Consider the following 288,358-nt stretch of genomic DNA (forward strand, 5'->3'; position numbering starts at 1 on the left):
GATCAATAGCATAGGGTATTAGAAGACCTATTCATTCCTAGACTGGTAGAGATTTCTAAACTGCCCGTTGCTTCATATCTTTTGTTTCTTGAGTTGTTCTTCAGTGCCTCCATCTTTTGGTGGAGAGAGACCAGGAGAAATATCTCATTAATTATACAAGAATTTCATAATCTTACTGTATTTGCCTCAGAGTCTGGATGCCAGAATTGTTCATGTGGGAAGTAAAACTTTTATTGGCCTTTTTCCCAGAGTATGCCATTTAATGCTTAGTTACAATGCATGGGAATTTTTGAAGCGAATGCCTATACTTCAGTTAGGACTGTAGGCAGTAGGTGAAGCAAATCTTTAAAATTTATTCTAGTCTGCAAATATTGATCTGACTAAAAGACACTTTCTTTAATAGTAGAGACTTGCACATTTTTTCCTTCCTTCAATATAACGTTCAAAAATCTTTTCCACTAGCATGACGTTATTTTTTCACTGTTCTTAACTGTGCAAATTTAGCATTGTTTTGTATCCGGATGCTCTAACCTGCCAAAGTAATGGACAGCTCAATCAATTAAAGTCAAGTTCTATCTTTTCTTCAATTTCCTTGTATCCTTGTATTACATGCTTCAGTATTCTTACACAGAATTCTTATACTTCTACAGTTACATAGAACATATATTAGCCTAAATGTTACTAGTAGGTTTGCAAACTCTGATCTACAGGAATTTATAATTAAAAAGATTTTTGTATCTTAGCATAGGGTTTTATATAAAATCAGTCAGACATACTGACAAGTGCAGGCTCTCCTCTTTGATTCAAATGTAATTGCCCTAAATTCTTCTGCAAGGATGTTTTTATCTTGCAAGAATCTCAGCAAGTTACCACAGCTCTTTCTTGGTTTTTATATTACCAACTAGTTGCAATTTCAGAATACTCTTGAAGCATAACGATCGTTATTTATACTAGAATGTTGCATGAAAACTTAATTTCGGACCAAGTCTTACTGCTAAATACTATATCAAAATATGCGAGGTTGTTCTTCCTTTGAAAGGTTGGGCAAAACCAAAAAAGATGCAGCACAGAATAACAAGAATTTGGTTTGCAGAAGATACTCATCATGGTCTTTTGCTTGTTTTATTTATTGGAATGTTTTAGTTCTTTTTTTCATTTCAAAGAAAATGAGAATAATTTACTTGTAAGACTGCAATACTGCACCACAGCTGTGTGTTTATATTTTTGGGATGACTAGAACAGAATACAACCAGTGCATTCCTTTTAATTTTCTAACAACCTGTGGTCCGGCACTATAACGTGCACTTTGGACTCTTGTGTCCTCAGAGTACATTATATAAAGGCCAGTAATCATTGTCAGGAGCTAAATATTTATAAACAGCATAAAGCTTTTTGCAATCCCAACAAATCTAGAATAAATTTCCTATAATGCAAAAGTGCTCCCTCCAGATGCTTTCAGATTACAATAAACAAAATGCATTAGCTGAAAAAAAATACAGGCTTCGTTTCGTCTCTTGCTTTTGTAAATAATTGGGTTGTTCATATAAAGCTTGTAGAATGTTATGTTATATAACATAAAAAAAAAATTATTTTTTTTTAATGAACTTAGATCAGTTATGACCTAGATGTAAAAATATCTTTCGAAAGCTTTTTGTTTTGTTTTATTTTCCTTTATAAATAATACTGGGGTCTTTGAAAGAAATCAGGGTATTTGTTTTTTAAAGTTTCCTTTACTTGTACTACTTGCAGAGATCATAATCAAGACAAGATAATCCTCCATTTGGCATCCTAATCGTTTCCATTATAACTGACTGACAGAGCTTTACGGTGCTATGAAATACCACTAAAATCAGGATCAAATTGTTTTCTCATTCTGAAAAAAAAGTGCAAAAGAGGAGCACTGAAAAGTTTCATGGTACTGTGCGTTTGAGAAGGATAAGCTTCTAATATTTTCTCTAAGGAGAAGATTGTAAAAAAATAAATCAGCATGTAACCATTGGAAATGTTATCAGTATAAGCAGAGATTTGTTTTTCCCTTCCTGTCACAAATGGCTTTAGATTACACCCATAAAGACAATGAAAAGAAAGTAATGAAAAGACTGTTTTCATTTTGGATCTTCAGGTGCCCATTTGCTACATGAAGAGTTCATGCTATTATCCCATACTGAATTAAGCACACAAGTCAGAATGGAAATGGAAACACGAGTCCATGAATAATTTTTGGACACAGTTCATTTAATGATCCTCTTCATGGTGCAGTGCAAAGTCTTTTGCCAGTGTTTGTCTCTGTTGCTTAAACTCTGACCTTGTTGAGCTAGGAAGTAACACTCGTTTGGAGTTGCGAAGGTTTCCCTCTTCAAGTGGAGGAATGTGCTTTTTCTCTCTCTCGATAGATTCTGAGTAATTTAGGCATCGCCAGTTGAGCAGTTTTCCTGCCTGCCGTTCAGCAGGACTTTCAGCCTGAGTTCATAAGGAGTTATGTTTCAAATATTATAGTTTTGGTTAATTTCAGTCCTAGATTCATCCAGATCCAGTTTTGAACTGCAAGATAATTTCAGAGTTAAGGTGAGGTATTTCTGTGACAACAATTTTTATTACCATAATTTTCATTTTTATTCTTTTTGTTCCGTTAATATTTCCTTCCTAGGTATGGGCCTTGAAGCCAATGCTGCAAGAGGAAACAGTAGTGTAAGAAAATGCTTAAAGAAAACTTCGGCTGAAAATTAAATATGACTTCATGCATTAGGATTTTATATAAACAACAGATCACTTTTTTTTCCTACATATTAATGAGTAAATTAATTGTGGAGTGCAATTCTGTTGACTGTAAGATGGTTGTAATCATTAGGCAGCTTGAATGAGTTGAACATGTAAGGGTTCAAACTCAGAAAAAATTCCTTTTAACTTTACTGCATTTCCTTCAACAAATTGCAGTAACTCATTTGCTTTGAACATGACTGTACTTCCAACATGGTTAACAGTAAAAGATCCTGATCCATCCTGAAGAAAGAACCCTACAAACCATGATGTGAGAAGGGGCAAAATGTCCTGCCCAACCTTGGCTAGAAGGAGTCAGATTAATGAACTGTTGCTTTCCTGGAAACTACAGGGCTGTACGAGAAGCCTGGCTAAGCATGTGCTTAACAAAGAGTGTGAACAGAAATAGGTGGTCTATCAACATATCGGAAATGAGTTAGTAAAAATGAAATGCAGTGAAGCCTGACCAGTTCAGAGAGGTGCCATAAAAGCAAGTTTTCCTCATCTAACCAAAGAAAGCATTGTTGGTGTTTTAGCACAACCTGCTTCTTTTAAAAATCAGTAAGACTAATGGATTAAATAGTCCTTCTTTTTGCCAGTGACAGAAGTTTATAAATCCTCCATTCCTCCCCTCCTGCCCATTAGAACATCCTGGATTGTATTGTTTTGGGGCCTATTACTGTCCATTATTGTTGACCATGTTGCTTAAATATGCATAGCCACAGATTTATTGATCTTGTATTTGAGGCTTGAAATAACCCCATTTTGCTCTGTAATATATGCACTTTCACTTATTGTGTTATTAATAGAAAAGAAAAGCATGCCAGAACTTTGAGAGTGCTTGAAGTAAAGTGAAGACAAACTCATGCCAAAAATATGTTAGCCCCAAAGTATGTTGACATGAATGTTTGTAGGTAAAAAAAGATGTGGCAAAAACTAGTCCTTTGCCAGTGTGAATACAAGCAGTTATTTTCCACTGCAAGTTGAATGTGCCGTGCAAGGCTGTCATTGTCTGTCACATCACTTCTATCAGTGCTACATCAAGAACAGACAATGAGTCTCCTTACAAAGTTTTCTGAATGCAGTCGCCTGTCTTCTATGCTTTTGTTGTAGAGGTCAGAAAAGGTCATATACCTCTCCCTCCTTTGCTACTATTCCTTCCCAGAGAGTCATATTGGAGCAGACATTCCTGAGCACTCCTTTTAATTTCATACTAGCACATGACATATATATATGTCACTGGAAAGATAAGCAATCTTATTTCTGATATTTTTTGAAAATGCATAATAAATAATTTTGCATTAAAAATTCTCAATAGTTTATGCCAAAGGCCTGTGTTGGAGAACCAATTTTGTGAAAAATCTCCCAAATGGAGTGGTGGACAGGGAATACTGGCTTTAAAGTATGACCTGTTAATCTGGTCTTACTATTTCCCAAGAAAAATGAATCAGAAAGTTAACTTAGACAAGAGTTACTACCCTCCAGTAAAACCTTCCTGTTGGCAGCTACCGTAGAGGTAGAGGCTGTAACACTACAGTAGAATCATTTTTGAAGTTACGCAGATGTGTTTCAAATTGAATGCTATTTAACCACTTACTGTATTGCAAATGAATTTTTACTTCATACAAACAAACAAGATGATTGAGAATTTTTACCCGATGTGATAAATTTTGAACTACTATCGACTGACATGTTCCAGTTTAGCATGACATGCACACCTTAACATGACCTTTAGTATACAGTTACAGATTAATGTATCTGATAGTGAAAATGTTTTACAAAACCGTGTATGTAATAGTAGAATACATCAGCTATTATTTCTGTGGCCCTTGAGTTTATCAAACAAATAAGTTCATGCACAACGCTATGACTTATTTAACTGCAGGTGCCTCTATGTCAAAGCACATGCAAGAGCTCTTTACATACACAAGTTGGCCTTGAAAACTGAAGCTAATATACACAAGAGTCATTAACCTGTGCTTATCATGGATTTTTATGTGTATAGTCACATGACGGCAGTTAGTAGCGAATGTAGGCAAAACCTACTTGGAATGTGAGAAGGACTGACTTTATATCATATTTTTTTTTTGCAGAAGTATGCACATTTTTCTTATTTTCTGCATGGTTACTGCAAGAATTTTCAGTTAATGCTCTGGAAATATGGCCTGGTTTGAGGTATATAAAGGAACACAGTAAATGTAAAGCAAATCCAGAGTTTGGTGGAACAATGTTTGACAAATTCTGTTCTCATTGTAGATACTGTTGTTTTAACAGGATTGGTAACTTAAACCTCACCTGTTCATGTTCTCTGCCTTTTCTCTTGGTAGTGCACTTAAGTACAGGAGAATATTGCTGTATATACTTGTTGCATCTCAAACTGTTCATTGGAACAGAAGGGGATTTAAATTCTAAATCACCTCTATTTGTATAGTATTTCCACATTGTAATGAGTACACTACATCAAACGGTTAAGATGATAGCTGCCATTCAGGATCAGTTATAACTGCTTCTTAAAAGAAAATTAAAATTAAATGTTAAAACATAAATGAAATATTAAAATGGAAAGTCGGAGATTTAAAAACAAAATAAAAAAGTCTAATGAAGAAAAGAAAACACCTGAAGAAGGTAAAACTGAAACATAGTGTCCAGTGGGCCAAAGCCTTTACACTTACTCCTAGGGAATAAAGTCTATATTTATATTTATATTTTATATATATATATATTTAATGAAAGACTGTAGTAGAAAGAAACTAGTAAAACCAAAAGAATCCTAAAAGACTGTATTTAGGTTGTGGATTTCACCTTATGGAACTAAGTAGCTTCCTTTATATCAATGCTGTATTTATGGTATGAGCATATTCTGGTATTCAAGATGATATTAATCACAGTAAGTATGGGTCTAGTGAGTAAGTGAAAAGGAGATGGAACTGCTGTGAGGCATCCTGTCCAGAACCCTATTAGTCACTTATGAAGATATATGTATTTGCATATATTTTGAGCGCCTGCAATGATCGATGGGATAAGCTGATGAATATCATTGCAATGAATATCACTGAAGTTAGCAAGTATTTGTATTATTTGTCTTGAAATCCTGATTGATAGAATGTTATTGGTAGTATTTCATATAAAAAGTGACTTGCAGACAAAACTTAGAGGCAGGAAACTGAAGGACGTAGAAAAGAGTATATAGTAATTTATTGCTTAGATTGTTGCATTTGTATAGTTAAAATTTCACCATATGGTTCTGCAAAGGCCTGTTTTAATTCACATGACTTATTTAAAAGTTTAAGCTAAAAATTAGCATGTAGCTCAAAAGGATAATAAGAATATATGTTTTTCCAAATTTCCAGAAACAAACATTTTAAGAAAATTGAAAGCAAAGTCATTATAATTTTAAACTCTGACTGTATTTATCTGATTTGCCCTTGGGTTTTCTGTAGATGATAAGTTAGTTTGGAAAAACATAATGTTTTGCAGTTAAGCAAATGTTAGCAGTTTTTATTGAGGATTCATCCTGATGAATCTTATTACTATTGGAATAAGAAACATTATCTTCATTATCAGAATAAATATTTTTAAACTGCATAGAACATAAGTGTCTAAGTGTTACTCCATTTGGTAAGTAAAAGTGAAGTAATAAAATCACCACAAGGAAATTAAGGATGACAATGACAGTATTGTTTAATTCACATACTTATTTATAAGCTGATAAGCTGATTATGGATTTTGTGCAGCTAATTGTAAGTAAGAGTTTAAGTTTATCCATACTGTGTTGCTTGACAGCTCCAGCACTGTTCCATACGAGCAGAAATGCTTGTACAGGCAAATAAGTGAGGCTCGGGAAATTAGACATGGCTATAGAAAAAGGTTTTACTGAACTTTTGAAATTTATGGGTAAGATACACACGTTTAGTAAAATGTATGGCTGTTCTGATTTTAAACTCCAGTATGTTTTCTGCATTAGGATCTGTCATTGTCTGGGTTTTTTTAAAGTATAAAAGCTAAGAAATCTCTACACACACTTTAAAATGCATTAGCAATCAAAATTTAACTCTTCAGTGTTGGAAAATACAAAACCCAAGCTGCCTTGCAGGAATGTGCTGGCATCAAAGATACAGTTTTGATACAGTACATCTGATGCTGGGAGAAGCAGCTATCTCGTTATACGAAGGAGGCTAGAAAAACCCTTGTCATTCAGTTACTTCAAATGTTTTAATCAGCTCTGATTTCTCTTGCCTTGCTCTTCTGTGGGTCAGATCAAATATATTACACAACCTTCCATATGAATGGTATTTGATTTTTACAGCATGTTTTGATCACTTCAATTCTGCCATTAAATTCTGTATGTTAATAAATTGGGGAAAAGCAATATGCCAGAGAACAGATCTTGGTGTTCTCTTTTGCTGAAGGCTATCTGAGGCATTGACAACCATTCTCTCTTTAGCTAAATTTTGCCGTTACTTGGCATTCTCTGAGGTGACACACTCATTCAAATTATACTGACAGTGAAGGAGGTATTAAACTGTCTGTATTACAGGAGATACATATTTAAGAGAATATGATAACAAAAAAACAATACAGTTGCTTCATAAGATATCCAAAATGGACTCGTTCTCCATCATTGCTTTATGAACTTTTCACTCAGAATTATTCCTGTTTATAGGCTAAGCAATTTTGACATTTGACCAGAACTTCCAAAACTTTTTAGTGAGACATGGTGTTTATCTTAGATATGACAGTGTGCCAACCGAGGCATGGTGTCAGCAATTCCAATACATTCAATGCAAATATGGTGCTTTCTTTATACTGTAGAGGACAAACAGTAAATCACTTTTTGTTCTACGCCAGTTCACTCCTTTTAGTGAAGTACCTTTAAAAAGGAGGTGAGATGCTTTTCACTTTCCTAACAGAAATAATAGATTTCTGCTGACTCCAAAATAAGACATTAAATTCTTTTCATATGACTGTCAGATATTAAAAAAAGATATTTTACAGAGAGAAGTTGGTAAATGGATGCATTTCCTTGGGGAAATCTCAAGCTATTAATGTATTTTGGGAAAATATTCTATAACCTTTATATTGTCTGCCAAGTGAAGCTCATCTTTTGATTATTTCCCAAATATTTTGCCTTCTTTTATAATGACCTCTTGTACATCAGGACAAATTATTGTCCTGGGGGTGGGAGGGTGGGAGGATGATAGTTGTGTCCTGTCACTAGAGCCCAAGGTGATGTCTTGTAGCAATGCCTTCTGAGCATGCTGAAGGACTCTTGAAGGAGGCAGTTGTGCAATGCCATTTTTTTTCCTCCTTTTTGGTATTTTTGTGGTTTCTCATCCATCAGCCATTAAAGAGAAAAAAAAAAAACAACAAAACAATAAATATCATATAACCCATAGGATTATGGAAGTTAAAAGTGTGCTCCTAAGTGTGAGGTAGATTTTTGCTTTCTGAGCCAAGTGTGGAGCTTTGGCAGGATTCAGATATTTAAGCTATCTGGAAAAAATGGTTTTGCTTTTAGCCTTGAATTCACCTTGTTCTCCTCACCACTGGCTTCCTGAAGTATTTTGGTGACAATATGAAGAATTTTATGTCAGACTTAGAAATAAATTAACAAGATGAAAAGAGGAAGATGTGTTGAAAATCCAATGTCTCATCCATTTGTTTTAACAAAACTTGTGGAAACTTAATTTTGGATTTCCTTAAAGTTGTTTCTGAAAATCAAGCTAAACAATTATGACACTGAGGTTTTAGTAGTTTTTATCAACACACAGAATTTCGTAGGGGTCAGGGTGTTCAAAGTAGGCCCTTTTAAGTTTGTGATTCCTTATGAGGAGGAAACATTTTGCCCGCTTCAAACCTTCCATTTTCTATCAGTATTCCTGTCACTGTATCCTGTTACTATTTTTCCCTCAAAATTGTTGATGTTACATTTTCATCATAAAGTTCCTTACTCTCCGTCTTTCATGGAATTAAATCTCTGGATGTGCTGTGGAGGAAATGGTCTTTGGTTTAGGAAGCTAAGTTATTTATGGTTCAAGACTTTTGGGTTGTATAGAGTTGAAGTAATAATTTTGTGTTTTTCACAGTCCCTTTTTTTTAATAGGATAAAAACCATGAGCAAATACAGAAAGGTGAAATGAAAACACATATCAGATATCAAAGTGTAAACCATTAATATAACAATAGATAGAGGTCAACTGATTTATATAATCTCTCAGCTAATGACAGGACATGGTTTATATTCCTAAATTTCATATCTATGGCTTGTAGCTTTTCTGTGTTGTAAACTCCCTTTCAGTTTCAGATCTTACTGTAGTTCAGTTCTTCTGTTGCTGTATACCTGAAACTTGAAAAACAGCCTCTGTGCATTATTTTTCTTATTTTCTGGTATGTATGTTGGTAAATTTTTCTTTGTATGTGCTTTTTGTGATATACTAACATTATTACTTCGTTTCAAAAGCTTTAAAAAAAGCAATAGGACAAAAATCATAAATACAGTCTCCCAGTGTTAGCTTTAGGCAATAGTAAAAATATAAATGGATACGTATGCTCTTGTGAGTGAGCCACACATAATACAATATTATACTACTACTATCCTTCCCATGAGTGTAAGTTAGGATGAGCAAAGACAGGATGATTCAGCTTGAGGGTGATAGTGTGATGAAGCCACATGTAGTGAAAATACAAATCAAACGGTCAGTTCCTAATGCAATTAACTTTACCTTCTAGATGGGCATTAGAGCAGGATTGGACATAACAGAAGTCTGTTTCAGAATACAGGATGCTATTACTTTTTCCAATCTCTGTCCTTGGTGCAAGGAAAATTTCTCTTCCTGACAAATTCATATCTTTTTGCTGTCTAGCTTCATTACTTATAGACGGTATTTCTCTCTTTTGCTGCAGTTCACTAAGTACCCAAGACCTTATGCCTGTAATTGACTGGCAACCTTAGTTTTTCTTTGTTAAATTCATACAAAAGTCTTACAAAGAATAAAATCAGTCCTACTAAGTTTTCTCTAATAATTTAAATAAGTATTTTCTGTATAATACTTAAGTGCTTTAATAAGGGGGCATGTAACTCTTATGGACAGGCTGTTGTAGGACACTCACATCCTCTTGGACTCTGAAAAAAATAATATGTTTTATTCCTTTCAGATATGGTATCATATAGACCAGTTACATGGTATATGTGGAATATTAGTAAATACGTGATTTGTGTGTGTGTGTCTAAAAAAAATGTAGCCATCAGGCATCATATATTATTTCTGTTTACTCTGAGATGTAATTTGCACACTAATGATATTTTCAGCATGAAGATGGCTGACTTTGAGAGTGATGAAAACTTTCAAGGTGTTTTCATCTTTTGCACCAAATAAAGTGCCTGTAAACAGATGATTTATGACTTGTTATGTGACCTGTCTCACTAATAATGAAATATTCAAATGCCATAACCTTTCCCATCTGTTCAGTGAACAGCTGTGACTTAGTGTTTGGCATCTGATCTTTGCAACAATTAAACTCACTCTTTACATAAGTAGCACAGGTGATGATGTGTTAAAGGCCAGTAAGATTTTCAAGTGGGTCAGTTAAACTTATGTACACAGATGCACTCGAAGCCTGTTCCCAGCACAGGGTAAAGATCACAATCCTTTCTGATGTTGAAGAGCTTCTAAGAAAGGAGGAGCAGCTGGTGTCTGGGTTTCCAAAGATTCAAATCCATGATGAAAATCTCCTCATACAACACTTAACAATATTGTTTGCCTTTCAAAAATGTCTATAACAAGATTAGAAATATACCTTTGCAAATTTATAAATCTTTGGTTAGAATCTGTGAAATTACAGTGTCTACTGTCTGTTAGGGGTCTATTCTGATAATTATATAAATTTTCTTCATTTTTCATAGATGCATATTGCATATTAATTCTTGAAAATTTTCAAAGTGAAATGAAGTAGAGCTTGCTGGTAGTAGTGTGGATCATAGAAAGTTAAGTATTGTAAGTGCTGTTGAAACTCTCAGTGACTCGCAAGTACTCTGCAATCTCAAGTATTTCAAATGTTTGCTTTCTGCAATCTGAGTTTTCTGGGTAAGCTTGGTACACTGTGCATAACTTCATTTGTGTACTAATCTCAGGCTATGGAGTGTCTCAATAAAAAAAGCAAACTTTGTTATCACCATTCCTTCAAAATATATACTACAGTATAAAATATATAGTGGAATAACAATTTTATATTTTAACTGGTAATCCTTTCTAGTTTAGGAGATGTTGATTACAGATAGGCTTGTTATAGCCTTGTTACTATTGTCTATTTATGAGGTCAAGGACAAGAACTGCAACTTGTTTTTGTTGAGGGAGAAGGGCAAAGAGGATACCTTGTTAGTGGCACTTGACGGAACCTTCAATACTCAGTCTTTTGTTCCTCTGTTTCTGCAGTGGCTTTTCTCTTGCAGCAGAACTCTCTCTGGGGTCCTAACCTCACTGCTGGCACCTTTGACACATTGAGTCCTCCTTTTCTGCATATCTTTGAGGAAGGAAACTTGATTTCTTCCATGAACTCTAGTAATGAACACTTAACACTAAATGTGCTTATGGTATTTTCCTTCATAAAGGTGCTGAGATTTGTCTGGAGCTTTTTGATTTTTCAGCTCCTTCATACCCATATCATCATGGAAATAAATTTCGACTTGAAGATATGTATTATGGATGGTTCTGAGTTGAGGTAGAGGTTGAGCAATGTTGTATTAAAAGACATGTTTATTATAAGTAATTTTTGCTCCTATCTACTTGTAACTGCACTTTCCTACCTACTTTTCTTGTAATACCTGCTTAATATATGATCATTTGAGTCCTAATGATAGACTGCCGTAAGATTCTAACAATTTCTTAGTTCTATCCAAAATGGTGCTCAAAACACTTTATCTCTAGGGAAGTATATCTCATGCTGTCCTGCAATTGCATACAATTCCATTACTTTAACACTGAAAATATGTTACTTCGTCATTGTTTTGGAGACTTTTCTGATTCAAAACTTTGAGTTCAGTAACTTAAAGTATTGCCAATTTTTAGCGTATTTCTATTAACTTGTTTCCTGTAGCTTTCAAAAATGGATGATTTAACTGCATCTTTCGTACCTTTGGTTGTGCTTTAATATATTACGGGGCTTAATTCTGAGAGACAGATTTGTCAGAGACAATTTATTTTTCCGATATGTATCTAGTTATCTGGTCTTGAAAGTATTCTCTGAATTGGCATGTTTTCTCTTCTACTAGCTTCTCAACCTGTTTCTCTTGGTCAGACTGCCTGGGTGGGTGGAAACAACAGCTTACTTGGAAGTTACTGAACCCACAAAAGCTTTTATCACCATGCCTTTAACAGCTGCTTCATCTGTTAAATGTTATGATATTATTCACAACAATTTTTTAAGCTACTTTCTGTTTCATTACAGTTTTGGTGTTTTTTTTGTTTGTTTGGTTTGGTTTGGGTTGGGTTTTTTGTGGGTTTTTTTCCCACATTTTTGCAGAGCTAATTTTGGTTCTGTTTTATCTGCTTCCTTTCTCTTAGCTCTGTGTGTCCTCCTTTGTCTAAACGTTTGGCTCCATTCAAGGGAAAACAGTCATAGTCATGATATTTGACACTGTCATACAACAAAAAAGTGAATATCGATTAGTTGATTTTCTGTGGATTGAGAATGCTGCTGAAATGTCCTTGCTGTTCTCTTTTGTCATCAACTTTCTTGATAGTTTTTGAACTGTTATTTTTACTGATTTGTTCTTGATGCACTTTGACCATGTCTGTGTTTGGTTCCGTTTATACTCTGATATCCTAAAGAGCTGATCTAAATATCTCTTTCAGTACTTAGAAGCTCCGATGCCTTTATGTGGGGAATTTCAAGTTAATTTAGGAATCTTTCCCTGCGAGCAGTGTATAAAGATTTTGTACTGTTTTGACTGTGGGAACTACATCACGTTGACCATTACTTTGTCTAACCTGATACTGACAGCTCCAGCCTTGTAACTTACATCGTCTATACAGATAATACTGGGAAACATTTTCAACTGAATCAAAGGTTGGAATTATAATATTTTATTTATTTGATATGAATTTATTTATAGGCATTGCTGTGGAAGCGATACTTGTCAGTTGCCTCCCAGTTTTGTATTAGCTTTCTGTTGTACAGGTTTTAATTTCCTATGAATCATAGCTATGATGAGAAAGTTTGGAGTTTTCCCTTTCATTTTGACTCTTTTGTAAAATTATTTATCATTCATTTTGACTAATTCTAGAGACTTTAAGATAATCTCAATTTCAGATATCAAAGCAAGTTTTTGTGTACTTACAAAATGCTCTTTTTTTTTTCTACAGAAATTTCATAATTCTGAATCCTCTATCTCTTGTGAGGTAAAGAGATGTCAACAGATCAAACCTCTGATAGAAACATAGCATGTGCTTTGGCTTTTTTGCAGCTTTCTGAAATGTGTAACTGATATTGAACTTAAAAAAATAATGTTTTGATCCTGCAGTTAAGGATCAAAAGAGGAAGAATAACTTGAGATACTGGAAAAAATACAACTGTAGACAGATGGAGTGCAAGAAAACTATTTAATTGGTTTGGCACCTAAAAACATGCTTTCTAATAAAATTTATTGGTATAAATTATTTAAATCATTATAGAAACTGGGTGAATAAGTGACAGTACAATCATGAACAGTGAAATAACAGTTCTGACTGCATAATAAATTTATCTAAAGATATGCTGATGCATCTGTTGTGTTGTACATCAATTTTTGGAGGCTTTGAGAGGTATTTGCAGATGAAATGCTAGCAGTGGGTATCAAACATAACAAAAAATAACTAAGATCTACGTATGGTGTCTGATAAGACCTGAAATCTAGTTCTCTGGGCAACTGCTTTATAAATTATACTTACAGATATTTAAATGACTTCATACATCTCTTGCCAGGGTAGTCATAAGTCACTCGGAGTGTCAAAATTCTGCATTGAAATGTTTGCAGAAATAAGATCATAGAATCATAGAATATTTTGTGTTGGAAGAGACCTTTAAAGGTCATTTAGTCCAACCCCGCTGCAATGAGCAGGGCCATCTTCAACTAGATCAGGTTGCTCAGATATTCCTTCAGAGGAAGATTTCAGACATACAGTTCATACTGTCTTTGATACAAACATTTTTATCTCCAAACAGAGTTCATTTTTAAAACTTATTCTTGACTTTTTCCCCCTGAAGTTACAAAAATACTTTTATTTCTACTTCTTTTTTCTTTCCAAAACATTTTTACAGTGTTCAGATATGAATAAAGCCACAGTGCAGCTAACTATGAACTGTGAAGTGTACTTAACCTGCAACTCTGTACTGTAATATTTTGATCCCTGCTGAGGGCAAGATATTTTGGGTTCTGTCATTGTATGTATATACATTATGAAGAACTGCTAGCATGAGGACAATAGAGAGAATTTGAAACCCATTTTTAAAACAGATTCTTAGAAAGCAGTAAAACAAAGCTAGAAACATAAAGCATGTCCCTGTATTATAATATTCAAACTAACAACTGTAATAAACCAAAACCAATAGTCTTTTTAATACTGTATGGGGAACTAATACCTTTGATTCTTATGCAAATATCTGATTCTCATATAAATATCCATAATCTTAGAAAGACATAGCAAATAAAAAATACCCAAGGGTATGTATCTAAAGCTTTTTAAGACTCTGTATATGCTAACTGAATGCTTTTGCAGTTCTATTCAGCAAAAAAATTCTGTGTTAATTACACATGTAGACTAAATTTTTACGTTAAATAAAATTAACTTGTTTACATTAACATAGAAACTTTCTATGCTGTAGCTAGCATTCCAGAATTGTGTTATGAGATATGTAAGTACAAGCAATTATATATATTTACAATAAGCCTATTAAAAAAGCTCCAAATAAAAAGAAGTCTACTGTTGACATTGGTGGAAGGAACATAGGGCCTAAGACGAGTGATCAGTTATGACAGACTGGCAGGTGGTAAAATCATTGCTTTTTACTAAATTAATCAAGTTCATACCTTGAATTTTTAGACACTTCTTAACCAGATAGGAAATGTTGCTATTCCAAAGCAGATAGTTGTCTATTGAAATAAGCTGTGTACATGCACTTGATTCTTATGCAATCCTTATTTCTATCTCCAACCTCTGTTAATTCTTCTTTCCTAAGATAATTTCTCCAATAGTTTTAACCACACATCAGCATTCATTCAAGTATAAATTTTGATTTTGAACTTCTGAATTTTTTCACCAGTGTGCTTTTCATTATATGTGTGGGGAAGTGTTCAAAATAACTAGTGTCATAACTGGATGAAGGCAGGTGGATTTTTGGGTGGGAAAAAAAAGAAAAAGGAAAAAAAAAAGTCTTACATCAAGGAATTTCCAACTAGCTACGAAAATTGTCCAACAAGGTAGTTTATGTAGAATATTGACTGTATTACTTCTTGCTGGGTTGGATGGGGAAAATGTAAATCTCAAGTGGGTTTAGTTTCATTGGCCAGGGGTTTTGCCTTAGACAGAACCATTTCTTATTCTCTTTTGGAGCTGATGGTGATTACAGCCTTTCATCTCCATCTTTTCACACCTCTGATTATTAGGACTTACTCAACGACTTCTGTTTTCTTATCTATATGTCTCAGGGTACCAAACCTGTGTTCTCTATCTTTTTGCATCATTTCTTCATACCTTAAGTCTTTGGCTTAGTGTGGCTGTAGGCCATCCTCTCGATTTCCTTAATCTAGGTGTTCTGAGAAGATCAATGGAGATGTGCTTTGACCCTGATGACACGTTGCTCTCATTACCATTCTTCTCATTTCTCCAGGGTTTCCATACCTGGACATTCTTCTTCATTCTCTCTTCATACCAGTTTTACTATTTCTGTTATGCTTTTACACATATGTAATGAATTTGTTACCATTATGCAGCAGAGATGATGTAGCCCCAGTGTTTCATTCTGGAGACACTCAATGATGGTTTACTTTAAATGTAGATTTGTCTTTCACCTTAGGTTGTCTTATGACCCAGTTTAATGCATGATAGCTCTCAAGCAAAAGCTTATTTTTTTAAGTTTTGAGGAAGTTAACTTCTATCAAGACAATTTTTTTTTTCAAAGCATCTCCTTTGGGAATTTGGTTGTAACATATCTTCTCTGTGTTCTCTCAGTTTGAAAGAAGTATTTTACCATGAATGCAAAATGTAAATCTATTGCGAAAATTAGTATATACTACAAAGAGTTTAAGGCTAAGAGGTTTATTTAAAGCCCACAAAACATGTGCTCCCTTTCCTAATCGTAACTGGTACCTCTTGCCCAAATACTGCCAATAGCCTGCTTTGATCCATTACATATTTCCTGGTTGATACTGCCCCATCAGTTTTTTTCTGCTGTGTCTCAGTAGTTCCTGACTGAAATCTGGGCCTAAGCAATTTTATTTTTTTTTGTGACAATCTACTCACTTAACAGTACAGATATAAGAGTGGCTTTTTTGAATGTACTTTAGCTTCAGCAGCTGAGTTATCTGAATGATCTTTGCAGATCTGCTACAGTCCCAACCTCACTTCAGCAATGCATTAGCTAAGCCACATGAAGTCTGTTTACTTTTTTTTTTCAAAAGTTGTTAGAAACTTCAAGATTACAATTTTGCAATTTTCTTTTAAGAGTTCCTTTCAACTTAGGTAAAATAGTACTGGAACAGGCACTGGAACAGGCACACACTTAGCACTGGAACAGGCTGCCCAGTGAGGTTGTGGAGTCCCCTTCTCTGGAGATTTTCAAGACCCGCCTGGATGCAGCCCTGAGGGATGTGCTTTAGGCAATCCTGCCCTAGCAGGGGAGTTGGACTAGATGATCTCTAGAGGTTCCTTCCAACTCTGAAGATTCCGTGATTCCGTGAAAATTCCCAGCTTGTTGTTATTGTCTTGTGTATGCAATGTGAGGTAGCAGATATCTGCAAGGGTACAAAACCACACTAATCTGTTAATGCGAGAAAAGATAGAATGATAAAGTGTTTATGTATACAAATTCAGCATGCTGCTATCTAATTCTGTAAAACTTAACTTCAACCAAAATAGATCTGGAACATCATATCCGCTGCAAAATTGCTTTTGCTTAAAATACTCAATTGGACAGTTACTTAATTGTAATGGAAACTGAGCATGCAGCAGACTTTACAATAATTTGAGTTTTAATAAAATGAAAGAAATTGTGGACGTAGTGTAAAGAAGCTTTTGGAAAATATTATGCTTATTCCAAAATTAAAACATGTAAGAGTTTGAATGGGAGCTATTGAAAACAAATTTATTTAGGAAAATGCTTTGGGTTATATGTAGGTTTTAACAGGGATTAGTGAGTACCTACAGCCTTATTATTGTAAATGGTGTGTAGATATCTGATGTTTAAAGGAAATAGTGCTGATATGTTGTCAAAATTTTAAGAACCATTCAACGAAGCTGCAGAAGTAGTAGTACATGACTATCCATCTCATGAGTATTATCTGAAGTTAATGAATCTATATAAAATGTGTGTCACTTTCTGTAAAGATGGATGGATCTGATCTTTCCACTGTCACCCACTATAATTTGAGTATTATTTTTCAATTTACATTTTCTGAGAGTTGTAAGGGAGACAAAGTAATAGATAATTCATGAGACAAAAAAGCAATTGGTGATGAGTTCCTGGTTTGGTATAAAGCTTGGGCACATTGATCTACTTGATGCCTTAGTTCCCGACCTCCACAAGCAAAATCATTAAGTTGAGCCCCCCAAATAATACAGTGATGAGCTGCAGGGCTATGCAGATATATTCCTAATAACTTTTTTTTTTTAAACTCCTTTACTTTACACCTCCGTAAAAGAATAAATGCCTTTTTAAAATTCCCACTCTTGGAAAACGCTTCAGTTCCATTTTGCTCTTATTTAGTTAGCTCATACTCTGTTACAACAATTCTTGACCAGAGCAATTGTGAGAAAGTTAACTGTTTATTGCATGTTTCTCTGGCTAGATTATTTTTGTGTTAAAGAGAAAGAGATTACTTTTACAGAAGCTCAGATTTAATCAAAGAGCGTTAAAAGAAATCATCATCCTAGTCAGAATTTGCAAAGTCCAAGAGGGAAGTAGAGACGCACTGATGCCAAGCTAGACAAAAATGTGTTAGTATTTATAATGTATTCTCATTAAATCAGGAGGCATCAGGGTTTAATAGACTTGGAGTGCAATTGAGTCCCACCAGCTGTCTGGAAAACCTTTGTGTTGTGCACCTGTTCAAATATGATTATTATGCCTTTTTACCCCATCGATGATTTTCTTTATTTCTATGTCCCCACTTGCAAATATCTGAAAACATTTTATTTGACAAATTAAACTCAGAAAAATGTATAGAAACTATGCAAAGAGAGAAAGAAAAGGGGTAATCCGCTCCATCAAAGTGGTAGAACTTCGAATCATGTAAACTGGAATGGGCAAACTACCAAGGAGCGTGTTGTGGCAAACATGTACAGATGTAGGAAAGGCCTGTGTGAGTGCCTTATGTTTTCTTTATCATTAATTACTATGAATTCACTCGCTACATTTGTTATTACTTTGTCTCAATGAAATAGGTCAAAATGTGAGGAAAACTGCATCTTAGCATGAGAAAATAATACGTGTTTTTAAACTACTTGCATTCTTTTTATGCATTCCTTACCAAAAGAGATATATGAATGAGATGTTTAAATAACATTTCAGAAAGGTTTACTTTTACATTTGGCTCAGCTAATGTGTCATATTTCTTGTATTATTTCTCAGTTGCAATGATTATGTTATAGTTGATATATCTGCTATGTTGAACAACCATTTCAGAAATTCATTTACCTACTATTTGCCATTTGTCTTTTAATGGTTTATTTGTTGCTTCTCATTCTGACTATAGCTGCTAAAAGATTCTCACATCATATTTCAAACCAAGGAACCTGTGAACCTGAGAATTATATTTTTTCTGAAGTGTATACAGTCAAAATAATTAAAAGTGTTTACCCCGATTTGGTTTTGTGCAATTGCAATTTTTTCTCTTTACTATACATTTTTCCTAGTTTTATTTTTTCTACCCTGTTGTTCAAAACAAGAAGGCCTTCCAAAACACAAAATCCCACACCCTCCTGCTGCACCCCAAACCCCACTTGTTTTTAATTGCAAAAGGACAGTGACAGTATGATGCCAAGTTCTGGTCTTTTCTGAGAAATAATATTTACTTTTTTAAAACATTTTTATTCTCTGAGCAGTTTAGAATATTTCCATCTAAAATCCTTCTAGGTAAATTCTTTAACTAGGTTCTAAATCCTGCTTTCTTTGTCCATTTAAAAACAAACACATAATGTCAATAGGACTGAAAAAACAATTTCCAGACTGCAGAACCCTGGAAAAAAATCAAGGCATTGCAGCAGGCAAGAAGGGAGAAGATGCCTAAAAGTACTCAAAAATTCTAGTGAAACCGATGGGATCCTGATGATCCGTAATGTATTAAAGCCATTTTGCGCAGGTGCCTGATTCCAGGGGCTGGAATACTGTGCTGCTGGAGTCCTGGATACATGAAAAATACAGGATCAGGCCACAAGGTTTGAAGCTGGTAGATATGCATAATGCCTATCATCAGGAGTTTGGAAGCCTATCAGAACACCTGAAAGCCTATAAAAGCCCACTTCCAGGGTATCTTGCCAACAGATCTACAAGTATCACTTAGCAGTAGCAGAAGCACCGAATAATTTAGAATAATCAATCCTAGTCTGCCTGTTTGACTGGAGGAGCAGAATCTTTAAGCAAAGATTACCTGACACAGCTGGGAAGTGCCAAGAAAGCCCACTTGAGACAGTTTAATGGAAAAATAAACAGGGAAGAAAAGTCATTGTGCAGTACAGAGCTTGTATTTAAAATATAATCAAAGTCCTATAAAATGCTGTTTAATCAGACATGAAAAGAGAATTATGGGAGTCCTGAGTTCTCAGAAAGGCTATGTGTGAAAACTCATGTACATTTCAGAACATAGTACATTTAAAACCTTGTATCTTCTTTTCTTTTTTCTTTTTTTTTTTTTTTTTATTTTTTCATTGGAGTCCTAAACAGGACCTTATGCTCTCAAATCATACAGGAAACATACCTATAATAACTGATTTTCTGTACACCGCCCATTTTTTCCTCCTGGATATATACGTATATTTAGGAAACTTTTCATAACTCTATAAACACAGGCTTAAAATAAGAACTCCTTTAAAATGCAGTAAGAACTAGAGACTAAGGATTGAAGTCTCTGTTAGTTACCTCACCTGCTGTGACACTGAGAACTCTTTATTCTGTAATACCGCTCAAACTGGCGGGGGAGTTACTGCTCGAAAGGACTTCACACAGCAAGAGGCACATTGAGGTTGGTGGCAAAATACCCAGGTGTGATGTGCAGCAATACTAGTTCAGTCAGTGAGTTCATCTGTGACACTGCTATTGTTCCTGAAAAATAGTAGAGAAGGTACTTCATGAAATAATGTCCAACAATAATAGTGGTGACTTGAGTAGGGTTTGTCTCTTCAAAATTTAAATTTTTATAACTCAAGTATCAGAACTAGTTTCTCAGACACAGTCAATGGAAATAAGTGACACTTTCAGGAAAAAAAAAATAGTAATGCTCCTTTCTAAAATACATCAAATGAAATGTATAGTAGGTTCTTATTGTTAAGAATGATTCTTTCCTCTCCTAATGCTTAAATGCAAATTATTTTATGACAAAGAATAATTCTGTATTTGTAGTCCACTGGGAAGTAAAATGGTACAATCCTTAGCAGGAGGTCTTTGTTTTAACACACAGTATAGCTGGAAATCGTATTTAAAAGCCCAGATATATATATATTTTTCATTTAAAAAGCATTACTCTATCAAATTTTAACTTTCTATGGTAATTCCCCTAATCTAGATATTTTATTTTTAAAAACAAGTCCAAATATTTTAAGATTTCTTAAGACTAAACATTTATTTCCTTCTTCCAAATCATATATATTGTTCAATGTGGAAATGCATATTATGTTATTATCAAAACAATAAATATTGGAATATATTGTTCAAAGACATTGTAGTGTCCTGCTAATGGAGTTTTTTAAGAACAGATAAAACACATATGCCAGAAATTATGTTTATATGACTGATGTTTGTTTACTGGCACGGTGGTAGAACAATCTCTTGATGCCTCTTTCTGCCTCATTTTGTAAGGTTGTGGTTTATCTAAACTATAAAAAAATATCAGCCACGTGTGATATTTCATTTTGATTCATAACAAAACAAAGGTTTAAATCATGGAACTCCTTATGGACTTGAAATTCTGTTGCCAACACACTGTTGTGTTGACCAGAAGTAATGGAGATGTTAGTCTCAGTAATTTCTTCAGACTTCTGGAACCTCCTGGCTGACAGCTTCAGCACAGTAGGTGACTTCTCCAATTCTGCTCTTCTTTAAAGCCAGATTAAGGATCACAGGATCCTGGGACCCTAGTAGGTTCAGGGGCAGGATTTTGGCATCTATTTTGCCCTCATTATTAAGTCTAATTGCTGCTGGGAATACTTTGCCTATAGGAAAGAAAAAAAAAAAAAGGTGCTTCTTTAAGGGAACACCAGGAATGGATACAGCTACGGAGGGGTACATTGGTAGCGTAATATCTTTGTGGGTAAACTATATATATATATATATTTATATTTTTATATATGTGTGTGTGTACATATATATATATATATACACATTGTGATTTTGATAACACACTTCGAGGAGAATTCAACCATACTCCTACATTGTGTTCATTTCACATTTTTATTTCTTTGGGTTTTTTGTTGCATAGTTTTTCTGCAGCTCTCTGTATGCCATACAACAGCAAGACATAGAATTTAGACTTTTTTGTGTGCATATTTATAATGAAGTGAAAGTTTACAAGGAAGTTCTACCTCCTGAATAGATATTTCGTCAGGGTTTTTTTAACAGGTCTCTGGAATCAAATATTAATGGTATAATGGTAAATTAGGATCTCAAAATCCTAAACCAGTTAGCATTGATGACAATCTAGATAATTTTACATACCATGTCTTCACCACAAAATAGAAAATATACCTGGAGCACACATAGAAATTACCACCCTTGTGCTTGCAACATGAGCTTCACACCAAGGAGAGTTAATAGCATATTTCAACACGATTCCCACAGCCATCAGAGCTGTGTGAATCATTAATTCATGCTTTATGTACTGCTATATCAAATACCACTAAGTGAAAAATTGTGTCAGAACACGTGAGATTCAAAATATGTTGTCCTTGCCAAAGAGGACAAAGTAGGCATGGTAATACAGAGATTCTCTTAAAAGTGATTGATTCATCTCTGTATGGAAATGTAGTTTGCTCCCAATGCATAGGTATTAGGAGGCATCCTTTCACTGCTGCACAGGAATTGCTATGATTTTTTACACTGGAGCAAGACAGAAAATTCAGTAGCAAGTGGAGCATTACTTCAAACAACATGAGCTACAATACAAAACAGGTAGAAAATACTCTCTGGCTCAACTTGTCATCTGTATGTTCCCTCTTGCCCAGTTTTGCTGCTTTGTGTCTAGCTCTGCCTTTTCTTTGTTGCAGAATTTGGTTTGGGTTTTTTTTTGTTTTGTTTTCTGTTTTTTTTTGTTATAAATGATGTGTGTTTTTATAGCTACAGGTTAACTAAAACAATCTTTAAAAAATATAAAATTGATGGTGGAAAAGTATTTAACAGCTGTTAGAATACCTTACTAGCTAATAACTCTGAGATAGATATGACTTTGCAAAATTCAGACTACTTTTAAGCTGTTGTAATTATTTAGCAAGCAAAATACAAGGGGTGGATGGAGTTGAGTGCTGATGCTTTCAGCTCTACTGATATTCCTTAGAATGACTTTATATGTGCCAGGTCCAACCCCCCCAATATCTTTGTAACTCACTCAGATGGCTAGTATTTAATCCCTTTAGAACAAACATAACCTGTGACATGTGGTATACAGGAATAAACAAGATGCTTGGCAAATGCATAAAATCCTTTTATCCTTCATTGACTGTTGTGCTTTGAGGGACTTACTTATGTAGGCTTAATTTATGTTGGGCTTACTTATATGCTGATCAATTTGTAATGGCCCCTGGTATCTGGATACCTGAAAAGGATTATTAGCATGTCATAAATAATCTGATTCTACTAAAAAAGCTGCCATAATACATGTCTGCAAGACAACTGAGATACAGACCCAATGATAATATCATAACCAAAAAGGTAATCCTAAGAAAGAAGTATGAAGTGATTACTATGCATTTATCTCAAGAAAACTGATCAACAAAAATCCTATTAAAGAACCATCTCTACTACTACCTAAAATTTTTTTATAGACCCTAATGAAGACATTCTGGTTTTGTGAGTGATGCAAATTATGTTTGTTAGAAGTTTGTTTGGTTGTTTTTTTTTAAATCCAGTCCTTCCACAAAGTGTAGCTCTGCTTGTGGGAAAATTCCTTTTGACTGGCTGTGTGTGTCACTTCTCCACCTTTTGTGTTGGATCAGTCAGGGACCTGGCAATAAGCAGGCAGAGGTCTATTCTTTCATCAGTCTGACCCTGGGGAGAAAGGAGGGAAAGATAAAAAGGACCAAGTGCTTCTCTGCTCCTTGTACAAAGACTCTGTTTCTTCCTCAGAAAAGGTTTTTCTCTGCTTACCCACTGCACCATATCCATTTTATCTTGTAGAGATGTTTAGTTAAGTCTGAACTGTCATCACGGAAGAGCTGTATGTACACATCTGCCAGTAGTAAAATGTAGTTTGAAATTCAGTTTCATTGAAATTGCAGTGTCAGTACTGGGGTGAGTTTGGATCGTAAGCTTGATTTTTTTAGTTGTAAAATTAAACATCAGAAATGAATCCAAGTTTTACATATTTGGCTTGTTTATATATGTTAAAAATAGTTTAAACTCATTTATGAGCTTTCGCTTTCCTGAGGTTGTAGGTTTTAGTCATTATAACTTGTCATTGCCACTTATTCACTGCAGTTAAAAAATACACATGTAGAAGGGCAGATTCTTTAAGCAGAGGAGTTATGCCATTCTGCCTCTGTTTTATAGCAAGCAGTTTTGTATCACATCATGTGTCCAAGTAAACCAAGCCATGGAGAATTTATTTTAGGTATATGACTGAATTGTGAACATCATATAAAGTTAACAATATTAGTCATTTATGGAGATACTTGCTGCAGTGCAGGGCACCTTGCTCCATGACTCTTGTAGAAGCTCAACAAAAACCAGGGCTCCATGCCCTCATATGGAAGGGAGAGTTAAACTCGTTGCTTAAGAGCTATTATTCCCATCTCCCCTACTTACAGAAATGCCCCAATTCTGAAGACCTTCTTACCTTCTCCCCATACCTTTTGAATGCTGATGAATTCTTTTGCAGCTCTCTTTGGTGGCAGTTGTTGAGTAAGGGAAGAGCTGTAATTAACTCTTCAGTTGAGACCACAAAACATAGCCACAGTGGCATAAAATAGAAAATTAAAATGCATACAGCATATGTGCTTTTGTACTGTTTTATTTTTGAAGTTCTAATTGTATGCTGCCAAGTCATAGACATCTTTACAACATGTCTAAGCTCAATATGTCATTAGATTCTATTCCTTTCCATAATTTAGGTTCTTGGTCATAAAACTGAAAATAAAAGAGTTGAGTAAGAAGTTGCACACAGGGATTTCAAAATATGGTAACCTGCCTTTTCAGACTTTCAGTGAAATATTGAATTAAATAATAATTTCCATTTGCATATATTCAGGCTGAAGTATTTCTCATGTTTCTTATGGGTGAAGCTCCCTACTGTTCATATTATCTATGCAAGAACTTTGCATGCTAGTTACCAGTTAATAGAGAAATTATGTAAGTGGATCATAAGCATTTTGGAAATCCACAGGCTTTCTGTTGCTGGACTGCATTCTGTGATGTCTTCTTGTCTATAGTTCTAGCTATCTTGCTGGAAGCCAGAGAATTCAACTCCACAGTTGCTTCACACGACAAAGACTCACCTTGAAAGACTTTTTCTCTCTGGCAGATAAAACTGAATTTGGAAACAATTCACTGTAATCTTACAAACAAACCTTTACTCTCATTTTTCTTCAGTGTTAGTAGCCGGTGAAAGTTGTGGATCTTTACTTCTATGCAGTAATTTCTTTTATTGGTTGTTTTTATTGGCTAGTTTTTGTACTACATTTTGTAAGACTTGCATTGAGTAAGAAGAAAGTGAGCTACTATGTTCTGTCAGGTTACCATTGTGTAGTGTTGAGTGAAAAAAAATGTGGAATATAATGCATGTGTTGATAACTAAATAAAGACTTTGACACTTGGAAATTGTTTGTCACAGTGGTTCTGTTTAAAAATAAAGATATTGCATAATATAGCTTTACATATAAATGTGTCTTAGAAGTCTGACTCAGAGTGAAGTCATTTTAACAAAAATGCTTTTAATAAGGTTACTGGATTCCATAATTATTTTCCTGTAGTGACTTTCAGTGTTAAAGTGAAAATATGTTTTTTATTCTTCTCCTCCTCCTCGTCTTCCTCCCCCATCCTCCAACTGCTAGCTTTTCAAATTCAGCCTACTGTCTAAACGCTAAGGCACATTCATTTTGTTCATTACATCTCAACCTGTTGGAAGGACGAATTTGATCAGAAGTTAGTGAGCAATCTTTCCAGTGGTGAAACAACATCTTGCTCCCTCTTTTTTAGTTCTTTGGACTGGTGGTCATAGGCATAAACTCGCAGAATGTGGGTTGGTTGTTTTTCTTTCTGTAAACTAAGCAGCTGCAACAGTCTCAGCTTCATCCTGTTTCAGCTGAACTCCAGCTGCCTTCTGTACAAACCAGATGGGTAATGTAGATACACACACCCGGATTGCATCTATGAGCAACTTCAGGGTGGGGGAGTATAATATGAAATGTGGCAATAGTGGCGGGAGGTGTTATGCACACTGGATGAGGGAAGGACACAGTGGAACTTCCTTTCTGCAGTCTGTTTTCAGACATGTGCTTTTCCCAAGAAATCGCGTTGCCTGCCCTGTAATATCCTCTGGATATGCCCCTTTGTGCTGCCAGAATGCTTCAGACCCCAGTCCATGCAAGCTAGTGTCAGCTGTGTTTTCAGAGCTCTTGGGTGTTTTTGAGATATACGAAGGGTTCCTTCAACCCTCAAGCACACCTGCTAGCTCTGACTGTAATTGAGATGGAAACTGCCACATTTAGAATTTCTTTCTACATCACAGCCTAAGGAGTTATTTTTGTACCTCAAAAAAATATGTATCAAGTAACTTTTTCCCCAATAAAAGCTGTGTAATGTCAGTTAAAATGGTGTTTTGTTTGAAAATACGGAAATATATTGATATATTGAAATTGATCATTGCTTTTAGCACATAAAATAAATTTTGCTTATATATTGCAAATATGTCCTATCAACTTGTGATCCACACTCTAGGGGAGAGAATTTGCGCAGTGCTCTATAAACTGACAGATTAGGTTGTGTATAAATGGTTCATAGACCTCCTGTACTGAGGCAGGGATGTGTCTCCTAAACCACTAAGCCTGTTTCGATCCTTCTGATGTTTACTGTATTCTTACTTTTTTAAGAGTGGGTCTAAACTGTGAGAGGTGCTGGGCTATATTTATTTATCCCGCTATATCATCAGAGCATCCCCATCAAAGTAATAATTTTTTTTCTTCAGCAGTTTCTCAGCAATTTTGAGAGATTGTTTTTATTTTTGAGAGTTTGTAAGATTAATTTTATTGGTAGAAAACCTGGCAAACATAATGGTTTCAAGATTTCAGTGAGCTTATTGCTAAGATTGCTGACATTCTCAGTACATAAAACTTGGATGTTACATCAAAATAAAAATAATTTCCATTAGTCTGAGGATATATTGCTGACATTAAAATTGAGGGACCCAGTTCTGCCCAAAGCCATGGCCTCTCTTTATCGGCTTGCTATGGTAGTGATGAGCTATGTGGGAAGAGGTGCTTTCAAAGAGGATGCTCATAGCTTGTCACTCTTATTTTGGCCTTATTCAGAACCTTAATTTATATTTTTTTTCTATTTTAATCTGGAAAAGTAATTGTGCCTCATCAATTTCAGTCAAGTTTCAGTGTGTAATTTTCATTGTGTTTAGTGTTGACCTTACTTTTTAAAAAAAAAAAAAAAAATCACTCTGGGCAGTTCTAAGGGAATAAAACTGTGCTCAATTTCCTGTTAATAGTTTATCACATAGCCTGCTGCTGCTTTTTATTCTATTTTTTTTTTAAGTGAAATATATGATTGTAATACAGTATCAGAATGAAACCCTTAAGAAAAGATCTGATTAGAGCTTCCTTTCTGTGAAAGACTAAATGCGTACTCTGTATTGATTCTGGTTCAGAATAGCTGTAGAAATGCACAGATAAGAGTCCCCACTTAAGTTTATCGAACAGGAAATAATTTTACAGTAAAATTTCTAAAGAAAGAAAACCCAGGGAACTTAAGTCATTTAAGCCTTGATGCATCTGTATTCCCCTATTGCATAATAGGAGGGGGTTACTGGCTTACCACAGCTGCATCTTTTCTTACCGACACGTTGCACAGGATGATAACAAGCCAGACTATTTTTATCTTGGTATGGATTTCTAGCCTTATTGGAGTGTGAATATTATGCTCACAAGGACTAAGATAATTTATTTGCTCACATAAGAGATCATATGTGCAGCGGACTGTAGGGTTTTTGGAACGTAAATGGGCTTCATTGTTGGTCTGCAGGACTTCTGGCAACTAGGGTCACCACATTAAGAATTACTAAATAAAGACAGTCACCATTGTCAAATTATTATTCTACATGCAGAGATAAAATCACAAGCATTTCTATAACTTAGATGGTAAATGGCAGGTCCACAGTAAAATGAAGCTAAGCTGTGGAAACCAGTATTGATCTTCAGTCACTAAGTATACTTAGACTTTTATTGTCTGCTGAGATTGAGGCTATAGACAGATCTTAATGTCTTCCAATTTCTATCTGCAGTTGCTCATTGCTTCTCATAAGCTGAAGATTACTGTTTCGACGTCTTTTTCGGGGTAAGTTGCATGAATTCTCCCTACTCTGTTCCAGACAAAATCAACCAAATTGACTCAAGCCACCTGCATAAACTAAAACTTTGCTATTTTGGGGTTTAGTTTCTCAGTATACTTGCATTACCTGTCTTAAATGAACAACTGAGGATGGGTAGGAGACTGAGGACTTCCGACGGAGGGGTGGTAACAGACAGGTGATGAGGGGGAAGGCAAAACTAGTTAATCTAAAAAGCTGTTTTGCAAGTAGAATGTGGATCCAGGGCTTGAGTATAGGTGTGCTCTTATGGTATCCCTATATATGTGTGGTGTATTTGTGTTAAAGAAGAAATAATTGTTGGAAAATAGACTAGAATCACGAAGCTCACTTAACCTACTGCTCATTAATAAGAATGTCTTATTTTTGCACATTAAAAAGTAAAGCAGTTTTAACTGACAAATTAACTGTTGGAAAATTGGGTTATAGAATCAGGGGTTTTGTATGTGTTTAAAAAAACAGCTCTGTTTTCATACCAGTAAATGCACAATATAAAACAAATACATAAAACAGATACGTACCAAGTATGTATTAAACTATATGACTTTTGTCTGCTTCTGGACAATCCGTTGCTCAGATTTCCTGATTTTGGTTGTAATGGAAATAACAGAAATGCTATTCTGTAATGTGTGCTTAAGCAGGTTTACCTACCTAGGTTTTTATTTAAAAAAAAAAATATTTCTTTCTTTACTACTTTGTCAGAACCTTAATTTCGGTTTGTCTTTTCTTTGTTTTATTATGTATTATAATTTATTATTGAACTAAAGGAACTCTAGAGTCAGGAAACCAAGATACTAAAGGTTTAAAAAGCACAAGCACATGAAGAGAACACAACAGAAATGACTTTGCAGAGTATAGAGAATAATACCTTCTCTAAGCTGAAAGCTGATTTTTTTTTTTTTTGATCAGTCTGGGATTATTTATTTTTTTTTGGCTATTGGCTGACCTCTTCAGTCTGATATTTCAACACAAGTTGACTACAGGGATTTTCTTACTGTTAGCTCACGAAAACCTTTCTGTTCCCTAACGATATATGATATGTCTTCTTATTGGGCTGTTCCAGTTTTACTGATGCTGTCACCCTGTATGGCTTGTAGTCTACAGCGGATTGATTGTATGATCCTCTTACACGCCTTAACAGGCATTATCTTCAAAAATGCTTATTGCTGACATGTTGCCACACCCTCTGAATAAGAGGGGTTTTTAAAAGCTCGCTCTAAAAAATTTTGTAGTGCTAATGAAACTTTATAGCTGTAGCTGGCACTTAAATGAACGGTAAGAAGATTCCACATTAAACAGCAGTCTGAGCTACACAAAACTGTGACTAGTTTCAGATATGACAGTGTTATTCCCTTTTTGGCATCAATAGTTATGAAAGTACAATTACGGTTACTGTTGATACACCTGAGCATCTAAAAAACACTGCTAAAGATGGAGATATGAACTTTTTTTACGAAAACAATGCAGTCACTGCAGTGGAATACGTGTGTACGTGTATACATGAATAAAGTTACTTACCTGGGGGAGGAAGACATAGTTACAGTGGTCTTCAACCTCACTACAATCAGTATGTATTTTTATTAAAAAAATATATTTGTGTGCCCATCTCATATTGGGACATGTGGTTTTCAATAGCTTTAATTATAACACATGGTAATAATACTTGCCCTTAAGTTTGACCTGAGACCAAAACCAAAGAGACTTCTCCCTTCTCATTTGGGGAAAGAATGGACTTAAATAATGTCTTGGTACTGTGAAACCAGACAGACCGAATGATCTAAAGAGTTCTACAACACAATATTAACTGGAATAACCAGGGTACTTATTACCTTTCTTCAGTGATATTCTGTTGGAGTAAAACACAATTTTTCTAAAAATATTGAGCAAAAAATTATTTTGTGTAAATGGTTCTTGCCATTTAGAATCCTTCGTTGGGCTTTTTTGTTCTGTGTGGTCTTCAAAAGAAACAGTGCCACTAACATTTAGCAGTGTGAAGTTGATTGCATGTACCTCAGGGGAATCATGTCCTAATTTAATAGGACAACATGGTATAAATTATAGGTTGTTTATCAGGGTGAAATGAAACTGTAAGGAGAGGATGCTCTGTTCCAAACCTTTTGCCTTCTGTGAAATTGTAGTATTACATCTTCAAATGAGAAACAGAACAAAATAACTTCCTACAGCTTTTGTGTGCTGTTACACATTCAGAGAAATTTCTCATTTGAATGTCCTTATCCTGTGTCGTTCAGTACAAAATAAGAAATATCAGTGAGAATGCAAGGGAAAAGTAATATCAGACCAAAAGTCTCAGCCTTTGAAAATTTTAAAGTATTTTGTTGTTCAAATGATGTTTGTCTCTTCTGCCATGTCAGTGTGAAACAAATTTCTAAAGCATTACCAAACCTGTTTTAAGTTTAAAGGTTAACTGAATTTTGAAATGTAATTCTGTAAAATAGCTTGAGCCGTAAGTAGCTCAGATCAAGCTGTTCATTATAAATATGTCTATAATTTATAACCACTTGATTCACTGGTTTTCAGTATAAACCTGTCCAAGAACAGTTTAAGATATTCTTATTTTTAGTTTTGTTAAGAAACAATTCTATTATAGTTTAACAAACTTGGCTAAAAAAAAAATATATAAAAATCTTCTCTTTGTGCTATTTGTGGAATGATCACAGAAGTATTTCTTCCATGGCACTTTTATTGTTCCTAGACTGAGTACTTAAAATTTTAAAATACAGATTGCCTAAAGAAATTGTTAAATCCATAAAGGACATTGCACAAGGGCCCTGACATCTTCATCCTGAAGTCAAGGAAATATCACTATTTCACTTCAGCAGAGCAGCATGCTTAAAATTCTGTCATGAGTAAGATTATCATCTTTGGTTGGAATAAACCGGTAATTCCAGTATTCCATAGTTGATTTGAAGGAGAGAATGAGATAAGTATGGACATTGTCTTGTGCATGCGTAAGTTTTTCCTAGCCAGGAGGAGCATTGTTTCTTACTTGATGTTTAAAAAACCTGTGGACTTCTGGATGAACAAAGGGGAGAGGAATATAACCCATTTTTAGCAGCTGCCTAGCTTAGCATGATATCCAGTTTTCTCCAATTGCTTTCATACTGAGTAATTAAACATACATTAGTATGCAGGTTGTCTGATCTGTAAAGATTGGCACTGGGTTGCCTTATCTTCTTTATGCATGAGAACTGGGTTGTGTACTTCTCTCTTCCATAAACCACTGGATTGATACCACAACTCTGCTGACTCACAAAGCCATATTACATGCCAACACGTGCTTTGGGAAGTGATCAAAAAACTCCAAGAAATTTCAAGAAAGTGAATTTTTAACTTTGACTATTAAAGAGCAAGATCAAGATAGATGGAAAAGAAGATGTGAATAACAGTGAAAAGTGAATGTTAGCTTGAGAAATAATTTTGATCCAACTTTTGACAGTGTTTGGAAGTTTGTGAGTTCCCCTGCCTCTCTCGCTCTGCCCCCTCCAATTTGACACTTGCCCGCTCTTAATTCTAATAGTTTCCCATTTGGAGCTGGTAAAAGAAAATAGGCATGCTCTAAATTTGCAGCTAAATAAAGCACACAGTGTCACAGTTTCTGTTCAGCTCACTGCATTTGGCAAATAGGCTTGGGGAGACTGACTGTACCTGTTGCGTTGCCCTGGGGACATGGGTATTGAGAGCACTGAGCAGGAGAATGGGATGGTGGTTCAAGTAAAACTTTTCTCTGCCTTACGGCAACACCTGCACCCTAGTAATTCTGTCTGGCATAATGACAGACTAACAAGGCTAGTGAAAGCGATAGTTGCACACTGTCCCTGACCTGAAGTACCCCTTTGGCAAAGTTGTGAGAGAACTGGTTTGACCCAGTGACTGCAGTGGCAGTCATTAGCTGTTCACAGTTGTTTACGAGAAGTGAGAAAAGGAAATTTCCATAATGTTGCGGCTGTAAAGGGCTAGTTTTGAATTTTATCTATTATGTGAAGGAAAATTCCTCTATATCAGGTTAATTGAGACTTCATTAATGGCTTCTTAGAAAGAATAATAGGCTCTTCACTGACTGTTAGTGGAGTCTAACTCATATTTGCAGTTCAGCAAAGTCAAACTTTGCTGCAGCAGGAAGTAGATATAGTTTTATTTGAGAGCCCCCAGTACTGACGTGCCATTTGCTTTCTGTTCCCTTTGTGTCAAAAGCTTCTAAATCCTCCCATGACAAAGTTTTGCCTTTAGAATGTCTGCATATTTTGGGCACAGGTGGTGCAAACAGTTTTATACATCAGTATCGTATTGCATTTGTTACCTCTTGATGTCAGCATAGCTGATAAGCATACCACAGAATTCTGAAGCATGTTTTAGGGCATTTACACTAATAACAGATAGGCAGCTCCTGGTCTGTAAATTTCCTGAAAGATCCTTATCAATTCTGTGACATGCTTGGGTATGCATTTTCCTTATCCTTATATAAGTAGAGATTTGAAGGAGAAAGGTGTAGAAATCAATTTAAAAAAAAATAAAAAATCATGAAAAGTACTTGTTCCTAAACCACCGCTCACAGAACGAAGCCTTATGCAGTCCATTCATAAAATTGCCTTCTCTTTTATATGCATACATAGGCAATTGAACAGCTCAAACTTTCTCCTTTTTTTGGAAGTAAGAATAAATCTCGCCGAGGAGACCAGCTCCAGTGCAGGTTAAGTCCACACTGGGGAAGGGAATCGCGGCAAAAGTTTTCGAGGCTTTTCAAAGCCAGGAAAAGCGGCCAGCCCGGGCCGGTACCCAGCACCTCCGGGGGGCGGAGGCAGCTGAGGAACTGAGGGCGGAGCCACCACCCCCGGCGGCAGCTGTGAATGAGCACGGGGTGGGACCACTCTCCCCCATCATAAAAGAAGCCCTTCGGGAGCACAGCGACCTGGTCGCTGGGCACTGAGCAAACAAGCGGTGAGTGGGTGTTGCCTGGGCATCACCCGCGGAACCACCCAGGAGCAGCAGGACAAGGGTGTACTTCCTGGGCTGGAGAAGAGGGCGGCCAAACTGCGTGTGACACACCGGTCCAGTCACAGCAGTTCGCGCGGGAGAGTGCTGAAAGACCTCCAACCCGGCCGGGTAGCGATGGTAACTACTCGCAGGAAGACCATGGCTTCCATGAGCTCCACAACCACCAGGTCTGATGCAGCCTCTCAGACGGACCTCCCGTGGGAACATGCTGCCACACAGACATCAGGCTGCAGGGTGTGCCCGGCTCTCACGCCGGTGTCGGATGGCAGTGATGGGCACACCTGTGGGAGATGTGCCCATGTAGAGGAGCTCCTCCGATTAGTGGCGGAGCTCAGGGAGGAGGAGCATCAGGGAATGCAAGAGAGATACTTGGAGTAGAATCCCGCATCCCACGACAGAAGGCCAGCAGGCAGACAGAACCCCTGCAACAGAGAACTCCCTATCCTCTCACCTCAGCTGAAGGTGGTGACCTGGAGGACAGGGGGCAATGGCAGAAAGTTCCTGCCTGGCACAACAGGCGCCGCACTTGGGACTGCCCGGCGACTACCCCATCTTCCCGGGTGCCATTGTGTAACAGGCACCATGCTCTGCAGAGGAACCTGAATGATGACGAGCATGACAGTTCTCCTACCTTGGAGGTGTCAGCGAGGTCTAGTCAGACCTCCTCCTGTATCAAAACCTCTGCGGTAGAGAAGAAAAGGCGGGTCCTTGTCATAGGTGACCCCCTACTGAAGGGAGCATAAGGCCCAATGTGCAGGCTGGACCCAGTACATAGGGAGGTCTGCTGCCTCCCTGGGGCCCGGGTCAAGGACGTGAAGAGGATGTTTCCTTCCCTGGTACGGCCCTCAGGCTGTTACCCGCTTTTGATCTTTCAGGTAGGCAGCGACAAGGTAGCAAAAAGAAGTCCAAGGGCAATGAAGAAAGATTTCAAGATCCTGGGTCAAGGGGTCGGGAGCGCAAGTTGTGTTCTCGTCTATCCCCCCAGTTGCGGGGAATGATGAGGGGGTAAATAGGAGGAGCCAGCAGATCCATGCCTGGCTTCGAGCCTGGTGCTGCTGGCAGGACTTTAGGTTCTTTGACCATGGCTTGATCTACAGAACGCCTGGCCTGCTGGTAACAGGCGGGAATACCTTGTCTTGCAGGGGGAAAAGGGTTCTAGGACAAGAGTTATCAGGGCTCGTTGACAGGGCTTTAAACTAGACTTGAAGGGGGGTGGGGATGGTACTGGGCTTGCTGGTGAGGTGCCAGGGCGTAGTTGCTCAGTGCTCATGGGCCAGTGTGCCAGTATTTCTGAGAGCCAGAAGGCCTACCACGTCTCAAGGGTCAAAACTACACACACGACTCCCTCTCTGAAATGCTTATACACCAATGCACGCAGCATGGGGAATAAGCAGGAAGAGCTGGAGATCTGTGTGCGGTCACAGGGCCACGATCTCATCGCAGTTACTGAGACGTGGTGGGACAGCTCACGTGACTGGAATGCTGTCACGGATGGCTGTGTCCTTTTCAGGAAAGACAGACCAGCGAGGCATGGTGGTGGAGGTGCACTCTATGTGAGAGAGCAACTGGAATGCATCAAGCTCCCACTTGGGGTGGATGAAGAGAGGATTGAGAGCTTATGGGTAAGGATTAAAGGGCAGGTAAATATGAGGGACACTGTTGTGGGTGTTTATTACAGGCCACCTGATCAGGATGGGGAAGCTGATGAGGCTTTCCACAGACAGCTGAAGGTAGCCTCACAATTGCAGGCCTTGGTTCTCATGGGGGACTTCAATCACCCTGGTATCTGCTGGGAAGACCACACAGCCAGGCATGCACAGTCCAGGAGGCTCCTCCAGTGCGCTGATGATAACTTTTTGACACAGGTGGTGCAGAAGCCAACAAGGAGAGGAGCACTCCTGGACCTGGTACTGACAAACACAAAGGGACTAGTGGACATTAAGGTAGGGGGCTGTGGAATAAATACTAAATTGGCTAAAAATACAAAGTAAAGCATTGTTCACACATTAAGGAAAAGTATAAAATGAAGAGGCTTCTGAGGTAAAAGATAGACGCAGCTGGCATGAAGAATACATCTGTGGTTCCCTGATAAGCTACATGAGGTACGGGACAGGATGCAATTATTCCGCGGCTTTACCTTATGATGTATAGCGGATATGGGAATGGGATGATACCATGAAACAGATAAGCTGCCAATTAGCTGCCCACTTGATACTCGAAGCCAACATTTTGTCAAATTTTGATGAAATGCTGTCCTTTGTGTGAACTTTTCTCATTATAATGTCATTATAATACCAAAACACACCTCCATCCCGAAGGCTACCCGCCTCCAAGGTGCGACCACTCCTCCTTGAGTCTGCGCCCTGAATTTTTTGTAATCTATACCTTTAATTGTGAAGCGAGAAAAATTAACACCAATCATGATAAAAGTACGTATGACTAAAGTCACTCAAACTCCACCTTGAAGATAACAAATAGTATAAAAATAGCCCGAGAGAGGGGGGGATACCCAGGGAAAACACCATCGCAAAGAATTACATCACTGACTTCTGGGATCAGTCGACGGGCTGAGCTTTTCTTCCCCCCCATAGGGACGCCTTTGGGTAAGACTTCGATTATACCGAATGCTTTCTTGGGAAACTTAGAAATTTCTCTGGAGACTCTCTTTTCTACATTTATGGCCAGGCTGTATCTTTATAACTTTGTCACGCGTTTTGTATATGTAACAATACTTTCATTTGCACGTGCTTTGCAGGCAGTGTATTTATCACTGGCAATCCTAAGAACCTATATATCTGTTGTTTAAATAAACTGCACTTTTTTAAGTAGCTAGTCGTTTTGGTTTCTCACTGAACACGACCAAAGACTCGAGAGTGGCCGTGCTAGTTCATGAGCACGACTAGACTGAAGGTGCAGTCCACTATTAGTGTACGCAAATCGTAATAGTTCAATACATATTAAACGCGATTGGACTGATAGTGCTGAATTGGGCATCACTCAGAATTTAAACCAAGCTGCACCCAGCCTCCCACCTCGGTGAGGAGTGTTAGAACGCAAGGGGGTTTATTTTCTGCCAAACGCCCCTTTTCATGCAACAGGGGCACCCTAGGTTGTAGTGATCATGAAATGATAAGAGTTCAGGATCATGGGTACTACGCACAAAACAACAAGTAAAATTACAACCTTGGATTTCAGGAGGACTAACTTTGACCTCTTCAAGGAACTGCTTGGAGGGATCCCGTGTGCTAGGGCTCTGGAAGGCAAAGGGGCTCAAGAGAGCTGGTTGGTATTCAAAGACCACTTCCTCCAAGCCCAGGATCGGTGCATCCCTAAGAGCAAGAAATCGGCCAAGGGGCCCAGGAGACCTGCATGGTTGAGCAGGGAGCTTCTGAAAAAGCTCAAGTGGAAGAAGGAAGTTTACAGTAAGTGGAAGAATGGACTGACCCCTTGGGAGGATTACAAGAATGCTGCCAGAGCGTGCAGGGATGAAACGAGGAAAGACAAGGCAACCTTGGAATTAAACCTGGCAAGGGATGTCAAGCGCAACAGGAAGGGCTTCTACAAGTATATTGGAAGCAAAAGGAAGACCAGAGAAGTTGTGGGCCCATTGTTGAATGAGACAGGAGCCATGGTGATGGAGGATGCGGAGAAGGCGGAGTTACTGAATGCCTTCTTTGCTTCGGTCTTTACTGCTCAGCCCAGCCCTCAGGAGTCCCAGGCTTCGGAGAAAGTAACAGGGAAAGAGGAGGACTTCCCCTGGGTTGAGGAAGACTGAGTGAGGGATCAGTTAGGTCAATTAGATATTCATAAGTCCATGGGCCCCAGTGGGATGCACCCAAGAGTGCTGAGGGAGCTGGCGGAAGTCATTGCTGGGCCACTCTCCGTCATCTTCGAAAGGTCCTGGAGAACATGCGGGGTGCCTGAGGACTGGAGGAAAGCCGATGTCACTCCAGTCTTCAAAAAAAGTCAAGAAGGAGGAGCCGGGGAACTACAGGCCAGTCAGCCTCACCTCCATCCCTGGAAAGACGATGGAACAGCTCGTTGTGGGCGTCATCTCAAGGCATGTGGAGGAAAAGAAAGCTATCAGAAGAACTCAACATGGATTCACCAAGGGGAAATCTGATAGCCTTCTATGATGGCATGACTGGATGGATAGATGAGGGGAGGGTGGTAGGTGTGGTCTACCTTGACTTAAGCAAGGCATTCAACACGGTCTCCCACAGCATCCTCATAGGGAAGCTTAGGAAGAGTGGGTTAGATGAATGGACGGTAAGGTGGATAGATAACTGGTTGAAATTCAGAGGCAGAATTCAGAGGGTAGTGATTAGGGGCACAGAGTCTAGTTGGAGGTCAGTGACGAGTGGTGTTCCCCAGGGGTCAGTACTGGGTCCAGTCCTCTTCAATATATTCATCAGTGACCTGGATGAGGGGATAGAGTGCACCCTCAGCAAGTTTGCTGATGACACAAAGCTGGGAGGGGGTGGCTGACACACTGCAAGACTGTACCGCCGTACAGAGAGACCTGGACAGGCTGGAGACTAGGGCAAAGAGGAACCTTATGAAATTTAACAAGGGCAAGTGTAGGGTGCTGCACCTTGGGAGGAATAACCCCATGCACCAGTACAGGTTGGGGGCTGACCGGCTGGAGAGCAGCTCGGTGGAAAGAGACCTGGGAGTCCTGGTGGACAATAGGATGACCATGAGGCATCAATGTGCCCTCGTGGCCAAGAAGGCCAACGGCATTCTGGGGTGCATCAAGAAGAGTGTGGCCGGCAGGTCGAGGGAGGTCATCCTCCCCCTCTACTCTGCCTTGGTGAGGCCGCACCTGGAGTACTGTGTCCAGTTCTGGGCTCCCCGGTTCGAGAAGGACAGGGAACTGCTGGAGAGGGTGCAGCAAAGGGCTACCAAGATGATTAGGGGACTGGCACACCTCTCATGAAGAAAGGCTGAGGGATTTGGGTCTCTTCAGTCTGGAAAAAAGACGGCTGAGGGGGGACCTTATCAACACTTATAAATACTTAAAGGGTGGGTGTCAGGAGGATGGGGCCAGGCTCTTTGCAGTGGTGCCTGGCAACAGGACAAGAGGTAACGGACACAAACTTGAGCATAGGAAGTTCCACCTAAACATGAGGAGGAACTTCTTTACCCTGAGGGTGGCAGAGCACTGGAACAGGCTGCCCAGAGAGGTGGTGGAGTCTCCAGCTCTGGAGACATTCAAAACCCGCCTGGACGCGTTCCTGTGCAGCCTGCTCTAGGTGACCCTGCTCTGGCAGGGGGGTTGGACTAGATGATCTCCAGAGGTCCCTTCCAACCCTATGATTCTATGATTCTATAAATTGGTTTTCCATAACAGCATCCAGATTAGAAAAATGGCAACTGAAGTTACTGACAGCAAGGTTGGTCTTGATTGTAATCATATCAATCACACAGTTGAACAGGAACACAAAAGATAACACCTTACATGCCCGGTGTGGGTAAAAAGGAAAAATAGAAAAACATCTGTGACATAAAATAGAAAAGAAATATAAAGGTATCAATTACAGGCTTAGATGTCAGGTTTCAAAAACACTTGAATCCATTTTCAATACACTCATTTTTGAGAAAGAAAAATCATCACTGCTTTCTACAGCTAAGCTGTAGGTATTGGAGTGTCAAAATGACTTACATTAATTTTAAATTGTGTTTAATTCATGGTGACTAATTAGCTGCTTCTTGACAGCGTATTAAGAAACCTGAATCCTCTTTCAAATACCTTCCCGTGGCAAGTATCTACCCATGTATTGTGCATGCAATAGACACTGGTCCCAAGGGGAGACACAGTCTCTGATCACAGGATAAAATAAGATTGTACATTTGCAGTCATAGCCGTAGTCTGACAGTGTGTGGCTTGTTACAGCTTTGTTCATTTTATGTTGCTTACAAAACAGCTTCTTTGTTGTCAGGACTGGTTTGTCCTGTTCACAGATGTATGCATTCCTTGTGTTATGAGCCGTTGTTTTATATTTTCTTATTCTTTTTCCATAATCAAAAAATAAGTCCCACAAACAAAATTACATTTTGCTGCTCTGTATTAAAAAGATAGCAAAATTATAAAGTTCAGGTGGAATGGTTTCTTCAGTCACGGCAGTCCTTTAAAGCAGATGTGTGATCTAAGGACTGAGTAACTATCCAGAATGTTTAAGTCACTTGATTTTGTACATACAATTAATGCTACAGAGACATAAAATAAGCCACCTATTGAGTTGTCTTACTGCCATTTGTTAGTATTTTTAGCATTAATAGGTTCAACATAATGCTTCAGTATGTTTCCTGGGGAGGGGGAGGAGGGAGGTTGGATGTCAGCACATGCTTCAAAGCCTACATTATAGAATAGGTCCTAATTAGTTCTTTGATACAAGCTCAAATGTTATTTTTGAAGTGGTTACCAGAACTCGTTAAGCCCAATTAAAGTAAGAATAGTCTGTCACATAATGTTAAGGTTAAAATAGAATGTGTTTGTAAGCAAATGGCTTTTTTTTCCAAGAAGTTATTTGTATTTGTTAGCTTTTTGTTTTTTTTTTCCTAAATATTTAGTCTCCGTATCAGTTCATTATATGTTGAAAGGAGAGGTTGCATTTTGATGTGCATTCTTCACATTGAATGTTGCAGTCTTTCCTTCAGAAGAAAGCTGATTAAAATTCATTCATTACAGTGGCTGCAACAGAAATTTCTGTTCTGGCTAAAGGGTGAATATTTTGTCTGCTTACTTCAAATGACTTCATAGAAAACATAAGTTTAACCTATTTGGTTAGTTATAACTTCTTTTTTTTCTGGCAGTTAATTCAGCAGTGGAGTAACAAATGAAATCTTAGTTGGCTGTGTACAATACCTGCAAAGCAAGCGCTATATATTTTTACTGTCAGAGGACAAAAATGCTGTGGGTTCCTTTTACACTGAAACATTTTTCTTATTTTAGAATAAGAACCCAATTTTACTTAATTTGTTAATCTTCTTCTAAAGTAACTATTATTGAGTAATGTGCTTCCCCACATCCAATGTTTTTTTTAGTTCTCTGCTTAAAGCAGTTAATGGTTGACAATGACAGACCTAATTATTGTTTTTAGAAGTACCTTGGCAATAAATAAGGTAAAAATAACAATACGTAGAAGTCTGAAGTTTAAAAACAATGATAAATAAGTTCAGCTTCTTTGTTGCTTTAGAAGGCTTGCTATTTTAGATTTCAGCCGTTTTGGAAAGACGGAGCAGAAAGGAGGGAAAAACTGAAGAATGCCAAGCACCACTGCCTACATTGAAAGGTTTAAGAATGGAAAACGGCAAGTGACAGCTATTGAGCTATACTCATCTGGTAAGCCAGGTTCTGTGTCAAGTTGCACATTATTGTAATTGAAAATTGAAATAAACAAATTCTGCACTGATCTTTAGAAAGTCAACAACTGCTGTAACAATATGGAATGTTTCCTGAGCTGTGGGATTGAATTTGGTATGACTTGTCACTAGGCTGCAACTCTATCAGCTGATTCTGGAGAGAACTTTTCTTGGAATTGCGAATAGGGGTCTTGTTTCCAGCTAGGATGTAATGCACTGACAGGAAGCAACACAGCTCTGGGTGCTTCAGCTCCCTGTCTGCTGGGAATGAAGGGGGAAAAACACAAAAGCACACAGTACACTTTTTTGTCTGATGACAAAAGACAAAGGCAGAAGACAAAAACTGTAGTGGCAGCATTAACTATTGCCTTCATTTGTATATTATGGCTTTCCTTAATGAGTTTTTGAAAGTGCAAGCTCGAAAGTGGCAAACACGTGACACCTAAGAAACGGCAGGAAGTCTGGCATATTTTTCATCAAAACTCGCTGCTATGGAAGCTGAAGAAAAACTGTACTTTTTAAAGTCAGACATAATTTCTATGGTGTATGTTGTCCTACATTCTTTTTGTGTGTCTGAAAGCTCTTTGCTACTTTAGTCTGTCTGTCACTAAAAATGTTGTTTGTATCCTTCCACCTAAAGAATTCATCACAGAATGAAAGGCTCTCCACAGCATAATGAACTGATAAGAAAATTAAATAGAAAACACTCTGTAACTGACATTCTAGTAAATTTTGACTTGATATTTTAAAGTAGAAGTTTCTTCAATAAATTGAAGGTGACAGAGAAGATGCAATAATATCTTCTGATTGCAGTTATCCCAGATTACATCATTGATTTCTATGTCAGAATGTGCAGAGAGAGGGGAAAGCGAGCATTCAGAAAACCCAGAAATTCAATCAAGGTTTTTTCCTAGTTGTGAAGCATCTGTATGTCCTGGTTCTGGTGGGGATAGTGTTTATCCTCCCCAGGCTCTGGCAGGGACACAGGTATTCCATCCCATGTCCTCCCCAGGCTCCGGCAGGGACACAGGTATTCCATCCCATGTGAGCCATGCCCAGGCTGTAGCTGGGAGCTGCAGGGGAAGGGGGCAGGAAGGCATCACTGGGGAGTGGGCTGGGGCATCTGGGGTCCGGTGGGTGCACGGTAGTTCTGTAATCATATTTGTACATTCCTCTATCCGTGATATTGTTGTTGTTTTTCTTGTTGCCTTTGCTGTTCTGTTAAACTGCCTTTGTCTCAACCCATGAGTTTTGCCTTTTTCTTCAGATTCTCCCCATGGCTGGGGGGGGTGGGTGGGTTGAGAGAGTGGCTGCGTGGTTCTTTGATGCCGTTTGAGGCTAAACCACAATACTATGTATGTGTTGCAGGTAAGGGGTTTCCTGGAGGAAGAAATTCTTTGCTCCTCTCTGTATTCATTTTTTTTATTAAGAAAATCAAGAGAAATCAGAGAATCAAGTTTTGATAGGTTAAAGAATGGCTACAGATATAATTAAGAAACATGTATGGGTGCAAAGAAAGACTCTCACATTATTTTAGCAAAATCTGTCAGGAGGGAGATAGCTACTTGTGCAAAAGGAGACTCTTCTGAGTGTGACACTCAAATATTCTAGTAATTTACAGAATTGTTAATTGAGTGAGTTTAGTATATAATTCCATTTTATAGGAATTTTGTTGGATGCTCAAGATAGGGGAGAAAATAAATATTTTTCACTGGTTTTGATGCTGTTAGGAAACAATTGTCAGATGTTCTGACAGCACAGCACAAACACAGTATCAAGGTAGCAATTTTTACTTACATGCATGCACTACATAACTACATATACCTGTATAAAAAAAACACATGAGCTATTGCTAGCTTTCACTAACCCACCTTGAAAAAGAAGGCATCTTATTGATACTTTCATTATATCTTACCTTAACCTTTATATGCCATTAGTTTATAAAAGGTGGGCCATTTGTTGCATGAAAATGGAAATTATGATAGCACAGTATAAATTTGTATGAAAAAAGGCAATTAAGGTTCCCTGCTCAGAACCTTTCTTATCTGTGGATAAGAAAGGTCACTTGCTTATTGCAGCACCAAATTTACTCAAGACTAAAAACAGAAAAGTGGGATAATTAACAGCTGTCAAAATGTAGAGAGTATACCCAGCCCAAGACAGGGTCTGCCCACGTTATGCAATCCGGGGAAACCAAACCTTGCCCCTTATCTGTTCGATCATTCGATCATTGTCCTAGGTATTTTCTTGATCAAGTGTTTGCAGGATTTTTCCAACATAGTGATGTCCTGGATTCTTTAATGCAGTTGAACTCACCAAATAAGTACTTTTAAGAAATGGGGAAAAAAGGCGTTTTTAGGAAATTAAATACCTGAATTATTTCAACCTACAATCAGAGACTAAATGAATTGTGCCCTACGCTCCACTGACTATTAAAAAAAAATATTTTAACAAAGGCCTGTGATGACTGGCTCAGATGTGGAGATTTATTATCTACAAGCTTATAATTTCTGCTAGTTTTTCTACTCCCATGTATAGAAATAGTTTATGGCTTCACTGTTTCTCCTTATGGAATCAGCTCAGTAGTTAGGCACTATGTGCTATCTCTTAAAACGCAACTTTGTCATCAGCTTTTATATACGTAAAGAGATGTATGTGCTTATATTTATATGTCCAAAGGAAAAGAATTGTGGTAAAACCAAGAAATGTGTGTGTATGGTGTGAGAATGTAAAGTCGGTGATAGTGGGTCAGAAAAAATTCATTTAGCTTTAGATCTTCATTTAGATTTTTCTCTCCTCCCCTGATTTATTTCTAAAGTTTTATTCCTTTAAACTGAAAGTAGCTATGGAGCTTTCGGGTGGCTAGTCAACACATTTAATGTGCTAATTTCTTCTGACAGTGTCAGAAGGAGACAACACTAATATAATAGTGTTTATACGTGTCCTTTAATGCCATCTGAAGTCAAAATGTAAAATTGAAGTCAAAGGGATTGTGGTTTAATATAACTTTGAAATAGATTAATTGATTTTAGCTCTCCTGAAACGACTTAGTATGTAATTCTCTTATTTTATTAATTTTTTTAATTCTTTTAAATTTTATCACATTAAATTGAGTTCTCTTAGCTTGATAATTGTAGGTTAAAAGTATTAGATTCTGTCCCTTGGAAAAAATCTTTTTTCTAGTTATTTTGTGACCTATGTCATGAATATAAGAATTTATACAAAACACACTTTTAGTGAAAGATCATTTGTGTTTCAAAAATTCAGGCAATAAAACCATAACCAAAGAAAATGGGTATTGATGTCCTTAAATAAGGGGATGATAGTTTAAGTAATATCTTCAACCTGTGAAATGAAGGATTAGATGAATTAATAAATTTGGAGTGTTGATATGAACTGTGAGCAAAAGGCATAAGTTCCTACTTCAGTTAATAATTTGAAGTGCAACGTTTTCTAGGGAAAACATTAGAAGAGACACATTTCTAGGTAGACAAATGATCCAGTGATTTGTGTATGTTCCTTTTAGTAGGATGCCTAGGCTATTTTCTCCTTCACACTTTCCTTAATCACTGTGTATGAAGTGCAGACAGAAGAAAGAGGGAGAAGCTTCTTATTTTCTCCCACTTACAACTCTGAAGTCCTGTTTTTTATTCTTATATGGAGCAGGAAAATACTTTAAAACATCTGTCACGTAGAGAAAGTTAAAAACAAACAAACAAGAAAACCTACAGAATTTTTTTCTTTCAGAACTTTTACCAAGTGGAAAGAAGACACCTCCAGGAGTGTTCACTAATTTCTACGTTTGCTTAGAAACAAACACAAGCTTAAAAAAAGAACATAACATGACATTCGTGGTGCTTTACAAGAAATAACACTTCAAATTTACTGCTGACCATCACGGAATCACGGAATCTTCAGAGTTGGAAGGGACCTCTAGAGATCATCTAGTCCAACTCCCCTGACAAAGCAGGATTGCCTAGAGCACATCACTCAGGACTGCATCCAGGCGGGTCTTGAAAATCTCCAGAGAAGGGGACTCCACAACCTCCCTGGGCAGTCTGTTCCAGTGCTCTGTCACCCTCACTGTAAAGAAGTTTTTCCGTGTATTTGAACGGAACTTCCTATGTTCTAGCTTGTGCCCGTTGCCCCTTGTCCTGTCGCTGGGAACCATTGAAAAGAGCCTGGCTCCGTCCTCCTTAAACCCACCCTTTAGATACTTGTAAACATTAATCAGGTCCCCCCTCAACCTTCTCTTCTCCAGGCTAAAGAGTCCCAGCTCTTTCAGCCTTTCCTCATAAGGGAGGTGCTCCAGTCCCATAATCATCTTGGTTGCCCTACACTGGACTCTCTCCAGTAGTTCCCTGTCCCTCTTGAACTGGGGAGCCCAAAACTGGACACAGTACTCCAGTTGTGGCCTCACCAGTGCAGAGTAGAGGGGGAGAATGACCTCCCTCGACCTACTGGCCACACTCTTCCCTATGCAGCCCAGGATGCCATTGGCCTTCTTGGCGACAAGGGCACACTGCTGGCTCATGGATAATTTGCTGTCTACCAGGACCCCCAGGTCCTTCTCCTCAGAGCTGCTTCCCAGCATGTCTGCCCCTAACATATACTGGTGTTTGGCATTCTTCCTTCCCAGGTGCAGGACCCTACACTTGCTTTTGTTGAACCTCATTAGGTTCTTCTCTGCCCAGCTCTCCAGCCTGTCCAGGTCACGCTGGATGGCAGCACGGCCCTCTGGAGTGTCGGCCACCCCTCCCAGCTTGGTATCATCAGCAAACTTGCTGAGGATACACTCTGTCGCCTCATCTAGGTCATTAATGAATATATTGAACAAAATTGGTCCAAGTATTGACCCCTGAGGGACACCACTCGTTACAGGCCTCCAACTGGACTCTGTGCCGCTGATCACAACCCTCTGAGTTCTGTCACTCAGCCAGCTCTCGATCCACCTCACTGTCACCTCATCTAGCCCATACTTCCTCAGTTTTCTAAAGAGGATGTTATGGGAGACAGTGTCAAAAGCCTTGCTAAGGTCAAGGTAGATGACATCTATCACTTATTTGAAATTTTTCATAAAGTCTGTGAAAAGGTAAAACACTCATTTCGACAAAGCAGAAAATGTTATTGGCTGATATAATTGAGAGAGGCAGGAAAGATGTAATGACCAAAGGGTAAAGAACGCATTACTAGTTGTTCCCCCTCGTCCCAGGTAAGCAATAATCTACTTCGGTAAAAGTATATAGGAATGGGTTTTTTTTTCTATTTCTGCTTACATGGTTGAAAACATGACATAAACGTGGAAACACTTTTAATCTTAACAGCGTTTGACTTATCAGCTCAAGCACCAGAATTCAGATGCATTAATTCAGATTACTAATTCTGTTTGTCACAAGATTAGTTTTCCACACTTACTTTAACTAAAGCATTTCATATTTAACTCATCTTTCCATAAATTGTCTGCTTAGGAGCAGAGTCGTAGAAAAGTCAGCAGAATTTTTTAACACTTGAAAATCTCATCCAACCATGAAATCAAAGACCGGACTGTATCTTATGTGCTTTCAATATTTAACTTCTTTTAACATTCCTCACTGTTGTTCTATAGTTACCCTTTGGTATCTTTCCATTTTCAAAAGAACTCTAAATTCTATTTTCATTAAAAATATTATTTTCTTCACATTTTCATCTTAATGAATATGCATAAATTTGTACATGCTCATATATTCGTAGCTGTATCAGATTTTAAATATTAATTTCATTTTTATGATCTATTTTTGTATGCCAAGATAGTTTGCTGTTGTTTTCCACTATGTTTGTACTTCTTTGCCAATGGATTATACATTTATATCATTCTTATTTCAGCAGGAGGATTCTTCCATATTTTTTTTAAAAGTCTTGCAATGGCATAGAGCCAATAGAATATCTTGTATGACACATCTCAAGTCTGTAATTGATACAGAGAACTTCATAGTTCAGTTTATAAATACACCAAACATCACAACAGTCCCAGCATTTTGTAAACAACCTCCAGATTGAAATATATCTCCCTATAGTAATTATGGAATAATGTGAAATGACAAATCTTTTGAGACTGTGGGAATTTCAGAGGACAGAAACATAGAGATGAATTTGCAGGTATTGTAAAATACATAGGTGGCTTCACTATATTAGAGTCATAGAATCATAGAATATCTCAAGTTGGAAGGGACCCGTAAGGATCATCGAGTCCAACTCCCTGCTTCTCGCAGGACTACCTAAAACTGAACCATGTGACTAAGAGCGTTGTCTTAGACAGCACTCCTTGAACTCTGACAGGCTTGGTGCCATGACGACTTTCTTGGGGAGTCTGTTGCAGTGACCAACCACTCTCTTAGTGAAGAACCTTTTCCTAATGTCCAATCTGAACATCCCCTGATGCAGCTCTGTTCCATTTCCTTGTGTCCGATCGCTGGTCACCAGAGAGAGGAGATAAGCATTTCCCCCTCCGCTGCCCTCCTTAAGAAAATTGTAGACTGTGATGAGGTCACCCATCATTCTTCTCTTCTCCAGGCTGAACAAATCAAGTGACCTGACTGCTTCTCATAAGTCTTGCCCTCAAGACCTTTCACTATCTTTGTCGCCCTTCTCTGGATACTCTCATAGTTTGATGTCCTTATATTGAGGTGCCTAAAACTGCTCATAGTACTCAAGGTGGGGCCACACCAGTGCAGTGGTGACTGGGACAATCACTGCCCTTGACCGGCTAGCTGTGCTGTGCTTGATGCACCCCATGCTGGCCCATTTGGCTGTCAGAGCACACTGCTGACTCATAGACAACTTGCCATCAACCCAAAACCCCAGATCTCTTTCTGTCAGGCTGTTCTGCAGCCACACCAGGTGGGGAATCTGGCACTTAATCATGTTAAATTTCATATGGCTCGCAGTTGTCCAGCTCTCAAGTCTACCCAGATCTCCCTGTAAAGCCTCTTTACCCTGAGCTCCTCCTAATTTAGTATCATCAGCAAACTTACTTAACGTACAGTTGATTCCTGCATCCAGATCATTTATAAAAACATAAAAGAGCACTGGCCCTTAAATTGAGCTCTGGGGAACCCCACTGGTGACTGGCTGCCAGCCTGATGTAACCCCATTTACTATAACACTGTCAGCCAATTGTTCACCCAACATATTATGGACTTGCCTAGCTGTATGTTGTTGCTAGTCATTTATTTATTGGAGTTCGTATGACAGCAGAAAGGGATAATGTTTTTCAGTGTAAATATTTACATTAGTTTAAGAGTACTCACTACACAATGGCTTCTGAGTTTCAAAAGGAATGTAGTGGGGTTTGGAAAGAAAGACTCCTGTGTTTTATCAGAAAAATTGTCATTTTTACTCTTTTTAGAACCTCTAAATTTTGTATGCAAATTCCCAAATTAGCTGCTTTGGTTAATTTTCAGAACTGCTGCTTTTTAAATATTCTTGGATTTTTTTTTAGATTTTAGAAGCTGCACACGGTTCTAAAGAAAACCTTGTTTTGCACACTTAATTTTTGATAAACAATCACCTTATGGCTACAAAATAGATCACTTAAAATTTAACTTTTATAGGACAGCACTTTTAAACAGAAATACCCCTGAAGTTTTTAGGGTATGTTTGGTTTTTTTGTTTTGTTTCAGTTGAGTCTCCACCATAAAATGAGGAACACATTAGTATCTTCTCATTCAGGTTGCTTCCTTCAAGCAAGAAAAATTTGAAGGAAAAAATTTCACATTTTGAAGGAAAAATTTTTCCCTTTACTATTACTCTTCCTGTGAATAAGCAGAAGACTTGTATTTCCTGAAATGTCCAGCATGTTTCCTGAAGGTTTTACTAAGAAAAGGATCAGAAAAAATTACTTTCACAAATGATTTGCTTGTATCATTGTAGACATAATTGCTAACCCATAATAAAGTACAAAGCATTAAAATGACAATGGTTATTTGACAAACATTATCACAGATATCAGTGATCCACTGTAACTAAAACTCTGGATGTTTTACATACTGCTGTGTGCAAATGGTTGGCAAATGTCCTTTTAATGGCAACCCACTGTATTTTGTTATTAGTATTTCTCCTTTTCTGACCATTTTGTCTGCTCTTCTCTCCTGTTTTATTTTGCTGATGATATAGAGGAAAAGAGAATTAAAATTATTTGTTCCCATCCTTATGTGGATATCGTCTGTGAAAAGAAGCCCTTCTCATAATAATATAATGACTACTGTAGTGACTAGAGGAATAAAACATAACACTGTTTCAACATTGTTATCATCTCTAAGTTAACTTAAGTTGATGAGTTCCTGACAGATCTGCTGACTTTTCTCAATGCCATTTACAAGGATGATTCAATTACATCTATTGTGTGTTTCCTCCAAAGGGAGTATAAAAGAGATAAAAATAGCCTTCCAGGTTTCTGACCAGATCATTCTAAAAGAAGATTGTTCATCCTAGCATACAATCCAACAACTGTTTGCGAAGATTTTCCTGGCCTAGATGATGATTTTTTTTCTTTCAAACTTTTATTCACTAATTAATTTTGGAATTAAATCAATCAGTGTTCAATGTAAGATGCACCTTAAAGGCTCTTGTTGGTGGTCAGCTTTTTTTTTTTAAAAGAGCTACAGATAATGTCAATTTGTTGTTAGGTTGATTGCTTGTTTCCAAAAATATGTAAGAAGCTATTCAAGATATAATTAAATTCATTTCAATATTGGAGAACGTAGTCCACTTTTTAGACTCAATGACATTCAGAGGGATCTCAACACACTGGAGAAATGGACTAACAGGAGTCTTACGAAGTTCAATGAAGGGAAATGCCAAGTCCTGCACTAGGGACAAATAACCCTAGATGCCAATACACATTGGAATCTGAATGACTGGAAAGTTGCTCAAAAGCAGCTTTGTCAAGAAGGACCTTAGGGTACTGGTAGACAACAATCTGACCATGAGTGAGTGATGTGCCCCTGTGGCAAAGAAGGCTAACAGCATCCTGGACTGTGTTAGAAAGACAGTCATGAGTAGATCAAAGGCGGCGATCCTGCCCCTCTATTCAGCACCGGTGAAGCCACATCTAGACTGCTTTGTCCATCTTTGGCGTCTTCGGTACAAGAGAGACATAGAGCTACTGGAGCAAGACCAGTACAAGGTCACAAAGTGAGTGAGTATGAGAGACCTAGAATCATTTAGTCTGGAGAAGAAAAGGCTCAGGTGGATCTTGTCAGAGTGTATAAATATCTGTTGGGATTGAACAAAGAAGATGAAGCCAGGTTCTTCTGGTGTTATCCAGTGCAGTACAGTAGGCAATGGGCACAAAATGAAAGACAGGACATTCTATTTAAACATAAGAAAAAGCATTTTACTTTCAGAATGGCCAGACACTCAAACAGATTGCATAGGGGGGTGATGGAATCTCCATCCTTGAAGATATTCAGAACCCATCTGGACAGAGCCCTGAACATGCTGCCCTAGCTGGCCATCCTTTGAACTGGGGTAGGAGGGGCAAAACTAGACAATCTCCAGAGGTGCTTTCCCACCTCAACTGTTCTGTGATTGTGTAATTGAATTACGTCAAGAAGGAGCTCTACCTTTAGATAGGTGCTTTTGCTCTAAGGACAGAGTATATGAAAGGTAAACTGGAACCACAGAGGTACATTAATGTAACTCAGCTCAGTTCATCACCTGTTATAGCCAGAGAGAAGCAGAGAAACATCAGTGTGGATGGGAATTTGCAAGATTAGCAAGTCTGAACTATGAACAAAAACTTCATATGGAACGTACAGATTGTGAGCATCTGGCAAATTTATCAGTGGGGAGCTATCAGTCCTCATTAAGGGATGAAAAAGGATACCTGTCAATGAAATATTCCACAGGGAAAAAAACTAGACAAGGAAAACAGTATCATATTGAAAAGACAAGGTAAAGAAAAGTCAAATCCAAAAAGAACCATCAAGGGAGTGGCATCATCAAACTAATGGACCAGAAAGATGACTACAGTAGCTATATGTATCTGTATGAAAGCCCAAATCACTTCTAATAACCTTTTAAATCTTTCTCAGCAAACCTCATTACCTATAATTCTACCTTTCTCCTTCCGTCTCTTTTGCATTTTTTTCTTCCGTTTTTCTATTTATTCCTTTTTTCTAACTAGGACTAATTACACTATTGAATTCCTGCCTACACAGATGTTACTTCTCTTTCTAATTTTCTCTTGCAAAATTCTAGCATAAATAGGAAAACTTGTCTGAATGATTTCTGAGGTCTGCAGTTTTACTGAATTTTAACCTCCTTTAGTTTTGATATTCACTATTTTTATTTTTTTATTTATATTCTAGCTGTTCTTTTAGTTATTTTTAGATGCAACACAAATGTGTTTCCATATTCACAGCTTCACTTGAACGTAAATCACTGGAAGTGTTTAAAAGCGCCTCCTCCCTGAATAAATAGGGAATTATTAACAAATGTTTTAGGAAGTCAAACAGTGATTATTCCCATAAAAGGGAAACAAGTTTTGGAGCAGATTTTTAAAAATGCATTCTGTTTAGAGCTATAAATGACCATGAGTAGAAGAATCTGGATATACCTCTGTAGAGCTTCCTTATTTTTCAGCTGTGCATTTAATTTGAAATTATTATGAAAAACAAGTTAACGCCTATGTACTGTATGTATTTATAGACTGTAAGTGAATGACCACTCAATGCTAAATTTAGTCTTACTAAGCCATGCTTCTGGATGATAGAACAGTATTTTGAACTTTTCTGAAATCTTTTTAATTTTTTCAACATAATTTTTGAAATCACAGAGGCAGAACAGGGTATGGTGGTCCAGTATTGGTCTTGCAGAATACTAATTGAAGAGAGATTATTTCTCTTCCTGATTTTTAAGCAATATTCCCTTGATGGTCTTTAGTTAGAGAATTATTGTGAAAGCTCTTGTAGAACAGATGATTATGACTTCTCTGTGTCAGTGTTGCAAAATATGATCTTTAAGTTTGCGAGGTTAAATTTTGAACACAAGCTATGCAAATTCTTCTAATGCTTATAACCCTGTATTTGTCATTATTAAAATGTATTAAAATGTTCATTCAAAAAAGCCCACATTACTGAGCATACAAGATTTCTCTCTGAGTAGTTCCTATGACAGTTCACTCATCTTTCATTCTTTTCACAAATTTTGCCAACATACTTATTCCTGATGGATATGGAATTGCCTGCATTAAGTCCCTGAGAGATCAAAGTCTCTTATAAAGGTTCAGTTAACAATTTAGTTAGTAATATAAAAAAACTCAGTGTGATATATGTAATATTGATTCATTTTCGATCATATGCAGAAATGTGTTTATGTGCAATGCCTTATTAGAAATCTGTTATTCCAACATATTTTATATCAACCAATTTTTTTTTTTTTAAATAAAACACAGAAAGCTATTCTTATGGCCTATTTTTAAATGCATTATTTAATTTTTGATTAATTTCCTTGCCATTGTTTACTCTTTCCTGATTTTGCCCCATATCAGATGTTTTTATGGATAGCACTGGTATGAAAGGAACTGGTCCATCCATATCTGAATCCGCCTGTCTATCCTTTCTATTACTTTTAGTTTTCCGCATTATTCAAGTTACCTGTTCTTAGTACCACACATCATCTTATTTGCTGATAAAAATTTCTTGAAAATAAAGACTGTTACGAGATAAGGTCTATTTTTTCATATGTTTCCAAGATGAAAGCAGGAATGCTTATAATCAGACCACTGCACTTTTAACACTTTGATCAGATGACCTGAAAAGCAGTGCCTGTATTGTTACATTTTTTGATATAGAAAAGCTGTCATCGGAAAAGGTTGTGAAATTTATCAATGATCTTCTGTCTTTGATCTTCCCATCTCTTCTGGATAGGGAAGCATAAACATTATCCCATTGTCTCCTACATGTCATGAAAATTACCTCTCATTGTGTTTTCTTTCTCGAGAAAATGAACGGACAGAACTGCTAATGTACTCTGTACATTTGGTCACACACTTCAACCTTTTGCCTTCTCTTAATTTTGGTCACATCATGATTTTTTTGTCTCCTTTGCACTTCCCATCATTAGTTTTGGTGTAAAATAGGAATTGGATGCCCACTCAGTGTCCTAGTTTGAGGTAAAACAGAACTAACTTTCTGTTCAGTAATTTTATTTCTTAGCTAGGCCGGTTCTCTCTCTCTGGAATTAACAGCATGTTGTGTCTAAAGCGGTTCGTTCAGAGTGATAAGACAGTTTGTGCCAAGGAATGGTATGCAGAGAGGCTCTTGCTTATACGTCTTGCTGTAACAACCAAGGTCAGCTAATTTTGTTATTTGCCCCGTTAGAGGGTGGGAAGCGGAGAAGCATAGAGGGGTCCCATCTGCAGGGAGGAGCAGACAGGACAGGTGACCCAAAATTGACCAACAGGGGTATTCCACCCCACCTGCCCCATGCTCAGTATAGAAGCTGAGGGATCAAAGGATCAATCTCTTCCTTCAATGGCTGACGTCCGAGGAGGACCCTGTCTGTTCATCTGCCTTTGATCCTGATCGGTGTGTTCCTGACTCCAGCTCTGGAACCTGGTTCCCACCTGTCGCTGAGTCCAGCCTGGGACTTCCCCAGTACCTGCCAGTGACATCATCCTGGGAGCTTAATACGGTTTTGTATATACTGTATCTATTTCATTATTTTCCTTTTTATTTTTTTATTAATATTTCATTAAAGTAGTTTAGTTTCTTCTAAACTTGTAAATCCCTCTTTATCTCTCCTGCTCCTCTCCGTGCACGAGAGGCTGGGGGGGGAGCATCTGTCACTGGCCATTGGCCGATTTGGCCAAAACCACAACATTCAGTCAAAACAGAAAGCACTAGATCTTAATACATTATAGTGCATCTAGGACTTTAACTATATATCTATGCTTTAACTAACATCATCCTCATCCTGAAATGTGTTATGAACTAAAATTTTCATACCTCATTCATTTGACAGAGATGACGATGACATATGACAAGATTATATTTTAATATGAATAGGTAATTTAATAAATTAGGTGGTTTGTCCTTGTATGTACTTTACATTTTCACACTAAACTGGCAATTCCACTAAAACCAGCTGGAATTCCTTGGAAGAAAAGTAACATTACAGGTACATGTCCTTGCCTATTTGTTTGGAATAAAGGATGATTGCCTTGTTCTATTGCTGTTACAAAACCTATATTAGGTACAACATTAGGTACAACATCCCTTGAAGTGTGCAGTTTGAAATATTCTCGATATCTGAACTTTCACTGCTCAGTTAAAATAGAGGATATGCATTAGGAAAATGTTTTATCAAATTGTTTCCATCGGATTGTTTAGAGAGAAACAAGAGTTGATGGTATTCAGCCTGGAGAAGAGAAAGCTCTGGGGAGACTTTATAGCAGCCTTCCAGTACTTAAAGGGGGCCTACAAGAAAGCTGGAGAGGAACTTTTTACAAGGGCATGTAGTAACAGGACAAGGGGTAATGGCTTCAAACAGAAAGAGGGTAGATTTAGATTAGATATTAGGAAGAAATTTTTCACTCTCAGGGTGGTGAGGGACTGGAACAGGTTCCCCGGGGAATTTGTGGATGCCCCATCCCTGGAAGCGTTCAAGGCTAGGTTGGATGGGGCTTTGAGCAACCTGGTCTAGTGGGAGGTGTCTCTGCCCATGGCATGGGGGTTGGAACTACATGACCTCTAAGGTCCCTTCCACCTCTAACCATTCTACAACTCTATGATAAGATCTGATAGTTGGCTATTGACTATATTTGTCCATGGCACTATAGCATATTCTATAAATGTAGAGCTCCTTTATTAGACGTTGCTTTGCCAGTCTTTTTTTTTTTAGGGTTTCATCATACATCCAAAATTATTTTTATTAGTACTGATAAGAAATTTTACTACTGTCCAATAATATACATTTTCGTACTTTGAGGAACATACATTGTGGTGTTATTATAGTATAAGGTAATTTATCAAATGTTAATTACCATTTTCTAAAAAACATTAAACCCAAACCTTTGTCTTATCAGAATAAATATTTGTGTCTTAAGACACTGAAGTGCAAACCCCACACTTTTTCAGTAAGACTACAGCTGAGTAAAATGTAAAAGCAGTATACATATTGCTTTTGTCTATTAAAATGTGAAATAAGGAGTGAAATAGCAAGCTCTTCTCTTTGGTGTTGCATAAGTCTATTACTGAAATGCATCAGTTCATGCTTAATCATATAGCTAGCAAAATTATCAAACAGTATCAGCCATTGGATAGTTAAAGAAGACATGCTTGTGTCTGCCACGAAGGAAGAGTAATAATAAAGGAACACAAGTAACTCTGGATTTAGCTGAGCTATATTCAGAAGTTACTGTAAAAAGAAAAAATAATAAAACAATCAAAAAACCCCAAAAAACCTGTCCCCTTGTTTAGCCAGGTATGGATAAACATATGATTGAAAGAAATAGTAAGTTTCAGGTTGTTGGGTTAAGTATGATAAGTGTTGCCAGATGTCACGTTTGTGTTACTAAACAAAATTCTACTTTGGCACATGGATTGTAGTCTGTTCTCTCTTGAACTTTAGTGGTCATTTCAGAATTCTTATTTTTCGGTAACAGAACCCTCCTTAGACAAATATGGGTACGCAAATATGAGTACTGTCATGTTTACTCAGGGCCTGAGCTTGCACTGAAGACTGGACTCCCAGGCCATCCATACTATCCATGTTAGCTCAGATGTGTAGTAGGCTCAGACTAGTCTGAGCTCCAGTTATCTCTTATGGTCTTGTTCCTTATTCATAGTAAGGATGAGGAAAAATTAACTTAGACATAGCTAGCAAAACCAGTGTAGAAATAGGTAATGCGTTATCTTGAATTGTACTTGCATCTCTTCAGTCTTGTCCTAATTCTAACCCCTCACTTCCTAGATATCATCATATTTTTAAACTTTTTTCCTCCTGATGCTGAAAGTCATTTCACTTCCCCAGTATAGTAACGGAAAAGATCGACAATATCTATTCAGTGTGAAATGTTCTGTAAAATGTGTTTCAAATTAACACACTATTTCATCTCTCTAGTCAACTGAGAGTACCAGATTTTTGGAGAAGGATGACTTACTGGTAGTACAGCTGTGTCTAAGGAATTTTTTGTTTAGGTTAGAGATTTTGTTTAGGTTTTTAATTCCAGTGAAGCTATTCTCTACAATTTTATCCAATTTCTTTCTTCATTTCATTTTTATTACGTACCATCTTCTACTTTCATCATTGCTAGTTTGTTTTCTTCAAACCGGTGACTTTTTTTAATTTGTTCTCCTATGTTGAAATCGCTTTGAAACGTTATGACTTTAAGTTTTTTCTTGCAATCTCATTTTTATTTGGCTTGATTTCTCTGTATGCCTCAAAGCTCCATATTTGTCTTGTTTATTTCAGATAAACTCTTTTAACAGTTGCTCTCACACCTGGACAAGATTTTTGATAATAGATGGTAGATATTGAACTATAACACATTTACTATTAAACTATAACACGTTTGCTTTTAAATTAAAAGTTGCCTAGCTGCACGCCTGTTTGCCAAGCTTTGATTTTGATGAACAATTTGAGTGAAGGTTCTGTTGCTGAAGACTGATGCAAACAGTACAAATTAGTTTGTTACTCCAACTGTAATAATTGCCATTTATTTTCTGTGTTGGAAGGATGGGTTAGGTCCAAGGTATAAATAGTTGCTAATTTGAATTTTATACGATTGCATTTTGACTAGCATGAATTGAACCAAGTAATCTGTTGCTTGTAATGTGGGTTTTTTTGGTGTAAAATAATGGTTTCTATAAAAATATATTATTTTTTACAGAATATGTCAATCATTTATTTAATTTAATAGCAAAATGAATTTAAACCACCACTTGGAGTAAGGGAAGAGAAGGAAGTACTCACAGAAAAATTGAGTATCTTTAACAAGTTTCTTATTTAATCCTTCTTTTGTAATTTTTGTCATCTCTTTTGTTTCTATCCTGTAGGCAAGACCTAAGAAAAAGGGGATGGGAAAACATTTCCCACTATAAGTTACAAGTTTCTTTCTTGAATTAATGAAAAAACTGTTAAAACCCATAATTAACAGGCAAACACTCAGCAGCATTATATTTTAGTGCTTTGTTCTAAAGTGCTGAGGCATTGCTGACCAGATTGGCTTGGGTTGTAGCTAAGACTTGCATGGATCAAGTGGAAATTTTAGTTTTAGTTCATCTGTTGTTGGTATTCACTTCTTGCTTCCCATCATGATAATGCTGGTCTCCAGGGGGAACTTGCGAAGGTGATGTTAAGTTCACAGAGAGGGTTGTCAAGATGCATAGTGAAGAAATGTCAGTGAGGCTTAAGTAGTAAATTAATCGTTTAATCCAACAGCTCCTGTGCTCATTAGAGAGAAAACTAGCTTTGCTTTTTACATCTTGAGGTTAAAAAGAGAAATTGTTCCATGGTTGCTGAAACTTTCTGAAGGAGACTTGCTAATAAGTTTGGGGTTTTTCGATCAAGCTTATGTGTTGTGCATATCAAATGGAAAAGCTGAGTTCTGTGCTGAAATTTTTGTGCACGAAAAGCCACTAAATCTCATACTCTCTTTTTATCATTCACCTTTAGCCTTTGAAACACTGTGTTTCACCTCAGGCAATCTATCTCACCTCTTTACTGGAAAACCACACCTAGTGAAAGATGTGGTGCAAAAGGGAACGTAGAGCACAGGCATCCACAAAAACTGATGAAGCTCAACAGAAATACAGGGAGAAAAGGGGAGATGAAAAGCAAATGAATCATACAGCAATTAAATAATGAGGAAAAGAAGTGAGTGAGAGAGAGAGGAGTGACTGAAGTTAATGAGAAATGAAGGAATATTTGGAAAGGGAAGGAAGTGAAGGAGCCTCCCTATTGAGGAAGTAACAAAGAAATAACCAAGCAGCATATTCTGTATTCCTTAAATTTCATGCCAAATATAAATGTAATGCTATCTGTAATGTTGTATTAGAGATAAATAATAAAAAAAAAGTAAAACCAATGATATACTTGTAAGTTTTGCTTTAAATCAAATGGATTAAGAATACTGAGTAAGAGATAAATGCACAGCAAGATTTATTGCATTGTACAGAATAATGACTAGCTTGTTTCTAACATATTGCATTGTAAATTCGTACCCTGCTCAAAACCTTCACATCTAAATTGTGTCTTTTATTTTTTAATTCAAATCTGATTCTTAACTCTTTATTTCCATAAGTGTTTTGGTTACAGCCAGTTGTAGATAGGGCCAATGTGATTAAAAGCTAGATATGTACCTCAGTCCAGCTTTGGATCTCATTACAGGCTATAAGAGCACAGGACCAGTCTGACTATAGTTTGCTGTATAAATTTTCATTTACTATGCCATTCTAATTTCCACTTTATGATTGTCAGGGTTTTTTTTCAGCACAAGCAAAGTTGGAGTGGTTTTGTTTGTTTTTACAGTAATCTTCATGTACTATTTTTATAGGACAGTTTATTTCAGAATTATTTACAGTAAATGTCCTTAGGAATAGGACATTTTTATATAAAATATATATAATATATGTATAAAAAAATATACTTTTTTGTGGTCTTATGAGATCTAAGTTTTAGATCTCAATTCTAAACCTAAATTCCATTACATTTTAGGTCTCGGCTCCATTGCCTTCAGTTGTATCTGAAATAATTTGCAATCCCTTCCTTTACAGTACACAGTGAAAAAGTCACTATGGAAAGTTTGGTTTAAGTGACTGTTATGGTGTGATGAACCCACAACAAGTTATTGTCATTTAGACAATCATTCTGTCACCTGATGACCCCTCCCCACCTTGGAAGGGGAATTGGGAAAAAACAAGGAAACCCGAGGGTTGAAATATAAAGAGATTTAATAGACTAAAACTAAATAATTGACATTAATAATACCAAAGAACCAGTATTGATCCTGATACCAATATAAATATACAAGGGTTATACTCAGCCAATTCTGTCAGCAGGAAGCTGTGCACTCCCAGCAGTGGACAGCAAGTGTCAGACACTGCGAGCGCTGAGGCTTCAGAAGGAAGGGAAGGGCTCAGGGATCTAGCATTGGGACAAGAAGTTCTCAGGATCGTAGCCACGATAGAAGAGAGAGAACTCCTCAGCAAACTTTCCAATTTATACTGAATGTGACTTTCATGGTGTGAAATAATCCTGTTGGCCAGCTTGGGTCAAGTGCCTGGGTCTCACTCCTCCTCATCCCTGCACCTGGTGAGCTTGAAAACACTGAGACCTTGAAATCCGCATATCATAGCTGGCTATAAAGTAAATATTTTCACAAATTCAGACACCAGAGTCTTCTAAAAATGCACTTTTCTCTCACATTAGAAGAAACCTTACTGAAAAGCAAAATCATTGAACGGGAAATTAATCCTGTGTCGCTCAAATCAGGACAGTGACTGGCCCTGTTTTTCATAAAAATTACCTTGAGAGGAACAGACGACTTTCAAATCTTATGCATGTTAACAAGGACGCCAACCTTTCCCTTCCTGCTGCCCCCACAATGGGATGTGACTGTTTGCCTGGACACAGTGAAGAACATCACTGAGCATTGTCCTGAACTCCACCCACCTAGATTATCAAATATACCAAGCTGTGCTTTTCAGAGAAATACTGACAGAGGTAAATGTAATCTTAGCATCTTTTTTTTTATTAAGTCCCAGGCATTAATTTAGAGACTTCCATGATTATTTTTCTTTTACTATGTAAGACACTATAGCACTGGTTTGAAAATAGGAAAGTTTTCTTTTTTTTAAAATAAATCCTTTAGTCAAATCTTGTAGCTATTTTTTTTGGACATTAGCCTTTGGTTCTTGTTTCCCATGCTGGTTATTTTTGTTTTGTTGTTGCTGGTTGGGATTTTTTTTTCCTTTTAGAGAGCAAAGATTTTACCAGCAATTAAATGCAAACTCAAAATTAACTTTTCAATAAAAATATTAACTTTTAGTTAAACCGGTTGATTTTTTTTTTCCTTCTTGTTCTATTTTGACCCGTGAAATTAACTTATGACACCTCAGTTTTCTGTTAACTATACTAATCATTTATTGCAGTGGGGAAATCTCTTCTACACCAAAAAAAAATAGTATTGCATTTTTATTGATATGCAGTGTTGCATGCTTGATGGAGGAAATAAAGAAAATCAGGTTGTTGTTTTGTTTTTTGTTTTTTTTTTTTCCTTTTAGTGTTCTCCCCTTACCAATATTTAAGACCTAATAAGACAATCAGGACATTAGATAACAAGTTAACTAATATGAACGAGGACTGATGTCAGTTAGTGCAGCATGATAATGTCTGGCATATTCAGAAGTTCCTTCAGAGTACATGAGGGAAAATTATATGGAAAAACTGTTCATTTTATTTTCTCAGCATCTGAGAGCAGTTCAGCCCAGTGAACTGCTAAAATAATAATAATTATTATTATTTCTTCTGGGTTTCGGACTACACTATTACAAAAACGTATCTAGAAAAATATGCAATTGTGGGTATGACTTCCATTAAGACATCACCAACAGTGGGATAAAAAAAGAGAAGGATATAAATACAGAAGAGATTAATGCATAATTATCAAAATAATTTCTTTTAAAAGAAAGATGAATCAAAGAAAATTCTTGAGCTTGAGCTGCAATAGCAGAGGGACAATAATTGCTTGACTTCTACAGATTAATTTTTTGTATATCTAATAAAAATATTTAATAAGCTTTGCTACTGGTAATATTTATATATTATAGACTGGTGTCTGTGTGTGGAGATTTGGAGAACTGATTTCTTTTCCAAGACTTTTAGTATAATTTTTCTGTCCTAGAAATTTCTCACTATCTATTCTTAAAATATTTAATATATGATTTCAGATATGAATTTACTTAAAATGTTGATGATAAAGAACAAAAAAGGCAGCTTATATAAAAAAAGATCTGAGATAAAAATCTTCCTCATATAAAGTTTTACTCATGAGAGGTTAGTTAGAATCATACTTATGGTGAATAGAATTGGAACAATTTCATGAGGTTTTTTTGGAAGCTCATTAAAATGTACTTTTTTATTTGTTTTAACAGATAGTATGCATCGTCAATACTTTGCACCAAGGTAAGGGAAAGCTAATACATACTTAATATTTTAGATACATACTAACTTACAAAACTATGTTCCAATATCTTTTTAGTTTTCATCATGCAATCAGATGCTTAGCTGCATCTTCACATTTTTAAAGTAAAATAAATGCTGCACTATATTTTTATTTCTATATTATCTTTTTTTTTACCAAAAAGAGGTAGTAAATTAGTCATTGGCAATATAAAATTAACAAAGAAACTTTTATAATTAATCTATGAGTCATCAGAAATAGGATCGTATCTGTTAAAGTCAGAATTTTTTCTTTTATTTTTTAAAGTTTCATGAAAAACCTTTAAAGTTAAGTACATTCAGCTGTTTGAAGGTTTCCAAGTAAATTGGGACTAGTCTTTTGCCCTGAGCTTTCCAGAATAAATTGAATGGTTGTTCAATATTCACTGATGTTACAGGGACAAATAGTGAACATAACCGAGGCCACAGATTTTGGTAAAAGACGGCTCTTTTTTTCCCCAGTAATAAAGTACATTCATCAGTATTATATTTTGAAAGAGTGATTTTTAATTACCTCAGTCCTTTCAACCAAAAGATGTTGTTTGTAGGGTTCTTTTTTCTTTTTAGTTAATGTTCCTATATAGAGTTCAAAATTTGCAGTTGTGTAACAACAATTGATTCCTTAAAAAAAAAAAAAAGCCTGTAGAAATGCTTCTGTTATTTTTGCTTTGCTGTATATTTCAAGTGTATGTGGGGAATTCACTTGCATTTTCTTTATATATGCATGATCCTAACTATTCAATGCTAAATCAATGACTATGTGAATAAGAGAAAAACTATGCTGAATGTATGACAAAAGAGGTTGTGTTTCTAATGCTTGCTAAAGGTGAAGTATAAACCTGAAAAAAAAAAAATTGTTGATTGATCAACACTTTTACATGGGAAACACATCTCTATTACAAATCTTGTCTAGAGAAGACCCTGAACTAAAGTTATTTTAATGCATCAAAAACTCTGATTTTAAGAACAGTGGTCTGCATTTGTTAATCAAAGCAAAAAAATCAAGTATACTAGCTGCTGACAGTCCTTTCAATTCCTGACTTTCACAGAAAATAAGAATAGATTTATTTTTTTCTATATATTCAAACTCAGATTATTGTTTAAAAGTTAAACAGATTTTAAACTCTTGTCTCTTTAGAGAAGTGTACAGCTGAGGTACACATTTCCTTGGGAAAAGAAAGAAATCCTTTAATCTGCAGATAAATTAAATGAATCGTGTTCTAACGCTAGTCATCAAGTGGTCTTGCAGGAATTCCGCTGTGAGACTGGATTTTCTATTCATGTGTTCTAAACATTGTTCTAACTCTGTGTGTTTATTTGCCCTAGCATTTAAGCTGATGTACATTTTTAGGAATTCTGAATGATTTATTTTATCAGTCCCTTAAATATTACAATATTTGCACCCTCACATTTTAAAACTTTGCCACTTTTCCTTTGCTTGGACCACTGTGGAGCTTCCTTTCTTTATTTCTTTATGCTCTTTCATAAATTTTTTTATGCTCTTTCATGCTTTTATTTTGATTTATTTTGGCTATCCATCTTCACAAATTATCATCACACTTTAGTATCCTTCAGTGATATTCTAGCCATAGTTTACATTACATTTGTCTTTGCTGCTTTATAGAGGCATTAATAGACATTTTAGAGAATTGTATCTAACGACACACAATAATGAGAACTTTCTTTGAAAGAAAAGGAGATACTTTTTCATGAAGATGTTCTGTTGATGTTTTGAAAGGAAAAATAAATGAAGATCCTAGAAGTTAAGACACAGAAAGTGAAAATAATTAGATTAAGTTCCTTTATGGACAATAAACATCTCTCAGAGTAATCCTTGTTTCCATTTTGTAACTGTAACTGAGTCATTTTAAGGTTCTTTTCTGAGTTTCTAGAAACTAGAAATTTTGTATGGGAAGCAAAGTTAAAGGAAATTACTGATATACTCAGAAAAATGCAGGAATGGACTGGGTATTATGTACTAGATGATTCCAAACCAAAAATATGTTCTTGTCCTGAGGCTTTTGTTTTTCTGCCTTTCATTCTTTCTCATCTCTCTTCTTTTCCTGCATTTCTAGTGTCTAGTTGCACCCTATTTGTTCTTGTTTTCCACTTCTATCTGTCTCTACCTCATTCCTGTTATATGCATTTTTTTACCTCTTCATGTCCCCAGCTCTCCTGCTCTGTCTTTTGTCTTCGGAAGTATTGGCAACCTCATTAATTGTACTGATTTGGAAATGTACAGAGCCTGTGTCTTGGGGAAGAGGAAAGCAAAAAAAAAACCCTCAGATATATGCCTCTTACTATTTAAAAATAATTTTTTATATGTTTACGTGTAATGAGACTGCAGTCAATAAGTTCTGTTTTCTTAGTTCCTTAATGATTTAAATCTATTCAAGTATTATTTAGATATCTTCTCTATCTGGAGAAAAACACCTGAGTTTTCTTCCTGAAAAGGTAGGTGTGTGCTTTTCTCTTGAGAAAGTGACACAAATATGGATTACAAAAATGCTAATTACTTCAGTATAATTGGAACTACTGATTGTAACTAGGCATTTTCAAAGGCCTTGTTTCCTCAGAAGAAAATAAAAGAACATTCTGACAGTGATTGTTTTAAAATGATACAGGCTGCTTGTGAGTGTGACTGATATGCCTTTAGTATTGAAATTCGCTCAGATTATGCTGTATCTCATAACATTTTCATACCAAATGCAGACTTTCATAACTGATGATAAGTAATCTAAAATTATTCAACTACTTTAAAAATACATTTAAAAATGTTTTAAAATTAAAAAAAAAATAACATAACACAGGAACATGTATTTAAGAGCTGTTCATTCATACAGAACAATATTTATGGAGGCTGATCTTATTCTTTTTGAAAGTTGTTGATATAATTTACTTTTCCATTGTTTTAATAAAAGTAGATAGAGAGATGCTATGGATACAAATGGACAAGCATGTAGAATAGCCGGGGAACTGGAATAGTAATTGATACACATTACTGCTAAAATACGAAATATTGTACAGAACATACATAAGCCCACATAATACATAGCTCCTTCTCCAAGATCCAATACAGAGGCTCCAAGCCGAACATAAGCTTTGTACCAAGGGGAATGAGTTTCTTTTCTGGCATTCTGTGGTGGGCTGGCCTTGGCCAGCTGCCAGACCCTACCCAGTCACTCTCTCACTCTCCTCCTGCCCCCAACAGGACAGGGGAACAAAATAAGATGGAAAAGTTTGCGGGCCAGTTATGATCATGGGCAAAACAGACTCGACTAGGGGAAGATTAATTTATTGCTGATTAAAAATAGATTTGGATGGTGAGAAACAAAGACAAAAACTAAAACACCTTCACACACATACATACATACACGGTCCTTCTTCCTAGGCTCAGCTTCACTCATTCGTTCCTGATCCTCTACCTCCTCCCTCCAGGTGGTACAGGGGATGAGGAATGGGGGGGCTGTCATCAGTCCATAACAGCTCCTCTCTGCTGCTCCTTCGTCCACACACTTTCCCTGCTCCAGTGTTAGTCCCTCTCACTGATTGCAGTCCTTCATGAACTGCTCCAACATGCATCCTTTCCTGCAGGGACCATCTATGTGTTTCACTGTGGTCCTCTCCATGGGCTGCAGGGGGACAACCTGCTTCATTGTGGTCTTCTCCACAGGCTGCAGGGGAATCTCTGCTCCTTCCCCTCCTTCTTCACTAACTTTGGTGTGTGCAAAGTTGTTTCTCATGCCTTTTTTTTTTTTTTCCCCATTCCTCTCAACTGCTGCACAGTGTCTTTTACCCTTTCCCAGACGCACCCTACCCATGGCTGAGAGGTTCAGATGTGTCTGCTGTGGGACCTTTTGTGTAACTGGCTGTGTCTGACATGAGCATAGCCCCTGGTCTCTTCTCACAGAAGCCACCACTACAGACACCTGCATTACCAAAACCTTGCTACATAAACCCAATGCACATTGATTATACATGGTATTATCTATTTTTGAGGTCATCGCCTGTAGAATATTCCAGCAACTGGGCTCATGAGTCATTGAGTTTTTAATTGTATTGGAGTTTAAGAACTCAGTGTCTTACTCAACCAAATCCTGACTTGTGGTCAACAGCTTTCAAAAGAGGCCTTCCTGGTTTTCCTTCCTTTAAAGGAAACCATCCTACTGGAGCAGGACACTGGTGTGTTCCAGAAGCCCCCATTGTGTGAGCAATCTAAAGCAAAGGGGATTTATTAGTGAGTTCATCTGTTCTGTGATTTCAGACAGTCATGAAAATCAATTAAACACCATAATACTGAGAAACAAGTTGAAGTACTTATCAAAGTGTTCTGTTGCCACAATAAAGCCTAAGTGCTCTAATTGCTCTAAAGAATATGGGTCCATACAAGTTGGAGGGCAAAATTCAAATATCATTTTTTGTTGCATTTTGGATGAACAAATGAAAATATACATTAAAAGACCATGAAAACCACTCATTTGAGATACTGAAAATTACAAATGAATTTTCCTTAGTAGATTTAGTACTGAACATAGGACTATTTCTAAGATGTTTTAAAATTATTTATAATGAATTGAAAGTTTCCACTGGTTTATACTATTGTTCAGGGAAGTTAAGAAAATAATTTTCTTGTTTATCTGACTTCTAACCATGCCGTCTATGGAGTGGTATAGGTATTTTATTATGCTTATAAATTCAGTAAGGAAATATATATGCAGACTGATACACATTCAGATATACTCATATGTAAATCAGTTAGAAAACACAATTGATCTAGAACAAAACTGTATCACCAGTGAGCAAACATAAACTCAATTTGCATGCCACTTTCTCCACTATGGATATTAAAGAAAAGAATAAAAATTAAAATAATAAAGAAAAAAAAATCCCTTTTACTTTATCAAAAGTGCTCAGAACACTTCTGTTCAGTCTTGCCCTCCCCACCCTCTTTGAGTGAGAACTAGATCTCAGTTCTACTCTGTATATAGCAATACTATTGCAAATCTTTAATTGTGTTCCGTGCTGCAAAAGCATAAAGTATTCTTAAAGGATAATAATGAAAAAGGAATGAAGATGGTAGGTATTAACACTTGCAATTATGAATAAATAGAATATTTCTTTCCAGTGTTGTTTCAAGAGACTTTCTTTTACGATGTAAGATGATGTCCATTTAGCCCAACTATACCATTAAGAAACTTTTTCAGCAAAGAATAACATCATTAGGAGTAGCTAAACTTGTTTTATCACTAATTATTTTTATATTATCTGTGAAAATGGCAGTTGTTTCATGTCACTGTTGTACAGAAGGGGGAGGGGAAGAAGAAGCATTTTCATTCCCAATTTGAGTGAGCGAGGTTCTCTTCAGCATATAAATAGAGGAATCAATTACCTCAGAATCTATACGAAGATAATTTTGTCTTTGTAGATAATGAACTGGTTTTAGTGATGAAACTAAAAATGAATCCATTACTAATAATGAGGCTGAGAATGCAATAGAATTATACACCACCTCTTCTGGCAAAGATGCTACATAAATCATAGGGTAAAAAATAAACAGAGAAAGTCAAGGACATTAAACCAACAGAAAATATACCCTTGTATAATGTAAATGCACAATGGATGGTGCTTTAAAGTTTAAGTTCATATTACTAGCTTCTATTTTTGCAAAGAAAATAAATGTTCTGGGCTGTAGGATTTAATCTATATTGCAAATTACAGTTACTGAATTTAATATCTTAATAATCAATTCTATAAATTAGTAGTCCATATTCATGGCCAGCTGTTATTAAAATTTCAGCATGGCATATGCTCTATGGCAAAAAATTATTTGTTCAAAAGTGGATGCTTAGCATTTTTAATAAAATAAGTTGGTAGTGCACATTGATATTTTCCTCTCTATCTGTGGCCCTACGCTGCTTGCTTAAGATCCAAAAAGAATTTGTTTCCTGGGCTTTACGATTTTCTGTCATACACCTTAGGGGCAGTCATATGATACAAAGGTGACCGAAAGGATGACAGCTAAGACTTACAGACCCATCTATCATAAGACCAGAGGCACCAGTTAAATTATTTGTCTGCCTAAGTAGTTAACACTGCCTGTAATATTAAAGGCCACTGGCTTGCAGGGAACGTAATGAGTCCTTTTTAAAAAGTATTCATTGTTTATTTCAAAACTTCAAGAAATGTGCCAGTCTTCATTTCCCTTGATATTTTGGTTGCTTGGCCGCATAAATGAAAAATTTGCCTTTTATCAAATTTTTGCACTTGTTTGCCTTTTCTCAGCCCTTAGCTAAGTCTATTAACTTTTCAGTCAGTATTTTCTCCTGTGATCATGCTAGTATACTCTAGTTAGATGTTGGTTTAATTTTCCCACAGATACTGCTCATCTTATCTCACTGGCATTTTCATAATTTCTGAAGTAATTTTAAAACCTTTTTTCTGTACACTCTCAGACTTCCAGCAACTTCATGAAGTGTCACTCTGAATTCATTCCTCCCATTTTCTGTGGTTTTAGTTTTTTAGACAGCCATCTTAACTGCTTGCCTCTGAAAAACTTTCTGATGTACTAAGAAACAGAGGTAGCGTTTTTTATCAGTTGTGCTGTTCATTGTTTCTTCCTCCACGAGGGAGACATAAACTAGGTGAGATTTAAAATCTTATGTGCTCTACCATAGACTTTCCCTACAGAGCAAAGGAGTGAACAACGGAGGCTGAGTATTAGATTTTTGAGGTGGTTTTACTACAGCTACAAATCTTCTACTTTAGAGGAGATGAGAAATTACAGATGTACAAGTGTTTTTAACCCCCTATGGTTTAGATCACATTGTAAGGAACTTAGTCCTCTAAGTGCTTTGAAGACATTAACCTTAACATTTGATTTGGTGCTTCACTGAGCTTGGTGTAATGAGTATAGTAAGACATCTATTGTACCTTCATGATTTTTTCAATGGAGCATTCCATTACTTAGCAATTTATTAAAAATAAATCCGTCACTGTCACTGTCACTAAAACAATGAGCTACACATTTCCATATTGGAAATATAAATAACAAAACAGAGACAAATTATAAAGTTTGCAGCAACTTCTTCGGGGGTGGGGTGGGGGAATGGGGGGAGGTGGAAGAAAGATTATATTTCTATTTAAAAGATTGCTTAAAAAAAAGGATGAAAAATATATCCATTAGATCGATGTACTTAAATCTTCTGAAGTTTTCTGAAAAAAATGGCCAATCTATAGCTTTTTCATTTGAAAAAGCTCACTCTGATTTGAAATAAGATGCTGGCTATATTCAAGGCTATTGAGTATTCAAATACAATATAATTGAAGTAGTTTTGTGCACAAAATCATTTGCTTGCATGTTTACTAGTTCAGTTTCTCAGACATTACCTAATGGAATAGAATGGACTTTCTTAAGGAAATAAGGATAAAATGTCATTATTCTTGCTGTTTCTAAATGTTTATCTCTTCTAGAAAGTGTTTGTTGCTAGCTAGAATTGAAAGACGAAAGTAGCTTCAGTTCTATGATTTACAGTGGAGACTGGCAGTTCAAAGAAAGAACAAAATACTCAATTCTCTGATTACAATGCAAAGGACTAGGGAAAAAATAAAATAAGTTCCCAGTGGTTATCATGTTATTGTGTTTGTGTTACCTAAATCCTAAAAAAGAAATAAACAAAACCCTCCAAACCTCAACTGAAATACCATTGAACACTGGGGGCTATTGCTAATTACTTTATTTTTCTCATATATCTCCTATTAAATCAGTTTTTAAGCTTTCTCTAGGTTCATGAATCTCAAGTATTTCAATAGGAATTGTGTTTTTAAATAATTCTTTAACTTTGAAAAATACTGTAATAATGTTCAAAAAGGAACTTTTTGAGCAGTTGAGGGTCTGTACACATGCATACACACACATTATCATACACACAGAGGCAGTAATCTTTCAGCAGAAGACATATTTAAAGCAGATAACAAATATGACTTCATAGTAAAATGATTTTTCTAAGGCACAGATAGTTGACAGGCAGAAGGTAATTGACCATGTTGCAGATAATCAAGAGGTATAAAAAGTTGTTATCTCATCAGGATATCTGACGAAATCTATGAGTAATAGTTGCAAGGAAACTTTCTTGTATCAATATTTGTGTCACTGTAATTTATTCTAGCTATGGTCAGTTGTCCCTTCCTCTTTATATGTTTGATATTACATGTACGTAATCTTCCTTTTTTTTTTTTTTACAGGGGAGTGGGGACGGGACATTGGCTGTTTTTTATTTGTTTTACTGATTTATTTATTTCATTCTTTTGTCTTCAGAAGAGTTAAATATTTACTAACTCAAGATGTGATAATCAGTGCACTGTGGTGAGAGCTGACTGGAATTGAGAAATCTCTCCAGTGTTTGGTGGGAATGTACTGTTGAAGTGCACAGCGCAATTCATTCTGCTGCTTCGTCCTTCCTCAAATGTTGCTAGTAGGTGGGGTTTTTTTGTTCTTTTCCTAGGGCACTGGCAAGGGCCTGGACTGTTCCTTCTTTCTCCCTGTGGCACGCTGATGCTTTGGTCTTTCAGCTGGTTTTGGTTTATTTTATTAAGTCTTGGTGAGTGGGAGGTATTTTCTGACTTGCAGGGTGTGTGATATTATGCCTTGAATTTATTAATATCTAAAGTAGGAATATAACTTCTACAGTAGATTATACGAAAAAGATGGACCTGATCTTTTGGATGGGCTTTTCTGTTACATACTTTAATCAGGATCAGTGAGGTTACTCCAAAGCTAGGCAAAGTTGTAAGGATTAAGATTCTTTTTTTTTTCAGATAACAGAAAAATAAAAAAACCACTCTAAATGATGTCAAAGATTTTTTCCTCCCTCTGTTAACTGGCGTCATTTAATAAAGCTTGAACCATCTGTCTTGTGGAGAAATGTGCGTCTTTTTACAGTAGCCAAACGACTTAATATATTAGGAGCATAATTCTATTAAAATTTTGTCCGAGTTTTGCTCATAGGCCTTCTATTCTCTTTGTTGTATTCTAGTATTTCAGCAGCTTTTTAAAACTGATGGATTTACAGCTTACTTTAATCTCCCTAACTGGACTACCTATACTATTTCCAAATTAAGACATCTCACCTCAGTATATGGTATCTGAATTGTTTTAAACTTTTAAAAAAGGGGGTTGATTTTTGTTTGTTGATGTTTAGGTTCTGAAAAGATGTGTGGGTTTTTTTCTAGAAAGGATATAAATTGATGGGAATAAATTGATTTATTGCATTTCATCTGTATTCCTTTGTCTCCCCTCCCTTTTTAATTTCACAACTTTGTCATTAGATCAGATCTAAGAGTTTCACTTCCATTCCGTACCAAATTAATGACTACTTAATCACCTGTCCCAGGGCAAGTGCACTTCTCATAAGCAACATTTATGTTCATTTTGTCCTAGATAAAAATTTGCTGCCATTCACTACCACGTGGTTCAGTTGGTTCTCTTGGAGACATCCCAATTAAGTGGATTTTCCAAACATATATCTGTTATGTGAAATGTATCATACATAAAAAATAGAAGGCAAAGTACATAAAATTCAGAGCATTTTTTTCTCAAACGTGCATTTGTCTGAACCCTACCATTGCTTTGGACTCTGCATGTGCCATGTCATTCCTTGTACTACTTTTAGAAGGCATAAAATGGAAAGTGTTTTTCCTTCCTTGCAACCAGTTTGGCAGAATGCTTCCAACAAGTGTCCAACATAAGTGTCTCCCTGGACAGGATAAATGTATTCATTTTTAACCTACATAGGATTGAATCAAACAACTTTCAAGAAAAATATGTTTTAAGAAATCATTGAGCGCTTTCTTAGCTGTGGAGTAGAAACAGTTCCAGCACACCAAACACTTCATAGGGAAGTCTAAAACTTTGTGTGTTGATCCCCCTTTTTTGGAATGTGTTGATTCCTTTTAATGAGGAATGTATGGTGCTTTTGTTTGTTTCGTCACTGCTATGCATGCAATTTCTTATCTGCCGGAAACGACAAGACTAAAGATAGTTGGCATATACGCTTAAAAAGTACTATGGTTAGAGGAAGAATACATAAAACAGCATCTGTGCTTGCTCTTTCATATGCTTTTCTCTCTGTTGAATTATTAATTCCAAAAGTGGAGAAAACAATACTAGAATCAGTGGTGGAGACAGAAAAGCTAACCCTTTCAAAAAGGCTGCAGTTCTTACTAACATGCATTGACCTACAATTGCTTATTATGTTGTGAAGACTACCATATGGCATAGTTGGCTTAGCAGAGACAACTTGGAAATGAGTGACTACCCACTTCATTCAGTCCATGTGTCAAATCTGAGAGCCCACAAACAAATAAGATTTCATCCCAAGAGCAAGCCTCAAATCACCATGTTGGATTTCTGATATATTGGAAATACTTACTTGTACTTTGAAAGAATGCAATACAAATTGTGATGTATGGATCTTCAGTGCATTAGGCAAGGAAGTTAGGAACGGAATCCTCCTCTTAGCAGTCAATAAATTCTAAAATGCAGTACATCAGCCTCTTCGGTACTAGCAGTAAATGGGCAGACAGTCTGCAGACAATTAGTTGCCAGTTCTAAGTGATAACTGAAGTTCTTCCACAGAGTTATTTCTCTGCTAAAGCCATGCTGATTTGTTCGTACAAGATTTATTGTTAGCTTCTGCCTCTTACTTGATGTTGTTCCAGGATCCATAGTCGACATCCAAGGTACACCCGCTGATGAAGTCTCAGGCATATTTTTGATGGACTTCTGTAAACTCCGAATGAGATCTCATATTTTAACTTCAGCTAAATGCCACAGAATTACTGCCTTTTTTATGATATCTATTAAGAGTTGAAATTTTCTGTAACATAATTTCATATGATTTTATGTTTGAGGAAGAAATTGGTTTGGGGAGAAACTTCAGAACAAAAAGAGTGGAATAAAGAACTGTGACAGATGATTATGGCAGCTGAAAATTTGTATTAATACTAAGTTCTTTATTTTTGTTTTTTTTCTATTATATTTTAAGAGTAGAATGTTATGCGAGTACAGCATACCTACCATATTTTGAATAAATCTCCTCTGTAGATTCTGTATAGTGCATTCCAAATAATGAGCAAAATCATATGATTTACATTTGTATTATTTTGCTATTCTGTTAATCAGAAGCTAAAAAATGTTTTTCTAATTAAACCCTGAATTGTGATCTTACTTAACTGGACAGAGTAAAATGGCAAATTCAGCCTTAATTTCCCAGACAACGAAGGGCTCAAACACAGGACAATGTAACCAGAAAGTCACTGGTTACCATGAATCAACTGATCCACAGTAATTTTGCTTGCCTCCTTTTCCTGATGACAACTGCGAAGTGACAGGATATAGAAGATGCATCTGCCCTTGCAGCAGAGGGGGTTTATGTGTTCCTGTGGATCCTCTGACATACTACAGCATGACACTTCACCGTAGTTTGTTATTACACTTGAGCACTTCAGAGTTAGATTGTATATCTACAGGAAAGGACTTATTTTGGAACTTAATTTGTAAATCTCTGATCACTTTCTTATCTTTGACGTATTTTTGCTATTGTATATTTGCTGGTTTAGTAAACATATTATAATGCTGCGAGATATTTTTATTGTACATTATTATTTGCAGGGCAGCATATGTTCAATTTATTAGTTCCTGTTCCCTGAGTTTATAAAGTCATATTCAACCTAATCATTTTTAACCTTTTCTGCTTCCTGTTTAGTTGTGCAAACACATATTTGATAACAGTCAACACTTCCAACCATTTATGGAGAAAGCTTACTTTAACTTCAGTTTAATCTTTTATCTGGATATTAGATTCAGGTGTGGAAATTTATTAGAACTCTACTGTAATATGATTATTATCACAACAGGTGATGGAACATCACCAGTTGTTGTCCTATAAGCTCTCATAGGGAAAAGTCGCTGTGAAAGCATTCAGATCTTGATGGCATCTGCCCAGCTCTAACAGACTAGTTTAACCTATTCTGGGCTGGAAGTGCAAGGAAGCAACAGACGAATCTTGCCACATAACTGCTGCTAATTTCACACCCTCATAACAGACTTGGGGTGGGAAACCAGAGGGTGATAGAAACACCATGTGAAAAGCCCTAATTTGCTATAGGTATGGAGGGAATCAAGGAGGCTGGGCTGGGGCTATGTGATTACCAAGGCCATTGGTGCCTTATGCCAGTGGGACTGGGAGGTGTGCAGGTGTCGTCACAGATGAGACATGGCTCTCCACCGCTCCAGACAGCCTTGTTAGTAATAAAAAAAAAAAAAAAAGAAAAAGCTATCATATATCACTAAGTGATGTCATTCTCTTTTTGTGCCCAGCTGACCCCAATTCCCCCATTACAGAAACATATGGGTAAAGTGAAAGAAAGCCTAATTGGCGTTTCCTGGATCAGGAGTGTCAATGTTATTAACATAGGGAAGTCCAATTTAACTTCTTATTCTAGATGAAGAACAAATGCTTAATTTTTTGCTGGACCCTGGAATTTCCAGAAATTCTGAATTTAATAGAGAAAGATTATTACAGGGGTGAAAAGTGGAAAAATATGGTGTTTTATAACCCTTTCAAGTTGTAATTTTTTGTATTTTTCTGTTTTCATGTTATTCTTACACCACCATAGCATACAAACACCTAACAATCAATGACAAGGGAATTTTTCCTAAATTAAATCATACACATTAGATTATTTTAAAGCAGTTATTTTGCTGCAATTCATTTTTATGGGGTTTATGACTTCGTACAATGCTCTAGTGTTTCAACTCAGATGACAGATGTTTTCCGCAATGGATATTTTATTTTGAGGAAATGTATTTTTCAGAAAGTTTTCTGAGACTGTGGTGCAAATAAAATGTTTGTATCGTTATCCGTGACCTTGGGAGCTGGGCTCTATGACTCAGGTTATCCTGCCTATACTGTGGAGCTGTAATACTTACATTTAAAATTTGCGTATTGCTGTGGTCCTCACTTCAGTGATGATTTAGTTGGTCTTCTAGTGCGGATTCCTGCATTGCACAAAGTACCTGGAAAAATGGGTGTCTAGGACCCCAGACCCCTGCAGTGCCCGCTGCCTCACTGAAGGAGCCGGGAGGGACTGAACATAATGCATGGCAAAAGTGAAGGGATGCTGAGACTCAGAAGCGGGGAGAGGTGCTCGCCTGAAGTCGAAGCTGGGTGTGGGGTGGGGAAGGTGTTTCCCAAAGTGCTCATTTAACTGTTTGATTTCTTTCTCTTAATATCTGAATGGATTATCAAAAATTTTCTGTTAATTGGCAGCAGCGAAACAAAGTAAAATTCCCCAAGTTAAGACTCTTTTGCCTGCAACAGTCTGTACATCTAATGTCTCTGGGTTTTTAGGATGCCTGCTCTTGAATGCCATTCAGTAAAATGGGGAAAATATCACCACCCTTTTCTTCAGAGAACCTCAAAGTAAATTCATGAATGTTTTGCAAGACACATATGTTGTGGGCTAAGCACTGCCAAAACTTGCTGAAAAAATGAGTAATTCCATTGTGCTACTTAAAGCAGAAAGGGGCCAATAACAGGTAGTACACAAAGCTCAGGAAGATAAAGTCATTCCTGATAATTCTTTTGTGATAAAAATGGATGGACATGCTGTTAAAAGAGGCCCGATGACAGCTGAAATTTTAAACATATGTACGTTGGACTACCTTCTCTGATGAAAGAAAGAAAAAAAATGTATCTTTTTCTTCATAGATTCCAGGGAATTGCTATACAAGTTGATAGTATGTGTGGCTTTTCTCCCACGAAAGCAAGCACTGACCTCTTTCCTGCAGACTGTATTTCCATTATTAATGCTTGTGTTTATATTGTTCATAATCCTGACACATTTTTGAATATGCACGTGTACCCTGGTGCTTTCCAAGTGGAGCTCTCAGCTAGCCCTCCAGCTACTCAAAATGGCTCTTACGTTTTAGTTGGTGGAGAGAGTGAGTTAAACATGATAATTTCACTTCAGAACTGAGCCTGTAGGAATATATTCAATTCACAGACCGCACACAATCATTTTCTTGCTGATGTTCTGCTCTGTTAAGGGGCCTGCAGCAATGTAAAATTTGATAGTGTTCCACTCTCCAAAGCATGGCCAGAGTGACTGGGATAAGAAGAGACAAGGCAGCGCTCTGAAGAGAGGGAGGAGCAGAAGTAGCTTTGTTTCAGTACAGCCAGGGTGCCTCCTTCTGTGGTTCTGACACAGACTGTGACTCAAAAGTGGAAGGCAGTGGCACTGTGTCAGGGATTATTTTGTTTTGCTGTTGTAAGGCCATTAACTCTAAAGTGAAGCTAATGGCATATCTATTTTTTTTTATTTTTAACCTCTAATGAAAAAGCATTTTTCATTTAATGAATAGATGTTTAGCAATACTTATCAAATTTGTACATCATTAGAAAGTAGACCGTTATGTAACTGAAAGTATAATTCAACATTTGCGACATGCCAATTTTCTGAGCGCACAGAAAATTGGTGCCATTTTGCTAGAAATAGAAAAAATTGGTAATTATCATTAGGGCCTTTTACTACAATTCAAGCAGAGCTATACAGGAAATGTTTGCTGTTTGCTGCCGTATGAAAATGCAGTGACCGCAACTATCTTTTTGCTGAATCTTGCATATTATTTCTTCATTGTGTACTACTTACACGATGTGTACGTGCATGCATGTGCAATCTTGAAAAAACTACATCCTTTTTCTATTTTTCTTGGTCTAATAACACGAGGATTTAATAAATTATGTTTCTTTCAGATATTTAAACTATTTCCTGATAATGTTCATGTCATTGATTATTCACTTATATGTCAATGAGTTTGAGTGCCACTGTTGATATGAATGAATAGATATACGTGGTGGGTTTTTTTTTCCTTTTTTCCACAAGTCTTGGCTAAGTATAAAGATCCCTTTAACAAATGTAAGGGTAAGTTTAGGAGGGACTGATTCTCTGTGCAGGTTCTGGACTGACAATGTACAGGGGTAAGAGTCTTGTGGTACTCTGTCTTTGGTTTGAGAAACATCATAGGAGTTAACTGGTTACAGAGAACCTAAAAAGTAAATTTTCTGTGGAGAAGAGAACAGAAATGAGAAGGAGTCCCTTGACATTTAGAAAAAAAAGATAAATAAAATAAAATAATAAAAAGGTGGAGGAATTGCCCTCACATAATCTCAGAACATAACCAAAGGATGAATGTGTTTGCTTTTAGCAATCTGAGTACTAAAATGTATTCCTAAATATATACTGACTTTATGAAATCAAAATGTGAAAGTTTACAATTGGGCTGTGTTTTGGGACATGCTCTACAGCCTTGAGCTTGCTTTACACCTTCACACGTGTTAAATTTGCACTTTCATCATGTTGTTTATTATGTCCTGAGCCTGTTTACATGGCAGGTCATTTTTCTAGCCCTAACAACTTCTCAAATAGTGAACATGCACAGTTTTATACATATGTATATCATACAGAGCCCAGCTACTAAGTGTAATTTTGGCTAAGTAAGGAAAGGATCTCCTCTGACAGCAAAGGTTCTTTTCTGTCATTTCAAGGAATTAGTTCTGTGAGGTTTTTTTACTCAATTATTTTTTCATACTACATAGTTATAAGTCCTCAACTATTCGCGCGTATTGGAGAGTGTGCTAATATCCAGCAGACACTCTGTAAAGCTTGTGGGCAGCAACTTCTCACTTTCCAGTCACTCTGTGGATGTACATGCCAGGGTAATGAGATCAAATAATGAGCTATTCATCATCAGAGACCTTTGGGTCTGTACATATAATGAAGGTTTTCGAAGTGGGTAACCTTTTCATTTTTCACTTCATGGAGTTTTTCCCCTAAGTAAGGAGGAAAAAAAAATCTTGCTTTTCTTGTTTTACATCTATTGGCACCCTGTAAAAGAAATTTCTGGAAGCAGTGTTGACAGGTAGGTTATTGATAAGGTTGCACTAGTAGTTTGGTAGCATTGATAGACTTGTTTGCTTACATATGTTTAGCCTCTGGATTGATTTTCCCATGAATCACATAACTGTTTTTCAGGTCTGGATACTGGCATATAGCCTACAACAGAGGTTGCCTTTGTAATGGTGAAATATTCTGAGCTCAGTCTCCTGGATTCAAAATTGATGCAAGTTACAGATTTTACATATGAATGGAAGGCATAGTGAGGTATTTAGGAAGTTCAGGAGTGTACTAATCTAGCTGCATATCCATAGAAATACAAAACTAAATGTGATAAATTCAATTTAAGCAGTGTTCTTTGATTCCATGGAAAATTTGTCGAAAATATATTTATATTGAGTAAAAATCTTTACTAAATGATAATTATACCTACTTTTGTAGGTTTATGGTGCACAGCAAGGTTTTGGTAGCGGGGGGCTAAAGGGGTGGCTTCTGTGAGAAGCTGCTAGAAGCTTCCCTCATGTCCAACAAAGCCAATGCCAGCTGGCTCCAAGATGGACCCGCTGCTGACCAAAGCTGAGCCAATCAGTGACAGTGGTAGTGCCTCTGTGAGAACATATTTAAGAAGGGAAAAAAAACCCCAACAACCTGCTGCAGAACAGTAGCTGGAGGAGAGGAGTGAGAATATGTGAGAGAAACAACTCTGCAGACACCAAGGTCAGTGAAGAAGGAGAGGGAGGAGGCGCTCTAGGGGCTGGAGCAGAGATTTACCTACAGCCCATGGTGAAGACCATGGTGAGGCAGACTGTCCCCCTGCAGCCCAAGAAGGTTAACGGTGGAGCAAATATCCACCTGCAGCCCATGGAGGAACCCCCATCGTAGTAGGTGGATGCACCCAAAGAAGGCTGTGACACTGTGGGAAGCTCATGCCAGAGCAGGGTCACAGCAGGACCTGTGGAGCCATGGAGAGATGAGCCCACGCCAGAGCAGGTCTGCTGGCAGGACTTGTGATCTCATGGGGGACCTGTGCCGGAGCAGTCTGTTCCTGAAGGACTGCATGCCATGGAAAGGACCCATGTTGGAGGAGTTTGTGAAGAACTGCAGCCCGTGGGAAGGACTCATGTTGGAAAAGTTCATGGAGGACTGTCTCCCATGGGAGGGACCCCATGCTGAAGCAGGAGCAGTGTAAGAGGAGTGGTCCCTCTGAGGAGGGAGGAGCAATGTGTGATGAACTGACCGCAACCCCCATTCCCCTGTGTTGCTGGCGGGGAAGGAGGTAGAGAAAATCCTAAGTTGAGCATGGGAAGAAGGGAGGGGTGGGGGGAAGGTGTTTAAGATTTATTTTTTATTTCTCATTAACCTATTCTGATTTGATTGGTAATAAATTAAAATATTTTTTCCCAAGTCGAGTCTGTTTTGCCAATAATGGTAATTGCTGAGTGATCTCCCTTTCTCAACCCATGAGCCTTTCATTATATTTTCTCTTCCTTGTCTACCTAAGGGGGAGAAATGATAGAGTGGCTTTGCTGGGCACCTGGCATTCAGCCAGGGTCAACCCACCACGAGTATATATTAAAGGAATGTCTCACCTAGAACTTGACTTTCTAGTCTTCCAAGAATGAGGGTTATCAAACAAAACCCCACAATAAGAGAAAGAGATAATAGATAAAAGTGTGGGACTGAATACTGTGCCTTCTTCTGTGCCAGTTGTGTACAAATTACTTATGATTAGACTGACAAGGACTCGGTAATTCGGAAGTGGAATAAGAAGTCCTGTGCACTTAGCGGGGACTAGAAATTGACTGCCTTGCTATAAATGTTTGAAAGGAGCATGTTTGAAAGGGATACTTTCTCTGAGGTGGTCAGGAAACATCTGCACATATTTACTAGTTAAAAATCTCTACTGTTTGGGTATTGATTTGGATCCTGCAACCTTTCAAGGAAGGAGAAGTGTAACTTTGTTCCTTTAAAAAACAGGATTTAAGGCAATTCTGATGTCTTCTTAGTCTGGTAGGTCAGTGGTTAGGTTTTGCCGGTAAGTGTAAGGTCTGGGTTAAATACTTTACACTGGAGTTTTTCAGCCTGCATGTCTAACCGCACAAGATGTTGTCTTACTCAGGCTCATCAGATGTCCGGTTCCTCTTCTTGCAACTGGGTTATTGTGGAAAAGAAAGATCACCGAGTCAGAGTGGAAGATGCCTGTATGCAGTGATCAGGATACGTTAGGGGGTTCTGAGAGTTCCTTCAGGGACCAATTGTTATTTTGAAGTTAAGCAGTCATCAGAAAAAAAATGCAAAGCCAGTCCTTAGACATTTACACATCCATTTCCACTGCCTGCCTATTTAATTGCAAGGGTCTGTGAACCCTTTTATTGAGACTGTCAGGTGCTTGTAAGCAAAGAGAGGACTTTATATGCAACAAAGATGGATTAAACTTAAACAATGAAATCTTTTTAAAGACACAAGGCTAAAAGTCAGAGATAAAATAGTTTGTACTATGTATATGTTACATGAAGGTCGCAGTAAGCCAGTCTCTATATGAGAGAGTATATTTTTCAGGGCAAATCTCAACAGAGATTAGGATTCCATGGAATTGAAAGGGAAGTTCTTCTTCAGAAGAAATTTTTCTTGGTAGGTCCACTTTGGCAGTTTTATCACATTGTTGTCTCATCTAAAAGTTCATGATGCTTTCTCATCTGCAAAACTAAATGATTTGTTGTGTGGTCCAAAGCTTTATTTTATTTCCTCCAGTAGTATCAAATACAGTGCATTTTTTGCAGTTTTAAGGAAAATACCTTCTTTATTGTTATGTTTTGCTTTGTTTTTTTCTTTAGGGTGATTTCAGGGTGAAAAGGCAACTCTGAGGTTTGCAGTTTAAATCTCAAGAGTCACAGATTAATCAGTACTGGCTACATGCACATATTGCAAGCACAGATGTCCACGTGCTAAATAACAGTGACTGAAATACAAAGACATGAAACCTCATTATTGACCGACTGAAAATCTCTTTCCCTAACTTTTCCCCAGATACCAGTGAAGTGTCATAATGTTGTGAGTGAAGCCACCTGCATCTAAGCCCTACCCACAGTAAGGCACAGGCTAACAGTGCTCTTCATATGCTACTGAAATTACTTATTCTGAACTCACTGATAATCGCTTCAATACCTATCATAAATTAATCAGTCATGATGTCTTGGATTTGAAATTTTCATGATGTTTTCTGTGCTTTGACTCTTATTCCAGAGACTGAAGAGAATTTAGATTTCATACAGTGGTGACCTTTTCCTTAATTATAGACGCTTCACTACTTCCTATTGCACATTAAGTATTCATACATCTTGGGTAGATGAGATGACTTCCATATCCTCAGAAGTGATTATTACAGATTAATTTATATTGATAAAAATATTGATTTTAAAGACTAACAACCCGATTCTTCACAGCCCAGTACCTTTATAATTGCTGAAACACGTACACAGTGAGTGCAAAGGAGGTGGAAAACGCTCCTACTATCATTTGCTAGACTGTTTTATTAATTTCACAAAGGTTTTTATGGCTACGTAGCATTGAAGATAAAATCAACCAAGTCCTCTATTTAGCTATTATTGGAAACTTCAATATTCTCTGAAATACAATTTGAGTGTCTCCATTGGCTAAACAAAGGACTGAAAAGACTGAAAAGGAAAGACTGAAATTCACAGATGTGATATATAGATTTTATTTTTTAATAAGATGCTTACAGGAACATGCAATGTACTTACTAAGGGACTGTGCATGTAGTGTTTTGAAAGGCTTTCATTCATATTTTCCTTTATGCAAATTCAGTTTATTTGATATAAATTAATATTAGCCTCTGGAGATGTACTACATACATTCACAGTATTAATATTCTAACTCCTAAACTTAGAGGAATAAAATATGGTAAAAGATAAGTCAATCTTAAATACATTTTTCATTATATACCACATGGATTTTTGAGAGTATGGATTTTTTACAATAAAGGTTAAAGTTATACCGTGATACTAAAAGTGTCTGATGTTATGTATTTGACAATTCAGTGGAAAGTTATACTACATTTCTGATCAATATGAAACTGAGACTTCGTTATTTGTTTTACATAAGTTATAATACTTTAATTCAGGAAACAGTTTGAGAGCAAAATTTTCAAAATGTGTGCATCATACCCATTGAGGAACAACATTTGTGCATGTATATCAAGACACAAACTAGGTCTTACACGTGAAAATTATCTGACTCTCTGATTTCCTGAACAAGTCATGAGCCTGATCTTCATTAGATCAGTATCTTACACAAAATGCGCCAGTGAGGATGGAATTTTTTCCCACCAGTTTTGTCTTTCTGATGGACACCACTCTAAGAAAACTTGTTGGAGATTAGAAAAGTAATTTACCAAATTATGAAAGTAACAGCTCCTCCTTCATTCTTGTAAAAGGTCATGCTTAAAAATGATTGACTTTCTGTTAATTTTTTTGAGGGATCATTATTTGGAAATGCCAATTTTCAAAGATATTTTCCAGGTTATTCTCAAAACAGCTAAGGTTTCAAAGCCAAACTTTCTTCTAATTTTCCATACTCCAATAAAAGATGTCTATATCCTGAAACAGTTTAGATTTTGGTTTAGGAGACCCTTAAAAATATCAACAATATTTCAGTGTAAACAAATGCTTCACTTTCTTTTTATTGTTTATATGGCTGGATGACAGGGAGGTTGACAACGGAACAGAAGAGATTCATTTTCTGTCTTTTTGTCGTCTCTGTCTTGGATCCTTGACCTATGAGCAATGTAGAGAAAGTCATCCCAATTTAAGTGGGTACCTACTCCTAAGAAGTACAAAGCATACACCAAGAAAAAGAACCTTTGGTCCTTACAAGTAGTGGTTTTTGTAAGTGTGGGGTTTTTTCTATTTCTTTAGTCTTTTCTTCATTGTCTCACTGACAAAATACTGCACAGAAAATATTTTTGTTAATAAAAATGATTTGAGATTAGAGGTAATGTTTCCGGAAGAGCTGTAGAATTAGTGGTATATTTAACTAAAACAATATCAATATAACTAAAAATATTAATATAACCATATTGACTTGCTGGGAATGAAGACATACATAAGGATATTCATAGAATATTAGAAACTTGGTTCCTATATGGACACCCATTAAAAAAGAAACATTAAAAAATAAATGTAAAAAAGACACTTTAACCACAAACTATCAGTAAGCTTTAAATAAGCCTCTTTTCTGTTTACAATAGAAGATGATAATTTTTGTTTAATAACAGTAAGGACACTGTTGTAGATGAAAGAAGAAAAAGGCTAAACAGAAAAAATTACTTGAATTTTACATTTCTCTAATGAGTACCTATTGACTCTTATTAGAAAAGTTTTATTAGTAATGATGCTTGTCAAAATGTTGCCAGAATGCCTTATGGCAAAAATTAGCTTTAAGCTTCTGTAGTAGAGAAATTTTTACAGAATTGTATTTGTTTATTTCCTGCCTATCGACCTCTACACAATTGGCCAAAATAATTTGAAATGGCTGATTTTTGTAACATCGTTTAAGCAATTAGTTTATTTGGAGTTTGATGGCTTGCTTAAAAACATTGTCCAAGATATTTCAAATTTATTTTTGATTACTTTCAATATAAAGTTGTACTGCGAGGGTCTTCATTTTGATGGTCTGTGTGAGATATTTAGTAAAAATTAAATGGAGTTTCAGTATATTATGCCAAAATAACCCACAATGATACAAAAGAAATAAAAACACCTTATAAAAAGCTATAATGAAAGAAGAACTCAAATAATACTATTCAGAATTGAGACTGTTTAAGTGTATCAGTGTTTAAATGTGAGTGTGCCATACAATTCATTGAACAGAGGAAGAGCCCTGAGGTTGTACGGCTCTGAGTCTCACAGATTAACTCAACAATCTCAACTTCTCAACCTTTCCCTTAGTAACTATTATTCCTCACGATGTCCCTACCTAACAGCGTATTCTGGTCTTAAGACACTGAAACACAGCATCAAAGAAGACAAGTTTAGAAATGGCATGACAATTAAACTAAATCCCCAATATGATCACCACTGAGGAGTATTTTTCATTGTCTTAATAGTTCAGAAGTGGAAAGTATTATTTGAGAAATAGAACTGCATTTCTGAATTCATGAGTAGTTTCAGATGTTTTCATAGACTAACCTGAGATACTCATATGATATTACGTTTGTTTTAAGTGAGCACAGCAGATCATCCAGGCTGAGGTGGATATGAAACTGTCTTGGTACAGTCAGCTCAAAGAAAGGGTCATAATACTGTATTTATCATCTGTCCTTCCTTTAGAGGCTGGATACAGGTTTTTGCCGGTTCTTTCTTTCAGGATAATCCAAAAGATAACCAAGATGATTGAAAACAGTCAGCCAGCTTCCTAACACAGACCAACTTCAGGTAATCTAAACTATAACCTTAAAGAATAAAGGTTTTGAAATCACAACTGTTCTGCATACGAGTCTCAATTACCTATAGGCACTTTGTTCCCACGTGGTTGTATGGACAGAATTAACTTGCTTAGACATCAAATTCAGTTAATCTAATTCCTTGTAACAAATTCTTCAAATTATCCAAAAACATTGCCTCTGTTTTTTCAGCTGTGTTCTCTCTGTAGTGAGCTTTTCCCACATTGACTTTTTCAAACAGGTCAGCTACTTCATATTTTTCCTATGAAACTTTATTTAGGGAAATGCCCATTGCAATAAACAGCTACTGAATTTCCATCTGATGGGTAGATGAGGAGCTTTGGCTTGGCAGACAAGCTCTGGGGCAGACCCATTTTGTGATTTTTCCACAGAACAAAAAATGAAGAACTTGCAGGATCAGTGAAACCTGGTTAACTGTCCTTGCGAGAATTCCATTATCCTGACTGTGGCTGTAATCATTAGACCTGTGAGTGCTTACGGGAAGCTGTAATTCAACAGGAGGAATCTGGTGGGGAAGAAGGGAGATGTTTTGCCGTGGTGGGGTGCCCCTTGATATTCTTCCCCAAGACCTGAGGTTATATTACTATTGGTTTGTTTCATTTTGAGGGTGTAAGAGGATGGAATGTGTGTGGGGTGGGGAAACTTCAAATACGTAACGGGAATTCTCTTAGAATTTAGAAACTGACTGTAGAATTCTGAACTTCTGCTAGTTCTTCTTATCAATCAGGGTCTCAGCAGTGTATCCAAACATGTTTTTCCTTTTTAATTGGTTTTATTTATATTCACTTACTAAATTAAAGCAAAACAATCTTAATTGCACCACGATCACCTGCTCAGCATAGTGCTAATAGGTTATAGAGCAGAAACGCCATCTCCAGTTATGGTACAATGATTACTTTTTGTAGCTGGTAAATAACAGAGATCTTAATTTTGGATCAGTTTCTTTTTTTTTAAGGTGGAATTTAGAGAATGTAGAAGTGTCTTGGAGGAATTTTGGAGCCTTCATCTGAAAACATCAATAGAAGAAGATCAAGAAAAAAGACTATAAAGGAGAAAATTGTGAGAGGAGTTTCGGTTGAAAATTAATTTGAAGTTATCCTGGATGAATTGTCATGGGGAAGAAAAGCAGAAATCATAGAAAAGATGAGCAGAAGAAGCATCCTAATAGAACTTTCTGTTTTCTCACATATTATTGGTCTTTCCTCGCTTGTTAGGAAATACTGACCACAAAACTCACTATATGGAACAGTTTATTTTTTCTTCCACGCCATTAGATATAGTAAACTCTAGTCTTCCCTTCTGATTAATTTCTGACATCCTAATGGGAAAGCAGAACATACTGTATAACATCAAAAATCTGTAAATTCATCATACCACATCTGATTGTGGTATTTATTCCAGGAGACACACAGAGAAACAGAAATGTAGCTTTTTAATAGATTATTATTAAGAAAATAGTACAGTAGTCACTTTTCAATCTTCAAAGAGTTCTGTCTGATCAAGGATATTGTGAATTGGCTGATTTGTTTACCTGGTTCAGTTTCTTTGCTTAGCATGAATACAAAGCTGCTTTGAGTGTTTTGAAAAACACTTCAGCATAATTACTATGCACACCATTGATCTGCTAGCCTCCTGGAGTTTCTAGTATTTCACTGGCTTTCCTGTAATTAATACTTCAATGACAGACACAAATGTCAAAAACAGACACTGAAATTTTAGGTTTTATCCTTAAATACATTATTAAAAAAAATGAATCAAATTATTCATATTTCCCTATAGCTGTCTGTATAGTTAGGTTTTTTTAACAACTAGAAGCTTCCTGTGACATATGGGAAAAAAATCTTAAAATTTATCTATATTATGATAAATTTTCCTTTTTGTCTGCACCCAGAGATGTTTACCCCCTTGTTAGTTGTACCTCCTTCTGGTAGTTTTGCAAGTTTACTTCTCATATCTGTGGAGAAACCAGAAATAAGTTCAAATTAGTTACTTTCTGTTGGAATTGCTTAAGCCATTGTTTGACCTACAGCTGTGCTCTAAGGAGGGATACGAGTTCATCAAGGCTGAATTTCTGAAAAGGAAGAGAGCAAATTGATGGATACAGAACAGGAACGAGTAAGCTCAGCGTCATGTGGGCCATGCCTCCTGTCAGAAATTCCTGAGAGTTCAGCTGTTTCAGACATCCACAATTAATTATCCTGGCTATGGATAACAGTCCAGGGTCTGACGTGGGTTTGTGAAGGCTGTAGTCCACATTTACCTGTCTTCCCCTTTAATTTGGTGAGCGCATGAAACTTCTAAAGAAGACTGTAGAGAGAGGCAGAAGTGTTCTTTCATATGTATTAAGAGGCGATTTCTAAGAATGAGCATCAATAACAGAAGAACCGTCCACCCCAAAAGGATGAAGCTGTTTTCTTTGGAGTTAGGTTTACTCCTACAATATCCCTTTCAGTAGTTATTTTTGAGTCTGAGAGCAGATTTCCTTTTTCAACAGTAAGATACATTCAGATTCTGCTGGTGGAAGAGGAAGAGGCACATTTTTACTCATTTTTAGCAACCTTCAGCAAATTTGAGATTCATATCTTTATCATCTAAGATGAAAAAAACAGTTCAGTCAGGTAATTCCTCTTGAAGATGATAATGAGTTATTATCCAACAAAACCCAATATCACAGTGAAAACGCTGTTTCCAAAAAAAGGTTGATTCCAAGATGTTATTGAAATATTCCAAAAAGCTAATCTTCCCAACAAACAATTCTGTCAGCTTTTTATCTATTAGAATATTAACGATGCTGTCAGGCCTACAGGTTATTCATAACATGGAAGAATGAAGGCAGAAAATAGTGGATGAATCCATAAAGGTGTGTTGATGTAAGTAGATGGAGAGAAAATTGGTACAATAATTCAGGTGACTGTAGTGTTAGTTAAAATTATATAAGTAGGACTGGCACAGGAAAGGAGAGGTGCTGTTTTCTTGTAGACTTAAGGTACCCATAGCAGAAACGGACCCAAAAAATTGAGCAGTCCTTATCTTTAGGATCCTTTATATATTTCAAATTTTGAATGTAAAATTACTTTATATAGATGTGGACCTCTTCCCCTGGTATTGAGACAGCACAAAAATATAACATAGACTACTTTCTTAAAGGTATTTGCACTGGATGCAAACTTAATATTTTTCCTCAAATGGATTTCCTTTAACCTTCTTTTATGATGTTGTACAAAAGGTATTAATAATTTAGAAAATGTACAATAATCGAGACAAAGAAGGTATATAAACAACTTGGCATCAATGCTAGTGACTGAAGAAAAGTGCAAGAACAATAGCCCATGTATCCTCTAAACTGTGCTTTATATTAAAGCATTGCATGGAATTTTACTTTTTTTCTCAAAGATCTGCAGTTTCTCTATGTCATTTTTACTTCCACAACAACTATGGCATTTCCTGAAGATTTCTCACGTTCCACAATAAAAATGAAGAGGAAATCCCAGATAATATTGAATGGTAACATTTGGTCAATGATATACCAGTTATTTCTTTTTTTAAATCGGACATGAATACAGTGGATAAGGAACTGACTAGATGGCCACACTCAAAGGGTTGCAGTCAACAGTTCAATATCCAAGTAGAAACCAGTGAAGAGTGGCGTTCCTGAGGGGTCAGTACTGGGACCTGTGCAGTTTAACATCTTTGTCAGAAACACGGACAGTGGCATTGAGTGCACCTTCATCAATTTTGATGGTGACACCAAGCTGTGTGGTGCGGTCAACACTCAGGCGGGAAGAGATACCATCCAGAGGGACCTGGACAGGCTGGAGAGGTGGGCATGTGCAAACCTCATGAAATTCAACCAGGCCAAGTGCAAGGTCCTGCACCTGGGTCATGGCAATCCCAAGCACAAATACAGGCTGGGTGGAGAATGGATTGAAAGCAGCCCTGAGGAGAAGGACTTGGGGGTATTGGTAGATGAGTTCAACATAAGCCGTCAACATGCACTTGCAGCCCAGAAAGCCTACAGCGTCCTGGGCTGAATCAAAAGAAGTGTAGCCAGTAGGTCAAGGGAGGTGATTCTACTCCTCTATTATGGTCTTGTGAGACCCCACCTGGAGTACTGTGTCCAGCTCTGGAGACCTCAACACAGGAAGGACATGGACCTGTTGGAACGGGTCCAGAGGAGGGCCACGAAGATGATAAGAGGGCTAGAGCACCTCTCCTATGAAGGCAGGCTGAGAAAGTTGGGGCTGTTCAGCCTGAGAGGACAAGGTTCTGGGGAGACCTTATAGCAGCCTTCCAGTACCTAAAGGGGGCCTACAGGAGAGATGGGGAGGTACTCTTTATCAGGGAGCGTAGCATTAGTTCTTTTGTTTCAGAACTTGTAAAGTCCTACATGCAGTAACCTCACCCTTAATATACACAAGCTGGAGCAAAGCACAGTGGTGCCTTAAAATATCAATGTCATTAAGCTGCTAATTAAACATGTTAATAAACTACTGCTAATCCTAACAGTGTTTCTGTACAGATCCCAGGAAAATTCAGGTTGGAAGGGACCTCTTGCTCAAGGCTGGGTCATCTGTGAGGTCAAACATGGTTATTCAGGTCTTTTACCAGTCTGGACACGGCTCTGGAAAGTACTCTCCTGACCAACTCCACTTACAAGGCTTTGGTTCACATTGTGTATCAGTCTTAGACTTCATAATCTAGATTTCTTTCAAATTACATTAAACCCAAATCTATGTTTTGTAACGATGTGCTCCTTCTTTAGGTCTATCTGCTCAAGGACTTCATCAGTGAAAAAAAAAAAAAGGATAACAAGAGAAGGAGGAAGCCACAAACAAGAACATACAGGACACAAATCCAACCAACAAATGATAAAAGACACAGTGAGGAGACCCAAACCCTATCAGTCACATAAATTGGTCAGGATATGTGGGAGAGTGAGAACATTTATTCTAGTAAGTTTATCTGATCAAGGACCTTGCAAATAGCCACAATAAGAAAGGGAGAAGACAAAAACAAACAAACAAAAAACGAACAAACAAAAACAAACCAAAACAACCCAAACAAACAAAAGCCTCCATGTAGGGACAGTGACAAAACAACCATGGAAACAATAATAAGAAACAGACCTCACCACTGCCACTAATTGATGGGCTATCAAGAAACCACAGCTGTCACTTCCAGTGACTGCAACTAGTAAGACTGTAAACCAGAGATGATCCCAGACCCATGGGCGATGTGCAGTGGTAGGGGGAGCAGGGAGGAACAAAGGGTGGTAGACAGTAACAGGTATAAAAGGGGCTGGTTGCAAGTAAAACATTCTTCTGGCTGAGACCTGAACTCCTACCGTCTAATAATTTTTTTTCCTCAGCTCTCTCTCTGCATAATCTCAGTCTCTGTCTGGTGTGTATGAGTGCTGCAAGGACCACATGTCAGCTACTGGTGGGATCTGTGTGAGTAGATTGGGTACCAGCTACTGGAGACAGACTGGGGGTTCAGGTGTCCCTGGCCTGTGGTGTCAGCTAGTCCAGCAAGCAGGGGTCCTTGCCTCTTAGCCACTGGGGCGGGAGTGGTGTATGTCCTGAAAACCAGCTACTGGGGGGGACCAGGGTGAGTCAGGCAAGTGAGGGGCCCTGCATCGGTGGCTGGGGGAAGACCGTGGGTCACAGCTGGCTGCTGTGATTTGATTCAGTGTGGTTGAATCTAGCATCTAAACTTTAATGGTTATCAAAATAACCATTTCCCACACTGGTCTGAATTGTATAAAAATTAGATTCTTATTAGGAGATTTTCCTGTGCAGAAACTTTGCTAAATAATTCTATTATGTGTGACAAGTAGTATGCAGAACAAGTTGTACTTTTTCTTCTTTCTTTACAGAAGAAAACATACATGACAATAGCACAATTTGCACTAGTCTGGAGATACGCCTGCAGCAATAGGTCAAGTAGTAAGAAATAAAGATGCCTGTACTTACTGACAAGTATTTAAACTTGTCAAGAATAATAAAAATAAATATTCCAGCACACGGAGAAAAAAGGCCTTTGATAAGAGAAGAAGAACTAGTAGAGGAGCATGAGAAAAAAATCTACGTGAAAGGAGAGCAAGAATAAAAGAAAACTGTATAGAAAAAAAGGGAGGATTTAAAGCAAGAGAAGAATAATGGTGAAATAAATTGAAGAAACTATTGAATTCTAGAAAATCATAACTAAGGAATGGAAGGCAGGGACTAATGGATAAGATACACAAGTATTACTCTATCTTGTAGAAAGAAACGAAAAATGGTATGATGAACAAAGAGGAATAAAAAGCAGATGTTTGTTATGCTTCTATTAGATGCTGCAGGGGTCCAGTGTTCCACTGCTCTGCAATGAAAGAATGTTAGTACTATTTAAAAGGTCATTTACACCTATATAAAGACGCAAGGAAATGATGAATCAAGACATGTGAATAGATTATCCGAGCAGTGAATTACAATTAGATATATATTAAAATGGTTTATACATGTTCTCGTTTGTGGTATTATGCAGGTGAATTTACTCCTCTTTGTATGTTACTTATCTAGCATGTTTAGAAGACCTGAGATTCTCCTTAATTTTTCTTTTTTCTTGAAATCTTAATTATAGCAGGTTTATGGGAGTCTCTTGTGGAAACGTTCTGAACATCTTGTTAACTGAGTGCTTTCAGAAATGTAGGTAGCCTGGAAGCTAGCAGGTTTTGTTTTTATTTGTACAGTTTGTTTTCATGATGTTTGGCAACAAATATTTTTTATGCTGCCAAACTTTGTAGGGAAACAACACTTTGCTTCTTCACTTGCTATTTCAGTGAAAACTATTCTGCCTGTTTATATAGGAAGATCCTGTGAACAATTATAGGATTTGAGGCTTAGTATAGCCTCTTCTGTAAAAGTTAAAACTTTGATAGCAGCCAGATTCTCTGGAAAAGCAAGTAATGATTAGGACAGAGAGGGAGAGACCCCAAGAAAATGTATTACAAGTTTGGCCTCTATTTATTGCTAAAAATGCTGACAATTTCTTCAGGGAATTATAACACCCTAGAAAGACTGGATTTGGCTGGGAGGGCAAAGTGTTTTAGAGAGCTTTTTACCAACTTGAATAGCAGGATTGAGGAAGTTCTAAACAAAAAAGTTAAATCTTTTATAAATAGCATGAAGAACAAAGTAAAGAAAAGGAAAGGGGGAAACGTTTAGTAAAAAAATGTAATTAAAAGTAAGTGGGGAAACACTGCGAAACTAAAAAAGGAAAGCAAGGAATTATTATATTGGAAAGTAAGCATATATTTCAAAGATTAAGACATTACTGGTCTATTGTGGGGGGTTTTGTTTGGTTTTTTTTTGGGGGGGTGGCTTTTTTTTTTTATTTGTCCTACATCTAGTAATTTCTTCATTGATAAAATGATTTATTGATTCCTATCTTGCTCATTAAACATCTTAATTTTCGACTTCACTATCCTGCAGATGTCTTGCTGAGATATTCTCATCATTATTTCCCCTCCCATTTAAAATTCACAGTTTTTTTTCAGGATACACTTTTTCATTACTCTCAGTGATTTGTCTGGTGGTACACCATTGCTGATTCATGCAGGAAGTCTACAATTATCCAGATATCATCTCATTTAATATTTAACTGTCACTTAGAGATCTAGAGCACTGTAATGCAATTGAGTAGGAATAATATCCTCCACTTAAGAGAATCTGGGATAAAGAACATAAATACATTGTTGATATTTACATATGTAGATACATCCATAAATTTTTACACACATCTACAGAACTAAAGCCAATCTGTTCAAATTAATTAATATTGAAAATAATTCAAATATCTGGGGTTTTTTTCCACTTATTTGGTGAATTTTCCATGATGTTAATAATTGTATTTACAGTGTCCATTTATTTTCTACTTTCAACTAGGATTAGTGTTGTAATACCTTTAACAGAAAGGATCTTCAGGTTTTCAACAACAACAACAACAGAAAAGTGAAAAAGAGGAAGAAAGAAGACCAGTTTGCCACCTGCATGGTTGGCTTTAGATCTCAAAAAGTCTATTTTTGGCATTTCCCTTCTTTACTTTTAAAATCAGTCTAATTCTCAGGAATTATCTAAATTGGATTTTATTTACTAAACCTTCGAATACAACAAGAAAAAAGCCCCCCTAAGAAAATGTGAGTCTCAGTATTCAAGTTTCCCAATCTCCTACTGTAAATGGGTTAACTCTAGATGATTAACTCTAATTTTGCATATTTTTTTTCCTATGGTCTATATATAACATCTGTCACTGTACTTTTGTCACATGGGGAGCATACTAGAGAAGAATATCTTATAGACTTGTAGCCTATTTTGTATGTCCGTACTTATCTCTGTAAAAGTGCATATGCTTTTATAATGCATGTTTTATATTTGTAGGGTTTTTTTCACATTTTCTTTATCTATCTCAGAGCTAGAATAACACATCTAAATTAGTTTAATTCACCAATAGAAGTGCTTTATTCTCCGAGATGTAACATTTCACAGGACTACAGAATAGTTGGGGTCAGAAGGGACCTCTGAAGGTCATTTAGTCCAGGCCCTCTGCTCACGTAGGACCACTGAGAGCCCAGGGCAATGTCCAGACAGCTTTTGAGTGTCTCCAAGGATGGAGACTCCACAACCTCTGTGGACAACCTGTGCCAACACTCAAGTCACCCTCACAGCAAAAAAGTTTTCCTGATGTTCAGATGAAGTGTCATAAGTTTCCATTTGTGCCCACTGCCTCTTGTCCTGTCATTGGCATGAAGTTTTTCATCCTAAGGGTATTTTTCTTCAATTAAAAGAGAAAGATGCTCCTTTCTTCTGCCTCTAACATCAATAATCAGAATAGCGAATTCCTGGAAATTAAAGGTATCAATTTAGGAAATCATTCCCTTTCAGAAAAGCAGTGAAACATAGATTATGTCTCATTGATATAAATGAGGGTTATGTGCACATCTAAACTTAAACAAAAATCTAAGAGCTTTCCTGAAAAGAACAGGAATATAAACCTATGCTAATGTTTTCTTTAACTGTAGGAATAAGTAGAGCCATTATAACTATTAAATCAGTGCTTAAGAATTTACATATAACTTTCAGAGTCAACAGAGTCCTTTTAGAAAGAAATCAAAAATAGCTATTGTATATACAGCATAAAAGTAACTTACATGAATGCTACCATTAAATACGTAAATTAACGAGAAAAATATTAGCACTTTCTGTGGCACACCAATTAACAGCAGTTTCTGCTGCTTCAGATCTGTGTTCAGCCTTAGCTCATATATTCTACTACCTGTACTGATTCATTACTAAGATTGAATAATAGGGCTATTGCAATAAAAATGCAATATAAAAAAAAACAAATCACACTTACATAACTGCCTACATACAAGTATCCCACAGTGCAGCACAATACTCATCAAATTAAATTCCATTTAATTAAAAGCTCAATCAAACAGATCAGTATTAAGTTCAGTCAAAAATGGCTATTTTGTGTCAATGCATTTGATATTAGGATATCATGAAGATGAGGTGAGTAACTGCTAAATGGCTTAGCACTTTATGAACTCAGTAAGAACTTTTGTATTACTAAAAACTGTTCTCTGGTCTACAAAACTCAAGAACACCACATTACTCAGATAAGAAAAGCTGAACTGGAAGCAGTGTAGGATTTGCAGATTCAAAGCACCACTTATAGTAACTTTTAAAACTGTTATTGACAATTTATTTAAACATTTTTGCAAGAATTCATGTTCACATGGTATTAAATGTAATCAAAGTTTTAGTATAAGTATTTCTGCTGAAAAATCCGTTTTTATGCAGCCTTTTTCTGTATGAAGTTACTTGATCTGAGGTTAAATAACTTCATTTTCTATTATTGAACTGTTTCACTAACTGTGTTTTGTACTGACAAATACGTACAGATAATGCGGTCCTGTAATTCTAACTCTATAAAGCTGAAAGAAATGGACTTGATGCTACTTTCCCGGACAGCTCTAGAGCTAGGATCTCTGATCAAAAACATTCTCAGGTATGTAGCCTGAGATTACTCTTCATTGATAACTGTATTTTAATGCAAAGTTATGTTATGTCCTGCTAGCTTTAAGGCTGGTAGCCTAATTATTTTTTTCTGCAAAAATTATTTTTTGCCTGGTACAAATTTAACACGCTTGCAAACTCTTTCAAATTATAGTCTTTCTAATTGCTCTTTTCTCCAGATACTTGACTGTAGCTCAGCTCATGATGGTTGACCCAGCATTAACAGCTCTGTATGCTGCCCATAGATTTGAATTTTGAGCTCTGCTTCTTCTCTAACATATGCTGCTGCTTCTCTATCTAACATATGTTTCCCACTTTCTCTCTCCTGTGTTCCTTGTATTATTTTGGATTTATTATCAAAACATCTGTCCAGTATCTGCTTCCCTTATCTTCAGTTTGGACTAGACAGCATCCTTTACTTATCTAATTCTAATTGCTTTGACAAGAATTAATTATAGAATTGTTTGCTTTTCATTATTTTAAGTGTCAAGATGCCATCCAGAAGGTTAGCTCTTGTTAGTAAGCTGTTATCTCCATTGATTCCAGACTGTTAAGACTGGAATTTCAGCTTCACATCATATCTAAATAGATCGGTAAACTTCCTTTTTATACATAATTAACAGTATTTGTATGGTTCTTTGTACAAGAATTGCTATTCTCATTGCTATAATACCTTCCAGGAGTACTCCTTGGCATGAGACAAAGGAGATTTCTTTTGACAGCAATATTTTTAGCTTGCAGATACATACTATAGTGCTACTTAAGTTTCCCTCCCTTGTCCTCCACTTCAGTTCTGGTTCATTGTTAGTCTACCAGTCAGGATATTTTTTATTGGCTTTTTTTCTTTGTTTTTCTTTAAGTATGTCAGATTACATGGCTTTGTGTGACTGACTGAAGCACAACACCTCTAGTCAGAGAAATATAAGTTTAAAAACCAAAATTGCAATAGGTATTTTTAAAGCAACACTTAAAAAGCAACATTTTAAAATTTAAGAGTAAATTATTTCATCTGTAAAAGCCACATGTATTGATATTTCTCAGTGTCATTGTGTTCTCTTTTCCAAACTACTCACAAACTAATGTAATGGCAGATAACATTACAATTAAGCTGCTAATACAATATCTGTCAAGTTATGTTCCAGGAATCATCTTAAAGCTCTAAATATAGATAGGTCAAAATTGCCATATCAAAACTTAATACAGGGTAGAAATCTTGTCTGTGATAACAACAGAGGTTATGCAAAGTCGTATAGAAAAAGTATTTTACTCAAACTATTGAAATGATCAAAAATTAATTGCTCAGTTGTTGGTTCAATAGACACCATTACACTTGATTTAAAAGGGACATTACATCAGCATTGCTTACAAATTTGCATCGATTTATGAACTTACATATTACATGCTTGGACTTCTCCCAGAAGTCACAATGTAAAACAGAAAACCAAAATACTTTATTTGACCAGCAGTTAGATGGCTAACAATTGGCAACAATTTAGATTGAGAATAGCTGGGGGACCATAAAAAAAAAACAAACAACAAACAACAAACAAGTAAACCCTCATCCTTTTTGGGAGATGAGCCTACTTTATCTATCTATGCCTTTTCAGAGCATGCAGTGTTTTTTATGTGAAATTGCAAACACTTAAGCAATGATGGCAAATGAGACACCTGCTTTTCTGCACTTCTGAGACAAAAAGAAGTTCAAGATAATTAAAAAGGCTCAAATATTAAACTGACAGAAAATATACTTGCCCACATAATTGTGCAATTAAAGTGTAGAACTCATATCTACAAGAAGTTATTGAAATAGAAGACACGGGCAAATCTTAATTTTTTGCTAGTTGGCTATTCATGATAATTAATTGCATTTTTGGAAGAGATATTAACTATCCTTTAAGACACCAAATAGTTTTTTTTTGTTTTTCTTTTTACTATTAAAAGAAATGTGTGTCAGAGTCAGGTTATCAACAGCATTCAATGCTTTGTGGCCAAACCATGGCAGTCATAAACAAAGCATTGAATTAGATGAGCACAGAATTTTATCTAAAAAGGCAATATCTTTGTTCCTGTTGTTTGTCCATGGTGCTTAAATTTAAGACATGCTAAGAATGTTCATAAGGCACAAAAGATAAAATATGCAGAAATTAATCTATTCCTATTTTGGCCTTCTCACAATGTTGGTTTTCTCCATGTTTATAGAGAAAAACTCAAGGTTATCTCTATTCTCTTTAACACATTTCAGTAAAAGCAGCTTCTGTTAACTGCTGCGTGTTCATAATGATTGTAAAATCCTTAATGATAATCAGGTGACTTTATAACTTCCTAAACAACAGAAATAGGTTTTCTTGATCATTAGGATGTAGGTATCACAGCAGATTCTTGCATATATACTTTTTAATATATATATACACACATGCACATAAGTACACATATACATAAAATACATAGGAATAGATATATAGATGTATATGTATACGTAGAGGCAGAGGGACTGAATGTGAGAATATTTGAGCTAGGAGCCCTACTGCAGAGCCTCAAAAGCTGTTTCCTACCTAACCATTTCATAGACATTTTGCAGTCTTGGCATCCAGAAAAATAATGTTTGGGGAGGGAGTGCTTGATTAGCACCGGTCTCTCAAGTTATGTTAAAAAGCAGGGGGAAGATACAGGTAGGAGATACAACTGGATAAACTTATCCTGATGAGTGTTTCTTCTATAAAAAGAAAACTTTTATTAGGAACTGAGAATATCAAAGGACAATTCTCATACCAAAACAATTTGAAATACTTCATCTTTTTAAATGTCAGGACCATGATTATAAAGTTCAAAACTGTACAAGAAAGAGTTGTAGCTAAAACCCAAGGGACATTCTGTGGATATTTCCTCTTCTGATTAGAGTCTTTTTCCAATTTGAATTGTTCTCTGCAGATGGCCTGCTCTGTACCATGGTTCTTAGAAACGTCAGCTTCTAAACACCAGGTCATAACTTCTTAACAGGACCACTTCATTTACCATCTTCCTGCTTTAGCGTTAGAAAACAATGTCTCTTCCTAGAAGGCTCCGAAGTTATGTGCCATACACAGTAAAAGGACACACAGTATTCAGGGGAGGGTTGTTGGTCAATTTTTAGAAAGCCTGTCATGCTGGTCTGATTTTTATTGTGTGGGGTTTAATTTCTCATCAGAGTTCTGTGGAACTGCTGTGGTTGTCATATCAATGACAGCAGTATGAAGCAACATTACTCTGTATATTGGCTATATGCAGCAGCAACGATTACAGATCTGCTTTAGAAAGGAAAAGAAAAAGGCAAAAAATGTGTATAATCAAACAATCAGTTTAAAACCTGCTATCATTCAGACAAGATGCCTGGTATTTGATGCTAAATTAATTTAAATCAAAGCTCTTCCAGAGTCAGTAGTTGTCAGATCCTCAGCTTGACATGATCTGTTTTTAGCATGACAACACCAAAGGCCAGTGATTAAGGGATTAAAGTAGGAATTAATTTATGAACAGCTGAAAACGAAGACAAAAAGGATGAAATGGTTTCTTAGTAGTTCTGCTTAAAAATCATATGAGACTATAAACTGTTACCTGCTTTCCTAGGTAGGAATGTGATGGTAGAAGTTAATTTTCTGTTCCCATCTCAACAGTTTTATAGTTTTGTCTGCATATTGTATTAGACCAACATATAGACAGTGATTTTGGCAGCTCTATTAAATCGATTTTTTAAATTCTACTTGATGAATAATGCACATTTCTAGAAGAGTCAATAGCAGAAGCTCTAAATAGTTTTAACTGCATATAATATAGTGCTTTAATTCCCAATATGCTTAGCAACTTATGGGTTTCAGTTTGCATACAATTGTTACAAAGAACTGAATCATTCATATTAAAACAGATGGGTGAATTTTATCTGCAATGTATAATCGAGTTTAGAGCATAAGATGAAAATGAATAAACAGATGTGAGTGAAATCTGCATGCTACATATTTAATCTTTTTTTTTAAAATTCCATTTTGAAAGTTTGTTGGTTAGGGGTTTTTTTCAGTGATTAAATAAAGCCAGGCTCTGTCCTTAATTACAACTCTTAAACTCTGTAGGAAACAATTTTTAACTTATTTTTTATTACTGATTAACTTACTAGTAAAAAAAAAATATTCTCACTTTACTCATGTATTTTTTACTTTTTTCCAGAAAATGTTTCTATCCTCAAACCAGCCTTTGTCCAGTTTGGTGTACATTTATGGGAAAAGGTTTTTTCATCACCTAGAAAGTGCCGCTGCATTTTATTTCTATATGTTCACTTTTGATAGATGTATGTTTACATACAGCAAAGGCCTCTATACTACATTGTCACCGTAAAGACTTGATTTTAAAAAGGAATCAGCCTCAATTCTTTCCAGTTTCAAGATGTGAAATAAAGCTTATTTTGATGTCTATGTGCAATAGAAAACTGTAGAAATTAAGATTTAAAGAAATGTTATGCTTTATTCTCTCTAGTTCAGCATGATTGATCCAACCTCTTTTCAGCTGGGCACCAAGAGAAATGTCCTTTCCAGTTTTGAGAGACAGTTATCTTTACTAATATGATGAAGAGAAAAGGTTATTATGCTTTATGTATAGTATCATCCCACCCAGTAGATCATATTCTAGATAGAATGTATTTCTGTGATCAATTATTTGCTGGTCAGTTACATATTATGCATTAATTACAGAAACATCATACATATGAGATTGTAGCATTTCCATATAAGATGTTATAGAGGGAAAAAAGGTATGTTTTCTACATTTTGTGACATAGACCAGCTTCTTACCCCCAGTAAATCTATCCACAGATATACAAGAAAAATCTTTTACGTTAGACTTTTCCTAGCCTTGTTTTGCTGCAGCTTAAACATTCTGACAGTGAGTAAAGCTGTAGCTTTTCTTCTAAAATGGTTATGCTGAAATTTCAGTTAAAAAGAACCCTGCAACCTAAGTATGCATGAACAGTTTTTCCTGATACAGATCTTAATGACAGGCCTCCAGACTGCTGTACACCATTAGTGGAAGTACCCTTTTCCTCCAGATAGAGCTGACACAGAGTCAAGTGACAAACTTGCCCAGACAAGCTAGCTGAGCAAGTCCAATAAGTCTGTCTTCAAAATCTGTACTAAGAGCTGAGTGGTTTTGATTAAGAGTTAAAAAGGTTTAAATGGCTTTACTCATCTCTGTCTAGTCAGCAGGTGTATTTCTGGTCCATCACCATGGCATTTGAAATCAGGTAGATCACTGTTGCTAAGAGCCCTGCTTTGAACACTGAGTGACCAAACCTGTGCATCCTGTTGCTGGAAACTCACTGCAGGGTACTCCCATGATAGACAGGAATGCGTCTGGTCTTTTTCAGGGATTGGTTTTCACTAATCCGTCGCTTCTTACAAGTCCTGAAAATAGATCTGAGGTATGTATTTGATCAAAACATTCTTTCTTTCACTGAGAGAAATTACTAATCCTATCCCAAGGTGGCAGTTGTGGCACTGTTGCATTCACAAAAGGAAAAGGGAAATGCGTGTTACCCTCTAGTGGGTTTAGTTGTGTCTTCTCTCAAATCAGTAAAGCAGGACTGAGAAATCACTCAGCAGATGAAGGTGATTTTTTCCCATTCTCCCTACCTCTCTGCCCAAAGGTACGCCAAGAAATGTAAGGAGCTGTTCCACATTGTTTGCATGCAGAGCCTCTCCAATGAAGGTTTCTCCAGTTCAAAAGATGTATTCTCATGCTCTCAGAGCTGCATTTCAGCTAATTATCTATTTTATAGAATTGAAGCAATAGCTTCAGTGTTAAGGTTTCACATATAGTGATGTAATTTACAGGCACCTAACTTGGCAGCTGTCCAGAGGCTCCTGAGAGGAAGATCTTCTTAGTTTGTGATTGTGCTGGTGCACCTTTTGCTTTTCCTGTATAAAGGCTAAGCCAAGCTTGTGTTTGCCCTGAATACACAAACTTGATGTTTAGATTTGTTTTTAACTCCTACTACAGTTGTAAAATTTTAATACTATCATTCTCCATGATGCTTACCTTGTTACCTGCTTATTTTGACGATTCTGTTGTTTGCTCTTTAAAATGCCCACCAAGCTACCTATTTTATGACAGTACCATTTTTCACCTTGGTGGCTTTATATGAAATAACGGATAAAAAAAATTGTGAGAGAAACTTGGATACAAATTAGAGAGGAATGGCTCTGGCAGTGAGGTTGATTCTATCCCTTATATTGATGTTATGAATTTTATTCCTGTTTGCCATTCTCTTAGAATAAACCTGGTCTAGTGGGAGGTGTCCCTGCCCATGGCATGGGGATTGGAACTAGATGATCTTTAAGGTCCCTTCTAACCCAAACCATTCTATGATTCTAAGGTTCTATGAAACCTCTGTTAAGGTTTATATATAAATAAAACCTCAATAAGTCATCTATATCATTCTGCATACCTCAAAGAAAGATGAATTATACTTAAACAGTTTTAACAGATATACTCTCGCAAGATCTCAAAGTATGATGACTCCCAACTTATTCCAGTGTTTACTATTGTTATGACTAGAAAGCTACTCCTAATATCTAGCTTAAGTCCTTCTTTTTGTAACTCAAAACCATTATATTTTTACTTATCCACATTCACTGTGGATTATTCCCTTTGAGGCCTTTTATGCATCTGAGAACAGCTATTGTACTCCTAACATGTATCTTCTCCATTTTAAACTAAGCACTGAAATATTTTTCAGTTCTTCCTAGTAGACCATTATTTCTAGATCTCTGCCTATCTTTTTCTCTGCAGTCATTAGATTGCTAATTTCTTGACCTGCAGTGTACAAAATGATAACAGTATTTCAACCAAAGCTATTGACTAATTATTTTCTGTATTTCCTATTTATGCATTCATATATATGTACACATATATATGTATACACACACATATATTTAATAACAGAATGACATTGTTGACTCATGTCCATCTAGTGATCTGTTATAACCACAGATCTTTTTCTGAAGAACTTCTCCCTACTTCTGTCCCTATACAAGTATACATGTCTACTCACAATGTCTGGCTTGGCAAATTCAAATCTAGCCTTGGAATACCACTGAATTCAGTTTTAACTTCCTAATTATAGTTACTATTTGTTTTCAATTGGGTAATTTTTAGGAGCATTACTGATAGATCCAGATCAGATGCCAGTGAAACCCTGTTCTGCATCTCTTTTTCTTTGGACAGTGAAAAACAGGTAATTTCCCTTTATTCACCACTGTGGCCACTTCCTAGTGAATTAATCTAGAGATTGCTTTCCTAGCTTGCTTAGGAAAATAGAATGCAGAGAAATGTAAAAGTTTTATTACATCCCAGATATTTTAGCTTTTGTTTCTGTTCTGTTCGCAATGCATGTTATCACATTACAGAGAAAGAAAAAAAAATGTATGCAACTTGCTCTTTTCAGTTCATGGTGATTGTTGTTTTCTTATAGATACATGCAAATTAATTTGCTTCAGTATTTGTCTGAGAGCTGAAGGTAATTTGACTGACTTACAATTCTCCCCCTTTTTCTCCATGAAGACCCCAGTATTTCTTTGTCCCATCTTTCAATACAATGCACTATTGAAGGTAACTGTTAGCAAATCTAACATTGCTACAGCCAGATCTGCATGTATCTAGAAAAGAATTTGTCAGATCCATCAGGTAACTTTGATGTTTTTATATTGATTACTTTCACAAAGTATTCAGATGGCAATCACAATAAATGCAACTACAATGGAGTAAGATAAACCTTGAATAAAGAAAGAGCAAGTTAGAGACTACTTGGCTAAATGGAAGGCTTTCATAAATAATCTCTGACCTTTCTTTTCTATCAAAGTTGAAATCTTATCCTTTAATATTGTGTTAATGCCCTTTTTCTCTGATATTAATTGCAGTAACTGTCTGATTTAAATTGACCTTTTTATTTGAGACTGTTGAAGACTTGTAAAGAAGCATGCAACACAGCCCCTTCTCAGACTCATTTTTGCTGGATTTACTAATCCACCAAATAAAGTACCATTACTAAGCTTAGTCACTGTCCTATTGCTAATATAAAACATTGATTTGTTAACCTTGATGCCTCTTTCTGTTTGTGCCTTGGATTTTTTTTTTTGGTGTTTGGCCTTACAAGCTGTAAAATATGTGGTTTTGTGTTCAGCACCTGTTGGCAGATCCCATTCCACACTGAATGAAGCCTCTGTTTATTCAAATCTAACACAACACATATTCTTTACACTATCACCCTACATTGTTGCATGCATGTGACAAACAGGTAAATCTAGACTATCAAGAGTTATGCTAATGCAAAATATAAAATAACGAACTGGTATTAGCAGAAACTTGGCACATGATCGCAGGGTAAATTCTTTGATGATAATTAATTTGTTATTTTCTAATGAACTACTTTGAGATTTTAATTATAAATTTAATGTCTCTTTATAGAAGTGTAAAACAATAAAGACTATAGTACCATAATTTGGTTTACTATACAGCCTGTTTATTTATACTGCATATCAATTAATATAGCTATGTTTGTACCATGCACCAAGCATTGATGATATGCATCTTTGCTCAAGAAATTACACCCTTCTTAGAAGTGAACTTATATTCTTATATTCAGGTTAAGCTTATGAGTTATTTTGAGTGTTATGAGCTTATGAGTATTTTTCCTGAAAGTGTGAAAAAGGTTATCTCAGTGGTCTAGTGTATAGTTATGAATTCCAATTGACTGAACTCCAAGATACTTAAACAAAATCAAAAAGGAAAAGAACAACAGATTGTTGTAACAATATACTATTGGACCAGTTTTTGGAAAAGAAAAAAGGTCTTAAAAATGTTCCACTTTGCTCAAACTTTTTTTGGGGAAAGTTTTGGCTTGGGTTTTGTTTAGGATTTTTTTTTTCTCTATGCAAAAACATTTACAAATGAAACACACCTTTCTTTTCTGTTTCTCTTTTAATTCCACACCTTCTGCTGTTTGCTTCTTGCAATTTAAAAATGTGACAGGAAAAGTAGGAAATATGTGATACTGAATTCTGCTTGAAAAGTAATAGTGAGTTTTTAAATTTTAGGATTTTTTCACTCATAGAATCATATCCATATTTTCCATCCATTAACTAATTTATCAAGGAAGTTTTGGCTTCTCCATTGCTCTATAACTTTACTTATAGGTTCTTTTTTTTAAAATTGATGTGAAGTTTTACATTCTGTACTGTGTTAGGAACTACATCCTTTTTATTATCAAGTTTAATTCTGAAATCTTGAATAAAATCTGTGGGTACTGTGTCAGATTTTTTTTTAATGGGGCCAATTTTTTATGAAATCTCTGAAATTTCTATAGGATGCTGTATATGAGCATAGATATAGCTGTTATAATTTTATAATCTATATATTTTTATGTTTTACTCGTGTTTTACATGTATAGATACAACTTAAAACTGTACAACACTGTTCATAGTTTGCTTGATAGACAAGATCAAGATTGGATTAATTGGATATTCTATGACTCTATGATATGGATTAATGCATTTGTTTTCCAGTAGTGCCAAAGAGCACTGAGCATTAAAACTACTTTCTGCCAGTCATGCTAGAAGCATTTGTCCCACTTGTCCTTTTTTCCAGTGGTGACACTTTGCTCTGACAAAGATGGAACAGTGAATCAAGAAGCCAACACAGGACAGTAAATTTACAAGAAGGAAAGAGAAATCAGTCTTTCTATGGATGGCATTCCTCACAGACAGAATAAAGAAAATTATAAATATCTACTGGAAAATAGAGTTTTGGGATATGATGCTTCTTATTAGAAGGCTTCCTATTGCATGTTGCAGTTACAGATTATCTGGATAAATTCTGATTAAACAGAAGAGAATTTGTTCCTTTCACACACGTGGGAGAATGTGCAAATAATTCTTCTTTACATAATGAAAAAACTGCAAATGAGAAATATATTATTATAAATTATCTCTTTTGTCACCCATTAGGTGGGAAAGACATTACTTTAATATCTTTCAAACTGAGAAGCATAATTATTTGATGAGACCAATCTCCATTACTTATCTCATCCTCTAATTATAATGTATTAGTTTTACAAGTGATTATGGAGAAGTTGGTTAATCTAAGCAAGAGATCAATAATTCAAACCGATAGTTGAATTTTATGACCTGGTTCTCTATTGATGTGGACACACAGTGACTGGTTTACTTTATTTGATATCTTGTCTGACACATAGTGCATTCTCCTAACGTATATATATCACCTAAAAAAACATTAGTGCACATAAACAATTGTATGAGTAGAAGACTGGATGAATATGGAAGGAAATGGATTAATTAAAAAAGCATAACATAGCATTTGTTAAAAGACCTAGAGCAAAGTCCTTTCCCTGCTAGTTTAGAAGCACCAAGTGTTTTGGCTTAAAGCTTACCAGCAGTTTTCTTTCCTCCCAACAGGCTTGCTCTTCACAGTGAGTCTGTTCATTAGAATCACTTTGAAGAGTGAATCTATAGAAAAAATGAAATTTGAACCTCAAGGCTAGCAGGAAATATTTGCAAATGCAAGATCCCACAATCAGCTCAAAAAAAAAAAGCTGAGTTGCTGAGTTGTTGTCTTTTTTCCTAGTCTTATTTGAAATGTACTTATTTTAAAGGAGGAGAGACAATAGCAATGTTATATAGATTAAGAAAAGTTGGAGATTTTGCTTCTGTTTCTGCAAAAGCCTACTGTTACACAATCTGATCTTCTGTAACTGAGCCAGGATGCGTATACTTTGCAGTTTCACCTGTGTGGTTTAAGTATTTTCTGAGTTCTGTCTTTCATTCAAAGCAATACGAGTTGGATTCTGACTCTTGCTGATTACCTACAAAATACACCCAGCCTTTCTGATGCAACCTTTTCACAAGCGATTATGAAAGACTTTAACAAAATCCAGAAATAAAATAAACTTTGAAAAATTTGCTTTCTATTGATAATCAACAGCTGACTCTATACTATTCACAGGGACAGAGCATACTATCCACTGTAACCTTTTTTCATGACTTTCAGTGGACAACCAAGTAGTACTAACATGTGGCAATGTTATAGATTTTCTTCAGTATTTGTATATCCGTTATCTTTTCAGGTATAAATTGGATTACATGTAAGGGTATGCGGTAAATGAGTGATGGCCCATTTAATCTCTTTTTGAGGCCTCTCACCGTCTGTAGAATCGAATGCTGCGCTAATGCAAATAGGCAACAGTTCAGTGCTTTCCAAAGTGTGACAAAGGATATTGATATTGGTGACAGACATTAATTACATGGTATTCTATACTAAATACATATTTTTCTTGGGGGAATCTACTGGTAGAAAGAAGGTCATATGTTCAAACAGCACATGACATTTCTAAATAATTCATTTTAATTGTCTTATAAGGTAAATTGCAGGTGATCTGACATTACGTGATGACATGATTTAAGAGAAAGCACAGTATTTCCAAATGGATACACATTTTTTTTTTACCGTAATGAAGCTGTTTTGAATGTACAAATGCATTTCAGCATTCTTTTAAAGTGTTGTCACAGAATGATCTCTAAAGAATCCTGTATTCCAACTCAGAGTCATTCTTCCATAATTGCTGTGAGCCAGTGTTAGAGCAAAGATTTGAATTCCAGGGAATGCAGGACTTTAGGGGGAGGACTAACCCCTACCTGTGTTAGGTAGCACAAAACCCTTTGCTTAATCTAAGGTACCATGCCATTACTTTAGAATGTTCTCTTCTGTAGAAAACCGATACAGTGATATTTGCCTAATGGAAAAGAATGAGTTTTGCAAGAGTTTTTTTGAACATAAATTTAAAACTGAATCACTCATTGAAGATTTACAATATGAATTGTGTTTTTTGTATACAGTTCCATTTTTACCATTAAAAGGTTTGGTTCAAGTGAAATGTACGACATGACTCTTTTCTTTCTTTTTAAAAGTTTAAGTTGTGCATGTATTATGCATATTGATGTTTGTCCATAATTGTTCTTTCCACACAGTCACTTTGAGAACTGAGACATAAGGGGACCTCTCCAAAGCCCACTGAGGTTTATGGTACCTCTAATACTGATTTATTTGAAATCTGGTTTAGAATTGAATAAACAAATGATTAAGAAAATGTTGGAAAATCAGTTATGAATAACAGTATTGCAATAATCACTCAAAAGAAAAGGGTTAGAAAAGCACAAAAACTAAACTATACCAAAAAGATATTGTGGGTTGTTTTTCTTCCTTCTGTTGAATCAGGTTTAGGTTGGAAAGCAAATCGCATCCAGAAGAATACTGGCCATTGGGTTATGTTTTTCACTGCAGATCTCTTTGTGCTAAACTAAGCCAATTTTTTTTTCTCTACATTTCATTTATGGCAAATAGAGGCATGCCAATTTGGTGGGACAATGAGGACTAGAACTTGAGTCTCTTTCAATTCAATGGGGAAAAGAAAGTACTGAAAGTGGAAGCATTTTATTTTCATGTTCTGCTCAACATATTATTTAGTCCATGAGTTTATTACTTTACAAAAACCTTCTCTTTGTCCTTGCTATCTGCAAATGTCTAAAATAGATGTTGTCATCTGAAAATTTACACCTCAGTGCATTCTCAGTGTAATTCAATATTTACCATAATATGCCAGTCTTCTTGTATGTATCTATGGAAACCATCTACAATTATAATATCAGAATCCTTTAGCATAATGTGTTGATATAGAGACTAAGTCTTATATATAAAATGAATCTGCAGTGCTCTTGACATAAGCAAGGAAGTGATTTTAGATTTGGATAAAATTTGGCATTTGCTTGTTAAAGGACAATTTCCATCTCTAAAACTTGGGGGGGAAAAATTGTATCCTGATCCTGGTTTTGATCAAATAATAAGGCCCCTTAGTAACTTGCAGTACACCTCCTGTGCTGCTCTTCTGTCATATACTGCATACTACTTTGTGTCATTCCTAGTTAAAATTCGCAAAACAATTAGAATAATGAAAATATATTTGCAAGCCCTTTTACTCACCTTTTATAAAGATAAACTCTCCAGAATCTTCATCATCTTATAATTGTGGCACACAGTATCAATTTTTTTGCTTGCTCTAAGTTTGTGTTATGTTCCCTTCAGAAGAAGTCACACCGACATCATGGAAGTTGGGGAAAAAAACAGACTGTTCCTTGTTTGGAGAGATACTGATCACGGACAAAATATTCCAGAGAAGTTGGAGCTGGGAGAATCTGAAGATTAGGTTTATTTCAAGATTAAAACATCTAAAATTTTGGTGTCTACATAAGTGTCCACAAATTAACATATACCTAAGCTCCCTTTGTAGTCAATGGAGAGGTAATCAATACAATCAGTGGAACCTAGATATCTATAAAGTTGGCCTACTGGTCAGCTGGTCAGACCTATTGATCAGACATGGAGTCTATTTCAGTGTGAGTTATCACTCTTTAAGCCCCCTAAACTTTAATACCACTATTATCCAAAATGACCCAACAGTTCCTAACAGGACTGAAAAGGAAAACAGAGGGAAGGTTTTAATGCTTGGCAGAAAGGTAGTATAAAGAGGAAGGTGTCAGCTTCATCAGAAGCCGCAGAATTCCCAACAAAGAAAAAGCCCATTTAAGCAATTGTTAGTAAAGTTCTACATGGAGGATTGCACAGTGAGAAAGCACGCAGCTGAGGAGGAAGTCCCAAAGGGGAAGTCATGATAATTCCGTATCTTCAGGTGAAAGGTAGGTCAGAGGATAGAAATAATCAAATAGACAAGTGGAAAATAAGTACCATTTAAAAATATTTTTGAGACAGGTAGTGTGGCACAACCGCTTTTTATATAAATGTTAGAAGCTTAAGAACTAAGTTTAGAAAACTGGTATGTTATGCCTTAAATGAAGGCAATGCTGAAATCAGAAACTTGATGGAAGGAAAATTATAATAACACAACAGTATAAAACCAGGCTACAAAACGCATAAGAATTCTACCATAAAACATACTGGTGGTGATGTAGAATTATACATTTAAGTTTTCTTAGAATTAAGCCAAATTAATAAACTTACCACTTCAACTACCAGAATATTCATAAATTGAAATCCCAGGCCTAAACAGGAAGAGTATAGTAGTCTGTCCATATTGCCACCCAGACAACTACAGAGGTGACACTGACTGCTACATCCTGAGAGGTCAGAGAGAGTTAGAAATAAATAGGTGACCTCAATTACCCTATGGACAAAGGTCAAATCATAACATAAACCATAGATTATATTTTTAGGTGATATCAGTAACTGTTTAACAGAATAGCTGGCCTGCGAGCCCACAGGAAGAAAACCAACCCTTTATTTGGCTCAGTAAAGTGCAGGATCTGTTTCAAAATCTCACTGTGGAAGCACGACCTGTAAGAGCAACCATAAAGTACTTACATGCAGCAGCCCCACAGAAGTATCAATGGCCAAAGAATTCAGTGGTAGATTTTAAGAAGGAGAACTAGGTGAAAATGAAAACTCTTGTTAAAAGGAAACTAAAGAGGACAGCTTGCAGGCAGTGTAGAAACTGTTAAAGACGACCATACTGGTAACACAGTGCCAGTTCACACCACCTATTATGAAATGCTTGAGAAAGTGTAAAAGGAGGTCAGCATGACTAAACACCAAAGGGAAAGGTTAGCAGTACGAAGCATCTGAACAAAGAAAAGGATTGTGAAATTTGATAGATAAAAATGTACACATAGTCAGGCCAAAAAAAGAATTTGATGAAAAGATAAATTCGGGGATCAAAACTTGCACTAACTTCCTGAGACATGAGGACAAAGAAGCCCCCTCCCCCCAGAATGTGTAAGGTCTTGGAAAGGATGATGACACTGCAGAAAAGACAATTTAGTTCTTTACAGGAGTATTCACCATTAAAAAGATGGGGAGACTGTCCTACCAGAACCTTTTAATTAAGGGCACTCACCAGAGGATCTGAAACTGAAGTAAGAGACTTAGAAGAGTTACAAGTAGAATTACCACTACCCAGCCACTAAGACTGGGTGGCATTCACCAGGACAACACAACAGACTCTCTAGGAATTCTAGGAAAAAAACAGGTGAATTTCTAACAGTAATATATAATCTTGTATTATAATGTTGGCAATTGTCCTTGCGTTCTTCATATTTGGTGGGGGGCATACAGGTGGGGGTATAGATGACACCAAACTTTAGAAAAAGGTTCCAGGGACTCTGTATGCCTTGTATCTTCCATGTATTTGTGCAATCCCCCCCAGAACCAGTATAAATTTCTTCCATCCACCACCTTCTCTTAGCAAGGGGTTCCACAGATCTGCTGTTTGTTGTATGGGGAAAAAAACAAAACAAAACAAAACAAAAAATCCAAACAAAACAAAATCCCACTTATTTTGCTTGTTTTAAACCTCAGTGAAGCATTTGTCCCACCACTACAAAATATTTCCAACTATAGATGTAAACTCTGTCCTTTTGAAATTTCAATGAAGCTACCTCCTCATCACATTTTTTTTTTTTTTTAGAATTTATTTGTTTTGATTATTACTTTGATAAAAATACTCAGCAATGTACTGGTTGTGAAGCCCACTTTCATTAAAATAGATTCTGATTCTGATTTATATGTTTAATAAAAGTAGGAAAGATAGACCTGCAGGAAAAAAGTTTAGGAGAAGTATGTTCTCTTTTCAAAGGATGATAAAGACTTTGATGTACAAATAATGTAGCACTTTCATCTTTTTCCTTTTTATTTTTTTTAATTAGACACTCACTTTTTTGAGATTTATATATTGCTGCATGCCAATCTTTTAAAGAATCTAGCCTGATTAAGGGCAACATGTTAAGTCCTACTTGTAAGTGGCATTAATGAGATTGCTTTCCTTTAAGTGTAGTCTTTGTGTTCAGTGAGATGTACGAAACAAGAAAAAATGTCACATAACTAGAATTTATAATTTGTTTGCTTTGACATTCACTTTCATGCGTGTTACAGAACTACAGTAATAATCTAATTTTAATGTCAATTTTGGAAACAGTAACTGGGTACATGTATAGTCTGTGTGTGGTTATATACCACAGAAAGTGTACGGCGTGAATACCTGGGCACAGAGCATATCATTGGTTGGAAGAGGTCGGTACGCAGAGCTGTACTATACCAATAGTTCTTGGAATACCGGACCAACATTAGTTCTTAGGACACGCCTGCAGAGCAAGTGTGTTTGATATTGTCTTTCCATTTCAAATGGTGGTGTGTATGTGTATAAAAGTATATAAACATACATGTTTTGCAGGAGCTCTTTGTTTAGTTATAGCTAAAGGCTGCAGGAGTTCTGTATTCATATTATGCAATAAAAAGTCTATTTGCTCAAAGGCTTGCAATGCTGTGGTAAATGGCAAATAATAGCACCATCTGAAGGTGCTTTTAAATTATGTATAGATATTGACACTATATGATCTAGACTCGACCTTCATATATGAATCCCACCAGTAAAGAAACCCAAACTCTTATAGAAATACTTTTTCATTTCCCCTACTTCCAATATCATCTTTGTATAATTTATTTTGATGGTATCTGTTTCCTCCACATCCAAAATCTTTATTTCCCATGAAGGAAGTTACCTGAAAGTAATTTAACGGTACTGACTCATGGTCTTTGATCTGTTGTATCAAGACCTCAGCTAAACTGAGTTTTTGAATCTGATATTTTGTCTTGCCTGGATTTACTACATTTTTGGCCTTAAAAGTCACTAAACATGACAGCATCAAGTTCTTGTCTTACTTTATTTTCTGATGGGAGGGGGAGATATGGTTCATAAGGTGTCTTCTGCAGACCTACAGGGAATAACTAGTAAAGATATGCAGTAAAAAGGAAGTATGACGGTAAATGCTTTGTTAATCTGCACCCAAAAATTACATATTCTGAAAATGTACTTATGGAACTGATTCTTATCAATATTTTTGTTTCAGTTTCTTCAGAAATATTAGCTCAAATAATTACCCCTGCCATATTTTCTGACACTGAAACTGCTATGTATTTCTGGAGTTTAGTGTTGTTTCAACTTGATCAAATCCCTTTTTACTTTAGAGGTTGGATTTTAGCTATCCTCAAACTTTTAAAGTGATGGTCAGGAAAGTAATTTTCAGAACACTTTATCTTTTTGTAATGTAGTATGTGCTCACTCTTCATAGTTCTCTGTGTGCAGAATGATTAATAAAAAATGATAAAATTTCAGCCGTGCTTGAAACAGTAAGTGGGTTGCACAGTTTGTGAGCTATAGAGGTTTGATTCAGCAATAATTTTTAGGGCAACAATTTTTTACTTGTGCTTTTTGAAGAAAGAAAATATGGAAGTTGTGATGATTAAAATATATTCTTTCTTTTGAAAATCATCAAAGAAATGTTACATATGCATCTTTTAAGTTATATTCTAATATTAGTAAATACTGAATTTTTCATATTTTCATTCAATTTATTTCTGAGACAACATTCATCATCGATCCTAGTCTCCTATGTTAACTTGTCCCTGTTCAAAAGGATGTTTTTTCCACCACAGATTATATTGGCACCTTCATATTTACAATCAGCTTAGATATCATCTTTAATATCATCAATTCATTTTCAAATGACCATCTATTTGACGATCACACCTCATCAGCTCTGAAATACAGGTGATAAAGAGAATTATTTTGCTTTGCAGTAAAAGTAAAAAGTAGATATGCTTATTAAAAGTACAATATTTAGCCTCTATTTCAGGTGGAGTTTTTAAGATGTAAAAATATTATTATCTGAAAAATATCTGGCTATGATTTTCCCTCAAAAGAAACTCAAGAGGATCTGAATCTGTTCTGAAGGAATAACTAAAATTCAGATTACAATCTTGATGTACTCTATCCACCACTGTACATATTGAACAAGCTGAGACACTGCAAATTGTACTATGTATTTCACTGTCATTTTTCCCTAGAACTTTGTGGCATATGACACATTTTGAAGCTTTCTGTTATTCTCTGAAATAGCAGTCAGCAACAGTATTCTTATCGTGTTCACAGGTTTTAGTACTTCAGTTCATCTGTTTACTTTCTATCTCCAGATCAGCCCTTTGACAGATGCCACAATCTACCAGTTCTATCTATGTCAGTTCAGAAACAAGAAAGGGAATCACTAAGGGGCTTATTTCCAGCTTTGAAAGACAAATCTGTTGAGGTTAAGAACCAGACTCTGATTGGTTAAGTGAGAGTAGTCCAGCAGTCCCATTCTTCTTTTTCTTTTTCTTTTTCTTTTTTTTTTTTTTTTAATGAAAAAGGTACTGATGGATGTTAAGTGAAACACAAAGGTTGCTTCGGATAACTGTAACCCTTACAGTACAGTAAAATCAACCAGACAGTATCTTGTCATGCTTTATTTTGCTCTCACCTACATTTGAAGACCAGAAAGAACAGGAAAAGTGAACAAATGATCTTTTACAGAACTTAAAAATTAATTCAGGGTGTATGTTTGGTTTTTCGTGCATAAAGTCTCCTGATGAAGAAACATCCATTCACATTTTTATTTTACAGTGAGTCTACAGTTTCACAGAGGAAAAGAGAGTTTTCCAGGCAGAGTGTCGGCTGATTAATTGGTGTCAACCAGGCTTACATCAACGCCTGGAGTTGATGATCTTAAAGGTCTCTTCCAAACAAAACGATTCTATGATTCTAAATATGTACTATGGGATTTATTTTTGTGAATCTATCCCTGTTCACAGAAAGCTTTAGTATCCTGCAAGGATTTCTCTTGTAATTAGTGTTCATATATCTAATCCAAAAAGATCTGGCATACAGGGAGAGTTGTCACTCAGCTATGTATGACACTTTGGAAGTGTCATAGATACATTATTAGAATTGATGAGGGAAGGGGATACCAACAGGATTACAGCAGGTAAGGCAAAGGTTGGCATGGCATCTCCTGAGGGTGGCAATCCTAGTGGGAACATTTACACTGCTCCTCGGAGCACCGAGGGCTCAAGGGCGTATCTGAAATGCTTGTACACAAATACATGCACTATAAGAAACAAACAGGATGAAGTGGAATTGTTGGTCAGCTCCCAGAGCTATGATATCATCGGGATTAACGACACTTGGTGGGATGACTGGAGTGCTGGGATGGAGGACTAGAGGCTGTTCAGGAGGAATAGGCTGGGCAGGAGAAGAGGAGGTGTCGTACTATACACAAATGAGAGGTTTGATTGCACAGCCCTGATGGAGAGCAGCCCTGCAGAAAGGGATCTGTGAATGCTGGTCAACAACAAGCTCAATATGAGTCTGCAGTATGGCCTGGCAGCCAAGAAGGCAAACTGCATCCTGGGGTCTATTAAATACAGTATAACCAGCCAGTCAAAAGAGGCAATTATCCCACTGTATTTAGCGTCACCTTGAGTACTGTGTGCAGTTCTGGGCCCCATAAGTTGAGAAGGATGTGAAGGTCTTTGAATGTGTCCAGAGGAGGGGAACAAAGCTGGTGAGAGGGCTGGAAGGAATGTCCTATGAGGAGGGCTAAGGACTTCAGGTTTGGAGAAAAGGAGGCTGAGGGGCAACCTCATTGCTCTCTACAGCTTCCTGAGGAGGGGAAGTGGAGAGGGAGGTCCTGATCTCCCTGGTGACAGAACACATGGGAATGGTCCAAAGCTGTGCCAGGGGAGGTTTAGACTGGACATTAGGAAGCATTTCTTTACCGAGAGGGTGGTCAAACACTGGAACAGGCTTCCTAGAGAGGTGGTTGATGCCTCAAGCCTGTCAGTGTTTAAGAGGCATTTGGACAATGCCCTTAACAGCATGCTTTAACTTTTGGTCATCCTTGAAGTGATCAGGCAGTTGGACTAAATGATCATTGCAGGTCCCTTCCAATTGAAATAGTCTATTCTAGTCTATTTTATTCTATTATGTAAAAACCTTATTTTTCTCAGTGTTTATTTGACTTTTAATAGAAGTTATATGTAAACGCAAAATGGTATTGGCCCACATTTGCCCCCTTCTGATACTTTACAAACGGTCCTTGTTATTTCATAAATTCTTTCTTTGGTATTGCTATACAATAAATTATTTTCTTTATATTTTCCCTTCATCTCAGGGGATGGAAAGGATCTTGTATAGGTAAATCAACATAGAGTATATACTGATAATAAAAACTGCAAAAAGAAATAATGACTCACCATTAAGGTGCATAGAAAATGAATTCTAAGCAGTACAAATTCAGATACCACATTCGTTTATATTTAGTAAATTGCTTTCCCAGCATAATCTAAAGCATTCCTTTAAGCAATAATGACCTGAGGAAGAAGAGCTGAACAGATGTCAGTGCTTGAGGTCATAGCTTGAGGTAGTGCCATCAAATATTTTCACTCCTTCAGTACACCATTCAGAAACACCTGTTGTTATAATTGTTTTTGTTCTCATTAAACGTGCATTAATAAAAATGTGTGTTTTGGGAGAGTGTTGCAAGGAGTGATACGATCCTTTTATCTAAGACGAGACCTTGAGAATTAGGAATTTCTTCTGAAGGAAATTTCCAAAGATCTTTTGGAATTTGTTTTGCTTTGTCATCTCTAAAGAAACTAAAAACCCTAACAATTTTTTTCATTTCTTTCTATTTTGCAGACCACGCATTATTAGATATTTATAACAACCAAGTATTTTTTATTACTCAGTGTATCCTGATAAAACAAGCATGGACAACCTCAAGAAGAATATACAAAGCAATAAAAACTTAAATTTGAATGAAAACTACCTTCCTTTAACTTTTCGTAGGCTCCCGTGCTTTAACATACAGAAACTTCACCTTTGCCTCTGAATGTAATAAGGGCTGAGTTCTGAATCAATGCCTGAATCAAAAACCCGAGTGAAACAAAACTTCTTCTACCTCCTTCTTACTTGATAACTAATACCTCTTTCTTCACTGTACTGTGTAGAAGCTTCTGCCTAACATTTAAAGGGTTTGGCAGACACGTGCAGATAACACTCTGGCATTCATTGTATCGTGGAGTCTGCACTCTCCAAACTCAAACATAGAATCGTAGAATCATAGAATGGTTTGTGTTGGAAAGGGACCTTAAAGATTGCCTAGTTCCAACCCCTTGCCATGGGCACGGACACCTCCTCTAGTTCCAACCCACCTGCCATGACCAGGCTGCTCAAAGCCTCATCCAGCCTGGCCTTGAACACTTCCAGGGATGGGGCATCCACAGCTTCCCTGGGCAACCTGTTCCAGCGTCTCACCACCCTCACTGTGAAAAATTTCTTCCTGCATCAAAATCCGTCACCTTTCAGTTTCCAATGTGTTTTGCACATTCTGTCTGTGTGCTGTATCAGTATTAGTAAAACTTACTTCAAAGATAACACCTTCTCAATTTGAGGGTAATTTCTTTTAGGCTCTTTAACACTCTCAAGTCTTTTTTCCTTTCTCTTGTCCTGTGTGAATCTGCAGCCACAAACTGTACGGAGGAAAGCTGATTTGTTTATAAGAAGGAATATTTAGTTTTTGAAGGTATCAGTGATTAGAAACATACATTTTTCCCGTTACAAGACTTTTCAATCCAAAGTTACGTTGTGCTGGCTGCAGGTGTTGTCCATGGGGTGCTGCCGGGCGGCCCCTGTGTTGCCGGGCCGGGGCTGCCCCGTGCCGGACACAGCCGGTTCCAGCCGGCTCCAACGGCCCCAGCGCAGGGCACAGCTGAGCCCCTCAGCCACGGGCGGGCGCCGCGGGGAAAGCCTGGCTCAGAAAGGGCAAAACGCTGCCCGGCAGCCAGGGCTGAGGGAAACCGGGTGAGAAACAGCCCTGCGAGCCCCGAGGGGAGAGCGGGAGGAGGGGAGGAGGGGCTCCGGGCGCCCCCGCGGAGATGCCCCCGCGGCCCCGGCAGAGACCCCGCTGGGGCGGGGGTTTCCCTGCAGCCCCTGGGAAGGGCCCGGCCTGGAGCAGGGAAACGTGTGAGGAGGCAGGAGCGGCAGAGAGGAGCTGCCGTGGATCGACGGCAGACCCACATTCCCCATCCCCCTGCAGCACTTGGGCAGGAGGAGGTCGAGGAGTCCGGAATGGAAGAGTGAAGTTGAGTCTGGGAAGAAGCAGGGATGGATGACGGAGGGTGTTTTAAGGTTTTTTGTCTTTGTTCCTCAGCATCCAGTCTATTTTGTTTAATTATTTGAATAAAAAGTATTTAATTAAAAATATTTAATAAATTAATTTTCCTAGTTAAGTCTGTTTTGCCCATCACTGTAGCTGGCCAGTGATCTCCCTGTCTTTATGTCTACCCATGAGCTTTTCCATCATATTTTCTCCCCCGTGTCCTGTTAGTGAGGGGGAGTGAAAGAGTGGCTGGGTGTGGGTCTGGCGGCTGGCCTGAGTCAACTCACCGCATATGTTACTTTACTCTGGAACACTGAAATCACAAGGCTTCTTTCTGTAGATGTATTTGAATTGCATATTCTTTGTCTCTTCAACATAGTAGAGGATAGTCATTTTCATACCAGTACTAGTTTGCTTGGAGAAGGACATCTCTCTGCTGCTCTAGCTTGAGAGAGATTAAAACTAGTTTATCTGTTAGTTACACTGCAAGCTTTCCATCTTTTCCCAGACATTATCTTTCTCTGCATTGAGACTGTTCCTGTTTCTGAGCCCCTGGAGAGAGAGGAAGAAACAATCTCTTTTGACTCAGTGTGTGGTTGGGATTCCTCCATACCACACAGAGGATATCCCCATCAGGAAACTGCTGGCAGGATGTGCTGCCTTCATGCCAACTCAAATTAATTGTATAGCTCAGAAGCAGCTATAAAACATACCAGGAAGAACAACTTAATGTTATAGTAAAAAGTGTCAGATGGAAAATTCAGCCCCTTTGAAAACAAAAGCTGACTAATTATTACAATGCTCAGTGATACGAATGGTTTCTGTGGTATAGAGTACTTGGCTGCTGGTTTAATATAAATATTGCAACTACTCTCTAAAAATTAAAATTATCATAGATGGTTTTAAAAACACTTTTCAGATAATTTCTGCTGTCAGCTAATTCCCTGAACACACTATTTTGGCACAAAGATTATTATCTGTAAAAGGGAAAAAATAAGATTGATGGGATTAAACGAGGCAGTTAGTATGCTCCTATCTAAACATTTGTATAGAATGATCGTCATTGGCACTGCCATTATGCAAAGTATTAAAGCTCTTACCTTACTATTTAACCTAAGGAAGTGTTGAATAATTCTACAGTATATGAATGGAAAAGATACAAGTGTTTCCTAGTTTATTAATGTTGCTTTCAAAAATTATGTAGACCACTGAGTTCTCATCTATAGTGACTTTGCTCCTCCCCTAAAATAATTCAAGAAACTGTACATATTTTAGTATATGTGAGAGCTTTAGGGAGGAGACTATAGATTTTTTAAATCACAGATCTTTACTATGACAGCGATCTACTAATGGATACTATATCCTTTATGAAAATCTAAAAATAAATATCACATATTCTAGGCTTCCGTTTGACAAAAGCTTGTTGGACAACAGCAACCACGGTTAATGTCAACTGTATTTTTTTATAAATAAATAATGCTTTGTTTTGTTTCAATGTAAAACATCTGCTACATTTATTTCCATCATAGGTAAAATATTCAGAGACAAAATCTGTCCACATTTGCATCCAGATAATTTCTAACAAAAGTTTTTCAGTTTATTTTATTTAACTGGAAAAGAAGTAAAAGTTTTGAGGTTTTTGGTGGATTCAATACTGTGAGTGGAACTAAAGGAGAATAGTCTAATCGTGGAAAGCAGTCAGAATCAAGGCCTGTTACAACTAAATTAACAATTTAAGGTATTCTGTTTATAGCTTTTGCTACCGGATTTAGAGGAGTACTATTGATGCATGAAGTGGGAGATAAAGATAAATAAAGCAGCAGTCTAGAAGGAAAAGAGAGCTCCACCTGTGGAGCACAAAGCTGCTGTAGTCAGAATCATATTGAATCTTTCTGTGCAAGTTTCCTCGGGCAATGGTGAGAGGTTTAGCTCCTGTCTTCCTGCATAGAACATAACACTGTCCTGCTGATTAGCTGAGAGATCCACCTGTTGCAAGTAATGACAGACATATGTAGAAGAAACATAAGACAAGAGGAATTTATAGTAGAGTTTAAATGCACTGCTTGCTAAGCTATTTGAAAGACCTGCTGCAGTCTGGCTTTTATTTTAAAAATGAAAATGTTTGTTTTCGTGGGCCCTAAAATAGAATAAATCAGCGTATCAAAGAGAAGGAAGCATATGAATGTCAGTAATGAAAATTAAATGCCTGTGTAATTTTCAGTACTTATCAGGCTATGAATATATTCAGTTAGTTTATGGATTTATCTGTTCATGTCCATTGTCATCTATTCTATGTACGGAAAATTCATGCCAAAGAAACATTTTTCTTTTATTATCATATAAAACAAAATGAGGACATGACATGAAGATTATTAAAAAAAGCTCTAGGAAGTAAAAGACATAAATATGGGGATTCAGTGTTCCAGGACACTATGACATCAAAGTTCCTCTCGCTGCCTCCCCACAACAAGATTTAAAGATTTTGAACTCAGAAAAGCAAGAGAGAACATGGGTCTATGACAGACCATTTATCCACAGTGACTGAGTGAACCCTAAGGTAAAAGGAGATTGTTATATCTTACTGTAGCACTAACAAATGGTAAAAGTGAAATGACATACTCCTTGTCTATTCATGGTATTCACTGACGTAATGATGTGTTCTGAAAGTTGCAAATGAAGTTGGATCAAACCTTTAAAGACTGCCAGCTAAGCCATAAACCATGATTGCAATTCAGTGGTTAGGAACCAATTAAGTGTATTGCACTTGAGGCAAAGAGTGAAAAGAATAAGTTACTATCAAATTTCAATGCATAAAACAACCTCACAGTTCAGCCCATTTGCTTTCCAATCTTAAAGTAAAACATACCAAAGACAATTAAAAACATTCTGAATGCAACCAGGTGTAAATACACTTGAATGCAATTACCAAAGGAAATTATTGTATGTCAGCAAAAGTATGAACAGTCACTTAATCTGAGCCATGCAATCAACCTCTAGGGCTGCTTAATGCTAATAGAGTTTGTAGTCAAGTGCCTTTCTCAAAGTAAAAACTTCAGTGCTCAAGGTCTGATCCTGATATACTCCAAGCACGTGAACATTTGGGGACTAATTTAAATTATAAACAAACTTGTCTCTTTGATCTTTATGAGTCACTGTTAGAACTACCTAGTAAAGTACTGGATGTACAGACCCTGGCTGCCAGACCCTGCCCTGATACTCCTGGCCCCAGGGAGCAGCCAGTCCCCGTAGCATCCTCGTAATTAGGGTGTTTGTGGACGCATGGAGGCAGACAACTTCAGATCTCCTGTGGACTCATGCTCTGAGTTAACAGTTCTTAGCATTAAAGTTCTGCTAAGGTGATTTCTTGGTTTTTGTAGTTTGACTTTTGTCCTTTCTTTAGTCAATGTTCACTAATTAACAATATGCATTCATTTTATAACATTATTGTTTTGATTATCTTTTTGGCTTTCTTGTCTTCCTTTCTGATACATAAATTCAGTTTGAATAAGAACCATAGCTAACAATTTAGTTAATTGGGATTCTTCTTCCTCTGTCTTCTCATTTCCCTCATTGTCCACTTTAAACTCTGCAGTCCCACTTTTTACTGCTGCCTCCAATCTAACTTAGTATCTTCTGGCTGAAATAAATGAAATTAGAATCAAACTCAGGGTTATCAATTGTTGTAATATGGAAACTTCTCTTTAAAAGCCACAAAAGTGATCATTGGCAGCAAATATTTCCACGTAGAGAGGAACACTTCTAATTAGAGAAACAGGTTTCTGTTTGAAGACTTTCCAAGATACCTCTGTAATAAAGTAGAATTTGTTTGGAGTTTTTTGATTTTTTTTTTTTTGAGGGGGGGGAACTAAGAGATGCAGAATTTAAGAAAAATGCTGTCTTGTTTCTCATTTTCCACTTTAGCAGTGGGCTCAAATGGCAACATTCAGATCTTGAATGTCAGTTACAGACAAAGGTTTCTAATGCTCTTTTGGGCTTCAGGTTGCAGGTCATAGTTCTACACATCATAAAATTAACTTTATTGGCAAAATCCAGAAGTAAACCTAGTTCAGTCTTGCTGTTCCAAAATACCAGGATGTATGGTTAGTGCTCATCATTAAAACCAATTTTTTCTTTAGTCTGATATTGCACAAATAGCATGTCTTCAAAAACTGTAGCCTTAAAAATCATCTCCACAATGTTTTTTGAGATCACGTGCAATTATATCTCTGCATAAGGTTTCCCTAGTGTGGACTCACTAGGCTGTGATATTGGTTCAAACCCTTATCTAAAACTTTTGCATGTTATACTGGAGTTTGTCTAATATATATTCACAATACTATACAACTATCTTAAATCCCTAGATAAGTCAGTAGACTTCCCTTTTTCTCTTCATTAGTACTACTTCAGGATGATTTCCTCTTATTTACAGCATAAGAATGAAGGTCCTAGTAGAGAGACAGGTCTGAAATGCAACACATGTCTGGAATTATTCTGTTTTGGTTTTCCCTTTCTCTGGCCTACATTGAACAAAATACCTATTTAACACTTTTTAAACAGCTACCAATTTTGTCTTGTCTTTTGAATTTTTTAGAGTTGTGACACTTCACAGATAGAAGCTAAAATCATAACGTAAGACTTGAAAATTAGGTCGCACTATTAATCCCAAGCATTCAAATATAGAGATTTTTGAGTATTTGATTCTCAAATTTCAAGTTTCCCTTCATATCAATAGGAAGTGAAAATACATTTTTCTACTCCATCACTAAGAAAAAATCATTATTTTTATGTAACAACGTGACTCCAGGATTTATGGTTTTGGTAAACCAGGAAAAAGAAAAAACATTAACTATTGTGAGGATAAAATCAAGAGAGCAGGAAATTTTCAAATGTTATAGGAGATATGTTGTGAACATGTAATTTAGACCTAAGTAGGTATTAAACATCTGCTAATGACTTTTCAGAGTTGAGGCATGCTGGAGGTATTTCAAAGAATATTCAAGCACAGCTTGAGAGAACAGACAGTACAAAGGGAAGGCTGCACATAGATCTGATTCTCTGATTTGTTTTGTATAAAGCAGCAATAAAAGCTTTAACATTCCTCTGCAGAAAATTTCTGATGTATAAGAGAGAATGAGCTAGTGTGGGGTGGTGTTTCTTGCGTAAAGTATCACTAAGTGATTGTGGAAATTTAGCATTTAAAGCAGCCCATTTCTTCACACAGGAATATGGGATTATCTTCTGTAACAGGAATTGCGGATTGTGTTTATTGTGCCTGTATAATGAATGGAAAAAAAGTAAGATGTGTAAGACTTTGTCCATTCCCTTCCCATATGCAGGAATGCTTCTACTCTATGCTCTCCGCTGTTACATTGATTTATGTTTAGACATCTTGTGTCATGTCATTTGAGCCAATTTCTTTTTTCCCCTAAATCTCGAAGTTTTTTCATACTTTCAAGCAGTTACATTTTTCATCTGTCATAGCAAATCAAATAACAAATAGTCATTCTTGTGTATCGAGAATTGACTGACAATTTGAAACATTTTATAATTTTTAACAGTTTATGACAATACAATCTAGATTTGAGTCTATATCATTGTCTCACTTTACTATGTTATGATTGTACCTGGGAGGTAAGTAGAAGTTCTGCGCACTGCTTCTTGATGACTGAAAATGGAAGGTGTGGAACTGAAATGCAATCAGGCAGGAAAGATTAATTACAAAAACTTGCTCACTCAAATAGTTCTCAAAAATTGTGAGAATTTATTGCTTCCATGATATGAATACTAAGTAACAGTGTCTGCAGCATTGCAATTTTATATCATTACATTTTGTGAAGAAGCACCAAATAGGAGAGCTCTGTTCAGCAACCTGATTTCTGTGAACTTGAGCTGAATACTTTTGCAGTCCTTTTTCTTTTTTTCTTTTTTTGATACAACAAGACAAAATACTCAGGAAGCATATCCTATATGAACATATATATACACAGACACATGCTTACACACTTATAAATTTTATATATGTGCTTATTATTGTAATATATGTATTTATTAAAATAGTAGTAATGTCTTATACTTCTGCACTCTTTGTTAAAGGAATTATTGTGTGTTATCTACCAAGCAACCTACATGATTCTTGAACAAAAACATGGCTTTAAGATTTGTTACAGAAATGTCAGTATTCGTTTACCAGTTTACCAGGACATAAAACAATATGGATGCTAGCTGGCTATGTGAAGCCACAGGAAGATTGTGAGGTCCCTGGAAAACTGGATGCTCGACATAAATGTCTTATAAACCTCTTAAAAGGACCTGCCACAACTCCACGGTGGTGAAGTCTACATATTGCATACCAGCAACATCTCTAGAACAGCCCAGATTCTCCGTAGTGATGGAGCAGGTTGCACTTCACTCCAGTGTATGGCTGCTAAATCAATGCTAGGTGTACAAGGGTTTTTGGAGAAAATTGTACCCTATGGAGAAAAGACCTTTCACCTTCAAGTTTACGTCTTTCTGTAACACTCAATGGTGCTTCTGTTTTATTGTGAACTACCCCAGCTTTTTCATAGTTCTGTAAACTTTTTATTAGACAGCAGTGATCATTGTGTCTTCCTACTGTGTCCATCACAAAATATGAGCAAGGCTGGCACGCTTAACAGGGAAGTATGAAAACCCTGTCTCCTGTAGTATGGAGTATTGCATGATGCATTTCATCAACATCAGTAATTTTTTTGTCTCTTTTCATATACAGATTGATACACTCATTAGTCATGATCATTAAATCATTCAACTGTTTCAGTTTTTATACAGAAGATCGCCTCTATCTTACGTTTCTTCTGTTCTTACTGAGTATCTTCTGTTGACTGCATATAAATAAACATCATGCTAGGTCAGTTTTGACCCTTGGAGTTGCAATATATAAATGTTTTCCACTAATATGCCATTTAGTAATTAAAAAAAGCGAAGCAAGGATCTATTAGTTTAATATCAAAGAATGTAAATTTCTTGATGACATATATGACAGAAATGAATCTTAAGTTTTCTGTTTTATCTGTATATACCACGGAGATTCATGCAGCTCTTTATCACTCCTTATCTCCCTAAAGTATGTTTATCCTTGTGAATGTATTTTTGTGTGTGTGTAGTTAATCCACTGCTTTATGTTTCTAGGCTGGGTGAAAGAAATGTGCTTTCCTAGCTTCTATCTATCACATAAACTAACACCCAGTATAATTTTCCATTGTGAGAAAAGTCATGTAGAATTAATTGAATCATGGAAGCAGAGTGCACATCAGCTGCAGAAAAGTTTATTGCTGGCCCTTCAATGCAATGTTTTGATTGTTTGCTGCTTTCTACTACAGAAAATTATGATAGACATCCAAACTTATATTCATCCAAGAATCTTTTCAAATTTATAATGATACAGAAACACTTAGTGATGTAAACAAAGGTTGAGTATAAACTGAGTGATGACAAGTCTAAGAATAAAGTAACAGATTATTGTTGTAACTGAGCACTGTGTGCTCTAGTGGAGCATACATAAATTAATTCATTGGCAGCAGTGGATGTCAGCTTTATTAACACACTCCCCCCCCCCAACTCATCTACCGTACTGACACAGGAGATAAGTTCAGGAGGAAATAGTAAAGGTGTTGCTTTGTAAGTAAAAAAAGAAACACAGTGGAGGAGACATTAAGAAATCTTTCCTGAACTATAAAAAGTGGAATTATATTGGGAATATCTGAAGATTTTTGCCCATCATGCAAAACAATGCAAAGTAAGTGTGTGGTAATAATAAATTCCTTGAATTTGGATTCTAAAAGAATTCTAACAGAAAAATGCTACAAAAGATATGCAGCTGTAGTAGCTGATATACATTTAAAATTCACAGCTTTTATATTCTGTATGTATGTACAGGGAAGAAATAAATGGGTAATGCCAATAAAAACAGAATAAAATGCTAAAAAGCACAAGTAAATGCTTATGTAAGCACAGTGTTATAGGAAGGATTCAGATACAAAATAGTAAATATATATGTAGAGAGAAAGAGGGAGAAATCTTCTTCCTCTTTGTCTCTCAAAGATTTAATACCTTTTTTTTTTTTTTTCTCCCAGAGTTCTCAAATATGATTTTGACAAGCTTTTCCTACTATAGCTACTTTGGAATAATGTACACATTTGGGTTGACTATATGCATAAGGGTGCAAATATTTTTACAAGGAAAAAAGGCTGATAAAGTAGAGAGCTTAAATTGATTTGAGAATATATGGAAAGACTAATAAGGAAGAAAAAAAGAAACTATTAACGTCAAGTAAGATAGCTGCCCAGAAGGAAGTCCATCCAATCTATTATGTGTTTCAAGAGTACATAAAACTTCATGGGTGAATTTTGACTTCATTGGTCAAAAGATAATTTCTTTTTGATTTCCATGATATTGTATCCTACAACATTTTCATTACTCCTCCCTCCTCTCTACTTTCCTCTGTCTCAAATGTTATGCAAAATCTATGTGTTACATATAGAAAGATTTAAAACCATTTTATCTCTTAGTTATCAAAAGTCAAGTTAAATAGGGAATTGTCAGCCAGAGGAAATTTGTTTGTAGCCCAGTATGGTTTAATACCTTTATAAGTAGCTGGGCAGGGAATGGAAAATCATTGCTAATAAAATTTTCATATGACTTACAATTGTTCCAATGGCATAAAGCAACAGAAATTCAGGAAAAATCAAAGGCTTGGTATATGAAAAATTAGTTTGTAATAATTATGTTGTGAGAAGCTGTATAGGGGGAAGTAATGATGCTGAAATTAATAATGATGAATAGCCACTTGAACTTAATCTTCCAGTGATGTGTTGTTTCCGAGATAAGTCTGTCTTAGCTATCTAAGAAAGGGAACAGTTCCTTCATATACTGGTAAGATAGGTTGATTTCTTACACAAGCACTGTATTAAGTTTTAAAGGCCGTATTTCAAATTTAGTAAGCTGAAAATAGCAAAGAAGGTGTAAAATTGATGAAATTAAATTAATATCTCAATAAAAGAATGTATCTCAATCAAATTTATTAAAGCGAAAGTTTAGTAGATTTTATCATGGTTTACAAGCATATAAATGTGCAGGTGATTTCAGATGATAGGGACCTGTTTAATCTGGTAGACAAGTGCAATTACAGGATGAAGCTGTTCAAGCTTTGAAAGAAAGTATGTGTCTAACTGCAAGGGCAATTAAGCTTTGAAATGGCTTATCAGAAGAAAGGACTGACAATTATCTGGAAATATTTTGACCAGCAGTAGGTCTTTTTTTGAAGGGGAAATTCCATCCCCACAAAAATGTATGGAATCCTCATGGAGAAATTCTATGTCCTGTGAAAGGAAGAACTCAGTCTTGTGAACCTAACACAGCCTCATGGGTCTATCATCTAAATAAATGGCTTTAATTTGGCCACTACATCTATCTTTAAGTAGCTAGGTTTTCAAGTCCAATGTGTTTAGTTTATAGACCTAACATTCCCACTGTTTTCTCTGGGAAGTTTCTGTGATTGTGCTACTTTTATTTCCCTTTAGTAGAGCTCTGCAAAACCAGCTGTAAATCGAGTTAGGCTGATTCTGTAGCAGGACCACATATGCATAAACAGAGATGTCTGTGAGTTCATCTAAAAGGTCTAAATGGCTTCTCCTCCTAATGCCCTCTCTGTCTGTAACAGACTGTGTCTGTTTTACTTGCTTCAGTATATTTTGATATGTCAAAAGATTGTGACTTGACAGCAGGGAGAAATTTGCTTGTTTTTACTTTTCCTGTCTCTTGAAATCTGGGTTCAGTGGAAGCCTTTGCATGGAGAAGAGATGGTTTCCTCTCTGGTAGCAACTGAGCATGCCATTTGGGGTGGCAGAGAAGGACTGACGTGGCAAATGTGGGAGCTTGCAGTTCAGAAAGCCTGAAAATCCTCAAAGCGGAGTGGGAAGAGAAGAATCAGAGCTTTACAAAATGCCATTTCTTAGAAGGGGCTGTGAAGGTTTTCTTGATGCTGAGGAAGAGGCTGAATGTCAGTGTACTAAGACTAAGACTGAAGGAAATGGCCCACATTGCAGTGATAAAGTGATAGAAAATGTGAAAGAAGATTTGTGTTAATCTGTTTAGTTTTGTCTGCTACAGGTGAATTTTTCCCTTTTTAAAAACATTCTTGCCCTAATTTTTTTATTCATGTTCTGCACTTTTTTTTGTTACCCTTGCTTAAGAAAAAGATTGCAGATCTATCTCAAAGATCAGGTTGATGTGTGATCCTGGAATTGCTGGGTGTTACTGCAACGAGCACAACAATGGCTGGTTGATCTATCTATTTTCCTGTTATTCAGGAAATAGCATATCTTTTCTGAGGGGCAAAGCCAATCAATAAGTATTTAGAGGACCAAAAGTAGCATGTTTTATGGCTACAACTAGGGAAGTAATTTCTTGAGCTTTTGCTGCTGGCGGCAAGCTTGGAACTGAAAATAAGAATTTGCCTTGATAGATGTCAATATGGAGGAGAAGCCATCACGATCTCCATAAGTCTTACAAAGCAGTGGGGCTCAGTTCTGTTTTTATCTGTCTTTGATACAGGAATAGTTAGAAAGAAAAGGACTTGCCTTTTTGTCAGTCAATATTTTTTTTCCAGTTATACTTTGCGTGATGTTTAATTCAGGGATAATGACATAACTAAATTATTTTTAATGGCTGAATACAGGAAAGGCCTGGAAAGAATCACAAACATAACTCAGAAGATTATGTTATGCTCAGAATAAGGGATGGATCTTCTTTTACACCGAGAAATGGAAAAATCAACATAGAGATGAAGGATTGGCAAGTAACCGTATAGACAATCATGTTATTCCCCCTTCCTGGGATATACATGACACTCACTTTTCCCATTTGGAATACTGATATGTACAGCATGAAAATGTATCATTTACTCAACTATCCACTTAAAAACTAAACAGCTTGGCAATGTTTGACATGGATAACGTAACATAAAGGGTATAGCTGTAAGTGCAAAGCCCCGCTGCAGCTTATTAGCAGAGCTGCATCCTTCGTAGGCTTGCAAGGATTTGGAGAGAATGATTACCGGCAAGTGAAGCCTTATTGTTGAATGAGCAGACACTCTAATGAATCCAGAAAGGCTATGTGTAGCACAGCCTCTGGTGTGGCTCACATTGATTGAATTGTAAATTGAGCTGGTGTAAATGCATACATGCATACATGCAATGGTGTATTATGTAAGGTTTTTTAATGTGACCTGAAAATAACAAGAGAAAAAAACACCCAATACATTTTTCATTATCAATCACAGTGAATTTATTAACACAAAACAGAATATCTTGTTGGAGATATAACTTGCTGTAGTTTCTTTTTAAAGATCATCTAAAAATTTTAAAAAATCAAATTCGAGTAATATGTATTGAGACGGTTTATAGATATTTGAACTACAGCAGTTTTGAAAAACACAAGGTGATTTATAAAAGGTCTCCAATGAGTCAGTTGAATAAATAAATTTTGGATTTGATCCCAGATATCCAAATGTATGTAGGTTTCTAACTGTCACCAATTTTAAAATAGGGATCTAAAACTGGAAGAAGATGGGTCTGCTCGTTATTTCGCACAGGTGAATTTGTCTGATTAATTCTTCATGTACTATGAAAGTGAAGGAGTCTTTCCCTCAGGCTGTGGAATAATAGCAGAACAAGGTCTGATCTTACAGTAGTCACTGTAGTAGCTCTACATCCTCTTCCTCTCCTTCCAGTTGTGGGCAGCAACACGGAGGAAACAGACACATCCAGTCCCTTAATACATGGCTCTGTGGCTGGTGTCACCAACACAATTTTGAGTTTTTCAATAATGTGATGGTCTACATGGCACCAGGCTTGCCGGTATTGGATGGGATTCACCTTTCTTAAACGGGGAAGAGGGTCTTCGCTCGCAAGCTGGTGGGGCTCAGTGACAGAGCTTTAAACTAGGCTTGAAGAGGGAGGGTGATAATATCAGACTTGCCTGTGACAAACTGTGGGATGACATGCCAAGGTTAGAGGGACAGGGTGCTAGCGAGGGCTCTCAGCCTGTTGCTCTGAGATGTGTTGGGTACATTGCAGCATACTTGAAGTCTTATGGAAATGAGCCAGGGTATCCTGGTGTATTAGGAGCCAGCAGGGAAACACTGGTGAAATACCTCAAAGGAATAAAGGTGTGCTCCTCTATGAAGGTGACATGGCTACAGGCTCTTCAGAAGGAACAGGAGAGGAAGGAGGGGAAGAAGCATGGCCCTCTACATCGAGAAATGGATAGACGGTAAAGAGCTGTCTCTGCAGAACAACCACTATCTGGTTGAAAGCTTACGGGTAAGAATTAGAGACCGAGGCAACGAAGGGAACTTTCTGGTTGGTGTCTACGACAGGCTGCCTCATCAAGGGGAGCCTATTGACGAAGCCTTCTTACTCCAGCTACAGAAGGCAATCACGCTCGCAGGCTCTTGTCCTGCTGGGGGACTTCAACCACCCCAACATCTGCTGGAAAAGTAGCACGGTGAGCTGTAGGCAATCCAGGAGACTTTTGTAGGGTATTGAGGATAACTTCTTAAGTCAGGTTACAGACAGCCTTACCAGAGGGGATGCGATACTGGACTGGATGGTCACCAACACAAGTGAGCTCATTGGTGACATCAAGATTGGAGGCAGCCTGGGCTGCAGTGATCATGCACTGGTGGAGTTCACAGTCCTGAGGGATATGGGTCAGGTGAAGAATAAAGTCAGGATCCTGAATTTTAGGAAAGCACACTTGAAGCTCTTCAAGAAGTTAGTCAATGTGACCCCCTGGGAAACTGACCTCAGGTACAAGGGAGCAGAACAGAGCTGGCAGATCTTTAAGGATGCTTTCCATAGAGCGCAAGAGCTCTCCATCCCCATGTATAAGAAATCAGGAAAGGAAGGCAAGAGATGGGCATGGCTGAGTTGAGACCTGCTCGTAAAACTAAAGTGCAAGAAGGAAATGCACAGGCAGTTCAAGCAGTAATCAGGTATCCTGTGAAGAGTATAGGGACACTTCCCAATTATGTGGGGATGGGGTCAGGAAGGCCAAGGTGTGGCTGGAGCTGAACTTGGCAAGTGACGCAGAGAATAATAAGGACTTCTACAGGTATGTCAGCCAGAAAAGTCAAAGGAAGCGTCCCATCTCTGATGAGCAAGACTGGCAAACTGGTAACAATGGATGAGGAGAAGGCTGAGGTACTCGACAACATTTTTGCCTCAGTATTCACTGGCAACCTCTCTTCCCACACCTCTAGGTTGGGGAGGGTCTGGGGGAGGAAAGTCCTTCCCACTGGATGAAAAGATCAGGTTCGTGACCACCTGAGGAATCTGAAAATACAAAAATTTATGGGACCTGATGAGATGCATCCCAGAGTCCCAAGGGAGTTGGCTGATGTAGTTGCCAAGCCACTTTCCATGATATTTGAAAAGTCATGGTAGTCATGTGAAGTCCCAGTGATTGAAAAAAGGGAAATATTGCACCCATTTTTAAAAAGGACAGAAAGGAGGACCCCGGGAACTACCTACCTGTGAGCCTCACCACTGTCCCTGGGAAAATCATTCTAGAAGCTATACTAAGGCACATGGAGGACAGGGACATGATACAAGACAGCCAGCATGGCTTCACCAAAGGCAGGTCCTGCCTGACCCACCTAGTGTCCTTCTATGGTGGAGCGGCTACATCAGCAGACAAGGGAAGAGCTATGGGTGTCGCCTATCTGGACTTCTGTAAGGCCTTTGACATGGTCCCCCACAACATCCTTCTCTCTACATTGGAGAGATATGGATTTGATGGGTGGACTGTTCAGTGGATGAGGAATTTGTTGGATGGTTGCATCCAGAGGGTGGTGGTCAATGATTCAATGTCCAGATGGAGATCGGTGACAAGTGGTGTCCCTCAGGGGTCCGTACTGGGACCAGTTGTGTTTAATATCTTCATCAATGACAAAGACAGGGGGATCAAGTGTACGCTCAGTGAATTTACAGACAACACCAAGCTGAATGGTGTGGTTCACACACCTGAGGAATGGGATGCTGCCCAGAGGGACCTGGACAAGCTCAAGAAGTGGGTCCATGTGAACGTCATGAGGTTCAAGAAGGCCAAGAGCAAGGTGCTGCACCTGGGTCAGGGCAACCCCTGGTATCAATACAGGATGAAGGATGAAGGGATTGAGAGCAGCCCTTCTGAGAAAGACTTGGGGGTATTGGTGGATGAAAAGCTGGACATGAACCCGCAATGTGCTCTCACAGCCCAGAATGCCAGCCGTATCTTGTGCTGCATCAGAAGAAGCGTGGCCAGCAGGTCAAGGGAGGTGATTCTGCCCATCTACTCTGCTCTGGTGAGACCCCACCTGGAGTACTGCATCCACCTCTGGAGTCCTCAGCACAGGAAAGACATGGACCTGTTGGAGCTGGTCCAGAGGAGGACCACGAAGATGATGAGAGGGCTGGAGCACCTCTCCTATGAAGACAGGCTGAGAGAGTTGGGGTTGTTCAGCCTGGAGAAGAGGTGTCTCTGGGGAGACCTTATAGTCGCCTTTCAGTACTTAAAGGGGGCTTATAAGAAAGATGGGGACAAGCTTTTTAGCAGGGCTTGTTGTGACAGAACAAAGGGTAATCGTTTTAAACTAAAAGAGGGGCATGTACCAGAGGCATCACCCAGAGAAGTGGCAGATGCCTCATCCCTAGAAACATTCAATACTTTGACTAGATGACCTTTAAGGGTCCCTTCCAACCCAAACTATTCTGATTCCATGATTCTGTGGTTCTATTCTAAAAGCTTCCTTATTTGAAGAGATGCTTGTGGAGTAACAATCTGTACACTGATCCTCACTTACTATTGTCTTACCATATCTTGCAATGATGTTAGTCCTGGAGATACTCTTTTTTTACTATTTATGAATGTTTCCTCAACATTATAAAAGAAAATATTATGCTAAAGAGAATAAGAAAATTTGATCATGCGTATCCTTTCTATGCTGGTCACCATAAAATGCTATTGTGTCAAATTACAATTAACAACAAATAAAGGAGAATATGAAAGAGACAAGTGCAAAGTGAATATGCTTTAGATGTATCTGCATAATACGTTTTTCTTGGAAATTCAACTGAAGTAAAAAATACTTTTAAAAAAAGTCAAATCAGGGCTTGCATTCACTAACTGATATCCTGAGTTAACATACAACCGCATAGTTTGCCTGATATAGGAATACATAAAATTATACCAAACTGAGATATGCCCAGTTCTTTTGGTGTTTATATTCAAAGCCATCTGTCAGCTAACTATTACTGCTACTGGGAAACTGGAAGGATCACTCTAGTAAGCATACAACAGGTAACAGTGGGTTTTATATGGTCAGCCTACATTTCAATGTTACTATCTTTTGGTCCGAAGTCTCAACTCTGACACAACATTCATATTTCAACAGATGCCACAAGAATCATGTTTCATACCTGCAGTGTGCTAGGACGTAACGCAAATCAACATTAGCTGTCTTAATGAAATGGATCTTTAGAAAGAAAGTTTGCATCTCTTGTTTTCTGATAGATCAATGCAGATGACTAAATGAACTACTCCAGTTTCACCTCTGTGACACACCCCCACACACACCAGTTCCTATACTGGAACTCATTTTTCTGCCCTCTCATCACTCTCCTATCTGTCTTTCCAACGTCCATGAATGCCCTTCCGTCCTTTTGCAATGTCTTATGAGTCAGGAATCCAGGAGACAACCACAAAACTCTTGTATCTTTTAACTAGACAAAAAGGGTCACCACAGTGCTTGCAGGAACTGCAAGTCACGCCCCATCCTCTGAGATAGGTATGTTTTGTTTTTATCGTTCCTTCTAAGTTACTGCTGTTATCCAATTTCATACACATAGCTGTCAGATTATCTATCAGATATCATTTTAAAACTTCATGGAGACATCTCTGAGCTTGCAATGATTTTTGACAAGTGTGTAAACCCTGTGAGTTGCTGTAAGGAGAATTGTACTAAGCAACCTCTTTTCCAGGGAGTTATGTTTCAAAACACTTCCCTGAGGAAATACTTTATACATGGTCTGGGTGTCCTGGAATAGCTTGTCTAAAGCACTTGATTTGATGTCGATGGCACTTTTATGATGATGGTCAGCAATATGTAACAAGAAACTTTAGAACTGTAGAATTTGTACCACTCTAGACTAAGAAAAGCATTTGCTGCATTGAACCAAAAAAGCACAACAGCGTCTTTTAATTAACTAATCATATTAGAATTGTGATAGCTGAAGGAAGACACCTTTTAAAACACTTCTGACTTAACATTTAAAAAAAAAATGTCGATTTGTGAGTGGTAGCAGATGGACTTTGACGATACTTATCCTATACATTTTAAATTTTTTTCTCAAATATGTAAATTCAAACTTGCTTTTCTTTGAAAGCAGAGTCACACCTTTCATTTAAATTACAAATGTATATATCTTTTAATCTGTTTTATAACTACAATTGCTCCCTCGTAACTAATGGTTCCTAAATAGCAGTTTTGTTAGACATAAGTGGAGGGAACTCTTGTACTAGAACACAAGCAGTAGTAGGAGAAAGAGGCAAACTCCAATGTGCAGAGAAGGAGCCACCACTGTAAGGATGCAGAACTATTTCAAATTGTCAATTGGGCAATAATTTTACTCTGACTGGGTTATCTCAAATGACTCACTGTCTAAATTATATTTAGTTATTTTAATAGAATATAATTTGCAGAGCTTTTGCTTGGGTCTTTTGTGTCTGAGGTGCAATTTCACCGTCAGCTCTTGCCTATCAGAAGTTGTGCTACCTTAGAGACCAGTGGTCCCACTCCGTTCTTGGCCACATTCCTAGTGATTCATTTGAGTCTGTTCTAGCAATTGTGTGGTCACTGGCTGAAGAACATTCTGTCATCGATCTGACTGAGAATTATGCAGAATAAATTATTAGAACTCAGTCTGATCAGGAAACTGATTTAACTGCCACGTGGGCACATACTTCCTAGATCTGAGACAGGGGGGAGAAGGGAGAAAGGGAGAAGGAGAGTGGAGGAAATCCATCCTTGTTTGGTACAGGTACAATTTCAAATCAACCTCCACTGACTGTTAACTCTACCTGCAGTCCCTCCGTTCACTTAGATGTAGCCTTTTAATATGTGTATCTGTGTGTATATATATGTGTATAATGTAAATATCTGTGTATATATGTATATATACATATATATGTATGTATATGTATATGTATAATATTGTAGCCTTATGACACAATATTTTTGGATTACAAACCAAATTTTCCAAAAATTTATAATGAACTATAGTAGGTGGATTCAGCGGCTTTTTTCTTTGGAAAACTAAAATGAGTTCTTATGCCTGTCATTAGATTATTCTGAATCTAAATTCTGAATTTTTATCAGAAATTAAATATTACAGAACTCCTGAATCAAAGTATTTTCCTGAAAGATGAGCTCACTGTTAGAATTCATAGAAGGTAAATAATTAGGGAATTGTAATCCAAAACCCTAAGGATTCTTTTCCGAAGGAACTCCTCTAGTGGAGCTCTTCCAAGGGTGAAATAAACCTTGTAAAGCATTGAATGATTTTTCACTGGCAGGTAAAGATTATTGTGTATCATAGAACACACATTTTTGGGTCGGAAAATCAAAATAACGACTTTAAGTTCAAGAATGGTGAAAAAAAGTTTGTTTGTAAAAAAGGCTGATACAAAAATCTCTTGCATTTATCTGTAACAGTTAAATCTATCTAGAGCTTTTAATTTCATAAATGTTGATATTTTCTTTTTTCTCCAGATTTATGATAAAAACAAGTACGAAATATTGTAATAGATTGTGAGATGGAAGATTTAGATTCATCTTTCAGCTAGCACTACTCTTAATATTCTGAATTGCTTTCCTACATCTTTTAATCTGAGTTGAAAGCTTTGTCAACACCACTTTATCTTTCTTGCAGTTTCATCATTTTGAAACTCTGCTTCTTTATTTAGTCTTTTCATTTTTATTTCCACAACTGAGTTCTACTAAATTTTTTCCCTTCAGTGAAGGTCACTTCTTCAACTAATGTAAATTGGCTTTGGTCCACTGGTACACGACCTTAGGAGCTGCCCCAAATAGCTAGAAAATAAATACTGTGTTTGTACAGAACTACAGGAACAACTGAGCAAAGGCATGCAATTTCCCCCCCAAAATTACAGCAATGTTTAAACTGTGGTCTTTCAATATTGTTTAATTCTGTAAAAGATCTTGAATATACAATTCTCGGAAATAGGCTGTCCTAGCTAAGATACAGATTACAGTATTTTCACTGAAAATACTATAAATCAAACAGAAATAGAATTGAAAAATAGCTCTTCTTCTTATCACCTTATGTCCAATGGGACATTTCCAAGTGGAATACTAACAGCGAAAAGTGAAGAGATGACTTTGACTTTTAAGCTATGTACTGCCGTCTAAGATTCCACTTTTTTGGCTATTAAAAAGCTGTCAATGTTATTTCTATTACTTTCCTAGAAAAAAGAAGGATGCTCAGTTTATTTCATGTAGAAACCACACTGTATTAGCTATTGTAAAAGTGAGGTAGGCAAATCAAGAATAGCCACAGGTTTGCAGTAAAGCAAAATACAATAATGTGTCTTATTTCATTTTCTTGTTTCTTTTTTTTTTCTTCCTTGCCTTTTACTGCTCTTTTTATTATTTATTACAATTTATTAAATTGTATGGTATTACTCATACAATTTTTGTCTCCAGAGCAGTTAGCTTACCTGAATTTGACCCATAAAGGAGAAGATGACAGATATTTTCTTTGTTGGAAAAAAACCCCAAACTTTACAAATGCTAGTAAAGCAGCATTTTATTCTGGTATTCTAATACATACAGAAGAAGATATTTTAGACTAAGTAACTTTTCTGACACTGCTGTGTAAAAAAACCCAGAAATTTACTTATTGGGTGACTTTGTAGTGAATTAGGTAATGGGCTTTTAGATATTCAGTTTATAAGAAGCCTTGGCCAGATGGTTAAAACCATAGCATTTGTTTTTCAAGTGCTTCAGTTCAATTATAGCTTGATGTTGTGTAATACGGCAGGTAAGGGAAAAGGACTTTTTCATTGCTGTCTGTGTATTCCTTGTAGCAAAGATGACTGACTGCATGTACTAACAGGGGAAAGGTATCTATCGTGTTACCCCTCTAGGCTGTGCTACTGTTTCATGTAGCAAGAGTTTCCATCTTCTCTTTCGTAAGAACCAACTCAGTCTGTGTTTTGTTTGTTGAGTTTTTTTTGTCTTCATGGAGGAAAATGGTGCTACCACTTTGAATGGCAAAGAATGGCACTGTAGGCTGGACACGCTTCTTGGGGAATTGACTCTAGTAACATCATAACCATCCTTTGATGTGGTATGTAGACTGTGGTGGATTTCTTTCTCAGCCTTACAAAAATCACTCTTTTTTAAATATAAATATATTTTAATGCTTTTGTGTTCCCCTCAGGCTGTGCAACGCACTTGAAATTTATTGCAAAAAACTGCACTGCTCAGCATTTCAACCTCTACCTCTAGCTTTATTCTACATATACAAAAGTAAAAGAAAACAACAGAAAAATCTGGCATTACATTTTGGTTCATTTTTCTTATTTAGTTTCAGCAACATTTTGTAGTATGTAAGACGTGGTTTGCGCAGCAAAAATAGATGCAGAAAAATAGGTTCAATATCATTTGTTACAAACTTTTCCACTTTCCTGACAGAAATTGTTTCCATCAATACTTTAATTATAATTTTAATTATAAATAAAAATAATTAATTTATTTACTAAAATACTGTAATTAGGCTGGATAAGAAAAAAAAAATGATGGGTTTTGGCAACATGGTAACTACATCTGGGATTTGGTCTATGAATGTTATGCTCTATAGTTTCTTTCACATGAAGTTCTTGGATCATGATAAAAACCCTGATTCTTTTCAGGTTTTGTGTTTCCCCTGACTTCCTCTCTGATTGGGCCATTCCTGACAAACCCTTCCCTCCCCACACCAAATTTTGACACCTGAGGTCACTTGCATTTTTATGCAGCAAGTTTTGTCAAGGGTACCTGTCTTCTTTGAGGAGTGAACTTTGAGGACTATTTGAAGCTTTCTTTTTTCTCGTTTTTAAAGTGTGGTAGGTTGATTCTGTTCCCTCCCTGCCCTCAAGAGTTCAAAACAACTTTGATTACTAATTGACATTCTACTACTGTTCTTGAGATATGATCTTTGTTGTACATCATCTATAATTAAATCAGCTAATACAGTAGGTGCAGGTATCTATCTTTCATTAAAGAGAGTTATCTTTCAAGTATTCCTTTATCAGTTGTACATTTGTTCTGAAATAAGTCACAGGCATTTAAGCATTGAGTTACATGACCAGAGAGGTTGGAAATCTTCAGAGACCCTTAATAGAGAAATTATTTTCTTTTTTTTTTAAACTTGGCGAGAGGCTTGACTTGATTAAAGTTTCTCAATATCCTCCAGAGAGCGTAATCAAACGATATCTGTCCCTGTCCAAGCAGATGACTTCAGTGATCTATCTTACTATTAATTTTTTCACTGTTTGGTGGCACTGCTAGAGGTGAAAAGAACAGTACTCATCATGGAAATAACATGTTTGTTGTTCTGTAGTAACTTATGCTTCCCATACAGCTTGAGAGATGAGAACAACGTAAGATCACAAAATTAGAGAAAATTAGTGATATTTACCTTTTGATCACGTGACGTGGAAGAGTTAATCTGCAATAGATTCACTGCCTGGAAGAAACCTAGGCCACAATTAAAATTCTGCATCTCTACTGTTTGTGCGGTTAGCGTAATTGACAGAATGTACATGCAGTGCCACTGAACCAAAATGAAGGTGTGTTGAATTCATTGTAGTGTAATTGTTTACTTGAGGCAGAATTTCATGGTGGTAAAAGATTCAAGTTCTTTCTACTTTATTTTACTATATATGACAATACATTATGTTTTAGATGCAATTATGTAGAAAAATTCACTCTTCTGATGGAAAAAAGGCTTCATATTATGTTTAAGGGGAGGTGTAGATACATGCTTAGTACCAGTAACTCAAATAAAAATGGATTTAGAAGTGCACGCACATATCACTTAATTTATGTTTTGTCTTAATGGAGCATGTTTGCTCTATACTTAGAGTTTGAACTTGACTTGTTCAAGTTCTCTGGCAACGCAGTTTCTCACACAGGGTGGTAGGATCAGAATCTGAACAGCATGTTCCAGGAGCTCTGTTGAGTATTTTTTCAGAATTAATTTGCTCATGGGAGTTATAAACTGCATCCAGCACCCTATGACTAAAATAAAGAGCAAACTTAAAATGTTAAATTTGAAATAGGTTGTTGTGGATTTTTTCATGTGCATCTGCGTAACTTCCAGAATCTTTTTCACAACTCTGAGGTGAAGTTCCTCTACTTTCACTTTTGGCAATAATGTATACCTATATCTTACCTTTAACCCAGACTACCCATTTGTGTTCTGAACTACAACAATATTGTACTCATCCTGTTCCTTATTATTGCCGTGGTCTTACAGCATGCATTTCTGAACCTATATAGCTTTACAAATGAGATCTTTCTTTTATCTCATCCACATCCACATCCAGAACAATGCTTTAAAAATAAATAAATATATAAGATCCCTTCGTTTATTCATCAGGTCAGGGATTAAGCAAAAGCTACTACTTTTACATTTAGAAGGTCAAGGAGAACATAAAAATATATTCTGTTTTCTCCCACTCCACTGAAGTATGTTATAGACACAACAGAAATACAAAAATAAAAATAAGTACATTAATTAATAAAGAAATCTAAAAGCCCTACCAAAAAAAAAAGAGCTAGCAATTGCAGCATTACCAATGAAAAATCAAATTATAAAATAACTCACATGACATTATTTTCAGAAAGAATGTAATCCCTTACAATATATAGTCATGAAACAGAATTTGCCAGATACAACAGTGAAACAGAAATTGTCCCCATCAGAGAGGTCATAACAGGTCCTGAAATGTGCATCCTTCTTTTTTATGAGATTATGAAAATGCTATGCAAACTTCATTCATCATCTGAGTGTTATATTTGAATTATTGACATGACATTCCAGGTCAAGGAAAATTCTGCATTTGGATAGATAACAGCAACAGAGCTTTTTAAACAGATGAAGCCTGTTACTAGCCTTGGATATATTAATGCAATTTGATTCTGATTTTCCAATACAATTAGTGTATGATGCATTCTCCCTATGGGGTGAGAGCAGACGTATCCCACATTATGCTCACAGGAGAGTAAAAAACAATTACCTTTGCTTCAAGGACACTAAGCAAAGCAGAAAGCCACTATGCACAATTGAATGGGAGCATAACCATTATCTTCAGAGTGTGCAAGTTTCATCAGTACTTGTATGGATGAAATTTCACATTTCTTACAGATCTTCTTCCTCTCATATCATATCTTTGCACCACACTTGGTTTTCCATTTCTAGCTATCAAGCAAATGCAGAGGTGGGCTCTTCTGTTATCTGCCCACACTTGTTATAAAGCACAGAAATTCTTCATTAGATGATTATTCAGACGGCTTGTCACGATTAGGTTTCTCGTTCAAACACCAAAAAACCTTCCCATTTTGGAGAATTAGAACACATGCAAAAGGTTTACCAGGAATGAAAATGCACAGGTGGGCTCAAAAATATCCTAAATTCTTGTCGCAGTGTTGTTAGAGAAAAGCCTGAAAAGAGAGTTCACATGACTAAAACTTACAAATTAATACAACTGGACAGTCACTAAGAAATATTTTTCATCTATATTCAGGCTAATAGTCATTGAATCAAGTTGCCCATAAAGGCACTGTTCTGTTCTTCGTAATGCTGTCTCTACAGCTGCATGATTAACTTTTGCCCAGATTTGAGGCAGTGCTCAGGTATTTTTGGCTGGTCTAATCTATTGTGAGGTGTACAGTAAGTCAACAGAAGAGGTAGCATTTTGTAGCCTCTGGGACAATGATATGTAAAAGTAATGCTGCAAGCTGTCAGCATCACACACTTCTTATCAAGAAAAGTTTATTCCAGTAATGAAATGATTTAAAAGATCATTTTTCATTCTAATAACTGATTTCTTATATAAGTCTGATGTTTCAAAGATTTCTGTGAGAGCTGAACAACAGCTGTATAACTGCATGTTTTGTACGTAGTATATCAATGAGAGTTATAGTTGAAAGCAATTTTAAAGTATCCCCCCCATACCCAAAAGCATTTTTTCAACTTGAATATGTTGGGAAATAAAAGGCAGGGTAAATTGTTTCATGCTGTATAAATATCTCCAAGGCAAAACCAGCATATTACGCAGTAGGTAAATAATGCAGTAGCAGGTGGAAGTGGCATCTTGACCCATTGTACCATGAAGCCTGCAGAATAAAATGGTAGGATACAGGCCTACTGTCTTTTATTTCAGAGCAATCTCCTCCACTGTTGATGACAAGCATCTGTACACTTTCCTCATTCTCTATCACTAGAAATAGTATGGTTTATAGAAAAGTCTTATTCACCCAGCTAGTAGTTCAATGCACAATATTCTGAAACCTCACATTAGCAACAAGTTGGAATGTGTCTTTTTTTTTTTTTTTTTTTAATTTTGTGATCTCTTTGTTACACATAAAATAGTTTTGTGGAGGAGAAGGTGATTCTGGAGACAAGGATATAGTGTAGACACCTCAAGTAAGAATTTCAAGCTTGTTACTATTCTGTAGCCCTTCTCTCATTGCTAGCTACTAACAATATTTCACCTTGCTTCCTTTAGATGGTACGCAGAAAAATGGTACCTGTGTTTCCTCTGGAATATCAAGTTGCCTCCTCTTGTCTGTTAATAAAAACTGTCCTCTGACTTCACCTTCTTGAAGACAGATGTAGTCATTCCTTCTACACATTGGAGACAGAGAAACTACCCAGCAGGACTGGCGAGGTATTCTCTCAGAAATTTGCATACTTGAAAGAAACCAATTTTAATCTTTAGCTTTGTAACTGCATTTTTAAATGTCTTTCATACTTTTATTATGATGACTTGATATAGAATATTGTTGTTAGTATGCAATATAGCATGCATTTTGATTACTGCTAATACTTTTATGGAAACATGACTTGAAAATATACTTGCAATGTTTGTTTATGCAGTTCTGTAGCATGACAGTGTGAATTTAGCATAAATTATGTGTTGCATTTTATATACAATAACATTGCTTGTTTGAATACAATTAAAAAGTGTTTCAATGATAAACCCAGTGAGAAACTTAGATATCTTTTTAAAGAACTTTTTCTGTAAATTCTTTTCTCTTGACATTTCTGAATATAATAAATATTCTTAATGGTACTTTATAATTCAGTCAACAAACAAAATATATTTTTTAGCTGCTTTTGTGCATAAAGAGAGATTTGCAGAATGCTGAAAATCAGGATAGCAATTATATTGACTCCCTGCAGTCATGCCAGTTTCAGTCAGGTTAGCATTGGCTTAGAAGGGGTTTTAAGTTTGTAAAATTTCAAGTTCTAAACAGTTTTAACATGAACTTAAACACTGCAAAGAGTACACAGAGAAATTCGTGATTATTGTGAGTATATGTAGTTTAAAATTAAATTGCCCAAACCATGGAAAGTTTTATGTTGTTTCTGCAAGTATTCATTTTAAATATAGATTTCCAATAGCTTCTGGTTATCAGAACATATGCTGCTACTTAAAGCAAGCACAGTTTATAGATAGTACAGAACACCAGCAGCTTGCTAAAGCAAATTTTTTGGAGCCAGACTTGCTCTTTGTTAGTTCCCGAGGATAGTGTTGAAGTGTGAAAACTAATACTTTTGCATTGCTGAAGGAGTTGTGCTTTCACATCCTTACAAATTGCAATAATCTGGAGAAGGAAGAGATATTTCCTACTTTGGTGACCTTTAAATTTTCTCATGCATTGACAGTGCTATTTTTTATTGTTTTACTTGGTGCTCTCTGGTTTACTGTGTGCATTTTATGTCTGAACTTTATTTTCCAGGCTCTTGATATGTATGTAATGTCAAAGTAGTTATAGCATAACAGGATGTTTCCAGAAGAATGTGTTAAATTTCTGCCTTGGGGATCTTATAACAGACTGCTGCAAGTTAACCCTGATGTAAACAAGTATGTGGTTGGTGGAGCTAGGGAGCTGAAGTTGTATCATGGTAGCTGGAAATCTCTTTTTTTGTGGTCAGTCAGTTGAAGAAATTGCATTGTCGCAGTGGTTGCAGGTGGTTCCTGACAGTTTTAATTTTGTTTTGATTATCTTTGTTAATGGACCTGTTACAGATTTTTCCAGTTATATTTACCATGGTTTTGAGGGGCTAAAACTTCTCTTATTTTGGATAAGCTGTTTTATAGATATGTTAATTTAAATACTTAGTGTAATGTATCTTATAACATGGCTAGCTTCACTGTGACATTTTCGCCTTAACTGAGAGGCTTTCCCCTGCTCTTTAGTATGTCTGATCAAGTGTTGAAAATAAGCATAAGCATAGTGATAAAAAAATACAAATAGAATATTTTATTAAGGGTAAGTCCCTAGATTATAGAAGTATTGTAAGCTTTTCTGAGCCTCTATGTCCTCGCTATAAAGATGGACAGAGGATATGAAGGGAGGGGGAAGAATTCTCACTCCTGTTGCTCAAGCTGCAAATGAACTGACTCGTTAGTTTAGAAATATCTAAAGACCTTCCACGTGAGTTGAGACCACTGTTAGGTTCTATTTGCTTTATTGCAACATATACATTTACTTACAGTACATGCATTAACATTCCCAAGGATTTCTAGTCTGTTAAATGCTGCTTGTAAATCTGATCTTCAAAGGGTTGCCTGCTTTCATTATACCAAAAACTTCATATTAGGCTTCTGAGAGTCCACTTATAGTAAACATAGAGATGTTCTGAGCAGGATGGGGGCAAGGGTCATCTACCTTAGCATTTCACAGGATAAACAGGAAACCAATGGAGGACTAGCAAGTGCCATTTCACACATTTTTCCACTGATCGCTAATTAAATAATTTAAACATTTTTCCATACATGTCAGTTTTAAAACATCAAATTCAGATATAAGGATATGACCATTGGGTTATTCATTATAGATTTCATTTGATTCCTTTGGGTAAATAAAGTCTAAATATTTATTGTGTGTTTTTTAGTTGCAACTGTTGTTATTGAGATCACTAACAATGAAAAAACCCTCATAATACTTAAATGTTGTAAGAGAATTATGTACTTCACTGGTCACAGCCAATGTGGCCAACCAGTACTGCCAATGGTATGCCTGAGACTCTTTCAACTGGGACAACTAAGTCAATGCAAACTTGTAATACAAGTTTGTATACAAGTAATGCAATACAAACTTGGTCCAGGGTCTGAGGATCTCTGGACCAAAAAAAAGTTTATATTTACACTGTACTGTAGGATTGATCTGGTATGTAGGAACCTTACATGTTTTTTGGTGTATGTAGGGGAATACTTCAACCATACCTGAAGATATTTAACATTAGGCTTTGAGTTCATATCTATCCATTCTGAATGGAACTGGACCTCTTGGCACAAGGGACATTAAGATTCTACAACTTGAAGAGATAATTTTTTCATTTTTCATAAGAAACAATTGGGGAAAGATCCCAAGGACTTCCCAAGCGTTTCAGGCTGCAGCCATAACGAAAAGTTTTGTGATAAGCAAGTTAGCAAGCTTTCATGGTAAATCTAGAGCTAAGGGTCACAATGATCCAGAGATAAGTGTCTCTGTGAAGAATCTGTGGAATTTACTGCCAGCAGTTGAAACAAAGGGCCACTGCTAGTCCACCTTATCAACATAAATTATTGGAATATTGACATTTCCAAATGTGAGAGAACCTGTAGTGACTTGAGGAGGAGAAAGCAGTCATTCCCCTGGCTCTTGAGAAGAGGTGACACTGGCTCTCAGACAGCACCAGGCACCCTATCAGGTGCTACTTGCTTCAAGTCTCTATAGGTTATCGATGTCAGACAGATACAGATCAGTCAGGAAGCCCACATCTCAAATGTCCTCCTTTGGTATTTACACATTCTCAGAGTCAAACTTGTGCAGAAAGAAAAATCTTATCGAGACAGCTCATACAACAGATCCTCTAACACTGCTGGTGTTTTAGGAATGATCCATCCTGGCACTTTTGGATCAACTGTGTGATCCCATGGGCTTACTGCTCTATGACTTCTGGTAAGCACTTACTGCCTTTGGTCAAAAAGAACCTAATAGGGAACTGACTGAAACAGAGCTTCAGTTGACCTCTGTTGGTGGTGCCTTCCTGGTGCTTCAGGGGTTTAATCTTGCAGCTGGGAGATGATAGGAATAGGGTGATGGGAGCACCTGCCATCCAAGATGTACCTGCAGAAGAGGTATATCAGCTATAAGCAGGCTAAGCTGTTACGTTTCTGGTTGGCACTAAACAGTAGCTCACAAAATGGTTAGGGTTGGAAAGGACCTTAAAGATCACCTAGTTCCAACCCGCCTGCCATGGGCACGGACATCATCCACTGGACTAGGTTACTCAAGGCCCCCCCCAACTTGGCCTGGAACACTTCCAGGGAAGGGGCATCCACGACTTCCCTGGGCAACGTGTTCCAGTACCTCACCACCCTCAGAGTAAAGAATTTATTTCTAATATCTAATCTAAATCTCTTTCAGTATGAAACCATTACCCCTGTACTATCGCTACACTCCCTGATAAAGAGTCCCTCCCCATCTTTCCTGTAGTCCCCCTTTAGATACTGAAAGGCCACAATAAGGTCTCCCCGGAGCCTCCTCTTCTCCAGGCTGAGCAACCCCAACTCTCTCAGCCTGTCTTCATAGGAGAGGTGCTGCAGCCCTCTCATCATCTTCGTGGCCCTCCTCTGGACTCACTCCAACAGGTCCATATCCTTCTTATGTTGGGGTCCCCCAGAGGTGGATGCAGTACTCCAGGTGGGATCTCATGAGAGCAGAGTAGAGGGGTAGAATCACCTCCCTCGACCTACTGGCCACGCTTCTTTTGATGCATCCCAAAATATGTCTGGCTTTCTGGGCTGCAAGCGTGCATTGCTGGCTCATGTTGAGCTTCTCATTAACTAACACATCCATGTCCTTCTCCTCAGGGCTGCTCTCAATCCATTCTCCACCCAGCCAGTATTTGTGCTTGGGATTGCCGTGACCGAGGTGCAGGACCTTGCACTTGGCCTGGTTGAATTTCATGAGGTTTGCGCAGCCCCACCTCTCCAGCCTGTCCAGGTCCCTCTGGATGGCATCTCTTCCCTCCAGCATGCTGACCACACCACTCAGCTTGGTGTCATCGGCAAACTTGCTGAGGGTGCACTGAATCCCAACATCCATGTTGCTGAAAAAGGTCCCTGTCTTGTATTTATGATTAATTCGTGCTGTCACTGTGAAGGACCAGAAAGTGTATGAACTGATTCATTGCATAGACAGCAACCAGCATCTGCTCACTATATGTACCAGGGGAAAAGAGTGGGAGAGATGGTGTTTAATTTTCTGCACAGGGAAGAGTAAATATATAAAAGAATCTGTTTTGCCAGGCACGCTGAATACTGTTTACTGCCTGTATTATTCATACTGATCACCAGCAGGTCAACAGATGATGGTAACTGTTGTGGGAAGGAGGAAGTGGCCAGGCAGAATAAGTATTGGAATAACTATTCCTCTTACTGCTGGCAGTGACAGACAAACAGCACGTGTCAGGTAGGATGAGAGAGAGAGGAAATAGAATTGATTACCTGAGTGTCAAAACAGCCCCTCATGAAGACGGCAGTAATGCAGAATTTCTTATTGAAATGCATTATTTTCCAGGTGCTACACATGCTGGGCACACCTACCTGGGATGAATCCTGCTTTTTTTCCTGGGGAGTGTTGCAAGGAGTCTGCACGGAGTATGATGGGCTACTCTACCTGTCTGCATTTGTTTAAGCAAAAAATCCAAACCAAACAAAAAAAAAATATGGTACTTCCTGTTTAGCTATTGCATCCCATGCAGAATAGGAAATAACACTCGTTTACACACTGGGGCTTGTCCTCCACGTCCTTTGGCTAGAAGTCTTTCTCTAGGACATGCTGTGAACAATGCCTTGGGAACTACCTCAATTTCATTAGCTGCATCTGAGTAAATGGATGGTCTGGACTTACTTTTTACTCTTTCTCTGAGGAAACACTTTATCATGAATGTCCTCATCTCTAATGAAACCTGACCCTCTGTGAGATGAGGTCATGGTCTAACCAAACACCTCCTCAAACTTCTGTTATTGAGGTGTATTACAAGTATTCCACTTCAACAAGGAATGCTAAACCAAGGCTAGTGATGGATGCTGCAACTGCAAGTGATGGATGATGCAGGTTTCCCGCTTGTAGAAATATTGTATGTTGTACACTCTTGTTGAAAAGGGTATGGTGGATTAAAGAGAAGGGAAGTTTTCTGCCATGTTGCTGACCTTTGGTACTTGGGGTTGGGCACCGTCTCCTGGTGGGTGGGGAGATTGGGTGTTCCCAGAGAGTAGTTAGCTACATTCAGTCCGCAGACCTTCAGAGAGGAGTTTTTGTAAGGAGCAAGCAGCTTCTTTCTGTTATGAAGTCTCAAAGGTGCTGGATAGGAGGATGCTTTTCATCAGCATCCAGGGGAGATTGCAGAGAGTCTGATTTAAGAGACTCCTGAAGAAGTTTCCCCACTATGAAAGAGTACTAGTGGATAGGACCTATTCTGCCAGAATACAGTGCACAGGTAGAATATTGTTTTTTAACTTTATTTTTTTTAGCTCCTCACAAATAAAATCTGAATTTCTGTAAATAGAGACTTATAATTTGCTAGCTATTTAATTCTATGTTTTCATAAAACTTTATTTTAAGGACTGGAAGCATTTTGCATCTTTAGTGTGCTCATGCAGAAGAGGTGGGGAACTGCTACCTCCACAGTCAGGCTTCAAGTAAAACTCGTACTTCATGAGATCTGTGTACTTCTGACTCAGACACTTGCCAATTTAGTCAGCTTCCCCTTGTGGAGACCAGTGAACTCCATGCATGAACATGATTTCACATTCAGTATCACCAAATGACTAACCTTCCTGAGTACTCTTTGGAGCAAATGTTGGTCAGTGACAACCAGTTTTGAAGCCTACTTACAGGGACCTACAAGAAGGTGAAGACCAGTGCAGCCTGTATCAGAGGGCTAAACATAGATATTTTTCTGCATCTTGAAATCAACATATAACCATCTCAACAGACTCACAAAGCATTTAGACGCTTACAAACCTCAAAAATATTGGTTCTTTATATACAGTCCTAAAGGTCATAGTTTTCTTCTAATCTGTTCTCTGTAAAAGTCAACCCTGAATATAGGAAAAAATGAGTGAATGAGACTCTTTTCAAAGTTTATCTTAATAAATTGAGAGTTACCTGAATTTTTCTGCACTATAAATTTTGGGAGATCTTCAAGGTAAAGTTGTGAATAAGTGCATTATTCACATGCATTTGATTTGTGGTTTTTTTGGTTGTTGGTTTTTTTTTTTTTCCTTTATTTCTTTGCTTTACTTATTCTTTTAAGTGCTAGCTTGGATCATTATTTCCTGCACTGTTTATAATCCCTTTTTATGGGATATCTGACCTTTACAGATTTTAAACGTGGACAGAATACCAATGTATAATTAGATTATTTTTTTCTGCTGGTTTGAGGCGAGGAGGAATGTAAGCAGATTTAAAATGAAGCCTCAGGAAAAGCACACAAGTTATACAGTTAGTATACATCATGCTGACCAGTAGTATTTATGGAAATAGATTATTATATTACTGTGGATTTTTTAATATTTATTATCGAAGGAGGAGAGAGGAAAAATGTTACCCCAAATGCAGGAGCAGCCTTTGAAATTACAATTTCTTGTGCAGAAGACTTGTGTAAAAGACTAGTAGAAGACTACTGTCCTCTTTCACAAATGAAATATGAAAACCTTTTAAGATTACAAATGTGAATTTATAATGTCAGAAAGTCTCATTTCCTCCAATTGGCCAGCACAATATTTAACATCATATTACCTTTCCGTACCAGAAAAGACATTCCGTATAAACTTTTACAGAATGCACATTGGTATGTTGAAAAGAATCAGGTTTCACACTGCAATCAATCTGCCTTGTGAAAGCCTGTGGTAGCCTTTCCAAGACTGAAACTTGCTTTCAGTTTTTAGGACAGTGAAATTGGAAGGTAAAAATGTCTCATAAAAACTCGTGGTTTTGTTTTCTTGCTTGTTTTCTTGGGTAATGACAAGATTTTTGTGAGTAGTAAAAGAGAAAATATTAATTACCTTGAAAAGGAAATGCCTCATAGTTTGGGATATTATTATAAGAAGTATTATTTTAAGAAGTATTATTTTTATTCTGCTTGACACTTCAAAGGATACAGGTTTTTTAGGACAGAAACATCTAAATAACAGACAGAATATGTTACTGTCTTTATATATATATCATTAAGCATACATTATTTTGTCAATCATGTGCCTGCTCTACTCCAGACACAGACAGGTTCCCCCATAATTTGTTTACAGTCACAAACCTGTTTCTTGAAACCCTTAGGTGAGTACTTGATCACGTGTATAGGAATAATTTACATTGATAATACTACCTATTAACTATTACATTTTTTTTGGCAATATTGCCTAACTTGTAAGTGGAACACAAGTAAGAAACAGTAAAGAAGAAATTTAATGTAGATACACATACCTTTCCTGCAATGACCAAAATGGTCAGGATGGTAACATTGCTGACACTAACCGACAGGGGAAAAAGAGAGAAGGTGGCAGATAAGGATTAATTATTTTTTTTTTAAATTTTGACATAGTTGAGGAAGAAGGTGAATTTAATGACAGAAGTGTTAGAAGATCACCTGCAAATACATTCCATTTCCTTTGGTTCATAAGCCCAGTTGTTAACTGAGAGGAATTAAACTTACACACTGGAAGACAAGTGAGTACAATTCCACTTAACTAAGATTTCTTTTGAGCTTTGCTTTCTACTTGGATTTTTGTCACCAGGCAGCACGGACTTCTAAAGAATAGAATAAGGCAATCCATCCAGTGATGACACTACCCTTTCTTACTTCAGGGTGGATTTAGTTGCTGTTTTTGAAGTTGCATATGTTGGAACTCCAAAGAGAAGTTCTTTATTTGGTAAATGCTTTAAAATTACATTTTTCTTCATGTGGGAGAATTCACAAGTTTGCATGTATCTCCTCCAATTTTCTTTCCAAAATAATTGTGCTGTACACCAGCTCTTTGCAGAGTACTCGTGTGCTTTGCCTGTAGTTGTAGTTTAGTGCTGGTATTTTGAATTTATTCAACAGGTGTCTCCTTTTCTCTTCCTCTCTTTTCCCTTCCCCTCCTATTCCTCTCTGCGATGAAAAGTTTGATAACAAATGAGAAACTATGGTATTGATTGCCTATGACAATGAAGCCTGTTTATATTATTCATCTTTTCCTGTCCTCTAGAGAAGGTTACACAATAAACAGAAATATAATCTGCAAGTAAGTGCTCTTGTTCTTAGCCAAGGCAGAAGGCATGGTTATAGTTTTTTTAAGTGTGCTGTATACCTTAATTCCTATAAGGCTTTTTATATCACAAATAGTTTTGTTGGTTTAATGGATATAAGTAACAGTAGTCCGGCTATACTGAGGATGGAAAAAATTAATACCATCAAGTAGTGAAATGAGGATTCCCTAATAGGCCCATGGCAAATTTAAGGATAAATTCTAGTTTTCTTCTATCGTAATCTAAGTGCATTATTCACTTGCCTGCTGCATTCAGTTTAGTTGAACCAAATGATAATACTTCATTGTCAAATGCAATTTTTAATAATCAGATAGGTTTGATTTGAGCCTGATAACCAGCTTGTTGTCTTTAACGTAAATCATTGTCTCTGAGACAAATGCTGATTCAAATAGAATTTAATAAACATTTTCCTATCCAGAATTTATTATTTTTTTTAGACAGTGCGCCTAGGAAAATGCTGTATAAGCATAACGTCTTGATAAGAAGTCAATGTTTAAAACAATGGCTTTCAAATCTGAAGGAGTTCAGTTACACTTTGGCCCTTTCCCCATTTGAAGTTAGTAGAGAAATTCCCAGCCATTTACTTTGAGTGCTACAGGATCCTTAATAGTTTGCTTCATTTCTTTCTTTTCTTAAATCTACAATAGTGCAGTTTCGTAACTGACAAGTTCAGCTGATGAGCCTGTCGTGAGGAAGCTCTTTTAATTCAGTTATGTTTAAAATGTTCCAACTCCAGAAGTTCTTTGAAACTCTAAAAATATATGTCATTTACATAGCATACTGCATATTCAAAGCACTGTGTAGGCATCACGACATAAGCATTCTCTGTCCCAGAAACAGTAATGGGGAAATGTTATGCATATTTTACAGCAGCAAAAACTTGAGGCAGAAGGGTGAAAAAAGCTCAGCCAAGACCATGAGATGAGTAACTGGTGGATGCAATTAGGAACTAGGCACAGCTAATTTTGCTTCCTAATTCACTTCTCCAAATTATGCTGCTTCTCAAGGATGCAGCTCCTTGACTAGGATCCTAGATAACTTTGTGATTGTTCTTTTCACCATGTTGAAAGAAAAACAAAACAGAAGGGGGGAAAACACAACTGCAATTAGCTGGAAAAAACAGCCAATTGGGCTTTGTAAATCCCTTGAAGCCTCTGATAATTAAGGGATTGTTAACACTGATTCTTTACTGTCTGAAAGAGGCGTCTATTATTCGGAAAAAGAAAAGTAACTTGCTGCATTGTCCTTAGATGTAGCTAGTTTTAAAGAAAGCTTAAGAAAATATTAAACTGGTAAAGCTTTGAAGAACTTAGTCTAATTACAATTCATTAGTTTGCTGTTGAGAGGGGGATGATTTTAAAATGCAGTTCTATGTGCATTATTTCTTACAAAACATGGAAAGACGCTAGTTCATTTTCCATGTTGGCATGCATATTATCAGAGGAAAACAGTTCTTTCAAATGTTCTATAAAACTGGCTACTTTTTGAATACTGATGCTTTAGCAGTTTGACTGGAGAGTGAAGGAAACAAGTTTCTTAGCATGAAAGTATTTGATAATAGTTGTAGAATAGTCTTTGCATAAACTATTGTGGAAGAATAGATTGTTACCTGTTTGATTCTTAAAATATGGCAAATTAATGGAAGTTTCTAAATACTTTTTATTTAAGTCCATTCTGTAATTTTGATTTAAAAAAAAAAAAAAGTGAAAGACCAAGTATAGTTTGTTACTGGTTTTCTTTCATTTTGTTCCAAATGGCAGCTAAATATATCTATGGTCACAGCTTAAAACTGTGTTCCATAACACTGGTCCATCCATGAACAATCCTTTCCAAGTAAATAGATGAAACATATTGTTACTCTTTCACTCCAAGAAGATACTCTCCAGTGTGTTTTTCTCTGTGCTGTCAGACCTGGATGAAATAGTTGGGACTCTTAACACCTGTTAAGAGTCTTAACACCCAACTACAGCTGTTCTAGTAGACTGTGTTTTCACACTTTATATGGTCCTGCACAACCTGCTCTAGGTGGCCCAGTTGAACTGGGGAATTGGACAGGATGTCCTTCAGAGGTCCTTTCCAACCTCAATCACTCTCTGATTATTTTCCTAGTGTCTGGAAAGACACGATCTGGAACTACCAAGAGTCAAGCTAATGCTTTTAAGAGATTGTGAGTTGAAACAATCCCTTTCTTACTCATGACCTAATTGCCATCAACAGTAAGTAGTTCTTCCCATACAATGATAAATTTTCTCTAAGTATTTTTATAATCATAACTCTGGGAAGTGCAAATCTCGTAGTTTCCCTTTCATGATCTTTAACTTACTGTTAAATTTAAATTCACTTGAGTTATTGTGAGGTATAATAATTCAATTAATGTAGTGTCTGTAATAAGCACAGAGAGGCCCTGATAATGATACATTGACCTGGAGTCACAAAGACCTTTAAGAGCTTTATCTTGATTTGAGGAAGAGTAGAACCTTCAAGGTCTTTGTCACTCCAGGTCAGATTTTGGGGGAGGAGGTAGAGTACATTCTTCACTAGTGCATACTTCTCAGCTAAATAAACAAAATATTTTTTTTACTGTCTTATATGTTATTTTTAATTGAACCAGGAATAGACTTTGAAGTTGGAGATGGTAACTGTGAGCCAAATACTGCTTCAGTTATCCTGGGCTTTCCCTGAAGTGATTAAAATGAATTAAGTGAATTAAGTTAGAACTGGTTTACCATTTTCTTACTAAAGGAAGAATCAGGTTCATTATTTTATAAAAGGTCCATTCGATGTACAGAATTCGGTAAACCTAGATGTGCATAATAAAATTTCCATTTTCTTGCTTGCTTTGTTATGAAATGCATCAACATCCTTCTCAGACTTACAGATGTTTTTTTGGTAAAGTGTTTTCACTAGGTCCTAGAACTGTGAAACAAAATTCAACAGTGTTTTCTTCCTGCTTGCTAGCAAACAGACTTTCATTACTCTGTTATACTGTCAAATGCCTCCTGTTCATGAAACAAGCAGGTAAGGGAAACAGAATGAACAGTGTCTGAAAACACTTTTCAGTGTTACCTCATTTCGGGTGTCTTCCAAAGATTTTAACACTTATGTTGTTTTAGAATTTTTTCTAATACAAAGGAAAGAGGACTTTGCCTAAAGATATATTCATTTTTTAAGAGAAGAAAGTGATATTATATATTGCATAAGTTTTGACAACAGGAAATATAATGATTAATGTCTATTTAGTTGTTACCCCATCTGTTTCCACTGGCAACTTTTAGGAAAAATGTACACACTATCTTTCTGTATATTGTCAGTCTGAGGCTATGCAGCCATTTTTGTACAGTTGAAGGAAAATTTCCGTAGTTGATTTTTTAAAATTGTTTTATTTTCTTCTTAACAAAGCAGTTCATCACTATGTATAGTTTCTCTAAAGATTTAAAATCTTGAGTCTAATTTTTCTAACCTGTTCATTTCAAACAAATGAATTTTGAGTGAAACAGCTGGGGCCGAGTAATGCAAAATACTTGAGGCTAGTGGCCTTTGCTCAGTAGTAACAATTCAGAAATTGCAACCCAAGTTCCTAACTTTGCATTTTACCTGTGCCCCTGTGCAAATTAATTGGGGGGGAGATTTGAAACCGCAGTGTAGTGTGTCATGAGAAAGTGAAAACTCAGGAATGCAGTTTTGAAATGTGTGGAAAGAAGGAGCAAGTCATGAATTAAATATTTCTGTAGCAAATTATTAAGTAATTACATGGAATGAAGAAGGAGAAGAATGATAGGAAATGTAATGAATGTGGAAGGAAAAAAAATGTAAAAAGGTATAAAATCTAGCCTTATTTCCCAAATGTTTATACTTTAAAGTTTTACTAGACTACTCAAGAAGCAGAGGGCTCAAAAAAGACACAGAAATAACCACCTGTGATATAAAGTCCACTGTTCTTTTTCTGTAGAAATACATTTTTTTATTCTTTTTTTTAGCAGGACATGTACAGTCTTCTTTCAATTAGGAAAGCACCAAAATGTTCAAGAAACTCTTTTAATATTACATAACGATGGATAACAGTATTGGAATTTTTATGCGTCTCTGTATCATTCAGTTATGTGGTGGATAACTTTAAAAAAAAAGTAATTGACAGTGATTACATAATTATTTAGAGACACGTACTGAAAAATCTGGTAGGATATTGAGAATAAAAGGATCAAAAGGTAAAGCTGTGAAAACTTGTACAGAACAATGAACTCAGTGGGATTTGTTGCTTGTGATAAACTTAATGCTTGGGCGATATTCATGTAGTTTATTCCCACAGTGGTAGGGTTCCTTTTACAGACTGCATCTAGTTGTTTGCCATTGGTGTCTTTGCTAGCAATTATCACCCATTTAGATCTCCCTTTCTGCTGCTTTTATAACTGACTGCCCCCCGCACCCTCATTTTGATGAAAATATTCAGGTCACCAATGATGTACATTTTAAAACTTTAACTATTTAACATAACCTGGTATATTTTGGCTTGAATGGGTTAGGAATCATTCAGATAAGCTGCTGCAGGTGCTGGAGGACAAGTGAACAAGACTTTTGATTTGATTGCTATGAGACTTCAACTGTTTAGAAACAAAGACAATGAGAAAACAGCTTACATCAATTCCTTTAAGGGATGCACACATAGATGCGAGTGCCTGATATCTTGCCTAGTATGCTACATCCAGAAGAACTTCCCTAGCTTGCCTTCAAACCATGCTACCTTCTAAACCTCTTGAACCTTAATTGTATTATCTTCTTTCCTCAGTCTTCATCATATTTCAACCCTTCTGTTTAAACACAGACATTTCAGGTTTTTCCCACCCAGTAGCATTGGCAGCAATGCTAAGTTAGTTGGTCATGGCAAATTTCTCTGTGTAGCACCTGAGATAACTGGTTACCTCTGCAACAGAATTAGCAAATTATAATCATGTTTGCTTCATCATTGTTACAACTCTACCTGATTTCTTCACACTCCCCTCCCTTTTTTAAAATCCTGAATATAATTTGCACAATTAGTATGATATCATTCTGTAGGGTCATGTAAGAAACTTACAAGGAAAAGATAAAATACAGCCATCTCTGGAAGGATAAAAATTGCAAATAACTTGTATAAAAATACTCGGAAAAAAAATTAAACAGAAACAAACAAACAAAAAAAAATTCTCTATTTGCTAATTCTCTGGGCCCTGATCTTTAGCTGTTTTCTCAGTATAGCACAGCCAGGCTGATGGCTCTCCAGATCAACAAAGCTTGTGTAATTTTTTTTATACATAGAGGATTTGAAGGACTTTTTCCTTAAGTGCAGATAAAATAGTCAGGACTTAATTATTTAATTCCTTCTTAGACAGAGCTGGGTGATTTGTTGCATTGATATCTTTTGCTATCAGAACATAATTGCATGCAGTATTTGGGGCAGGGAGTTGCAGGGAAGAGGACGTTGATCTGAAACGAAACAGTTTCTGGATTGCTGCGTATTATAAGACCAGTTGACATATCTGTAAGAAAATCTGAAAGCCAATACCTCAGATGTATTGGTTTGAAAAAAAATAGTACAAGTTACATAATCTACAAACGTATTTGGTTTTAAGCAATATGTTTTTTGAATACAACTTAAAATTAGAGATGTCGAGTACATCACCATTATGATTTACTTACTATGTAGTTGTTACACAGATAGTTATGGTAAGAAAGCATGCACTTACGAAATCTTCAGAAAGATCTCAGGCCCTAAGAGTCACAGATGTATTGACAAGCTTCAGTAAAATGTGTACAAGGATATTCAATTCCCCAGTCACTCGCTGACATGATATTATCTGAATATTCTCAAGTAGCACTTAGGATTATATATACTTTGTATATATATTTTACTCTGAGTGGATAGAAAATGGAGAAGTCTCCTCTGAAATATCATTTATCATAGTACAAATAAGATTTATAAAAGCTACCAGATTTCAGGATTAAAAAGCAAAGCAAGCCTTAAAATCTGTTGATGTTGCCCACCATTTTTCTTCATAATAACAAGAAAATCTAAAATACTAATTTGCTTTTAAGTCTCCTAAAAGAAGTATATTAATATGTTTTTCAAGAGTTTATTTTTTAAAGTAAAATGAGGATTTGTGCATTGATTACTAATATCAATAAAATAGTCTGGTTAAAAACAAAACAAAAAAAAAAGAAAAGAAAAAGCCCAGAATAAAAACTTCTGGGGAAAAAAAAGGCAAAACGACAACAACAAAAACTATGTGCTTGAATTTGCTGTCTTTATTTTCATTAAAAATGTACAAAATTAAAGTTACTTAGGTACATCTTAGCTCACTTTCATTGCATTGTAATGTTTATGAATAGTCTTTAATTAAGTCTTCGCATGCAATTTCATTCACATATGTAACTCTCCACCAGTCTTCTTATGGACAGGGCTCTCTCAGACCATCCTGTCCCCACCCTGTTGATTAAGCAGATTAAGCAGATATCTAGAGTGCTGTGAAAATCATCTGTGCCCTGGGAGTCCTACTAATGAATCATGTTCTCTCCTGTGTATTATTTCCCTGAATACAGAAAGCTTTACTTCTCTGTAGGCTTTTTAATATTTCTAAATAGAATGTTCACAGTACTCTGCATTACAAGAGGGAGTTGAGGTACGATGGTTTAAATTCCTAACTATCCTTGTATTTTGGGAGATAGATACTTGAATTCCTTAGGCATTCCCGACATTTTTGTAATATTTTGTGTGTCAAAAATGTAGGTCCCATTTCGACCACTCTTGCAAATTCTATGTGCATAGGCCGAATGCCTTCAGCCACTCATTCAGCTGCAGATACTAACTGCTTCCCAAGTCCTTTAGAAAGCTGTAGCTAGAGTTGTGATAGAGTGACTTTATTTTGCCCTTTCCCCTTCCAGCTACATCTTCTCTTCTCACAAAAAGATCCTGCTTTGCAGACATATTTTCCCTTGCTCATTTTCATTAAACTTTCACTTTTCTTTCCAAAATCTGAGTTTAATAAAACCTCCCTCATATTGTATTATGTCTCTTCTCTACAGTGTTTCTCACTACCTCATTTTCCCTCCCTTATAAATCTCTTTTCAGCATAAAAAAAATACAACATAACACTTACCTGTGATAAAATGCTTAAATCACACTGTAGCATGGTTTGATTTGTTTGGGTTTTTTTCTTAAAAAAAACACCCAAGACTCAGAGCAGTAACTTGGGGATGCAAATTCCTGTCATAACATCATATGATACTGTGCAATGTAGCTGTTCCAGTAAATAGTCACTCCTCAATATCCAGCTACTTAAACTATTAAATCAATTCTTAACTTCCCTACCTTACCTTAGTGCTGGCTTGATTGTTATGAAGCTTAATACTTGAAACATTTTCATTCCTGAATATGAAGTGTTCTGAAAACGGAATTAGTGATATCTTCTTGTCCATTATAAAGGGATTACTCACATGAGATATGCCTCTATTTGAGGATGGCAATGCTAAACTTAGCCTTTGACCTTAGATATTGAACTGTACTGTCTGAAGTTGTGTTGCTATTGAAGACAGCTATACTGGTATATTTCTTATCCTTCTTATTCCATAGTCCACTGTGATATGATTTAAGACCGTTTTTCTGGTTTTCTTTCTCTTTCTAAATTACTTGCATAATAGGTGCTGGAGCATTTCACATAGCAGTAAACATTACCTTGTGCAGCTTCTGCAGTTATGAGACCAGGTGACATTATTGCCTCTCACATGTTCCGTGAATCGGGAGGTTATCATTTAATTAACCCTGATAATGTCAAAAGGAAATGCATAAATGTCAAGCTATTTCCAACAATTTTTTTACGGGTGAGCCTAGAAGAACTGGTAATAGCTCATATAAATGTGGTACATGCTCATAAAAAAGTAAAAATAAAAGTAAAAAAAAGACAGTAACAAACATCAAACCTCTTTTCGTATGGGGTTTTACTGTTATCTTTTTTTTAGCATAACCAGTCACAAAAAGATACATTTTATTTAGCAACACAATGGTTGAAGACTTGACAAGTGTGAATGCTAACAAAGGAAAGAAGCCATAAAAATGTATGCTTAGTGTTTAGTTTTGTAGGTATCAATTAAATTTGGATGTGCCTATTTCAATTTACAGAGTCAGTCTTGCAATTTTTTTGGGGTGTTGAACAGCTCCAATAGGTCATTTGCAGAATATGTTAGAATGCACTATTTGAATGTAGATGGTGTGATCTAAATCCATGATGGGTGTCAGAAAAAATCATTTGTATTAAAAATGTTTGAAAACAGGACATTCTTAGTATATACATGAATATATACAACTCTCTTCATATGGGCATAACACACTGGTTTCTGAACAAGGTCATTATACCTGTATATTAAATTCCATAGCACTCACCACAGCCACTATTCAGCACAAAGAAGTGTTTTACCATCTAGTCATTAATGAGGGTGATAAGAGTTCATATTAACACCTAAAAAAGGAACTAACACCCACTACCTCTTCAATGTTTCTTGAAAGCCCCTACTTTTTGTTTGATGGGCTGACAACTCATACAGTGACAGGTTATAAACATGAGAATTTATTATGTCCATCGTTTCCTAGAATGACACATGTTGTGACATAAGAAGCTATTTTAGCTTCAGAGACTTACCATATTAATGACTTTTTGTGCATTTCATTTCAATAATAAATTTATTAAAATTTTATCTGAAATATTCTAAATTATCTTTTTATGAGATAAAATAATAATATATATGCAGGTATGCCTTATTCTCTGCAGGAATAGATTTTTTAAAATATTCCTATAAAGAGGACTTAGGTGCATAGTAGGATTTTTAATATTCTCAAAGAGTTTGTTAGAACAGTTATCAAAATTAAATAGCCACCTCTGCACTAGGGAAAGTAAATATAAATGCAGTGGAAAGCTGTTTTTTCTCCACTAAGACAGAATTTAAAAAATTCTGTTATGGAGTAGCTTTTCCCTGCCTGAGGCAAGCTGAAAAATCTCGATGCCCTACAAAATTAACATTGTCTGGACATTTTTTATTCCCTTAGTATTGAGCAGATCTAAGTGACACAATGTCCATTGTGGGGTAGAGAAGGTAGCCCTGCTTTTCCTACAGACATTGGTTTATTCTGAACTGACTTTGATAGAAGATGTTTTTATTCCCTATGTAAAGATAAACAGTACAAGTAGCTTCAACATAAGGGTTCTTAATAGCCAAGAGCTCTCACTGATTTCATCCAGTTTTGATTTGATAAAGACTTTTGAAAAGAGGCCAGTGTGAACTCAAGTGAATACAAACTTTTTATTATTTTGGTAAGTGGTCTCTGTGTGATGGTAGCTCTTTTGAAATACTCTTTTGGCATAAAAAGCCATGTTAAAATGTCTATAAATCATTACCAGTTAATTAGGAAAGCTAAAAATAACCAGCAGGATATTTGATCATTCCACGTTTCATTTTCTATGTGAGCATGTTAGCAAATCTGATTAAAAAATTTCCACTGCTGTATTTCTGCATAACATTTTCCACATTTATTCTTGTGAAGATTAGTTTAATGAATACTATACGTAAAACTCACAGTATAATGAGTAAAATTAATACTGCACTTGTAATTGTAAACATCACGGTCCAGAAATTGCATGATGAGTATGATTCTAATCTACCTGGGGCACAGAAATGTATCACGTGTAATAAATGACTGATCAAAACAGATTATCGTCAACATATTCTGTAAGAGGTACCAGTCAACAAATTACAAAGAAATTAAAAAAAAAATAATTGAAGACCAAAATATTGAGAAGGATGATGTAATATAGTCTTTGAGTAAGAAAAGGTGGAAAACGAGAAAATAAAACCAAAAATTACTCTCTTCCCAATTATATTCAACACATTTACGTACAAGCCTCTAATATGGTGTTAATGAGAAGTGATTTTTGAGTGGTATCCTGAGAAGCCTTTTGGAGTACCTTGTGCTAAATTAAGTATCTTTTATTTAAACCACAAAAGTTAAACCTAGGGTTCCTTATGAGTTTTAAAACCTTAGTTTAGAGTATGACTGTCTCCTCCTGACATCAAAATATTATGGGGAAGCTCTTAACTTGTACACTTTTTTTTTCTTCACAGTAATAATAATTCTTTATTGTGATATTATTCCTAAAAAGCCTTGCTTTTCTGAAAGTATCAATTTTTATCTTACTGCTTAAAAATATCCCAAATAAATCTAAAGAAGTGGAAAATTTTACTGTTCTTGTCTGCTCTCACAGTCCTCTGTTTGAAGAACACACACTGTATTCCTGAATATATTTCAGGCCTTTGTCCTGCTTTTGCAATATTGCTCTGCGATAAAAGAGGAATAAATATCAACTTTAAACTTGAGCACTAGACCAATACATAATTCCATTTTGACTTTCTTTGTCTTGGATCCTAACTCTAACAAATAAACCCGATGTTCAGAGACAATGCTGTGTGTCTGTGCTGAAGTATCATACAGTGTCATTTGTATGCTCATTGTAGCTGCCAGAGCAAAATAGGAGGTTAGAAGTTCAGCCTGCATTCTGTTACTTGAAAAATGTGAAAGCCAATGTTCTCACATATGTGCCTAAAATTAGGCACCAACAAGTATGGCTTCTGTAAATGTTGGCACCGGCTCCTTTCAGAGGAAGAAGCAAATGCTTAGGACCTGTAAAAATGAGGCCACTGTGTTTACATCTGGCCTAGATGGTGGGGTTTTGTTTGTTTGCTTTTATGAGGCCCTGCCTTTTAACCGCAAATGATCTTGCATATGTGGACCTGTAGATACTTCCATTATGTGATTAAAGAAAAATATTAATCCATGGTAAAGCAGTTCTCAAGAGATTGTCTCTGTGCTTGTAAGGTTGTCATTCTTCCTTGCTGCATTTATTGTCAGGAGATCAAAGTATATCAGACAATATCTATGTCTATAAAATATATATTTGAAAACAAGTCTTTATTTTATTTCCAAATGATTGACTATTTTTTTTTTAAAAAACAACCATTATGATATTTATTGTTACATGTGGAATTATTTTACACTTTTGGGTTTTTTTGTGTGAAAATACAGCACATCCTATACTTATCTGTAGTTTTTCATAACAAATCAGCAAACAGAAAGCTAAGACTTTGAGCTGGAGGCCTAGAAGTTACAGTAATCTTTAGTAATTCCTCATAAGTGTCATAAGACAAAGGTCCTTTCACATTATAATGTAAACTTAGCTGTCTTACTCTGCAAAGGGTCCACTGGTTTTTATATACTATGACCATTTTATTTTAGTCTTTATTTGCACTGGGGGAAATATTAGCCATCTTTTGTAAGACTGATATATATAAAAATGAAGTGCTGTGTTTTCCAGTTCAAGAGACTTAAGAATACAATTGAGATAGATGCACACACGAAATGTTCTACATCTTTAAAATGCTTCTTCATATTTATGACTGTAATCTCTTTATGAAGTAAAGAGTAAAAAGCATATCTTAAGAAATGTGATAAAAATTTTCACTTGCAAGATGTATAGGACATTGTGAAAGAAGTGACTACACCTATGTTAATATGGCTAGTCTAACTAATCATAGAATAATAGAATTGTTAGGGCTGGAAGGGACCTTAAAGATCATCTAGTTCCAACCCCCCCCTGCCATGGGCAGGGACACCTTCCACTAGACCAGCCTGCTCAGAGCCCCGTCCATCCTGGTCTTAAAAACTGCCAGGGATGGGGCTTCCACCACCTCTCTGGGCAACCTGTTCCAGTATCTCACCACCCTCATGGTCAAGAACTTCTTCCTAACGTCCAGTCTGAATCATCCCATCTCTAGTTTTAATCCATTCCCTCTAGTCCTACCATTACCCGACATCCTAAAAGGTCCCTCACCAGCTTTCTTGTAGGCCCCCTTAAGATACTGGTAGGCCACTATAAGGTCTCCTCAGAGCCTTCTTTTCTCCAGACTGAGCAACCCCAACTCCCTCAGTCTGTCCTCATAGGAGAGGTGCTCCAGCCCTCTGATGATCCTCGTGGCCCTTCTCTGGACATGTTCCAGCACGTCCATGTCTTTCTTGTAGTAGGATGCTACAATACTTCTGAAAGGTTATACAAAAATTAGATGTTAAACACAGAAAAGATTGGATCATTAAATCTGAAATAGCTGTACTATTAGTTTACAAAGAAAATCTGGCTCTGTGGTTTCATTGCTGACCGAGTTATAATCAGCTGGGTAAGGGAGAGAGTCCAAATAGGACTGAGTCCAAGTAGGAATTAAGATATTATGAAGTGAGCAGTAAACTTGCATGTATTTTTCCTGGCTACCTATATATATATAAATTATTATTATCTATTGTTCTGTTACAGTACTGTATGAATAAACACCTCCTTCTTACTTTATAGTAATGTAGAATTCAAATAAAATTTGAGATATATTACCTCACTCAATTTCAGTGCTTGATTTTACAGTATGAAAAAATACAGTCACCAGTGGCTCTTGGGTACACTGAGGTACAGCAGTCTGAGGAGCTGTTCTGCTGCAGTGAGAATTAGAAATTGCAGCTGGCCTAAAGGGCCAGGAGCTAGGAGATGAAAGGGTGTTAAGAGAACCATTTGTTCACCTTCTCGTTTGCCCTTACCACTGCAAGACTGGATGAAGAACTGTGAGGGAGTTCCATAAAGTCCAACATTTTTTTCTATCCTATGTGAAAATTATAATTATTTTCCTCTTTTTTAACTTTTACAGAGGAGTTTTCTGTTGTTGAGTCTAGCCTGTCATACTTTTCTTCCCTGTAGGTCATAGCACCAGGCAACTCAGGCCAGACATAAGTTATTCAGAAAGATTTCATGTTTAAGTTAAAAGCAGAATCAGACCTGAGTACACTACATCTAACAATGCAGCAGCTTAGCTGCTCTTATTGGCAAAAACACCAAAGATCTGCAAATAAGCAAATATAATGGCAAAAGGCCTAAAGTTTAACAAGTGCCCAACAGGTTTACTAATGCGCAATTGCTTGGATATTAGAGACCACTGTTGTGCCAGAAAAGCCTAGAGAAGAAACAGAAGCCAACATTATGGCTTGTTTGCTCTTGCCAGGAAGAACTGCTGTTATTATTAACTGGTACAGCAATCGCAAGGCTCTGAGGGTTTAGATTTTAAGGATATGAGGCAATTCTTTCAAATTCAGTTACCTAGGAATCTAGCTTCTATTAATTCTTCTTGCAAAACAACCTGTAAACACAATAGTCAGCAGATAGCTGGGGAGAGAAAGAACAGCAAACTAAACAAAATGCAGCATGAAGCCAGGTGTGGGAACAAATATGGGAGTAAATTTCACATAGAACCACACAGAATGGTTGAGGTTGGAAGGTGTCTATGGAAATCAACTAGAGCAGATTGCACATGGCCATGCACAGTCGGATGCTAAATATCTCCAAGGATGGTGACTTCACAACATCTATGGGCAACTTGCTCCACTGTTTGATCACCCACACAGTAATTTTTTTTCCTTATGTCTAAATAGAATTGCCTTGTCTTTCAATTTGTGCCCGTTGCCTCTTTTCCTGTCACTGGACACCACTGGGAAGTTTGGTTGTCTTTCCCATCAGGTATTCAAACACATTGATTAGATTCTCCCTGAGCTTCCTCTTTTGCAGGCTGAATAGTCCCAACTCTCATTCTTTCCTCATATGATTCTCCAGTCACTTTGTCACCTTTGTGGCCCTTCACTGGACTCACTCCATTAAGTCCATGTCTCTCTTGTATTGGGAAGCCCAAGCCTGGACTCCAGATGTGTCTCACCAGGGCAAAGCAGAGAAGACCAATCACTTCCCTTGACCTCGTGTCAGTGCTCTGCTGCATTGGGTTTGCATGGCAAGGTCTTTGGGGGAGGAAGGGGGGGCTGCAGGGGGTGCTTCTGTGGGCAGGCACCAGAAGCTGCCATCATGTCGGATGCAGCCAGTTTCAGCTGGCTCCAAAACAGAGTCAAAGATGGCCAAAGCTGAACCAATCAGTGGCATTGGTAACACCACTGTGATAACATATTTAAGAAACAGTAAAAAATGCTGCAGAGGAGCTATGAGAGGGAAGTGAGAAAATATGAGAGAAACAACTTCCAACCAAGGGCAGTGAAGAGGGAGGAAGTGTACAAGGCACCAAAGCAGATTTCCCTGCAGCCCGTGGTGAAGACAATGGTGACGCAGGTTGTCCCCTCACAGCCCATGGAGGACCACGGTGGAGCAGGTATTGACACTGCAGCCTGTGGAGGACTCCATGCCCTGAAGGAAGCTGCAGCCCATGGAAAAGAGCCCACAATTTTATTAGTAGTAATGACCAGCATTTATCTGAGAGAAGATTTTACATTTATGCATTGCATTTGAAAAAGCAATTTCCCTTTAAAAGAAAAAGATGAAATCTTAGCAGACCAGCTCAAGGCAGAATGAGAAGGAGAAGGCAAAGACATAGAATCAAAAGATAAAGGGGTACAAGCAGTGCATGTAGTTACAGAAGAGGTAAAAAGAGACAATGCAGAAAAATTAGACCAAAGCTATAACTTACTTAAAGCTTAAAACACACAAAATGAAGAGCGTGAACATGACATACTCTGTGTGAGTCTGCTGGTGAAAGTATGAGAAAAAGCCAAATCTGATCAAAACAGCAGTCAGAGAGTGACTTTGCTAGTGTCATTTTTAACAGGCTGAAAGAAGGGAAGCTATATCAGGAAGTTCAGCTTGGAAGAGACTATATCAGGACCAAAAAAAAAAAAGTGCTTGGATAGAGTTTTGGATTGGACGAACAAGCAGCTTATGGGGACGTGGGAGGAATAAAGATAAGATCTAACAAATGGTGGTGAACTGGGAGATAGAAAAGAACATGAAAGTAATACAAAGGACTGCATGGCTGGAAAACTTTGTGAGGCTGGGGGTAATGACAGATGAGAAGGCAGAGAAATCCATTAGGACAATCTTAGTTGCAAAAAACCTGATCACATACATTGTCTTCCAGGACACTGGAAAGACATTGTCTTTCAGCAGAAGTAGATATAGGTATCTACAGAAATATCTAATATATTTGCTTGAACACTACCTTTCAGTTTACTGGCATTCTAATGCTCTAACTCCTGATCGTTTTTTCTTCACAATGTACACATCATTATCCACTTCTTTTTTAAACTATATAGTTTTTCTGTGCAACATAGTAAAATATAGTATTTTACTAAGAACATACAAGAAACTGTTTCATTTTATCATATATAACTTATATAACACGTCACATTTTCTCAACATAATATTCAAATAAACCTCATAACAGGTATTATATATAAAGCCAGTCTGTTTTCTAAATTCAGCATATTGGTTGTTAAATATTCTTTGATGCATCAAGGATTTTTATCCTTGGCAATTTTAGAACAGGATCATTTTCTAAATTGAATAAATAACTACAAGTTTGATAGAGAATGAAGGTTTTATAAACTATAATGCAATTCACAAAAGCTGTTATTTCAGATTCTATTTATCTGGGAAACTGGGGAAGTAGAACAACAAAGGAAAATCTAATACAAATTCACCAGAGCTAAACTTCACAGGTGTTTTAGTGAACCTGTTTTTTGATGAGTACCGTTAACACATCTTCAACTGTTGATTACATTTGGGGATTGAACTATTGTACTTGTCTAAGCTCACATTCACACATTATTGGATGCATGTAGTATTCATTTCTTATTTATTTGGTAACACAGGAATTAGTTTTCTCCTTTGGTACTTATCCAAAATACAACCTTCTTACTACTGACTCCTTTCTCCTTTCTTGGAAGAAAATTTATTCTTTTACCTAATACGTTTACCTCATACGTAATGAAAAAGAAGCTGTATTTTCCTACAGTAGGAAAAGTAATATCCATTTCTCTACTAACCACTCCCTCACAAGCAGATAGACAGGATGGATTTCTGAAGCTTGTCTATTCCCAGCACCTCTTGATTTTGGTGAGTATATTAATGCTCATGGTTGTGTACTTGCAAAGAATGGCCCGTTAAGCCATGTTCTTCCTTCACCAGCTCTAAAAGATGGGGTTTGCTATAACAGTTTTATGGTGTGTATGCAGTTGGCTTTACTAATTATTCTTCTAATTATTCCTTTAAAACATTTACTCTAACATAAGAATTTTTTTTTAAATACCAATCAATTTATTATATAACCACAGAATCATAGAACAGCCCAGGGTGGAAGGAACCTCAAAAGATCTTCTGGCCAAACCTTTTCTGGGTAACGTTGCCTCGATGAGATTATCTAGCAACATGTCCAACTACATCTTGAAAACCTCCAGTGATGGGGACTCTGCCACATCCCTGAGGATGTTCTCACTGCAAAAAATTTCTTTGCTACATTGAGATGAAACCTCTCCAGGTACAACTTGTACCCATTGTCTTCTCCAAGTGGCCATGTGAAGTGACAGCCTCTCTCCTCTTTTTGGCCACCCTTTAAGTACTGGAGTACTGTGATGAGGTCCCCCTGAGACATCTTTTCTACCTAGCTCCTTCAGTTTTTCTTCACAGCACAGGTTCTCTAGCCCTTTGATCATCTTTGTGGCCCTCTTTTGGACCCTCTCCAGTCAGCGTCTTTTTTGAATTGTGGGGACCAGAACCGGACGCAGTACTACAGGCGCAGCCTGACAAGTGCTGAGTAGAGTGGGAGATGTTGTATGATGGTCATTTTCATCCGTATGAAACAGAGAGACTTACACATCTCGTTTCTCATGGTTTCCCGAAGAGTTTATCACACCTCAAATTTTAACAGTCAAGTAGAGAAAACTATTTGGAAATCTATATATATATATAGGTCTATAAATTTTATCTAAAAAACAATAAAAATAAGAAAATATTTTTATAGAAAAATAAGAAAATGCTTTTGTTATAAAGTTCCTAGAAAAAGTTAGTTAAAATAAAAATAATCATTACTTCTCAACATTATTTCCATTTCAAAAAAAATTAAATTCTGTTTTCACAGAAATAGGACAAACAAGATTTTTTCAAATTTTAATAGGTACTTTTATCTAAAGGGCTTTACTGAAAAAGTAATGGCAGTTTAGCAAAATGCATGTGACAAAATTCAATTGAACAAAGGGATGAAAAAGGATTTGAAATGGTTATTAATAGGCATATCAGCGTCATGCTTTTAAGATATGAGAGTCATAAAGACCTTATATAAAGCACACTGTGCAGTTATAGACCAAAAAGACAGTTGCTCTTGTGAATAATTTAAAAGATAAGGAATCAGTTTCTTAAATAAATAGAATAAACCCATTACAGAGGAGAAGTATTTGGATCAACCGTTGTAGAACTGTATACAGGATCAAAATATAGTGTGCCTCTTGTTACGTTGTGCTAGGCAAAGAAGAGAAATGTGAAGAAAGATTGCTTCAAGTTTGATGCTTAAAAGATGTAGGGATTTCCCAGACTGTATCTGAGATGAGGTTATGTCTACATAGACTTTAAAAAACAACATATTTTTTTATAACCTGAAATAAATGCTGATGCCGTCATCTTTCTTCTTACACAGGAGGAAGAAAGAAGCAACACTTCTTTCTGTTGCAGCATGAAGAGACATGATAGGGGAATGTTTATTGAAGCAGCACATTAAGGCAGAAAATACATGACACAGAAAAATGTTTTTTTAAGAACTGGTAAAAACAGTGCAATGGAGGATATGAGCAGTATTGTCACTAGAATGATACAAATGATGAAGACGCCTAGGCAACATGGAAGGGCAAGGGGTTTGGGGTCTTGGGAGCAAGGGCAGAAATGGGACTTCTTTAAGGATATTTCTTTTGCTAAGAATTTCTGTGAACATGCAAGACAATGAAGTACAATGAAATGAAGTTACATAAGAGTCTTTTTTTTTTTTCCCCTGGTGAAATGATTTCTCACAGCATAGAATAGCCTTACGGGCTAAACAGTGATGTTATCAGATTGCATATGTGAGCAATACGTAGCAACCTGTGGAAACATTTAGTTCTCCCAAAAGAGTAGTCAGTTTATTCTCTCATACCCTATTCACACATGTCTGTGTTCATAATACTACAGATATCTGTAACACTGATTTTTCAGTGTAACACTGAAATTACACTGAATTACAGTAAAAAAAAATAATTACAGAGTAACACTGTTTTTTCAGCTACTTAATGGTGGAATTCAACAGGTTCTGACAAAAAATGTGTTCTTATAACCAGCTGTCATCAACCTGTAATCACTTTCTTCCGAAAGTATTTTCAGAAAACATACTTGTCCTTTCCTTTACTGAGTCTCATGTTAAGATGCTACAACCTTTTTTAGTGTGAGAAACATTGGTGGGGAAAAAGTTGGGGACAGCTGGAGATGGATACCTTCAGTTCTGAAAGGCACATTGGAGGCAGCTTTCAGGGTCTCTTCAAACTTTGTAAATCAGATCCTGGTTAACGATTTTATTTCATTTTGCAATGAAAGTAAACAGCGACAGGCACAACATTTGAAAATACTGTACTCAAAAGGCAGATCATCCATTTTATTTCCAAGGTCCTGAATCACTGATGCTTGGAAATGCACTAGATTTAGGGTTGATAAGTCCTGCTTTTTCTCAGAAAATAGCTAAACCTATCTACTAGCAACTTGAAAATGGGAAAGCTTTTAATTTTTCCAGTTTTCTTTGAAAGTTACCTCTCTTTAAAGTCTTCTTACTGAATTCTCATTCCCCACTCAGTGGTTTTAAGTTCAATGAAGTTATCTCCAGTGTATGTCTGTAAAGATGAAATCTTGAATCTTACTTTTTCCTGCATTTTTTTCTGAGTTCTGCCACTCTCATAATTCTGACACAAAATGAACCCTACCTTTTTTAATTTGAACTAAAATTCTGCTCTCAAGAAAAGTCTTGCCTAACCAACAAAACACATATATAACCCTATTCCCTATTAGCAAAACACTTCGATATACTTAAATTTAGGCAGCAAGGCCTTTATACAGAAAATTTTAGCTGCAATTTTTTGACTGATATTGTTCAGCAGGTGAAAAATTAAAATTAAAAAAAAAAAAATTAAAAAAGTAATTAAAAGTAATGAGAAAGAATAATTATTTCAAATGCTATTAATGTAGACAGGTTTTATTTTCACTAATTAAAATTATATATTTTCTTCATTAATAATGGAGATTTTACAGTAACCTGTGTTTCCAGATCTTTCAATGTTCTGCATTCTTATGGAATCTCCATGCTTTAAGGGACCAGTAGAAGTAAAAATAGCAGGTCACCATCAACACTTTCCAAGTAATTTACTGATAGGAAATACTTAATAGGTGAACAGACTCAACTAGTGACTAGTCTGTGACCACCTGAGAAGCGTATGTGTCGATCAGCATTCATTATAAATTATAAGAATGAAAACTATCTACTAGAATTCTAAAAAGGGGGCAAGAGAGGGAGGAAAGGATGTTCTTGATGTAAAATATGGTATGTGTGAATGCAGCGAGAGGGTAGGGCAGGGCAGGGCAAGGAATGGAAGATCTACAAATGTGTTTTTTCTGTTCATCTTTTTTTCAAAACAAGCTACCAGTGTCCAATAAATAAAATAGATAAGACTGGAATTGTTTTGCTTTTTAATACACTTTCAGAGAATTTTGTTTGATAGACACACTGAATTCTTCTGGGTTGTTGATATTTCTAAGATTGATAGGCTGACTAGTTTCAAGAAATAGTTCCACTCCCCTAGGGCTATTTAACTTCTGTGCAGACCCTTTAATGAATACAATTTAAGCGATGTGTTGTGTTTCATGCTGAACCAATGAATACCATAAGTAAAACCACTCAGTCAAACTGATCTACTACATTGTTGCTTTTAAAAAATACATCTCTCAGTACATCCTAAAATTTTTCCTGTGAAAGCAAGAAAATAGATAACTCAAAAACTATGAAATAAGAGAGAGAAAAAAAAATCTGCAAAACTATATTGCTTAGTAGTGACAATGAAAATTTGTACAGAATCATCTTCGCACTTAATTAACAAAAGGAAAGCCAAGAACTACCCTTGCTTTAAAAACAAATAATCCTCTCTTTCATCAAATGATTAGATATGATATACTGAATTATATACCATGATACTAGAATGGTAAGATTTCTGCAGTTTCTCATATGGAATTATTGTGTCATAGACCTTGGAAATTCTTGAGTAAAAATATTATACCAGTTTTACTTTGGAGCCCAGTGCATTATCTTATTTATATGTGAAAAACTAGAGATGAAACACACGGAAGTGCAAAGGATCTGAACAAGCTTTCCATGCAACTTAGGCCTGGTAATAAAGATTTAAAGATGGAGTTAGTAGTAGAACAAGTAGAACAAGAGAGGATGGAAAGCTATTCATAAACACCAGAGGCAGACTCACTAATAATCCCTTAATAAACTGAATATCATGTAGACTTTCCTGATCTGGGCAAAGAAAAACTGCAGTAACAACTCTTCCTCTAATTAGCTTATGCAAATGAAAAGGTGCGGTTATATTAATATCCTAGCAGAGTCACAGTAAGAACAGACTGAAGTTTTTCATCTGAGCATTTGGTTGGGGAGCCACCTATGTGCTGTGATTGGGCAAATTTCTATAATCTTTTAAAGAACATTACAGAGGGTCTTGGACAAACTGCCTGCAAGGAGGAGAATTTAAATCCCTAGGTAGTACTTGCTTCATCCAAGGATTCTGGGGAAATCCTTTTTGTTTTTAAGTCTATAACAAGATTTCGTGTTACATGAGCTTGTAACAGATGGAAAATTTCTTTACTTGTAGAATAATTTCCATCAATATTAATTATAATCTTTTTTAGAGTAAATAAAGTTTAGCACTTTTATACAATGCTCTTATAACATTTATTTTTTGACCCAAGATTTTCTAAGGCAGGCTTACCCACACCCGTGCTTCTTGGATTCTCTTGATTTATGAAAGGAATGGGGAAAAATCTGCAGAGTTGGGGAAATAGAACTAACCATGTGGGTATATCTAACTGTGTCACCATGTGCCATGTGTTTGTATAGTTTAATCCTATGCCAGCAATGGGAATAAAATTAATGTCAGATATTATAATTAATCAGAAACCCATTATTTTAATATTTCATAAACAGATGCCTAATATTCTCACTTCAGAATGCTATCCACTTACAAAGAAATTGAACTTAATAATAATGTACTTAAAAATAAATAAGGTACTTATCTATTTCTCAAATCTGTAATGTCTCAGATATGTTATACAGGACTATAAAACAGAGAAGCAAATTAATCTTTTATACTGATCTCAGCTACAAGCAGCACAAAACCTGAAATCTGGAAATCTATCTTTCTTTACAAGCAAGTACTAAATATTTAGTGAGCATTTCAAATGCAAATTGGGCAAGACAGTGCTAAAATATTCTATTATGACACAATTGTGTCTGTGCTCAGAAATTTTTAACCTATTTATTACATGGTACATATGTGTTCCATATGTAATGGCTTACAGTTAATATTAGAGTATTAGCAAAGTCATTCTGTTGCAATTACTTTGCATTAGCTCTCTTGCTTGGTGTATCCCAAATCAGTGATGTAATGACCCAACAGAAGAAGAATCTAACTTTGTACTATTGGACGATGTGTTCCAAAAGCCAAGGCAATTGTAGAATATGATTAAAATGTGGCTAATTCTTCACTTCATAATTTTACATCTTGATTTTCATAACAAATGGTTCAACTTATTAGCATACTAGAAACACCCTCATTGCACAGGTAGAATAATCATTACTATCTGAACATAATTAGCGGCATAGTACAGTACTGACAGTAGTACCATTTACAACTACTGTAATAATATTTTACAAGTTCATTTTGCTTCATTATGCAGTAGAATAATTGCCTTTACAGATGTAGTAAGTTCTTTTAAAAACTCACATGTTATAGCAAGTTATTTAACAGTGACACAGTTTCATCCAACATATGCTAACCTGGTTTTGTTCGCTTCGTATGGATATTAGTTAAAGGATATGAACTGTTATTGTTTCTTTCAGTATGTGTAGTCATTTTCTAAATGCATTTTAGTGTGTATTTGAATCTGTTATGATATGTGTATGCAATGGCATACTGAGTTGCTGGTTTGGTGGTTTTTGTTTTGTTTTTTTTTTTCTAGAGCCTTGTCAGGCACGCTTAAATCAGCCTAATTGTTCAGTGAACATCGTCTTTTACCCTCATTCATTTTAATGCACTTTTAATAAAGACAGACATTAAAAAACAACCTAATGGAATATATAATTTGACAGCCTATATGAAGTTTTCACTATAAATGCATGAACATTTGTTAAAATTGCTTTAGCATCTGTGGGTTCGCACATATTAGTTTTATTATAAAAGTGAATTAGAAAATAAGAGACAGATGATTGGCAGCATTCCAGTGTGACCTATACTGGTATAGTATTATAACAGTGGTTCAAGGCTGTTAGTCAAGTCGCTTGCTTGCCATTTAAGACCAAGTAACAAATATGGTTTTGAAAAAGGTTTCATAACTATTTCCTTTGTCGTTTTTATTTAATTAGGACAAGTCAGTCATGTAACTCACAGATTTCAGGTAAGTGAAGTAGGCCTCTTTCCATTAAAAATATTTCTGACACCATTAATTCTTTTTTGGAAAAGGGCTGGAGAAGTGAATTCCTCTTAAATTTTCTGTAGAATTGGCTTGAATACTCATAAGTAGAACAAAGGAAAGTAGAAATGTTAGTATTTGCAGGACTTACTTTTAAGGTCTTAATTTCTCTTGAGGCAGATAGGCAGAGATATTGGAAAATGAATTTCCTTATTTTGGACCACTGCTACCAAATAATCTGTGTGTGACGCTTTACGGAAAGAGTAATGACTGTAAAGCTATCAAAATACTGATATACACACACATGCACACACGTAGCTATTTCTAATAGTTTTGAAAATACTTGAAAATTAAAAAAAAGTCTTCAGAGGTGTTTCTGATTTTCCTTGTTCTTAAACACAGAAGCCATTCTTTACTCTTCTATTTCGGCATGTTTACATACATGTGAAGAGAATGTTTTACAAAGACTTTTTTCCCATCTTCCATATATATATTACATGAAGATCGGGGAACAGCAAGCAGATACAGAAGACTACGTGCCTTGGGATGGAGCTTTTGTTATAGATGAAGAAATGAATATTTGTTGTGCTTAAATGAAATATGTGTCAGAGAATGGAAATAATGAAATAGGTAAAAATACGATCCTGTTTATATAGTTTGCAAAAGGAGAACCAATGCAAGAGTATGCATGCTTCTTCATGAATGCGAGATTTTTAAATAATTGTGTGGGGAAGCTTGGATGTTTACTCCCAAATGATGATATTGACATATGGGGCATATGGGAAACTTGGTGGAATACTGCAAATTGGTGTGACACTGGAACATCAGGATAACAGTATCAGCCATAGTGGTGATGGAAGAGTATTTATCAGGTGTTAAAAGATCTTAAAATCAAATCATACTAATTAACTACTTATCTAAATGAGTATCATACCATGTATGAAATGAAATTACAGCCCTAAATAGAAAAAAATTAATATTTGATCTGTATTACTGATTATGCACTTAGGCTGGTGATACTGCCTGCGTATTTATTAGGCTACAAGGGAGACTTCATAAAAATGAGAGAGCTTGTTAAGAAGCAGATGAGAAAAATTAGACCCTACTGGCATCGTGGAGACTACCGTAGAATGCCATATTGGAAACCCAGGGCAAATAACACCAACTATGCAGGAAGTTTTCAGAGAGGAGAGAGGACATGGAAGGAAAAGAGATGCTATTACATACAAGAAGTGTTCCTTCAGAAAACTGAGCTCAAGTCCAAATGAAAAAAATGAAAAATGAAACAAAAGGACAAGAAACACTGCTAGATTAAGTGTAAAACCAATACATTAAAGGAAGCCAAAAAGAATTTGAGGAACAGCTAACTGAAGGAAAAAACCTGCTAATAAATCTTTAAACAAGTCAGAAGCAGGAAGCCTTCCAGCAGTCTGTAGGACTTATTGATGTTTAAGGTATAAAAAAAAAAAACCAAACACTCAGAGGAGATAAAACTACTACACAGAAGCAAAAGGAACCCTTTGCATTAGCATTCACAAAGAAACAGAAGATTCCCATGCTTGAATTTTTCTTGGCGGGCAACTTGTTAGGGGGTCTGTCTGAAACAGAAGTTGTGGAAGAGATTGTGGTTCAAACAGAACAAATGCTAGCAAATATCAGGACTGAATGGTATTTATACAAAGCTTCCAAACTGAATCATAGTAGTTGTGTGTCATCTCCTCCTTAAAAATCCCTTAACACGAGTGCAGAGTGACAAATGTGGTATCACTTTTTTAGATAAGTTTTAGGGAAAATATGGGGGAACACTGTACATTTGTACTGGGCAAATTAGTAAAACTATAGTAAATGACAGGTACTCAGGTAAATTTGATCTACTTATGGAGAACTGACCTCTTTTTTGTAAAGCTTCACAAAACTTTCAGTTTTCTGAGGAAGTGAAAGAACAAGTGATCTTGTTGAACTTCTTAAAGATTTTCGATAAAGTTGGTCACAGAAGCATGTAACAAAAGAGCAGCCAAAGTGTAAGAGGTAAAGTTCACACGTGAATTTACAAAGTATGCTGCTAAAGCAAGGCTTTTTTTGGCAGTGGAGGTAAAGGTTCCTTGTATAAAACATTGTAACTTCTTTGAATCTGATTGACGGGGCAATAAAATGACTAATGAAATTTCGTACAAGTGAATGTGACATGATGCATGTCAGGGAAAAAACAATCCTAACGTACATACAAAATGGTAGGTGCTGAGATGATCATTTCCATTAAGACATGAGACCTTGGAGTCACAAAAACTTTATAGGAAGGTCTGATACTGTTGAGCAATTGGAAAAAAAAATCATATTAGAAATCAGCGGGAAAGGAACATAAGTCAAAACAGAGACACGCTACTCTATATATCCATTTTCTACCGATATATTGATTACAGTATACAGTTCTAGCCTTTTGGCCCTCTTGCTTCTCTCTCCCTTCTTTTACAAGCATATAGTAAAAAGTTTTGGTGCAGAGAATAAGGATTATCAAGTTTATAATTATTTTTATATGAGGAATGTCTGTTCACCTGAGGGAAGAGGGAGGGAAGTATACTATTTATTCCTAAAAAAAAGATGCCTGAGGGAGTTATCACAGCTGTCTGTAACCATGAGTGGCATGGACAGGCATAAATGCTTTTGATACATTTTTTTTTTTATTTAAATACTGAAGGACATCAAAAGAGCTGGTAGTAGCTATATCTAAAACAAATAGAAGGAGTTCTTTTTTTCAGGAATGAATAGTAGGCCTATGATATTTGTTCATGCTGAAATTTGTTGATGCCTGTCGACGTTGATATTTTAGCTTATGTTGTGTTCTAGGGGAAACTGGACAACTTTATGTTGGAGAGATCCACTGGGGGTGATTAAATTAATGGATATTACAATGCAAATGGAAGTAAGTTGGAGGATAGGAAAGCAAGTGCCATACACAGTTCTTCTCTTCCTTAGGCATTTATCTGTAATCAGTGCTAAATACAAGATATTCAAGTAAGTGAACCTTTGTCCCACTCATTTTGGCCATTTGTATGTTTAAACTGCCGTGAATCACCACAGAACTGAAGTCCAAGACTTTGTTTGGAATATTTGGATATTGGATATTGTTTGGAATTGTGCTTCCATGAGAAGTGCCCACCTCCAAATGCTTAACAACTAATCTAACAAATTGTGTAAATGTTGTAAATGGCATGCACAATAGGGAGTAAATTCCTTCCTGACACAAATAAGTAGTCATTTTGTATCTGATGCATGAATTTATTGCCTACATTTTAACAAGTAGAATTACAATTAACGGGCAAAAAAATGTGAAACCCTTTTACGAATTCAACCACAGTGTTAGACTTCTGGGTTCTAAATGATCTGAAATGTTCAGGGAATCATTGAAAACATAGGAAAAAACTCAAGTTACTGCAGTTCAGTTTATGTTGCCTAAGATAAATGGGAGGAACTTCAGAGATTTATAACAATGCCAGAGATAGCAGTTCTTTAGAGGCTGTTGACTATTCCTACCAGGCTCATGGAAGGAATTCTAATAGTCTCAGACACAGAAAACTGTTGGGGTGAGGGAAATGGGAGTAGGAGAAAATGTCTGAAAGGGGGGGGGGGGGGGAAGATTTCCATGTTTTAGAAAACAGTAAAGTAATGGAACAAATTGCCCACATGTGGAAAGGATGAAATTCATTTTTCCCATGTAAAGTTGGACTGATCTATAGCAGGAGTATAGCAACCAATTTCTCACTTATGTATTGTACAGTGAGTGTGGGGAAGACACTTAATTCAGTGCCAGAAGATAAGAACTTAGTACATTTGCTGTTGTTTCTGCATCAGGCTGCAGACAGACTGAATACACACTCATTTCTTCCATTCTGTTTTTTTTAGAATTGCTCATGCTGCGTATTCATTAGTGAAACAATATGGTGGTTCCCTTACCTCCTTCCTTGCAGGCTAATACTGGTTTTTTTATCCTGTTGGTTACTGTTTTCAGAACATAAAAGTTCTTTAAAAGCATAAGTGATGTGGGAGCGCTTTCATGTGTTACAGTGAATTTCAAGCCTTCACACAGACTAATAATGTCACCTTGTAAATCTCATCATTGTCACAGGGAGGATTGCCATTTGCTCTGAAAGGCACTCAGGGTTTGCTGCTGGTAGATTTAGAGCTGTATTTGCTGACTACAGTGACCAGTGTAACTTTAAAACTTCCTCTTTCCTATTCTACTCTTCACCAACGTTGTTTTAAATCACCCAGTTAAGAGACTTTGCTAGATTTCAGATCTCTTTCTGAGATTCACAACTTTTTGACTCTACGTGTCTATAACTTGGTCAGAAACAGCTGAGACAGCAAAAATCTTTTGAGAAGGACCAAGGTAGTACTTTAGATTTTTGTTTGCAAAATCTCTACCTCAGGGGAGAGTTAAGAAAGGAAAAGTCTTTAGAGTGCAGTGATACTTCTGCAACCTTCACTACCAGGAAGAGGACAGGAACCAGGAACAGATACAGAGGTCTTTGTTCTCTTTCAGAAGGATGGAAGTCCTATCCGGCCAAATTTTCTAATAATAAAAAAGAAGGCTGTACAGCTGCTAAAGGTAAATATTTAATTTTTTTTAGAGAAATTGCCTATGACCAGAGTAGCCTTCTGGACTACTAACAGTGTCACCTCAAGGGTAAGCTGTGAATCTGAGGCTCAATGTTTTTTCCAAGAAAGAGTCAGATGCAATGGAAGCCTGGCCCTTGTTTGTAATAAATGAGAAAAGCAAGCCTGAGAAGAGAATACTGGGGGTACTGACTAAGGGTGATGCTTGGCCCCTGGACTGAAGGTACTCTGCCATCTGCTCTGACCTCATAATTGCCTGGCTGGAACCTAGAGAAGCTATCACTTCTGAAACTTGAAGCCAGTGTTTACCCTCACTTTAGTAGCAATCCACCTCAGAATCCTAGAAGCTGAGACTAGTCACTACCAGCATTTTGTAGTCCGCTCAAAGCTCAGGTCAGACCGTGGCACACCAGATTTCTTATTTTATCTACCATTGCTTATCTGTAGACTATGGAAGAACAACCACTGTCTCTGAAACCTTAATCTCACAGTATGCCTATCTCCAAGAGGCTGTAGGAGTAAATAAAAATGCCCAGCAAAAGTTCAGCCTTTTTCTTTCAAACAGAACTCGTGATATTGCTGTTGTCAGATTCACCTCCATCAGTGGAGCCCAAACCTGCATAATCTCATAAAACAGGTTTAGCACTTGCCTTTAGATTGCCTTTATATCAAATGGGTATAAATGGATATAAATGGATATAAATGCCTTTATATCAGAAGCGTCACCTGAATTTTGCAGTGCTTACCTGAAATTGTATGTGGGTAGGGAAGAGCAATGAAAGCAAAATCTATATTTAAGGAAGGCTGAATGTAAAGGGAGGAAGTTTTCTGAAAAAAATTACATTTTCTTCAGCAGGTTTCCCCATGTTATCAACGCACACACGTGTGTATACTAGGCTTGTTTCTTTCCCATAAACACAGCAGCAGCTTTGCAGGAGGTTGTGTGAATGCACTACTTATGATGTTAAATCCACAAATATGTTTTTGATTTTTTTTTTTTACTATAACTACTATGCATTTAGGAAACTACAAAATACTTCTTTATACTTTTTCTGGGATCTCCATCAGATTGTTTTCTGGCATTTTTGCAGTAATTTTCATTTGCTTTTGTTTAAACTATCATATTATAAGGACCTATTTAGGAAATTATTTTGAAGGAGTATATGATGACATATATGATGGAAAATTTTTAACAGACAGATATTGTGTTACTGATACTGTAAAAGTAATTGAAACTACAACGGTAATTGTGTTATGTGAGAGAATCCTTGTTGGTCTTTAATTTCATTATTTAATTCTTTTTTTTCTTAATACTTTTTAATGTATCATATTTTCTATATAAATGGCTTTATTGACCTAAAGAGTCATAGAATCTTTTAGGTTTGAAAAGACCTTTAAGATCATTGAGTCCAACCATTAACCTAGCACTGCCAAGTCCACCACTAAACCATGTCCCTAAGCACCACATCTACACATCTTTTAAATACCTCCAGGGATAGTGGCTCAACCACTTTCGTGGGCAGCCTCTTCCAATGCTTGACAACCCTTTCAGTGAAGAAACTGGTTGCAAATTAAAATGTTAAGAAAATGTTCAACTATTGACATATATCTGTAAAATGCCTATGTATTTGTTATCAATCTTTTAATGAAAATAAAATCTGATAAGACAGTAGGTAAGAAAAAATGGTATGAGACTATTTAAAAAATATGTATTACATCTTTAATAGTTCTCTACTGTTCTCCATTACAGAAGTTATCATAAATAACATGATTAAAAGGTTTTGGCAATGTATCCAATCATCTTCATCCCTGAACATAGAATTATTTAAAGGTGTAAGTCATGAGCTCCATTGGTTTAACTGAGTTATGAATTACCCCTCTTATGAGCCTTCTGAGCATATCTCACTATACTGCCTGACAATCTTGTCAGAGACAGTTAATCCACAAAGCAACAAGAAGAAATGAAACAAAGTAAAGAGTTCCTAAAAATAAGAAAATTAAGCTAAAGTCATAGCAAATTTCTGGTGCTTTATTTAAAAGATGTAAAAATATGTATGAAAAAATGTATATATTTATCTGCCACATAGTGTACAGTTATGAAAATAAAGGTCTTTTACTATAACATTAAATAAATCATTTTTTTTATGTTTATTTATTTTCCTTTTTCCTGTAAGTCTGTAATGAACATACCTTTTTTTTTCCCCCTGGACTAACTAATATCTTCTTAATGTATTGTCTTTTTATATTTCATAGACCATTTCTGACCACCACTTTGAAGAACTGTCATGGTGGAGGTGGGATGTTTTTCATTACAGCAAAACCAAAGAGAAACAAGGTTAGCAATACCACTGCTGAGGCGGAGGTGACTGCTTCTTTAGTGTTTCCTCCAGAGTTAGCTTTGAATATTTGAGGGCACGATATATCAAAGAAAGCCAGAATGGAGCTATGTAATGCAAGACATGATAAGGAGAATAGAAAATAGCTTAGACATTTGCTACTCGGTTCTTAAAATATCTGTCTTCATAATGTCTTTCTTCTTAATTTCTATATAACCTCTTATTTTAAGTTGTTGAAGATTTCCTTCTTAGTTTTTGGGGGGGGGGTTTTGTGTTTTTTTTTTTTTTTCCCCATTTAATCCTTAAAGGACATATATAAAAAGTCATCATAATGCCTTACCACAGATAAATACACATGATATTTGAGTATGCGCGGAGACTTCATCAGAGAGCTAAGTATGTGTTTCAGATTTGTTCTGAATGAAGATTTTTTTTCTTACCTTGTAGTTTTACCCTTGTACTTGCAATTTCATCCAGATTCTTTTAAGCTTCCCATAAGAGATTAAGCTGCCTTTAATGGAAACTGGATAAAGTCCTAACTAAACTGGAATTACTAAAAAGCTGTATACCATGGAAATCAAGTTGTCACATAGTTTAAAAAGTCATAGATAATACTAACATGCTTTTTCCTGAGGCAATAGTATCTGATTTAATATGGTAATACTCTTGCATCCACTACAGAAGCAGACCTTCATGCATCTATTTCTTGCTTATAAAAATATTGTTTTAAGGTTATCTGGAATTGCCATTACGTTTTAAAACAGAAATGTCAGTATTGTTCTCAGTCAGAATTTCATTACTCTCTTAATATTCATTACAAATTTACTTCCAGTAGAACTGAGAGGCTATTAGTACATATAGAGTTTTTTGTGTTAAAAGATTTTCATCATTAATTTACAATAACATGTTAAAATTGCCATTTTCACCCTGACTAGCCCATGAAATCAGTTGTCTGTCTGATTTATTGGGAGCTTAGCATATTTTTACAAATGGGATAGAGGAATAGATGGCTTCTGAGAAACAAGTTTCCTCTTTATAGATACAAAAAGTCTCATAACAAATCAATTCTGTCATGAAAATTACAAGCACAAGGCATACTGTGGATTGTAGAATTTTTTTTCTGAGTGTTTGTAGACTGAATATTTTGCTTTCATTATATCTTAGCTGAGCAGAAAAGGTCATTTTTATTTACTGATGTTTTTGTTCACATGGGAGCAAAACAGTTACTGTCAAAATTCCAAGTAAGTATGGGATGAACTTTCCACATCTCACAAAGAATATTAAATTATTATGCCCGTTGTATCAGAGATGTGGCACACCTCCTATGTTAGCAACTGAAGATTAAATAATAGAGAATACAAAACCTAAAATAAAAAAGAATAAAGGACACAATATAAGACTGATCCTGTATGATCTTTGAGACATAAAAATAACATCAGAAAAAACATACAAAACTGTTGGCAATATGTCAGAATAAAGACTCCTCAGATTCACACCTACTTCAATATTGTTTGATAATATGAAAAAGAGTGTATCTTTGATATTTTTTAAAGTATAATTTTTTTGATGGATAAAAGTAATATTAAAGTAAAAAAAAACCTTGTTCAAATTGGCATTAGGAAAATGAAACTCATTAATAAACCATGTTAAGAGGACCTGAAGCAGCTCTGAGCAAACAATACAGAACTCTAGATTATTTTCAGTAACAAAGATCATTGAAAAGATATAAAATATTTATCACAACTTCATAGAATGTATTCTATTAATTAAGATGCTCATTGAAAATTTGGTATGAATTCTGTCAAATTTAATTTTTGAACAATTTTGTATAAAAGAAATGTATTTTTCTAATGATACATTCCCTTTCTGACTAACTTCTTTAAAAACGTCTTTGAGTCCCATTGAGCCCTTTGGATTTCAGAACAGAAGACACTTATCTCTTAGAGCACAGTACAGTTTCATTTTAAACCTGTACACAGATTGTTATTCCCTGCCCCTCAAATAAGATTTCAAACACTGCCACGTTCCCATTTTCTCAGTTTTCAAAACCAAAATGTACTTTGTCAGTGGTTCCTGTGACCTTGCTATAAGGAACATGTATCAGCTCCTCAGCTTCCCAAGGCACGGAGGGCATTATCTAACCTGATGAGTCTGGCCTCTCCCCTCTCTGTCCTTTTTGAAGGGCAAATGTGGTTTTGAAAACCTAGAAAGAGTATGTTCCCCTTTTCCTTTCCAAATCTAAGATACTCTTCTTGTTCTTCAAGGGCCAGCAAATGCAATATGAGCTTTACCAGTGAGTCAATGTCTAATCCCATATTTTGTGATATTTCCTAAACAGATAGAATGACACAATTCTTCTTAATCTGTCAGCCTAATGAATCTATAGCATTTGGTTGAGAGTCATAGATGGAGAAATAAAAAGCTCCCATATCACCGATTGAATTCTGAGACCATCAGGACCACAGCACATAATCATCAGCAAGGGAGTTATATATTGTAAGTGTGCTCCAGCCAACCAAATGACATTGCTTTATGGGATCATATGGTATTTAAAGTGCAAATGATTTCTGAGTGTTAGAGCATTAATTAGGGAACATTCTGGGTGCAAAAGCTCTAAACACCATTATGTTGTGTCCTAGCGCAAGGAAATATGTGTACTAGCAAACAGTCGAACAATGGTAGTTGCTCCTCATTATTTCAGTAAGAATTAAAAATGTAAAACACCCAAATAAGTCACTGTTTGCACAGCCTTAGAAGTGAATAGCAAATAAACCCAAGAAGTTCACTTCATTTTGTGTAACTATGCAATAATCAGATACAAATAAAGAAATATATATATATATATTAAAAGATTAATTAGTTTCTAGCATTTTCCTGTTCCACAAATTGGAAATAGTTTTTACTTCCATTTCTCTGAAAAATCAGATCTTTTTATGTGCTAGAACATAAAACCTTGCTACATTCTGAAGGCCTAACACTATGTGTTATTCAGATGAATAGCACCACTAAAATTCATCCAAATCTGAGAATAAAATTACTTGCACATACTTCTTAACTAATGCATTTAATAAGAAAATCATTGATCTCTGCAATTTTGATTATGACTCATTGCACAACCAGGAATAGGGGAAAGAATTAAATGAAATGAAAACCAGGGAAGATATCTGCTTTTTCTTCGGCTTCATGACCATTTCTATATTGTGTCTTCAGGGTATTTAAAATGAGAGTGGGAGATTAAAGCGTCTCTAGTCCCCATCTGATCTGGATTATAAAGTTTAGAACATTTCTTGCTCTTCCTCTCTGTTTCTTTTCATTAGATGTAGCGCAAGGAACTCAGTGCATCAGATCTCCTGACAACAACCAGGATTTGGCACCGCAGAGCCTATAGGGATGCTCTGAATTGCCAGTGACAAAGGAAGGGAGTGCAAGAAAAGAGCTAGGATCATTTTACCACCCTCATGACCAAGTTTCCGATAAATCAGTACTTGTACTGGCCTGACAAAAGGCCAGCTTTTTGGTCTTTTTTTTTTTTTTCAGTGCTTATGAGTATTGTCAATGCTGATAGCTTAATGGAGTATAAACTGTTGCAGCATAAAACATTCTGTCAACGCATTCCTCTCAGACTTCTAGCTTATGTAAAGCATATTTTTAACCCTTGAAGAAATAATAAAAATCAATCTTGAGGGAAAAAAAAAAAGAAACAGAACTGTGCTAAAAGCCAAAAATGCTCACAAATGTGAAAAAGTATTTCATTTTAACGTTTTACTGCATGGAGCTTCATGGAGATAAAATTGTGGTTGACCGATACTCAAACACATAGCTTTAAAAAATCATAACATGCTGTTAGACATCCTTCAGTACAAAAACCACAAGAATTCTGATATCCTTGTAATACACAGTACTTAATTTTTCTTCCCACTTAATTTCTTAATGTGACAAGTACCATGATAGATGCTATTATTGTTCACAATTGTATTTCTGTATTGAAGTGTAATGCATTTTGCTTTCCATTTGCATTTGGAAAACATAACTTCTTTCTTTTGTGCTGAGGTCAAATGTCATGCTACTATTTGTACTATATTATTTTGTTGCTCTCATTTTCTGTTAAAATTCATGTCACCGGTAATCAAGGAGATGGGTTCTACTATGATGAATCTATCACTTCCACCTTTACACTATTAAACATACAGAAAAATTGTGTTTAGCTACCATTATAGCATTTTAAAAGCTGGCTTGCCTACCAGTAGAACCATGCCTTACTTTTTATGTGTCAAGAGATTTTCCATAAAAACAGTAAAGCTATACTGGTACATACGGACAAATAGAGCAAATAGTTAGAGAAAAATCTAGAGTTTCATTGACCTACATATGGTAAAAAGAACATCCAGCGGTCAGTCACAAAGCACTGTTTCTTTCCTATTTCAGCAGTTATTAATACTTTGCTAAGGGTATCTATTGAGATATCTATTGAGATATTCAAGGAAAGAAGATACGGAAGGGAAACAGTAGTTTGCAAATTACATTGTAACAAAAAAATATAATTCACTAGCTATTACAGCATACATTTGTGAGGGCATTCTGAAAACTGCTTCTTAAAGATTATCAATATAATTCTAAATTGTAGTAGTAGCTCAACAATTTCTCTATAAATTAATCAGGACTGGAACCTGCAATCACGGGCTCCATTTTAATACTTTTGAGATTTGGCTAAATTTGACCCAGGTCAGTACAAGCACTTTTTTGATTTTTAAATCAGTTTAAGATTCCACAGCTGCATAAACACATACAGTTCATTCTAAGGAAACCTGTCTCTGAATATAACAAGGAATATATCTGCTAGATCAGGAATAAAGCACACAAAGTAACCATGCCTTACAGTTTTGTCCAAAGCGTACCTCTAAGTTTGTGTGTTTGAAGTTATTAACTGAATTGCCTGACACTTTCAAAATCCTGCTGAGTTTTCTAGGTGCACATCACCTCAAAGCTTAATGAGCACTGTCAATGTAAATTGAATATATGTTTCCTGACCAACCAAATCATCCCTTGTTGCTAGAGTTTTATCTTGGAAAGGTCTATGGTGTATTTACTCCTGCCAAACAGCAGAAATCCTAGTTGCATTGCTTCAGTTTATGTGAGATGATAATGAGTTTTTGCATCGATGTTAATTGTGGTCCTACAACAGCTACAGTTGTCCTAGCACAATTAAAGACAGAGTGAAATAAAACGTTGCCACTTTTGAAACACAGCAATCCCTTTGTGAGGGGGCAATCATGTTAACTAGTGATGAAAATTGTGTTAAAACAAACAAACAAAAAGATCTGAGAAGATACCAACACAGTATGTGCTTTTTGTGTCTCTTTTCAAAGTTTCCTCTTTTGTATTAGATAGTGCATGCTGGTAAGTGAAACCTGTTTAATAACGAAGTCACTTGTGCATTGGCTGCAAATTGTATAGTTGAAAAAATTCTTTTATTTGAGGATGAGCGGAAAGATTCATTTTTGTTGTTAAAAATCAAATGCACTTTCACAAAATCAGGATACTCATATTTATTTTTCGGTGCTACGTGTCAGGTTTAGTCTAGAACAGAGCTCAGAATTCACTAAAGGTTCACTGCACATGGGACCTGCTAAGACAGGACTGTATAGAAGTGCACATAGTAATCAGTTTAACTCACTTCAGCAATTTGATGGAAGCTCAAATTCCTAAGAGTTAAATTTATGTATGGGAGATAATATTGACTGCCCATCAGCTATCCTATGTGTATCAGAGAGTGGAATTGTCCGGGTTGGACTTGGAAATATATTGCCCCTCCTCTGCAACCTTTCCCGTCAGGTCAAGGAAGAAACCTACTGTCATTATGCCAAGTGCAGTTTATGTTCTGTAAGTGTAAATCTAATGTAAATTCATGCAGTTTGACAAAATTACTGTACCTTTACATGGAGGTAACTAAGGGTAGGGTTTGGCAAAACTTCTCCCATTGTCATAATCGTGTCCAGTTAATTCTAAAAACAGACTACTTTTCTCAAGGGATCTGAAGTGGTTTCAAATCTCGTACAAGATCATAATATCCATAAGGTGATATATCCATTATTAAATGGAAGCATTTTCTTGATAGTTCGCCAGGAAACAGCTGAAGATGCAGTTAGTCTAATAGCTGTGAAATCCATGTTACACTCATTAAAGATGATTTGCAAGCTGTAGCACAGCCAAGACTTTAAGGATTTGCAGAGTGAAAGCATTGCACTGCACAGATTATGGTCCTAATTTGAGTAGGATTAACTAATAGGGGATTCAGCATTTTTTGGAATTCTACTGGTGTACAGGCTAACAATTTCTATTTTAGAAACCTGGAATTAAAATAAAGGTTGCAGTGATCATTCTGTAATGTGATAATTATTAATGTCATGTATGTTCAAGAAGGCCAATGTTTCCCTTACATTAAGCTCAAATAAAATAAAAAATTCAGACAGATGTTTCATTGCGGACACAAGGGCAATATAAGGGGTATCCCTTTAGCTTTGTGTGACATTAAGAAATTCTTACGAAACTCATATGGTTGTTGAAGCATTTGCTACTACTTTATCTGGTTCAACACTTACACTGAATCTAAATCTAGTTTCTTCTAAACAAGGCACAGACATCTTTGTTTATCTGCTTATCACCCTGTCAGATTGTAAAACCCCGTACATTTTTTTGACCTGAGTAAATTAGACAAATCATTCTTTCAGTCATCCCATACAGAGATTCTTCTTTTGCTGGATAATATACCTTATCTGCCAAACATATTTGCTTCATTCCTATTTCCATATATTTTCTCATTGAAGAATTTGAAGTGTAGAAGATTGTTCAGCATTCAAATTAAAATCAAGATTTCTAAAAAATTAACCCTGTATTGTTGTTGGAAAAATAACAAGTAATATTTAGGCAGCTATGTTTTACATTTTTTAGGTGCCTCTGTGGAGTTGTAATAGTATCTCTAGCTTTTATGTGCACATGGTTAGAAGGCAACAGGACCATTTTTTTAAGTTCAGTTCTTGGTCTTTAAGCTAAAGTTTTTTGATAATTACAGTCTTTCTAAGAAATAAGCGCAATAGCCTTTTGACATCTCCATTCGCTTGCAGATTATTGCCAAGACATACAACTCAAGTCAAAGTTTTTTGTTGACTTTTTGGCTTAGTCTTTGAAAGAAATAATTCAATTAGGGATGCAGGTTTGATTGTTGTTGTTATTATTAACTCTGTGTTCCTTGCCTCACTGTGAATAACTTTAATTTTCATTGTATTTTAGCTTAGCAATTGCTTTGATGTGCTATGGCATCACTGGGATTTAAATTGTTTAATATTCCTTTCCTGAGTCTTGATTTACCTAAATTGTGTCACTTTATCTATCTTCTCAAAAAAATGTACTTTCAATGCTAAATAGTAGAAAGTGAGAGAATGAGTTTTTGTTGACACAGTCACTAAGCCTGCACTTTTTTAATTGTGCATGCTGCATTTTGGTATAAAGCTATGATCTTAATTATGCTTTTTGGCATATGATCATGTTTCAGAAAAATTCTGGTGTGTATTGTGATGAAAGCAATATGTCTCATGACATATTTCTAATTCAAGCAGATTTTCACAGAGATAACTCCATGGCTGTAAACAAGCTTTACACTGCAAGAAAAGCTTTGCTATATAAAAATGTCTACCAGTTTTATGAAGTTCCCTACAAAAGTTATTTTGACTTGATTCTACCTTTAACTTAGGTTCCTGGCAGTTACTGTTTTTGCTTTTGAGTAATGTTACAGGGCAATTTAATCATTACCACTTAGTTGCATGTAAGTGGTTGCACTTGACTTAAAGAATTTATTTATATTAGTGGTACATAGATAACTTAAATAACAGATAACATATACTGCAATTTAACATCAGCTTCTCCTTTTCATTTTTAGCTGCTGGATAACATTCTTTTCACTGAACTAATGAAAGGGATTTATTCCCTTGCTAGTGTTGCAGATGCTTTGTCTAACGTGCAAACATCTAAGTTATTCTGATATACACATATGTATGCACATCTCATGTTAACAGCAGTATCTGCTAAAGATCAATGACTGCTTAGATTTCAAATTTTAGCAGAGACAACATGAGCCATACATGTTCCGTAATCTTTTTGTTGTTCACCTGCACAAAGTCCCAGGCCTCTGAAGAGCACACCACTGCTCAGCTTAGCTCCCCCTTCATGGTTGCTGTCAGGATTCTGTGAAAGGAAGAAAATGCAATTTTAAGGAAAAAAAAGTTATTATCTGCTTTATGATGATGAATTATTTGGCATGATAAACTCAGCTAAATGCTGTGATCTGTTTTTTTGTGTTTGACTTGTGGCCATTAGCACTACAGATGTTCAGGTGCAAAAGATGAGATTAAGTGTTTTAGACCTCAGAATTTGAAGAATTTCTGATTCTATGAAAGCAGGAAAAGGACGTGAAAGTGTATCAGTATGAGTGGTTTTACTGTGGTAAACAAACACATCCTTGAAATAATAGCACTTTGATGTGAAACATAGTCCCACAGCAATAATACTCTGACGACATACTAATGACTAATTTAATGATCACACAAATTTCCTAAAACTTTCAAAGCATTTTGGTTAATAAGTGCCCTCCTTCAGGAGAAAAAAAAAAGCACTAAAAACCAGCAAACAAACATCTTTTAAAGCATGAGCAAAGGAGGGCAAGACGATAAGAGGGAAAATAAATTGTTATGTCCTCACAAAGCTTTCCCTTTAACTCCCTTGTAAATACAAATACAAAAGCCTAGCTTATACTGCATTTACTAAACACTACACTGCCTGATGGTTAATGGAGGACTGAAGGTCAGGAAACTGATGAGCATATAAGAAGTAAGATTAGGGACAGAATAGTAAAGAGAAAATAAAAAAAAGTCTCTGGTATGGTGTAGAATGTTTTGGAAAGCCAAACCCCTTTCACAGAACAAATTGACACAATAAATTTTAAACAAGAAGATTTAGTAGCTTTGGTCCAGCAAAACATGATAGCTTTCAGTGAACATGGTTCCACAGAAAAAATGTTTTGCTGAATTGGGATGCCAGTAGAAAACAAATGAAGCAGGACACAGTATGTCTTGTCCAGAAATTCAGTGACTTAATTAGAACAGGAGAACTAGTTCAGCCACTGCAGAAAATACACCAACAAATGTTCTTTTCCATCTCTTTTCATCTAGCCATTTAAAGAAGGAGCAATGGTGAAACATTGCCCTAGATGCTTCCTGTACTTTCAGGCCTTTTCTGAGGGCAATTGAACTACTGCCATTCTCTTGTTTGTGGGGAGAGCTCAGGAATTGCTGTGATTTGAAGAAAAAATTCTTTCGCTTCTTTCAGCATTCAGGCATGCACCACTTTGGACGGAGATGTGTGGTTTCTGCTACTAGTTCATCCTGTCTTCACATAGCTGCTGAACAATACTTCAGTGCTTTAAAGGTAGGCAAGATCCAGATATCCTCAAGTGCATGAAGCTTCTGCATTATCTGTTATTTCATAAACAGCTTTTGAGTTTCTTGCATAATACTTCTGGAAATTAAATTTGTAATTGGGGTGTATGTGTGTGTATGTGTACACATATGTTTTTTATATATGCATATAAAAACATGTATATGTAGCATACATAATAAATTGTACAAAAACTTCTACATCGTGCAATTTTTTTGCTTTCAAAAACTATGTAGGGCTTCCCAATAGTATGAAAATAACATCCTAGAAAAAGATTATCAGTTGAAAAATTAACTGAACTCCATCAGAGCATCGTGTAGTAGTGAAAGCTGCCTTAGGACAGAAGTTAAGTTGTTCTCCCGGTTAAAAACAGAGTCACAATGAAGTGGCATTTTTCGTAATAATACTCCCACCATTTCCCATTTTGTCTCCTGGGTTGCTCATTCATACAACTGAAAGGCCACTAAAAATGAAAAAATGTATACTACATTTTTTAATAGGAATAACAATTTGCAAATTCATAAGAAATCTTCCATAATGCTCTTGGTTTCAAAAGCAGCTAAAGTACTGACTGAAAACTGACACTTTCTACCAAGAGTGTTAACAAGTTGCCTTCAATGGAGAAGAAAGAATTAGAAATATTGACATATATTACAGTATAACTAAATGAAGAGATGCAATAATAATAAGCATAAGCCAGCTACAGATATTGCAAAGGCTTCTGTATGGTTATGGTAACTTTTATTAATAAGCTAATTGTCTCAAGCGTGAATGAGTCATGCTTAGCCATTCTTCTACCATTAACCTGCATTTTAAATGATAGATTCTTTCTCTGTTATTTATCTTTTTTTTTTAATTTAAATAGACTGAATACAGATTACCTGTTAATGTAATTATGCATTATAGAGAAGCACTGAGATATCCTGAATCTTGCATAAAGATGAGCAAAGCAAAATTCCATGAAGTTAAGATAATAAAATATGTTCAAGTTCTTGGTTCATACTCTAGGAGGGAAAATCCTGAATTGCAAAAAAAGGAAAATGTTGTCTCTGTTTTTCAATTAGCTTTATTAAACAATACTAACTAGCAATGAACCAGGGTAAATCCCAGATCTTTCTGTGATGCTCTGTGCCCAGGTGTGGCAAAATCTCTTAATGGTGCTGGAACAGATTTCTTCAGGAGATGTGTAAGTATCTTCCTTATATACAGAGGGGGGTTTGTACAGCTTTTTCATAAAGTCTTAGCTGCAAAAAAGTTATGGGCATGCACTGGACCTGAAATTAATGGGCACAAAGAATATCATCTGTATTCTCCCTGCAGTTGTTGTATTAACTTTCCTGATCCCTGTTACTAGTGGTCTCACTCACAATATGAACTACTCATTTGTTGCTTTCTTAACTGCTTTATCTTCCATTTCCTTTTCTACTAATGCCATCACAGGAACCATTTTCTCTCAGTTCCCTTTTGTTGGTTCTTTCTTTCTCTTTCTCTTTGCACTATTATGTCCCGTTGTTTTCCAACTGCAAAAACATATAGAGACATGCAACAATAGTCCTTGTTTTCTTTATTTTATCTTTTTGTTCTCTTTTCCTTTATTAATCTGAGTCTTGCAGACAGACTAGAGATGTAGTCACTAGCTATATTTGGAATCAGTTTAACAGAGAGTAGACACTTATGAAGTTCATACTTCATGTAAATCAATTTGTCCCAGCTTTGTAGAAATTATGCTGGCTTGAGCCAAAGAAAATTCTGTGTTCTGAAACTGTTGAATTCAGTGTTTTTGCCTGAGGGGAAGTTATATGCAGACAAGACTTTAGGCTCATGCCTCAAGATGGGCCAGGCACGTAACTTGAGCTTTCATCCATCATAAATCTGAGAAGTGGGAAAAACAGTAGTGACAGAGAAGAGGGACTAGGAATAAAATCCTGAAATTGCATTATTAGAACACAGGGTTTATCATGTCAGTAGGGCACCTATGTTAAAATTTATTAATCGGAAGAAATGTAGAAGAGGAGAGATCACAATGGACAGCAAGATTTGGCAGTCATCTGTAAAGATTTTTCTTTAAAGTCCATGGTCTCCACTACCTTTGAGCAATTGGCATGAAAAGCAACTTGCCTTTTGAGAAGCAGAATTGGTGAGGAACTGTGTGTTTGTTTTCATCTATGTTTTAATGAGGAGAGCTACTTTTGACTGTGTAGCTCAGTTACCAAAAAGAAAAAAAAATTGAAACTGTCAGACTTGCCAGCATTATAAGCACCAGTGAAATAATTGCTCCATTTCCAGTAGGCACTTCACATTATAATTAACCAGTAGTGATTTTTATTAAAAATGAATCATATTATGGCTACTGTAATCTGGTATCCTACAGCTAGTGAGACAGATGGTACATTTTTAAATTTTATAAATATAAATGAGCATATTAATATCATTAGGAATTAACGTTAGTAATATCAAGTATATTTATGATAGATTTTTCTGGAATATGATTTTTTAACTCTGTATTTTGGATATAGGAAACAAGGTACTTTGATGGTTACTTTCTAATTTAAAAGACTTACTTTCTAGAACAAAAACAAGTCCCTGAGATGCATCCTTCTAATTCAAACTGCTATCTTACAAAATATTACTTTACAGAATTTTTTTGTATTTCTCATGGAGGATTAAAAGGAAGAAAGGAGTGTGAGGAAAAAATAGAAAAGATATCCATACAGTGGATTATAGTGGATTATGACATTTGAAAAAATAAGCAAGCCTGTAGCACAAATTACTTTTGTGTGCTCAACCAATCTATTACTTTTCCAAAGTAATAAATAGATATTAAACTGGATTGTTATATACTGGAAACTAAAAGTCATTTTCAACTTTGTATAAAAATGGTTGTTGCTTTTTTATTTCCCATATAAAGGATTTGAAAGTCCAGATTTGTCAGAATTCCCAATAGCTTATTTCATATATATTTTGTGTAGCTAAAGGCAGTCAAATAATAAAAAAGTGACCCTCAGTGAAGATGTGTTTTCATTTACTTTAACTTTGTTAGCAGACCCAAAATTTTAGCCATTTTCGCTCCCATATTAAACGTAGCTATTAAACCTTGCTAATGAGATGTGCATTTGTGTTTATTGCTGAGAGTTTTGAGGACTCAGAATAGAGCCCAGGTACTTTTCTCTAAACTGATGAGAGTTGTTTTCTGTATATTTATGCACTTCACTGCTATGCCAAACAGGTTTTTGAAGCAGATCTGGGACTGTGTACTGGGTCTGGCTGGGATGAAGTTCATTTTCTTCGTAGCAGCCATATTGTGCTGTGTTTTACATTGGTGACCAAAGGAGTGTTGATAACACACCGATGTTTTGGCTGTTGTTGAACAGGGCTTGCACAGCATCATGACCTTCTCTGTTTTTCCCTCTATCTCCCCAGCAACTAGCTTGGGGGTGGGCAAGAGGTTGGGAGGGACACAGTTGGGACAGCTGACCCAAACTGACTAAAGAGACATTCCATACTGTACAACACCATGCTCAACAATAAAAATAGGGGGGAGTTTTTCCAAAGCAGTCATTGCTTGGAGACTGGTTGAGCATCTGTCTGCTGGTAGTGATTTTTGCATCATTTGTGCTTTTCTTTTTTTCCTTTCATCTATTAAGCTGTCTTTATTTTGACCCACAAGATTTTGCCCTTCTGATTCTCTCCCTCATCTGACCGTTAGGGGGAGGGATGAGTGAGTGGCCATGTGGTGCCTAGCTGCCTGCCAGAGCTAATGTAGTACAGACTGGAAGTCATGTTATTACAGCACTAACATCCAAGGCAGTAATAAACTGTGTTGTGAGCCTTTCAAACCTGAGCTAGCGTTGCTGCACAGTACTATGTAGATATATCAGCTTCAAGTGAAATGGATTGGTAGCTACTCCATCACGTCCATCACTGTCCATTGCATATGGGACATTTGCTGTTTGATTCTTCTATGCACATTAAGTGAATTTTCTCCTGAAGGCATGACTGAAACTAATGCAAAGATATTAAACAACTTGGTAGCTCAAGCAGTTTATTGTTCATCCTTTTGGAAAGTGGGTGGATGAACAGTGCAACAGAAGTTTCCTTTGTGCTTGAGCTTGTATCTCAGCGTGATTTAATTAACCTTCTTAAAAAGGATCACCACAGCTAAGCCAAAGGCTTTTGCATGTCAGTTGCAACTGGAGTAGAGGCAACTCTCAAGAAGAAGTCCAAGTTAACTCTATAGAGATCACATACCCTATATGCTAAACCTTTTCTTCCCTCATTCAATAAACAAACACTAGTTTATACAAAAATTTAAGGCATTAGTGAAGGTCAAATTCAGCCAGTATTGACTAATTAGCAAGAAAAAATAATTAGTTTAGGACCTTCAACCTGGAGTCAAAGGTGTAAAGCCAACTTCATGTCCTAAAAAAATAATTATACACTTAAAGTGAAGGTAAGATTTATGATTGGATTTTTTGTCCTCGTTAATTAGATAATTAGATAACCAGCCTCATTGCATACTGTGGAAATGTATGCATAAAATAATGCAGAAGAACATTTTGAAATTTAACAATATTAGTTCATATGCATGTATTGTTCAAATAATATAGGCAAAATACTACATTTGGGGTGAAGACGAAGGTTTGTGACTTTGGATGCTGGATAATGATGTAGTCTTCATAAGGTTGTAATTCTGGCTTATCACGTTCTCGGTGGCATCAAACTTCATTAAAAGGGCTTTCAGAATATGTCTACCAAGGACAGTGTTTAGATGTACAAGAGAAAATTCTGGTCATCTGCTCTAATATACTGAAATTTACAGATATCTTGAACATGAAGGAACAGTAACATATTTTTAGAAAACAGTAGACGCGTGGAAAACTTTGTCATAATGTGACTTGAAGGAAAATGGCAAGACATTTAAAAACCAAAACCAGACTTGGATTTTATAATTAGCAGAATCAATATCCTAAACAGAAACACCAACTATATTTAAAACAAAAATCCTGATGTATATTTGAATTTTATACTATTTGTTTTATCTTGATGAACTGTACATCGTACTTCACTGTAAAGGGTTCATAGTTGAAAATAACATGAACATTGTGGATGAATGGATACAGACATATTGGGAACTTGGTAGAAAGACCAAGCTTAACATCAGTTAAGTACTAAAGAAGCAGGACACAAAGTATCCAGGAAAAACAGAGTAAATTATGCCCGTGATGGAGCTTAGAAATGAATCAGTTTAGTGAAGCAATGCTCGCAATGGATAACATGAAATCCACATATAATAAATAAAACTCTTATAAAGGAAAAATGCTGCAGTATTGTTTTGGGTTTTTTTATCAACACTTTCTGGCCAAGAACATGGCACTAACTGTAACACAATGAGGGAGATAAAAAAGATCATAAAAGCAGGAAATGTGACAGTAATAGGAAACTTTAACTATTGTTCTACAGGACTGGCAAATATCAAAGCAGGGTGTGGTGCCAAGATGACATTTTAAGATGCAATCTATGACAGCATTATGTAGCAGTTGGTTAGGGAGTTCACGACAGGAGAAGCTACCATTGCCTTGGTTCTCAATGGTACAAAGAGCCACTTCCTTACTTTGAGTAAATCTTTTTTTGAGCAATAAACCCCCTAAAATCCATTGCATTTGTGTCTATCTGTGAAAAGACTAACTACATGAAAGATGAAGACATTTGTTAAAGAGAACCATCTAGGAGAGTTAAATCTTCCTGTTGGCATAGAAACTACTTAAAAACTCTGTACTGGAAGCCCAGAGAATATGACTGCTACCTCTCAAAAATATTTAAAACAAAGGTCAAAAGAAACCATCATTTTGAAAGAATAAGGTAAGGGAGTTGATTAACAGTAAGAAGCCTCTCTTCAAAAAGGCAAAGGCATTTCCAAGTGATCAAAATAAGATCATGAACTCTGTGATGTTAAATGACAAATACAGTAAGAAATATCCAAGACAAGTCTGACAACGTAATTTTCCAAAAAGCATAAAAACTACTATTAAAATTTCAGGACCAAGAAATTAGCCAGAAAGTTTCTAGTCTCAGTAAATGGTTAAGGTAGTAAATAATAAAATAAATCCTTAGAGAAATTAAGGAAGCAAGCCAAATTTTTTTTTTTTTGATGCATGGTGAAATTCTTCATTATGAGAGTCTTCAAAGGTTGTACCAACCTGAAGTGTTTATAAAAGAGAGTATGAAATAAATAGATCAAACTGAACAGTAACAAATTGCCAATATAGGTTATATTTACCCAAGAACTCTAAAGGAAATTGAGATTAAATGCTAATTGTGCTATGAAATTTCATATTTAAAATGGCCTTGGTTCTAAGGACTGAAATATGACAAATATCATAGCTGCTCTAAATAAAAGATTATGGAGAATTGCAGAACACTACTACTCACTAAACCTCAAAAATATACATGGCATATTAGTCAAACACTGTGATAATGAATGTCACTGGTGGACATGTATTAGCAGGATAGATTGCAGAAGACTTAATAGAATGTGTGTAACATAAAGTCATGCTTTAGATATTTCTGCGGTTCTTTGAAGACATCAATAATTATGTAGATAAATGTGATTTTGCTGGAAGAGTATCTGCAAGGTCTGTCTACCAAAACTTCTTAGAGACATTATACAGGAATATATTATATTATATTACATTATGTTACATTACATTATATTACATTACATTGTGCTATGTTATATTACATTACATTACATTATACAGAAAAAAATAATTACTTGAGTGGATCAATAGTTGGTTAAAATCTTAGAATCAGAGGTGAGGAGTGAAAAAACATTGTTCAAAATGGAAGAAAGTAATGGGACCTTTGCTTGGACACATGATGTTCAACAGATTTGTAAATAACCTGAAAATTGGTCTGAATAATGGGGTGATAAGTTTGTTGGCAATTTAATACAGTAAGAAGGAAATCCCACTGTGAAAGATTATAGGAGTAACTGCATAATTGTGTGGCATATAAAACCCAGAGTAAATTAAATGCAAAATATACACATAGGCAAAACATCACATAAAGCTGATGGGCTCTGAACTGACCCTGTCCTCAAGAGGGAAATCTTGGTGTTATGACAGATTGTTGCACAAAACCAGCCAGCTCTGAGCTCAGTAGTGGTCAAAGAGCAAATTAAGTGTTAAGGACTAATGATGAAAGGAGCAGAAAATGAAACAAAGCACTTTGTTATGCCACAGCATAAATAGTCCAATCGTGTCTTGAATATTGTGTGCAGGTCACATGTCTCTATCTGCAGAGGAGAAAACATCAGAACATGAAAAGCCTCAAAGTAAGGAAAGAAAGGTGACCAAAAGAGTGGAGTATGGAGCAGCTCCAGTACAAATAGCAATTTCTTTAGCTAGGGACCTTCATTTCATTAATAATGTCACTTGGGGAGGGCATTTCATAAAGATCTAAAGAATCACAAGTGTCACAAATATCAGGAGAGGGTGAATAGGGGTTAATCTATCACCTATTCCATATAATAATATAGAACATTCTAATGAAACTAGTAGGAGGCAGGCTAGAAATAAAAGGATGTTATTCTCCCATTCAGTTAAGTTGAGGAACTATTTGCCATGGCATACGGTTGATTATGACAGTTTACACAGGCTGAAGAGGAGGCTGGATATTTTCATGGATGAGAAGTCCATCAAAGATTATCTAAGTTGCATCTGGCTCTGGAGTGCCCTAATATACAACTTGTTGAAGGTTAGGAGAACATTAAGGAAATGCTTTCCCTAGTCATCTGCTGTGACCTCTACTGGAGGCAGATGATCTTGTAGATCCAGTACAGTTGTTCTTTAGGTTTTTTGTGGATTTTTGTTCCTTCTTCAACCACAGGAAACATTTCGTTCGTGTGGTTAGATTCCAGTAAGTCAGAAGTGCAACAAGACATCGTATTCTTTTCTAAATTAACAAAGCTATAATTTTATGTGTGCTTATAAAGATAATACTTTTAAATACTAACTTCAAAATACCCAGAAACTGTAGGGAATGTATTATGGTTTGTGTGTATATTTCTGCATATGTTTTGCAAGCTGAAATATGTTAACTTTACAAGGCTCTGATGTGACCAGAAGCTGTGCTTCCATGGCAATGCAATGACACAGTGAAATTCCATACCTTATATCACCATGTTGAAAGCATCGATCGTCAATTATTATCTGATAACAAACAGTGAAGCTAGACTTAAGAGAGAGTGCTTAAATGTTTCCCCTGCACTCGCCACCAGAGAAGCAAGAAGTGTGAGAGTACCTCCACTCATTGAGGCAATGGATTTCATGGACATCTGGTCTGTACCAAGGGGTAGAGTTGGCTGTTCAGTCAACTCTTGGTCAGGTTTTGGCCTAACATGCAGCTCTTGCTAAGGGCTGGCGTATGCTGAGAACAGCGCTGTTGAGTTGAAGTGAGAGCAACATGCTCTGGGTAGGATAAGGGCCATCTTCTGCAACTGTTAATCACCTACAGCCATCATCTCATGCAGTTTTGCAATTAGCGCTGCCTGGCAGGTTCACCAAAGTACACTGACTGATGGAATAGACCAAACTTCCAAGCTGGAAAGTATAAATACGCTTACTTACCCAGAAAGCCTTTGGAGCAGATCCAACAGCAGCAGAACTGGTGAGGCTCTTGTGCTCCTCGGTGTGATACAGTGGACCCCGCACCATGATGGAGGAAGAAGAGTGGGGTGGGGGCTGTCACCCTTGGCTAGGTAACTATCTTGCTAATAAGCACAAGAGTTGGTGAATTTTTGAGACAGTGAATTCATGAATCAATGAAGTAGAGATCTAGAAACTTAACAAATTAGAATAATCTGTTAAAAGGAGATTATGCTCTTATTTTTACCTGATGAGCTCATGAAATAACATTTGATTCACAAAGTGCCCTGTCCAGTAAATCTGAGAGATGGAGATGAACTGTGACAGTATACATCACAGGCTACAACATGTCATAGAAATACAGGAGTTAGCTTTTGCCTCCTTACAGATATTACTCACAATACTTACATCATGTCTCTTCCCCCTTTATACTGATAAGTAAAAATCTTAGACAGAAATTAAGGTAGAAATAGGTGTCACTGAAATTAACAAAACATTATTTCTGAAACAGTACTACCAAAGTAAATAGTCAGTGAAAGTCTGGGATGTTATATTTTTTTCTTTTATCATATAACTGCAAACTAATACATTCAAAGCCAGGTAAGAAATGGTTAACACCTCTGTTGCTACATCCCAAACAGATATGGGGCTAACAGAAGGTCACAAAAGATACAGACAAAAACTAGATCAGGACAGATTTTACAAAAAGCTAAACAACTTCTAACAACAGAATTAATTCCACTTTGTACTGTTAAAGCTGAAGTAATGGAGTTCGTGTCAGTAGGGCTATATTCTATATGCTACGAAGTGAATTGGAGTATATTTTTCAGAGAAACCCTGTGTGGACAGAGGACAGGCTGACTGATCTAACAGGGCTATTCCACTTTTAAATTCTTCCATTTTATGATTAATTGTCATTGATCTGACTGCATACACACTCTTCTTTTCATATCAGTGTCATAAAATACAACAATAGGATTGTTGTTGACTCCTGAAGTTTTGTTCTGTGGATCATTTCTCATTGCATTTCCCTTGTTTGAATATTGCACTTCTTTGGCCTTCTGGGGTTGTTTTTCTTTCTTTTTTTTAATTCCTGAGAAATGTCTAAGTGACATTTTTTCTCCCAGGACCAATGTGTTTTAAGATAGCACTGGGTCAGAAATTATATTAATAGAGCTTCTTTTCTGTCACTGTACCAGGGTATAATCACCTTACAGTACATGAACGTATGCAAAAATATACATCTTTCTGGTGACACTTTATTTTTGAGGTGTTTTCATTATGTACTATGTGACAAGACTGGCTGGGAGGCTTGGAATAACAAAATTCTGTCAAAACCCTGGCAGCATAGGTCACTGCATTAAGATTCCTCACTCAAAGGGCACATGCATAAAACACAAGATACGTGACAATGGTAAGGGGACAACATAAGAAAAAAACTACTTTATTCTTTAGAATTAGTGTAAGAGGATTTGCAATGAGATTTCATGGTCCTCAGCTCGCCTAAAATGGCAGGTGATTTGTATCAATTGACAACTAGCCTGTACAGTTTTTAAAAGTGGTCACTCTCAAAACATTAATACAGAAAAAATGAACATATGTTTTTAACCTTAATGATAGTTTTTCTATGCAGCATTTTGTGACAGAAATGGGACAGCCGGTGTTATGTTTTTTTTTTCCTATTTTAGGCAATATGTTGTAGACGCATTCTTCCATTTAGTAAAAGTCTCTTTCTGTGTATCACTTTGCCAGGCATGTTAATATCTTGAAATATCATACTAGTATTACTAAATTGATATCATACTAGTATTACCAAATTGATATTACTAAATTGATAGTCTTGAGTGTGGTTTGAGAACATGTAATTCAAGGTCTAGTCATAATCACAGCAATGATAGTAGATGAGCTTAAAATAAACACCTCTTGAAAACCTGTAAGCATTGGCGGAAGTTGTCCTGTAGAAGCACAACAGACATGGAACAGAACTGAGAACAACAATTCCTAAGAACAGTGACTGTTAAGAAGAGCATTTTTTTTCATTGCAGCCATTTTATGAATTGTTTTCTAGAGAAGCAGGCCTTGCAGATGTCAACAGGGCTCCACACCATGTTGCAACTTCTGTTTTTGAACTGCCAGGATGGAACACTATTCATCACCATTATCGCTGTCAAACTTACCACTGTACACTAGTTTCTTTCTAGCATCTGTAAAAACCTTTGTACATGCCTTTTGGAAATTTAAATGTTTCCTTTTAGTGTGCAAATGCACCTGTTGTTTTGTAAACACATTTCCAAGTGCCCTGAAAAAGTATTCAAACAAATCTTATACTCAAGCATCTGACAACAATTATAGCCAAGATCAGCCATAAATATATATAAATTTTTATACATAAGTATAAAAATACGTATTTTATATATACAATTTATATATATGTAAATAAATGCTTATGCACGTAAGCATTTATGTGTTTACAGAGATACGTATGTATATACATTAATATTTTTTTTTAAAGTAGTTAACAAGGGAATCCTCCCAAACTTTTATCACTGGACCTTTATAACCAGTAGATTAATTGAGGTAGCCTGCTGGTCTTTCTAAAAGAAGCCATGTACTTATTACAGCAATATTCAGTTTCCTGGCCTACATGCTCTTGGTGCACTCGTTCTGTCACAAGAAGTTATGTCTTCCAGGGAAACACAAGATAGGTCCACTTCCCTCAAAAGAGCAAAGCTCTTCTTCTAATACAAGAGGAAATTTTGCCAGTTATTCCTTTGATGCCCATTATTAATTTGCAAAAGAAGCGTCAAACTCAGCCAACTGAATTCTAGCTTACATAACTATTTCTACTTCTGCGCCTGTGTACAAATGGTATTCTTCCTTTTACTCAACAGGTTGTTTTATTGTTTCAGTTTCCTTATTGCCAACAGAAACCTTTACGAAAATTGAATTCCATCACAAATTTTATTTGATTCTAGTCTCATGAAAAGTTTCCTGAGATGACTAGAGCTTTCTTGCTATACCTGAACAAGTTCACTCATTTCTGATCTTAAGTACTTGGTGAACTGTTTCCATAAAGTGTTCAAAACACTATCAAAACAGTCTTTTTCAAAAGTGAGTTGATGCCATATTGCATTGAAGCTATAATGTGTCAAAGTGCCTATAGCTTTACTTAAGTAATTTTCACCTTTTAAGGGTCAGCAAATCACATTGAAAGTTATCCTTTTCTAAGTGTCTGAAGTAAGCAAGCAGGAAGATTAGATAGCAGTTACAGATGAGAAATGACTGATAGTGAAGAGAAACTTCTAAACAGATTAGGTAAAGGAAAAGATGCTATTGTGACTGAGAAGTGATCAAGAAGAAAACAGGCCCTGAACAGCATCAAGATTTAGAAAAGAAATCCTAAAAACTAACCCCGTTCTGGAAAATGTTGCACACTGGTTCAAGTCAGAGCTAACTTGTGAAATTAGCATCTTGACCAGCAATAATAATTCAGAAAGATGTAACATCAAAGTCACTAGAAGCAGAATTCTCTAAGTTCTCCTTTCCCACTCAGCTGGCACAAAGTGGCAGAGGGAGAAGGATAAGGTGGTGTTAGTGATGGGAAAAGGAGGATTTTATGTCAGGTACTTAGAGCTAAATCCTATTGGCCTGTCTGTCCTTTGTGCTTCTGGGTAAGGCAGCCATACATCCTCTGAGGATTCTCTTATGACAGCTATTGCTCTAAGGCAAGATAAAGTCTTTTTTTTCCACTGCAGTAGCACAAAAGGGAATTGAAAGAACTCAAGGATAAGGCCTTTTAGTTTCAGTAATAACAGACAATTTTGACATGTTCTCAGCTCAGGATTTCAAATACACTGAAATTCAGTCCTCATGGGAGGTAAAATAATTTTTACAGGTTGTATCAGACCCTCCTACTTCTTAGTGCAGGTCCCGTTTCTTTTTTAGTGCTCAGCTTTGTTCTACGGTAGCTTCATAAGACGAAATAAAGCTGTTGCAGTGTGTCAGTTTCCATATAACTTCATATTGTCCAGGGTGCTGGGATAGTGGTTTAATACATTTTTCTGTTTTTGTCATTTTTATTTTTTATATATATGTATCCTTAGTGACTAGGGACATGGCAGGGTGATGGGAGGATTTTATTGAAAGCTATTGCTTTAAAAGAATAAACAGAGTTGGAGAATGGAAAGAAAAAGAAGCAAATCAACACTAAGTAACATTATGCCTACTTATAACATCTGGACAACTCACCTGTCTTTCTGAGTGACACATTTGTCTTCTCTCTTCTCTGAAACAGAGCAAAAACATACAGGAAAGTACCTCATTCACTGTGGAAAGTGAATGAGATAAATAAAAAGCTAAAATTTGTTTTTAAAAGAATATTTAGCCCTCTCTCTACCATCCAAAAGTTGCAGAACTTCACTTGGAGTCTGGTTTTAACCCTACCTTCTGACTGTTCCTGGTTTTAAAGCTGCCTTCTGACTGTTCCTACTGGAACAGAAGTCCCTTTCCCATTACAGCTTCTACCACCTGCTTGAAAAAAATTATCTTTATAAAAAATAAAGTGACATGAAGGATATCTAGACTATGTGGGTACAATTCTTGGCTATAGACAAATTTTCTTTTTAGCTTATCATTTTCAGCACAAATTTAGATTATCTGTTTCATTTCACCTGAAGGTAACTGCTGTAAGGACTTTAAAAAATTTCTGCAAGGAAGGATCATTCAACCCAGAATGATGCAACAGTAATGATTACCTGTCTTAATTTAAAGTCTTTCAATGTACTCTATCTATTATAAAAAATAATCAGGATTTCCTGCTATTTTTTGTTCAGAGTGTAAATGATATGTAGAGAATTGAGACGAGCTTGTTTTCATAAATTTGTCTACTAAATTTATTTAGAGGCAGTAAGTATATAAAAGCATAGAAATCAGTGGATTTTATTTTTATGCTTAGATGTATCCCATTGAGCTATATGTTATAATGGGACAGTAACTATGTATGACCTTTGGTTGGTGACTGATAGTACTAAATGCACACAGTCTGATTTAAGGAAAATAGACATTAAAGTTGCAAACGCTTGATTCTGTCTCACTGATGCTCAATGAAACTTATGCTTTTTAACTTACGAGAAAAAGGGTAGTTATTAAGTCAAGCCTCAAGATCTCAACAGTAACTGACAGTTCGGAAGTTGTGCCCTTACATTTTTGTGTTTTGAAGTGTCTTGAATAAAACCAGAATGATGTATCTCTACAATCAAGTCTGACATGACTGAAATACTGTAGTTGATCATAGTATTACTTTTCAGTATAAATAGTTGTGTTAATGGTATAGTTTCAGCTTTTCAAAATGTTTTCTGACAAAATCAGTTCATACAATCATAATAACTGGCTTTACCAAATCAGGAGTAGTGGTACCATGGTGATACATAATAATTTGAATAAAAATTAATGAATCATTTTCATTAGTCTGCTATTACCAAGATGGAAAAAGGAAATGTTTGCTAACTAATCCAAATCTGATCAATTGTTTAGATATTTTGATATACCCTTTATTTCTTTTCATGGAGGCCAAAGAACTTTAGTTTTTTTTGTTTAATGGCACAGAGATTTCAGTAAGTCAAGACAAGTTGGGGAATTAGCTTTCTAAGAAATGTTTAAGGCTGAATCTACAATATTCTTTTCCAGCTCATAACTAGCTTGCTTGTCTAGAGAAAAAGGTGCATAAATATTAAAAAAAAATTGGATGGACACAGAGATTATAACTCTAACTAGATTAATTAAACTTATTTCTGAGTGAAGGTTTAATGTATGTTTTATTGGAAAAAAGAACGAATTATTCTGTTTTAAGCATCCTTATTATTTAACTATTTTTCCCCTTTTCCAGTCAGTCAGAACTTCACCAGACTGCCATGACTTCTCAAATATGACAGCTGGTGGCTTAGCAACTTCATCCACCAGTTCCCTCAGGACCTCCGGATGTATCTCGTCAGGTCCCATGAATTTGTGCACCTTCAGGTTCCTTAGATGGTCTTGAATTTGTTCTTCTCCTACAGTGGGCAGGTCTTCTCCCAATCCCTGCTTTTGCCTTCTGTGACTTGGGAGGTGTGGCTGGAGCACTTGCTGTTGAAGACTCAGGCAAAAAAAGTCATTGAGTGCCTCAGCTTTCTCCATATCCCTGGTAACCAGGTCTCCTGTTTCCTTCTTTTTTCCCTTCTCTTCCTTTTTTCATTGAAAATTATCACCATTATCACATTTTTAAAGAATTTAAACTCAAATCTTTCCAGGTTTAAAGGAAATTAAAAAATGTTATCTTATTTTCTGAAGTGAGATTGGTTATGCAAACCACCCAGGTAAATATGAATGCTTTTATACATTTTATTTTGATGCTATTTTTATTTTTTTCCAAAGAAAATATATTTTGAAAAGCTATCTGCATTAACTTTGTCAGAAATTTCTCATAAAATGTTTGTTTGAAGTTTCATTAAAGCATAAATGGAAACCTCGCAATCATCTGACAAGATGACTGACTTTTTTTTTTTAAGGAAAAGTATCATAAAAGTGATTTCTACCATTGTTACCATATTCCCGATGATCAAAAATGATCAAATAAAGGATAATGCCACAGTATATGGAGGGGGTGAGTGGAGGAAGAAAGGGAGATGCAGAGCAATGTGGCTGCTTGTGAGTGAGTAATGGAAAGCCCAAGATATGTGGGGTTGGGTACCATGCCTGCACCATGCATGAGCAGATACAGATATGACCATGAGCGAAATGGGAGAATAAGCTACTTGGGCTGTGGCATCCAGGCTCAGCTCTGCATCTGCTGACTGCAAACCCTGATATTTCTATATTTGTATCTTTCCAGTTCTCCCTGAGTATGGATGGAAGAGATGTAATGCTCAGAGCATGAGGGCTGAAGAGCCTTGCCTCTCTTCTGCCTGGTAAAACCCAAAATCTTGGGCAAGGGTTCAGGCAGAAGAAATCTTTCCCTTTGCAAATGTCAGTATACAGTCTCAGCATATGGTAGCCTGAATTACAAATTAGATATAATCCAGCTTTTGACCCTCCAAGAAGGAAAATCAGATCTTTCAAGGTATTTTGCAAAATCCCTTGTGAAGTCTTCAATTATTTTCAGAAAGTAGCTGTCAGTCCTTGCCTGATCATTTGTAGGAGAGCTTCATTTAGTGGTATAGGTAACAAGGTAAGGCACTACCTTTCCTCCAAGGCATAGCTGCACAGTGTTCAGCAACGCTCTGTCCCATAAAAAGAGATTAATGTTCTGATGGGTTTAGAAACTAAGAGCTGTTTACAGAGTGTGTAGGGGGAAAACTTTGATTTTTCTTTCTAAATTATGAAACAATTGATGTTTATCTTAAAGCTACATCACTTCTATCTTTATCAAATTCCAGGGATCTTGGGTTCTGCTATAGAAGGAAGCTTTCAGCTATTAAGTTGTTGAAATATGTTTGGAGTTTTAAGCAATTATTAAAAAAAATAGCAGTTATTAAAAAAATAATAATAAAAAGCTCTTACAAAAAATGTTTAAAAGCACAGGTGTTCTTTACACTGGTCTTTGCAGTGAAACAGTTCAGCTCTCTTTCCAAGTGAAAATTAGTTTGCACTTATTAGGACTCAGATGTTATAACAAGATGTTTATTAAAGATATTTAAAGCAGATGGAGGTAAAATGAAACAAACATTCTTCCTTTCAAAACATGGTATCATTTTTCCTGTGATAGCTCTGGATGTCTCTTACACTACACATAAGTACAGGAGCAAAGGCTTACAAAGCTGTCTTCCTCAGCCTATTTGAAACAAATATGCATAATGTCTGTCTGATAGACCTGCAAAGTAAACAACTTAGATGAATAGGCACAAAGAACAAAACTGAGGAATATCAGAAAGCCAGGTGGAAAATGATCAGAGAAAACAATCTGCCCCACGCAGTTAAACTTAATATTGAAGCCCAGTTTAACTTATAGTCTCTTCACAGCTGCTGAAAAAGAATAATGCTTAGGAAGTGCACGGAAGAGAGTTGTTTTGGCAGCCTGTCTTCTGAAGGTCACAACCCTTGATATTACATCCTATGTGTGCTGAGCACTGCTGGCAGGCAGACTTGTCCTGTTAGCTGAAATTCATGCCAGCACAAATGACCTGTGGAAGGTTCATGAGCATCTTAAGCCTCTTTGAAAGTCTCTAGTGCAACTTAATGGTGCAGAGGGCTGCTGTTCCTCCTGTGCCTCCAGACAGGGGATGGCAATGCAAGGGTGGAGAGGAAGACGCAGGTCTGGGCCAAAGCTACTGACACTGATGGGATTCCAGTTGTTGACTTCCATGTATTTGAGATCAGGACTTTCATTCCTGTCTAGCTAATCCTTTCCACAGCTTGTCCCTTATATAAAAACAGTCATACTAGGCCATGGTAAAGTTTTCCTGTCTCTCTCTGTGCCTTGTGACAGATGATTAGAAAAGAATATGGGGAGCAGTGAACACCTTCCCTCTGGCTCCAGTGTCTGGTTGATGATGGTTCTGAGACTTCCCACTCCTGAGGCTGCATCCACAGCACCATATTTAATACATGGGCATTTCTTCAATGAACTTGTTTAATCATTTTTGAACTCTTCATATGCACTTTCTGTATTAACAAATTCCATAGTTTGGTTATACATACCTGGAAAAGAGCTTCGCATATGCTATATTGGGTTTGAATGGCAACGGTTTGGTAGCAGGGATGCTACCAGGGTAGACGTGAGATTCTGTGAGAATCTGCATGAAGCTTCCCCTATGTCCGATAAAGCCAAAGCCAGCCAGCTCCAAGATGGACCCACCACTGGCCAAGGCTGAGCAATCACTGATGGTGGTAGCTCCTCTGTGATATTTAATAAGGGGGAAAAAAGCCCTGTGCAACTGCAGCTGAAAAGAAGAGTGAGAATATGTGAAACAACTCTGCAGACACCAAGGTCAGTGAAGAAGGAGGGGGAGGAGATGCTCCAGGCACTGGAGAAGAGATTTCCCTGCAGCCCATAGTGAAGACCATTGTGAGGCAGGCCGTCCACCTGAGGCCCATGGAGGACCCCACACCAGAGCAGGTGGATGCCTGAAGGATGCTGTCACCCCGTTAGAAGGCCATGCTGGAGCAAGCTCCTGGCAGGACCTGTGAACCTGTGGAGAAAGCAGCCCACATTGGAGCAGGTCTGCTGTCAGTACTTGTGACCTTGTGGGTCACTGCTGGAGCAGTTTATGAAGAACTGCAGCCTGTGGAAAGGGCTCATATTAGAGAAGTTGATAGTAGACTGTCTCCCGTGGAAGACACCCCACGCTGGAGCAGGGAAGAATGTGAGGAGTCCTCCCCTGAGGAGGAATGAGTGGCAGACACAAAGTGTGATGAACTGACTGCAACACCCATTCCCTATTCCCATGCACCGCTCAGGGGGAAGAGATAGAGAAAATCAGGAGTGAAGCTGAGCCCAGGAAGAAGGGAGGGGTAATGGGAAAGTGCTTTAAGATTTGGTTTTATTTTTCATTACCCTACTTTGATTTGATTGGTAATAAATTAAGCCAGTTTCCCCAAGTGGAGCCTGGTTGCCCAGGACAGTAATTACTGAGTGATCTCTCCCTGGACTGTTCTTGACCCACAAACCTTTTGTTATATTTTCTCTCCCTTGTCCACCTGAGGAGGGGGAGTGATATAGTGACTTTGGTGGGTACCTGGCATCCAGCCAGGGTCAACCCAGCACTTTTGCCAATTTTACTTCAGCTGTGCAATAAACTCTTAGGAAAAACAGAGAATAAATGCTGCCTATTCATTTTCTGCAAGACATGTCTGACTTCCTATACGCTTCATACATCACCTGTTCCACATAGTTTATCTAAACTAGACAACTAGACACCATGAGATATTTAATTTTTGTCATGTAGAAACTCCCCATACATCTGATCTTTTCTCTCTCTCTGCACTGATTCTAGATCTTCTACATGATTTTCAGAGGGAATAGCCTCTCAAAGCTAAAGCAATAGCCAATATCCAAGATGTAGACCCAACAGAAATTGAAATGATGACATAACAAAATACTTTGTTTTCTTTTTTTTAGTAATCCACAACATTTTACCTTACTTTTTTGACTACTTCCAAACAGTGAGCTGATATTTTCATAAAACCATCCATAATGACACTAAGCCCTCTTTCCTGAATGTTAATAGTGATTTAGAGCTTATCGCTGTATATGTATAATTGTGGTTGTTTTCCCCTTTGTGTACATTATTTTGCATTTATCAATGCTGGGTCTCATTTGCCATTTTTATCACCCAGTCATTCACAACTGTAGGATCCCTCCGAGGCTCTCCGTACGTAGTTCTAATTTTGTATTGTCAGCAGGCTTGTTGTCACCTCCCTCTATCCCATTTTCCACATTATTTATGAGTAGTTTGAATAGTATTGTGCACAGCACAGATGCCTGAAAAGCACTGTGGGAAATCTCCATTGTAAAAAACTTATTTCTTTGCAGCTTTGATTTCCTGTTTTTTCCTATTTCTTCCCCAAAACTTTGTGTTACAAATCTATGAGACAGCTACCCTCCTCTTGCAATGAAAATGTAGTCTCTTTAAGAACCTTTGTTAAGGTAACTTATAAGAGTTTATTGGAAATCCAAGCAGTCTACATCATCCCAATAAATCTTATCTGAAAGATGTTGTCATAGAACTTGAACAGGTTTTGATTCTTGACTTCCTTCAGTGAAAGCTGTGTTCTATCTTTCACAGAATGTCACTTATCAATGTACATAGGTCTATTCTTAGCTTGTTTCTACCAACTTATCCAGTACAGAGATCAGTGCTGCTTGTCTGTAGTCCTTTCTATCATCTTACGTAATCTACTCCCTTTCAAATATTGCATCATGCATGACAAGCAGTAATCTGATAGTTCTATATTTGAGTTCTTTTAGAGTTTTGTGATTAATAGTATTTTGTTTCTATATATTTTAATTTTTCTATTATGTTTCTGTTCATTTCAATGCTTTGTACTGAAACCTATTCTACTAACACTTCGATGTAAGGTATGTTATCAAAGTTCTACCTTTTAAATAAGGATAGGAAATTAAGATCTCTTTAAGACCTCCTGCATTGAAGCCTTGTATGAAAAAACCTGTAGCTTTTCTGATCTAAACCTATATTAATTGATATGAATCATCTTTACAGCCTTGAAGTACCACACTGCAAACATAACTGCAGAATATTTGGCTTAAAAGTGAATCATTTGAAATGCAGATGCATTGAGAATGCATTGACAATCAATGTAAGTTATTGAATCAAATACTTTAAAACCCTTTGTTTGCTGTGTATTTGTTTGTGAGGTGTAACTTCAGTTTAGAAAATTTGCAGGGTTCCTGTGGTATCCTGTAAGTATACTTTAATGCATGAGATCTCTTTTGCATTCTTTTCAGTTTCAAAGGTATCCAGGCAATGCTGTTCAGAAATACAGGGCAACTTTAGAGTCTGACTTGCAGAAGACTCCACTCTACCTTTTGCATAATAAATACTTGTGACACTAAATTCCTTCTGCCTCCCTTTGTTTCCTTCTGTCAGCACATCTGTTGATGCTCTTTATCTTAGAAGTTAGCTTATCAAAAAATTTATCTCACATTCAAATGATCTGCATGCTCACTTCCTGGAAGAAGAGCATATAATCAACTCCTAATGATATCACAAATATTTGATCATTGTAACTGTCTTGTCAGGACCAAATATTACCATTTCTTTTGAAAGAAAAGTTACAAATCTGATCAAAGTATTATTACTAATGTTATCCTTGACCCACGTAACAGTCTTTCAACCTTTATATAAGAAGAAAAATCACAGAAATTCTCTGTTCATAGAGGGAGCATCAAAGACAGGCCAAGTCTACTTTATATTGCATTCCCCATTACACTGTTCTTTGGACATCACCTTTGCTTTTTACTCACTTAACAACATTATTATCTGTTCCTAATGGCTCTGACCTATCTGTGACTTTCACCTAACAGCAAAAACAGTAGTCCATTGGGAGCCATTCTCTTATATTCACTTGTGTCCCTAACAGATGCTTAAATAAAACTGCAGAATTTAATGTCTCCTATATCCACCCGATTAACTTTACATAAAAATAAAAAATAAAATACAAAGTAGCAAAGAGCATGATGTGTGTGGTTACACAGTAGATGTCTGGCATGACCCATCAACCCATGTTTTCTAATCCTGCTTGTTATACTGCACAGCTTTTCTCTGGGGTGTGGATGGTGGGGCTTTTGCTTATTTGTTTCATTGAATTTTAGGTCAAAGAATGGGTCAGTGCAGGTGTTATGGATATGACCTGCAGAAGATATATCCAACTTTCATAGCAGTTTCAAATTCAAATAATAGCTTACTCTTGTGGAATTCTTGTTTTTTGGGAATAAAATTATGACATAATTTAATTCACTGGCTTTCAGTTCTGAAGATTTTAAATCAAGTCCTTGTTCTGACACACATTTTCATTATAATCTTTACTATAATCTATAAATAATATGTTATTTACTGATGTGACTCAGATTTACTTTCATACATTTTTATATGTAGTGATTCTCGCTGCTACTCAAAGCATTGTGAGGAGATACTTTTAATTCTCAGCATTTTGCTAGCATCACTGCCAGGTGATCTTTTTTTTCCTAATTATTTACCAATAATACGTTTTTGACAGTTGTTGCAATATCATTATTAGTCGCCAAGAAATATTAAAAAAATCACCATCAAAGAAGAATATGTTGTTACATGATTTAGAAAAAACAGTCAAATGATTCTAAAGACAAAATAATCAAAATCATCAAATGTAGTATTGCTTAATAGGAAAAAAAATCTTCTGTTTTATTTTTCCCTCTGTTTTCTCAGAAAGAAAAAGATTTTCTATATTGAATGAAAATCAATAATCACTTGTCAGTCTTAAACAATATTTCCATGCCACAGTTGTTCTTTTCTCCTTTAAAAGTCCAACACTGTATTTCTCATTCTGCTTCCCTGACCCATTTCCCTGTTGGTACTTCTGTCCTAGAGGAGTTTCTAATCCACATTCCGATTTTGGCCTTCTTGAGCAATTTCCACTTTCTATATGTTGCATTCTCCATAATTTAGCCTGGTTTACACTGCCGTGAGGAAAAAGCCCTAATGCTTTTGTTTAAATTTAAGAGAAAGAATAAACCTCAACAATTAAAGACAGAAAATATTCCAATTTGTGTGATGGCAAAGTAATACACATTGCCTGTGCTTGCTTTCTGTTTTTTAATCTGAAGTGTATCAGGAAATGACAGCTACTTTATTGCTGCTGCCTTGTCCTGGAAATCAATTCTCTCTTTAGTGACATAATTCACAGAGCGGGGGACGAAGGGAAGCTAGTATTAAGCTACACACACAATAGTGCTGAACTCCTGCTACCTCATGATAGTTCCTGACCTACTACAGGTTGTCTGGAACATGTAGAGAGAAAAGCAATGTGGGCCACAAGTGGAAATGAAGCAGAGAAAATTTAACTCTTTCCAGGCAAAATATTTAGCATATCCTCTGTCCTCTGCAGTTCTGGTTGCTCATATGGTTTCACCAGTCTTTGAAATTAGCTACTCCCTAAGTGACATCCGTTTAGGGATTAGCTAGTCATGTAAGGATCAGTGTTTAAGTATGGGCTTGTTCCCTCTTCAACCCATCTGTCATTTTTCTGAGATAATACATTAATTTCCATAGCAACAGCCTGTAATGTTACCAATAGGATTATTACGACTTTGCTGCAGGATCAAGCAAAGGAAGCTGGACAGGTCTGGAATAAACTGTTATTCAAGCACAGGAAGTCTGAAATAATAGGAAAGCTGTTATAAAAGCCATAGTTAAGTCTCCTTTGCTGTCTGTCACATTAAAATAAATAGGAAAAATAAGTTAAATGTAGTGTGAACTGTCACCATTTGTAAATGTCGATTATGTCCACTTGATTGGGCTTATTCCAGATTTTGCTAGAATCCAAGAGATGCACGGTCCTGGCCTAAATCCATTGTAGCTTTTTGAATAATTAAAAAATACAATCTGGATTCCCAACATTAACACATTGTGCAACATCCTAAATATAATTAATTTTGATAGAATAACAGAAAAACAAAAGCAAATTCATTCCATCACTATATGAGGTGAAACACATACATTAACAGTACTTTTCAACTTACTGGTATTTTAATGGAATTAGAATTTCATATTAACTGAGTCTGTGACAGATCTGACAGAGGAATTCTCACCTCAACCTGATACACTTTGGAGAAGCTCTGTTCTTACTGTGCTCTGCACCTCGTGACCATTTATGGAAAATATCTTTGATGGTTTTGACTAGACTGACAAAACTTCCTGTGGGTGACCGAGCTTCTTCACCTTGCCTCCTGGCAGTGTTCAGAGGTTTGAAGTCTTCCCATTCATCCCGCAGCCTAAGACACATTTAATTGTAACCAAGTCATTCCTGAGAAATGTTTGTCCTGTCTATTTTTAATGACCACTAATGACAGAGATATCTTTGCCTTTCTGGATAATGCTTTCTTTTCCTTATGATTAAGAAGTCTTTTTGTCTTCTTTTTTTTTGTTCCATGGCCATCTTTTTTTCTTTTTTGACCTGTGACCTGATTCTCCCTGGTAAACTAATCTCACACACGTGGAAAGTTAATTTCTCTCAGCTTTCAATATCCAAGCTGAATCCATATTAAGTGGGCTACTGGTCTCTGGAAAGTGCTGTATCTCTCTGTTACATTTGTAGACATTCTAAAATTATGAGTTAGGCCAATTCCTGCTATAACCTATCCTGGTATCATGTGACTTTTTCTAGATGCAGACTATGGGCCAAAACCACTAACGATGATATAAGAACCCAAAATCTAAAATTAATTAGAACATTTCCAGTTATCATACTATTTAATTAATAGCACTTATATTCAAAGAATTCTGTCCCCCACCAGTCCCACCAGTCCAACAGTGCTGTATGTCAGCATGCAATTTAGATGGAAAAAAAATCATCCTATTAGACTGATAAAGGTAAATTTAACAACTGTGGGAGTAAGTAGTTATATGAGTTATAATATAAAAACTATACACGGATGAAAAAGATTACTATGAAGTTAAGCTGTTGTCATATTTTGTTAAGCTAATGCTCTAAGGCATATTAAAGTTTACTGCTGGAGAAATTACTTACTGAAGTCTAGAAAGCACTCAACATCCTACACTTCAATAAAGTGCTGTGTGTTGTGTGACCCAGATTTGCACAGAAAAATGAGCTTTTGAGACCCTCTTAGAATACAAGAAGATCTTCTGGAGGTCTTAAGTGAAAAACTGGGAAAATGCTTTCTACAGATAGGATTTGGATGAAGTACTTTGGTCTAGTAAATTGCATATAGTGGCTTAATTGCTGAGTTCCCAAAGGATTTAATACTGCCATCCTAACTTATTTATTGAAGTCAACCCATTAGTGGCAGGGTATTTAGTGAGTTCATAGTCATTCTGGGAATTACTGGTTTTGTCTCCAAAGCAAACAAGTTTCACAAATAAACTTCAGATTGAATTAATAACAGGCATGTGTGGGAGGTTTTTTTGTTTTGGTTTTGGTTTGGAGTTTTGTTTGTTTGTTTTTCTTTTTTTTTGTATCACAACTGTGGAGGGATTCTTTATATGTATCTTTATAGCATAAAATCTATTTTTAATGTATAACTAATGACATTTGACTCTACACAGGATTTTTGTCAGGTAGTATGCAAGAATTTTGTCAATGCAGTTAGTCTTTCCATCAGCATATCTGAATAATAAATATACTGGTTTATTAGCACTCTCAAGAGCTGACCAACCTGACAGCCCAGTGAGATGACTGACATGGTGGATGAGGGGAGAGCAGTGGATGTTGTTTATCTTGGCTTTAGTAAGGCTTTTCACATTGTCTCCTGTAACATTCTGATAGACAAAGAAATAAGGTCTAGATAAGTGGAAAGGGAGGTGGATTGAAAACTGGCTGAACTGCTGGGCTCAGAGGACTGTGATCAGCAGGAGTGAAAATGATGCAAAACTGGGAGGAGTGGTTGATAGACCAGACAGGTCTGATGCCATTCAGTGGGACCTTGGCAGTCTGGAGAAATGGGTGAAAGGAATTTCATCATGTTCAGCAAAGGGGAATGTCAGGTCCTGCACCTGGGGAGGAATAACCCAGGCACCGATACACACCGGGGATGAACAGCTGGAAATTGCCTTGGCACAGAGAGACTTGGGGGTCCTAGTAGATGACAAATTAGCCATAGGCGAGCAATGCACTCTTGTGGCAAAGAAAGACAACAGCATTAGGAATAGCGTTGTCAGCAGGTCAAGGGAATGACCCTTCCCCTCTGCTCAGCCCTGGTGAGAAACATCTGGAGTACTGGGTCTGGACTCCCCAGTACAAAGAGACATGGACTTACTGGAGAAGTCCAGCAAAGGGCCACAAAGATGATTAAGTGAATGGATGATTAAGTACTTGGGGGTACTCGTGGATGAAAAACTGGACATGAGCCAACAATGTGTGCTGGCAGTCCAGAAGGCCAGTTGCATCCTGGGCTGCATCAAAAGAATCGTGGCCAGCAGATCCAGAGAGGTGATTCTCCATCTCTACTCTGCTCTTGTGAGGCCCCCACCTGGAGTATTGTGTCCAGCTCTGGAGCCCTCGGCACAAGAAGGACATGGACTTGTTGGAGCAGGTCCAGAGGAGGGCCACAAAAATGATCAGAGGGCTGGAGCACCTCTCCTATGAAGACAGGCTGAGAGAGTTGGGGTTGTTCAGCCTGGAGAAGAGAAGGCTCTGGGGACACCTTATAGCAGCCTTCCAGTACCTGAAGGGGACCTATAAGAAAGCTGGGGAGGGACTGTTTGCAAAGGCATGTAGTGATAGGATGAGGGGCAATGGTTTTAAACTAGAGCAGGGTAGGGTTAGATTAGACATTAGGAAGAAGTTCTTCACATGAGGGTGGTGAGACACTGGAACAGGTTGCCCAGAGAGGTGGTGGAGGCCCCATCCTTGGAGACATTCAAGGCCAGGCTTGATGAGGCTCTGAGCAACCTGATCTAGTTGAAGATGTCCCTGCTTGCTGCAGGGGGGTTGGGCTAGATGACCTTTAAAGGTCCCTTCCAACCCAACACATTCTATGATTCTATGATTCTATGATTCGATGACCATTTGTCATATGAGGAGAGGCTGAGAGAGCTGGGACTGTTCAGCCTACAGAAGAGCAGGCTCAAGAGGATATTGTCAAGGTGTATAAATATTTGATAGGAGGAGCAAAGTAAAGGGAGACAGACAGTTCTCAGCGGTGCCCAGTGACAGAAGAACACAATGTGCACAAACTAAAAGAGAGGAAGTTACATTTACACATAAGAAAAATCTTTTCCTGTGAGGGTGATCAAAGACTAGAAGAGGTTGCCCTGGGAGTCAGTAGGGTCTCATTCCTTAGAGATATTAAAAACTGGACTGAACACAGTTCTCAGTGACTTGCTGTAGGTGGCCCTGCTTCAGTCAGGGGCCAGTGGGACTTGATAACCACCTGAGGTGCTTTACAGTCTCAGCAACTGATGTTTATTCAGAAAAGCACATATTTGTTATTGAATAGCGAGTATTTAAATTAATAAGCGTCAAAGAATCCTCCAAATATATTCCTGATAACTGAGAAAGCTAAAGCAGAGGAAGATGTTGCATTCTTTAAGATTCAGATGAGCAGTTGATGGACATGTAGAATCTATCAGACATCTTTTTTTGCTTTTCCAAAGAGGGTCTATATTCCTGCATGGGAGATTGATGCTGCTTTTGTATTTAACTGTTCAGATACAATAATAGAATTGCTACAATTGTTGTATCTAAAAAAGTTTTTTTATTCCAACATATTTAGAAGTTTGCTGCATACCATTGACCTGATTAGCTTATTCCTGCCATTCTTGTAATTTTCCATCTGAAGCTCTAGCTTCTCAGTTATGCCAAATGCCAACTGAAATCTTTGTGTGCCCAGGCTCTAACTGAGGAGGCATAAATATCTAGGAAGAGACAGAAGAAGTGGTTGGAGGTACTGAGTTGTAAGATCTCATTAAATAATAATAAAAGGAAACTAATTTTCATTTATCCAAGTGACAGTTGATAAATTGGTTGCAGTTTATCAGTCCTCTGAACTGCTTTTCTTTATTTATTTATTTGTGTTATCATGTTTTGATTTTAACCTGCAGTAATAGAGATGCCTGAATTCCTGTTTCTGGTAGAATTAGTTAACAATCATCAAAAATTTCTCTTTAAAAACAGATGCAATATTATTTATTGTACAAAAAAAAAAAAATTGCCACTTAGTTTTACACCTAACATTAGTATAAGTAAAAGTTCTGGAATCCTATACAGAACTCAACACCGGTAGTGTCAAGACTGGGACCAGCATTATGTAACCGCCTCCCTCACACATGAGTACTCTCTGTGTTGACTACTGTACACATTCACGAATGAGGAAAAGTGTGGAATACCTTTGCAGTCTGAGCAGAGCTACTACTATTGTCCTTGATTTTCAGGAGTAGCTGCAGCTTCCTGACATGCAGAGACCAAAACTGTATGTAGAACACAAGATATGGGCACATTAAGGTTTTATATAATGGCAAAATGATGCCTTCTGTCAATGCCTGCTATGGTGAAGACCAACATTTTGTTGGCAAAACTGCTAGAAACACTGACTCAAAGACTGTCTCTTCTAAAGCTGTAAGTATCATCAATAACCCTAACATTCAGGGGTTTTCATGAGACTTGAAATCCTGGCCAGCTGCACCAACTTTCTTATTCTTTCCCTAACAGTACTACCTTATGGGGATCTGGAAATTGAAAGAAACATCCAAAACTTGATGTACTTGTACTGACTGATGCTTAGTTGTACTGACTATGGCCCCGTTTGCTGCACCTTACATAACCTGCAGTTAGAATAGGGTTTCACCTGGATCACAGCTCTTCCTGTTCTCAAGGTTTCAGGAACTATTTTAAGTGAGGCAATCTTCAGTGGAAACAATACCTGCATCCTTATTAACATTAATGTTGTCTTGAGTTCCATAGGCATATGGGCATTGCCTTGAAGTCATTGGTGACAGGATGTGCAGTCTGGAAAAAAAAAATAATAAAAAAATTAACTGTATTGTTAGTGAAGCTTTTCTGTAGTAATTAGATAGCTTAAGCTCTTAAACTGATAGAACCCAAACTGGACTGACAGCAAACTCTTGGTTCCACATATAAGATGTGTTCCATTTTTGCCCTTAAAAAATTGAGTTAAACAGTGAACCAATTTTCTTGAATCACTCTTCCTGAAAACCAGATTCAGTATCTGTTCTGTCGATCTGGTCTTGTACGTACACAACACTGAAGCACAAAGAGTGAGACTTGAAAATCTTTACAAACTTACAGTCTGCTAGGCTTTCTTTGTTAATTTTCTGCTTGTTGCCCATGTATTATATACAATACAATTCCAGTAGTTAGTGCACTCATCCCAACATCTATTTTTTTCCAAGAAATTTGCATCCTTTATAAAGTTCATAACTGCCTATGTATAATTCCTGTAACTTGTAACACCTTCTTCTTTGCAACAACTCTGAACATTTCTTTTGAAATTTATTACAAACCTCCAGATCTTCTTGCGGATGTGTCTGATTGCCCCCAGTGACCTGCTCCCAGCTGAGTTCTGTTATCCTTCCACTTCAGTGTCTAAGATCAAAGCCCCAAAGTTCTATAGCTTACTGGGAAACTTGACTTCTACATACATATGTTTCTCTGTGAAACCTCAACTTCTTCCTCTACTAAAAGGATTTCCAATGTCACTTCCCCACCCGTTACCTACATTCAGGAGCTAAAAGATTATTTTACTTCTTCAGTCTCCTGTTCTGCAGCAAACAAGGATTGAATTGAATAGTAAGGCCATCAGGACAACTTTGTTATCTATGTCACTGCCTCTTCTGGCGTAGTCCATTGCCCAGTACTTGCTAAAGAATTACTGTCTGTGGGAATTAAGGTCTTAAATTAAAAACAGTTCTCTAGGAAAACACAAATGAAGATTTGATGCTGTGGTTTGCAAGCCAAATCACAGAGGTGTTTAGTGGGAGGAAGGTGAGTGGGAAGAAGGTAAGACAAAAAGGTTTCAAGTGAGAATCACCTGATTCAGTCCTTAGGTATCAGCTTTAGAGGGAAGACTTTCAGCTTCCTATTTGTTAATTACTGTAATCACTTTGTCCCTGCAGTCTTACGCACTTCTGTTAAATTCAGATTTCTTGTAGAAGTATACTATAAGTACTCTTCTATATACAGTTTGAAATATCTAGAAATACTTAATATGGTACACTTTTCTCAGTGCGATAATGTTTGGTAGTGGTCACAGCTGATTCACGTTGGATCTGCTACATATTACCCCCCCACACACAAACACCCTTAATCATTAGTAAGTGGACAGTTCTCTTCTAATAACCATGCATCAGGGAGCAAGCTTTGTAATTGCATCAGATTCACACAGGGAAGCTGTTGCTGCTGCCACTGAAGTGGCTGCTAAACTGAAGAGCATCACTCATCTTTTCCTCTTACTCAGTATACCATTCCCTGAATATGGTATACGTCCCTTTACTTTGATCTTTACCTTGATCTTTACTTTGGATCCTGCTGCCTGTGTTGGTGCAGCTGCTACCTTGGCTCGTGTGCATCTTTCAATGGCACTTACAGCAGATTGCCCCATGGCTGCAAGCCACAGCTCTTCAGAGAAGGGTATTGTGATCACCACTCAAAATACCACTTGCAGGATGCATCATGATTTCCCTGGTCTTCACATAGCCATCTGGGAGTTTTGGCTTTCACAACTGTGGCAGCCATTCCCAGCAGATATGCCTGTTCCTGGGATCCCTGATGTGTTGCCATCTGAAGATGTGGATGCAAGGATGCTCTGCCTCACTGCCCCGCCAGGAAATCAGCTCCAGGTTCCCTCCAGTATTTCAGTTGAAGTTGCAGCCCACTTCTGCCGGTATAGTAACCAGGGAAACCATGGCAATCACTATTAATAGTCTTTTTCCATAAATCTTCCTGTTTTCTTAATCCATTCTCACTTGGTCCTAAATTAAAAAAAAAAAAATAAACAACACAATAGGTTTGAGAGCAACCCTGTCTGCAACTTGTGCATAGACCAACCAAATACTCTTCTTAGACCACCAGAAGATTAGCTCTATGTGACTGCAGGAAACATTTTGCTGGGGTTTATGTAATCCTCTAAAGATTGGCTCAAGGTGCTTTGAAATTGCAACAGCTGAAATAAACACAAAATAAGACTGATAACAGTAAATAAAAAGTTGACTAATAAAGAAACTCTGTCAAAATATTGGCAATTAAGACTATATTTTCAGGGATTCACACCTCTAACACTGATAAATGCTCGAAACAATCCGAAGGAGGTTTGAGACTAGTGGATTTACTGACATTTATCTAACACAGTAACTGCTTGACCATTTCAAATTCTATTCTGCAAGAAGGAACTTGAGCTTATTGATGAAATAATATTTTTTTTCCTATTATTTTGAACATAACAAAAAGGTAGAAGATGGGATTGTTGATGTGTCAGTGTCTGTGAGCTGAACGAGATAAAAGATGAGTATTGTCAACATACTGCAGACCTTTTCCACGCAAGAAATTTTGAGTAATGTTACACACTCCATTTACTGAAATGGACTTAACATACTGCATATCAAACATCAGCTCACCCTTTCCGTCCTTCTGTAAGAGAATAATGTTGTGCTTCAGCATGTGGATAATTTCTCTTTGTGCTAATCACTGAATTAATGAGATTTACGGACCAATTTCTTCCTCTACTTCCCTTTCATTGTATTCATACATGCACACATAGATATTTTGTCACTAGACAAGAACAGGTTAGAAGGTGACTTGTTTATGAAAGACTGGAAAAATTTGTGGATTATTGTCTATGTCTTTATTTAATGTTTAAACATTTGAATACCTAATGCTAGTGGACTAAAAAAAAACAAACCAAATTTTCAGACGTCCTTGGCACAGCCGATTTCTATGGAAATTAATTGGATTGTAATCACTGGGTACTTTGGAAGTAAGTTTATTTTTATTTAGAAGCTTCCCTGTACAATTAAATCCTCCATTTCCACTTCAAAATTTTGGACCACCTTATATATTTAGATAGTTAATGTCACAGCAGATGACCTAAGCACCGCTAATCAAATAAGATAATTTTACTAATACACTTGATAATTAAATGCATAAAGATTATTAGCATCTAAGATATCAATGCTATTTTTGTCATCATAGATTAATATTTTTTATACAAGGAAATCTAGGAGATATGTTGATTCACATCTGTAAAATTGTCAAGGCTGAGGTGAATAGTACTTCCTAAAAAAGAGGATGTTCTCTTAGAAAATTTGGTATAGTCAACCCATGTAAAATGATTTTATGAAGCTAAAAATGTTTATATATTCCAGCAATAAATGCTTATTCATTTTTTAAAATATAAAACAGACACAAAACCCCCATATTCCAGTAGAGTATTAACTATTGCTGGGGGTGCGGGTGTTTTTGTTTCTTTTATTCTGTTGGAAGACTTTGAGCAGACTGAAACATTTATTTAAAATCCAGATGAGATTTTTGGTATTTGGTAAATCTGGCGCATTTTATCATAGAATCATAGCATCATTATGCTTGGAAGAGACCTTTAAGATCATCAAGTCCAACTGTTAATGTACCACTGCCAAGTTACCTCTAAATCAAGTCCCTCAGCGCTACATCTACATGTCTCAAATACCCTCAGGGATAGCGACTCAACCACTTCCCTGGGCAGCCAGTTCCGATGCTTGATAACCCTTTCTGTGAAGTATTTTTTCCTAATATCCAATCTAAACCTCACCTGGTGTCATTTGAGGCCATTTCCTCTTATCTTATCACCTATTACTTAGGAAAAGAGACCAACCACACTTCACGACAAGCTCCTTTCAGGTAGTGGTAGAGAACAATAAGGTCTCCCCTCAGCCTCCTTTTCTCCAAACTTGTGCTATAGACCCCTCACTAGCTTTGTCGCCCTTCTTTGGACACACTCCAGAACCTCAATGTCTTTCTTGTAGTGAGAGGCTCAAAACTGAGCACGGTATTCCAGGTGCGGCCTCATTAGTGCCGAGTACAGGGCAGCTATCACTTCCCTAGTCCTGCTGGCCACACTATTTCTAATACAAGCCAGGATGCTATTGGCCGCCTTGGCCACCTGGGCACACTGCTGGCTCATATTCAGCTGGCTGTCAACCAACACCCAAGGTCCTTTTCTGCCAGGCAGCTTTCCAGCCACTCTTCCCCAAGCCAGTACCGCTGAACGGAGTTTTGGGATTGTTGTGACCCCAGTGCAGGACCCAGCACTTTGCCTTGTGGAACCTCATACCACTGGCCTCAGCCCATCGATCCAGCCTGTCCAGATCCCTCTGCAGAGGGATCCTACCCTCAAGCAGATCAACATTCCCGCCCTACTTGAAGTCATCTGCAAATTTACTGAGGGTGCACTCCATCCCCTCATCCAGATCATTGATAAAGATATTAAAGAGAACAGGCCCCAATACTGAGACCTGGGGAACACCACTTGTGACTGGCCACTAACTGGATTTAACTCCATTCACCACAACTCTTTGGGCTAGGCCATCCAGCCTATTTTTAACCCATCAAAGAGTACGCCCATCCAAGCCATGAGCAGACAGTTTCTCCAGGAGAATGCCGTGGGAAATGGTGTCAAAAGCTTTACTAAAGTCTAGGTAGACAACATGCCCAGCCTTTCCCTCATCCACTGAGCAGGTCATCTTGTCATAGAGGAGATCAGGTTAGTCAAGTAGCACCTACCTTTCATAAACCCATGCCGACTGGGCCTGATCAGCTTGTTCTCCTGCACGAGCCACATCATGGCACTCAGAATGGTCTGTTCCATAACTTTCCCCAGCACCGAGGTCAGACTGACAATCTGTAGTGCCCTAGATCCTCCTTCTGGCCCTTCTTGTAGATGAGTGTCTCATTTGCTATCTTCCAGTCAAGTGGGACCTCCCCAGTTAACCAGGACTGCTGATAAAGGATGGAAAGTGGCATGGTGAGCACTTCCACCAGCTCCCTCAGTACCCCTGGGTGGATCACATCCAGTCCCATAGACTCGTGTGTGTCTAAGTGGTGTAGCAGGTCGCTAACCATTTTCTCTTGGATTATGGGGGGTTCATTCTGCCCCCGCTCCCTATCATCCAGCTCAGGGGGCTGGGAACCCCGAGAACAACTGGTCTTACTATTAAAGACTGAGGTAAAGACAACATTAAATACCTCAGCCTTTTCCTCATCCTTTTTCATTCTATTTCCCCCGACATCCAATAAAGGATGGAGATTCTCCTTAGTCTTCCTTTTGATGTTAATGTATTTATAGAAACATATTTTGTTTTCTTTTACAGCAGTAGCCAGATTAAGTTCTAGTTGGGCTTTGGCCCTGCCAATTTTCTCCCTGTATAACCTCACATCATCCCTGTAGTCTTCCTGAGTGGCCTTGCCCTTTTTCCATAGGCCATAAACTTTCCTTTTCTTCATGAATTTCAGCCAGAGGTCTTGGTTCAGCCAGGCAGGTCTTCTTCCCCACCTGCTCATCTTACAGCACATAGGGACAGCCAGCTCCTGCACCTTAAATATTTCCATCTTGAAAAGTGTCCAGCCTTCCTGGACTCCTTTGCCTTTCAGGGCTGCCTCCCAAGGGACATCTAGTGCATACCATGTTGACAGTGGTAAATATTGGTGGTGATATTAAGTATATTAGTTTTGGGGCTTTGAGCAACCTGGTCTAATGGAAGCTGTCCCTGCCTGATGTCATAGAATCATTCTATGATTTTGTGAACTTACTAAAGACATAGGAAAGGAAAAAAAATGGCAGTGCCTTTGTGGGAGATCTATTTCCAGCTTATAGACTGCTCCAGTAGTACTGTCAGTTCCATCAATCCACAAAGGAAATTGAGGAGGCATCCTGTGTTTCTCTCAGAAGCATCAACTCCCATGTTTTTTTCATTCAGTGGGAAATACTTAAGTACATAATAAGCTTGTCATATAAATAGCAACTTCTCCTTCTGCAGATTCTTTTTTCCTATGATTAGTTTGGATACTGGATAACATAAGAGAACTGAGATTCCTAGAATAAGTATTAAGCTAAAAAAGCATTTTAAGAAGCTCACATTCAGGGCTTAAGACTCTAGCAGAAAAAAGCACAAATGGATTCAGGAAAATGAATTTGTATTTCTTAGGAAAAGCACTGCTAATCCTTCAGCTATTCTTTAAACCCATGCCTTAAGAATTGACCAAGTACTTTAACAAATATCCCAAAGCATACTTTACTTCTGTATGCAGAGAAATCAGCATCTATCATAACTGCTTAAAAATATTCTTCCTTCTCCTGTGACTTTATAATTATATGACAAGATATTTTGAGCTATGAGAGGAGTTCCCATTTTTGCCATCCACCTGTCTCTCTACTACTTTGTAAATGTGATGTTCAAGCATCTGATTTTTAATGATATTTTAAAACCAGTAACTAAATTTTGTGTCGGCATTTGGCATACTATTTTGCATACATAAACTGTCTTCTAGATGGTTATATAAAACTGGAGAAATACATACTGAACTGCTGATTTAAAATAAGTGGGTTTGTTTCTTGTTTTTGGTTTGTGCATGATGTACTTTGGCTTTTGTAACCTTCTCAGTGCTTTTATGTCAGCTAATACTAAATGAATTTATAGGATTGCATTACAAGAAATGCAAATGTTTTTATTAGGAACTGATAACTCCTAAGTGCTGTACAAATGTACATGCAGATGCAGATACAGATACAGCTACATCTCAAGCACTGAGAGCTGCTAATGGCTTAATCTAGTAGTAAGCTGAAAATCAAGTACAAGATGACTACAGCCTGTAGCATGCAGAGAGTTGCCTGCCATGCCTGCCATACATTGCCAAGGAAGAGGATCACAAAAGGATGGTTTTTGTTTGCAGCTCCTTCTGTATTTATTATACTCAGTGTAAATCATTAACACATTAACACATTTGTTGTACTTGGAGAATACTATGAGTACAGGCTGCTGTTAACATCTTCTGCAAGTAAATGCATCTCTATAGTATTACGTTCTGTATACAGATTTTTGTCCACTGTCTGCACTTACCTTTCCATTGAAATGACCAGTATTCACTGAAATGAATGGAGGGATCCTTTGTGACTTCACTTGGACTTAGATCAGACTCTAAAAGAGATACACAAATATCCCATAATATTTTGTTTATTCTTTTTTATGCCTCTTCCTGTGCTAGCAAGATTGTAGGAAGCCTTGTTTCAAAGCAGAGACCCAGTATGCTTGTGAACATGCCCCCTGCAGGGGCAGTTTTTTGTTTCATTTGTGCTTTTTTGACAGCATGTAAAATCATCTAGTTGGGGTTACACTAAAGGTCTGTCTAGTCTAACCGTCTATCTCCAACAGTGGCCAAAAATAGATGTCTGAAAAGTATAGGGCAGGACAAGCATATATGACACTTAAATATTTTTTCAACATTCACCACCTCTCAGTTCAGGAACCTCCTGAGTCAAGTATGCTTTATGTAATAATCACTGATACATTTTCTTTCACGCAATTGCCGTGTTTTGGCTCATATAAAATGTTAGCATCTGTGATATCCTTTGCTAAAGAGTTCCGCAGAATATTTATCCCATCAATGAAGTACCATACAATTTTGTTTAGAACCAAATTTCTATCAGGTTTGTCTCATGCTTCCTAATTCTTGTGCAGAAAGAGATGGTGAAGATGATGTTTATATACCTATCTGTGCCTCTCGTAAGATTATACACCTCTGTTATGTTCTCTTCAGTCTTTCTAGGCTGGAGAGAGCTGCGTTACTTGTGCATTTTTTGTATAGAAGCAATTTTAAACTTCTCATTATTCTTATTGGCCTTCTGGGAATATTTCATTTTGTCTATTTCTGTTTTGATGGCACAAGAACAGCACACTTTATCCAAAATATGAATGAAATATGAATTTATATGTAAGAATAACTTTTTTGTCTGCTCCTTTTATACTAATTCCTAACATTTAAGCTGCTTTTCTGTTCCTGAATACTGAGATAGCATTGTTATTGAAGTATTTATCAAAGATCCAAGATTCTGCTTGGAAATGTCAGGTAAGAATGAATCATTTTATATAGGAAGTTTCCTATGTTTTCTCCCCCATTTCCTTAGTTTTATACTAATCTATACAGGATTTCCTCTGCTGTTCTATTACTCTGTCAATAATTTCAAAAAGACCTTCAAGAATTTTTCAAAATTCTCCCTAAATAACTCAATATAATGAGGAAAATGTGTCATCTCATTATTCACACCTGTTTACAGATGACTTATGGGGTCATTGAACAGTATAAATTCCAACACAAGTCACTGAAGAGCTTCACTGGTAAACTTTCTTCTTTGTGAAAAAATAGTCATTTCTTCTACCCTTCTGCTTCCATTATTTTAAACCATTACTCATTCACAAGGACCTCCCCACTTACACCATGTCACTTTTTTTTTTTTTAACTCTTGTTTGTTAGCAGAATTTTAAAAGCCTTTTTGGAATAGAAATAAAGTTTATTCCCATTTCAGATGGCTCAAATCTTTCTAAGGCAAGATTTTCTCTTTATAAGAACAGTAATGCTTCCCTAATACATCACATGGATTCAGGTGGACATCAATTCTACTTTTTATTATAGTTCCTATTACTTTTCTGGCTATGGATATCAGGCTTACAGACCTGTCCTTTCCCATATCTCTTTTGGAACCTTTTCAAAAAATCAACATCACATTTCTTGACACACTATCCTCATGTGTTGGGACAATTTTAAGGTAATCCATGCCTACTAATTCACTTTCCCTTCTGAGTTCTAGGATTCCTGGGAGAATACTGTTTGGCTCTAGCAACCCAATACAGTTCATCTTGCATAGTTCCAGAACATTTTCAAAGTCAATCTTAAGGTAGCTCCCTTAATGAGTCTCACACACAGACAAATATAAGGTTGAAATCTCCTTACTTTCTTCTGCATTGTACAAAAATCTGCTCAAAAAGAACAGCTGTCATTCCTCTGTTGTGGTCTCTTTTGCTGTGAGTGGCAGCATTTGTTTGTTTGTTTGTTTTACTGTTTTGCTTTGATCACCTGGGGACTCTAGAAGACTTGTTGCTCTTATTGTCTAGGAATATGGTGCTTTGACCTTGGCCATCTGTAAGACCCCACCCACCACTCTGTCACTCTTCCTCCTCAACAGGACAGGGGAGAAAATAAGATAAAAATGCTTATGGATTGACACATGGCAGGGAGATCGCTTACCAATTACCATCATGGGAAAAACATCCTCGACTTAACTTGGGGAAAATTACTTTTACTTATTCCCAATTAAAATAGAGTTGTGTAGTAAGAAAGGAGACAAAATTAAAATAGCACTATCCCTTCTCCCCCTTCATTTTTTTAAACCAGACTTATCATCACTCCTTCATTCCACACTTTTCTACCTCCTTACCTCCGAGAGGTGCAGGAGAATGGAGAATGGGGATTGCGGTCAGTCCATAACAGCTCCTCTCTGTCACTCCCTCCTCACACTTGTCCCCTGCTCCAGCCTGGGGCCTTCCCATGGTCTACATTGAAATACGTGCTCCAACACGGTCCCTCCAGGGGTTGTACAGAATTACTTATTCCACCATGGAGCTCAGAGAAGAACTCTTGGAGAATTTGGGCTTCAAATAAATTAAAAATAAAATGTTCTTCTTATCATGGAAAGGATTTCATTAGAATAAGTCAATTATATTTTTCAAATTTCCTTAGAAAACGTATTCTTCATTCCACCTATGAAGAGAACATGATCAACAGGAAAATTTTAGGGCAGATTTTTCCTGTGTTAGCAGTGGATTCATTTTAATAATTTCAGTGAAATGGCCAGAGAGCTACATATTTTATATATACAATACATACAGTGGGATTCACAGAAGGAAGAAAAAAAGAGGGAAGGGGAAGAAAGGAAAAAAGGACAAGGGAAGCTGGTCATTAGCTGGTCAGCTATTGTTAAAAGCTGATATTTCCTACCAGATATGCCATTTACACTCATTGCAATTTTTGTGAACAATGTAACACTTTCCATTTTTTCAGCATCTCTATATCTATATGTTAGAGTTCTCTTGTAAATAGACTCTAGTAAGGAAGAAAGGCATATAAATGGCTTTTATTCACTTTAAATTACCTAAAGGTTTTCAATTACTGCAGCGAGATCTTGAACATTCTCATATATTCCCATCAGGCAGGCACATGGCAGCATGGTGACCACTGGGCAAAAAGCAGTGTCCCCTGCTGCTTCTGAACTTTTAGCATGTGGTAGAACCAATGCAGACATACAGACAGAGCATGCAACCACACAAGTTTCCAGCTGTGGGATGTATGACAGGATATTCCTAGAGGTGGAAAGTGATTGCAAGCAAGGCTGAGGGAAGTGTGACCAGATTGATGAAAGGCTCTATTTGGCTGCTGAACTGCAGGAGGAGGTGAGCAGACTGAGGAGTATTCAAGAATCTGAGAGGGACATTGATCAGTGGAGCCATACTCTGCCATCTATGATGCATAGACGCCAATTCAGAGCATCCACTACAGAGGCACGTCCTGGATCTGCTTTGTGACAGAAGGCAGTGTCACAAGGAAAAAGGATGGGTGGAAGAAGGTTGCAGCTCAGACTGGTAAGGGAAACTCCTCCTCACCCTCTAAGTTACCCTCTAAGATACCCTTACAAAACAGGTATGAGGCCCTGGGTATGGTAGATGAAGCGCATAATAAGGAGGAAGCTGCACAAGAAGTCTTGCCGAGATCAGAGAGACCAACACCTCAATACAAAACCTGCATTATGACCAGTGCCGAGACAGTGGCAAGTTATGCCCATTGGCAATTCCCTCCTGCGCGGAATGGAAGCACCCATTTGCAGACCAGACCCTCTTTTCAGGGAAGTTTGCTGCCTCCCTGGGGCCTGGATTAGGGACATCACCACAAGACTGAAAAGCCTAGTTCAACCTTCATACTACTATCCATTTCTGGTCTTTCATGTGGGTACAAATGATGTCACAAAAAAAAGTCTGAGTGAGGTCAATCAAAAGAGACTTCAGAGCCCTGGGAAGAATGCTAAAAAATTTGTGAGCACAGGTAGTATTTTCTTCAATCCTCCCAGTAATGGGGGGAAACTTCAAAAAAAACAGACATGCCCAGGGTATCAATACTTGGCTCCAGGACTGTGTTCTCCACAAAAACTTGAGGCTTTTAAAGCATGGAAGAGCCTTCAAGAAACAAGGTACGTTGGGGCCTGGTGGGATCCACCTGTCCTGATGGTGAGAACAGGTCTTTGGGCATAAGCTGGCAGGGCTGATCTTTAAACTAGAATTGATGGGGGAAGGGGATACCAACAGAATTGCAGTAGGTAAGCCAAAGGTTGGCATGGCATCACCCGAAGGTGGCAATCCTAGTTGGAATATTTACACTTCTCCTGGGAGCACAGAAGCCTCAAGAGTGTATCTGAAATGCTTGTACACAAACACATGCAGTATGAGAAAAAGATAGGACGAAGTGGAAGCATTGGTCAGCTCCCAGAGCTACGATATCATTGGGATTAGCAACACTTGGTGGAATGAGTCCCACGATTGGAGTGCTGGGATGGAGGGCTACAGGCTGTTCAGGAGGAATAGGCAGGGCAGGAGAGGTGGAGGTGTTGCACTGTACATAAGGGAGAAGTTTGATTGCACAGCAGTTACAGTTAGTGACGATGTGGTGGAGAGCCTCTGGGTAAGGATTAGGGGAAAACAAAGGAGATTCTGTAGTGGATGTCTATTACTGATCACCCAGCCAAGATGTAAGCACTGATGAGTTATTCTATAGGCAATTAAGAAAAATTTTGAGATCTTGTCCTTATGGGAGATTTCAACTTCCCAGACATCAACGGGGAATATCATACTGCTCTTGGAAATTCTTGAAGTTTGTAGGAGATAGCTTCTTGTCATAGGTACTCGAGTCCATCAACTAGGAAAAATGCCCTCCTAGATTTGCTATTTGTGAATAGAGAAGGACTTGTTGGGGATGGGATGGTAGGTGGCTGTCTTGGCCACAGTGATCATGAAATAGTTGCATTTAAAATTTTCAGTGTAACAAGAAAAAAAGACAGCAGAAGTGCTACCCTTGATTTGAGGAAAGGAAACTTTAAGCTATTCAGGGAGCTATTTAACAGAGTACCCTGGGCATCTGCTTTTGAGGGCTTAGGAGTCCATGAATGTTGTTCAGTCTTTAAGAACCACCTTTGAGAAGCACAGGAGCAGGCAATTCCACTGCATCATAAGTCAAGAAAGTGGGGCAGAAGACCAGCTTGGTGGAACAGGGAATTCCTCATGGAGCTCAGGAGGAAAAAGAAACTGTATGATCTCTGGAAGTGAGGTCAGGCTTTTCAGAAGAGTACAGAGCTGTAGTTTATTTATTCAGGGAGAAGACACGAAAGGCCAAACCTCAATTAGAGTTGAAACTGGCCAGTGTTGTTTCAGCTAACAAGAAGCATTTTTTTAAGTACGTTAATAGAAAGAGGAAGTCCAAAGAAAACATTGGACCGATACTTGTTGAAGATGATCATCTGATTAACAGGGATGAAGAAAAATCGGAGGCATTCAATTTTTGGTTTTGCCTCAGTATTTAATAAAACTGATAGACTTTCGGCTGACCAGTCCCCTGAATCAGAGGACCATGAGTGTGGGAACAGTGACTTTCCATTTGTGGACACTGAAATTGCAAGGGACCAGCTGTATCAACTGAATGTTCACAAGTCCATGGGGCCTTATGGGATTCATCCCAAAGTTCTGAAGGATCTAGCGGATGTTATGGCAGGATCCCTCTGAATCATCTACCAAAGGTCTTGGGAGTCTTGGGAAGACCCTGCTGACTGGAAGCTAGCCAGTGTTATTCCAATCTACAAAAAAGGCATGAGAGAAGACCCAGGGAACTACAAACCTGTTAGTCTAACCTCCATTCCTGGAAATTATGGAGAAGATTATACCGGGTGCTGTTGAAAGGCATTTAAAGAATGATGCAATCATCAGGCACGGTCAACATAAGATTTCAAAAGGAAAGTCCTGCTTAACTAATGTGATATCTTTCTATGATAAGATCGCCTGCCTAGTGGATGAAGGGAAGGCGGTGGATGTAGTTTTTCTGGATTTTAGCAAGGCTTTTGATACTGTCCCTCACAGCATCCTTCTGGACAAGTTGTCTGGCTGTGAGATGAGTGGGTTCATGGTGCACTGGGTGAAAAACTGGTTGAATGGCAGGGCCCAAAGGGCTGTAGCGAATGGGGCTACATCTGGCTGATGACCAGTCACCAACAGTGTTCTGCAGGATTCAATTCTAGGGCCAGTTCTGTTCAATATATTTATCAATGATTTGAATGGAGGAGTTGAATGCACCATTAGCAAGTTTGCTGGTGATACCAAACTGGGAGGTACTGTTGAATCTCTTGAGGGACAAGAGGCCTTGTTTGTTGAGGAGAGTAGTAGAAAGCTTTCTGTGCTACAGTCATAAATGGAGTAACCCACTTCCTCTGTACCTTCTGAGGAGGTGCATATCTTCAGATACGATTGCTCTAGTAAAATGCACTTAGGGCTGCTGATTCTGTATATTTGGCCTTATTGCTATAGAACAATGTTTTACCTATTGTATCGGTCTGTAGATCTAGGTCATTCTCTCATCTCCTTAGAGTAAAACAGTGAATGTATAACTAACGAGTGCAATATCTTGTTACAAACAATACCACTGCTGAACAAAGACAAATCACAACTGGATTTGGTGATATATTTCAGTTGTGGCCCATTTTCTGTGACTACAAAGTGATAAATTTAAACCTTCCACTCAACAGTTCAAGTGTTTCGAAGACCTGTGTTAAGTTCACGCAGCATCAAGTGCAGTGGAAAAAAGAAAGACCTTATGTTTCTGAAAAAGTCCTAGACTTTTTTGACTCTATGATACTATTTCCAAATACAAGGGTTCTTCAGAACAGAGGAGATTAATCTTTAAATTGTAATTACTATGAGGGCTTCTATTCCTCTTTCATAACTGAATCATTTCTGCTTTCACATTTCTTGTCAGCAACTGTTACTTTTTTTTTTCAAAAACAGATGAAGCTTAAATTAATTTCAATTGCTGAGATAATAATCTCAGTAGCAAATATTATGAAAGAAATAGTAAAATAATGAGAAAACAGTGACTTAAAATCTCAAGGGTATCTCCAAGTTTCATATACCCTTAAAAGCAACACATTCCTCCAGCTACAGAGTAGAAAACCTGCAGCTTGTGATCATTTACAGAGGTACTAGCATAATTTTCATTTACTGCAGTGTGCACTGAACACTTGCAGAATAGTGTGACTTATGTTCAAGACAGACTTGAACAAATATTTGTCCAAGATATTAATACACATATTCAAAGAATTATAGGCTTTTCATGTGCATATCACGAGGAGGACTCTTCAGAGTCAGCCACTGCGAGGGAAAATAATTCAATGCACCGTAATGTCAGCTACCACATATCATCAGCTGTTCCAGTGGTAGCAAACTACTAGACATGAACATCAAGGACAGTCTGTATTTCAAAAGAGCCAGCTGGAGGCAACTTAACTGTTTTACCATTGTTAACTGTCATCAGAATTGTGCCATGCTACTCTCACTATTTTTAACTGATGTCAAAATGAAGAGCATAAAAGTAACTGAATAAATCAAAAGAACTGAAGTGGTTACTTCATCTAATGGTTTTATCCTAACAAATAACTTGTTAAGAAAAACAACGGTCACAGGTTGTGTTTGTATAAAAAATGTAGACTATTATTGCTGAACAGAGTTTAAAGTTATTAAAAGCAGTTCATAAATTAAATCTTGAATACTATGTCCTGCATCATGTGCTCCCCAGCAAATGGTCCCCTGGAAAAGGCACTTGCAGTACTAATGACCTGTGTTCGTTCTCTTTGGTGAGTCACACTTGTTTCTATCTTCAGGTTTTTGTGTGTTTACTATTTTGGAGAATTAAATGGGAAAGGATTTGCAAAAACATTTAACACTGATGTTGAGGTGGTTTTGGTTACAGTGTGTTCTACATTTCTGCAATTTGTTAGCATACACATCACCCTATCACAACTACACTGGGACTGTTTTTTTTTATGAGAAAGCAAGCTTTCATCTGCATGATTTCCACCACTGCCATTAAATAGATCCTGTGAACTATGTACTTTGTCATTAGCATGGCACAGGAGTTGCAAGCTGGTCACAGGAAGTTTGTCATTGCTTTCATTGGCAAAGATAGTCTATATCAGTGTTCATGATGTAATCTGGCAAAATTTGTATGTTTGTTTATTCATACAGTTAGGTGGTGAACAGGCCCAGTGGAGCCTACAGCACTACAATGGTTGTGAAGTGTTTTGCTTGACTGGACACGCTTTTTATTGTTTTATGTATTAGTGATGATGAGCCCTACAGCGACAGGAAGGTAGAGGGAGCACTGCTTGGTAGTACACTTCACCTTTGGCAAATGCTGGGCTTACACAGTGAGAGAGTTACTGGGGCATGAGGTTGAAGTATTGTCTGTTGACGACTCAGAACTGTGGACTTTGGGAAGCTCAGAAAGCTGCAAAGGGTTAGTCTCACAGGTTTTTTTTCCAGAAGAAGGAAACCGTTAGCTTCGTAATAGTGAAGAATTCAACTGAAGAAAGTCTTCCAGATTTTGCTCTCTTATCTAGATAAATTGTCTCAGTATTAAAATTACCTTCTTGTGCATGAATATTTAATCTTCAGACAAGTGAAGCAGAAAATATAGCAAAATTCTTGGACACTATTTTAGAATTGTTGTTGATAATTTTACTGTTGCTTACAATAAAATCATAAGTGTGACCTAAGGTTTTGTGTTAGGTTAATAGTGGTTTTCTTCTACAGGCTTCCAGAAAAGAAACCATTTATTAAGCTTACAGAGAAAGGTAAGAAAGCTGTTATATCACTTGAATTAATTAATATTGATTAATTAAGACTTTAAAAGCATGTTTTCTAGTATTGCCTTTTCTTTTGGTCTCATAAGCACTTTTAAAGGAAGAAACATATTCCCAATCTTAGTAGAAAGAAAATTTTAACTGTCTTTTTTGGAGAAAGTCAAATAGACATTTTCTGTTCTTTTTGATGATGGATTTTAATCTTCCTGCCTTTAAGAAAAATAAAATAAATTTGCAAAAAGGAGAATAAAAAAGAAGAATAAAATTAAAGAAATTATAGCTTCTGTTTCTGATGTTTTTTACTTGCAGCTAGCTTCTGGCAAACTACAGGCATGCCAATTGCTCACTAATTTTTATAAAGCTCCATCTGTTTAAAGCTTTTGCTTTTAGCTTGTCTTTCTGTTCATGGACTCATGACTGTATTGCATAAGTGGAATTGTCCTGGCTAGTTAATTTTATACTTATGTTTCACAGGACACAAATTTATAATTGTTTGGTTTTTTTTTTTCTTTTAAGTAGAAAGCAAGGAAGTAAGATGGAGAAAGGAAAACAGCAATATATTAGGAGTTACCAGTTTAGTCATAGACACTGTAAATGTTGTGACCTGATCTTGATAAAGGAGTTGATGTTATCATAAAGGAGCCATCTTATCTGATTTCCGTATGCAATTTGCCTAGTTTCAGAATCAGGAAGACAAAGGGCATGATACAGAACTGGCAAGCTTCAAAACCCAGGGGGCTGCAAGGAACAGGGAGACCAACATGCTGGAAGCTTGCTCCACCTGCCTGATCTACTTAGCTCCCTGTCACCAAGATTTGCAGAAAGATGTACCAAACACCCCCTTTAAAATCAATCAAAACTTATTCCCCATAAGTCTCAGGAGACACATTTTCTCACAGCTCTCAGGTTCTTTGATTTTCGCAATTAGTCTGTTAAAATCATCAGTCTGTAACAATTTTTCTACCTTTAATTTCCCCTTATTTCACATTGTAGGCAAAACTATACTTGAAAAAATTAGAATATAAGCTTTCGTCTGGCAATTAGCACATAAGCATATGCTTATCACTCATGGGAATAATCAAGTCAGATATCAAAATCTGAGAGTTATTTGGAAGGTAAAGTTCAATTAATATGTTGATTTACATATGTGTACATAAAAACAGTGATTTACCCTTCAGCAGGAGTTCCTGTACTGAACATTAGATCCCCTTCAGACATATTAATTCTTACACAAGAAAACAGAGGTCTATTCTCTTCATTGATTTATACCATCTCATTCAAAACTGAAACAGAAAGTGCACATATGGTCAAGATCCTCTAACCTATAAGAATAAGTCAGTCCCTTACATTTGTTTCCTATGTAGCTTAGAATTGTAGTAGTAGAACTAGTACGTATTAACTGCTGCTAAAGGTCTTGTTAAAAAAATCCTAAAGTATATGGGTCAAAGTGAGATCTGCAAAGCTGAAATTTCTCTGCCGAAATGTCCTTTGCTGAAATAAACCATTATTTACCGTGAAAGACAGAATAAATTAGCTATATATTAGGAGACCATTAAGAAAAACGTTGCATATTCCAGATATTAATATTGAGCTTTGGGTGATTCTTTTTATTCATTTGATCTTTTCTTAGTTGTTTTGGGATTTCTTATGTAAGTATGACTGTTCAGAAGTTAATTCTTCCTCTTTAGTCTTACGGAATCACTCAAATTTGTTTTCAGTTTAACAGCAGTCATTTAGATTGCAAGACATTGGTTCAACTCGCTTTAAGGTTCCTGGATTTCCTGTGATTCATCCTCTTCTTTTTCTGGCTTTCATTATCTACAAAATATTATATGTATTTAACGATACATTAATATTCTCTTCAACAACAAATTTTGAATTATGCTGCTCAGTTCAGGCTTTCAGAACTTTGATATAGGAGTTCTGCTTTTGAATCCATCAGTATGCCCTAAAAGCTAGCCTGCATATGACATGGGAGACAAACTTAAAAAAGCCAAAAAGATTGCAGCTCTTTCCTCCTGGGAAATTATGGGCAAAGGTTTATTAGCTAGAATTTAACCATACGTCTCCAAGTAATTGATGCCACATTGATACTTTGTCTATGCTGAATAGAGGAAATAAAGAACAAAATCAAAATTAGTTTCAAAGGGACCTGTTCCACTCTTCTAGCCACAGCATAAAGATGTTATGGTTAGTTATGGCTTATAATGAGGTCACAGAAAACAGAAGAAATGATGGACTAAAATGAATGACAGTAAATGAAGACCTCTCCCAGCTGGAGAATACTAATACCATTAATCCTTAGTATAGCAAATATATATGCAGGATGCAGTTGCTTGGGCGGGGGGGGAAGAGTTTTTAGAAAACAAAACCAGCAAAAGAAACACTGAATTTAGACACATGTAAACTTCAAATAATGATTTTGCATTCTCCAATAGTTTTCTGTGATATATGTCAAACATCCATTTTGAACTATTCTTTTCCTGACTCTGTGCTGCCCAACTCGTAAATTCTTTCACTTCTTGTTTCTAGTACACTGACATATACACTTATTCATTGTCCAGCTTTCTTAAATATATAGTCTCTGGTGAAGGTAAACATTCAGAAGTAAACTGGAAATAGCCCAGTACTTCTGGATGAGACTAAGTCATTTTGAAACACTAACCCTCTATTGTGACTGCCCGTGGTATTTTCACTAGGTACTACTTTGAAAACCAATAACAATTTTAAATTCTGCTACTGGTAGCTTTTTATAGCTGACTAAAGCATGGCAGAAACATGTTCTTGTTTGAATAATTCCATAATCCTTTGAATGTGGTGTCCAGCTTTAGAGATTTGAATAAGTGGATCACTATTGAATAGGCATGACTGGGGGAACTTTTTTTTTCCTCTTCTGCATTCCAAGCCTAATTTCTAAGAAAATAAATGGATTCAGAAGGTAAATCATATATATGAAAATACATTTACTTAAAAATGGAAGTGGCTGTGCAATAAAAAAATCTATATTAAATTGTCAGTGATGGATTAAGTAATAGTTCATCAGAATTTTTAAGAAGTGTTTGAAAACAACAGGTGTTCTTCTTTCCTGTAACTAACAAAAGCAATCTATTCATATGAAATAGCTTTCTAACAATACATGCAATTAAGAGCCAGAATGCAGAAACTGTTGGTTTTCTGATCAAGGAAATCTCCTGGTGACAGTTTTGAAACCTTATTAATGAAAAACAGATTAAAGGAAGAAGAGATTTTTCCTACATAAAAGCTGTATTCAAAATACCTTGTCCCTAAACTCAATTAAACATGGCCAGGGAAGAAGATGGCAAAGCAAACAGCAATAGATCAGACTCTTTGGAAAGATCTATTCAATGCTAAGAAATACTAAAAGAGGTAGCGACTCTAAATATCGTGGAAATGTACTTACATATTTGAAAAGTCTTTGGGAATATTTAATATCAGCAGTACCATGTGCACTGAAAATAGTGTTCTAAAATGCAATGGACATCTCAGCTGCTACAAGGGATTCAAGCAAATGGTAAATTTAAAAGATGACTAAGAAGGATCTAAAATACAAGAATAAGAAATTCTTCATCTTGTGGAAGTGAACTCAATTTCTAATCAGAACTTCCTCAAGAACATACCCTCAGGGCACAAAAGTGTCCAGTACTTGTGAACTTGCGTAGGTCTTGATAGGGGAACATTGTATTTAAATTTAGCAGCTTGCTGAAACAAAAGACAAAGTGTTCATTCATTCTAGATTTTTTTCAGGAAACCTATGGAACTGAATACTTTTGTTCATTTCTTCATTCAGCTTCAAAGACAGAATACAGTTCTGAAACAAAGGGAAAGGACTAATAGAAAGCTATTAGTGTTATCAGCAATTTGTGTTAAATATATGAAAGAATACACTGATACTGTACTTCATGATAGCATGTTCCATAAATGGTTCTGTTTAAGAGCATTCACATATTGGAATTACATTTCTGTGCAGAAAACAAATATCTAGCAAAAATGCACAGAAGAAAAAGTGGCTATTGGCACAGGCAAAGTGAATATAGGAATGATGTCCATGACCCCAATACATGATTTATCTATGCCAAAGTTCTGGAAAGCGGGCAGGCAGCAGTGGCGGCTGCTGGTGTGGGAGCAGTTGTTGCTCACAACCTCCCATCTGCCAGGCAGCAGGAGCAGGAGCAAGCAGCTGATCTCGCTGCAGCTCTCCTGTGGCTTTGTGTTCCTGCTCCAGCCCTTCTCAGCTTCTCACCCATGGAGCTGCAAAATTTAATTTTGTCTGTGTTGCCGAGAGGTCTTGAGCCAACTCTGGGAATCTTTCTGAGTAACTTGAAAGAAAAAAATAACAAGGCAGCAAAACTGCTGGTCATTGTAAAAGCTCTCACTCCCTTTTCCTCGTGGTTATATTAAACTGTAAGGTTTCTGTATGAGGTTTGTACATCTATATTTTCTGCACATGTACGCACAAGCACATCCCTTTCTACCCTCTGTCAGAGAAGCTGTAGCCATAAGAATTATTGAGTGTTTCTGGGATTCTCCAGACCAAAAAAAGTGTTATTATTTCAGGTTGTTGCAATCTTTTTTGCTATCAAATCTGGGGTCCTCGCAGCTTTAGTATTGCAGACCTTGGGATGATCTCTGAGAGGCCTCTTCAGCTGATGTGGGAAAACAACAGATGATCTAAATCACATCGCATCTATCTCTTGACCCTCTGTCAATCACTCTTTAAATAAGCAAATGTTTCTTAATTCATATGCATTAGCTTCTCACCCTCATTCAGAAGTCAGATTATCTCAGCTATCGGAATGGGAACATGTAAGTCTTATTAGATAGCTTGCTTTAAAAGTAAATACATCACCCAATGCAGTTTTATGAGCAGCTATGACGTTTGTCTACTTAATAAATGAAACAGTTTTGGATATTTCTGAACTTTTCAAGCCAAGTTACCCAAACTGTCTCACAGAATATATTACTACAGCAAAAACATGATTACACTCTAGATCCCTTTCCTCTTTCTTCATCTATGCTGCCCTCTCCAGGAGTAAAACCAACCAACCAACCAAATAAACACTACAAAATTAAATTAAGATTTACTTGATGTAGGAGCAGAGAGGAGGTAATGAACAAGTGTTTTCAGCTGTTTTCCCTCATGAAAGAGTTGTATATGCTGATGTCCACTACAGATTTCCCTGCCAAAGTGGTCTAGGCAGAGGACCAACTTCCTTAAGGGAGGTAACAGTGGTATCTCCTGGAGGTCCCAGGAGACAGGTGAAGAGCTGAGCTGGGAATGGAGGACTTCATCAAAATCATACAGGCAGGAACCTGATGGACAGGTAAATTAGACAGCAGTGAGGTTTACAACTGTAACAATAATAAGAGATGAACATGGAACTAGTGCTCCATAGGGAGGGAGCCAGCTTAGGCTCCATCTTGGTCCTGGCAGCAAGGGAGAACCCTTTCCTACCTCTGACATTCTTTCTTCCCATCCTTTCTTCTGCCACTTAAAACTATACTTTTACTTCATTATTCTGTGAAGTATTACAAGAAGCCTGCCGTCCCACAGCTTCAACTCACCTTCTGTCATCTTTTACTAAAGAGGAAAAGAGGAACTCATTGTGAATGTGGAAAATCCAAAGCAGGAAAATGAGGAAAAAAAGAGAAAACAAGAGCTAAGGAAGTATAAACCAATCTGATTAATTTATACTACTGGAAAATCTACAATTATGATTTTTTTGCAATAAAAACACATTTCCACAGTGAAAATCACGTCTTTATGCTTTTCCTCCACTCATGCAGCTGTGGTAAGAGATCAGCCAGTAAATATTTGAAATATATAGATGAATTGTCCGTAGTAAAACAATGGGATTGGTGAAACATTTAGAAAACGTACGGAATATGAGAACTAATGTAGACTAAAGGAGACAAAGCAAGGGGAATGTTAAATCTTCTAATACATACAAGATAGCTGTAAAGCAAAAGGGTATCGTCTGTTCTCCATGCTCACTGTGAATAGGATGAGAACAATGTACTTGAGATGGAACAATGCAGATTTAGTCTAGGCAGTAGGGAAAAAAGTCTAATGGTAAAAGTAATTATACACTTTGATGGAATGCCTAGATAGCCTATAATATCTTCATCACCTGAAATTTTAAAACAAGTGAGAAAAACATGTTATCAAGGTTGATAGTATAATTGAATCTCCACTAGAACAGGGTACATAGACGACAGCCTCTCATGATCACTTCCTGTTCTGTATTTCTCTAACTCCTAAGTTAATTAAAAATAGGATTAATTTTCTCTGTGTCCATATCAAGGTATGGATATACAGCTACTCAGGTTTTCTAAAGAATTTAGCCACTTTTTCTCACTAACCTAACAATTAACTCTGTAAAAACAGTTAGAACTTTTTGCCTGCAACAAAAAGTGTGCTAGTAAGGAATGTAGGAAGGCCAGATTTTTCAGAGGATTAGATGACTAAAGGAAGGCCTACCTAATAGGCCTTATAAAAGTGCATAACAACTTAGGGTCCTATCTCTTATTAAAGTAATTGAGACATATACCTACAACTTCATTTTTCTTTTTAAATGCTGACCCATAATCTCCAGCTTTAACTTACATATAGTGACTGGGGGAGGGGGGGAGGATTTCCCAAAAGTAGTTTGTTTGTTTGTTTTTGTTTGACTGGTTGGTTCCTGTTTGTTTGGTTTGGTTTTTTTTGGTTTTGTTTTTCTCTGATAGATTTTGTAACAATTGGGTGGAAACTTCTCCAACTTTGGAGAAGATGCAAAATGAGGAGAGTAAAAAATTTACAGCTTGTAACTTTCCTTCTCTAATGTCTAAAGTTCATAAAGTATAGAAAAATTAAACAAATAGATTTACGGAATTTTACAATAAAAATGTCAAGACAAATCACGGAAAGTCCATCTAAAATGAACCAGTTTTATCTTATTCAAAAGTCACAACAATAAAAATACTATATTTTTTTTGTAGGGAAGAAATGTGTATTTCTACAAAGTCAATTTTTTCAACAATTTCTTCTTTAACTCACTTCTTTTTTTTTTTTCCCCTGGACTGAAGTGAAATTTGTTATGAATTATCTCTGTTAATTGGGTACTAAGATGGCAAATGTTGGTCTACAACTTATGCGATTCCTTAACACATACTTCATCTTCAGTTGGAGTCCTACTGTTTTGAGTAAAACTTTGTAACATTCAGAAATATCAATGCTATTTCAAAACTATTTATCTGATACATGGAACAATCACAGAAGGTTTCCAGTAGGTCTGTTTACCCCTAAGAACGTATTTCCTTCCTCATGCCGTTTGGTTAAACGTAATGGTTTTTCTACTTTCATGTAAAACACATAAGAATAGACATTCTTGGTTGTAGGCTAGTGCTATAGCAGCTGATTGACTCATCCCAGTAAGATAATGTTTATCTTGTCTTAGACGTTATTTCCTGGAACAAAACATTAACATTGTTAGAGTCCTGCTATGTTTTTAAAGAGTCCACAACTCAGTTTTGTCAACAAAGGAAATTGGCTGCTGACTTTAGATAATTTCCTAAAATCTGGACCTATAATCTGACAACCTGGACAGAGTTGGCAGATAAAATACAGCTTGTCGGTATCAATATTTCAAATGATTGTGAATATAAAAAAAAATATTGTTGTAATTTCACATCTGCACAAAGAAATATTTTTCGGTGGCAGATCATTTTCAAACGATAGCTCAATTGCATGTGCTTGTTGTAAGGCAGGAAAGAAAAGGGAACTTTTAGAAGGAAAAAATACAGTTAGTTGCCCTGTGACATTTCTCAGTGGGAGAATCCGTCAGATGCTGTTCAACTCTGTTCGTAAGGTAACTTTAAATTAAGTCTAAATGTAGGCAGGCCTTAACCATACTCCTCAACCTAAATACTCCTGAGCTTTGGATGATTTAAAACCACAAAATTATATGTTATAGTTCAAGTCTTTGTCTCATCAACCTTGAACTACTTAGGTAATTTTTTGGCCTTCTTTACTTGTCATAAAATCATAGGATGACTAGCATTGAAAAAGACCTTAAAGATCAGCTAGTTCCAATCCCCCTTCCATGGGCAGAGACACCTTCCACTAGACATGGTTCCTCAAAGTCCCATCCAACCTGGCCTTATATGCAGCTATTATTTTTTTTTTTTTGAGACAGGTTCCTACTCTTGAAGGAACTTTAAAAGGTGCATACAACAAAGCTATTAGATTTGTCCCATTAATTGAACTGAAGATGAGATCTAATCCAGAACAATAAATATACATCATCAAGTACAACAGCACATATATATCACAGGACTCTCATGGGAGGGTTTCTTCTGTTCCAGCCTGCAGACGGGTCAGCATCATGAGGAAAAGACAGACAAATAACAGGATGATTATTATCACGTGTTCACTTTTCAAGTGACTGAATAAGACTGGATTGGTGGAAAATGAAATCTGATGATGAATTTGATTCGTGCAGATAAACTTATCTAGGAGTTTCTCTCTGAAATATTCTACCAATTCTATTGCTGTTGGCTACTACATTCTGTACATAGGGCTTTTTAAATTGTCAAGGGCTAAGCTAGTTCATACAGAAGTCCTTTGTTACAAAATAGGTTATTTGTTCATAGAGATAGTCTTTGAATTAAACTTAGAAATACCGCCTTGTTAAGTCTTATATCCAATGATAAAAGGAAATTTTTTTATGTGCCATGCTAGTATACTGTCCTTGACCTTATGTATACTGCAACCATGCTATGCCGTGACCTACAAGATCAATGAAAACAAAGGTTTTTAGAGTTTGATCTAAGAAATATAGCACCATAGTTTAAAACAAAGTGAAATATGATTTCAGCACAGTCTATTCTTCACTGGTTACAGGAGTTCACCTACAGAAAGTTTTTCAAAGTAGAAAAGTCAAATGTGATCAGGTGTTTGGGACAGTGGAACTGTGTTCCAGCAGAAAGAGAATATAACTTAGTTCTCCTTAAGAAACACTGCAGGCAAGAAAGAAATGGTGGCTAGTTGTTTCCTAGCAAAGTACCCAATGTCTGAGTTCATCCTGCCTTTTCCTCACTGGGATCAGTAATTTCTATCTTCATACTCCATTTAGTGGCTCATTTTCAAGAAATATGAAAATTCTTTCCAGTTCCTGAGAAACTGGCCAATATAATTAATAGTTTAGACTTAAGAAGAACAGACTGTTGGCAAGAAGACAAATGGACAGCGTAGTCACCCCGATAACCTAGTATTTGAAATGTGCGTGTAGTAGTAGCACAAGATATTTTCCTCTTCTCAGCCCCTAGAACACCCACATCACTGCCAAAGGAACTGACTGGATCTCTCAGATTCGTATATCTCTGTGTGTGTGTGTGTATGTGTATAAATACGCATACACATGACTATACACACACGAGAGGGACAACACGCAAATATTTTGTGGAGAATTTTTCTTTAAGTCTCTGTGTTCAAGCTTAAAGAACTTTTAAGAGTTCTTAAGAAGAGAAAAACCACACAATTTTTAGAACAGCACTTTATTACCCTTCCCACCCCCATGAAGAAAGATTACTTTTAAAAGACAGATGCAATGACAAGATGTGTAAAGTGGATGGCTCACATTGCTATCATTACAAATTTGTACGTTTTCTACTGCTTGGTGTCACCTGATAGATGCCTTTTACCTCAGCTATAAGTTAATTAATCTTTGACGGTACAAAATCAAACACAAAGCAATGCTATACTGAAATTTACCTACTTTGTGTGTTTGCCTGACATACTAAGTAAGAGAGCAATTTTCAGTCTTTTCTTTTTCTCCTTTTGGTGAAAAATAAGTTCAGACATTCTGGCAGAGATATAAGCGTATGATGTATGTAACTTAAAGAGGGATGAATGCTCTACATTACAGTAGTAGAATAACTAATTCTTGCATAGGATGGAATGCCAAAGAAATTTGCCAGCTGGCAGGATCTGAGGGTCTGATGTACCTGCTATTAAATTTACTACACAGGAGTCTTTTATTTTACTTCTATGAAAGCTACAACTAAACAACAACGAGTTACACAGTTACATGAAAAAAAACAACTAGTTACACAAAAATAGCAACTATAATAATAAAGAATAACTTAGGAGGAGACTGGTAATGCTCCAAAGAATTTAAAAATTCCTAACAAATTATTCTAAAGTGACCTTTGTTAGTGATTGTGGCATACATCACAAGAATTTCTTCCCTTTGCTTTCATATTTTATTCATTGAGTTTTACTTTTCAAAGAAGCCTGCAGCTGACAAGAGAACAGGCTAAAAGTTTTAAAAACAAAATTTTTCACTGATAGTATAGGCAAAATCATTGTATTTATACTTTCTGTTAATGTAGTTCACCCCGTGGTTTCTTCTAAGCCATGGTAAAAATCTCATTACGGTTTGTTTTTTTTCTCCCCAGTTTCATGAAATATCGTCTTAGTTTACCTTTCAGTGGCTTGATGGAGCTAGATTCATTTTGTTGTCTAACTAAAGGTGCAGAAGTTGGCTTGGATTGCTGCCCAGTGTGTGTAGAGTGTCTCCCTGACGCACCAAAAGTGGGAATCAGATTGAAGGAAGTAGCTTGTTTTACTGAGTGAAAACTGCAGTACGGAGCTTTTAATGTATCATCTTTTGACTTCAGATGAAAATCACTAATTAGCTGAAATCGCAATTAAGCCAAGCTAAGTAAATGAATAAACAGTTACACTGTTGTATGTTGGTGGTTCTGTGTAGAGGAATGGTAACATAGATTTCAATGCGGAAAATTTCTCAGAATTTATCTGATCATCATAATGCTATCCAAACTGTTAAAATAATTTCCTCATGCTGGACAAGAATGTACTGTAGGACTTTGGATCATACCAGGCTACAATGGGTGCCATTTGACTTTCTACTGCTTAGTGTTACAGTTAACAGCAAACAGTGCTCCTCAGTAAGGTTGAGCATGATGAACAAATAAAAGATTTTGCAGGAGAATATACTAAGTATGGGGGAATGCAGCTTGATTCTGCAGAAAATACAATGTGCTTATCTCAAATCACTGTATTTGATAGAAAAATTTATCTATTTAATAAGGTTAGAGGGAAGTATGAAATCAAAATGACATTTTTTAAACAAAAAATTTTATAGTTTTATTTTTACATTGGGCAACAGGCATGAAGTGATTCATCTCACTGCCACATTCTGACTGAGGCTGATCCAAGTATAAAGGTCTCTGAGAAGAAGGCACAAAATGTAGCTTATAAGCTCTTCTGTCCTCTCATAGTACCATCTGAAGTTAGGAGCTAAACCAACATTCTCAAAAATACCAAAAATATGTTAGAATCCTAACCCAGCTCACTGTCATGAAAAATTCAAAGGACTTAGATGCTTAAATACTTTACTCTAGAATCTTCTGATTTGAAGAATTACACTTTAATAATAGGAAGTGAAAGTAACAAACAGGAAATGGGATCAATGTCTATGACCAGCCTGGAGCTGGCTTTAAAGCTCTGTTGGAATACGTGCTTTTTTCTAATTTTGTTATTAACCTAGTTTACCAAGAAATGCCAGAGAACATTTTGCTCTTAGAGTATTCCAACTCTATTGCCACTTACAACAAAGCTACAATGATTAATAAGTATATCTGAATTCACTGTTTGCATATTTCAAATGATATTTTAATAGCTTATTTTTCACAGTTCTTAATAGAAAGCAAGTTTTTAAAGCATATGGTTTGTATGCAAGGCTTTCACTTAAAGAAGTGTTCAGTGGAGCTACATTTCTTACACTGAATTTTTCATATTGGCAGCATTTTCCTTCATTTGTAAATGAATCTGATGAAGCAAAGCTAGCTGCAAAAGCATCATCTTAATATGTAATAATGGAAAATAAAACCATCACTTTATGTCTACCCTATACTTCTTCTGTTCCCCAAATTGCAAAAGTTACATTACTATGGCAAATTTATTACATCTGAAAGCACCGTTATGTAAATATGCTGGATATCTATTATAAAAGTGTTTACTATACAACATTATGGAGACAGGAATGTTTTTTGTAATCCTGTTAACTCTATATACTGAAAGACAGTGAGACCAGCTGGTTAGACATTATTTTGACTACAAAACTTATGTGATATTAAGAAATTGATGGTACCAATACAATTGTTGCAGTGTTTTTAACAATAATTTTTAACAGGCTTTTAAAAATACTCTAGGAGAAAAGTTTAGATTACAGCTTTCAGAAGTTCCTTTCTAATACAGGGGTCTGGGCAGATAAGTGGAATAAAAGGAAATATGCAGGTACTAGATCAGTTGTTCGAACACTGAAGAAATAATGATTTTCCTAGAAAATGTTATAGTTAAAGACTATTGTAAATGTTTGTATTGTCGACATAGAAAGCCAGAAGAATGAGAAGATGGCTTGCTTAAACAAAGTACACATGAGAGGTACATCTCTGTTATGCCAAAAAAACTGAGGATCATCTAAAAGGGCAAGATTACACAGCTACTTGATAACTGCTTGCCTTTTATCTGTAGACAAAAAATTAAGTTGATGAAAACTAGGTTAACTGGACAATAGTTTGCTACTGCAGGTCAGTCCTTTAAATTGTCTTACTTCAACAAAACAGGACATTTGCAGATTATGCTCTATTTTGTGTCTGAAACTGTGCAAATTGAAAGACAAACTCAAAAACTATTGGAATATTATCTGTAAGAGCTGATTTTAAAGAATACAGCAAATTATATTGCATTAGTCTAAGAAGCTGCCCAGAAACAGTGAACAAACTGAAATGAAGTGGGCATTGTGTTTGTATGTATCCAGGTAAACATATACAGACAAGCACAGATATATTGGTTCAGAAAAGAGCAAATTGAGATGTTACCAAGCAAATAAGAATACTCCTGCATTGCTTTTAGCTACATTTATGACACACGTATGCTTCTGAACACCCAATGAGGGAAATAAGATGTTTCGCCATACCATAATTTTAGGATACCCACTTAAAAGTAAATAGTAAAGCAAGAACTACTTGAACAAGCATCATTTTCTTAATAATATTAATCTGTTTTTATTTCAGTCAGTTAGTGAGATTTGGTTTGTACATTGTTAGAAAACCTGTATCTTTGAGAAGTTAAATCTGCGGATAATGCCAAGGAGAACTCAGTCTGAAGTCCTGATCTTTCATTAAGATTTTACGTTTCTGCAGACCTCATTGCAGGTTTAAGGACCTATTCATTACTTGAACTAGGTGATGGTTTCCGTTAAAATACTGGGAGTATTCACTGGGATACTCCAGGTAATTAATATTTTACTGAATAGTTCCCAGTACAGAATCCCATTCTGTGATATTCAGTAAACTGCAACAGAAATATCACACATTTGAGACATACTATACAATAAAATGATCAGATCACTTGAGCATGTAAGTTCAGACACTCTTGAAGCTCAAGAGTATTTCTGTAGTTAATTAAAACAATCTCTGCAAGAAGGATATTTTGGAAAAGAAGGACTAGATTTCACTCAGTTATTCTTGAACCTGAGGAAAAAATACTGGTGTATACTGAAAGGAAGTCTTATTGGGCAGTCGTTTATTTTTTGGAGCTTATTAGAAGGCACAGTTCAGGCATCCTAATAAAAAGCCATTCTATTAAGAAAATTAGTCTGCTTTTTGTAAAAGGAAGGATTTAAGTGAAACTCAAATGCATGAAACAGTATTCACAGAGGATGAACATGGAGAGAATACTGTTCTGATTTTTTTTACCTTTAAAAGCAAGAGACACATTCATTTTTATAGAGTGTAATAACTCTAAGCCATATTCTGCTATAATCTCTCCAGGGTCACCAACTCCCCTACAAACATCTGTGTTAGGGCCAACTCAAGTTTCCAAATAAGTTTCTGAATTTTTCTGACCTTAACAGTTTAAACGACAGAGTGTCAGACACCCCAGCTGCTCCCTGTAGAGAGGAACTCAGGGCTTTGTGCATCCTAGCTCTCCCAGCTGGCAAGGATAGCCCCTTTATTCAAAAGAAATCACACTTTTACCTATTCCTTACAGATATGTGGATCTCTGAAAGTTCCCAGCGAGTGCTCTGCACTGCTTCTCTCTCAACACATATTTTTTCTTGTGGCTGAGTATACTTTATAAAATATGATTCACTGTGTTTATATATGTGTACACACACTTTGTCCATTTTCTAGTTTTTAGTCTTGTTTGACTGCAAGCGAAGCATAAATCTTGTGCCAAAATTTCGTTGGTTGAAAGTTCTTCTTTTTTTAAGATGAAGTGATTCAGAACAATGTTAGATGTTTTAAATAAAATAACAGAAAAGGGTTATTTTAAAATATATATAACTTAATAGTCTAATCATTGGACCTCAAAGCATGTACAAATTTTTCATTATTGCTTGGTGGCAATTTAAAAATATTTTTTCTATGCAGAATAAAGAAAGAACAAACATTTTAGCATATAACAGGAGTCTGCTTGTAACCTTCTCTATGCAGCTGCTTTTTATCAGAGCATTTTTTGATGACCTGTAACTCAAAAAACAGCTTGACATATTTTAATTCATAATTTTCCAGAAATATACAAATTTGTATGCCACTCTGCAACAAATCCATTACTGCTGCACGGACTATAATCTACATAAACCATACAAACCTTCATAGCTAGGATTAGCTCTTGCTAATCTCTTTACTTCTCACCACTGTGTTTCCCTTCCCTGCTGCACCAAGCATAAATGACTTGCTTTCATATGTTAAGTCCTTATGACCTGTCTCTGCCCAGCCTTTCATCTCTTATGCGATATCAAGACATTGACTCCCACCTACAGTTTCGGTAGCAGTGCCTGTACATGTATTTGGTGATATATAGCTGTTTTTCAACAAATATCTTCCTTCCTTTTCCCAAACCACATTGCAGGAATTGACAACATATTCTTTTTATTCTGACCCTTTATATCTGCAAAATGACTAAATTACCTTTCTTCAAATCCCTTAAATCTGTTCAATGGTTCACTAGCCCATAATGGGTAGGTGAACCAAGTGGTGTGACTCCGGGGTATCCCTCAGAACATTACACCCATTTTATATATCTCTAATTCTCCTTCATCTACTAGTATAGTACGTACCTATGTTGTTTTTCTTACACATGAAATTCTCTATTATTGATTGCTGAAGGGCTGGTTCTCATTAGAAGCAGTCGAGGATAATTTTTCTCTTTTGTGTTTTTAGAATGTTAAGATTCTAATATGGTCAGTTTGGGAAAATTTCAAGTGTCCTGAATTTCATCGTAGTGTCTGATGTTACAATGAGTACTTGGAGTCTGGTGCTGGATTCATAAATAATTACATGTCATTCTAGAGGCTCTGACAGACTTTTCTGACAAAAATATGTTACTGACATGGAGAAATTCCATCTTGGAGTATGAGTTACATATTAAAGCCAATTATCATCTTCCTGAAAGTCTAAAAATACACCCTCAATTGGTAGCTGGCAGACTAAAGAAATTAGGGGCATTGGTTTATTCTGACCACAGACTCTGAAGTGTGATAACTACCCATACCTCTCTTCCTGTTTATCAACAAGCCTTTTTATTTACACCTTCTTACCTCATATTCCATCTTTATTCAAATCATAGAAACATCGAATCATAGAATGGTTTAGGTTGGAAGGGACCTTAAAGATCATCTAGTTCCAACCCCCCTGCCATGGGCATGGACATCATCCACTAGACCAGGTTACTCAAAGCCCCCTCCAACCTGGCCTTGAACACCTCCAGGGATGGGGCATACAGAACTTCTCTGGGCAACCTGTTCCACTGTCTCTCCACCCTGATAGTAAAGAATTTCTTCCTAATATCTAATCTAAATCTATCCTCTTTCAGTTTAAAACTGTTACCCTTCGTCCTAGTGCTACACACCCTGATAAAGAGGTCCTCTCCAGCTTTCCTGTAGCCCCGCTTTAAGTACTGGAAGGCTGCTATAAGGTCTCCCCAGAACCTTCTTTTCTCCAGAACCTTCTTTTCTCCAGACCCAACTCTCTCAACCTATCTTCATAGGAGAGATACTCCAGCCCTTTCATCATCTTTGTAGCCCTCCTCTGGACTCACTCCAACAGGTCCATGTTCTTCTTATGTAGGGGTACCCAGAGCTGGATGCAGCACTCCAGGTGGGGTCTCACAAGAGAAAAGCAGAGAGGGAGAATCACCTCCCTCACCCTGCTGGCCACACTTCTTTTGATGCAGCACAGGATATGGCTGGCTTTTTGCCAAAGTGCATGTTACTGGCTCACATTGAGTTTCTCATCAATCAACACCCCCAAGTCCTTCTCCTCAAGGCTGCTCTCGATCCACCCTCCACCCAGCCTGTATTTGTGCTTGAGATTGCCCTGGCCCATGTGCAGGACTTTGCACTTGGCCTTTTTGAACCTCATGAGGTTGGCATGAGCCCCCCTCTCAAGCCTGTCAAGGTCCCTCTGCATGGCATTCCTTCCCTCCACCATGTCGACCACACCACACAGCTTGATGTCATCGACAAACTTGCTGACGGTGCACTCAATCCCAACATCCATGTCACCAACAATGATCTTAAACAGTACCAGTCCCAGTACCAACCCCTGAGGAACGCCACTCGTCACTGGTCTCCACTTGGACATTGAGCTGTTGACTGCAACTATTTGAGCGTGACCATCCAGCCAATTCCTTATCCACCAAGTGGCCCATCCCTCAAGTCCATGTCTTTCCAATTTAGACCCAAGGATGTTCTGCAGGACAATGCCAAATGCTTTGCACAAGTCCAGGTAGATGATATTACTTTATCCACCAACACTGTAACCCTGTCACAGAAGGCCAGCAGATTTGTCATACACAATTTGCCTTTAGTGAAGCCATGGTGGCTGTCACTGATGACCTCCTTATTTTCCATATGCCTTGGTAGAGTTTCAATGGATCTGCTCCATGACCTTGCCAGACACAGAGGTGAGATTGACTCGCCTGATGCGTCTTCCTTTTTTCCCTTTTTGAAAATGTGGGTTATGTTTCCCCTTTTCCAGTCAGTGGGAATTTCACCAGACTGCCATGACTTCTCAGATCTGATGGTTAGTGTAGTGGCTTAGCAACTCCACCCACCAGTTCCCTCAGGACCTGTGGATGTATCTCATCATGTCCCATGAATTTGTGCACCTTGAGGTTCCTTAGATGGTCTTGAACCTTATCTTCTCCTACAGTGAATGGTACCTCATTCTCATAGTCCTTGCCTTTGCCTTCTGCGACTGGCAGTGTGGCTAGAGCACTTGCCAGTGAAGACCAAGGCAAAAAAGTCATTGACTATTTCAGCCTTCTCCATATCTCAGGTGACCAAGTCTCCCGTTTCCTTACGGAGATGGCCCACATTTTCCCTAGTCTTCCTTTTATCACTAATGTACCTGTAGAAACTTTTCTTGTTGCCCTTGACATCTTTGGCATATTTTACTCTGTCTGGGCTTTAGCTTTCCTAACCTCATCCCTGGCTGCTTGGACAATTTCTCTGCATTCCTCCCAGACTACCGGTTCTTGCTTCCACCCTCTGTAGGCTTTCTTCCTGTGTTTGAGTTTGTCCAGGAGCTCCTTGTTCATCCATGCAGGCCTCCTGCTGTTTTTGCCTGACTTCCTCTTTGTTCGGACATCACTCCTGAGCTTGGAGGAGGTGATCGTTGAATATTAACCAGCTTTCTTGGGTTTTATCCCACAGTACTCCACCAAGCAGACCCCTGAAGAGGCCGAAGTCTGCTCTCCTCAAGCCCAGGGTGGGAAGCTTACCATGCATCCTCCTTGCTGTCCTAAGGATCTTGAACTCTACCATCTCATGGTCACTGCAGCCAAGGCTGCCCTTGAGCTCCACATTCCCTACCAGCCCCACCTTGTTGGTGAGAACAAGGTACAGCATAGCACCTCTCCTCTTGGCTCCTCTATCGCTTGGAGAAGGTAGTTATCATTGACCCATTTCAGGAACCTCATGGATTGCTTATGCCCTGCTGTGTTGTCCCTCCAACAGATACGAGTGTGGTTGAAGCTCTCCCATGAGGACCAGAGCTTGTGAACGTGAGGCTGCTCCTATCTGTCTATAGAGGGCTTCAACCGCTCGTTCTTCCTGATTGGGTGGCCTATAGCAGACCTGCACTGTAATGTCACCTGTCACTGCCCTCCCTTTAATCCTGACCATACGCCTCTGTCGGCTTCTCATCCATCCCCAGGTGGAGCTCCACACGCTCCAGCTGGTTAATGGCATAGAGGGAAACACCCCCTCCTCGTCTCCCCGGCCTGTCATTGCCGAAGAGCCTGTATCCTTCCATTCCACCACTCCAGTCATAGCAGCCATCCCACCATGTCTCTGTGATGCCAATAAGATCATAGGCCTGCAGGTGTGCACACTTCTCTAGCTCCTCTTGTTTATTCCCCATGCTACGTGCCTTTTTTTGGAGGCATTTATGTTGGGCAACCGATGAAGCTGATTTACTGGCTGGAGTGCCTGGAATTCCTTTGTGCCGCGCTCCTAATCCTAATGTTATGCCTCTAAATGTAAGCAAAAAGCTACTTTAACTCATTTTCCTGAAATTAAGTAAAAAATTTATTTAATAGGAAAGAAATGTATCTAATCTAAACGGAACAGGTTCTGTCTTCTATTTTAACTCATACCAGCACTTTGGAAATAAAATGTAAACTTTACATTATTCATCTTCCCCTTCTTTCTATGAAGAAAACTATTTTCTGAATCCTAAACAATCACTGAGGTTGATGTTTGCCTGTTTTTACTAGGTAAAAGACATGCAGACATACATCAGTCAGACATGATACAGACGATGTAAATCAAGCTGGCTTGTCATGCCAATTTAGGCCTTTATAGCATTAAAAAAGTGACAACTTATGTCTCTCCCGTAGAATGCAATCATGTAATTTCTCAGTAACACATGTCATTGAAGTATAAATTAGCTATGCTTTTTCTAGCTGAAAATAAGAGAAAATCTTTTCAGTCTTCCTGTTATACAGGTGCTGTCTATTGGGCTAGCAGAAAAGGTTAGAAAAACAGTCTTCCATTTTTTGAGACTCATGCCATTTGTCAGCCTCAATTTCCACGTAACAAGCAATAAGATGAAATGATAAAATAATGCTTCACAGCAAAAGTTCGAAGCAATAAAAAGTTATGTTCATCTGGGAATGTTGCCATCTATCCTGCTTTTCAGTGTGGAGAAAAATAATTATGCTGAGCTGGCTTTTATCTGAGGCATAGAATTTGAATCATAAGCATGTTTTATATTTATAATTGTTACCATTTAGCTGGACTTTAAAAGTGGAATGATAATGGTGAATAAAAGGTGTAATTAGCCTTTCCCTGGTAGTTACACACAAGTGACATCTCATATAAATGCCCTGTGATTTTTTTGTGCAATCTGATAACATATCTGATAGACAGCAATAAATCTCTGATAAGGGATAGAGTGTTAATTTCTTCAATTGCTCTATTTCCAGGGTCTGGCTGTTGTCTACACACACTAGTATGGATAGTTATATATATATATATTTGAATGGAGGAGGTATTTTACAATCATGTAAGACATGAGGGGGAATAAATGTACCAGTATCTGCATGTATATAAACCAAGTGGATTTTCCTTTGCATATCGTGGTTTTTCTTAAGAAAGTGTTCCTCTGTGCAAACTGGACCAGTTTTGGGAGTGACAATGAAGAGATGGCTGGACACAAATTAATATGGTGAGGCAGCCCAGTATCATCCTGGAAATAAATAATATTTTCCTTCATCTTTCTGAAGTACTGCCAAAAAGATTACTAAATTCTTGGGCTTTTCCTCACTGGGATACCAGTAATCTTGAAATGCTTAATCCTGGATTAATTCTCAAGCTTGTCAACTTTACTTGAGAGTCTTGCATTGTCCTTGATTAGCATTGTAATTATGTTCCCATGTCCCAAAGCCATATTTTCCACCTTATTGACATTTCGCTACCAAGTGTTCATCTACCCTGCAAATCCATTGCATATTTCCATAAATACTTACACTGACTCCCATAGACCATCTAGTTTTTCACACATGCATGCTACACGTACAGAACTGGAACTTAAACAAACTAAGTTTCAGTAAGCCAAGTTCATAGTCAGTAACATGCATAAATCAAGAATAACATCATGAATACTGGGAAGCATTGTTTCTTCCCCAACCTCTAATCTGTGTTTGTAGGGTGGGTTTAGCATTTTTAATATTTAGATCAGTTCAGAAAACAAACATGATTTAATCCATACTAGGTGTTAAGAAAGAAGTAAGGATCTTCAGAGTCTTCAGAAGTAAAAAACAGTACCAATATCCGAGTGTTAAACCTAAACAATGTGTGGATGAATTCTAGCTTTTCTGGGTGACAAACCCAGCAATTCCTACAGTTCACACACTTGTACAGAAAGACATATACATTTTCTAAGGTAAAGGGGGTTTTTTGTTTGTTTTTGGCTTAGTGGTAAACTGCCTAAGCAACTTTTAATTTTTTTTTAGTATTTATTTTGGGTTTGGTGGGAACTTTCCTATTGCTGATTTCTCATGTCAATTAAATTAATTGCTATGGAACAATTGTCCAGCTGTTCTACCAAATGATCTCTGGGCTTTATTTTTTAGAGTGCTGAACAAGCAAACATACAAGACAAAATCAGTGGGAGTTGTGGATGTTCAGCACTTTGGGAAAAACAGAAGAGAAGTCATCTTATTGCCAGGCTGACTACTCATAAAAGATGAATCATACAAAATTCACAACTAGTTATAAACTGCTTTGTAATTATTTCCATGTATATTGTTCTTGTTTAAAAAAACGAACTCCAGTATTTGAATTGCTCATGAACTGCATTTATTGTACACACTTGCTGGTTTTATTGCAGCAAGAGCAATCCCCCCCAACCTTGGCTGGGGGAGAGTAAGAAGGATAGGAATTGGAAACTGTAATTAGCAATAATGTAATTTGTTTATTACTGTAATTAACCTGGTAAGTGGATACTAACAGATTCAGATGATGGATTAGTAAGTTTTGATGATTAGGAATTTATTTTTAATTTTTAAGGTCTTTTATCTTGCACACTTTTTGAGTCTCTTCTGGTCTGAAAGCTTGCTTTGAAATTTCTCCCCATAAAAATACACAGTATAGTTATTTTAATGTCAGCTTGTACCACATTTAAGATTGATTTCTGACTGTACAGCATTAATTGTATCTTGTTCATAGTAGTTCTAAACTACATGTTTTTCTTGCCTATTTAATCTTCTTGGTTAAAAGACTTTAGTCGCTGATCTGTAATGTCTGCATCAAGCACGATTATTTGCTGGTGTCTTTCTTATTTAATCATGTGAATATAAAGGTTATGGACAGGCATTTTTTTTAATTATAGGCTCTCTTTTAATGTCTTGTCTTGGCATGCTTCCTCCATGAAATATAAAAGACTGCACACAGTGTGACTGAACGAACTTTAAAAATTCTATCCCACATCATTTGAGAAATATAGATCCTCATATGTCAAGACCAAAGAATTTACCAAATAAGATTCACAGCTTTGTTGTCTAGTTACAGTACTTCAAAATTAGTTCCTTCTATTTAACTGAAAATTATCTCAAAGTTTTCTAAAAGGAAAGTGTTTTCATGAATATTCATTGATTAGCATGAAAATTTGAAGTTGGAGCAGTGTATAGGCAATGTCGTTAAAATATTCAGGGGCAGAATTATCCATATTGCACTTGAGTAGGCAATTGTCTATTGATGAAAATTAATCTGAAAAATTAATTTGGCAAGGTTCAGATCTAGAAATACCCATACTTAGCAAATTAAAAGCTGGATCTAAAATGCACATCAAAAAGGCTTATCACCAATCGTGAAAACACACGAGAAGCCTTGAAAACAGCAGGGTGAGGAAAACTTGCATAGGAAGCCTCTGAAGGGTAACCTGAATGTCAGCTTTGATCAATGTTGACAAATTTGTTCGTTCAGACTTTTCTGCTATGACTCAGAAGTATTGAAAGGGCCTTGTGGGAATATATTTTGTGGAAGCAGGAGTAAAATGGTAAGACAAAAAGGGAACATTTATCACCCAGCATTGCTTGAAAATGAACTCTGTTATAGATACATTATGAGCAGAAAATGTCAGCTTGCATGCTATTATAAATTTATTTCTAGACTGTTGAGATTTTACCAAAATCTGAGCTGTGAGGTGTTTAGGGAAAAAAAATTAAGTGGGGAGTTGTCATGACCTTAGGCCGTCAAATACAGAGCATACATGTGCTGATCACTTTAGATGACTTTTCTACTGGAAATAAAGAAATGAAACCTTACAAAGCTGACCTGTAAAATGAGGACCCACAGAGACACTTAGGAGTGTTTTGTTTGTTTGTTTGGTTGGTTGGTTGGTTGGTTTTAAAGCTGGAAATAATAGCTTTACTCTCAGGAGAAAAGAAAACAGTCCAGTTTCCGAAACAATAGTTCTATCAGTAAAGAAGAGCTCTTTTATTTGCATTGATACAAATTGATGCAGTGAAATCTGTTCTCCACTGAGTGATTTTTCATACAAACTCATAATGAGAGCTAGTCCTTGTTGTCCGCAAAAAACCTAAATAATTTTAAAAAGGAGTCTAATACATTTAAAAATGGCCTTAAGTTTGTGGCAACCTATTGACAGAAGGGGAGAAGACTCAGTGATCCTGTAGGTTTCTTTCTGTCATATGTCTTGACAAAAGCCATGATGCAGATTGGGTCTGATCTGGAAACTGAATCCATATCACCTGAGACTTACTCCAGGACTTTTATGCTTGAGCACTTTTAGCAGCTGGGAACCAAGTTCTAAATTCTTCTTTGAGTTCCCGCATGACTGGATTTTGAGAGATACTGAAATATACTTATTTTTCTGGCAATGGCTCCATGTTTTCGTTTGGATTATTGAACACTGTAGCAAAAAGATTGAAAATTTTGCTTTCAGCCTACTGGCAAAACATTATCACAGATTTTGCAAGGCAAAAAGAAAAAAGAAAAGTCATGAACTCCAGTCCTTTCTGTGTTAAAAATAATGAAATGTGTTAGTAACCTATAGACAATATGTTGGTGATAAAGGCCAAGCTCACAATAATTGTGCACTTCATCAGCTCTTTATGCAATTTTTACAAAGAGTTGACATATTCTGTGTGACTCAAATCCCAACGTGAATTTCAGGGAGAGGTAGATGCCTTTACTGGCTGTGTTGTAGGCCAGTATGAGAGCAGTTTGTCTTAACACCCTTTGCACTGTTCTTGGTTTATGAGAGAATAAAAGATACAGTGTGTAGACCTGCAGGCTCACAGTCTTCCTTTATCATTAAATTCAAAGGCAGTACTTGTGTTAAATTTGATCTGAGGTTCTCATCCTTGGTACCTGCCTAAATTGTGTTGCAGCCATGACCATGCCTGGCCATGGGCCTTATCGCCCCCAGTCCACTGCTTCAACCACCCAGTCACCACAACCTGGCCATTGCCCACCTATGCCCCTACGAGGACCAGTCTTGACCAGCATCATGATGTTCACCTCAGTGGATACAGGCGGACTGTACCCTTCTGAGGAGGGGATTATTGTACTCAGAATGGTAGAATTGCCTATACAAATATACATTTGTGTATTTTTTGTGTTTTGAAGGAACATGAATTTGTCTGTACTATGGTCAGGCAGCAGCACTAGAATCAATGTTCTATAGTGTAGGTCTGGTGCAGCAGATACCCTGCATAAATTCTTTAAAAAAAGTTATTTTAAGTAGTTCTCTGACATATGCTGCCAAGATAAATGGGAAAGCATAATAAAGATGTTATTCTGCAGTGGTTTATATACATTAATACCTTTTTCTGGCTTCTGCATCTTGTCATCCTTGCACTGCACTTTGGTTCAAGGGCCTGAATCTGTCCTGGTGTTATATATGAAATCAATTATTGGAGAAAGCAGTAAAAATGAATGGGTTGAAATATGTTCAAGCACTGTAGAAAGACAGTGGGGATGGCAACAGGCAATGTCAATGAATTTGATAAGAAATGATCATGTTTTTTCATGGTGGCAATTTAGATGATTCAACCAAATGAGCATTTTCTTACTGCATGCACATAGTGCAGTTTCATTAAGCCAAGTAATCAATTGTCTGCTATTTAAAGTGACTGAAGAGACATGGACCTGTTGGAACGGGTCCAGAGGAGGGCCACAAAAATGATCAGAGGACTGGAACACCTCTTCTATAAAGACAGGCTGAGAGAGTTGGGCTTATTCAGCCTGGAGAAGAGAAGGCTCCGGGGACACCTTATTGCGGCCTTATTATATATTAGGAAAGATTTCTTCATCTAAAAGGTTATCAAACACTGGAACAGGCTGTCCAGGGAAGTAATTGAATTGCCATGCCTAGACGTATTTAAAAGATGGGTGGACATGGTGCTTAAGGACAGGGTTTAGCAGTGGTTTTGGCAGTGTTAAGTTGGTGGTGGACTTGATGATCTTAAAGGTCCCTTCCAACCTAGATGATTCTATAATTCCATTATTCTGTGATTCTAAAAGAGGGAAGATTTAAGATATATATCTAAGATGTATATCTAAGACTAGATATAAGGAAGAAATTTTTTACAATAAGGGTGGTGAAACATTGGAAGAGGCTGCCCAGAGAGATAGTAGATACCCCATCCCTGGAAACATTCAAGACCAGATTGGATGGGGCTCTGAGTAACCTGATGTAGTTGAAGATGTCCCTATTCATTGCATGGGAGGTTGGGCTAGACCTTTAAAGGTCCCTTCCAACCCCAACTGTTCTATAATTGTACAATTCTACGATTCTGTGCACTGAATCACTTCTGCAGGAGCCTTCAGAATGAACAGATTTTAAAAGATACGAAATACTTTTTGCTGCTCAAGTTTTCTCCTAGTCCCTTTCCCCCCCATTTCTCAGCCTTAATCTTATTTTCAGACACAAAAATAGTCAAGGACAGACATGTTTACCTTCCCCAGATCCTTTGGAGAGCACAGAAAGAGGAAGTTTCGTCACTGAGTGTACATATGTGTGCACACACACACACACAGACAGGCTCCATGAATTCTCATCTGACAGCCTGATTTTCACAAACTGATGCTTACTCAGCTGATCCCATTAATCATAGGAGAGGTGGCCCACCATTCAGGCTAACTGAACAAGAATTACACCTTTTCATGGAAAAAACCGTCTCATTTTAAGAGTCTTCAGCTAAGCAGCAGATTCTGTGTTGTTTTCCCCCAGCCCACTACAGCCCAAAGGCCCCCGCACATCAGCACAAAGTTATGAACTTGGAGAGCTGCTTAAAATTTGTTCTACCATTCCTGTGATCTGTATAGCTCCTGTACAACTCGCTTTCACGGAGCAGTGCGTGAACATCTGTGATCGTGCTTCTCTCACCATCATTTCAAAGAGGCTGAGTAACCCCTTTTTATTTTAAACACAGAAAACCTATTAAAACAACCCAAGACCCTGCAACAAAAGAAACTGGGTATTTTCCAGGACAAGTGTCTATGAACAGGAAGAGATGAGATTTCCTTGCCCATCTCCAAGCTGGTAGGCAGTGAGCCTGCCTGTGTGGGGAAACAGATGGCTGCTGTGCTCTACCAAAGTAACTGAATTAGTACACACCAGCTTCTCCCAGCTTCTACAACAAAAATAAAATAGTTCCCCATGTGATATATACAGTTTATATTCAGTTATGAGACTTTAGTCCCTTTTTATGTCTTTAATTTATTATGCAATGCCCAAAACAGTACATTTGTAGTATAGCAGTTTAAATGATTCATTCCTCTCTTCTTTTGTATATGTATACATTAGCCCTTATGGCAAGAAATTTGAAAACCTGCTTTACCTGCAGTATCCTGCCTAGGAGCCAGGAATGAGATGTATAGGAATGAAATATTAAAATAAGATTGAGTTAAAAGGAAAAATCGGTCCGTGAACCTGTAAATAAATTCTACAGTACAGTGGAATGGAAAGTGTGTACTTAAAGTAAGGGGGAATTTAACTACAAAAAAACCGCACCAAACCAAACAAAAACAATCAAACAAAAAACTAATGAAGCCAATCACTTTGATCACCAAAGCAAAGGCCACAACATAACATGAAGAAAAACTAGTTTATTACAGGCCTGATCCCTGTTTTTGTTATAAGCAAAGAGGATTTTGTCACTACCTTCAACCATAGCTAAAGATTTATATTACTGCAATCTCATCTCATCCTCTTTTTTGCCAGACTCTCGGCTAAAGAATCAGGTACTTTCTCACATTGCTGTCCAAGACATTGACAGTACTCTAGGGTTTTCTTATGACCTTTTTTTGGTCACCTCACAACCTTACCTTGTAGCTTTGAAATCTTGCATCAAAGGATATAAAATTTCATACAAATGCTCAATTAAAGACAGACTGCATATGACCAGAATCAGTGTGTCTACAATCAGAGATAAAAGAGAAAGAAATCAAACACCAGTTCTCCCACGGTCATGTACTCCAGAGGGATTTTATATGTGGAATCCAGAGCTTTATTTTTATGTACCATGAGCTTGCATTTGGTTGCTATAGTTTGAATGTCAAAGATATTCATAAAGGAGAGAATACAGCCTTTGGTTTAATTTGTTTCAATTTCATGCTGAACACTGAAGGGATGAGGTCTGTGTACGTGTAAAACAATGTAGGCTTCCCCATCCTCCAGTCCAAAGCAGAAGGGGTAGATAAAACAAAACAAAACAAAGTAAAACAAACAAACAAAAAAACCCCAAGCCATGGAATGTCAGTATCAATTCAACACAAATAATAAGCTATGAAAAATTTACTTAGAAGATAAAAAACTTCCTGAGTCTAGTAGTTTTGGACATATAACTTACCTCATGTGTTCTGCTTATGTCGTAAAATGAAGTTTTTACAAACTCACGTATTATTTCTCATGGCCAAGAAACTGAAGGAAAGTAATAACGTTCAAAGAGGTAAAATAAAGGCAATTTGCATCCTCAGCTTTAAGATTTTATATCCTTGAAGTTTTTCTGCTCTTGCTAAACTTCTACATAGAATAATGTATTGAACGAAATACTTCAACTTTTTTTTTACCTTTTTTTTAAAGTTTTTTACAACATTTTTATATAAATAAGGAGGAATTTTAATACTTTACTTTTTATAAATTGGCATCATCAATCTAACAAGTTATTTCTTTAACAATTTTACAAAAGAAAGACATTTGCTGTACATTATGTGGTGTAATGCCAAAGAGATGTTTGTATTCAGTATCTTCTTTTCACATGAATACTTTCACTTCGTGGTACTCGCAGTGTTGAAGAGTCACAATTACACTTTGATTCGCAGAAACGACCATGCAATAGCATGCTACAAGAAACTCAACTGTTTTTTTCAGGGAACTATCACCCATATTTCATTGGCAATCTACATTTTTTCAGACTGAAAATATATTTTTATGATCACAGACCCATAATCTATCATGATTTTCTGACATCAAAAGCAACAGGGTGAGGTAAAGAAAAAAAAGGAGCAAGGGCTATGCTTATATCCCAGTCAGAGTCACTTTCCTAGAGCATCTTTAGGTTTAACAGTGTGGATCAGGACCATAAATTACACTTATACTGGTTGTAAAATGCTCACTTTCTGATCTGTTCCCTGTTCTGGCAAGCCTGGCATCCTAGCTTATAAGCACTGTTTGTTCACTTCCTTTTTTTCTATCATTATGTTAAAATTTTTATTTTGTGATTTGGCAAGCAAGAACTAAATGGCTGGTATGATATGTAAAGAACGAAAATTGGAGAAGAGGCTGAATCCAAAAGATCTCAAGATCAATAAGATGATGAGTAAAAAAGGTAACAGCAATGGCTGAGGGAAAGAAAATGCAAGAGAAGCATGGAGAGAGCATGGGAGAATGGGACAGAATAGGCAATCAATATCAATGTATTCTTGGGATGCTCTCAGGTGTCCAGATGCAGCCTGGTTACATTTGGCTTATTCCTATAACCGGGCATGTAAAAAGCAATATAGAGAAGTTCAGAAGATATGATGCTATGTATGTGACTTTTTATTGGAAATAGATTTTTAATGTTCTGCTCCAGAAGCCCCATAATAGCAGCTGATAAAATATAACCACTTGTCAAAAGACCTAAGGTTTTGACCTTTAGACACCAAGTTAGCCCAGTCAGAATTAATGTTATTTCTTCATCTTTGTTTAACTCTGCTGTGCCCAGACACTGCAGAAACTATGAACAGTGTCTGGTAATAGCATGTGTCTCCCATTCTGCAACATTCAGAAGCATCCTTTGTGTGTGATTTAAGGACTGGATCAAAGGTTTAAGGAAGTTTCTTTGCCATCTGCAGATTTAACATAGACAGAACTTTAACAAAAACCTTGGGCTGGAAATTAAAAATGCAAGTATTATTTTAAAGAGGAAAGAAAAAGCAAACTCAATATGTTAAAACTTCCTCTGGATGTACAGGAATGCCTCTCACTGTTTTAAGAGTCAGTCTGAACATGTTAAGTAAATAAAGAATTTATTTCTACCTGCTGCCTTGCTTACTTCTTTATCAGGACTTTAGTGAGTAAAAGCTTTAGTGGATCTCTGTCTTTTACTCTTACTAGTTCCAAGTCAGGCAATTCTCAAAAGTTATTTCTTTTTAAATGAAATGTGTAAGGTGTTAACTACATGAAACAATAAGATTTCTAAAACAAATGGTTCTATACCTAAGTAGTTATTAGAGGATAAGTGTTTGTACTTGTCTAAAAGAAAATGTCAGCTTGTCATTTACTAGGTGGAAGATGTTATAATAGTTCATTCATCTGTAGAAGAACATAATATAGGCAAATGTCAAGATAATCTATATTGCTCCCTAGGAAAACCATTTAGTACTTCAGTCAGAGACTTAGACTTCTTACAGAAGATAAGTGATGTACTTCAGCGTTCTCTTCCAAAGAGAATGTGCTCCAAAGAAAATCTTGAAAAGGATCTTTACTGATCTTAGTAAAGGAGAAAAAAACAAATCATATTTTCTTCCTCTCACTGGTAAATGCACACAGAGAAAATGTGAATTTTACCAAAATGGAAAAACAGATTCAAACCCAAATCTCTTCTACAAAGGCTCGATCAATGGAAAACACGTGAGAGACTCTATCTCCTCATTAGCCAGAAACTCAGTCATATCTGTGGGTGGAAAAAAAAAAAGAAAAGAAACAAAAGGAATAATTTCTTTGTATTCCTCAACAGTTGTATTTTGCTCATTCTATCATTATGTTAGTTTTTTAATTAATTATTTTCTGCTGGAATGAAGACTTACATTCTTTTTCAGCATTCCAAACATCATTTCCTGCTTTTTAAAGTTTTGCTTCCTAATGCCATGGCAGCTATAAGAGCATGTTTTTTGTTCTTTATTGAATAAATTAAAGAAGTCATCACAGAACAATATGAATGTTTCTTATTTCAAAAGACGTAAAAGGCTAAGTTTAAATGAACAGTCAGGAGCTGTCTGCATGGGATAATTTCTCACTGTGCTACAGCCACTTTATATAATCCCGCATTAGGATTATGAAATTTTAGCAATAACTGCATTAGACTAGTAGAGTCAGAAATCATAGAAATTATAAGAACATTATACCAAACTATTGTTCCAAAGTGTTTGGAGCACTTCTAATACTTCTAGACTGACAAAGCCTGAAAATTATATTTGTTTGTCCTCGCTTTTTAAACAATCAAGAAGAATTGGGACATAATCTGTTAAAAAACTACCTCAATTCTATTTTTTCAACTACTGAAAACATCATTTGTTTAGAAGAGTAAGGATGGTGAGATAACACCTGAATTTATATGAAGTTAAATTTCTGTAACTTCTTATTTAAACAGAAGAAAAAGTGAAATGGTTAGCAAAACCATAATTTCAGCATATACTGACCTGAGTTATATAGTTTACTTGACACAGCGTGCTAAAAGAGAAGCTGAATGCATGTCACATGATATTCTTTGTTCACAGAACAAAGGGTAGGGAAAGAATACAATAGTTTCTCACCATTGAAGATGCTGTGCATAAGCCTCCTGCTGATGTTAGAGATCCCGGCCATCCAGATTCAAACCCAGGAAGAAGTTTTGCTGATGGTATCAGTGTAAATTGTATTGACTTCACATGAAAGAATAATGTAACAGTCCAGAAAAGGATATACAAATATATTGTGAGATCATAGTGGAGCAAAGATTCTGTTCATAATTACAATTTTTTAAGCTTAATAATGTTACTGAATTTATACATTTTATAAATGGCAAATAAATCATCTCTTATCCTAAAAACTCACTAAATCATTTTCAAATATAGGTCTTCTTTTTATTACTTTCCATCCCACAAAATAGTTAAGTTTACCAACTAATCCAATGGCATTTTACTTTGGTTGTCTACTTAAAGGACTACAAAGATCTGCAGAAATACTTAGAGAATCCAGTTCCTGTTTATATTAAATGTAAGAATCTGCATAAAGTCTTCAGAGACTGAACTTTAAGAGATTGAAAACTGTGGTAAAAACTTTAAAGCTTAAACCCATATTTGGTGAGAACAATTTCAAATAAACTTCCCCAGGAACATTTTGTAAATAAAAAAACACAATTGCCTTAAAGCTCACTCTGGAATGCAAGATATAATATGAACAAGCAAACACGAAATAATGAATAGATGTGCACATGCCATCACTGTATTAACTCAGCATTTCATTTTTACAAAACTTTTTCTTCTGGTCTTTCTCTCCTCTGATCAACAACTCTTATATAAAGACTAAAAATTAGTCAAAGTTCTCCAGGTCAGGAACCTTGACTTTTTTTCTGTCTGTGAAGCACCTTGCAAAGTTATGGCTTCTGGAAAATAAAAACAGCCTGACAGTGACTCTTGCGTTCTTGTTTATTGAGTCATATTTTCCTCAATATATTATTGCTGCATGTGAGCTTAACAAAAACAATAAGAAGCCAATATTCTGAAAGTAAACAGTTTAACAGTCTAATTTTTTTAAAACTCCAAATATATTCCTGCTTTAGTTTAACGAGGTTCTTAAAAAGAATAATACTGAATTTTACTGTTGTACAGGAAAAAAAGTTTCTTTGTATAAATTTATTTTGATGAATTAAAACTTTTTGATCGTCAGTATCTTGAATTGCCAGAAAAGCAAAATCCAGATCTGTGTGGCTTGAAAGCATTGAAAGCATTGAAAGCATTTTACTGCAATGTTATAAGCCCCTGAAAATGGACATGCTGACAAAATATAAACCGGAGCAGTTTAACTGACATTGCTCTCTAAGATATTCATCCATTTATTTGAGTGCCATGTCTAGATCTTTTTATCTAATTTTCTATATTTTTTGTTTATTGGAGATATGAATTGCTAATTTTGGTGGATAAAAAACTTGTAAAACTCAGAATGTGATTAAGCAATGGAACAATAAATAGCAGTCCAGCTTTCTTTGATCTATGGCTGCAGAGGAGATAGTAAAAAAAAATATTCTGTCACTAAATATTTCAGTTTCGCTGCACGGATATCTAAGAAATCAAATCATACAATAAAGGCCTGAAACTTCACCTCGTAGCATAATGTGCTTCTGTCATATCTTATTAATAAGACAAAATTTAAACTATAATTTGTGTATAATCTTGTACCTCTTTATTCATAGTCATCCTGTTGTCCTTAACATTTCTTGTAGAGAAATGTGTGCAATGTTTCTTGCTTTCCAGGTGTTTCTCAGTATATTTCCTTTCCTAAATAAAAAAAAAATAATCTCCAATTTAATAAACAAAGAATATTGGAGAAGAGTGTAACATGCTATCAAGGAGTGGACATTCCTTAGTAGTAATATATTATCTGTAGCATTCTTTCATGAGTAAATATTGTATTATATATGTATAGTATGCCAGCTTTGTTTCATTGTAAACTTCCAAATGCATAAATAAAGGCTTCAGATAATAAAGGCATTAGATACTATAATCATTATATAGCAAATATTGTATAACATTGAATACTGAGTTAATATCAACTTTATATATAATATAAAATATTAAATTATTATTATTATTATTATTACATAATGTATCAATTAGAAGTTAGTCTTAAGGTCTTTCTTTTTTTTACCTTATAATGAAGCATGGATGTGTGCAATAGGATTGCAGTCATAAATTACTTACTACAATGAGATCCTAGGCTCTGACTGTGATTCCTGGACTTCTGGTAACACAGATGGCTGGTAGAAGTTATGAAATATCTTAAGCATCAACACTGTTACTATTCTTTCTGATATATACATGCCTTTTTTTCAACCTTAGTACACTACTATAAACAGTGTTATCTTAATACTGTTTTCTAAATTTCTGTATAACACAACACATTTTTACCTGTGAATTTTAATGAATATTACATTGGTGATGGAAAAAAAAAGCTTTGAAGCACACCACAAAAGGTATATTGGGAGTCGCATCCTGTACTGTAGGTAATTTATTTTCCAGTAAGATATCTCACAGCTCCAGGCTGTTCACGACATGTAGTATCATGCTTTCAACATACAGCGTCTTGTTGCAGTAGGGGAATGGAAGACAAGAGAATTTTTCTGGCCTTAAAAAATGTTTCTGTATCGTGAAAATTTATGTGCACTGTGGGAGTTTTTTTGCCGTGAGTGACAAGGTCAAGTGACTAACATCAGTAAACAGTGAAATAGAAGATATATGTTAGACTAAAGAATCATATGTCATTTCACTGGTCTAAGTCAATGTCCCTAACCTTTCTTGTCTCTGCATGAAAATTCCAGCCTGTTCTGTGACATCTCCGGAACACCTACCTGACAGATAGTGCTCAGCATGAATAAAGGAAAACCCTTACTACTTCTCCATGCCCCACATACTACCTACTTTTTTCCAACCACTTTTTCAAACAACTCAATACTGTCTATCAAGAAGGCCCATAAAACAAGCATGTTCTTCACTTGAGACATCAGTTTCAACTAACAATATGTAAGGCTCAGAGTTTTTTCTTCATATGACCACAAAGGTATGGCCCTCCTTAACCATCCACATGTTTACCAAAAATATTTTCTCACATTCAAACACCTTTTTCTTTGACCATGCCAAATGCAGTCTTTCCTATTTCTATGCAGTTGCAAATAGGATTTTGATCTCTTTGATCGAGTGACTCCTGTTCATTTATAGCAGTTGGATCTGCATTCTTTTTACTTTATACTTAAACTGTATCTTTACTTTTAAAGTCCATCAGAGGAAAAAAAAAGTCATTCTAATTAATATCAGCCCTTTCTTGCATTATGTCTTTTCTGTCCATTTTCAACCTTTATATGCATTTAAGTTCTAAGGCCTTGATTCATAAACCTAAATTTTGTTCTATCTTACTAAGCTTTTAGCACTACATGGCTTAATATCTGGGCTGGGACTGATGATGCTTTCAAAATCCCCTAAAGAGTTTAGGCCTTAACTGAGGACAAAACAAATGAGATAAAATGAAAAAACATACCACACAGACCTATGACTACAGGAAAATGTTTCCATTTATTTCTTTCAGTGGGAAACCTATGACACAGTGATGAAAAATTTTCTTTTAAGTTAGTAGAAGGGACACATAGCTGAACCACTCCGGTAAAATATAGATAATCTACGCATTTGGAAGTGAAACAGTTCTGTTCTCTTTCATTTTCTTTTCCATTATTTAGAATCAACAACCATTTGGCCAAAAGAGCCTACAAACCAACTGTTTATTCAACAAACTAACTACATACAGATACTCCCTAGAAATACACAGAGCAGCAGTTCTTTTTTAAGAAATGCCATTCATCTTTGTTCAGATGTTGAAGGCTGGATCAAAACACTCACATGGTGCAGCCCAGCTACATTTGCAAGAAATCATTCTTTACTACATGAAGACTAGTCTCTGTGGAGCAATTTAGTTTTAGAGGAAAATGTTAATCTTTATTCAATAGTCTTCATTCAACACAACATGGCTTCTAACAGTACTGACTGTGTATGAGTTTACTTTTAGAAAAGTCTTCGCGTGTTTTCAAAACAGCTTTACTATAGCTGGAAAAAGAACTCATGAAATGCTGATGACTTTTGTGCTAAAGTAAATCTGACAGTGCATAAACTGATAAAAAAAGATTAACATTTTGACATTTTTGAACATCGTTACCTGTTAGTTTTGAGCTACCCAATGAAGTGTTGGACATAGCATGATCTGTGCCTGGGGGATTCATCTTCGGTGGGGATCTGAGCTCCAGTTATGTAGACAGAACTCTTCCTACTGAAATATCCAGGAAGACTCCCATCTGTAAAGAAGCGCTATTCCTCTCTTAGTTATTATTTTGTTATTGTTACACTTAGTGGTCTTGATTTAATGTTTTGTATTCTGCAACTGTGGGCAAGATTTTAAAATCATTCTTTTGTGACCAGCTGTACTTTTCTCATCATCCTGTAGAGATTTTACTGAAATCATGTCTGGAAAAAAATTCCACTGCTTGTTATTGGAGAGCTGATGTTAAAATCTCAGCGAAACTTAGAAGTTTTTTGTTGCCTGAAGAAAAAAATGGATCAGAGTGCAAGTTCAATGCCATTCAAAAGCATAACCATTGTAAATGATCTAATCTTCAAAACCACTTGCACATTCTGGTCATCTGCACTCCTTTTACATTATTGTTTGGAATTTATTGCTTATATTTACCTTTCTTTTTAAAGCTTGAAGGCTGATTAAATAAAACACAATATATATATGCTATGTATTTGTAGCCAGGGATCAGAAACCTCACTGCAGAGACTTCTTTCCTATGCACAGGATTTGACATGCTTCTACTTCTAGTTCTGAAAACTAGAACTGAAAACACAGGTAAAGCTTTACTAATTTCCAGTCTGAAAAACTTCAGCAAGTGCACAAAAATAATATTGCCTCTGTCACCCTCAATGTCTTGTGATCCCTATTAAATCCTTAGACTTCATTTACGTTGCCAGCATTCTGAGGGTTGGCTTGACCTCAGTAGAAAGAAGAATGACCATCATACATTTTTAGTAATTTGATATTGTTCAATTCTGTGTTGTTTAATTGTAATGGTTCTATTACACAGGTTTTTGTGAGGAGGAATACTAACTTACAGTGAGCTTTTTGTATAGAAGATATAAAAAATTGGCCCCTAGATTTTCCATTCTGTGAGTCGATTGTCTCATTTTCTGCCAACACCTGCCAACAGCAGTGCCTTTGCAACAAAGGTGGCCAGTCACATCCTGGGCTGTTTTAACAAGCCTTGTGAGCAGCGAATACAGAGAAATGATCCTTCTCCTCTATTTGGTACCTTTGTGACCAAATCTGGAGTGTAGTATCCAGTTTAGGGCTCCCCAGCACAAGAAAGATATTGACATATTGGAGCGAATCCAGCAGAGGCCCAACAGGATGGCTGGGGGCTGGAGAACAGGACGTATGCAGAGTTGCTGAGAGAACTTCTCTGTTCTACAGGAGAAGAGAAGGTAAAGAGGGAATCTCACCACTGTCTGTAACCATGTGATCAGAAGATACAGAGAGAATGGAGTCAGACTCTTCATGAAAGTGCACAGCGAATGAACATGAGGCAATGGCCACAAGCTTGAACATGGGAAATCCAGTGTAGATACAGGGGTTTTTCTATTGTATCATGATGGGGGACAAACATGGGAACAGGTGCTGAGAGACGCGGTGGGATTTCTATCCTTGGAGGTGTTCAAGACATAACTGGACACGTTTCTGAGCCTTCTGATCAATTATCCCTGCTTTGAATTTGCAGGAGGGGGTTGGACTGGATGACCCCTGGAGGTCCTTTCCAACATGAGTTATTCTGTGATTCTGTCATTCTACAAACTACATATCTGACATTTTTGCTGTGAAACAGTAGCACTGTGTCTACATCTCTATAGGAACTAAAAGTTTATATCTTCCACCATTTGCTGTCACAGTGCTGTTAGCATATCTAGACTTATTTTTTAGTGTTTTGTAGTGGGTGGGATTCTAAGTTAAATGAATTAAGAGATTACAGGCACTGTTCTACACCACTGTCTTGATGAATTTATAATTAAATGAGATTATAAAAGCTTCTGTCTTCTTCCTTAGAATTTTCAAGACAAGAATAATACTCTTCTTCAAAGACTTTCAAAGGCAGTTTCCAAGTCTTTCTTCCTATTTTGTTTACTTCTCTTTGAAAGCTCTGCAACTGCATTATTTTCTATTCAAATTTCGCTTTGTAGGATTTCATCAAAAAAACAGAGCTCTTCCCTGTTGTTCATCATCAAGAAAGATAAATGCCAAACATGCTGGCTCAATACTAATGTGTTCAGCAAGACTTGGAGAGTTCTTTCACAAAGCAGGCAAAAAGACATTAAATTAGAAATGCCATTATCCCATATGTCTGTATGTCAAACAATTAAAGCACTGGCAACTGTTGATAATTGGCAACTGTTGATAATTAGCAACTGAAACAAAATCTTCCTAATAGTTTTTGCTGCAAGCAAATAAAGACCAAGAACTACATCACAGGTGTATAGAATGTCAGTGTGGGCTGAAAAGTACACCCAGATTTCGTTTGACTGGTAGTCAGGATCCTAGACAGGCACCTAAGCACTACAGTTTCAGATATTGGTGGTGTTTTAAACTACCTCGTTGTTTTAAGCCATGCTTATATATGCTATATATTCTAAACTACAGTCTATGTAAGCAACTTGCGTTCAAACAGGGTATGACATGCTAGACACATGTCACAAAATAAAACGTTCTTTTTAGAGAACTCCAACAGATGCAGAATTGCACAGTAATTAACTTTCCTTGGGTTAACTACTATGGTTTTTACATCAAATGTGGTTATTTTTTACCATCAGTACAGATATCAATTGATACTTTCCAGAACTTTTGACAGTGTTTGAAATTAAGTCTTCGCTCATCCTTTTGTACAATCAACTTTTATTTTTTTAAAATGATAATGTCATCTGTGAAACCATTTCATGCTTATACCAAAAAGAAAATCCCTAAGTTGAATTTTGGGGCAAAAGCTTAAACAGTTTTGCAACTTAAAAAGATGATGCTAACTTACCAGGTAATTTTTTTTAAATTCTTTAAATCCAAGTAAGAACTCTTCTTCTGAGCATTTCATCTAGTTAAATTGTAAATCTGTCCTGCGAATATCTCACATTAAGTTCTCAGTTGCTCAAAGGCTACCCATTAGCAACACAGACAGAATAAAAGGTTCTATTTCTTGCTACATAAAAGAAATAAACTATGAAGTTATTTTTTAACTAGCCATGGTATTCAGAGAGGCAATCATGTAAGGCATGTGCTTAAAGAATGTGAAATTCAGGTCTCTAGGACTGTGTTTTGCAGTTTCTTTCACTGTTATCATTAATTTTTCTTGCCTTTGATACTGTGGAATCACTGAAGCTGACATCAAAGCCATCTTTCTTGTCCCCTCAGGAGACTATAACAAAAACAGGGTATCATACTAGAAGGCAATAAGCATAGGATCAGTGATATATTCCCTGAGACAGTGGAAATATTCTAAATAAACATATGTCTAAAGGGAAATATAGGCAATTAAATGAGTGAATTATGCATTTGAACATACACTTTTCTTCACTAAAATAAATACGCTGTTGATAACTTTCAGGTGTAATTAAAATTTTATATCTATGGTATTTTAGGCCACTTATTCACAGATATTCCTGGTGAAAGTATTCTCCCTTTGTACTGATGCCTGCAATTCTATAAGTAGTTCTTCAGCCTGTCCTGCTATTTTTCCTTTTAACTTATCATAGAAAGTTAAAGTGGAAGTTTCACTTAACAAGAGGTTTGATATTTGACATTTGCTTTTAATTTGTTTTGGAATTAACCTTGAAAATTTCAAAATTTTCCAGAAAATTAAAATTAAATTAATAATATCTTGAACAGATAATGTTTCACTTGAACTTGACAGTTGTCATATTATAATATATATCAACAAAAAGTCAAAATGAAGGATCATTCCAAGACCTGATATCAACTCATTTCATTCCAAAAATCATAAAAATTTAACATCTGAGTACAATCAGTATAGTTTTCAATGAGACAGAATTTACCATTTTTCTCCCTAATAGGTGCACAGAAGTATACTGGGGCTTAGACCATATATATACCATGCACATACTGATCATATTTCCTAGGTATAAAATATTGCAGTCACAGAAATAAATATTTTGTAGTAGCACTTAATAGTATTTCTGGGTCATGAAATACCACTTGAGTGATATCAAAAACTACATGCTTAGGACTGTTTTTCTGTAAAGATCTAACATCAAAGTAAATTAAAATGCATTTGCAGGAGCTTTGAATTATGTTGTATCTTTATAGGTCACACAGCAGGACTAGGTGATCATTGTAGGTACCTTCCAGTGGAAATATTCTATTCTGTTCTGTTCTGTTCCATTCTATTCTTTTCACAGTTAAACTTTTTTTTTTTTTTTTACTACATCTTACTCCAGAACAAAAGTTAGTCTTATGAGGACACATTTAGATGTAAAGCCAAGCTTATTCATCATTTTCATCCATTATTAGTGTGTGTATGCAAGGTTTTAGGTTGGCCGAATGTTCAAATATGCATGGATTCTATTGGATTGCATATATAAGAGGAAAAGGGCTGCTTTGTTCTTATAGTCTTGTCCACCAACCATAGTCAAAGATGGGACACTGAGGTAGTTTAATTCAGCATTTCTACTTTTTAGCCTTGTTCCAGTTCCATTAAGCTTGCAAAAGCTATTCAAATGGCATCACAGGGCTATTTAATTATAGGCTATGAAAATTATTTAGCAGTCAATAATGCTATGGCAGAATGATATTAAAATATTATAAGGTATAGCTTTCCTTCTGTGAGACAGTGGAGGAACACTGCAAACATCGAGAAAACCAGCAGAAAGATAACAAATGAAGGCATTCGTGCATATTGCAGCTGCTAAACAAGGGCCAGGGATAGAATTAAACAACAAGAGAAGTATTTGTGTTCACAGATCATTATTATTAAGACATGTGTAAAAGGGCCATTGTCATTTATATTTTATAAATTATTTCTGTCGTTAAAAAAAAAAATACTATGTAATACAATAGCAACTTTTTCTTGGATAATACAGTTGGAACTTTTTTTTTTTTAATATGAATGCTAATTTCTGCCAGTGATTATCACTAGCAACACCAGTAGAATTTTCTTCTCTCTACCCCTTCAGAGGAATTCTTGGAGTTCATCTAACTAGGTGTGTCCTAAGGGAATGATCTGAATAACCTCTATGAATGACATGAAAATAAAAGTATCTAACTTTTGATTACTCCTCCTACTAAGTGTTTAGTCTTTATTTAATTAGGTAATTCCTGGGTATCTTTTAAAAATGATGCTGTATATAGTGGAGAAAAACAATATCTTTCAACGTTTTTCCTGTGTTGATGGATTTTGGAACACACTTCTGAATAGCAAAATTTTTATTTATGGTACTTGATGATTCTTCAATGTCCTTGACATACCTATGTAGTGTCAGAATAGCAGAAACATGTTTTTTCAGTTCAAAGAAGCTAACACATAAGAGCTCTCTAAATGTTATGGAGGATTTTACTCCTTGCTATCATGTTTAAGGTTCATCAATGCCATACTATGCCTCTAGGAATGCAGTAATATTGCCTTTAGCTTGTTTTTGAACCAGCCTGTGTTTTCTCTGTCTCATATCCCTTTATAGTTTTAAGGATTAGGGCTATGTTAAATTATTTAGATGCAGTACTCATCAAAGAGGTAGCAGAGATTTTTACATAGTTATTCAGACAACTACCTGACAAAGACAATTTGTTGACAGCATTCAATTTTAATTCAGTGTCAGCTGAGTATTATCTTTTAAAGTCAAATGTTAGGATAATGAGTTAGGAAAAAAAAAATCTTGTACTAAACAAATGAAATATTGTAAAAATGGAAGAGAAAAACTAGACATATATTCTCATTGATTTCAGCTCTTCACTGGTGTTTAACTTGATTATCCATTTAATTAATTCTTGTGAATCACTAATCGTATGCTGTTTGTATGTCCTTTCACTTCCTTACCTCTTCTCTTATTTGCTACTCATAATTATGACTCACCGAGTATGGAAACAAATATGCTAATAAAATTTGTTGCAACTATTAATATAATATTGGGAAGGTTTGAAAAAATAATGAGATCTATATGCTGTCATTTATGTGCACAAGTATTCTTTTTTACAGAATACACTTGTTTCTTTGAAAACTTGGCTATATTACCAGTACAAAGGAAAGTACTCACCTTTGTGTGCTTTCAAATTCTGCTTGTGACAATATTTCAAGTGTTGCAACTGGTTTGTTCTCACTTGAAAGTCACTTCCCCTCCAGAAAATATCTCTAGGGTCACTATTACATATTATGTCAACAAAGTTAATCACTATATTGTAATTAAATTGATAGGAAGACACTTAGATCAATTAAATACAGTGGATTATAAATAGATACCAAGCTTATAGGAGTAGTTTTTCACAGCAGCTTTGTTACAGGTTCACAAATGCCTGCTTTCTTTTTTCTTGACACCCTAGTTCTGAACAGATCTCCTAGGAAGCTTAGGGCTTTAGAATCTCCAAAATTCTGTCCCCACTTTTTAGAGTTCGAAGTTATAGTCTAAAGAAAAACCATTCCTTCAGAAAGGCTTTCACTGAATAATACTGTATTACCATCTGGGGAGGCCTGGAGGCAGGCTGGGAAAGAACTTTATTTCCAGTAGGAAACTTGGTAAGACAGACTGCTCTTTTCTTCCTCTATGCAAAGGTGAATGGAAAGAGCAAGTTTTCTAGCCCTTCATTTTATTTTCAGTCCATTACTCTCTCATTGAAAATCTGAAATTATGCCAAGGAAATGGAAATAAGGACCAAGGTGTCTTAATTCTGCAGTGAGTTCTCAGCCCTTAAAGATACACAAAGAAGCATCCTGTCTGCTTGTTTTGGTTTTGGCACCATTAATTTTAAATTCCTGCCTGCACACTGGCCCACTTCAGCCAAGGATACACAAAGTAGGCTCACTCACCTAGGTAGTGTGTTTTTGGGCTTCCTTCCATCACAGTTTGAATGGAAGCTACAACTCCCTTGTCCTTCATAAACACTCCACTTGCTAGATTCTTATGGAAAAGGTGGAGCCATGCACTCCCAAAACATTTTTCAAATAAAATCTTCTCAGCAAAATATTAAAAAAGATTTAGTGTAGGTTGAGAAGGCAAATTCTCAGTCCCAGGCCATGTGAGGAAGTACAGGAGGAGCTGGTACATGGAAAAAGCAGTCAGCCACAGAGATAAAGTGTGCATTGCCCCTGTGGGCTGTTCAGAGATTTTATGCACAATGACATCTAGATTTTGAGTACCAAATTTTCTCACACAGGACCAATGCTCAGTCAACTAGATGGATATTTTGAGTACAAGGATGAACAAAATATTAGGTAACTAAGGAAATTTTGGGGCAAAAACTGTAAGTGACACACCAAATCAAAAAAACCTCTATCACTCACTTGAGTTTATTTTTCAAGGTCTTCTGCATACCACTCTTAATGACCTGCAGTTATATAACACTAATCTGCTATGGCAAGAGGAGAGGGAGAAGAAAATACAAACATGGACATCAAGGGACATTGGTAAAAGTGAAGCAGGATTCTCTTTATGGTTCATCAAGCAGAAAGAAGCTGAAGATTTTTTTTTTTGGTTGTGACAGTGTGCTCCTCCCCCACCCCCAACTTGACCTTTACCCCCTGTAACTCTGCCCAAGAGATAACTACCCATGGTGGCCATAACGTGTGTATCTAGTCGTGATGGCTGCAACCAGCTCAAAGTGGTTTCAGGGAGACAGATAACAATACAATAGCCAAGGGCTAACTTGAGCAATGTGCCCACCTAACCACACTATTGGTACTCTGGTCGATATGCAAATATGACTAGAAGTCAATCATCTTAGCCCCATAAATAGTCAACAGCCCAAGATTCCTTTGAGCTCTCCTGAATGGCAGCAGGCTGCATGCTGGTATCTCCCCTTGAGTAGGGACACCTCTCAAGGTTATTTCTTGAGATTAAGAGATTCCTTGCCACAACACATCCTTGGTAAGTGGTTTATAGCACACTAAACTTTGAAATCTTAGCTAAGTGATATAAAGGATTGATTGTGCATATATAATCCTTTAGACATAAACCATTGACAAAGTCTAGGACTAGGATTGGATCCAGCCACACCTACAGTCCCCTCTGAGGAGGAGTTTAGAAAGCAAGAGGGTCCTTTCTGGACCTCATGACTCAACAGGAGGGTCTCCCTGACAGCTCTGTCTGACCTTGTTCTCTAAGCAGTAAATAACAAAGTGGACCTTGCCATCTCAAATCTTGTTAAAATAGTGTCACAATTACTATCAAACTTTGTTAAATCCCTATTTTGTATCAATAAATGTATCACTTTCTGTCTATGAGTGAAGTTCATCACTCCATCCACGACACTGGTAGACTCTTCACTTTTTTTCAGGGAACCTACTAATTTCTCTAATACAACTGAGCAAATATAAGAAATGCTGCAGGTCCTTTTTAAGAGAAGAAAACATAAAATTAATTCTACAGGAGGAAGGAATAAAAACATTATAATGGACTGTATTCAATGCATTCCACAGGTAAATAACATGACAAATATGTACATTCTATTACTTTTCATTTACATTATCACTTAAGAAATTTTGCTTCAATCATGTTGCAGTGGCAAGAAAGAACTACACTTTATTAAAAAAAACCCTGACACCTGGACCAAATATAGTGCTATAATTTTAATTGTCAAGAAACTACAGTTTAAAAATACAAAAGAAAAAAAAAGTCATATCTCAAAGAATGTTTTAGATTCCACAAAAAGTGGATAGACATATAAAATAAATTAATATTTGAACAATTGTCTTTTTAGTTCATCTTGCTTCTGGACTATCACTGAAGTGGGTTAAAAATCAACTGAGAATATAAGCTTTTTCCAATGCACTTCTTTATCCATCTTGAGGTTAAGGGTTTTTCTACAAGGCCTTTAAAGCCGTTAGTGTTTTGTTTTGGGAGAACAAACAGTTTTCAACTGTAAGGAAGGTAAGTTCTCCTAGCAGTTATTTTGTCTCTCCGTAGTGGTCTACTGGCTGGAGGTTTTAAGTTTGCTGTCCTCTAGAGACTTAGATTTAAAGTGAAAAAGGATGACATTTAACTGGAATAAAAACAGATAACAACTTTTAGATGAATAAGTAAAGACAGACATGTAATATTAATAGTGTTTATCCATGTTTCTGATTTTGTCTTCCTGATACATTGTTAAGTAAAAAAATGAGGGGAAAAAAAGAAAAAAAAATAGACATGGAACTTATGTATGTGAGTTTTTCAGTTGCAATAGTTTACAAGCAGGCTGTTTTATTCCAGAAACGCACACTAAATTACCTTCTTAGAATAGCTTACTACTTCTGGTTGTTCTTTGGTGTGCAAAATGGGCCTGACAAAACCTGGATTTAATCTGAAGGGAGAAAGACTTTGTAGGCTCTGTGATCACTCACTTAAAGGAACCAGATTACAGATAGAGCAGGGAATAATATTTGGCCTTGACCCGTATTCTGTAGGTAGGAGATTGTACTTCTGTACAGATTTAGACCAGTAGTCCTTTATATTGCATCACAGTGCCCAAACCCACATCTTATTTAAAGAAAGATAATGTCGTTAGTTTAAATCTATCAATCACTGGAAAATAGCAATTTAATTCTTCATAATCACTTGCTCCTGTGATGAGGGAATTCAAGTAATTTTGATTGTATGATGGGATGCTTTGGCCTTCTCAAATTTGAGCATACTTGTCCTAAACTAGGCTCTGATCTTGATTACGCTTCTACAAGCACAGAAATAGCTTCACAGGAGCTTGCAATTTATAATGCCATAACTGAGACACAGTCTCCTCCAGTGTCCTTTGTTGAGGGTGTTTATCAACATCCTTGTGAGTGTCAATTATGTCTTCATTGTTCTCTGTCTCATTCTCTTTTTTCTGATAGTTTAGTATTGACTCCTGATCCCTTGGCTCAGATCCCATCTCTATTAAGTCTTGTCTAGTTGAGTGCAACATACTTGTATCTCTTTCTGGCAGACATTCAAATGCCTCATTAGTTTTCTGAAGATGTATTCCACTCCTACTAAAAGGCTTTTACACCTTACAGTCATGGTATTTTGTGATCTGGGTATGACTTCCTTCCCATCTGTAGATTATATTTTAGTTCCTAGATGAATGTTTACTTCCAGAAATTGTATTTTATCCCACGATTAAATTAATGTATAAAATGTATAAATGTATTCTTTTTATAATATGAGGCTCCTTTGTTGATCTGTTGCTTATTGGGGTAATGATTTTGCATTTGACTAACAGCTTAGCAGGAGAGCCTCCTGTATTAGCTCCTGTATACGGAAAACCATTAAAAACAAATATGGAGGGAGGCAGTGATACTGCTGGTTTGTGGAAGACACTTCTTTTGCTTCTTCTTTTAAAGATTATCAACTTTTAAAATATTTTTACTACACTTGTAACTTTGCAGTGTCCTTCTATTTCTCACCTATATGACTGTGTAAAGTGGTTATTCCCTTCATTTCTTTTCATTGTCATTACTTACCAAAGTGCTTGTTGTATCTTCAGCTTCCTTCCCTGCTTTCCTGCTGGTATCTTGACTGAAAATTGCATAACCAGCTGTTGTATTTTTAGCAAACAATAAATTTACCATGGCTATGTGTAATATTGGTGATAGAAAGAAGAAAAAAGCACATCTTGCTTTCCTAATGTTAGCCAGGGTCAAACCTACAAATACAATTATACTTTTGTCACATGCCAGGAAGCTTCATTAATGACCCCAACAAGCTGGTATCCGGGAAAATATGAAAGAAGCTCCATCTCCTCCATTCCACCTTGCAGTTCTGTTCATGGCACAACTATATTATATAATTCTGTAGTTCCATTCTCTGATGCTGCTTTTGTTGGAAGTTAATCAGTTTGGAAGTCTTTCTGCTCTATAAGCATCCCTGAAGGACACGATTTTTCACTTCATTTTTCATAGACACAAGTGTTATGGCTTTGTCTGCTTTTAGTAAAACTCCTACTGTGAGGCCTGGCTTGTCCCCACATGAAAAATACTGGGTTTATGCAGTGCTATCATACTATGGATCCAAGGCTGAACCTGTTTGCTGTTTTGTTCTGCATCAGGTTTCTCTTCTTTTTTGTACATATTCTATAATTTTCACCTTATTAATTAAAGTAAATAATCTTTCAGTAGAGTATAATTGGGTGTGATTCTTTTCCAGATTCAGCATTAAAAATACTTGCTGTGATCGTGGTATTCAGCAATAAATGAGTGTACCAGAAAAGTTTCTGTGCTCAATTGTTGCACTGGGTCTGGCTGGGATAGAGTTAACTTTCTTCATAGGAGACCATATGGCTCTGTGCTTTGCATTTGCAGATAAAACAGTGTTGAAAACACACCAGTATTTTGGCTATTGCTGAACAGTGCTTCCACAGCATCCAAGGCCTTCTCTCTTTCCCCCCTGCCACAAGAGAGTAGTCTGGGGGTGGGACGCAGCTGGGACAATTGACCCCAGCTGATCAAAGGAATATTCCATAACATATGATGTTGTGTTCAGCAAGAAAAGCTCAAAGAAAGGTGGAGGGATGGGGGACATTTGTGAATGTAGCATTTGTCTTCCTGAGCAACAACTGGTTACACGTGCTGAGGCCCTGCTTCCCAGGAAATGGCTGGACATCTGCAGAGAATGTTTTTTTTTTGCTTTGCTTGCATGTGCGGCTTTCCCTTTCCCTGTTAAACTGTCTTTGTCTCATTCCACAAGTCTTCTCTTCTTTTGTCTGTCTTCTCCCCATTCCATGGCAGAGGGGAAGATGCAGGGTGGGTTGTGGCTGCTGGTCAGGGTTAACCTACCACAATTATTTATTCTAACCTACTTGCTCTTGAAATTGGTGTAGCAATATGAAGAGATATTTCCAAGACTTTTTCTAGAAGAGTTAAAAATATTTTGTCATCCCTATTTTTTCTTTCTGATGATAGAAACAAATGATTCCTAATAAAGATGCAATTGAGCTTTCATGGTCCCTGGCTAAATTGTTGTTTTGCACTGGGTTAAGATGGGGGGGTTGTGGGTGAGGAGAGAGAAAGATGGTGCAGGGTTCTTTCTGAATCTCAGTAAAAAAGGCCTGACAACAAATGGCTTAATGGTGGTGGTGGGTGAAAACACTTGGGCGGTGCTTTCTCACTGGTCTGTGGATTAGTGGATTGTAGGGAGCGGCAGGGGTACACATGAAGCCAAAGCACCTACATCTCCCACAGGAGTATACAATCAGAGTACCTGCACTCACAGGTGAGGGGGTGAACTGGTAACTCACCTGGCCATTTGGGGAGCTGTGCCCATAACCCTGTGTGTGAGTGCGGAGAGGGATTAGAACTTTTGGCTGCTTGTAACCACTTTGTAAGTGGCTAGTATCATGGTTTATCTGTTGCATTATTGATACTGACGATTTATAATTCACTCATTGGTGGTTAATAACATCATTAATAAATCAATGAACCACTTTGACTGTGATTTGGTTTAAACTATGTGAACTGGGCAGTTTTTTACTATGACAGTTCACTAGAGAAAGCTCCTAGATTTGGGTACAAGGTCTTCTTGAGTACCATTTCTTTGTTTTGTTCTACTTTTTACATATTCAGTTTTGGTTAGTTTGTCTCTTTAGCATCTCTTCCAGTTCTGTACTGCATGCTCCAATATCTTGAACCAAGGAATCTAATTAGACACTATTCAAATATAAAATTTATACACTATATGAGTAAATATACAATGAACAAACCCTCATGTATTTTTCATCCTTTTCAAAGAAGCCAAGGGTGTGAGATTTCCTGTCTATCTGTTCTACCAACCCTATCGGGCTTGTTTTACTGCTGCTGGTCCTTAGTAACAGTGGCAAGAACTTCTTTTTCTTCCACTGTGCACAAGGTGCTATTTCAATGATGTCTAATGCCACCTATACCCCAGATGAGACAGTTTTTCTATTTAGAAATCTGTTTAATTCTGTCATAATATAGATGTTAAAATTACTATCTGTGCTGTACAACATAATGCAGTGGATGTGGTCAGCTGACTAAGTATAAGGAGAAGGGGAAGTTAGCACTTAGCTAAGAGTTACTGAAAAAATCTTGTTTAATTTAGCGGATATACATCTGGTAGAATTTTGTGCACACTTTGAGATCTACTTATTAAACTAAAGACTAAAAAAAAAGAAAAAAAGGAATGTAATAAGGAAAGAATTAAAAAGAAACATGAGGAAAAGGCAGCAAAACATACATATTACGTCCAAGTACAATTCAGTACTGGATGTGTCGATACCAGCTGTGTACCCACCTATGGCTGGGTCTGCTTAGTGCAGCCATGAGCCAGATCAGTACTACCTGATGACAGCCTGATGTTGCAGGAGAAGGTGAGAGTAGTAGTCACAGTGGTAGAGCTTTTCTTTCCACTTTGGTTATCTCCAATATATTACTCTTCCTTTGCATTTCCATTTGAAGGAAGCAAAAGAGATTAAGGATTTGAATCTTGTCATTATTTTATCCCTCATTTAGGCTTCCTTCTCTATGGATTTGTTTTGCTCCATTGATTTCCAATTCTATTCTCCTTTGCTAGAAACAGAATATCATAATGCAGTCCTTTGTGATGCCAGTGCATTTTTTTGTATGAAAGAACCCAGAATTCGGTCCTTCTTTTCAGAAATGAGTTTATACAAAAGGGTGAAATTTGCCCAAGTCTTATAAGTACAGGCCATGATTCAAATGGTTCCTAAGCAACTCAGACACATTTCAAAATGTTGCCCACAGTAATTAAGTTAGAAAGGATCTGGCATATACTGAGCATATTTGTCTGACACTATTTTAATTGGTTAAGATTAATGGACACAATCCTGTATTAAAAAAGGGGAGTCTGACTAGTGGAATAAAGGGCAATTTAAAAAGAATATTGCTACCTGGTGATTAATGGCCTTATGACATTTTGGGTTTGCATTTACAAAGAAAGATTTTGCTTATGTGGTTTTCTTTTCCTCTTTTGTGATTGAATCATACTCAAAAAAAAGATCCAGCCATTAATATTTTTCATGACCTGGGTCCTCTGTCTGACTGTCAGGTGATGTATGAGTACATTTATCGAAGTAAAGAAAATAACTGCAGTGCGGTTGTCCTTTAATGTTCCAAATATCTTGTGAACTGAATAATGCCAGATGACAACAAGGCCCAGATCTGTAAAGGTAGATCTTCTGTCTGCTAACTTGTCAATTTGTAAAATTTGATGTAATTTCTCCTACTTTTCTCTTTTAGTCTCATAATATGATATTTGCAAATGGCTACATGATTTTAAAGTAACTAAAATGTAAATTAAGAGAAGTACTGTGTCTGATTGGGAGAACCAGAGGGCTATTGGGTAAGTGGGGGTTTTTTTGTCTTTAGAGCTATCATTTTTAAGAACTCCTATCAGTCAGCTTTTCTGGGCAGAGTAAGTTTTGCAATTATCATGAACAGCACTAAACACATCAAGGTGATAGAAGTCAGTTAGGAAAATAAATTCAGTAAATTCATTCATTTATAATCCAGAGGTACCAACTTTTGCATTAAAATGATCATTTACATAATTTGCAGTTTGGTAATTTCATGTTTTAAGTGAGTTATATTCCAATTAGTCTGAAGTCAGTCTACCAAACTGTAACAAAATTTGTGCCAAGTTGAAAAGTGATTACGGAATACCTATAGTGCATTGCTTATCTCTTTAGAAATTATTACATATAAGGACACATATAAATTAGTATTAAAATAACTATCATGATGCCTGCCTGCAACTCTAGATGCCCTGAAATGCTTAGAATTTTTTAGGCTATGGCTGTATGAGAAAGTATAGTGGCACAACAGCAGTGGATGGATTGTGGGTGCAATGGTTGACATTAAGAAGCTGATGCTTGCAATTTATCTGTCTTGGGAGGGTTTACTATAGACCAGATAGAGTCTGGTTCAACGGGATTCCTCCCATTAGCAAGCTGAGTGCAGGAACCATGATCCTAGGTTGCATCTTCTGGCAAAGCAGAGATGATCAGGAGATTCATTGCAAAACCACATAGACATCTGAGAGATTAGCTCTCCTGCAGCAGCACCCTTGAGGTCTTGAAAACCCCATGAGTACATGAGCACTTTACTAGCCAGTTACCCAGGTTTATAGGGCCTAGAGACCTCCTGTTCAGGCTTTCCCTATTTCTCAAGCCGTACTGCGAAAGCCACGAGTACTGTCAGGAAACAGAGAAAGATGTTGGAGATCCCTGGAGGCATCACAAGCCCTGTCAGATACCAATCTAAAATAAGAAAGATCTTATCCAGCATAAAAGACTCTGCTGGTCTCATATGCTTTTGCAAAATCTGCTTGATTTTATAGCTATCATTGTGAGTTTGAGGAGTGATGACATTGAAAATACTGCCAAGTTTTTAATTGTGTTCATTCTGATGCTTTCGGCTATACCAAACTCCCAAGAGTCAGCCATATTTTAGAAAAGGTTGGCTGGCGTATGCTTGCTATTAAGTACAAGTGGATGCTAGTAGAATTACCTGTATATCTGTTAGACATGTGCTTAAGGACCTTTCTAACTTGGATATTCAAGGACTTTAAAATAATTCTTATGGAAACAAAATATAGTGACACTTGCCTGGTTTTGTCTGTATTTACAAGAGTTTTTCAAAATTAATGCTTTCAAATATGCCTTAACTGTGCTAATATGAAAGTTAAACTTTCCATATGATTAATATGACATTTTTAGCAATCAAATAACCACTCTGTTTGTGATTAGACTATAATTTAGTTATTTACACGTGTCCTTTCTTATCTGAGAATCACAAAATTCTATCTGTGTTTGGATAGATAAACTACACAGTTCAAATTAATGCGTATCATTAAAATATGACTGCAACATTGCGTAAGGGCCTTTTTTCTCATCAAACCAATACAAGAATGAATTATTTTTCTGTGACTTGAGACCTGGAAGCCACTTTGCGTACGATTGTTCTTAGTATAGTTTAAGACAAATCAATGGACTGTAGCAATGAATATCAGTCTAATAAAATATATGTGTATGTGTGTCTGTGTGTGCGTAAACTTTTCCACCCTGGAAATAATAATAAATGTTCCAAATACAGCTATTGACAGCAGTTATTATTCAGTAGCCTAAAGTACAAAGTTCTCAAAAAAAATTATGCGTGTACTCAGCTCTTCATTGTTTTTATTAAAGCAGATTATGACAGAATTTTAAATAACTAAAGGCAATTTTCTGAAATCACTGTCTGGGAGGTGAGGTGAGAGTAAGGGCAGTGCACACATAACAAGTTAGCAGATATCTCCAGGTTTCCTTTCACAACATAATAATGGTAATTTATACCAGGCAGAATGAGTTTTAATTGAACATCTTTCAAGCTGCAGTACATGGAGTAGTTTGGATTAATGTTAGCAAATGTGGAGAGCTTAATGCTCAGTTTCAGAGTGTGCAATAACTTTCTGTTTTATCAACATGCCAGACTGCAGCTTAAAGCATATTTGGCATATTTACATATTCATACTATACTGTTACTGTGCAGATTCTGCAATGTCACGTTGGAACTACACTGTGAGGAAATGCAAAAGCAAGTTAGCATTACGGCTGTTCAGAATCTCCAATATTTTTCCAATTGTCTTTATTTACAGATGACTTCTTAGGCCAACAGTTTGCACAATAACTAATCAAACTAATTTGTTGCCTGCCCAGAATGTAATGTTTTGATTAGAACATTTTAGTTTCAGGTCTATGTTTCCCATATATAAACTAAATAGTAGCACAGTTTGTAATTATTTGTTTCTGCATGCAGTTCAAGTTGGCAGAATTATGGATGAATACTCTAGAGAGAAAAGAAAAAAGACTTCGGTTCCAGGCTTGGAGTTTTGGAGATATTCACTCCAGTAGAGGTACTGAAACCACAGATATCTGAATGTCAGGATGCTTAATTACACAGATGCAGCCTATATCTAAGCCAACCATATTCATTCTAGTTAATTTATAGAAGTGGCAGCATCTCTGTATTGTCATTGCGTCCCCAATTTTTTCCAAGGAAATTGGCTGTTTCAAGATCCATATTGTACTTGGACTTTTTGCTCACTGACTAGGGAATGTTGTGATTTATTTAAATAGTATGTTAATGCCATCTTTTGTTTTGTTTTCAGTGAGCACATTGTGAAATGTATTACTGCTGTGCTTACACTTATTTAAAAGCACAGAAGAAAAACTCACGCGTAAGCACGTGTGTGTTTATTTATGGTTGGAGATATATATAGTCCATGGAGTGTTTCAAGAAAAAAAAATGAAAACCCACAAGCTTGGTATAGTATCTTACCTTCAAACAAAGAAATTAATTTGAGTTGCAATAGGCAAGTTTCCTTGATCCTGAGAAGTGCACTGCATGGGAAAGGAATATGCTCTCTTGCCCTATTTGTTGAAGCCAAACATATTCTGTTCAGTTGAAGCAATGGCTCTGGACTGTGGTTTGTCTCCCTTTCACTTTGTTAGTAGGAAGCTTTCTGCTTCCTTTTTTGTGTAAAGCGTGCAAGTAGAATATGACCCACGGATACCTTCTTACTGCTGAATGTAACATAAAGGCAGGCACAAATGTGATTAGTATTGATTAATCTGCATTTGAGTGGACAAACATAATTCTCTAGTTCTCTCAGTAACCACATCATTTTTGTAGTATTAAACCTTCCATTATATATCCTTGGTTTATTATGTGATTTAATGTGAACACTTCTTGGAAGAATGAATATGTAGTTATCTTTTTAAAGTATTAATTGCAGAAGAACCAAATGCCTTTATTTCAGTCTATGACTCCTGCTTTTATTTCTTTCAACTATAAAATGTTAAGAGCAGAAAATGTTACTGTTAATCCTCTTCTGATTTCAAAATTTATGTGACAGTGAATGTAATTAATCCATTTTTTCATTACTTTTCCTGAGAAAATATGCACAGGCATGAACAAGTAACAGCTTAGACTTGATAAAATAATATTTTAAACTCAGTTTATAAAACTTTAAAATAATGAATCAGAATTTTAAAAAAAAACTATCAAGTGGCTTTAGTTTTCATGCTTCTGTAGCTTTGCTCTTAATATCGCATTAGAGTGGCTCTGTCAGGTAAAGAAAGGTAAATGTAGATGTCTGATTAATTCATGTTATTTTGATCACATTGTGTTACATCAGACCAGAATAACATAACACGAAGTGACAAAAATGCAACATAATCTGCAGCTATGCAATTTGCTTACAGTCAGAAGCATGAACTTTTGGAATGAAAATCAAATTACTTGAAAGTTAATCACTCCCTTCCTCTTCCTTCTCTTCTTTTTTCCAAGATAAATACAAGTGTGATGGTGCTATTTGGAAAAACATTCGTGGGAGAGCCAAGTCACCCTGGAGAAAAGAGGTTGGACAGAAGGATGACAAGGGAAAATATAGGACACTACATTAACATTTCTCAAAACCACTTTGCTCTGTATACTCCAAATGCCTTCCTAAAGATGATTATATTAAGAGTAGCTATGATTATATTTTGGTTTTATACTTCTGGTGATTTTTAAACTGCGGAGTTTGATAGCAATAACCATCTGTGGCAAAGCCCATTGATTTTATTATGGATATAAGTATTGTACCAGTGACTTACAGAAGGTGACCGTAGACCAAGTTGGGAAGATTGGGTTTTCAATTGTATTCAGTTGTCTAAAGACATCTGTTTAATTCCACCTTACTGAGGCAAGTAAGTTTGCAATAGTCAGGTTACTGAATCTATCATCAATGGAAAGAAATAGCAGCTCCTAGTTGCTGAGCTGTTCCAAGTCATGACCTGGGTATGGATCTTTTCCTGACGGTAAGTGATGGAGTCCAAAGTAGTGAGACTCATCACCTGGAGACCTCGAGTAAGCACCTGGAGTTAAACAGATGGATCCAGATCTGTCTGCATCTTTTAGCACTTAAACACTACTGAACCAGCCTCAGGATTAGTTTCAGTTGTCCAGGCAGGAAAAGGCTGATGTGTACATGCTAAAGCTAGGATACTTCCATTCTTCCAGAATGGTTTGTAGCTACTTGCAACTCTTTCCTACTTGTTGTCTGTTCCTACCTTCATGTATCATTCAGTCTGTGGTATAAGGAGAAGTGTATGTATGTATGTGTATTATTGCCTATCCTCAACTTGCTACAGTCAATAACGTTGACACCCAAATAGGCTACAGAGAATTGTTTCGTTTGGTGCTGAGAAAGAGCAGAAACATGAAAGTAATGGGTACGTTTTTACCAGCACACAGAGTAAAGCTATATGAGGTGACCATTCGGTGGTATATGAAATAATGTATACACTGTACTGCTATTCTGGAGGTCATGTCTCAATGGCAAAAATTATCCTTGTCCAAGGTAAATATTTTATCCTGTGATATCCATGGCCTGGACATGTAACTGAGGCAGGCATAATGTTTGGTCTCTCAATTGTACTTTATAACAGATGATAATACACAATATGTGTTTCACAGATAAATTTCTTGGTTTAGTAACCATCTGTTCTTGATTCTGATGTGTAGCAGTTGCAAAAGACACCCAATAGTTTCTAGGTCTTTTTTTAAAAAAAAAAACGGGTTTCAGATCTGCAGCAGTTTCTTTTGACTGTAGAGGGAGTTACAAAGCTAAATTTCTGTGTAGTGCTTTTAAAATTTAGGGGCAGATGTCATGCAGCAGGGAGCAAACAAAGCTGTCACTGGCCTAAGGAGATTTCATCAATGCTGTGGTGTTGGTGACAAATTTAAGTATCTGAAGAAACTTGCACAGTCCTTTATTTCTGACATGAATTTAACAAATTTGACTGTTGCACCTGTGTTCATCTATACCCTTCCCTAATAAGTTTTTAATACACAGATATCACTCATAACAGTTCTTCTCCCTCTCTCATAATATTTACATCAGCGGTTATCACAGAAATAAGTATTTTCTCACAGGCTTTTGATGACATTGCCTGTTAGGTATCATGCAGGCAGACTCCTTAACTGTCTTTCATTCATAAATATGAATTACTGTAGACTGTCAAGCATTATTCTCCATCTATTCCAGGAACCATGGTCTCCAGGGATAACCTAGATATTTCTCAGATTTCATTAACATCCTTTGTGACTTTTTTAGCAATAATGATCAAGGTTCAGGTTACTGCTGAAGGAGTAATGATTAACTGGAAGGCACTGAAACAGAAGGCATAGCTGAAAACAATTAGCTCCAGGTAGTCACTGGTTCTTTTGCAAAACAAGACAATCCCTTTCCCCAAAAAAATACTCCAAAACTAAAAAACACAGCAGAAGCATGAAAGATAAAGCTAGTAAGTTTAAAATGTTGTTTGAAATAAAGCTGTTAAGTTTGAAAAATTATAAAGAACTAATGCACTCTGTATAAGCTTGATTAGCATTCCATCCATCTTAACATGTATCACTAATATTAGTTATTAATTCCTTTGCAACAGTTGTGCGTTACATACACATTTCATGCATAAACACCATCTGGAAAAGTGTGGGCAGAAATGAAGTAAAAAGCAGCTGCTATAAAAGAAAAATAACAGAAGAAATGTGAATTTTTTATCTATAATTTGACACTGTTTTCCTGTTTTTTCTTTACAGCATATACTGGGGATCATCAGAACATTGAAAAGCTACTGTGATAACATTTCAATGGAAAAAACTCAAGACAGTTGAAAGGTAAGTTTTCCCCTACTTTTACATTCAGAAGTCAAGTCAATTTATTTCCATAGAGCATCTTTCATGTAAAGTACCTCAAAATTGTCTATAGTGAAACATAAAATAATGAGATGGCTTTCACAGAAATGGCTTCAACGAGTTTTATAAAGACAACAAGCCAAAATAAATGAAATTGGACCCACTTGTTCACAGCATGAACATGAATTTTCCAATAATGCTGAAGGTAAGCTCAGATGTAAACTGTGAATCCTGTTCCAAGCACGATAGTTCTCCTACCTTGGAGGTGTCAGCAAGGTCTAGTCAGACCTCCTCCTGCATCAAAACCTCTGCGGTAGAGAAGAAAAGGCGGGTCCCTGTCATAGGTGACCCCCTACTGAAGGGAGCATAAGGCCCAATGTGCAGGCTGGACTTGGTACATAGGGAGGTCTGCTGCCTCCCTGGGGCCCGGGTCAAGGACGTGAAGAGGATGTTTCCTTCCCTGGTACAGCCCTCAGACTATTACCCGCTTTTGATCTTTCAGGTAGGCAGCGACGAGGTAGCAAAAAGAAGTCCAAGGGCAATGAAGAAAGATTTCAAGACCCTGGGTCAAGGGATTGGGAGCGCAAGTTGTGTTCTCGTCTATCCCCCCAGTTGCGGGGAATGATGAGGGGGTAAATAGGAGGAGCCAACAGATCCATGCCTGGCTTCGAGCCTGGTGCTGCCAGCAGGACTTTGGGTTCTTTGACCATGGCCTGATCTACAGAACGCCTGGCCTGCTGGTAACAGGCGGGAATACCTTGTCTTGCAGGGGGAAAAGGGTTCTAGGACAAGAGTTATCAGGGCTCATTGACAGGGCTTTAAACTAGACTTGAAGGGGGGTGGGGATGGTACTGGGCTTGCTGGTGAGGTGCCAGGGCGTAGTTGCTCAGTGCTCATGGGCCAGTGTGCCAGTATTTTTGAGAGCCAGAAGGCCTACCACGTCTCAAGGGTCAAAACTACACACACGACTCCCTCTCTGAAATGCTTATACACCAATGCACGCAGCATGGGGAATAAGCAGGAAGAGCTGGAGATCTGTGTGCGGTCACAGGGCCACGATCTCATCGCAGTTACTGAGACGTGGTGGGACAGCTCACGTGACTGGAATGCTGTCACGGATGGCTGTGTCCTTTTCAGGAAAGACAGACCAGCGAGGCATGGTGGTGGAGGTGCACTCTATGTGAGAGAGCAACTGGAATGCATCAAGCTCCCACTTGGGGTGGATGAAGAGAGGGTTGAGAGCTTATGGGTAAGGATTAAAGGGCAGGTAAATATGAGGGACACTGTTGTGGGTGTTTATTACAGGCCACCTGATCAGGATGGGGAAGCTGATGAGGCTTTCCACAGACAGCTGAAGGTAGCCTCACAACTGCAGGCCTTGGTTCTCATGGGGGACTTCAATCACCCTGGTATCTGCTGGGAAGACCACACAGCCAGGCATGCACAGTCCAGGAGGCTCCTCCAGTGTGTTGATGATAACTTTTTGACACAGGTGGTGCAGGAGCCAACAAGGAGAGGAGCACTCCTGGACCTGGTACTGACAAACACAGAGGGACTGGTGGAGGACATTAAGGTTGGGGGCACCCTAGGTTGCAGTGATCATGAAATGATAGAGTTCAGGATCATGGTTACTACGCACAAAACAATGAGAAGTACAATTACAACCTTGGATTTCAGGAGGGCTCACTTTGACCTCTTCAAGGAACTGCTTGGAGAGATCCCGTGGGCTAGGGCTCTGGAAGGCAAAGGGGCTCAAGAGAGCTGGTTGGTATTCAAAGACCACTTCCTCCAAGCCCAGGATCGGTGCATCCCTAAGAGCAAGAAATCGGCCAAGGGGCCCAGGAGACCTGCATGGTTGAGCAGGGAGCTTCTGAAAAAGCTCAAGTGGAAGAAGGAAGTTTACAGTAAGTGGAAGAATGGACTGACCCCTTGGGAGGATTACAAGAATGCTGCCAGAGCGTGCAGGGATGAAACGAGGAAAGACAAGGCCACCTTGGAATTAAACCTGGCAAGGGATGTCAAGTGCAACAGGAAGGGTTTCTACAAGTATATTGGCAGCAAAAGGAAGACCAGAGAAGTTGTGAACCCACTCTTGAATGAGACAGGAGCCATGGTGATGGAGGATGCGGAGAAGGCGGAGTTACTGAATGCCTTCTTTGCTTCGGTCTTTACTGCTCAGCCCAGCCCTCAGGAGTCCCAGGCTTTGGGGAAAGTAATGGGGAAAGAAGACTTCCCCTGGGTAGAGGAAGATTGAGTGAGGGATCAGTTAGGTCAATTAGATATTCATAAGTCCATGGGCCCCAATGGGATGCACCCAAGAGTGCTGAGGGAGCTGGCGGAAGTCATTGCTGGGCCGCTCTCCGTCATCTTCGAAAGGTCCTGGAGAACACGCGGGGTGCCTGAGGACTGGAGGAAAGCCAGTGTCACTCCAGTCTTCAAAAAAGGCAAGAAGGAGGAGCCAGGGAACTACAGGCCGGTCAGCCTCACCTCCATCCCTGGAAAGATGATGGAACAGCTCGTTCTGGGCGTCATCTCAAGGCATGTGGAGGAAAAGAAAGCTATCAGAAGTACTCAACATGGATTCACCAAGGGGAAATCATGTCTGACTAATCTGATAGCCTTCTATGATGGCATGACTGGATGGATAGATGAGGGGAGGGTGGTAGATGTGGTCTACCTTGACTTAAGCAAGGCATTCAACACGGTC

Source organism: Rissa tridactyla, chromosome 2 (genome assembly GCF_028500815.1).
Source record: "Rissa tridactyla isolate bRisTri1 chromosome 2, bRisTri1.patW.cur.20221130, whole genome shotgun sequence".
NCBI lineage: Eukaryota > Metazoa > Chordata > Aves > Charadriiformes > Laridae > Rissa > Rissa tridactyla.